The 288,358-nt window shown below is 44.4% G+C and overlaps 4 protein-coding genes, 1 long non-coding RNA gene and 1 other non-coding gene across 8 annotated transcripts; 2 read left to right on the top strand and 4 right to left on the bottom strand.

Moving 5' to 3' along the window:
- Positions 1–84,921: 84,921 nt before the first annotated feature.
- LOC146346667 (uncharacterized) lies at positions 84,922–87,348 on the bottom strand. Its single transcript, XR_014790014.1, has 3 exons — positions 87,010–87,348; positions 85,585–86,809; positions 84,922–85,439 (listed from the first exon to the last, which is right to left on the bottom strand). It is a non-coding gene; the product is annotated as an uncharacterized LOC146346667 (long non-coding RNA).
- A 53-nt stretch (positions 87,349–87,401) lies between these two features.
- Positions 87,402–176,490, bottom strand: EIF3H (eukaryotic translation initiation factor 3 subunit H). Its single transcript, XM_084848914.1, has 8 exons — positions 176,364–176,490; positions 156,326–156,482; positions 104,442–104,609; positions 101,224–101,323; positions 97,242–97,391; positions 92,068–92,188; positions 89,986–90,118; positions 87,402–87,668 (listed from the first exon to the last, which is right to left on the bottom strand). The coding sequence occupies exons 1-8, from the start codon at positions 176,478–176,480 to the stop codon at positions 87,571–87,573; spliced, it is 1,044 nt and encodes a 347-aa protein (XP_084705040.1). The 5' UTR covers positions 176,481–176,490; the 3' UTR covers positions 87,402–87,570.
- LOC146346666 (U6 spliceosomal RNA) lies at positions 122,281–122,387 on the bottom strand. The gene has a single exon (XR_014791864.1). It is a non-coding gene; the product is annotated as a U6 spliceosomal RNA (small nuclear RNA).
- Positions 176,491–177,156: 666 nt separating the features above from the next.
- Positions 177,157–183,974, top strand: UTP23 (UTP23 small subunit processome component). Its single transcript, XM_084848915.1, has 3 exons — positions 177,157–177,428; positions 181,259–181,433; positions 183,475–183,974. Exons 1-3 carry the CDS (start codon positions 177,241–177,243, stop codon positions 183,865–183,867), a joined length of 756 nt encoding a protein of 251 aa, XP_084705041.1. The 5' UTR covers positions 177,157–177,240; the 3' UTR covers positions 183,868–183,974.
- A 10,672-nt stretch (positions 183,975–194,646) lies between these two features.
- RAD21 (RAD21 cohesin complex component) lies at positions 194,647–216,377 on the bottom strand. Of its 3 annotated transcripts, none has more exons than XM_084848911.1 (14): positions 216,113–216,275; positions 211,584–211,751; positions 210,017–210,146; positions 209,284–209,383; positions 208,552–208,658; positions 207,451–207,654; positions 204,858–204,983; positions 203,439–203,561; positions 202,353–202,576; positions 201,623–201,767; positions 201,205–201,356; positions 200,244–200,393; positions 197,377–197,460; positions 194,647–196,458 (listed from the first exon to the last, which is right to left on the bottom strand). In XM_084848911.1, the coding sequence occupies exons 2-14, from the start codon at positions 211,725–211,727 to the stop codon at positions 196,267–196,269; spliced, it is 1,881 nt and encodes a 626-aa protein (XP_084705037.1). In that variant the 5' UTR covers positions 211,728–211,751; positions 216,113–216,275; the 3' UTR covers positions 194,647–196,266. The 3 variants fall into 3 exon arrangements, with proteins under 3 accessions (XP_084705037.1, XP_084705038.1, XP_084705039.1); XM_084848912.1 differs by lacking the exon at positions 216,113–216,275 and adding an exon at positions 216,304–216,377 and having other exon boundaries at positions 194,649–196,458; XM_084848913.1 differs by lacking the exon at positions 216,113–216,275 and adding an exon at positions 215,435–215,594 and having other exon boundaries at positions 194,649–196,458.
- Positions 216,378–238,452: 22,075 nt separating this feature from the next.
- On the top strand, positions 238,453–241,425 carry AARD (alanine and arginine rich domain containing protein). Its single transcript, XM_084847983.1, has 2 exons — positions 238,453–238,797; positions 239,810–241,425. Exons 1-2 carry the CDS (start codon positions 238,594–238,596, stop codon positions 239,948–239,950), a joined length of 345 nt encoding a protein of 114 aa, XP_084704109.1. The 5' UTR covers positions 238,453–238,593; the 3' UTR covers positions 239,951–241,425.
- The last annotated feature ends 46,933 nt before the right edge of the window (positions 241,426–288,358 follow it).

The raw sequence follows: 288,358 nt of genomic DNA, 5'->3' as shown, positions 1-288,358 counted from the left end.
CCATCTGATCTTCACAAACAGCTGATAGGAAAGATTGGCCATGGAAGCAGACAGAAGTGAAAATTAATTAGGTGATAACAAAGCCTGTTGCTGGCAAAGAGAGACACAAGCCATCTTTTTCTGTAAAACAAGGAAACAATGTTAAAGAGCTACATACCAAAAACACCCTGAATGTACACAGAGCAGTGATACAACCTGTTCAACATTGCAGGGACCCATGATACCTTTGACATGGCCAAGAAGCCACTTCTAATATTGTTCTTCAGACAAATGGAGCTGTCTTCTACTGAGACAAACCACTGGTCCTTCTCATCTGACTGGCCACAGCTCTCAATCTAAGGGTGCAATCCTATCAGGATAGTCAGCTATGTCTGAACTCAGAGGCGGCAGACTATCCAATGCAGGGCGGACAGAGCACAGAGGGGATCCTCTCCTCTGCAATCCAGTTGCCCTGCATTTGCGGCTAGACAGCCGATTTTGGCTGTTTAGCTGGGGTCGTCACAGCAGGACGGGGGGAGGCTGGATGATGCATAAGAAGCATTGTAACAATGCTTCTGAGGTCTCCCCCCCCCCCGGAATGCCCCCTTTTCATCTGCTTTGCGCTGCAGTTATGAGCATGGAGAGAGAAAACAACCATGCTGCCTGCAAGGTGGCGGGGCAGGGGCTCCAAGCTCGGTTCCTAGAAACTGAAAAATCCTATGACTGTCTAGACACTGCCTAGCAGCCATAGGATTGTCCCCTAAGGCGGGGTTGTTGAACCTTTTTCAACCTGACAGCCAAAATCCATTTCAGAGAAGCTCTTGGGAGTCACATTCCACTGGTGGGTGGGGCCTAAGCACAAAAGCCAGGAAACCAAATTGTCCAGGGAAAGTAACATGGCCTCTGGGGAACCCTGGAGTAGGGATGTATGGCTTTTGCAAAATCTGTTCCATCTGTGCTTCGCGGATTGTCAGGTGCCTTTCATTCCATTGCCCGCTCGCTCATTGGAGGAATCAGATTCTTCTGAATTTTCCGGATTTGTGCACATTCACATTTGTAAATCCCCCCCCCCAACTGCTCAACACCCTGGGCCAAATGTGCATTTTCATGCTTTAACCTATGGGGGAAATGCACATTTTCAGCTGGTGCTTTTATTTTACGTAATTTTCTATGACTAAATTTGCATAAGATTCCAGAAAGTTAAAAAAAAAAAAATGCTCTGCAAGTCCATGGAATCTATGCGACTTGGGAAAAGCCAGTCCACTGTGGAATCTGCAGGTCAGATTCATAGAAATCTGAACTCATTTGATTCTGGTGCAGATTTCTCTGACAGCTCCACCCTGGAGAGCTGGATTGAGACCCCAGGCAGGCAGGCTTTTGTCTGTGGTTCTGCACCCCTGGTCTAAAACCTGAGGTGGAGGTCTTTCCATCCCTCCTGTAATGTTTTTGGATCCAGAAACAGGTTGGAACAATAAAGGATAACTTAAAATATTACTATATTCTAAGAAGCCTCTAAAAATATCTTGTACAACAACCTACAGGCCTTTGGAACTGCCCAGGTCATTTGACTTTAGGGCAAGTCCTCAAATTACCAACTCCTTGATACTAAGGGAGTGTCACTAAAGTATAAACTCTGTCATTACACCTCCTATCTGGATTGTTTTATACAGGGACACCCCAGCACATTGCATTGGACGTGCTCTAGGGGCCACACACTATGCAGGGCGTGGGCCAAGCATGCTGGGCCGCAACACTTCCTTGCATGAACTGCACTCATGATCAAGAACACACCCAACACCCCTGTGCAATTGCACATTACAAGAGAAGGTCAATAGTGGTGAGAAAGCTATCGTTCAGGGAAGTTCATCCACCATTACTGATCTGTATAATGCTAGTTGAGGAAGCCCTGATAATTTATTTATTACATTTATATCCTATCTTTCCTCCTCCAAGGGCCTCAAGGTTGTGTACATGGTTCTCCTTCCCTGTATTTTCTCCTCACAACAACCCTGTGAAGTAAAAAAAGAAAAAGGCTGAGAGATGGTGGCTTGCCCAAGGTCATCCAACAAGTTTCATGGCTAAGTGGGGAATTGAACCTGGGTTTACCCAGTCCTGGTCCAATACTCTAACCACTACACCACACACACTCTCTGATGAGCTTCATCAGAAAAGGTTGATAAGTTCTTCAGGGCACAGTTTAAAAACTGCTGGATAAAACTACACACACTCCTCCAGTCTATCTGTGTGTTCTTTACATGAACTACAGTACATACTCTCTGCCTTATCATTCCCACTATTTACCAACTTCAGGGCTGAGTGCTGTTACTGATTTAGCCAAAACAGCACTACACATAAATGAGCGAGGTATTAGCAGGCTCAGAGAAATCCCAAGGTTTGCGGAAGCACAAGGAAAACTTTGGGAACAAATTTAAGGGGACAACACCTCCATCCCCAAAAAACAGCCAAATGAGAACTGAGCATGCTCAGTGGAAAACAGAATGCTGACTGACAGTCGAGTGGTGGGGAGACAGAAAACCGGGGAGGGGGGAAGGTACTAGATAGAGGGCCTTCTCTTTGGCGGCACCTCCATTGTGGAACACTGTCCCCAGAGAAGGTCATCTGGCATTTACCTTATTGTCCTTTCAGGACCAGGCAAAGCCCTTTTTATTTTCCCAAATGCTTTACATACAGTTTTAATACTGCTGCCTGTTTTATGCTTTTATGACTTCGGGGTTTTTTGTTGTTGTTGTTTGTATTTACATTTATTATTGTTTTATTCTTTTTGTATATTGTCTTGGGAGTATAAATGAATCTAATTGAAGGGTGGTAGAAAAATACCTAAAATAAATGTACATACAATAATGAAAAAATAATGACATCTCATCAGGGGAGATCTTATCCAGGGAAGACAAATATAGCTCAATTGGCATTGGAAATATTTGATGAAAAACATGACTAGGAAAACAGTGATAAATGTATAATTTGTTAGGAAGAACAAGTGGGACCAGCAGCAGAATGTTGCAGCGTGGGGTGCTCCTATTCAGGGTTTCAGACAGGCAGCCATGCCGTTTTCTAGGATACTCCATGAGCTATCTGCCTCACCTTAGATGGTGGGAGCATTTGCAGGAGGTCTTCCAGGAGGTCGACCACACTTGGAATACTGTGTACAGTTCTGGTCACCACACCTAAAAAAAGCTATTGTAGAGTTGGCAAAAGTGCTGAAAAGGGCAACTAAAATGATCAAGGGGCTTGAGCAACTCCCCTAGGACAGCTGGGATTCTTTAGGATTTCTTAGGAAGCATTAGTAACAACAAAGCTAGCGGAGATGACAGTATTCCAGCTGAGCTATTTAAAATCCTAAAAGATGATGCTGTTAAAGTGCTGCATTCAATATGCCAACAAATTTGGAACACTCAGCAATGGCCGCAAGACTGGAAAAAGTCAGTTTACATTCCAATTCCAAAGAAGGGCGATGCCAAAGAGTGTTCAAACTACCGCACAATTGCGCTCATTGCGAAACTCAAGCTGGGTTTCGAAGAGGCAGAGGAACTAGAGATCAAATCGCCAACATTCGCTGCATCATGGAGAAAGCAAGAGAATTCCAGAAAAACGTCTATTACTGCTTCATTGACTACGCTAAAACCTTTGATTGTGTGGATCACAACAAACTGTGGCAAATTCTTAAAGGGATGGGAGTACCAGAACACCTTACATGTCTCCTGAGAAACCTGTACGAGGGTCAAGAAGCAACAGTAAGAACCGGACATGGAACAACCGAGTGGTTCAAAATTGGGAAAGGAGTACGACAAGGCTGCATATTGTCACCCTGCTTATTTAACTTATACGCAGAGTACATCATGAGAAATGCCGGGTTGGATGAATCAGAGGTCGGAATTAAGATTGCTGGGAGAATTATCAACAACCTCCGATATTCAGACGATACCACCCTAATAGCAGAAAGTGAAGAGGATCTAAAGAGCCTCTTGTTGAGGGTGAAAGAGGAGAGTGCAAAAGCTGGTTTGAAACTCAACATTAAAAAAACTAAGATCATGGCATCTGGCCCTATCACTTCCTGGCATATAGAAGGGGAAGAAATGGAAGCAGTGACAGATATTACTTTCTTGGGCTCCAAGATCACCGCAGATGGTGACTGTAGCCATGAAATTAAAAGACGCTTGCTCCTTGGGAGGAAAGCTATGGCAAACCTAGACAGCATAGTAAGAAGCAGAGACATCACCTTGCCAACAAAGGTCCGTCTAATCAAAGCTATGGTTTTCCCAGTAGTAATGTATGGCTGTGAGAGCTGGACTATAAGGAAGGCTGAGCGCCGAAGAATTGATGCTTTCGAACTGTGGTGCTGGAGAAGACTTTTACGAGTCCCCTGGACTGCAAGGAGGTCAAATCAGTCAATCCTAAAGGAAATCAACCCTGAGTGCTCATTGGAAGGACAGATACTGAAGCTGAAGCTCAACTATTTTGGCCACCTAATGCGAAGAGAAAACTCTCTGGAAAAGACCCTGATGCTGGGAAAGACTGAAGGCAAAAGGAGAAGGGGACGGCAGAGGATGAGATGGCTAGATAGCATCACCGATGCAATGAATATGAACCTGAGCACACTCCGGGAGAGTGCGCAGGACAGGAAGGCCTGGCGTGCTATGGTCCATGGGGTCACGAAGAGTCGGACATGACTGAACGACTGAACAACAACAATAATTTATTATTTATTTATTTGATAGATTGATTTACTGTATCTAAAAATGAATACATATCTAAGCTGTTTACAAAGAAATACTCAAATACATCAAAATAAGTACCAACACAATTATATAAAACATTTATAAAAACATTAAAACCAGGTAATAAAAAACACCATAATTAGCAATCAAAACTGGTTGGCACAATCAGTCAGGGAAGTTCTGGGCAAGGAGATGGATCTTTAATCGGTGCCCAAGACACATCACAATTGGTGCCTCCAAAATACTAATGGGGAGGCATTCTATAAGGTGGATGCCGCCATAGAGAAAGCCCACTTCTGGGGACATTGTAGTACAACCAGCAAGGCCTCCTTCGATGATCTTAATGATCATACAAGACTATAAAAGGAAAGGCAATCTGCCAGTAACCTGGTCCCACACTGCGACAAGCAAATGGCAATCAAACAACATGGCAATCAAACCAAATGGTTGTGACAAGCAAACGACAAGCAAACAGACCCTGAAATAAAAGAAGAGTTTGGCCTCTGCCCACTAACTCCAGGTGCCTTCTCTGCACTTTCAAACCAATGCTGAACTGAAACTCAGTTATCTTTTGAAATTCATGCTTCCCCAAATTTTGTAATGCAGTTCTCCAGTAAAAAAAGAAAAAAGAAAGAAAAAGAATGTGTAACAAATATGTATATTATGGGAAACTGCACACAAAAATACATACATTAATGAAAATAACATTAAAATGCATTATATCAGGACAATTACTTGTGAAAAATGTGTACGTTAAGCCCAGCTGGAGTCCACCAGGAAAAGAGCCTTCAGTGTGGCGGCCCCCTTCCTGTGGAACTCCCTGCCTCTGGAGGTCAGACAGCGCCAATGTTGTGTTGTTTTCAGTGCCTCCTGAAGACATTGTAATTTCAAGAGGCCTTCCTTGAGTGACCAGCCACTGTTTATTAAGTTCAGAATGTGTTTCTTTTAAAATGTTTTAATGTGGTGTTTTATTGTTTTACCTTTGTTGTTGATGTGGAGCAGCATATAAATGTTGTAAATAAATAAATAAATAAATGCATACAAAAATCTGTGTATTTGGGGAAGTGTGCACAAAAAGGTGTGAGAATTTTCATGTGAACTTTAAAAATATTATCAAAGGTTGGAACAAACTGAATTTAAGATTGGAAAAGTGGGAAACTGCAAGAAACTGAAACTGACAGATTTGTTCATCCCTAGTGTGGCTATTTCTGTTGCCAGCTCCATACAGATCACAGAGGATGCTTAGCTCGTGACTCATATGTTGTGCTATTCAACTGGATTATGAATGGCTGAAACTACACGTGAACTGACATAATGAATGAGTTCTTGTGGTTCAGGGATGCCATGGTTGCCTCTCCTCTGTGGATTCATGCCACATTTATTTGTTTGGCTTTAGGATTTATCTCCCACCTTTCAGTCGAATGATCCTCAAGGTTGCATGCAATAGATTGTCAAAATACACAAACACACATATATACACAAACCTCTAAATCAGGGGGTGTTGAACCTCAGACCAAATCCAACCTGAATGGGGTCCCAAAATGGCCCGCTGGGGCTCCCCAGATGGCCACACTACTTTCCACTGGCCCTACCTCCTTTCTCCTAACTGACTCTAGTTTTAAGATTTCCCAGTTTTTGCAGTTTTTTCCCCATTCTAAAATGTTGAAACACTGCCTTAAAACTTAGTTAGTGGTAGTAAGTGCTTCAGGCTAAAATATGTTGGTATTTTTTGTATTTTGGCCCTGCCCCTTTTGGCCTCACCCCCTTTTGTCTTTTTCCTTGCCCACTATTGGAATGCAGGCCCTGAGTGCATCTCCAAAATGGAATTCAGCCCACAGGCTGAAAGCGGTTCGACACCTGTGCTTGGAACCCACACAACCCAGCAGCCTTTTGTTCCCTGCCTGACTCATAGGGCCAGAGTGCGCTTCTATAGTCATAAGAACATAAGAAGAGCCCTGCTGGGTCAACCAAGGGTCCATCTAGTCCATCATTCTGTTCACATAGTGGCCGACCAGCTGCCTGTGGGAAACCCATAAGAAGGACATGTCTGCAATAGCATCCTCCTGTTTGTGTTCCCCAGCAGCTGGTATACAAAGGCATACTGCCTGATGCTGGAGGTATGACGGCAACAGGGAGTTGGACTAAGTGTTCCTTCTGGTGGAGACTGTCCTGTTTCAATGCTGGCAAGGGCCTTGGGCAAGGCGCAGATAGTCTCAAGAGCAGCAGCGAGAGCAACCAGTTCAGTCCAGGGTCATGCACAGGAATTCCAAGGAGGTTTTGCAGGCTTGGGCAGAGGTGAGGTCAAAGCAGTCCAAAGGTCAGTTCACAAGCGTCAGTTTTATCACGCATCAAGGCCGGTCAGGGGGTGTCCAAAAGCGTCATGCGGGTGGATAGCTGTGGGTCTAGTAGCCTGTCAGGTCTGGTGTCTTGAAATGCAATGCCGAGGTTACAGCGCTGTTGTTCACAGCAGAGAGCTGGCGTCAGCTGGGCTGATTTGTAGCTGGTCATTAATCAGCACAGCTGGCTAATTAGGTCAGCGTGTTGCTTTGAAGGGAGGCCCCACATGGTGACTTCCTTTTGTTCTTTTGCTGCTCCCGTTGATTCTGTGCCGTTCCGAGGGATGGATGATCTCAGGCTCTGCTTCCAGCATTTGGAGGAATTCAGGAACAGTTCAAGAGTGGCCAGGTTGTTCCTGTGATGTTTCCAGGGCAGGACTGTCAGCCAAGGCCTCCTGTCCCTTGCTTAGCTCTGGCTTGAGCCCATTGTGCTGGCTCTCCCCCTCCTCTTCTTCCTCAGACGAATTGTCCTCCAGGTAGGGCATGACAGAGACAGGGTAAGCAAGCTCCTTGCAACTGCTCTTTATTTGGCCAATAGATGGGGGCCAAGATGACCTCCCCTTTGCCACAATGTTATTCCTGGGAGACAGCCTCCCAATGGCCCTCGGATGACCTGACTGGTGGAAGAGGCCAAATTGTGCTTCTGCTCAGCACTGCAGTCCTAGGGCAACTCCATCGCTCTGGTAAAGCAATAGTAACATAAAATGTGAGGGAGCAATTGCGTGATCGCCCATCCATCATGCTACCACCGCCACCACTATCCCAGGTGCACAGTCTCTGTCATGCAAAGTAACCACCTCATCAGCCCACTCCACATGATTTCACAGCATGGTGAAGAAGCCAACTGGCTGAGAAGCAGGAATGTATGGGAAATTTGTTCTGTTCATGTTGGACCCAGTTGGACCCAATTTACCAGTTTGCACCTCCTGGGCCCGAATGTAATCTGCAGTTGAAGTCCATACTTTTCTGAGTTTGCCATGCGATTGGTGGAACAAAAAAAGAGTGCGTTAGAAAAATGTGCACATTTTTAAAATGTGCACGAAAAGATCCGTACTTTCGAAGAATGCACACAAACACACTTTAATCAATGGGAGAAAAATGCATACGTTTTTTAAAATATGCACAGAACTGATGCATAGATTTTGGGGAATGTGCACAAAAATCCACACAATTTTTCATGCAAAAAGAAGAAGAAAAAAAAAGCTCACAATCTGATACTGACACGAGTTGGAATGAGCTTTGACGAGGAATTCAGATAACCTTCACAAGCTCAACATCTACTTGATTTGCACATCCCTAATAAGACGCTGCCTACAGTTTTGAACATATTGAAAGAGAAAGCGGGGGTGAACCCCGCAAGCCAACTCTCTTTTCTGCAGTTTTTTAGGATGCATTTCTTGTTAATTTTCCTTCATCTTGTTGGGTAATACAACACCCACGTCAAGAGTGGAAGAATGGACTCTGTGCGGTGATAAAACAAGGTTGCAGTTATAAAATATGCTTCCCTTTGGCTTTTGAGTATCTATGAAACCCATTTATTGCCTCATATACTCCTCCTTCATCAACTTTCTGTCTCCTAATTATCCGGCATAAGAAATGTAATAAATAGCTAATGATGCTCAAAGTGGCAAAGTTATAAACATTTATTTGAACACCTTGAATATTATGAGCTATTTTATGTTGATTACTTTGACTACCTGCCCATACTTTTGGTGTGTGTGTCTGTGTGTGTGTGTGTGTGTGACCATTTTGTTCTGGGGTCGGTGGGTGCTGAAAGTTGCCACTTATTTACAGATTAGGCCCATTTCAGTGGGACTACCCCTGAATCAGTGGCTTGAGCACTCAAGCATAGGGATCCAGTTTATTTTATTGAAATACATATATCCCACCTTTCCAAGGAGGCCAATATCAAATAAAAGCAATAATAATGCTGCAAGTTGGGGTGTGGGTCAAGATGACCCCTCAAGATTCGCTGTGTGATTCTTGACTCTACGACCACAGGGCAGAATCCCTTTCAGCCCAAGGGCTGAATCCCCTTTGGAGAAGCTCCCGGGGGCCACATTCCAGTAGCAGGTGGGGCTAAAGGCAAAAGGGGCAGGGCTAAGATACAAAACATACCAGGATACTTGAGCGTAAAGCTGCCAATAACTAAGCTGGAGTTACTTTCAGAATGGGGAGAAATGACACCAAAGCTGAGAAACCACCAAATTATTTGGGGTCAGAGGAAAGGGGGTTGTCCATTCTTGGAACCCTGGAAGGCCAGATTAGGACCACAGGCTGGCTAAATGTGGCCTCCAGGCCTGAGATTCTATAAGTAAATCTATCACTATAGGTTGCCCTGTGGCAATGCCTCTTAAAACATGACAAAAGGTTGTTGATAGCCTGTAATATTCAGGTGCTGTGTCATAATGAGTGCTAAGATAGCCCAAGAAAGAATAGGTGATGGGCAGAGATGACTGATCCTTATTAAGAACATAAGAAGAGCCCTGCTGGATCAGACCAAGGGTCCATCGAGTCCAGCGTTCTGTTCAAACAGTGGCCAACCAGCTGTCAACCAGGAACCCACAAGCAGGACATGACCACAACAGCACCACTGCCACCCTGCCCATGTTCCCCAGCAACTGGTGTACATAGGCTACTGCCTATGTACATATACCTACGTATATTCCACACACGCGCACACACACGCACACACACAGTCTGTCTCTCTCTCTCTCTCTCTCTCTCTCTCTCTCACACACACACACACACACACACACACACACATGACTGGAGGAGGTGATGAGTCAGGCCTGTGTGTAAGCAGGAAACAAAAGGACAACCTGGCTGTTGTCTTGGGGTAGGACTAGAAGAAGAAACTTTCCTGCAAGATTTAATCATTGCTTTTTAACCAGGTTCCACCAGACATTTTTTCATTCCTTGTAAGCAGGACCATGGTTCGTTCAGAGTGTAGAAAATACAGAATTAACAGCGCAATCCTATCCTATGCATATTTGCTCAGAGGAAAGTCCTATTACATTCAATGGGGCTTGCGTCCAGTAAATGGGATTGCAGCATAAGTATCATACTAGGTATAAAATTCAGCTTCCTGAGAATTTCAACTTGGTTAAAAAAGAAGAAGCTTCTAGGTCTCATGGTTGCAAAGATAGGTTTGAAAGTGTGTGAGCACTGAGTTGAAATCTTGGAAGCTAAAGGGGTGGCTTCATCTGAGGTAAGGGCCTCAGAGTAAAGGTGCTTTGACCTTCAGAGGTTAGGAAAGTAGGTACCAGTGATAGAGCCTTTTCTGTGGTAGCTCCCTGGTTGTGGAATTCCTTGCCAGAGCACATATACCTATTATCTTTTAAATGCTAGGCTAAATCCTTCCTGTTTGTCCATACATTTTAAGAGCAACAAAATTGCTTTTCTCTTTTTTTTTCTGTCTATCTGCATTATGTCATTTATTTAGATGTTTATTTCAGTGATTTATTCCTTGTATTTTATATCATTTTCATTGATTGAAAGCCACCTTGAGGGCTAGTATAGTGGAAAGGTGGGATAGAAATGCCTTAAATAAACATCTAACAATTTCAAGCATGGGAGCAGGGCCTTGGTGACCTGCCACAATGTTGTATTGAGGCACAGTGAATTAACTGTACACTCTCTGCTTATATACAACCCAATGTTCAGACTTTGCCTTCTTTGTCTTCCCTTTAATTACAAGAAGCTTGTTGCAGGCCTGTATTAAGAGCCCTTCCTGGGAGATACATCTATAATAATAGAAGAGGTTATGTGTCTGTCTATCCAACAGCACCATAGCGCCAAGACCATGAAACATAGACACCTGAAACCTGGTGTGCATGCTAAGGGGATGCTAGAGGTGTACAACTCCACTTTGTTATTTTGTTTTAAAATGCATTTTAAGGGCACAATCCTATGCTGTCAAGTGCCCAGCCTCTGGTCTCCTTTTTAGACAAACAGGGAAGTCGGAACACTAGTCAATTACTTTTATTATACAAACTACAGCCAGATCAACAGTGCCTCAGGTTACACCTGGAATCCACAAACAGCAGTGAGGTTCTAAGTCTCTATTCAGCTTGGTATACTTCAAGACCGCTTAGGCTACAAGTAACTCCCTTTGGTTAATGCACTATGTTAGACAGTTGCAATGAAAACTGCCACCGGCTGTTTCTTTGCAACCTGAGTAGCTTACTAAGCCCCACCCTTAAGGCGGGTCCTTCCATAGAGACCTCTCACAAGCTACCAGTCTTTGGGAATGCCTTATGGCCTGGCATTGCTCCTCCCACCTGGGACGTCTCACCCTTGGATCTCTTGGACCCAATTTCTCCTCCTCCTCAAGATCCTGCATTCCCATTGTTGGAGAGGACTCTGGCTGGCACAGTCTGCATATGTTTGCTTGCAGACTTTGCTGTATCAGTGTAAAGGCTATTCCCAGCCATGAGAAGCTAGGTCCATTCGTGTGTGTGTGTGTGTGTGTGTGTGTGTACACGTGTGTGGGCTCTACATCAATAATGAAGATTCAACAGACAACACAGCTCGTACATGACAAAATTGTACCCCAGTGTCAAGTCCAGGGGTGGGCAACATACAGCCTGTGAGCCACATGCAGCCCCCACCACCCCTGCTGCTCCTCCTGAACCCCAATTTTTTAAAGGAAAAAACTGGCATCCATAGCACTATGGAGCACCAAAAGCTACATTTGTCCCCTTTAGGTCTCCATATAAAAAACTAAATTAGACATTTTTGGTGCTCTGAAGTGGTATGGACACCTTTTTTTCCAGTAACAAAAATATTATTTATATTCATTTTTGGATCACCCAGCAGACTGCAGACTGTGGCAGGGGGCCCAGGGAGCAACCCCCCCCCCCAGATCTCCCAAAGTTGCCCACCCCGGTCTAGTCCATTCTGCTTGGCTTACTCAGGCCTGTATAACTTGTGCTGTGAACTACTAAGCCGAATGCAGCCCTAGCCATATCTTGTGGCCTATCAGGGATTTGACAAGCCTCTTGTTTTTCCAGTCATGGGCAAGCAGGACCAACAGGAGGTTCATCATTCTCCTGTTGAGCCCCCTGACTGAGCAGGTATGCTGCACTTGGCTTCTTGGGTCACAAGCTCTACAGGCCTGCAGGAAGTGAAAACGCAGCAGGGCCTCCTGCAAGGGGCTGTGCAGTGTCGGAGCACCTGTTGCTCATGTCCTCTTGCATGTACTGCCCAACGCTCATTTTGTTTATTACACTGCTACAGGAAAGGCAAACTTTTTTTTTTAATGTGGCTTTTTAGACAGTGGTCGCTTTCTATCCAAAATAAGTGTGCCAACTTGTGCCAACTCAGAATAAAACACTCTTCCCCAGCATTTATAAATCATACTTAGGTTTGATAAAACTTGGTTCAGCTATAGTACTTTCATAGCATGGAGGAATATGGAACTTATTAAGATGGAGCTTGACATTCTCCAGCAAATGAATGGGAACACTTGTTCATTAAGGCTGAACATTCCCATTTTTGTGTTTAGAAAACCTGAGTACAAAAGGACCGATGCGAGGACCTGCAAGGGATGGAAATTCTTTATGCAGAACTCAACCCGGAGACAAGACACAAGGCGTTCCCTAGAGACAGTTTTCACCAAAAACCTGTAGTAGAGTTGGTAATATTAACATAAGAACATAAGAAGAGCTCTGCTGGATCAGACCAAGGGTCCGTCTAGCCCAGCATTCTGTTCACACAGTGGCCAACCAGCTGTCGACCAGGAACCCACAAGCAGGGCATGAGTGCAACAGCACTCTCCCACCCATGTTCCCTAGCAACTGCCTCTGGTACTAGAGGTAGCACATAGCCATCAAGACTAGTAGGCCTTCTCCTCCAGGAATTTGTCCTTTTAAAGCCATCCAAATTGGTGGCCATCACTCTGTAGCAAATCCCAAAGCTTAGCTATGCACTGTGTGAAGAAGGACTTCCTTTTATCTGTCCTCAATTTCCCACCAATCTGCTTCATAGGATAACCCCAGGTTCTATTATGGTGAGAGAGGGAGAAAAATGTCTCCCTATCCACATTCTCCACACCATGAATAATTTTGTACACCTTTATCATGTCTCTCTTTACCCTCCTTTTTTCCAAGTTAAACAATCCCAGCTGTTGTAACCTTCTCTCATAGGGGAGATGTTCCAGCCTCTTGTAATGTTACAGGGGGGAAAACATCAGCCAAAACATTTTGTTAAAGTGAACTTTAATCTCTTAGCAATAAATGTATCAATCATCACCCTTCAAGTTTACATTTTTATAAGGTGAGCGGGAACATGCAAAAGTTGAAAAACCACCAAACAATTGGCAGTCACGGAGAAGGGTGGGGCCAAAGGAAGGGGTGTGGCCATCTGGGAACCCCAGAGAGCAGAACTGGGACCACAGGAGGGCCACATGCTGCCCACGGGGAAGAGGTTCTTCACCCCTCCCTTAGAGACAGCCAATCAACTTCACTGGTTGACCTCAAGTTCTAGAATCATGGGAGAGGCAGTGAAAATTCTCCCTATTTTCTCCTTGCCAGGCATAATTGTATAAACCTCTGACACATCTCCCACTTAGTTGCCATTTCTATAAACTAAAAACCCTCAAACGCTTTAGCCTTTCTGCAACCAACCCCTCTCATCATCATGGCTTCCCTTTCCTGCAGCTTTTTCTAGCTCTATGACATCCTTTTTGAGGTGGGATGACCAATATTCCAAATGCGGGTGCACCAAAGATGTGTAAAAGGGCACTATGTCACATGGAGAATATGGCTCTTGGTGGCTCGTAGTCACATCTTCGGCTGTAACTCAGTGGAAGACCACATACTTGGCGTGCAGAGAGCTGCTGCCAGTCAGTGTCGACAATACTGGGCTGGATGGACCCAGGGTCTGACTCAGTAGAAGACAACTTCCTATGTTCCATGCTGGCTATAGAGGCAGTATTCCTCTGAATACCAGTTGCTGGGAAGCAGGAGCAGGAGGGTGCTATTGTGCTCACATCCTGTTTGCAGGCTTCCCAAAGGCATTTGAACGTTTGTGGAAGTAGGCATCTCGTTGGTCACTGTGCAAATGGAATGCTGGACTAGATGGGCCTTTGGTCTGATCCAGTACAGCTCTTTTTATGTTCATGGAGTTAATGTACTTACAGATTGCTCAGCATATTCTAGGAACATAACTTTCTATTTAAAAAGAACACAACATTCTGTAAGGCAGAACAGTGGCTCCTAAAATCATAGACCTAATTTGTGACATGACTGGGAGTAGAACCCAAGACTTCCTGACAGTCCAGACCACAATTTCCACATAAGAAGGAAATCTAACAAACCAGGAACAGTAATCAAGCATGTTTGTTTGTTTGTGAAGAGACAGAAACAATGCCATACCTTCAAAGGCCATTGCAGCCACTCAGATCTGCAATGTAAGAAAGAAAATTCGTGGGAAAATGTCAAGGTGAAGGAGCCAGATGCCACCACCCACCTGGGGAGTCCAGGGACAGTTTTCTTTGCCTGGGGCACTTTTTCCTCTTGGAGGAAATGAACTCTGCATATGCTTAAAAGCAGTCAGTCAATGTTGTCAGGATTTCTGAAAGCAAAAATGGGCAACTCTGAATTCCAAAGCTTCCAGTCACAGCCCCAGTGGGAGGGAGAGGGGAAGGGAAGAGTGGGCATTTCTTTCTTCTAGCAGTCTGGAACATCCTAGTTCCAGGGGCTTCTTGAAACATGCACATGCGGATAAGTACTTATGAAGGAAATCTATGAGTTGTGGTTTCTTTCCATGTATAGATCTAAAAGCCAGAATCAGCTTTAGCTTATAAAAAGCTGAGGCACAAGAGAATATATGCGCAGAATGAAAAGTTCTTCATGTGAGACATATTTGTGCCAACATCATCTTTATATTAACCATCTCAATCCAAGCCTATAGCAAACTTTTCCAGCTTTTGCAGTCTGAGCACATCTGGGAAGTCTTCCCAGAGTTTGGGGAGGGGGATAGCAATTGTCCCCCCTCCCACTTATGTTTGTAGACCAAACTCATTTCAGAGCTCTTGTCTAAAAGCCAACTCTTCTAGGACTTTTATGAATCTGTACAGGCCATGCTATGTTGAACACTTATCACTTCTTCTGGCATCAACCGGAGTCAAAACAACCAGACACTCTCTTGGCCAGGATGCAAGCTCCAAGCTGAAAGTACAAGGCAGCTTAAGTCCTTGGACAAATGATGCATGGAATGTGTGTCTACATGTTGCCATGGAGATGCCATTCAGATATGGCTTAACATTCTGTAGTAGTTGGCACAGGTCTCTTTTGGTACCCCACTGAGGCTGTGTTGGCAGGTGACGGAGACTTCAACAAGTTTTCACTGTATTACGTGATGCTCCATTCAGAAGAATATGGCCAGTGTCTCGTTCATTCCAATACAAACTTGACTACCTTGTGTTTTTTTCCTGCCATGACAACGCCACTTTTGCTATGGACAATCTCATACTACCTTAAAAGAATGTGTGGAAGTGCCCCGGTAGTGCTTCCTAGTTTACTGGGGGATCCTAGCAGGGTCTGGCTGAAGCAATGGTGTTTTGAGTGTAGAAACAAACACACAAGCCAAATACGATGGAGCACAGCAGGCAGCCAGTGACACCAGCCGTGGGAGACTCCTGGCCACAGTTATTGAAGGAGGCAGGGAAGAGAGAGAAATGGACAGCATAAGAGTATAAAACACACGGTCTGGTGGTAACAGACATTCATTGCTGTTGAACTCTAGTTGCTGACTGGCCATGCAAAGTGAGGCCATTGCATTAATTTGCAATATGTTATCTTCCTAATACACTGAGATATCGGTACACGTTTTCAGGACACATTTAGAACTTGAATGCCAGCTCAACCACTGCACCCATTTCCAAGATATATCCCCTTAAGAACTAAGATATCACAATGAAACTTGGTATCTATATTTACAACATAATTCTCCATTTGAAGTTCAAATAGCAGCTTGACCTTCTATCCATTTTCAAGGTGGTGAGAAGAAGGATGCAAGAAAATACATCTAAAATGACACTTCTCAAATATTGTGCTTACTTAACGTATGCTTCTTCCATAGCCTAGTAGATAGTACTGGGGTGGAGTCAGTGGTCGTGGTCCATGTTGGTACCAACGATGTGGGGAAATGTAATTGCGAAGTCCTGGAAGCCAAATTTAGGTTGCTAGGTAGGAGACTGAAATCCAGGACCATCACGGTGGCTCTTTCAGAAATGCTACCTGTTCCACTCACAGGGCCAGCTAGACAGGCAAAGCTGAGGAGTCTCAATGTGTGGATGAGACGGTAGTGCAGGGAGGAATGGTTCATATTTGTTAGGCACTGGGGAACACTTTGGGACAAGCCGGACCTGTATAAGAGGGATGGACTCCACTTGAACCAAAATGGAACGAGACTGCTGGGGCTAAACATACAAAGAGTGGCAGAGCAGCTTTTAAACTAAACCCTGGGGGAAAGCTGACAGGAGCTGGGAAGCATCCGGTTCGTGTTAAATCATCCCAAAGGGATGAAGATGAAAATATTTTTGATTGCCCGAATGTAGCAGGGGAGGAAATAGGCCAGGAGTAGAACTGGCTATTAAGTTCTACATGGTAGAACTTAATAGCCAGTCAAAGGAGCCAACGTCCCATAGCAAAAGATGCACACGCCAGAGGCATCTGAGGAAGGATACCATGTATGTAGGTGTTTTTATACAAATGCTAGAAGCTTCTGAGCTGGGAGAATGGGCATCTAAATGGCAAATGTGGTTCAATGTAAGCAAGTCTAAAGTGATGCACATTGGGGCAAAAAATCCCAACTTCAAGTATAGCCTGATGGGATCTGAGCTAGCGGTGACTGACCAGGAAAGAGATCTTGGGGTTGCATTGGACAGCTCAATGAAGATGTCAACCCAGTGTACAGATGTCGTAAAAAAGGCAAACTCTGTGTTAAGCATAATTAGAAAAAGGAATTGAGAATAAAACTGCCAATATCAAACTGCTCCTATACAAATCTATGGTGAAACCACACTTGGAATACCATGTAGAGTTCTGGTCACCACACCTAAAAAAAGATAATGTAGAGCTAGAAAAAGTGCAGAAAAGGGCAACTAAAATGATCAAGGGGCTGGGGCATCTCTCCTATGAGAGAGGTTACAACAGCTGGGATTGTTTAGCTTGGGGGAAAAAAAGAAGGGTAACGAGAGACATGATAGAGGTGTACAAAATTATGCATGATGTGGAGAAAGTGGACAGGGAGACATTTTTCTCCCTTTCTCAAAATACTAGAACCTGGGGTCATTCTATGAAGCTGACTAGTGGGAGATTCAGTACAGATAAGAGGAAGTACTTCTTCACCCAGCACATAGTTAAACAATGGAATTTGCTACCACAGGATGTAGTGATGGCCACCAATATGGATGGCTTTAAAAGGGGGTTGGACAAATTCCTGGAGGAAAAGTCTATCAGTGGCTACTAGTCTTGATGGCTATGTGCTACCTCCAGTACCAGAGACAGTGAGCCAATGTACACCATTTGCTGGGGAACATGGGTGGGAGGGTGCTGTTGCGCTCATGCCCTGCTTGTGGGTTCCTGGTCAACAGCTGGTTGGCCACTGTGTGAACAGAATGCTGGACTAGGTGGACCCTTGATCTGATCCAGCATGGCTCGTCTTATGTTCTCATGTTTAGCTATTATTCCTAGTAGATTTATCCCCCATGAATTTGTCTAGTCCCTCCATAAAGCTGTTGAAATTAACAAAGTGGGATCAAAAGAGAACCAAACAAAGTTGATAACTTCAATTACATACCTACCACTTTGATAGCTATAAACCCATCATGTTGTTTTGAGACATGACAAAGACACTTCTTGCTTATTTTACTAACTTGATTTCATGTGGTTAGTATAAATTCACCACCATATGATGAGAACTAGCCCCCAGACCAAGGAATCCCTTACTAAAAAGGTCCAGTCTGAAAATATTTGGCAAGCAATGCAGAATTTCCCTTTTAGGAAAATATTTGGGGATTGTTATTAATCTAATTAGACAAATAGCATGATTTTATTGTTAGGACACGTTTTATTGTGGAATTGTTATAAATATACTTAGCGGGTTATCTTTTGTAGGGTTTCTTTTAGTGCTACTGCTTAATCTCAGATTCTTAATCATGCTGAACCTTGAGATTTTTTTTAAAGTTTACATGAAAATTATTTTCCGTAGTGTACATATTTTTGTGTTCATTTTTTTTTATTGAAGAACTCCATTGCAAAATTCGGAGAAGTGCTAATTTCAAAGGATAACTGAGTTTTGGTTTGCATAGTGGTTCAAAGGTGGGAAATTAGGTAAATTTTACCACATGTGTTGCAAGGAATTTTGGGAAGTGCTGTGGGGTGCACGCTTAAGTTCCTGCAGGTCAGTGGAAAGACTTATGAGGTTGATTATTTTTCTGAGTGAACCAGCTCTATCGTAAGGTTGCACAAGCTCTCCACTGGTCAGCCCAAAAGCCAAAATCAAATGCTCACAAAAAGCTCAGAGGTACTCACACGGTGCCCCCTGTTGCTGCTGCCTCTCCCTTCCCCTGCCCTTAACAGGGCAGGGAAAGGCAGGTGTGAGCACTCTCCAGGTCCCATCAGAGTATCTTTTTCCTCTCAGGGTGGAAATGGGATTTCCAGGGTGGAACCAGGAAGACCACTGTTGCTCAGGCAAAATCACCAATCCAGAAGGAAGCCCAATGACCAGCCTAGGTGGGCAGGGTTAGTTCAGGCCCTGACATTACTTCATTGCCCTAGAAGATACTCCAGTTTTCAGCTCTGGTGGCTCACCATGAATGGGCCACCTCACACAGAGCCAAGGGTTCATCAGAGTGGCTAAGTGACTGAATTTTAAATAAGGTAGTCCCAGGTTTGCATTTTACCTCTGTCAGGAACTCACTAGGTGGCCTTAAGCAAGCCACTTTTCTCTCAGCTTCAGGTCCCTACTCACCAATATGGGTACAATACTGTGATTGAGATCTTGATAAAGTTTCCATGAAGTAATGATTCTTAAACTATGATCCAGTGGTTTGTTTTGATAGTTCATTTTGGATCATCACTTTTTTCCACCTTCAACCACATGAGAGGTTGCCTAAACCTCTGCATTTGTCTTCTGTAAATGCATGATAAATGCATGGGGGAGCCATCACACAGCTGAAGTTACCTTTGAAGTGTTCAATAGCAACCTCTTGTATTTCTGAAGCAGTTTTTCAGTTTAAATATTAAACTCTAAAGTGGTTGCCTCTTCAGCATGTGGTGTAAATGGCTTGCCTCTTCAGCTTGCAGTGGAAACTTCAAAGAAAACTCTGACACTTCAGCATTTTCCTCAGTTGTTTTAACTGTGGTCTCAAGGACTGCCTGAAAGTACACACCAAGGACTCATGGGGGTCTCTGGATCACAAAGTAGGAATCAGTGCTCTACAGAAATCAAAGTCAAATTATTGCTATCGCACCTTAATTTGTGTAATGACAATGTGAAGTATTCAGACAGACAGGAAGAATCAGCAAGAGGAAGTATAGTTCACAGATAGAACGCCAATCAAAGAGGGCCCAGAAAAGTTCATAACTGACATAAATTAAAGAGTTAATGAACATATTAGATTTAAACATTGGACCAAGGTTAGCTACGGATGATGGCTCAGTGGATGATAATGGCTTCACTGATGCTAATACATGAGCCTCTAACAAAGACCTATTGCCTCCTTGATTTACCCAGTTTTATTGACTGAGGTTAAGAAAGCATTACTTCAAATGAGAATTAAATAAAAGCACAGTAGCAGGCAACCTTGACCTCAAATTATTTAAAATAATTGCTTTGTCCATAGAAAAATTAACTGCTGATTAATGTTACCTATCTTTCTGGGCTGGTGAAATATAATAATCACTTCGCCATAAAATCAGCTCTTTAGAAAAGAGGTGCATGTTTTCCCATTACTACCAAAGAAGTGATTAAGTAAGAAAGGGTCCCAAAAGCCTTATCCAGAATGAGGTGGTAGAATTCTGGACTACACCGCTTCAGCCTGAAGAGGACATTTTGGTTTTTTGTTTGTTGTTGTGGGTTTTTTTTTTTAAATTCTTCCCCATATTGATTCCTGACATAAGCCCTGTTTAGATGACTATAAACAAGATATAATAAAGGTTCTGTGCACACGGTATAATCTATGTGTCAGGGGCAGGGCCTGCCACAACAGTCCTTCTCTCTCACTCATTTCTTTAGAATATTTTTGGATCACCCTTCTACTCAATCAGTGCTCAAGGTAATGTCCAATAAAAATGCAAAAAAGCACAATACATAAAAATGCAAAAAATCCTTAAATGTATTTTAAAACTGGTGACTAATGATAAAAACAGAGAGTGGCATTAACTATTAAAAGCTTGGCTTTTAACATTGTTTTAATATTGTCAATATAGTGTCTTCAGCAACTGTCTGAAGGACACAAAGGAGGAGGCTAATAAAACCTCCCTGGGGAGGGTGTTCCACAACTGGGGTGCTGCTACAAAAAAACAGCCCTGCTACAAGTGTTCACTAATTTCACCTCTCTAGCTGAGGGGGCATGCAACAAGGCCTCGGATGATGAGCACAGATTTTGGGTAGGCTCATATGGAAAGAGGTGGTCTTTCAGATATCCTGGCCCCAAGCTATTTGGGGCTTTATAGGTAAGAACCAGCAAACTGAATTGAGCTCAGGGAAAAACTGGAAGCCAGTGCGGCTGTTTCAATACTGGTGCTATATGTTCTATAAAAACAAAAGTCTGGCCACCATATTTAGCACTAGCTGACATTTCTGGAGAATCTTCAAGGGCAGCCCCATGTGGGGCTGTAAATTACTGTAATTTAAACATGAGGTGATTAAGGCATATATCACTGTAGCCAGATCCACCTTTCCCAACAGGGGATATAATGGGCACACCAACTGAAATGGCAAAGCCACTCATGGCCACCACTGCCACCTGACCATCCAGGAGCAGTGGTGGATCCAAGAGCACCTCCAAGCTGCATATATTGAGGGAGTGCAGCCCCATCCAGAACAGCTTGTACTCCTAATCCTGGGTTGACCTTTCCACTGACCAACAGAACCTCCATTTTGTCTGAGTGAGCCTCAGCTTGTTCATCCACATCCAGTCCCTCACTGCACCCAGACATTGGTTCCGGACTTCCACAGCTTCCTTGACATCAGTTGAAAGGTAGAAGTGGGTATCGCTCAGCATAGTGATGAGACTCAACCCCAAAACTCTAGATGACCTCTCCCAGTGACTTCATATATATGTTAAACAGCAAGGAGGACAGAATAGAGCCCTGAGGAACCTGTTAGGGCAACAGCCAAGGGGGCGAGCAACAGTTCCCCAGCACCACTTTCTGTAAACACTCAGCCAAATAGGACTAGAACCACCACAATGCAGTGCCTCCAAGTGCCATATTAGCCAAGCATCCCAGAAAGATACCATGAGTAATGGTATCAAATGTCACTGAGAGGTCCAGCAGGACAAATAGGGATGCACTTCCTCTCTCTAGCTCCTTGTATAGGTCATCAACCAAGGTTACCAAGGATCTTTCCATCTCAAAACCATGTGTCAACCCATATTGAACTAGCTCAAAAAATGAGGTAAGAACCAGGAGCTCCCCCAGTTTGAATTTTGCCTTAGCTATGAGATGGTGTTAAGCATGGGATGTGTCCAGTTCTGAGCACCACATTTTAAGAAGGACATTGACAAAGAGGAAGAAAAACGGGGTGGGGGGTAGGCAGGTGTAGTGGAGCCAGGGCTCACAGGGATGCAGCGCTGGAACATTTTTATTAGCAGGGCCACTGACATCTTCCCCCCCACCCCCAACTTCCCTGTTCCCTCTGAACTTCACAGCAATCATCACAGTAGCTGGAGGGGGAATTATTTTTCCCAGCAACAATATATTGTTCCCTGTTGTAATGCAAAGTATTTTGGAACGGTGGATCCTGAACAGGCAAGTAAGACTCATTAGCTTTAGAAAAGACCTGCTCCTGGCAGACAAAGAACAGCTAGAACTGGTTTGCTGATATGGATCAACACAGCTGAAGTTTTGGACTCTCCTGGGGTCTGTAGCTATGGAAGCTGTCACAATGAACACCTTCAGTTCAAAATTTATCACTATAGCACTGATGGTAAGGGGTTTGAAATCTAAGTCCTATGAGGAACAGTTGAAAGTCTGGGTATGTATAGCATAGAGAAGAGAAGACTAAGGAAAGGGACATAAGATGTCTTCAAATACTAATATTACATGTTGAAATGCCTGGGCAAATAAGAAGATCTTCACCTGGGGCTGAATTGACATCAAAGTGGGCACCAGACAAGCCTCTATAAATATAAAGTGAAAACATTATTTTAAAAGTTTGTTTGTTTGTTTGTTTGTTTAAAAGTAGGGCTATCAGCTGATTCAAGAATACTGAGTGGGGTGACTGGCTGAATTCACATATTGTTTTGCTATTCTGTAAATTGTACATCAAATGTTGGTTCATTGTGGTCTTTTGTCCATCAAATATCATCTGTCTGCATAGTAGGGCGTTTTCATGGCAGACTATAGGGGGGTGGTTTGCCATTGCCTTCCCCAGTCATGACTACCTTTCCCCCAGCAAGCTGGGTACTCATTTTACAGACCTCGGAAAGATGGAGTAGGGTAAATATCAAACATCAAATATCTTCTATCAAATATCGTCTGTTATCTGTCAAATATCATCTGTCATCAGTCAAATATCAAATATATCAAATATCATCTCTCAAATATCTGTATAGTAAGGTATATCTAATTGTACATCGAATGTTGGTTCATTGTGATCTTTTGTCCATGAAATATCATCTGTCTATATAGTAGGGTTTTGGAATGAGGGAGAGAGAGGGAGAGAGGGAGGGAGAGAGGGAGAGGGAGAGGGAGAGAGAAGGACTGAAGACTGCATAGTATAATCTACCAGTAAATAAAAAGGATTTTCTAAAATTACCTTAAAAAAAATTAAAAAATGGCTATGGTAACAATACTCTTGGCCTTCTTAATTTAATGATATGAACACATATATTGGTCCATATGTTCTATTTCCCAGAATGCTGGTATAGCTGTAACCTAAGCTCACTTCAAGTAAGGCATTTCCCATAAAGCAGGGGTGCAGAACCCCTTTCAGCCCAAGGGCCAAGTTTCATTTCAGAGAAGCTCTCAGGGGCCACATTCCAATGGTGGGAGGAGCTGAAAGTAAAATGGGTGGGACCATAAGCAAAAAAGCTGGGGCCAAAATTACCAAAAATGCCAGCACATTGTGGCTTCAAGCTCTTACTGCCAGCCACTAAGCCTTAGGAGAGGCATTTCAACCTTTTAGGATAGCGGGGAAAACTGCACAAAAGTTGGGAAGCCATCGAACTGGTGGTCAAGGATAGCGGTTGTTATTATTATTATTATTATTAACATTAATTGCAATAGCGAAAGCTCTCTGGGCAGTTTACAAAAATTAAAAACATTAAAAATACAGTATACAGAGATTAAAATCCATTTGCATAAAAACATACAAACAGACAATATACACAAGAGCACATATATTTAAAATAACTTCAAACAAGCAATCTCAAGCAAACAACCATAACCATAAGAGAATCCAGGACTGGTTAAAACTCATCATGTGCTGCCAAATGCCTGGGAGAAGAGAAAAGTCTTAACCTGGCACCAAAAAGATAACAACGTTGGTGCCAAGCAGGCCTCGTCAGGGAGATCATTCCATAATTGGGGGGCCAACCCACCTTCCCTTAGGTTAAAGCCAAGGGAAGGGGCATGGCCTTCTGGGGAACCCCAGAGAAATGAATTAGGACCCCAAGATGTTCTGCACCTCTGCCATAAAGAATAGGAAAGGACATGCCTGAATCCTCTAGGCAGCATAGAAGATCCTCCATAAAGCTCCAAACACCCATTCCACAGAGGAGCTACTTTTCAGAAGATGGGATCACTCCCACAAGACCACAGGCAATGAATGACTCATGGGGGCCATCTTGTGACATGAAAGTATTGCGTAAGAGCCAGCCTTTAGTTGTGTTTGTTTTAAAACCCATTGAAAGCTAAGCATGGATAAAAAAATGAATGATGTGTGTGAACCCAGGAAAATGGATATTGTTCCTCTGTGACCAGAAAGACAGGAATGGGGTTGGAGGGCTATCAGCTTGCCTCCACCTCAAATAAATGCTAGTGCCATATACAGCACAACAAGCACTTGATAGTTTATGAGAACGAATGGAAGAAAAGGCACCCACAAGTTCTTTCTATTGGCATTTTCAGAAATTAGTGTGGGAATCATTCACTGGAGCTATTTTTGCATTATAAGACATGGCTAAGATGATATGTTTAACGTCATAGCTTAATGTGCATTCCTTGGCCCTTAAGAAGCTGATGCATGAGATGATGGCTCTTCAAAAGTTCTCCAGTTGCAGATAAAAAAGATCGCCTTATATCACTGCATGCAATAATATGCAAAGCAGCTCATGCCGAGAATGTATTTTCATAACTACACAGTTTCCCTGGGGAAAAAGCTCTGAAAGAATCCCATTCTATTTAATGGAACTCTGAATGCTAAAAACTAATCTCCATTAATATTGCAAGGGTTTGTGTGCCCTAATCTTTTCCTTAGGACTATTTTAAAGAAAATGACCCTGCCTCCATAAGGAAAAAATGCAGCATTCCCTCCAATTATAATGAAGTCTTCTCTACCAGAGTAGAAATAAGAATGAATCAGGTAACAAAAAGACATCTAAGTCATAAGGGAGAAGCAGGTGGTCTCCAGTGAGTGGGGCCCCTTCCTGCCTCAACAGTATATAACCTATACATACCATTGCATCAAACTTAATGCCTCACTGAAAGAGCCATCATTTCATTTCATTTCATTTAGGGTGCAACCCTATGCATGTTTAGACAGACAAAAGTCCTACAACTTCCAGGATTCCCCAGCCAGCTTATATGGCGCCCTTATATTTCTATACCGCCCCACAGCCAAAGCTCTCTGGGCAGTTTACAAAAATTAAAAACCATTAAAACACATTATACAAAGTACAAAAAAGCTTTTACATACAAACCACATGGGACCGCGGTGGCTTAGCGGTTAAGATGCTGAACTGCAGACTGGAAGGTGGTTCGAGACCCGAGTGCTGCATGACGGAGTGAGCTCCCATCTTCAGTCCCAGCTTCTGCCAACCTAGCAGTTCGAAAGCAAGAAATTACAAGTAGATAAATAGGTACCGCCTCGGCGGGAAAGGTAACAGCGTGCCGTGCACCTCGGTGTTCAGTCATGCCGGCCACATGACCACGGAAGTGTCTTCGGACAGCGCTGGCTCTTCGGCTTAGAAACGGGGATGAGCACCGCACCCTAGAGTCGGACACGACTGGTTGGGGACACCTTTACCTTTTTTTTACAAACCACATAAACAGGTAGCACACACACAGAGACAACATATATCTAAAAACAATTTGTTAAAGAATCATCCAAAGATGATCCAGGACACAATTAAACATTATTTGCTGCCAAATGCCTGAGAGAAGAGGGCAGGTTTAACCTGCCACCAAAAAGATAACAATGTTGGAGCCAAGCAGGCCTCAATGGGGAAACCATTCCATAATTTGGGGGTTCCACCACTAAAAAGGCCTTCTCTCCTGTTGCCCCCCTCTAAGCCTCCCTCACAGGAGGCACAGGTCCATTCATGCCGGGAGCGGGGCTCCATCAGGTATTGTGGTCCCGAGCCATGTAAGTCTGTTGGTATTTATTTATTTATTTATTTATTTCATTTCTATACCGCCCAATAGCCAAAGCTCTCTGGGCGGTTCACAAAAATTAAAACCAAACAACACACAATAAAACAATGTAAAATATAGAGAACATTAAAACCACAATTTAACAATACAACCACAATAAAACCTAGCAGCAGTGCAGGAGTTTAAAATACAGATTTAAACAGCAAAGATAAAAATTTAGAAAGCTAAAATGCTAAAATGCCTGGGAAAATAAAAAGGTCTTCACCTGGCGCCGAAAGGAATACAATGTAGGCGCCAGGCGAACCTCACTAGGGAGCTCATTCCAGAGCCAGGGTGCCACAGCGGAAAAAGCCCTCCTCCTAGTAGCCACCCGCCTCACTTCCTTTGGCAGGGGCTCACGGAGAAGGGCCGCTGATGATGATCTTAAGGTCCGGGTAGGCGCATATGGGAGGAGGCGATCCTTCAGGTAACCTGGCCCCAAGCCGTTAAGGGCTTTGAATGTTAACACCAGCACTTTGAATCGGGCCCGGAAATGGACTGACAGCCAGTGCAGCTGGAGAAGTACTGGCGTAATATGAGCTCGCAGGCCAGTCCCTGTTAACAGTCTTGCTGCCCTATTTTGGACCAGCTGAAGTTTCCGGACCGTTTTCAAAGGCAGCCCCATGTATAACGCATTGCAGTAATCCAGACGAGAAGTTATCAGAGCATGGATAACTGTAGCTAGGCTATCTCTGTCCAGATAAGGGCGTAGTTGGTATACCAGCCTAAGCTGATAAAAAGTGCTCCGTGCCACTGAGTTCACCTGTGCCACAAGTGACAGTTCTGGATCCAAGAGCACCCCCAAACTATGAACCTGATCCTTTAGGGGGAGTGCAACCCCCTCCAGAACAGGTTGAATATCACCTAGCTGGGCAGACGAACCACCCACTAACAGTACCTCCATCTTGTCTGGATTGAGTTTCAGTTTATTGGCCCTCATCCAGTCCATCACCATGCCCAGGCACTGATTCAGAACAGCCACTGCCTCACCTGCTTTTGATGAGAAAGAGAGGTAGAGCTGGGTGTCATCTGCATATTGATGGCACCTCAGCCCACAGCTCCGGATAACCTCCCCCAGCGGTTTCATGTAGATGTTAAACAGCATGGGGGATAAAATAGAGCCCTGTGGAACCCCATGGCACAATTGCCATGGCACAGAGCAATAATCCCCCAGCACCACCTTCTGGAATCGGCCATCCAAGTAGGAGCGGAACCACTGTAGTGTAGTGCCTCCAACTCCTAACCCAGACAACCTATCCAGAAGGATACCAGGTCGATGGTATCGAAAGCCGCTGAGAGGTCCAGGAGAATCAACAGGGACGCACTCCCCCTGTCCCGCTCCTGGCAGAGGTCATCCCACAGGGCGACCAAAGCAGTTTCGGTTCCAAAACCAGGCCTGAAGCCCGATTGAAATGGATCTAGATAATCCGTTTCATTCAACAGTGCCTGGAGCTGTCCTACAACCACCCACTCAAGCACCTTGCCCAGGAAGGGGATGTTGGCCACTGGCCTATAATTGTTAACATCCTCTGGGTCCAGGTTAGGCTTTTTCAGGAGTGGTCTAATTACTGCCTCTTTTAAAGCGGCAGGCACCACTCCCTCTCTCAAGGAGGAATTTACAACCTCCTGGACCCAGCCGGACAACCCCTCCTTGTTTGATTTAATAAGCCATGAAGGGCAAGGGTCAAGCACACAAGTGGTCAATCGGACTTGGCCAAGCACCTTGTCCGCATCCTCAGGCCTCAGTAACTGAAACTCATCCAATAAAACTGGACCAGATGGTGCTCTGAACGCCTCTACCAATGGAACTGCATTAATCGTGGTGTCCAATTCATGACGAATCTGAGTGACTTTATCCTCAAAGTGCTGTGCAAACTTGTCACAGCGTGCTACTGAGGGTTCCACCGTCTCTCTCCCTGGCCCAGAATGTAACAGGCCGCGAACCACTCGGAAAAGCTCTGCTGGACGACACTGAGAAGATGCAATGCTGGTGGAAAAGAACTGCCTCTTTGCCACCCTCACCGCCACAGAGTAGGCTCGATAGTGGGCTCTTACCTGTGTTCGGTCAGACTCAGCACGAGTTTTCCTCCACCTGCGTTCTAGCCATCTCCCCTCTTCCTTCATTGCCCTCAGCTCAGGTGTATACCAAGGAGCTGGCCAGGCTCTGCTCAGAGGGAGAGGGCGCTTGGGCGCGACCGTGTCAACCGCCCGAGTCATCTCTGCATTCCACAGAGCGACCTGGGCTTCGACAGGAGCACCAGCCATACCAGCAGGAAAATCCCCCAGAGCCCTCTGGAATCCATCGGAATCCATTAATCTCCGGGGGCGAACCATTTTAATAGGTCCCCCACCCTTGCAGAGGGGAAAGGCCACCAGGAGTCTAAACCTCAGCAGGAAGTGATCTGACCATGACAAAGGGACAGATGTTAATTCCTCCACTTTCAGATCACCATCCTCCTGCCCAGTCGAGAAAACCAGATCAAGCATGTGTCCTTTTATATGCGTTGGGCCGATGACATGTTGGGACAGCCCCATGGTTGTCATGGCGGCCATGAAGTCCTGAGCCGCCCCGGATACAGCGGCCTCGGCATGGAAGTTGAGATCCCCCAGGACCATCATCCTAGGGGTCCTCAACACCAAGTCCGAGACCACCTCCGTCAGCTCAGGCAGGGAGTCTGATGGGCAGTGGGGTGGGTGGTACACCAACAGAATCCCTAATCTGTCCCAGGTACCCAACACAAGGTATAAACACTCAAGATCTGCACTCGAATGAGCAGGAAGCCTGGAGAGGGAGATTGAATTCCTATAGACCATGGCAACCCCCCCCCCTCCCCGACCCTCAAGTCGGTGTTGGTGCTGCACTGAGTACCCAGGAGGGCACAGCTGGGAGAGAGTGACCCCTCCCAGTTCCCCCACCCAGGTCTCAGTAATACATGCCAGGTCAGCCCCCTCATCCACAATCAAATGGTAATCTAACTGGTAATATCCAGTTAGTTTCCCTCTGCTGATGGAAGGCATCCAGGGAGGGGGGAAATTTAGGGGATCCCTCCTCCCACCTACAGCTCCCTGCTCCCCCTAAATAATCTGGTCTAGAGGGCTGGGGGACCCTCCAAAGCAGATTTGGTGGGGCAGGGCTGCAAGGGGAAGAGGAAATTGTTTGTTTTCTATCCTGCCATTCAGCCCTCCCCCACCCCCAAATGGCCCTCAAGGTGGCTAACAATAAAATTCAGATTAAAAACAAAAACTTAATTAAAACATAATATAAAAACAAATACATTAAAAACACAATGGAAAGCACAACTGTAAAATAAGTAAAAGGAACAGTAACAAACACTTAAGCCCACCATCAGCAACAGACTAGTTTATATGCCAAAGGCCTGCCTGAATAAAGGTGTCGTTGCCTGCCAGTGGAGTTGCTGAAAATTGTGTAAAGCAACTACTTGAGGATCACCAAAAAAGAGGGACAGCAAATCCAGAAAACAGGACATAGAAATGGCACATGCTGATCTATATGTATAGATCTAAATATAGAAAGAATTATTACAATTTAAATACACAATACATCTCACCACAGCAGGGAAGATTGTGACCAGGTGACCTGTGTGCCGCCTCAGTCCACTGTCCAAGTATCACCTGTTGATGGGCAAGTTCAAGGCCACTGCTGTGCTCTTCCTTCTTAGGTTTCTTTATATTTAAATTGGACTTGGACCAGACAGCCGTTCAAATAGAGGATGCCTTCAGAGAGAAGACTGTCCTCTACAAAGCCGAACACATGGCCAACCTACTCCCCGTGTTTCTTAGGGCCCAGAAGATGAGCAAATTGGAGAACTCCAAGTAGATGCCACTGCACACATCATGTACGCCTAGATTCTATCAGGAACTCAATAAAACTGCCAAGTGTGGTACTATGTATAAAAGTCAGCATCCTGGGATTCTCAGTGTTCTTATCTTTCTTTCCCACCCCACAACCCCAAAGCAAATTTCCAACCCTCATGACTGCAAAGACGTACTGGAAAGTGGCTTTGTGCAATGCACAGGTGCTTGCACAATGGAAAGATTTGGCGGAGCTCCACTAGTGCTGAGTTTGAGGAATGACACTGTTGGATACTGCCCATGGAATCTTGAAATCTGAACCACCTGAAGTTTCTAAATCTTTTCCAAGGGCAGTTCCACTGATAATGCATTGCAGTAATCCAACCTGGAGGTTACCTGAGCATACATAGTCAGCTACATGCAACCCCAGCCCTTTTTTCCTTTTTCCCTTTTTACCATAAGCTATTCTATATCACCTATATAGGATGGTATTTAAAAGGATTTTCACATTTCACAAGGAAAGCACATGCGTCTACATGCTCACTTAGCCTCTCATCACATTTTACATAAGTTATCGGGAAGCATTTGGAAGAGAATCTGCTTCTGACTGATTTCCCAGCCACCCCAAGTTCAAAGCTTTTGTTATCTCTTGTACTAAAAATGTTCTGCTGTTCCCTTAGGACATTTTTTTTTTTTTTTACTCCTGATAGGGTTCTTGTCAAATATGAATTGCCTGCAAAAGAGAAGCCTTTGAAAAATGATATGATTTATTCATTCCTTAGTTTTCCACGTAGCATTTCCAAAGCAAATGAAAGGAAAGAATAGCTCTGTTATTAGGAAAGTGGGCCTTTGGCTGCTGTACATTCAAAGTTGTGTGTGTGTGTGTGTGTGTGTGTGTGTGTGTGTTTTGCTTTAAAAAAAAAAAAACAGCAATGCAGTCTGTTTTGTTTGCCCTAACAAACCAATTTTAGCAATGACCAAAAAAAGACTTAGCTCAGCCCTTGCTTTCTCCCTCCAATGAATAGCACCAATACAGAAGGGCTTTGGACCATGGTCAAAGCCCCCCCCCCTTACACACACACACACATTTTAGAACACATGTGATTATTCCTATGGTGAATAGGGTGGCCACTTACACATCACCAAAAAAGAGGAAATGTATCACCAAAAAAGAGAACAAGAGAGGACACCAATTTGCATAACATTTGCATATACAAATTTAAGTGTATATGCACATTCAGAAGTAATAACTATAATTTCAATAAAAATACAAGACATCTCACCATAATGGAGAAGACTGATGAGGTTACCTGTGTGCCTGCTCAGTCTGCTGTCCAGGTGTTAACTGTTGATGGACAACTTTAAGGCCCGTTATGGTTTCTTTTGCTTTAAAGCAGAGTTGGACAGGATAGCCTATCAAACAGAGGACACTTTCAAACAGAGGACTGTCCTCTGTAAAGTAGGTCTCCTGGTTACCATAAGAATCTATAGTTCTGGTCAGCTCATGGGGTCTAGTGACCAACCTATATTGACCTCAGAACTAGCCATGCATGCCAAAATCATAAACTTCTATTTAAAACCAGGGTGGGAACTTGGGCCCACCAGAGGTTTTGGCCTACAACATCACCAAAACAGAGGAGAAAAGAGGACACTGATTTGCATAAAATTTGCATTTGCTCATGTATATGTATAGATGCCAATTCAGAGATTATGATTATAATTTAAATAAAAATACAGTAGGTCTGTGGAAGGCTATAACCGGGTGACCTATGTGCAACTACGAGGTCCAGCTCTTCCTTCTGATGGTTCTTTATTTGACGATTACTTTATATCCAGCTTGGACTGGGCAGTTGATCAAATCAAGGATACCTGCAAAATAGAGGGCAGTCCTCTGTCAGCCCTTCAAATAGAGGATTCCAAAGGAGCTATCCAAGATGTGAAGCACCTTGGATAGCTCCTTTAGAGTTCTGACTGGTTCTGACTGAAACCTGGAGTGGATTCACTACCCCACTGACATTGGAGTCACCAGCCTCCACTGATTTTGCATCAAGCAGGGGGTTAGACTAGATGACCCTCAATGTGCCTTCCAACTCTATGATTCTATGAAATTCAGGAAATGAGGTTTGGAGTCTTCCCAGCTTGTACTCTTTCCCTCTGTATTAGATATCTCCCCAAATACTTTTGTCTTTTGCTTACCTTTGTAGAAATGTGTCACAAGTCCCCCTGTATAGTGTATATGTATCCCCCAGAACTCCCCTTATAACCTGCTTAAACATCACTTGTCATTTCCATGTGTTTCCACTTGATTGAAAAGTTTTTAAGTAATTTCATTTCATTTCATTCCAGCAATAAACAATAAACAGAGTCACATACATCTCCTGGGTTTGGCTGAAAAATGCCTCTGCCACAGATCTCTGGGCCTCAAGAAAGTGATATGTTTTCAATGATGAAGGGTTAAAAGAGGACACTCTGGGATCATCTGGAAATCATTAACTTTACAAAGCCCCGAGAAGATAAAAGTTTCCATTTCTCTAAAATGCAAATCAAAAACATATTCATTAGTATTGCAAAACAAACATGCAAATCTTTGCCACTTCAAGAGCCTGGCTAAATATGTACAAGGGCAAAACCCAAAAATACATCTGGTCTTCGGTTAGGAAACTTGCCTGTTCGGTTTTATCTAAAGAGCTCGTCTGTCTTCCATGGTCGGCTTCTTGGAATATAACAGTTCGTAATAAGCATTTGAACTAAAGGATGAAATAAACAAAGATAAAGTCTGTGTCCTGGGGCGGGGAGTGCGTCTCTCGAGGAGACGATGCTCCCATAGGCCTTCACGCACACCAAATGTTTATGAACCGTTTAGTACAGGGGCTTAGGGAGATTATAAGAGTTTTATGGCGGTGTCCAAAGGAGAAGATGTATGGTTTGTATATAGTTGCCGCACACCTTTTTAATCTCCCATTAGTCCAATGCTCTATTCATTGACTTTCGCATGTGTGTGTTATAAGGCAGAGGAGTTCTCTGTCCAACGGGTCGAAGTAAGGGGTTTGTTGTGCCCAAATTTGGATACAATATTGGGCACAGAGAATGTCTCACATCATAACAATGACAAAAGGGGGAAGGGCTGGAAGAACTTGACTCGTTCTCCTTTACGATGATTTACTTACTGTCTGGCAATCTGCTCCTTGCATGATGTTTGTTTCCCATAAACAGTTTCAACATGAGGGAGCATTGTGTCAAGATAACAGCGGTATCATCCGTCATGGCAAAATACCAACCACGGCTGGCAAGAAAACAGGACTAACGCTGGCTTCTCCGAGAGTGTCGGTAAAAGCAACTGCTTCTCAACATCTTGCGCTGTTTCACTTGAAACCCAACTGTCCCCTCTTAGGTGGCCACTGTAACTTAGAGAAATTAACTGAAAGTAAACTCAAATAGAAAATTTGCATGGAAAGAGATTGCTTCCGTGCTGGGAGGTGTTTCTTCAAGTGTATCAGTAGTACTGGCAGAATGTCATCTTCTGTTTCTTTTTTAAAAGAAATCCATGCTGTTTTGTTGCACAAAGTGAAAAACAAACGCCATCTCTCTAGACATTTTTATAGCTTGATAATAATGGTTCTTGCTGCATGGGCACTGATGGTCAGTCAGTTGATGAACCTAAAATGCATGTCACAAACAGGCTTCAACGTCATGTGAGCTAAAACTATGCAAAACGGATAGCAGGCAGAAAGAGAACTGACTGAAAGTTTTACAGCTCTAAATATGGTGAGAGAATGACTGAGGTTTCTCTAGAGTTGGCTAGCAAGAAGCAGAGTTTGGGAGCTGTAAAGGGTATGCTGTTGCTTTGGGGGAGTTCAGACTGCCTTTGCCTGTTTGTCCTCCTGCTCAACTTGCATATTTGTAAATTAAATGATATTACACTATGCTCCAGTACTTTCTCCTCACAAGGAAACTGAACACAGCAAAGGCTGCCTTGGAAATAAGAAGCATGAAATAATGTTGTGCTTGAAAGAAGGTTGTCCCAAGACATTTTGCTACCTGAGGCAAAGGACAAATGGTGTCCGTCCATCCCCCCTGCCATTTCATGTACAGAAGCTGACTGAACTGGCAAGTTGAATCTTCAGCAATGGTGACAGGACAACATCCTCCATTTCACCTGAGGGCAGCAGGCTAGCTTAGTGGTTGTAGTCAGGCTGTGTGGCATACACAGCTGTGTCCTCTAGCAGAAAGAAACAGCTGGGGATCTCAGGTGGAATGGCCAGGGGACTGCCCCCCCAAACAGACACCATCTGCCATCTGAGGCAGTCACCACCCTCTGCCTAATGGAAGGACCAGCTGCAGCTTGAAGCAACCATCCATTTCTCTTCCTACCTACTTCTCTTCCTTTGAGACCCACTTTTTCAACAAAGTCTTTACAGTCTCATCATAACTAGGGATGTACAGATTTTGTCAGATCTGTTCCATCTGTGTTTCATGGATTAACAGGCACCGTTCCTTCTGTTGTCTGCCCATCAGCGGAACTGGGAGGTTTGGTTCTGAATTTGCGCAAATGCACATGTGCAAAAATGCATGAATTTCCCCCAAATGCCAATTTTCACGCTTTAGCCTATGGGGGAAATGTGCACTTTAGGCCAGGTGTGGTTTTTTTTTGCAGATTTTTCAAAGACAAAATTTGCATGAAATTTGGGGAAGCTAGAAAAGCAGTCCGCAAGCCCGTGGAATCTGCCTGACAGGAAATGCCGGTCTGCCACAGAATCCGTGAGTCGGATTCGTGAAAATTGGAACTCCTTTGGTTCTGTTGCGGATTTCAACATCCCTAATTGTAATCTCACTTTCCTGCTCTTCCATTGCAACCTGACTCTTCTCCACAACTCATTGCCAATTTATGAACTCTCCCCCACCAGGAGGCCAAAAAGGGGGCATTCTAGGAGGAGGGGACCAGATATGAAAAATCCTATGGCCAATCCAGCCCTGGCCCTGCCCTCACTAGTGCGCCTCCGCTAGGTGGGCTCAAAGGACCATCTAGAGGAAAAACATTTAAAAGGAGGATGGAGAGGCAAAAATTTCCTCTGTTGCTCCTCCCGGCCTTTCAGCATAGGGCACTTGGAAGCCTCTAAGATCAGAAGCTTCCCTCTAGTGGGTGTCAGCCTGATAGGAAGCTACAATACACAGGAATTTTGGCATTTTGGCCCCTTCCCTTTTGCATTTGGCCATGCCCACAACTGCGATGTGTCACCCAAGAGCTTCTCTGAAACTGAAACTGGCCCTCAAGCGGAAGGTGGTTCCCCACCCATGGTCTACCCCAACTTTGCCTATTCTAACTACCAGCTGCACTCCTGGGTCTTGGGCAGAGAGTCTTTTATATCACCTACTGCCCAATCTTTTTAACTGATGATGGCAGGGATCGAACCTTTAAGGAGTCTACCCTGAAAGGCATCCGAAAAATATTCTTAAATTAAAAAATGATTAAGTCAAAACGTACAACTTGAACCTGGGGCCTTTTGTGCACAAAGCACGTGCTCCACCACTGAGCTAAAGGAATGGCCTGTCTCGACAATCTAGCCACAATTTTATTTATTTGTTTGTTTATTTATTTATTTCCTTTCTATACTGCCCAATAGCCAGAGCTCTCTGGGCAGTTCCCAACAATTAAAACCACAAAATACAGCATAAAATACAATATAAAATTTGAAAGTTTAAAACTACAGTATAAAAGTAAAAACCAAAACAAAACCTAGCAGCAGTGCAGAGATTTAAAATACAAAAACAAATTTAAAACAACAAAACTAACAGAGTAAAATGCCTGAGAAAATAAGGTCTTCACCTGGCACCGGAAATAGCACAATGCAGGTGCCAGGTGAACTGCTCTGGGAAGCTGATTCCATAACCAGGGTGCCATAGCAGAAAAGGCCCTCTTCTTGGTAGCCTCTCACCTCACTTCCTTTGGCAGGGGCTCCCAGAGAAGGGCTGCTGAAGTTGATCTTAGGGTCTGGGCAGGTACATATGGGAGGAGGCAATCCTCCAGGTAGCCTGGGGACAAGCACCACAGGACAAGAGAGCAAGAAGGACTTGCCCGCATCCCTCTGAGGATGCTACTTACCCAGGTCTCACCCAGGAGATAACATAGGGAAGGAGGCAGAAACTAAAGATATGCATGCAGATTAACCTACAACTTTTAACCAAACCTATGACAAATCTGTGGCTACAAACATAGGAGATATCTGTGTGAAACCTGGGTGGTCCCATCACACTTGAATGCCCCACTCAGCTCTGAAAAGAGCTGCTGATGTTCCCTGCTGGTTGAGGCTTTGGAAGAGAAAAGCTGAGGAATGGATTCATTCATGTATATATCTTGTGAAGCGTCTCGGCCATGGCTTACGACAACGCGCCCACAGAAGACCATATGTGCACACAGTTTTAATTTAATTTAATCTAATCAAGGAAATCTAAAAAGGGTTTTTTTTTTTAAAGGAACAGACTGCCCAATCGTTTGGGGACTTTTGACATTTCTCCTTAAGATTCCTTGGCAACAGCATGCCATCGCAATTATTGGTTAAGTCCTCGTAATCTTTCCCAGAGACGAAATATCCAAGCCTCCTGCAGCGCATAGGAGGGCTGCAAGTACACCAGCCAAGCAGCTTTTCATTAAAAAAAATAAAATAAAATCCAAAAAACCAAACAACAGGAAAAAAGAGGGATCTCACACCTGGGAAAGAATGAGGAGATGAGCCACCTATTAAAAATATTTATACCCCTCCCTTTTTCATTAAACCATAACAGCCATCTCAGTTATCATTCTAAACAGTGGCACTTAATTTAGGTTGGGCATTGGAGACACCATATTATGGTGGTTCCAGTCCTTCCTCTCCAGCAGGTACCAGAGGGTAGCACTGGGCAAGGAGGTTTCGGACCCGTGGCTGCTCACTTGTGGGGTGCCACAGGGTTCCATCCTCTCCCCGATGCTATTTAACATCTATGTGAAGCTGCTGGGGGCTAGCATCAGGAAGTTTGGGGTGCGGTATGTGGATCAGTATGTGGATGACACAGTATCAGTATGTGGATGACACACAGCTCTACCTCTCGTTCAAATCTTCACCAAGGTTGGCCGTAGAATCCCTGTCCAAATGTCTGGAGATGGTGAGTGGCTGGATGGGGAGGAATAAGCTGAACCCTGACAAGACCGAGGTACTTTTGGTGGGAGACAAGATGAGGTTGGGGGATGTTGACCTGGTGTTGAATGGGGTATGGTTACCCTTGAAAGGCCAGGTCCACAGCTTGGGGGTCATCTTAGACTCCCAGCTGTCCATGGAGGCTCAGGTGTCAGCTGTGAGCCGGACAGCACTGTACCAACTCCATCTGATACGGCAGCTGCGCCCCTACCTTCCTGACCATCTGCTCCCATCAGTAGTACATGCCCTGGTCTCCTCTCGTTTAAACTACTGTAATGTGCTCTACATGGGGTTACCCTTGAAGATGGTTCGGAAGCTGCAGATGGTACAGAACGCAGCGGCTCGCCTGATTAAAGGCAGCCGCCGGCGAGACCACCTCACTCCAGTGCTGAAGGAGCTGCACTGGCTACCAGTTGTTTTCCGGGCCAAATTCAAGGTGTTGGTTTTGACCTTTAAAACCCTATATGGTTCCGGCCCAGCCTATCTCAAGGAGCACCTCCAGCAACACCAGGTAGGCCACTCAACAAGATCAGCCTCGGATGGCCTTCTCTCTGTCCCATCAGCCAGGACAGCTAGGCTGGTGAGGACGAGGGAGAGGGCCTTCTCTGTGGTGGCCCCCACTCTGTGGAACTCCCTCCCTAGGGAATTCAGCCATGCCCCCCTTTTTAATGAGCTTCCACCATGCATTAAACACATGGTTGTTCAGGCAGGCATTTGGGGTGGGCTGTTGTGGCGAAGGGGCTTGTGTAACTCAGTGAAGCCATAAGCTATGCCGTGCAGGGCCACCCAAGACGGACAGGTCATGGCAGAGAGTTCTGACAAAATGTGGTCCACTGGAGAAGGAAATGGCAACCCACTCCAGTATTCTTGCCAAGAAAACCCCATGGAATGTATCACAAGGCTAAAAGATATGATGCCGGAAGATGAGACCCTCAGGTCGGAAGGTGTCCAATATACTACTGGGGAAGAGCAGAGGGTATTTCCAAGTAGCGCCAGAAAGAATGAAGCAGCTGGGCCAAAGCCAAAAGGACACTTAGCTGTGGATGTGTCTGGTGGTGAAAAGAAAATCCGATGCTGTAAAGAACAATATTGTTTAGGAACCTGGAATGTCAGATCAATGAATCAAGGTAAGCTGGAGGTGGTCAAACATGAGATGACAAGATTGAACATCGACATCTTGGGAATCAGCGAACTAAAATGGACAGGCATGGGCGAATTTAATTCAGGTGACCATCATATCTACTATTGTGGGCAAGAATCCCTTAGAAGAAATGGAGTAGCACTCATAGTCAACAAAAGGGTGGGAAAAGCAGTACTGGGGTACAATCTCAAAAACGATACAATGATCTCAGTACGAATCCAAGGCAAACCATTCAACATCACAGTAATTCAAGTCTATGCCCCAACCACTGAGGCCGAAGAAGCTGAGGTTGATCGGTTCTATGAAGACCTCCAACACCTTCTAGAACTAACACCAAAAAAAGATGTCCTCTTCATCATAGGGGATTGGAATGCTAAAGTAGGAAGTCAAGAAATCACCGGGATAACAGGCAGGCATGGCCTTGGTGTACAAAATGAAGCAGGGCAAAAGCTAATAGAGTTTTGCCAAGAGAACACGCTGATCATAGCAAACACTCTTTTCCAACAGCACAAGAGATGACTCTACACATGGACGTCACCAGATGGTCAATATCGAAATCAGACTGATTATGTCCTTTGCAGCCAAAGATGGAGAAGCTCCATACAGTCAGTCAAAACAAGACCTGGAGCTGACTGTGGCTCAGATCATGAGCTGCTTCTTGCAAAATTTTGGCTTAAATTGAAGAACGTAGGGAAAACCACTAAACCATTCAGGTATGACCTAAATCATATCCCTTATGAATATACAGTGGAGGTGAGGAATAGGTTTAAGGGATTAGACCTGATAGACAGAGTGCCTGAGGAACTATGGACGGAGGTCCGTAACATTGTTCAGGAGGCAGCAACGAAATCCATCCCAAAGAAAAAGAAATGCAAGAAAGCCAAGTGGCTGTCTGATGAGGCTTTACAAGTAGTTGAGGAAAGAAGGGAAGTGAAAAGCAAGAGAGAAAGGGGAAGATATATCCAACTGAATGCAGAGTTCCAGAGAATAGCAAGGAGAGACAAGAAGGCCTTCTTAAACGAACAATGCAAAGAAATCGAGGAAAACAACAGAATGGGAAAGACTAGAGATCTCTTCAAGAAAATCGGAGATCTCAAGGGAACGTTTTGTGCAAAGACGGGCATGATAAAGGACAAAGAAGGCGGGGACCTAACAGAAGCAGATGAGATTAAGAAGAGGTGGCAAGAATACACAGAAGAACTATACAGGAAAGATCTGAATGTCCCTGATAGCCATGATAGTGCGGTCACTGAACTTGATCCGGACATCCTCGAGAGTGAAGTGAAGTGGGCCTTAGGAAGCATTAGTAACAACAAAGCTAGCGGAGATGACAGTATTCCAGCTGAGCTATTTAAAATCCTAAAAGATGATGCTGTTAAAGTGCTGCACTCAGTATGCCAACAAATTTGGAACACTCAACAGTGGCCACAAGACTGGAAAAGGTCAGTTTACATTCCAATTCCAAAGAAGGGCAATGCCAAAGAGTGTTCAAACTACCGCACAATTGCGCTCATTTCACATGCCAGCAAGGTGATGCTCAAAATCCTACAAGCTAGGCTTCAGCAGTATGCGATCCGAGAACTACCGGCAGTACAAGCTGGGTTTCGAAGAGGCAGAGGAACTAGAGATCAAATCGCAAACATTTGCTGCATCATGGAGAAAGCAAGAGAATTCCAGAAAAATGTCTATTTCTGCTTCATTGACTATGCTAAAGCCTTTGATTGTGTGGATCATAACAAACTGTGGCAAATTCTTAAAGTGATGGGAGTACCAGACCACCTTACCTGTCTCCTGAGAAACCTGTACGAGGGTCAAGAAGCAACAGTAAGAACCAGAGATGGAACAACCGAGTGGTTCAAAATTGGGAAAGGAGTACGACAAGGCTGCATATTGTCACCCTGCTTATTTAACTTATATGCAGAGTATATCATGAGAAATGCCGGGTTGGATGAATCAGAGGTCGGAATTAAGATTGCTGGGAGAATTATCAACAACCTCCGATATGCAGACAATACCACCCTAATGGCAGAAAGCAAAGAGGATCTAAAGAGCCTCTTGTTGAGGGTGAAAGAGGAGAGTGCAAAAGCTGGTTTGAAACTCAACTTTAAGAAAACTAAGATCATGGCATCTGGCCCTATCACTTCCTGGCATATAGAAGGGGAAGAAATGGAAGCAGTGACAGATTTTACGTTCTTGGGCTCCAAGATCACCGCAGACGGTGACTGTAGCCATGAAATTAAAAGACGCTTGCTCCTTGGGAGGAAAGCTATGGCCAACCTAGACAGCATAGTAAGAAGCAGAGACATCACCTTGCCGACAAAGGTCCGTCTAATCAAAGCTATGGTTTTCCCAGTAGTAATGTATGGCTGTGAGAGCTGGACTATAAGGAAGGCTGAGCGCCGAAGAATTGATGCTTTCGAACTGTGGTGCTGGAGAAGACTCTTACGAGTCCCCTGGACTGCAAGGAGGTCAAATCAGTCAATCCTAAAGGAAATCAACCCTGAGTGCTCATTGGAAGGACAGATACTGAAGCTGAAGCTCAACTATTTTGGCCACCTAATGTGAAGAGAAAACTCTCTGGAAAAGACCCTGATGCTGGGAAAGACTGAAGGCAAAAGGAGAAGGGGACGGCAGAGGATGAGATGGCTAGATAGCATCACCGATGCAATGAATATGAACTTGAGCACGCTCCGGGAGAGAACGCAGGACAGGAAGGCCTGGCGTGCTATGGTCCATGGGGTCACGAAGAGTCGGACACGACTGAACGACTGAACAACAACAAGGGTAATTTTAGAAATGTGATGTTTTTAATGTTGGATTTTATTGTATAAACTGTTTTTATTATTGTACATTGCCCAGAGTGGCTGGGTGACCGGCCAGATGGGCGATTAATAAATTTAATAAATAAATAAAATAAAAAAATTAATTTAGAAATCACATGGAAGGGACTATGCGTGGATAACTGTGCATGCAGAGAAGCCCAATTTTCACCGTCTGTTCAACTTGCAGAGGCCAGGAGACAGAGCAAGCAGCCCACACAGTCAGAGGTGGGGCCAGCAAACATGACCCCAAGTCCCTTCCATGCATTCAGCATATGCGCACAAAGATGGCGAGAACAAGGTTAGAATCTCCCCATAGGAGAATGGGAGTTGGGTCCGACCCTCAAGTGAGCAGATGTCTACTTGCACCACAGGACTTCCCCACCCTCTCGTCCCCACTGCAGGCCCCCTACATACACCCCAGTTCTTCTCCAGAGGGTCGCCCACCCACCAGAACAGATTTGCGGGTGAAGGGTCAATCAGTTCCACCAGAGGTTCCTTTATGCTGACAGAACAATGGCACTGGATACAACCTTATGTTTTACCATAATCCATGGCATGCACTGTGCACTTTTTCCCCCATTGCAAGAACATCAGTTGGGCAGTCAATGCCTACAGCCAATGACCGCAGCGTACTCCCTGTGCAGAAAATATTTCTGCTGTACCTCTCACACATCCCCTTAAATCTAAAGACAGACTACCTTCCTGTAGTGAAATGTGCAAAGTAGGTTTACAGGCAACACTGAGAAGAGACAGACAGGTTTGTGTCAACGCTGTCAAGATGCTTCAAACTGCATCAACTTTCTCGATCTACTGCCTCCACGTCAGGCATGCAATAAAATGCTTTGGAAAATGGCCTGCTATTATATGTTCATGCATGCATGCTTGCATTCATATAGCACCATCAGTGCACATGGCACTTTCCAGAGTGCAGGGCACTTTACAGAGCACAGCTTCCTGCTTCGAGGAGCTTACAATGATACAATCTACAATTCAACACAGGGGAAACAACAGAGGAAAGGGAGGGAAATGGAAGAAGGGTAAACAGGGAAGTAATATGCAGTAGATTGCAGGATTAAGCAGCACTATACAAGACTGCATCTGGCCTCAAATGAGCAAAGATGATGTGCCTTTTAGCTCCTGCCTAAAAGGATGCCTTGACCAGGAAACTCTGGCATTTTCTGTGATCTCATTGATGCAGTTTTGCATGAGCATACCTAATTTGCACATCTCAATCTGCACATGCACCATTTGATATTTGGCAAATGCTACAGAATGTTCTGTTCTGTGTTTGTTGTTTTCACTCAGAGACTAGGTGTGCTTCCCAATGTCGCTACCAATCCAAAGGCATTGTGTAGCTATTCCATCTTTCCCTCCACAACAGATTTTCTTTGGTTAAAAATAATGATGGAAGAAGGGCAAGCGAAGGAAGGTTAGATGTGGAAGCCAGCAACGTTTGGACCCCCTGCAAAATGCCATCGATCAGGCCCACGATTGCCTGAGAGAAGCCTTGTCTGCAACCACCCTAGGAAAGAGGCACTGGCTACTCATGGGAAAAGACAAAGCGTGGAAAAGACATCACTCCAGAAATAGATGCTGCTGTTTACTATTTCCTCTTATGATGGTTTTGGCTCCTTTTTATTTTTTAAAATGATACATTTTAAATGCTTTTAATTGCGTTTTGTTTTGTTTGGGGCTGATTTTTTTGCTGTTTGTAAGTTACTTTGGGTGTTTCTCACTGCACAGCAGAGAAGTGATGATAAGCAAATGAATAAATAATAGCAGATGGAGAGTTCTTCCAGACAAGTCTTTTATCATGACATCCCTGTGCCTGATTCACAGGATTCAGCGGGGGGTCCAGACCACGGCGTCTTCCACTTGTAACCCTTCAGTGTTTTCCCACCGCTTCTTCCATCTTTTTTCTTAGTGTGGAGACACACAGAAACACAGAATGGCTGCTCAGTGATTCCTAGTTGTTCATGCTAGGACTCCTCCATCCGGAAACACCAGGACTGAGCAACAGCTAAAAACTTCAAAGCCGGGGTGGGCAGAAGGTAGGTTTCCACATGGTTTATACTTCAACTCCCAGAAGCCCCTTTCAGCATGGCCAATGGTCAGGAATGCTGGGAGTTGGAGTCCCCTGCCTTAAAGCTTGTGGTCATGCTTCCATTTACTGATATCTGTTAATAATGGATTTCTGTATGTGTGTGTGTGTCAGGGCTGGATCCAGACATTTTGCTGCCTGAAGCAAAGGACAAGATGGCACCCCCTCCCCGTTCCTTATACAGAAGGCAACTGGACTGGCACTTAACAAGATAGTATCCTCACCACATCTAAGGCAGGAGGCTAGCTCAAGGTCACCAGAACAGGCCATGTGGCATAAGCAGTTCTGCTCTCCAACAGATGGGAATGGGGGCCAAGAGTTACAGCCAAGGAGCTGTACACACAGTTGTACAGACAGTTGCCTCACTGTGCCTAATGGTAAGGGCGGGCCCTGAGGGGGGCGTGTAAGTGTGTGTGTGTAAGTTGCCTTGAGGCTGCTTTTTGTGGTGGGGAGCAATGCCTAAATTTAATAAATAATTATCATAATCATTCTTTTTGGCTATGGTTTTAGCAGGAACTAGCAACATATTTTCAAAGGCTGTTTTTCTCTCTGAAAGGTTGTTTTTCTCTCTGAAACCACAAGAGCTAGAAATATCCTTCTAAAAGGAATGCTGCTGTCCCAGGATCAAATATTCCTCCCTGAAGAACGTAATTTCTAGATCTCAGTAGTAACAGTACAAATCACCCAAGAAACCATCCTCTCCCAACCTGGCACCCTCCAGATATGATAAAATGCAACGCCTTTAATCCCATTGGCCATGGTGGCTGGGGATGATGGGGGTTGTTCTCCAAGACATCTACAGCAGTGGAGGCTGGTGGCTCCGATGTCAGTGGGGCAGTGAATCTGGACCAGGTTTCAGTCAGACCCAGTCAGAACTCTAATGGAGCTGTCTAAGGTGCTTTGTTCTGACTGAAATCCAGCCCAGGTTCACTGCCCCACTGACATCGGAGCCACCAGCCTCCACTGCTATAGAAGGCACCAGGTTGGCGAAGGCTGTTCCGTTCTTCTCGTCTGCACCTCTCAGATTTAGCACCAGCCTCATGATGCTCGATGAAAAGTTTTCCTCTAGGCAACTGCGCCTTTATCTTGGATTTTAATGGATCTCGTCTTCTTCATCTCTTCCTGCCAGTAAAGTCTCCAATTTAAAAGTGCATATCCGATTGCTATCAGGAGTTATTGTCAGTTTGGCTCCTAAGCAAGGAATCTGGACTCTCCCCACAGCTGCTGACAAACAGCAGAATCCCTCTGGGCATTCTTAGATCGGCAATTCGCTGAAGAGACCGATCTTTCTCGGATAAGAGAACAGAGCCATCTGATAAGGCTGCCTTGGAGGTCAGATGCCTCCCATCCTTGCTTTTTCCCAGATGCAGATTACGCCAGTCATGATACTGAGGACATAACAACAGTACCGACCTCGCCTGGAATGCTATGCACAAAAATCCCATAGAAATTACTCCTGAGTGAATATACATTAGCTTATGTTGCACAACCATCATGCCCTCTCTTTCTCCATGGAACTCTGGGAACTGTAGTTCTGCGAGGGGAGGAAGCTAGTTATGCCCAACAGAGAATTCCACAGAAAACCTTCACCAGACTACAGTTTCCAGCATTCTGTGCCAAAAGGCACAGCAGCAACAAGCACAGCTTTCCCCTACTTGGTGCCCTCAAGATGTATTGGACTGCAACTCCCATTATCCCCAGCAAGCATCTGGAGGTCACCAGGTTGGTGAAGACTGAACTAGCATAAAACTAGCCTATATGTAGTGCATTAGGAATATGGCCCACATCATGCAGAGAAGCATTTCTGCGGTAGGCTGCCACTGCCATGATCTATTATTTGTTTAGTCCAATCAATATGCTAACTATGGTACAGTGCACAAAACTGATGCTATCCCATCTGAAAGTATCAGGAATTAACAAGTATCAGCCTCTACCAGTATCAGCCTCTACCAGCTGACTAGCCAATTTTTCTGGCCAGTTGCCAGAACTGAACAGGGAGAGGCTCTTTTTCCATAGAATCATAGAAGAGTAGGGCTGGAAGGGGCCTATAAGACCATCGAGTCCTGCTCAGTGCAAGAATCCAAGTCAAAGCATCCCTGACAGACAGCTGTCCAGCCTCGTCTTGAATGCCTGCAGTGTGGGGGAGCCCACCACTTCGGCTGTTTGTTTTTAAAGTAGTGCACCTTAAGTGAACAGGCAAATTATGTGCTGGGCTGTGACCCAAGACGAGAGCCAGGTGGGCGTGGGGGTTGGACTGGGATTCGGGAGACTCATGGGTTCTAGTCCCCGCTTGGCCATGCTGTCGATCACTGGCTCTCAGCCTAACCTACTTCACAGGGTTGTTATGAAAATAAAATGTAGAGGGAGAGGGTCACATATGCTGCTTTGGGCTCCTTGGAGAAAAGGCAGGATATAAAAGTAATACGTACATAAAGACATACATAAGACTTGCCATAACGCAGTTGGGCTCTGCCCCTGGCCCCACCTTCCAGCCCACTCTGGCCTAAGACATTCTGTTGCCTGAGACAAAGAACAAGATGGCACCCCCCTCCCACATTCCCTGTACTGAAGCCAACTGGACTGGCAGTTTAACCTTACATCAGCACTGGTGCTGAGAACAACATCCTCCATGTACATGAGGGCAGCAGTGGAGGGGATGCAGGGCAGACTGCCTGGGACACAAGTCTCTCTCCCCAACATCTTGCTGCAGCCTCCCAGCATCTGCTGCCTGAGGCAACTGCTTCACTCTGCCTAGTGGTAGGGCCGGTCCTGCCTGTGGTACGCACCCATTCTCTACCCAGCTATTAGAGTTTTGATTTCAGGAGTGGGCAAACCTGTTGGAGAGCTGCTGCCTAACACAGCAGACAGTGATAACCACATGAGGATGTATGAGAAATTCATTTCGGTTTGTTTTTTGACCAGAATTCACTCGGCTTGCCCCTCCTGGAACCAAACACAGCCCTGAGCTCGATCTGTGGTCAAAGTCCATACACACGTCCATGCATTCAAGGAACATGGGGAGCAGAATGTGGTAAAGGGGCTATAATACCTTTAACCTTAAGCCTTAGCCAAGGAGATTGGGATCTACTCATGTCTAGGTAAGAATCCACCCAAGAGTCCCATGTGTCCAAGAATCATGTATCCCACGCTAGGGATAACATGGGTACACACTTTGTATCCCATGCAATATACTCCATGTAGCCCATGTATGTAACATGGATACACACCGTGTATCTCATGCAATATACTCCATGTACCCCATGTATTGAAGGAACACATGGATATACTCCATGTATATAACAGGAACACATGGATATACTGGACAAGGAACACATTCAAGGAACAACTGGGTATACTCCATGTATGCCATGCAATATACTCCATGTATCCCATGCATTCAAGGAACATGGGAAGCAGAATGTGGTAAAGGGGCTATAATACCTTTAACCTTAAGCCTTAGCTAAGGAGATCTGGATCTAGTCATGTCTGGATGAGAATCCACGCAAGAGCATCATGTATTTGGGCTGGAGTTCCACTACGGAGGAAAGGCAGGATATAAATGAAAAAAATAAAATGCTGAGAATAATAGCGAACCACTACGGAGATGTAAGAGGTGACACTGCTGAGTGGCATTTAGGAAGCTCAAATTTAAGCTATGGCAGGGATGGGCAGAAGGTAGAACAGGATTTACCAGTAGATCTCCAGGTGATTTGCAGTAGATCACCCAGAGTTTCCAACTCCCAATGGTTTAACCATAGAGGTGACATCAAGCCCAATTTTTTCCTAAATTAAGCCGCTGAAATCAAGAAAGCTTATGGGGAAATCAGGCATAGATTTGTGTGTGAAAGGGTTTGTGTGCATGATCCAGTCCAGGTCCTGAAAAGTTCCTGAGCTGAGCATGTGTGAAGAGACACCTAGTTCTGCAATTCTATATCCGCCTTTCCCAGCCACTATTTTGTAGGGATGTACGAAAGTGACTTACCTGTTCGCGAATGTGATTTGCGGTGGGGGGGAAGGTGCTCCATCCCTCCCCCCGGAATCCTTGACGGGGGGGAGGAGATCCGGTCCTCCCCCCTGGAATCCTGCCTGGCCGGCTCCGCTCCTCAGCAGCTCCGCAGAGCAGCCGGCCAGGGCCGTCCACAGCCAGAGTTCCGGCCGCAGACGGGCTGCTGCGGACGCAAATGGCAGCCACCATAGTGGCCGCCATTTGCATCCAGCCAAGCTGCTGTGATAGGCTATGTAAGTATTTACGTAGCCTATCATGGCTACGCCCCCCCCCAAAAAAAACAGCGTACGCAAATGGCGGCAGCTACGGCGGCCGCCATTTGCATTCCCTATTTTTCGCCGTTCTAGCCTACGTAAATATTTACGTAGGCTATTACAGCGAAAAAAAGGGGAATACAAATAGCGCCCACTATGCTATTTGCGTTCCCCTTTTTTTCACCGTAATAGCCTACGTAAATATTTACGTATCCCCTTTTTTTCGCCGCCATTTGCATACGCTGGGGGTTTTGGGGGGGGTTGGCCGTGATAGGCTACGTAAATACTTATGTAGCCTATCACAGCTGCAAGAACGCCAATGGCGGCCGCAGCAGCCCGGCCACGGCTGGCCAGGAGACCAGCCGCAGCCGCTGCCGCCAAATCCACTGCAGCCACCCCAGGTAAGTTCCATCCTGGGGGGATTCTGCAGGGAGGCAGGAGGCTGTTCCGCCATGGATTCCAGGGGGCCAGATTCTTTAGAATCCGGCCTCACTGGAATCCGTGGCGGAATTCTCTGCCATCCCTACTATTTTGCACCTAGCTGTCAGGGTTGCTTCTGAGTGTAGGGAGTGGGATAGCAGTTCAGATTCTGAAGGAGAACCACCAGACATGGGGGAGGTGTTTTCCCGGGCTAGTCCAGATACGAGTAGGCCGGCTTCCCAGGTTACAAACGTCCAGATGGCTGAGCTTGAGGGTCTTTCCTCACCCCCCACCCCCCATGAGAGGCAGCGAACAGGAGATTGACCTAATAGATGCCAGGCGCAGGCGCAGAGAAAACAGACAGAAGGCAGGGGCGGAACTTAGACGGTCTACCTGATTGGCCTTGTGTGAGAAGCTGCACTCAGAAGCCTCATGGGAGAGAGGTTCCTCCCCCCCTTAAGTTAGGCTAGTGAGACCACCTTCCTCTTCAAATGGCGTGCAACTTTTGTAGCTATCTTTTGAACCCCCTGAAAGCATTTCCTTGTAGACTGAGAGTCACTGAGAATTTGCAACTGTATGACCCTGTGAAGTAATGGATTAAAAGCTGTAGACTGAAGCTTCTTGTCTGTGTATGTTTCGGCATTTGAAGTTAAGCAGGGGCAAAGGGAGTCCTGACACTGATTCCAGTTGGTGGACCTCGGGGTTCTAGTGAAAAATAAAGTCAATCCTGCAAACTTCAAATCTGCCCATCCCTGATCTATATGATAGAGGTTTAAAATACTTTATCTTCTGAAGCATTTTGCTTGCTTTATCCTCCTACCAGCAAAGTATAGAAATCTCATAGCTGCATTTAAAAAAATGCTGTGCTGCCTTCCAGGCAATGTTGTTTTTTCCATGGATCCTCCTGTAGCCTTCTGGAACTGATCCTTCTACCAATGTCCTTATACAATCTGTATTTAATCCTTGACAAAATGGATGAAGCATGTTGGTTATTGTATTGTTTGATTCTCTTTAGGCACTGTGTGCATTTTAATTAATTTTTGTAAGGGGGAAAAAAAGCTGGATTAGCTCATAAAAACAAATAAACATGATCATTGATTGGGACCTGCAAGATTTGTGTGTAAGCTCTTAAATTGCCTTTGGCAAGCTTACAGCTATCTGAAGTTTCCCGACTGCATATATTTTATGGAATCTATGATCCACACACATAAAATATGCAGGTAAAAATGTAAAAAGTTGAGTCAAGACTCATTATGGACATTATGGAACCCCTGGAACTTCACACTTATTATAAGCTTTACACAGGTTTCTTGACTCTTGGCCAGAGTCCATGCAATGCACCTGAAATCCATTTCATCTTAGGCAAGCAGGCTCAAGTTTTCAGGAATGGTTGTCTAGCTTTCTTGTAGCACCTAGGGTTGGGGAGACATAACAGCAATCCATCATTTGCCATTATGTGCATCAGCAGGCGCAAGTCTCAGACTCACACGGTCCCTCCTCCCCTTCCAGTTTGTGCACAAGGGAAGGAGATTAGAAGTTCCTAAGGCTGGTTGGCAGCCAACCAGAGTTTGCCCTTGTGTCTGAGCTAGGAGCTTGGAGATATCCAAGAAATCTGCAACAGAATCAAATGAGTTCAGATTTCTATGACTATGACCCACAGATCCTGCAGCGGACTGGCTTTTCCCCAGTCGCATGGATTCCATGGACTTGCAGAACATGTTTTTTAGCTTTCCGGAATTCTACAGAAATTTAGCCGCATAAAAATACGTTTTGTTTTTTTTTTAAACAGCCAAAAATACACATTTCAGCATACACTAAAGCATGAAAATGTGGATAGGGGGATTATGATTTTATTGTAATTTTGAAAAGGTAATGCCATACTACCTTTCAGGTCCAAAGGCCCTCTCAAGGGAGTTCACAATTAAAATTATAAAAACAGTTACAAGCATTAAAAAATAAAAAAATAACCATCTAAGATAATACCATAATATCAGTTAAAAGCAGCTTGAAAGGGCCCAGTCTTCAAGGTCCAGTTGAAAACAACCTGGATCTTATTGGCAGGCCTAAAGAAAAGGTTCTGCACACAGGCTTGCAATCTCATGGCTATGAAATACAAGGGGTAGAATGGTCAAAACTAGACATTGAATTGATTAGCAGGGTAGCAGCCCAGAGCAGAGTAAATCTGGATCTACTGGGAGATCTATGGGCTATTTGCAATTGATCAGCAATGCTTTCTGTCTCCTAATCATTTAACAACAGCAGTATCAATATAAATGCCCCCTTCCTGTCCTAAATTATACTGCTCAAATGGAGAAAGCTTGGGGTAACCAGGAATGTGGGGCGGGGGGGTTTGCATGCAAGAGTACACGTTCTGGTACTCAAAACCATTTCTGAGACTCAAGAGTTTTTTTAATTGTGTGGTGGCTCCCTTCCTATGGAACTCCCTGCCTCTGGAGGTCAGGCAGGCGCGAACACTGGGTTGTTTTCGGCGCCTCCTGAAAACAGCTCTTTTCCAGGAAGCCTCCCTTGGTTAACCAGCCTCAGTTTTATTGGCACTCTGTTTTTTTGAAGGGGCCGCGGTGGCTTAGTGGTTAAGACGCTGAACTGCAGACTGGAAGGTCGGCAGGTCAGCAGTTCGAGACCCGAGTGCCGCGTGACGGAGTGAGCTCCCGTCTTCAGTCCCAGCTCCTGCCAACCTAGCAGTTCGAAAGCAAGAAATTGCAAGTAGATAAATAGGTACCGCCTCGGCGGGAAAGGTAACAGCGTTCCGTGCACCTCGGTGTTCAGTCATGCCGGCCACATGACCACGGAAGCGTCTTCGGACAGCGCTGGCTCTTCGTCTTAGAAACGGGGATGAGCACCGCACCCTAGAGTCGGACACGACTGGTTGGGGACACCTTTACCTTTTTTTACCTTTTTTTTTTTTTGAAGCATAAGTGTAATATGATGTTTCATTCTTTTTTATTTTTGTTCATTTTATCTCTTGTCGTTCGCCACTCCGGAATCTGTTTAGATGTGGAGCGGTAGACAAATGTTGTAAATAAATAAATAAATAAACTCTAAGTGCACATATGTTTCACGCCAGTCTCTGAATGTGGATCTTGAGTTTCTAGTAAAAAACAAAGTAAGTCCCACAAGCCTAAAGTCCACCCAGTCTTGGCCTAGAGGGACCAATGACTAGAGAGACTGTGTGGAAATAAAAGAGGATTCAGGAAAATAAAGCAAGCGAGAAAAGATAAGTTGGGAGGTGTTCGTAAAAGAGGAAAGAAAAATTAGGGGATTCAAAGCTAGAGCCAATGAATCTCCTTGCTGGATTAGGACATGCATGCGCAGCAGCTCACTGCTGCACCTGAATGTAGCACTGGATCAGGGCCATGGGCTGCAGCGTTGCCACAATGTACACAGGTGTGAATCTGATGAAAACCAATAGGGGACATGTGCATCTAACGACACAGAATGTTACACAGCCATAAAGAATGTCAGAATCACTAATGGCGAGAGTCTGGTGGGGCGGTGTGGGAGCACAGCACCGAGAATGATGTTGACTGTGATGCAGACCATATGCTCTGCCTGTGGAAAAAGGGGTTTCCTTCAAGGAGGTACAACAGTAATGCGAAACAGGTTGCTCCCTATTCTGACGTTTCACAAACTAACCACAAAAATACTGAGATTTTTGTTTCCCCCTCATTAATATTCTATTAGTTAAATGTACACCAGAGACAGGCGGCTCCGGAACATTCCTCTCCCCGCCTCCACAGCCTCTTGAAAAGACACAGCCAAACAGATACCATAGCTTGGCGGCACAGTGCATACTTTGCATATCTAAGGTCCCAGCTTCAATCTCCAGTTAAAAGATCTCACGCAGCAGGGCTGGGAAAAGACCATTCTCTGCCCAAGACCTCAGAGAGCTGATCCCAATCAGAGGAAACAATACTGGCCTAGACGGACCGATGGCCTGACAGTATAAGGCAGCTTCATAGGTTCAAACCCTGGGAATACAATTTGGTTATGTGTTTATTTCAGCACCTTGGGTAAAATCAAACATAAGTCCTACTTAGAGCAGACCCACTAAAATGATGGGGGCTTAAGTTAGTCATGACTAACATACGTCCCATTCATTTCAATAGGTCTAGTCTAAGTAGGACTTAGGTTCAGTTTTACCCCTGGTAGATACTAGGTGAAGTTTACACAACTGAGCTTGTCCCCATGGGGTCAGATTTTGTGTCAATTGTTCAGTAATCACACAACAAATAACCGACAAGACAGGGAACATACTACACATATAAACTAGTTCCTAGGGCGCCCCTCAGGGAGCCCTGGGAACTATAGTTTGGACAGGGCCAGGAAATAGAGAATTGTCAGGAGATAGAGAATTGTAGATTGGTGACTAGCACTGTCACCAATCTACAATTCTCAGGATTTTTTGGAGGAATCCATGAGAGTTCAATTGGCATAAGATCAATAATCAATATTTGAAGTATAGGCATGCCTACGGAGACCAAATTTTAGGAGCCTACTTGGGCATTATACTTGTGAGTAAGTCCAATACAATGTTGGGAGTATTGCAACCTCATCTGCAAGTTACCAGAAGGGGGCATTGTTGCAGCTAGTCAATTCATGGGAATTTTGGCCATAGCTAGCCTTAGGATCTCTACAGCCTACAACGTGGTTTCCTGTGGTTTCTTCTTTTTGCTCCTCCCCTTCCTTCCCCCTCTCCCCTGACCTTCCTCCATTGCTGGAACCACATGTGGTTGTTCTCTCACTCATGCTGTTGTAACGAGACACAAAATGAACTGAACAAGCTCTTTTGAAACACTGTGCTGCACCGGCATTGTATATGCACAAATATTTGTGAGTAAAACTGTTTTCTTTCTTCACACACTAAAGAAAGGTGTGATCTCCCTTTCTTGTTCTAAGATAGCCTCTGTGCATGTGGGACTGGTAAACGCTCATTCTGTTTTGCCTTTTTGTTTTTCTCTGATAATTGCCTTTCTAACCAGAGGCATCATTTCTAAATAATCCCATCACACACAAGCAGGGACGGCCCTAGAATAAGAAGTCCGCTGCTTGCCCACCCCTAAGGCTGTACCTAGCCATGCCAAGCATCCCCCACCCCCAAAGTCGCATGTGTCAAGTAGTCCCTCCCCCTGTCCTCCACACTTACAGCATAAAAACATCTTCAGGGACACAGTTGCAAAGGCCCTCTCCTTGTAGATGTTCACCCTGAACACCAGGAGAAGGAGCTATTTGGTGCATGTGACATTGGGCATAGGGCTACTTGGTGCAGTCTTGCATGGCTTTGTTGGACTTAACCATAATTATATTTTAAAAATTGCTATAGTGCTAAGGAGAGTGACTGAACTGTGAACACTGAAATAAACAACAAGGCATTAATGGCAGCCCAAACGGGAGGTTGCATCTCATTATATTGGCCGCCTCTAGCTGTTGCTCTTGCTATTGAGCAGGTGCTTTCAAAGAGCCATCTCCCTGCCAATGCTTTACACGTGCATTTCTTTTGTCCGTCTATCTTCTCCAGTCAAACAGGCTTTGCAGGGTTTTCTAGACCTGAATTGAACAGTTATCGGGCCTTTCTGTGGAGTTTCTTTTTTAAAGTAGAAGTTATGCCTTGCTTTTTGAAGTGGGAGAATAAAACATGCTTCAAGCAATTGTACTGACAATGTGTGGCTGGGGGTGGGGATGGGGGGAGGTGGGAGAAAGATGCTATCTCTAAGCTCTTCAGAGAAACAGGATGGTGGTATTTCCATTTAAAATGGATCCATTTTTATGGAAAAGAATAGACTTCGACAAGCTCTCTGACAATTTTGCGCTGGCACCAAAGCACAGATCGCATTTTAGCAAATCGTTGTGAAATATTTTTTAATGAAACCTGCACGCAGTTCCTCCCTCTGAGAAATCCCAACATGCCAGACTAATATATCAATAGGAGAGGAAAATGAAATGTCGAAGTGAATGCTTGCTTAAGACAGCAGTGGGAAATATTAGCTAGCCTAGAGGAAGGGAAAGATTTTGGGGATGGAACGCTTGCGTTTATGTTAATAAAACTCCGATTGTTCCTTGAGCTCTCCAAGGGCACCCACTCAGGATCACATAACACGCATTAATTACCCCTCAGCACATTTTAACCGGCACAAAACCACATTGGCCCGCATCCAATCATACACCCTTGCTCTACATAATGACCCTCCCCCCACTGCACAAATGGGCGTGGTGTGGAGGCAGCGGGTTTTGAGGTCTACTTGACCCCACTAATCACCTTCTGGCATAAGAAGAAAGGGAACATCTGGAATCAGTCCTGGGCATGGAAACAGCAGAAACATCTGGAGCACAGCAGTCAAATCTGGATGTTACCAGGGCATGGATAACTGTAGCTGGGCTATCCTTGTCCAGGACAGGCCATAGTCAGCATACCTTTCTTAGCCAGTGGAAGGTGCTTTGTAGGCCTCCAGTGACAAAGCAGGATCAAACCTTATCCCCACCGGCAACTGTGAACTCGATCCTTTAGGCAGAGGGCAAAAAATACCACCATCCAGGTCAGACAATCCATCCACCTACAGTACTTCCATCTTGTCTGGGATGATTCATGTTCTGATTTTAAAAAAACAGAAAACATAGTCAGTGCAATAGGTAATGCTTGTTTTATATTGCTATGGATGAATACTTTCATATAAATTTGTGATTTATATGTAAACATTTGAGCAATTAATAAATAAACATATTCAAGTCGATACACAATGCCTGTTTTGCTACCAGTGCTCTGTTCCAGAGATCCATGGACACTATGGACACGAAGCTCCAGCTGGAGCATGTTTTCCCATTCAGTCCAATAAAGGAAACTGCTTCATCTGCTCATCCCATTATGCGTAGTGAGATCAATCCTTCACTGACATTAAAGGGCAAGCCTTCACAGGCAGGGAAGCTGCAGGTAAGTACCACTCACAAGTTTCTTTGTTCATACATCCTAAGCCCTGACCATACATGGATAAGAGGCTGGAGTGGCCACATTGCACAAGATTTCCCTGGCAAAACCCCCAGTGGAACTGCCTCTAGGACTGGATGAGGCACATATGTGGGACACCCAACACAAGTGGCAATGTGTTGGCTTGTTGGGATCCTCAGAAAAGAACATGAGGGTGACACAGCACCAGCACTGGCTGGTATCACCTTCAGTGGCCTGCCAGCTACCAGCCATTCCTTGTTGACACTATCACCCAAAGAACCAAAGGAACTGAGCCTGCTTAATTACTGGGCCCCCTAGAACAGCCTTCACCAACGTGGTGTCCATCCAATGTTTTGGACTCCAACTCCCATAATCCCCAGCCAACATAGTCAATGGTCAGAAATGCTGGGAGTTGTCATCCAAAACCAGGTTGGGAAGGCTAACCTAGAGCAGGGGTGGGCAACTTGTGGCCTTCCAGATGTTTCAGATTACAACTCTGATCAGCCTTAGCCAGCATAGCCAATGGCAAGGGATGAGGGGAGTTGTAAGCCAAAATATCTGGAGAGCTACAAGTTGCCCATCTGTGCCCTAGATGATAACAGCCAGAATCAAAAGCAGCATGTGGGTAGGTAATAAAGAGGTGGGGGCAATACGGCAGAGAAATCATTCATTAAAGGGTAAAAGGTCCATCATGTCCAGCACCCTACAGTAGCCAACCGGATATTTCTGGGAAGCCCACAAGCAAGCAGAACGTGAAGGCAATTGTTCTCCCTGGCTGTTGCTCCCGGCAACATGCACACTGCTTCTCTGGGCCTGGAGATTCCATTCCAGATAGCTATTACTACTAGTAACTATTTATAGGGCTTATCCTCCATTAATTTCTCCAGTCCCCTTTTAAAGCCATCTAAGCTAGTGGTCATTGCCAGATCATTTGGCAGAGAATTTCATAAATTAATTGGGCATTGTGTGCAGTACGTTCCCAGCTTGTCTGCTCTGAATTTCATTGGGTGGTCCCCTGAATCTCTGAGAGTATTGCTCCTGGCTCAACAAGAGCCCTTTGAGAGACCCACCAATCTCTGGCCACATCAGCAAAGGACAATACAGTCTTTCTTGCACCAGAATCTCTACATGCAACAGAACAGACAGCAGCCTAGAAAACACTTCCTGGACGAAAACAAAAAGGAGAAAGTTAGAAGGATGACTGCAATCAAATGCTGAAGTGAACCTAGAATCTATTTACGCTCCCCCCAAAAGGACCTTTGCCCTACAGGATATTTCAAGCATCTCTTACATCATCCTCACCAGGTAATTATTCTAAGTTTTCTATTACAACCATTTTAGCTCTTGCTCTCTCTTTTCCTTCTTCTCTCCACCCCATGCCTCTTCCTACAAGAGGGAAGAGACGTTAACAGGCAGCAATTTTCCATCCCTGGCTAAACACATCTCTCTATGTCGAGAATGCTATGAATATCAAGCCTGATGGAGGCTTTGATGGATGGAAAGAAAAGATCATTCTGTACACGCTGCAACTGAAACATTAGCTTCTGAGAGCAAAGGTTATTTTATCAGGAAATAAATCAGAGCTCTCTTTCACTACTAGGGTGTTGGGGTTTTTTCCAGCTCATCTCAATGATGAGTAGGGTGTGTGTTGAGACCACAGGAATTTGAAGGAAAAAAAACAACAACCACCCAACGTCTTCTCTCTGCTTACTGGACTCAAAGAGTCATGGGCGAAACAGTACCATCCTGAAAGGTTTCTTCCCCCGCCCCCCTCTTCTTTCTTATTTGGTCTCTTGGCGGTGAGCTTGTTTGGATGTTCTCTCATTTTTATAACCTGGGTGATTACAGCTTGCTTTGAAAGCTCAGAGCCAAGGAATCGCTGGTTTCCTTCACAGCATTCCCTGGTGCTAAGCCCGGCACAGCCAGCAGCAAGCAAATGCTCCTGGTTCCTTTTGGCCTGTCAATTGGGGCCTAATACATCACAGAGAAAGTCCTGAGTTGGCAAAGACGGGATTCCCTTCATCACCTCTGATACCCATTAGGTGGCCTTGGCCAAGTTATCAGTCTTTCGTAGGACTGCGACCTTTAATTGATTCATCCGTTCAATGAATTAATTACAGACCTTTTTGATGAATTAAAAAGACATCCCCAATTAATCAGGCAAAATAGAATTAACATGTTTAATTTTAAAATGTTAATTATTTTTGAAGTAAGTACGTATAAAAACTGTAGATGTGAGGTGTTGTGTTCACAGGCCTGGGGCTCTTAGAAATAGGAATCTGGATTCAAGCTAAGCTTCATAGCTATGGAGTTTTGTTTCATTTTATTTTAAGAGCCAATGTGGTGTAGTGATTAGAGTGTTGGACTGGGACGCTGGAGATGTGGGTTGTAGTCCCCACTTGACTATGAAGCTCACTGGGTGACTTTGGGCCAGTCACTGACTGTCAGCCTAACCTACCTCACAGGGTTGTTGTGAGGATAAAATGGAGAGGTGGACAACCATGTAAGCAGCCTTGGGTTCCTTGCAAGAGGAAAAAGTCAGGATATAAATGTAATAATAAATAAAATGATAATAAATAGTTGCTTCCTTACAACCACAAAGAGACTCCTATTCTTCTTTCCAGAATTCCCTCTGTCCTGTCAGTCTAGGATGTCCTGGCACGGACCAGTCTATCATCAATCCAGGCCATTCTGCAATCATGGCCTGGATCAAGGCACAGATATGGCACAAACATCCCAGCAGGCACTATCTGGAGTATGGTAGAGGCATTCTCCCTTCACTCTCGCACAGAAGGAATGCCTCTTCTAAAATAGTGCTATCCCCAGCACACAAATTCATCATCTAACAAGAAATGCACCCTTTTCTTCAAGCCTGTTGCTTAAGTTATATGCAAATAGATGCAGGTCTAATCAGTTAATCAGAGTGCAATCCTATGCATGTTTAGACAGAAAAAAAATCCTACAATTCCCAGCATCCCTCAGCCAGCCATACTGGCTAAGGGATGGTGAGAGTTATAGGACTTTTTTTCTGTCTAGACATGCATAGGATTGTGCCCTTAATCAGTTACATTTAAATTAAGTTTAAACACAGCAGCCCTAGTATTGAGTAGAATCTACAAGAATTTAACATAATAACATTGCCATGGGCAGCTGTTAATTGGTACTGAGCATCATTGAGGATGGCTGGTTCATTGCTACCTATGTTAAGAGGACTGGACTTTTAAACAGATATGGGAAATAAAGATACTAGAGAGAAAGGGAAATGGGATTTCTTGGGCCAGGGCAGGGGGAAGGTCTTCTGAAACCAAAGCTGCAAATTGGCATTGTACAGAGGTGGCTGCAACCTGGAATTTTGTAGCTAGCTCCTTTTTACTCTTCAGTATATGAGAAATGCCATGGGAAACTCTGCCTTATGATTAGAGTTATAGTCCATTTTTCCTCCAAGGAGTTCAAGGTGACATGCATGGTTTGTGTCCCCCCCCACACACACACACACACTTTTTTTTTATCCTCACAACAACCCTGTGAGGTAGGTTAGGCTAAGAGAGTGAGTGAATGACTGGACCAATGATCCAGGACTCTATTGTAATTTAATTAATGTATATCCCTTAAATAAAAATAAAAAAACAAGCGAGAAAGTTACTAAGCATTCCTGTTTTGCTGCGAATACCTCTTGTCCCTAATCCCAGATTTGTTGGTGCTGCTGTTATTCATTAAGGGGAATGAACTCTGGAAATGCTAAGAGGTTCTAGATCAGTGAGAGCCAGTATGGTGTAGTGGCTAAAGTGCTGCACTGGGAGTCGGGAGATCCGGGTTCTAGTCCCCACTCGGCCATGGAAGCTCATTTTGGGCCAGTCACTGACTCTCAGCCCAACCTACCTCACCGGGTTGTTGTTGTGAGGATAAAATGGAGAAGAGGAGGATTATGTACACCGCCTTGGGTTCCTTGCAAGAGGAAAAAAGGTGGGATATAAATTTAATAGTAGATCAGGAGCACAGAACCTTAAGCCTGGGGTCCCAATCTGACCCTCTAGGGATACCCAGAAGGCCATCTCCCTGTCCCCAGCCCACCCACTTTTCCCCACATACTAATTCTTTTGTGGTTTCCCAGATTTTGTGCAGTTTTTCTTCCCCCATTCTAAAAGATTTAATTTTTTTTCAAAGGATAGTTTAAAACAAGGGTGCAGAACGTCTCTCAGCCCATGGGCCAAATTCCATTTTGAAGAAGGTTTTGGGGGGGGACATTCCAGTGGTGGGAGGGACTGAAGGCAAAGCAAGTGGGGCCCAAGAAAAAGGCATGGGCCCCAAAATAGCAGCCTACTTGAGCTTATAGCTTTCACTGCCAGTAACTAAGCCTTGGGAGAGGCATTCCAACCTTTTAGAAGGAGGGGGGGGACTGCACAAAAGCTGGGACTAGGGACACTGGAGAATTCCACTGCAGTCTCAAATGAGGCCGGATTCCAAAGAATCCGACCTCCGGAGTCCACGGCAGAGTGGCTGCACTTGCTTCAGGGTCCAGAGGAGTTCCCGTGGGGCTGCTCCCCGGCTCCCTATAAGATGTGATACGCTAATGGCGGCTGCCATTAGCTTATCGCAGGAAAGTTACAGCCATAAATGGTGTATTGTATGCCATTTGTGGCCCTAAAGCACTTACTTTGACCTAAATACAGCTGTGAGCAGCTGCAATTTAGGTCAAATTCAGGCCTTTACAGCCGCAAATGGCGTACAATACACCATTTACGGCTATATTTTTCCCATGATAGGCTAATGGCAGTTGCCATTAGCGTATCGCATCTTATAGGGAGCCAGAGAGCCGCTCCACCAATTCCAGCGGATGCGGCTGGGCTCCAGAGGATTCCACAGGGCCCTGAGTGGCTTGAATTGTCCCTCCACGGACACCTCCCCACAGACCGGACACTGGGGAGTTCGTATATCCCTAGCTGGGACACCACCTAACTATCTGTGATTGGGGAAAGGAAGGGGGCAGGGGAAGGGGCATGGTCCTCTGGAGAACAGTAGAGGGACAGCCTTGAAAACACTGTGTTGCTGTTATTACTTTTGTTTCTAGCATCTATCCTTCAATAAATTGTTCGTTTTTTAAGGGAAAAAGAGACGGAATAGCCAAAGAAGCCTGAAGACATCGGGATCTGGGGTCCACTTGGGGATGTGAAGGGTTGGGAAGCAGGAAAGTCATGGAAGGGCTCAGCCGGATCCTTGGACCTTTCATAGTGCTGTGGCCTGAAGCACGGCGCTACCTCAAAACCTGAAATAAACTGGGACACCACACCTTCAAGTAAAGATACAGTTATTTATGGACATTCCAGCATTCACTTTGATGCTATTTCAAACCCATAAGATATAATTTAGTTGTTTGATGAAAAAAAAATGAAAGTGAATGAGAGACAGGGATGAGAAAACATGAGCTTAAAAAAGGACTAAGGTTGTATGATTGCATTTGGTCACTGCAGCAAAGGCCTGCAGCCAGATCTTTCTCAACCACCCACAGAACCGCTTTTCTGTATTTTTAGTTACCTTTTCCGTGTTCCCTTTTCTAATGAAGATTTGACATGTCAAGAGGTGTCTTTTTAAAAACATAACTTTCTTATTTTTCTTTTTAAGCAAGGCTTAGAATTTCTTAAGCACTACGCTTAATAAATTACTCACTTTTTTGCTAGCTTCCTAGACTTGGGGTGGGGGGAACAGATAGAGAAAACTCGGAGGGCCCATGCTTACATTATATCGGTGGATAGGATGGTCACTCATGCACTGCTGAAAAAGAGGGAAATCGTAGCCTTTGCTAATGTACGTGTAGAAATGCAAATGTAGAAAGAATTACTACACTTTAAAGAGCAATACAATACTCAGTCTCTGGTCCAGGTGCTAAGAGTTGATGGGCACCTTCAAGGCCCAACTCTTGCCTCTGATGGTTCTTGATCTTTAAACCGATCTTGGACTGGACAGCCCTTCGAATTGAGGATTCAAATTGAAGAGGAGAGCTCTTCAAACAGAAGAGTCCCCTCTGTAAAGTAGGACACATGGCCACCCTACTGGTGGACCATGCCAGAAGCAGTTTCATGAAGAGGCAAAACTATCCAAGGGCTTTTTTACATGAGGCTTTTAACCCACCATTTTACTGAGGCTTCTGCTTCTGGATTCTTTTTGGGATTAAGGTCAGCTCCTTTACACACATTTTTTTTTTCTGGTGTGTCTTTCTCTGCCTTTCTGTATATTCCATTACACAACCACTAGGTGGCGGTGTGGTATAGCAGAATTATACAAATACACCAGGGTTTCATTCACAGAAATACCAGACTTTGCTCAGTTGGGGGGGGGGGAACCCGCTATAATGGTTGCAAACAACAGGAGAAGCCCTAGAAGATTATGATGTTGTGTAAAGCACCCACAAACTACCATGAGTGAAGAATCACAAGCGCACAATAAATGCCTCATGAAAAAAGACTCCAAAACAGAAGGGATTTGCTTGTGCATTTCAGATCACTGGAACTGCATGAAGAACACCTTCATAAAAACAGCTCCCCAGTGGTGAGGAGCATATGATCCAAGTGTTTCTCTTTTCCCAGGGGTGGCACATCCCAAGTTCCTGGACCTGTCCCAGGTAAATCACTATCTCCATTTTGTCCTTGTCTTACCTCTACCATGTGAACACATAGAGGCAAGCACCATGCCAGATGGTGGCGGTAGGGCCAAGAGCGTGGCCCTGTTCACCAGTACTTGCCTGACATTTCTGTCCTGCATGTCATGTGTGAAGGAGTCTGCTATGTACTACTAAATCTACTACATACCACATTTTGGGAAAGGTCATAGCTCAGTGGCAGAGCACAAGATTTGCATGCAAAAGGTTCCAGGTTCAATCCCTGGCATTTCCAGTTAACAAGTTCAGCCAATGGCGTTGGGAACGACCCTGGACTGCCACTGCAAGTCAGAGCAGACGATATTCAACAGCAGGGACCAATGGTGTGCCGCTTCATTTAAGGCAGCTTCTTTATTGATTAATTTTGATTTGATTTGATTTATATCCCACCTTTCCAGGGAAGGAGCCCAGGGCAGCTAACTCCCCATCTAAAACAGTACAACATATAAACAGCATTAAATTCATAATCTCTAAAATTACAATCATAATAAAATACAATAAACCATCACTAAATCAGATAAAGCAGTTGCCTACACCCACAAAGCCTGTACAAATAAATACATCTTTAGCTGGCACCTGAATGACAGCAGTGCTGGGGAGAGCCAATTCTCTATGGAAGGGAGTTTCACAGCCAGGGTGCCACCATTGAGAAGGTTCTGCCATGTGTGGTAGCCCCACAGGCTATATTCCTCAAGGGCACCATAAGCAGAGCCTCCCTGGCCGATCTAAAATTCTGGGTTGGTAGATACGGAGAAGGCAGTCCTTCAAGCACTGAACTAACAGTGCAATCTTATACATACTATACACATCACAGCAGGGTAGAAAGTAGATCTCCAGATTTATTTATTTTTTTACTTCAACTCCCAGCATTCCTGGCCATTAGCCATGCTGACAGGGGCTTCTGGAAGTTGAAGTCGAAAATATCTAGAGATCTACCTTCTGCCCACCCCTGCTATCAATATCTACTGAGAAACAAGCACCGCTGGGTTCAGTGGAACTTGCTCCCAGGTAAGGGATTATAGGTTTGCAGCCTTATTTGTTTTTAACAACACTGAATGTGTAGAAACTGAGTGTTGGCCAGAAATATAGGCATTCCTAAGGAATAATCACATATATAGTCTATAGCAGGGGTAAGCAACCTTGTGCTCTCCAGATGTTTTAGACTACACCTCCCATAAGCCCCAGCCAGCTTTACCAAAGGTTGGGGTTTATGGGAGTTGTAGTCCAAAACATCTGGACAGCGCCAAATTGCCTGGTCTATAGAAATGGTTATTTCTAACCAATTTATTTCTGGTTCTATAGAAATGGTTATTTCTAACCAACTAAAAAGTCCTCTTTTTTTCTTAGATGACCTTGCCAGCTTTATGGTTCAAGGATAAATTTTATAGTCTGCAAAAGGTGAGCAGAGGAAGTTATTCAGTGCATTAAAAAGATGCAAACTTAAATTCTCCATGGCCCTACATGCAGTCCAGCTATTTAACCACATAGCCACCACACCTCAGAGCTTACAGGGGGAAAATAACATTTAGCTAAACTTCCAAATATTACACATTAAGGAAGGCCAAGAAATTGTCTCTACCCTTTAATCTTTCAGGATGTCTTTCTCCCCTGTGGCTGGGAGGACTATTACCTGGATTCCAGCCTTAACTTGAATTCCATGTCAAGAACTGGGTTTATAGAATGATTTGTGTGTGGGTGAACATCATATATTCTCATTCAAAAGCATTCTGAAGACTTGCCGATTATATATGATGTAGTAACCACCAGCTTATCCATGTGCTCTTTTGAATGGGTCAGGAGCAATGACTTCACAGTGCAAGTGAATGATAACTCTAAAAAAATAATAATTAAGCAATGGCAAAAATTATAAACAGGGAAAATGCAAATAATGCACTACTAATTATTTCTCCCATAGCCCAGAGAGGCAGTTTCTACAAAGCAGTTTAGGTTTATCTACATTGCAAATTTATAGGAGTTTTATAACACTTTAACAAGCATGGAATCATGGAATATTCAGCTTTGTAATTTGGTGTACGGATGGATGGCTCTATTTCAAGTCCATGACATCTTTACATGTGATGATTCATAGATCTATTCTGTCCTGTTTCTCCATTGCACTGTGATTGTTTAAAAAACAAACACGTGAACAGCCCATTATTTCTGTATGTGTTTTATCCTACACTATGCATTTTTGTAGATATTTTAACATAAAAATATGCATTGGATAACTGGATTCTGATCTGCATATTAGTCCAGGCAGTATGACTCAAATAACTTTGCTTAAAACGAAGACACCCCCCCCCCCAAATTCTCATGCAGCCTTAGTTTGGCAAAAGCGCTAAGAATTCTGAAAGAGATTATTAGTCCTCACAAGATTACAGTTTCCAGAGATCCTTGGGAAAAAGGAATGCCCCACCAACCAGTCTAAATCTATAGTGTAGGTATGCCCTTTGAATCACAAAACATTTTACAGTTCAGGAATTTTCAGCATTCAAAATGAATACAGGTAAACCTTCTGTATGCACAACAGAGCTGTGTTTACAGCAGGCGTAGGCAATCTGGTGCCCTCCAGATGTTTTTAGCTGCAATTCCCACAATCGCTGACCACTGATCATGCTGGCCGGGGCTTATGGGAGTTGCATTCCAAAAATCTGGAGGACACCAGGTTGCTTACCCCTGGTCTAGAGGGCTTTTTCCCCTTATCACAGTTCCTTATGCTGGTTCAGATGTAACACCCAGATTTCATGAACGTGTGCGGAGCATTGTGAAGGTTGCATTCAAAGGGAGACCCCAGAAACAGCTCCCTCTGTGGCTCTTTGGATCCCCCATCTAGAAATGGAAGCAGGTCTCCGCGATCACACAGCGGTGACAACCCCATGTGTTCTCATCATCGTTCAAATGTGTCATCCATGCTGGTGAATTACCTCTACAATTATATTCCTGCAGCACCCAAAAGCATGAGTAGTGAGTAGGCTTGCTATTTATTAATTGCCCAAAAGAAGGAAATACGTCACCCAAAAGAGAGGGCAAAAGAGGAATCCTGATTTGCATAAAATTTGCCTATGCCAATGTATATGTGTAGATGCAAATTTAGAAATAATTATTAGAATTTAAATAGAACTGCATTACAACTCACCATAGTGTCGAGGATGTGACCTGGTGATCTGTGTGCCTTGCTCAGTTTCCTGTCTAGGTGGTAGGTATTGGTGGGCAACTTTAAGGCTCTTCCTTCTGATGTGTCTTTAGCGTTAAACCAGACTTGGACTGGACAGCCCTTCAAACAGAGGGTGCTTTCAAATAGAGGGTGCTTTCAAAATAGCGGGCAGTCTTCCGGCAGCCCTTCAAATAGAGGATTCTCTGCTGGATAAGAGGATACACGGCCACTCTAGCTCAACGGTATAATAGCTGCTTGCATGCAGAAGATTAATCCATGCCATCTCCAGTTGGAAGGGTCTCGGGTAGCGAGTGATGTAAAAAAAAAACCCTTCTGTATTAAAGAATCACTGTCAGTCAGAGTAGGCTGTACAGAGCAAGGTGGAAAAACAGTCTGATCTGATGTGAGCCTTCTTACTTTCCTGCGGCCCAGCTGGCCTAATAAAAAATGAAGATGTTAGCATGAACAACTTCTAAGACGCATGGACTTTCTGAAATATCTTGACGAAATTGTTTCAGGGCTTCCAACCCCACTTTGTCTGGATATGAAGGTTTGGGGCTTGCCTGTCTTTCCAAGATATTTTTTTTTACGCAGGGAATCATGTACAACACTGCCGAATCTAGAAGTGCGTTTGTCTCAATGAGCTCTGAGCAGTGGCGTTGTGGTAAAGTTTGAAGTGCAGGCACTCATCGGGACAGTCCCTGTAGCCACGACCCCAAGGAGAGTCCAAAAAATGCAGGCCACTGCATTGACCCATATCAACAAACCCGTCTGAGCAGTTTTCATCTCCAGCAGAAACAGGTTGTTTGTAAAGTGAATGGGACTTCATTGACCAAGCTTCCCGCCAAATACCTTGCAATGCATTACAACAGGGATCGCTCACAAAATATTGTTGCTGGGAATATCTACTTTTCCCCAGCTACTGTGAGTGCCGCAGTTCAGAGGGAACAGGCAAGCCTGAGGAAGATGGCAGTTCACGTGAACTTCCCTTCTCATCAAAATGCCCTTGGGCTCAGAAGCCCTGGCTCCGCTATCCCAGGAAACGAAAAGAGTTTAAGAAAGCCACTCTTAAACGAAAGAGTTTAAGAAAGCCACTGAAATTGGGTTTTTAAAAATGATGTCTTTATTACATTTATATCCTGCCATTTTTCCTCTAAAGAACCCCAAGGTGGCTTGCATGGTTCTCCTCCTCTCCATTTTATCCTCACAGCAATGCTGTGAGGTAGGTTAGGCTCAAGTTAGTGACGGGCCCAAAGTCACCCCGTGAGCTTCATGGCCAACTGGGGACTAGAACCCAGATCTCCTGAATCCCAGTCTGACACTAATCACTACACCACACTGGTTCTCGGAATGTGTTGTTCTGACAAGCTTGGTCCTAAAGGTAAGATCAGCATGAACTGGGGCTTTGAAGTGTAACCTCTGTGGGGCAAAAACTATGCCTTTTCATCCCTGTGATTATATCTGGGGACAATATGGCAAATTATTAGTTCACATTTTTATGTATTCATTTAGGATATCTCACACCCTGTTCTTCAGCCTAAAAGTTCCTCCAGAGGAGATAAGAGCAAATTTAGAAAACTGTAAAGAAAGATCTTTAAAAAAAATACAATGAATTAAGTGTAGTGTATTGGCCCTCCTGGCTTGCCATTCCAGGATGTGCCTGAATCTGCTTTCAAGCATTGTGCTTTCCACATCCTGCTCAGCCTTGGCTGTAGTAGTTTGCTGCATGTCCTGTTCTCAGTCAGCATTCGTTATCAAAGTTGTCTGGTTTTTAGGGGAGGCTCTAAACTAGCTGCCAGCGACTGGCGCCCTCAGCAAACCATGCAATCTGCACCTCCACCCCTAAACCCCTAGGGCAGATCTAGGCTGATGTTTTTGGTAAATGGGGAAACCTTTCCCCCCTATTTTCCTGTAATGTTTTTTAAGCGTGTTTATTTGAGCAGAGTCGTAATTCAGTTTGTCTGTCCGTCTGTCCAACTGATGTTTCTGAGATCAGATAAAATAGAGATACAAAATGTTCATTTTTGTTTGTATTTTTTTTTAATTTGTATTCTTTTCCCTTGAATTTGGCCCCGCACTGAACTTGGTGCCATAGGCAACCAGCTAGTTTGCCTATATGGATGGGCCGCTCCTGCTGGTTTTGCATCTTCTGTGTGGCCTTCTCTTCATGATCCACTTCACAAGCTATGCCAACAAGCTGAAGGCTTAAGGCTGCAGTCCTCACCACGCTTACTAAGGAGAAAGCCCCGCTGAATACAGTGGGATTTACTGCAGAGCAAATAAGCATAGGATTGCTCTAAAACCCCTAAAAATCTTGGGCAAATCTGAAGGTCTCCTCTTGGCAATAAAAAGCATTATAGCCAGTACCCTCTTCCATGATCAGCATACAAACATGGATTCAGGCCATTTTTCTCATTCAGATAGTGACTTCGAAAAACAATTGTTAGGTTTATGGGTAGCATGAGCACTAGTAACTTGCTATTTCAAAAAAGCTAGGATCTGAAACAATCCCGTATTCTTTCTGCACACAATTTAAGATACTTCACAATCCTAAATACCGCATTTAATTCTCGTTGGCCAAAGGCTAGGGAGCGTGTGTGCATCCGGCTGCCGCTTCCAAAGTCATTGATCTGTAGACTAAATGGTCTCTGTTGCTCAGTACACACTGGCTGGTGAGCAAGAGGATTAAAATGTGGCATGCTGAGAGGAATTAGGAAGTGCTAGTTTTCATAACTCCTATAATTTGTAAAGACTGAAGGGGGGGAAGTCCTAGTGGAATTAATCTATTTCTCATGCTCGTTCCAGCTGTGTTTAATTTACCCTTGGCTATTTCTCTCCTCTGATCAAGGGATGCTGTGCCTTACATTGATTTTCCTCCCCTCACAATCCCTACGTTGAGCTGAGCTTTTAATAATTGTTTTAATATGCAGCGTTCCGAAGCAGGAGTAACCACTACAGACAGCTATTTTCTCCTCTCTTCTCAGTTGTCTTAGGGGCCCAGCTGGTACATATTGCAACATATATAAGTGAAGAGGTGGTTCATCTTTTTTCTTTTCTTTTTTACTTTACTTGCTTACTGAAGAGTACTGACAGGCCCTCTGAGAGACAACAAGGCCAAAATTTCTCAGAAAATAATTTTACGATAAATTCCTGAGATTTATATTTTTCAAGTTTCCCTTGAACGATGGTAAATATTTGGCAAATTCCCCCGCTGCCGCCCTTTGCTGCCTACTAATAGGTTGGAGAATTTTGGGTGCAACTGCGGGTCCAGTTTTAATATTGTAATATTGTCAAAAGAAGAAATGAGCTTGACTCCTATTCCTTCCAATTCTTCTCTCTTCGCTCATTGCTATCTTCGTCCACTAGTATGAACTAACAATGTGGGTTCATCTAGTATTAACGGAGTCAAAAAAAATTCTCTTCTACCCTCCTCCAAGTTTTTGTTTTGGCAGGGGATGGAGGGCGAATGTAGAGAATTTCCCACAATTATCCCTGGTGAATATTTGACAAAATGCCCTCCCCCTATTTTGCTGGCTGGAAATAGGGTGGCCATATGTCCTACTTCAGAGAGGATAGTCCTCTATTTGAAGGGCTGGCAACTCCAAGTCTGATTTAAAGATAAAGAACTGTAAGAAGGTTAGGGTGCACAGGGGCCTTGAATTGCCTGTCGTCAGTCAGGACCTGAACAGACTGAGCAGGTAGGCATGCCGGTCATCTGGTCACAGTCTTCCCCACTACGGTCAGATGTAATCTATTTCTATTTAAATTATAATGGTTATCATTGTGGAGAATGCAAAAGGGCAGCCAGGCTGCCAGCACAGTTGCTGCTACTGCTTGCAGCAGCAGAGGAAAGAAGCTGTTCTAATGCCGCTGCCAATGGTGGACCCCACCCCTGAGAAATGGCTATAGAATTTCTCTTCTCCTTGGAGAATTTGGTGAAATGTCCCCTTGGCCACCAATTTCTCTGCCCACAAATAAGGTGGAGAATTTCTAGTGCAAAGCTCTAGTTTCACATTTGCTATCATTTTTAATTATTTTTTAAAAGTATTTCCCATGGCTGTCCATGCCAAATAATGGCTATCCCTATCACTGTCACTTGGATGGACAAAGAAGGAAGAATCCTGCTTGCCTCAAATGATTCCCCTCCCAGATGCCAAGCAATGCCACGATGCCCACGGTAAGGCAAACACAGGCTTCCCGTCTCCCTTGGCCACAGGTATATTTCACCACCGTCTGGTCGGTGGCTGCTATTTATTCCAAGCTTGTTCTAAAATTGTGCCTTCAAGGTTGAAAGCCAAAACCACTGCCAGGGTCCATTCTTTATTAAAAGTAACAACTCGAAGGTATTGAAAAATCACAAGCCTTTTGGAAACATACTGAATCCTTTATGGGAGGGGAAATAATCGAATAGACAAGCTGTTGTTAATTTAAGGCCTTAATTTTCAGACACACTTCTTGAGTCAAGAGTACTTCCTGTTCTAGAATTCCTGCAGGGATACAGGTGGTCCCTGTTCGCCATCTCTGTCTACTGTACATTAAGAATGCATTTCTAACTACATTTAAACATTTCTGAAATCTCCAGTTTATGTCTAGACTATTTTAATCAGCTAAATGTCATAATAAGCCATATGCGGCTCTTGATGGCTTACACACACCAGCCCTGCTCATAAAGCGTAAGAGGTGTTTTTAAAAAGGAGCCTGTGTTTGTTTTGCCATGAAAATGGTGCTTTTAGCCTATCATATCAAACATGCTGGCAGGATTGAAAAGATCCTTACGTAACTCCTGGATAACAGCCTGGCTGAGAAGGCTAGAGATGCATCAACCTGCCCCACTCTGGGCATTTGGGGCATTTCCCTGCAATGCCAACACAGATGAACTTAAGAAGAGCCCTGCTGGATCAGACCAAAGACCTATCTAGTCCAGAATCCTGTTTCCCACAGTGGCCAACCAGATGACCCATAAGCAGCGTGTGAGCCTGATGTTGTTCTCCAGCAACTGGTATACAGAGGCATGCTGTCTTTGATCCTGTAGCTGTTGATGTCCATATCCTCCTTGTTTCATCCCCTGTTAAAGCCATCTTAAGTCGGTGGCCATCAGCTCATCTTGTGGTAGCAAATTCCGTAGTTTAACTATGTTCTGTGTGAATAAGTTTTTTTGTCTGTCCTGCACCTCACACCACTCCACTTCGTTCATGCCTCCTTCAGCGTACCATGAAACAAGGGTGGAGGAAATTCAGCCAGATGCATCTATCAAGTTCAATGGAGAGAAGATGGATATTGTCCTACTGCTGTTCTCAAGTTCCTACCATCTGTGTTCAGCTCTACTAAATGCTTTGGTGGGTTTTGCACAGGACTGACCCAAGACATTTTGCTGCCTGAGGCAAAGGACGAGATGGCACCGCCTCCCATTCTATGCACAAAAGCTGGCTGGACTGGTAGTCGAATCTTCAGCACTGGCAATGGAACAGCATCGTCCCCACCACAACTGAAGGATGCAGCCTAGCTTAGTGGGGACAGGGCACGCTGCATGGACCACAGCTCTCTCTTCCAACACCTTGCTGCCGCTCCCAGCATCTGCTGCCAGAAGCAACTGCCTCACTCTGTCTAATGCTCTGCCCAGCTCTGGTTTTTCACCATGCTTTGTTGACATTCTCCTTTGTGCTATTCCTTGCACTGGCTTTGTCTACCTCTCAAGCTTCTCCAGTATTGCCACCCTGCCAGCCTATCCCCTCTTCTTTTGATTTCTCTCTCCCCTTGTCTGGTAATTTGCCTCTCTTCATGTTAAGTTCAAGATACCTACCTCAGTTTTCCTTCATTGCCCTAAATACATTTTCTTTAGCGCCCCTTGTTATTGAAAAGCTGCCCCTTATCAAGAACATCCCCACCATGCTCTATCTTCAGGCAAAAACACTCTTCTTTTTGCTTACGCCTCTACCCCCTACCATTTCCCTGCCCCTTTTCTTGTGTCTCTTCTTATGGACTTTAGGTAGGGGCTGCCCATTTTTAATCTTTGCAAAACATCTCTCATATTTTAAACACACAGAGAGAGACATACAGAATTGATTCAGGTGTCACACTAAACCAGAGTCTAGCGTGATGAGAAAAATCTAGAGCAAGTCTCAGACTCATGCACGCCCCACCCCCTTCTTCCAGCAGCAGCACTACAAGTCTGGTGGCTTTCACTTCCAGTATAGATTAACCACAGTGTGTTGTGTTGTCCGAACCACAGAACAAACCGTGGTTAATAATCTTAACTATGGTATGGTTTGTTTGAAGCAAGCCTATTTCAAACAATGGGTTATGAAACGGGCTTGATTAAACAAAGCACAGTTTAGGGTTTGCATGTCATTTTAAACTGTGAATAACTAAAATCAGGAGCAAATGTGCCAATCCCCTACTCATGGCCGTGCCAGAAGAAGAGGGAAGAAGGAGGAGTGTGAGCTCGTGGCACACTCTGATGCATTCTGATGGTTTAGCATTAACATGACATCTGAATGTGGTTTTAGCATCAGAGCAGGCGAGGGCAATATACAACCTGTGGGCCAAATCCTGCCCACGGAGGTTGCCCATCTGCCCCACCGCCTTCTAAGATTCCTCCAGGGGGCAGGGGTTGGAGCAGTCCCCGCTGCTAACTCCGATCTGTGACCCATTAGGGAAGCTGTTGCATGCGTGAAACATCTGGCCCTGAGCAGGCAGATGGATGAGTGCTTCTCCAGCAGCTGGCTCAGTTGGTGGATTTGCCTGCCCTACATTCACTCCTCAGTGGGAGAAGGTATGGAACAGGCAAAGCTGCTTTGCTGTGTGTGGTCCTTGTCCAGTGATGGAAGGCCCACATACAGCAATGCTGTTTCCCGGAGGGGGCATCAGGGGAGGATCTTCCTCTCGCTGCACCTGCCGGGAAGTAAATGGCATCGGGGGCATGGCCACACTTCCTTTTGCTGTTGGGGGCATGACCATGCCCCCTGATGTCATCCACCCATGGAGGGGTGGGGTGGGTGATCCCACCCACTTGCGCTTGCTGTCGTCTGCATTAGACATTTCCATCTGGGTGTGACCCCACATAAGCTTGATGTGTGGATTGGGACCATTGTTTTCAGCACTTTAGGCAAAATCCCAGGGTATCCAGAACAACGGAATTTCAGTGCTAGCACTCCTTTTTCAAATAAGCCGAATAGTTACTAATATCACAGTGCTCTCTCTCTCTCTCTCTCTTTCTGTATATATATATACACACACACACACACATATATATATATGCACGCCTATAGGTATTTGGGGAAGATTTTACCTTCCAAACTTTTCTTGTAAATCAAATGTAAAATCATACACTACTGTCATCTAAAGTGAAAAATTTAAAGGGTGAAATCTCTGGTTTGACTTTGAAATTAGAAGTGCTTCTTAATTTAAAATAACTTTAATATTCTTCCACCCCAAAATAATTAAATATATAAGAATTTGTAAATCCCTATGGTTCCCTGCTTCATAAGAATGATATTTCTAATACTGCTGAAAGGAATAGGTTTTGTGCAATGGAGACTTCATTTTTCCTGAATCATCCGTATATCTGTAGAGTTATTGTTCTTCAGAGATCATAATGTAATATCTAAAGTTATATTAACATTTAATGTTTTATCATTGTATGTCCCCCTTGCAGCTGTGACATCTTTTTTGGCAGGATAGTTACTGCAAAGGAATGAAGTAGCCATTATTACTAAGAACTGGTAGAAAGGTTTTAACCCAGAAAGTTAAATGTAAATGTAGCATTTTAAGTAGACAGTACAGCAGGGGTGGATATAAACTAGATCAGGATTTATGGGTTGATCTCTGGGTGATTTGCAGTTGAATTCTGACTTTCAATTGTCTAGCAATGAAAGGAAAGGTTCCTCCTGTGCAAGCACTGGGTCACCCACCCCCAAACGGATCGCTGAAAAAGACCACTTGGGGGGAAACCAAGGGTTTGTTTTTGTGTGAAAGGACTTTGAGCTTAGTTCTGGTTCTGATTACAAATTCCTGGGTTGAATATGTACTCGAAAACACCCTGTTCTTTCATCCTTCCTGCCATGTCTGAGCTGCTATTTTGCAGCTGGCTCTGGTTGGTAGATCTCGGGATTATTGTAAAATACAAAGCAAATCCCACAAACCTGATGTCTGCCCTCCCTTGCACTATAGTATAGTCTAGCTGTGCCCAGCCTGGTGCCCTTAAGATGTTTTGGGCTAAAACTTCTAGCATTCTTGACCATTAACATGCTGACAAGGGCTGATAGGAGCTGAACTCCAAAACATCTGGAAGATACCAGCCTGGGGAAGGTTGGTACAGTCTTTACTTCTCTCATTTTCACTGCACATTCAGAATAAAGAGTAGAGCTAGGCAAATCTCTTTGTGGTCTGAGTCTGTTTCATTTTGTTGTTTTTACCCATAGTTCTCTTCAGTCTGTTTCCACGTGTAATTATAACGAAACATTCTCTCAAAATACATAGTTACATACATATTTTAATGCATAATGGGGAGAGCAATCCTATGGCCCCTAGACAGTGTCTCTGGGGCCATAGAATAGTTGGGATTCCTGCATCCAAGGTTGGAGTCAGCACCCCAACCTGGGACCCAGGAGTCTTAGCTCCCCACCCCTTAACTATCACAGCTGGCATGGAAAGAGCCACACCACCTGCCTCTCTGAGGTTGCAAAAGTGACCTTGGAGGGAAGGTAAAGGGGCCGTGCCCATAGGTGGGGAGGGGAGGGGACTAGGGAGGCTGGCTTATGACGAATCCACTGGCCTCCCCAGCCTCCTTCCCTCCCCCTCCCGGATGCCTCAGCTAGGCGGATGAAAAAGCCCGTCTAGCTGAAATGCAGAGTGGGAGGAGTGTAGAGGCAAAGATAGCCTCCACCACTCCTCCCGCTCTGCATTGGATGGTCGTAGGCCTCTGAGTTCAGAGGCTTACAGCCATCCCCATAGGATTGTGCCCCAACTGTGCATTTTCTCTCAAAATACACATTTAAATGTATATTTTGATACGTTTAAACTGGCGAGAAGTGCATCACAATCTTCAGGGGAAGTGCAACATCTGTTGGAATCACACATTATTCGTTTGAGAGTTACTGGCAGTTAGAACTTTAAGCTACAATATGCTGATGTTCTGTGTATTTTTACCCCCACCGCCTTTGCCTTCAGTTTCACCCCCTTTACATTCAGCCCTACCCACCACTGGGATGCTGTTCCTGAGATCTTCTCCAAAGCTGAATTTGGCCCTGGGTCTGAAAGAGGTTCCCCATCACAGCCATATAGGAATTCGCAGAGAGTGAATTCCTCAAGCATCTGTAATGAAAAGTCATTACAAAAAGTTTGTAATAATGGCTGAGATAGAAGTAACACATTTTCTCCCAGCAAGAGCTCTTGGCTTGCAGAATCCAGGAAGTGAACTATTCCTACCCACCCTGGAGTTTGCAACTTGAAACCAAGAAAGGCCCCACCTGTTGGTTTTCTGCCTAGCATGCAGCTGTTAAAGTGCAGGAACCATCCCAGAAAGAAAGGGGGAAACCTGAGACGGAGAAAAAATGTTTGCTTATGTCGACCCAAGCTCTACGCCAGTATGCAAGTACCACATCCTTTTACCCCATCATCCTCAAAGTGTGAGGTGGCTAATGGAGCACAGCATATTATGGGCCCTTGCTAAGTCTTGTTTTCAGTTGATTAATATGTCTAGAATGTGCTCTTTCCTTTCTACAGACACTGCCAAAATTTTAGTTCATTCTCTTTATTATTTCCCACATGGGTAATGGTAGCATTTTTCTTATTGGTCTTCCTGCTTCTACTCTTAACTCTCTCCACTCAGCTTTTGATGCTGTGTGTGACTTGCTTGATATTTTCCCTCTTATCATTCAGGTCATATTATTCCTTTCCACTGTTCTTTCCACTGGCTTCCTCACTCTTCTTGTCTTCACTTTAAGATGTGCGAAAATTTAATTTCTGTTCCCAAATCATGCAGGAGTGCTTTTGGGAGGAGAAATGTTTGCAAATTCCAGAATTTGCAACCTTGTTCAAAAACTGCATGTGATTTTTTTAAAATGTGCCCTTTGAAATGCACATTTTTTCAAAAATTACATATTTGTACACTTTAACCACTGGGGGGAAATGTGCACTTTTGAAAAATACGTACAGAAATGCGCACTGGTCCCATTTGAATGAGCCAAAAAACAAGTTGAAAACGAAAACAGGAGTGAGCTTCAAAGAGCTTCAAAGTGGTATTTGGAGAATTTAGGCAACCTCAGATATGGCTGGTTCTCCCATCCCTACTTTAAGCTTATGGTTCGTACTTTCAACTGTCTCCATGGTCTTGCTCCTATACATTCATCTTTTATTTTCTCTGCATATGCATCTCTTTGATACCTTTGTTCTACAGGTGTTTCTACCTTAGATTATGTTATTCTCCTCACCTGCATCCCTTTTCCTTTGTGGTTCCCTAGCACTGGATTGGCGTTCCACCTGACATCTGACCCTGTTCCTTTGTTATTATATTCATCAGATGCCCCCTTAGCCCTATTGACACTTTATATGCACACAGGGCCAGGGATGGATGAAACCGTCCATCTCGGTCTTGCTGAAATTGTCACTTTTTTAAGGTCAGGCTCACCAGTACCATTTCTGCATGTGCTTCCATTATTTATTTATTTTTTAAAAAACTCATTTATATGGAAATTCACACGCATTTTCTGTCATGGATACATTGTTGTGTGCACTTTTAAACCTATGCAGCTATTGACTAAAATATTCTTGTGTGCATTTTGGAAACATCTGCATATGCATTTTGGAAACGTCGGCATGTGCATTTTTGTTCGCTCGTTTTTCAAATGAGAGTATTTTGTCAAATGCTTTTTCAAATTTGTTTTCCTGAACACATCACAAGCTCAGGAATACATGGGATTTTCAACCACAAGTTGTATTCAGATGCAGGAGGTACAAATTGGGTAAATCTGTTTTTTCAAAATTCACAACAAATGTCTCACATATCCCTGCCTATCAGCTACTGAGCCACGTACAAGGTTATGTTATTATCATATAAAGCCCTAAACAACTTAGGTCCAAGAGGCCTAGCAGACCACCATCCCTTATATATACCCAGGTGACATCTAAGATCATCAGAGGAGTCCTTGCTGGTCATTCCAAAATGAAAGGAATGTCACCAATGAAGAACCCTGACAGCGGGCCTTCTCTGTAGTGGCACCCACCCTCTGGAAAACCCTCCTCCATGCAGTTTGGGAGGCAGAAAATGTGGCATCTTTCAGCTACCTCCTAAAAAGCCACCTTTTCACCCAGGCTTTCCCTGGGTTGTAATTGCTGTTGGGTCTTATTTTGGTTTACATGCTACTTTTAAAATTTTAAAGTCTTATATTATGTTTTGTCATGTTGTATTTAAAGGTTTCAATGGTTGTGAACTGCCCAGAGAGCCTCGGCTCTGTAATAAATAAATAAATAAATAAATAAATAAATAAATAAATAAATCATACTTCTTACACATCTTCCACATAATAATGGAAAGTGGGGCTGCACCACTGGCCCCACCCTTGAGAAGCATCAGTGACTGTGTCCCCTTGCACTTGACATCCTTGTCTTCAAGGTGGAAGTCTAAAAGAGGCCTCTAACATAGATGCTCACCACAATCAGGACCCCTGATCAGAGATTGTGAGTATGCACATCCACTATATATACTCATGTGTAAGCACTGCTTTGCAGACATTATCACTGAACACATTAATCTCAAGGAGGTGGGGTGACCAAGGGCCACAAAGTCAGAGGGAGCGGCACGGCCCTACTTCCTACTATTTACATGGAAGCCCTACATGTATATGGGGTTGTATAGATTGAGTAAAATCCATTTCGCCCGTGTTCCATGGATTGTCAGACACTTTTCGTTCCGTCACCCGCCCGTTGACAGAATTGCCCCCTGAATTTGCGCAAATCCCCCCTCCACTGTGCATTTTCACACTTTAGCCTATGGGGGAAATGGGCATTTCTGGCTGGCTTTTTTTTAATTTTGCGTATTTTTCTGACAAAATTTGTGCAAAATCTGAGAAAGTTAGAAAACCAGTCTGCAAGTCAGTGGAATCTGCCCAACAGAGGGAAAGCCAGTCCACTGCAGAATCCAGAGGTGGAATTCATTAAAATACAAACTCACTTGGTTCCATTGCGGATTTCTCTGGCACCCCTACATGTATATCATATGTGAACAGGACCCTTATGATACAAAAATGTGTACAAAAATGTCTGTGTTAGGCAAAATAATGTTAAAAATGCATTATATTAGGAAAAGTACTTGAAAAAATGAGTATATTAAGCAAAATTGCATACAACATGCATTCTATTAGGGAAATGTGCACAAAAAGGTGTATGAATGTTCATGTGAATTTTTGCTTTTTAAATTCTCAACATTCATGATGAACTGAACTTAAGACTGGAAAAATTCTCAAAGTTTGGGACAAAATGAAATCTTAAGATCGGAAAAATGAGAAGTGGAGAGAAACCAAAAGTGACAGGTTTGACCATCCTTAGGGTGAAGGCTCAGGCTGTGATCCTTCCTTGGTAAGAAAAATAATGTCACAAGTCCCCAAGAACATCTTGACTTTTCATCTGTGAAATGCTGGAGGTTCTCCACTGTGAGCGCGAACATTGCAAGGAAAGCGATCTGCACAAGCTCATATTCCCCAGTGACTGTCAGGGGTGTTCAGCTGAGCTGGACATTGGCACTGTTTGTGGTTCAGCTACTTCCAGTCCCCTGAGGGATAAATTCTCATCTCCCTCACTGCATGTGGGGCTTTAATTGTGCACGTCCTATTAGTGCTAATGGGACTTACACACCTAAAGTCCTCTGTGTGAAATGAGTCTAATAAATCCAGGGTTACAACCTCATTAAAGAGAGAGTTGCTTATTTCATGTGTAATGGGCCTTTAGCCTCCATGATCTGGTAATTCATGTCTTTATTTTGTCCCTTTGAGAAAATTCTGAAAGGTTCCTTAGTAAAGAATATTTTTCACAATTCTTCCTAAGGTGACCGACCCCTCCTGTGACACTGTCCTGGCTTCACAACACTTGCACCAGTTAATGAAAACAGCTACCGCTAGGTCAGCCAGAAAGTTGAGGGGCATTCCTGAGGGATAGCTGATCATCACCAGCTTCTAATTTCCCATTTGAAATGGCTGGCAAATCACACACACACACACACACACACACACTTACTTTCCCCCCCTGCCGTGCTATTAGCGATCACTTTTTAAAATCCACTTTCATTCAGTATTTTGCTGCTGACTGCAGACACCATGAGGTAAAACTTTCTTTCCTCACCCAGAGATCTAGACAGAATGAATTAAATTGAGAAGGGAAAAGGTGTGCTTCCATAGATGGGAAACAGAAGTAACCTGCAAAATTGGTGTAAATAAAAAAGGAAAGAGAGATGAAATAAAAGGGTATGGAAAGGACAAAGCCAAAGGACACCTTCTCCCAGTACCCATCTTAGAAGGCCAAGGGAAGATCCTACACTCAGTGGTGTAGTGGAGCCAAGACTCACAGGGATGTACTTTTTTTTTATTAGCAGGGACACCGATGTCATCTGCCACTCTGGTCACAGCTCCCCCAAGACCTCCTCTGGCAGAGATCTTTCCTACTCATGCTAATCATGGCTAAAGAAGCATAAATCAAGTTAAGCAAGAACTTAGCGCAAGTGGAGGCTGGTGGCTGTGTTGTAATTGGGCTATAAATCCACTCTGGGTTTCACTCAGACCCAGTCAGAACTCTAATGGAGATAACCAAGTGCTAGACCCTATCCCCAAAATGGCTTTGGTGCCTTGTATAGCTCCGTTAGAGTTCGGACTGAAACCCAGAGCAGATTTCATCATCATCATCATGGCGATCACTCGTGACTGAGTAAGATTGTCTTCCAAAGATAGAGTCTATATAGATAATTCTTTAAAATGATTAGACAGATTCATAGAAGATAGGTCAATCAACACATTAATCCCTTGCAGTGGGTCTGCAGGTGGCTGTAAAGGCCGATTCTGGATCTACACAGCTTCCCGCAGTGAGGACATAGATTTCCAGGTGGAAGGTGGTCACGGTGAGGGTTTGCTTGACGTGCCTTCCGCTGAGCTCGTTTCTCCCTTTCGCTCTGTACTCGTGCTTCTTCAAAGTCCATAGTACCTTTAATTAGGGATGTACAAAATGTACTTACCTTTCAGTGGATTATGTTTATGGGGGGGGAGGCGTTCCGTCCCTCCCCCCGGAATCCTCGATGGGGGGGGAGGCGATCTGTTCCTCCCCGCCGGAATCCTCGATGGCCGGCTGTGCTCCGCGGCGGCTCTGCGGAGCAGCCAGCCAGGCCCAGGCCAGAGCTGTCTGCAGACGGATTTCCGGCCGCAGCGGCTGCTGGGTAAAAAACAAACAAACCCGCGTATGCAAATGGCGGCGGCTACGGCTGCCGCCATTTGTGTTCCTTATTTTTGACTGTCTTAGTCTACATAAATATTTACGTAGACTGTTATGGCGAAAATAAAGGGGAACGCAAATAGCACCCGCTACGCTATTTGTGTTCCCCTTTATTTTCGCCGTAATAGTCTACGTAAATATTTACGTAGACTAAGACGGCCAAAAATAAGGAATGCAAATGGCGGCGGCCGTAGCTGCCACCATTTGCGTACACGTGTGTGTTTTTTTAACCCAGCCGTGATAGGCTACGTAAATCTTTACGTAGCCTATCACGTCTCTGTAAACAAAAGAAAGAAACCTCCAGACTGCAAATGGTGGCAGCGGCAGCCGGTCTGAAGACCAGTCGCTGCAGCCACAGCCACCGCCGCCCGGAACATCTGCCCCACATAAGTCTCGTCCTGGGGGGGATCCGCGGGGGGGGGGGTGGCAGGCCGTTCCGCCACAGATTTCGGGGGGCCGAATGCACTGGCATTTGGCCTCACCGAGATCCGTGGCGGAATTCTCTGACATCCCTACCTTTAATATAGTCTGACCTCCAGTTGGAACGCTCATGAGTTAGAGCTTCCCAGTTCTCAATGCTCATGTTACAAAAGCAGATTTACAGTCTCACTGACATTGGAGCCACCAGCCTCCACTGCTGAGTGCTTTGATTACCTCACATGAATTTTACCAGCAATCTTGGGGCTTGTAACTAATCAAGATGATGCTCAGAATGCCAGAGCTATCAATGTCCCACAATACCACATCCTTTTGAATATCAGACTAACCTCTTTTACCACATAGCTAGATGACTAGATAGCTAGGTGCTGCAAGAAGAACAGAGAATATGCCAGAAGTGGCAGGATACCATCAGAGCTGGAAGCAAGTTCCACTGTTTCATTGTGTTCTAATTCCATATTTTCCATTAAGAGCGAGGGCTTTTAGAAAAGGGTGAGAATTTCTCTGCTGGCTGCCTGGGTTAATAGCACTCAAGGTAGGGAAGAGCTGTGTGGTAGGAGATCCTTAGCGATAAAGTGAATTCTTTGGTGCTGGCCAAAGCAGTCACAGGAAGGGTTTAAATGTGGAAAAAATGATCAAATTGCTTCTTTACGATGATATTAAAGACACATCATTGTGTCAGGTAAAACAAACAAGGGATTAAATATACACTTGTGAACTAAAAACAAAGTAAAAGGCCCATCGCTTGTAATTCACAACCTAAGAGCAAATGCCTGCAATAAGAATTTAGATTTTGACTTGTTTTCTCCACCCCACCCCACCGAGTTCCTTGGTTTGCAAACCATCCAAACTTCATGTGATGCATTAGGCCTTCAAATGAATGTTTCCCCCATTAATATACGTAACATTCTGTGAATGTTATACCAAAGTGCCCAGCATTTCCAACACTCGATGGCTGGGATTTCACCTTCAGTGCATCAATAAAACTGACAAGAATGAATTTTTAACCTCCCTCATGTTGAAAACTGAGCTAGTACTTTGGGCCTTTGGAAGACTGTAGGCAGGCAGGCTTGGCCTTCCACCCACAGATAACTGCAGACATAGGGGCTGGCACTCCAGTGCTCCTGCTATGCTGGGGACGACTAATACTGCCATAATATATTCTGGATCCTGTGAACTCCCAGCAGCAAACTTGTCAGCTAAATAATACTGCTTCTAACAAATGAATGCAGCACCCACTACATCTATAGACACTCCGCTGCCATCTACCCATCACAACATGGCATGCTGACAACACATCCAAAGACCAGCTCGCTAATCACACAGCCGCTGTAGCAGGCACATGAAAGACACATGATGGGACCTTTGAAATTGCCCATGGGCCTAGTCCACAGACCCAGAAAGTGCTTGTAACTGAGCTGTAGCCACATCGAACAGCAGATTTAGCATGCATGAGACAAGGTTCGAACCCTGAATGAAGTCTCCCACTAGGAAAGACTGGGAACCTTAAGAACATGAGAAGAGCCATGCTGGATCAGACCAAGTTCCATCTATTCCAGCATTCTGTTCACACAGTGGCCAACCAGCTGCCCATGGGAAACCCACATACAGGACATGAGTGCAACAGCACCCTCCCGCCCATTTCCCCAGCAACTGGTGTACATAGGCATGCTGCCTCTGATACTGGAGGTAGTGTATAGCTATCAGGACTAGTGGCCATTGATAGAGCCTTCTCCTCCATACATGTGTCGAGTGTCCTTTTAGAGCCATCCAAATTGGTGGCCATCACTGTGCCTTCTGATAGCAAATTCTATAGTTTAACTATGCACTGTGTGAAGAAGTATTTCCTTTTATCTGTCCTGCATCTCCCACCAATCAGCTTCATGGGATGACCCCAGGTTTTAGTATTATGAGGGAGAAAAATGTCTCTCTATCCACTTTGTCCGCACAATGCAGAATTCTGTATACCTTATCATATCTCCCCTTACCCTTTTTCCAGGCTAAATAATCCCAGCTGTTGTAAGCTCATAGGGGGGCTGCTCCAGATCATCTTAGGGTGCAATCCGAGGCATGTTTAGATAGAAAAAAAGTCCAAAAGTCCAGCTGGCTGGGGAATGCTGTGAGTTGTTGGACTTTTTTTTCTGTCTAAACATAGAATCATAGAATCATAGACTAGTAGGGTTGGAAGGGGCCTACAAGGCCATCGAGTCCAACCCCCTGCTCAATGCAGGAATCCAAGTCAGAGCATCCCTGACAGATGGCTGTCCAGCCTCGTCTTGAACGCCTCCAGTGTTCCCTAGGGAATTGGTTCCATTGTTGTATTGCTCTAACAGTCAGGAGGTTTTTCCTGATGTCCAGCCAGAATCTGGCTTCCTGTAACTTGAGCCCATGATTCCATATCCTGCACTCTGGGATGACTGAGAAGAGATCCTGGCCTTCCTCCCTGTGACAAACTTTCAAGTACTTGAAGAGCACTATCATATCTCCCCTCAGTCTTCCCTTCTCAAGGCTAAACATGCCCAGTTCTTTCAGTCTCTCCTCATAGGGCTTTGTTTCCAGTCCCCTGATCATCTTTGTTGCCCTCCTCTGAACCCTCTCGAGTTTGTCTGCATCCTTCTTAAACTGTGGTCCCCAGAACTGGACACAGGACTCCAGATGAGGCCTAACCAGTGCTGAGTAGAGGGGAACTACTACTTCCCGGAATTTGGAAGCTATGCTTCTCTTAATTTAGCCCAAAATAGCATTTGCCTTTTTTGCAGCCACATCACATTGTTGCCTCATATTCAGCTTGTGATCAACAACAATTCCAAGGTACTTCTTGCTTGTAGTGTTGTTGAGCCACGTATCCCCCATCTTGTGACTGTGCCTTTAGTTTCTTTTTCCTAGGTGCAGAACTTGGCATTTATCCCTATTAAATGTCATTCTGTTGTTTTCTGCCCAGCGCTCCAGTCTATCAAGATCACCTTGAATTTTGTTTGTCTTCCAAAGTATTAGCTATCCCGCCCAGTTTTGTGTCATCTGCAAATTTGATCAGCATTCCCTGCACCTCCTCCTCCATGTAATTAATACAAATGTGGAAGAGCACTGGGCCCAGGACTGAGCCCTGCGGTACCCCACTAGTTACCTCTCCCCAGTTTGAGAAGATCCCATTGATAAGCACTCTTTGAGTCCGATTCTGTAGCCAACTGTGGATCCATCGGATCGTTGTTTCATCTAGCCCACTTTGAGCTATCAGGATATCATGGGGCACTTTGTCGAAAGCTTTGCTGAAGTTGAGGTATATGATGTCTACAGCATTCCCACGGTCCACAGGGGAGGTGACTTGATCAAAAAATGAGATCAGATTCATCTGGCAGGATTTGTTCTTGACAAATCTATGTTGGCTTCGAGTAATCACTGCATCATTTTCAAGGTGCTTACAGATGGATTGCTTTAAAATCTGCTCCAGAATTTTCCCAGGAATTGATGTCAGACATGCCACGGATTGCACCCTTAGTTACCCTTTTCTGCACTTTTCCCAACTCTGCAATAACCTTTCTTCTTCCTCTTCCCTCCTCCTTCTTCTTAAATCTATATACTGCCCTTCATTATCAAATCACAGGACAGTGTACAAAATGCATTAAAACAACAATTAAAATAAAAGAGAAAGGCAACAACAAAAACAAGCTAGGCATTGATACTGGCAAATGCTTGGGTATTGGGATAGGTTTGCAGCAACAGGTGCCGAAACACTGTTGCACTGCAGTGGGGGGAGAATGCCAAAGGTAGGGTACCACAACAGAAAAGGCCTTTCCCTGAGTTGCTGTCAGATGTCCCTGTGCAGGTGATGGGACAACCAGGAGGTCCTGATCTGCAGACTGTATCTAACAGGAAGGTTGATAGGGGAGAAGACCCTCCCTCTAGGAGCCCTATCCAGCCATGCCAGTGCCTGCAGGTTACTGACCCAGCAATCTACTAATCTCTCCCCAACCCCAACCCCCGATACAGCCCAAACTGTGTGGTTTATCACACCAGTAATGACTGTGGGATTATTAGCCTGCCCCCTGGTAGTGCTTAAAGGTACCAGAGTATGGATGAAATGCAGGTTGTTAGCCTCACCTCCACCCCCATGAGGGTGCAAGAGCCAAGGTAAAAAGCATTGATGACTGAAGATGTTGCTATCCAGATGTTGTAATTGGCTGCAGGGTTAGTTGAAGCTCCATCATGGCAGGGAGGGGGTGGGGAGGGGACAGTCAACTCGGCCACTCCACTGAATTCAAGTGTTTTAACTTGTACCGCCTCTTTTGCTTGTGTGACATTACACCATTGCTGGAGATGGGACTAAGGTCTGAACAAACGTGTTAAACTGATATACATTGCCCACCCCAATGCTCTACCAGAGATATTTAACCGAAGATGCAAGGAACTGATTGTATCCAAGCCTTTGTGCATGTAAAGCAGGTGTTCTACTAATGGACTATGCGCCTTCTTCATCTCCAAGATCTCACTTGGAGATGAAGCACAGCATCTCTGTGCAAGGTTCTCTCCCTACGTTCCCTGCCTCCTTGACTGCTACCTGTCTCAACTCCGAGCATACCCCATCAGCAAAGAAGTACCAAAGTTATGTCCATTAATTTATATTATCCCCATTTTGTGGTCTACAGTGCTGATCCCCCTTGTGGAGGAAGTAATTTAAGTATACCAGATCTACGGTACACCAAATTTAAAGTCAACCCACCATGGCTGATTAAAAATGTTTAGAGGCCTAAAGTTAGCTTGAAGTTCATGTAGGCTGCAATCCTAAATATACTTACTACAGAGTAGTACCCACTGCCCAAACTGACTGCTATCACCCCTCACCCCCCATACACGCCCCTGTGCTTGCTAAACACCCTGCACAAGGATTATGAGGGCTTTTTCTCACACTAATAATGGAGAGGTCTGGGCAGGCAAGGGCAAGCTTTTGGGGTTCACAGCACCCCGTTTCTGCCCAATGAACCATGGTGCAGAACTCAATAGTCTGCACCGCATTGGTCCAACAAAACCCAACATTTTGACAAAGGCCCCCCTGTGAATGCACAGTTGAACAGGGAAAGGGCTGTGGCTCAGTGTGGTAGAGCACCTGCTTTGCATGCTGAAGGTCCCAGGTTCCATCCCCGACATCTCCAGGTAGGGCTGGAAAAATTTCTGCTTGAAACCCTGGGGAGCTGCTGCCAGTTAGTGTTGACAATACTGGGCTAGATGGACCCAGGGTCTGACTCAGTATAAGGCAGCTCCGACACTGGAGGCATTCAAGACGAGGCTGGACAGCCATCTGTCAGGGATGCTCTGACTTGGATTCCTGCATTGAGCAGGGGGTTGGACTAGATGGTCTTATAGGCCCCTTCCAACCCTACTATTCTATGATTCTATGCATAGTATTGCACTTTTAGTCATCTGGACAGGATCCCCAATGGACTTAATTTACATCACCAGACTGAGGACTCCACAGAGTTCCTCCGAAGGCTTCTAAGCTCTGATCACAACTATGACATAGTTGGAACATGTATTTGATTTGCTGCATCAGAGAAACCCTCATCTTGAGATGTGAAGGCCTGGGAAAAAACCCAGAAAACTTTGGGGAAAATTTTCTCCCCCTCCCCCCCCGAACTGATTTTATTTTCTTTCGAAAAATTGAACAGCTTTAGATTATGAAATATTTTATTTTAGATTTACGACGAAGTATTTATATATTGTTACCCAACCTTTACTCCCCACAAAATGATTTCTAAAAACTATGTAATAAGAACACTTTTATAGAAAGACTAGAGATGTAAAATATCTGGAATAATGAAGCCATGGGGAATTTTTTTCAATCCTCTCTGTAAGATTTCCAGCATAGCTAGTTCTTTCAGTCCTTATTAAAAGTATTGATCTAAAGTATATTTTACTGATAGACATCTATGCTCAGTTCTCCAGCATGTAAGTTGAGTCACCACTGTGCATTCTTGACAGCTTGGGTTCTGTTCTATAGAGTCCTGTGTTTCTGATGCTGTAGCAGTAATTTAATGTAGTTCTAATCTATTCAGACAATAATTACAAATGTATTAACTGAGTTTACTTTTCAAAGTTTTAAAATATGATACTTTTAAGAGCAAACTATATATACGTAAAATAACTTTAGGAACAGAAAGGCTGTCCCTAAAGCAGCCCTCCCCAACCTGGTGTTCTCTGGATGTTTTGGACTAGCATTCCTGACCATTGGCCATGTTGCCCAAGGCTGAAGGGAGCTGAAGTCTACAATATCTGGAAGGCGCCGGGTTGGGGAAGGCTGCTGTGCACTTCTATACTTGTGCCCTCCTATACTTTTTTTGGAAACCCCAAAGATAACACAGCTCTGTCTTGCTAAGAGTCCTCACTCTGTACTCCTCTTGGCTACTACCCCTTTGGTTTTCTACCATAAAAGCTTTAATTCCTTGCCAAATAAATAACAATTTAGCTCAAGCTTTCTGGACGTCATTTCCGTAGAATGCGGTCCTCAAAAGTGGTGTATTGTGCACCGTAACAGGATATTTCATGAGATTCCAGAGTTTAGCGGAGCAGACTGTAGAAACAATTCACACCAGAGCACTCTGGAATACCATGGCCTGCTTTGATACTCTGCCAAGGGCCTGGGATTTGCAAACAATTTGCATTATAAATTTACATAATGTGAGCAATCGGTAAAATTTAAGGCTGGGGAGAAGGGGTGAAGAGAACAAGTCTTCATTCTGACAACCAGAGTTTATATTCTCATAACTTTCTCTCTCTCAGACTGCTCTCTGACTCCCCCCACGTTGTAGAGTGGTACTTTCCAGGATAATTTCAATTAATTCCCCATTGACATTTTCAGCTGAATGTAAAAACACCCTTAATTATCCCATTGTAAAATACATTTGTCCCTATCCAAAATAACCTGTTAATAAACCCATTGAATAATTCTCCCCCATCCCTGATAACTTCAGGAGTGGTCCTTTTTGGGAGAAATATCCCCAACTATAGACGATTCAGATTTGATCATTAGTTGCTTTAACCATTGGAAATGAAAGTGTTTGCTTAAGTAGGGTTCTCAAGTGTTAAAAGCCACTTATGATTTGGCCTATTCACAATTTTTAAAGAAGCATCCATGGCAACAGCCAGAAAACAGCTGAAGGTGTTGGCCTCTGTATTAACCAGAACAGTCTACGTTTGAGTCCCACATTTACGGGCAAATCAGGATCAGATATCCCATGTTTTTTAAAATGGTAAATGCAGCCGGGGGGGGGGGGGGGGATTTAGCTTGGAACACTGGTGCTGTGCTGGAAAGGGGCAGGGGGAACCTTTCCATCCAGGGTCATTTTCCTAATGCAAATTGCCTCTCTGCCTGAAACGGCTACTTGGTCTATGGCAGAAAATTTACAGGTACCAGCTACCTACCTGTTCATTTTCTTCCACTGAGAAAAACAGCAGCTCCAGGGAAATGGAACAACTCCCTCCCCTTCATCCAGCACTGGGGCCCTGATTTGAACTGGAGCCTCACTCATGGATGTGCTACCAGTGGAGACTGGTGGCTCTGATTGTGGTGGGTCTGTAAATCCATTTTGGGTTTCGGTCAAAACCAGACACAACTCTAAAGGAGCTATCCAAAGTGCTGAACCCTATCCCCAAAATGGGTTCAGCATCTTCGATAGCTCCTTTAGAATTCTGGCTGGTTCTGACTGAAACCCAGAATGGATTCACAGCCCCACCACAATCGGAGCCACCGGCCTCCACTGTGTACCACCATTTTTTCCAAAAAACACGGGAGATCCAATTCATAGATCTCTCCTGACAACAGACCTGGTTTGGCTCTTAGGCTTGGATCTAAAAATATATGCATGGTCCGCCACTTCCTGGCTGCCTTCTTACATGTTTTTAGAATATAAAGTGGGAATTTTGATTCAGAAGCAGCCTCGGCTGAGTAACTTTCCCCAAAGAGGACGCTTCTTTGGTAAAATCACCTCTGATGTTGCATGGAGGAAGGATTTTTCTTATTGAACTGGCAAGTTTAAGATCTTTATACAGAGTTATCTCTTAGATCAAACACTAGTGTGCAGGTTAAGAGTCCATTGCATATAAAAACTTGGAGATAGCAGTCTAACAGTCAATAAGCACATGCTAAAAAGTTTTAAAGTGGTCTCTTATTTTTATTTTTTTCCTTTAGGATAATTCTACCCAAAACATATGGGTCTAGTTCACAGTTCATTCTGCAATGAGCAATGGAAAACATCATAAGCAAGAATGAGCTGAGATTCTGAGCATCTCCTCTTTGGGCAGGAGACTTCATCTTCCTCCCTAGTTGTTGTGTTCTTGAAGTGCCTGAGCCATGAAGAGCTTGCCCAGGTTCTGCGCAGTGAACTCTTTGACGTTCTGGCTGTACGTGTTAATTTGACCTGCAAGCAAACAAAAAGATGGTGGGGGAGGAGAGAAAAACAAAAATTCTGAATTCTTCACTTTGGAGAATGGGGCACAGGTTTCTATACAAAACTTGCTGCCCATCTAAAAACCAGCTGGTGACATTCCACCCCGTTCTGTCAAGCTTAAGCAAGACCAAGAAACAGAACTCAAGACAGCAGCACTGATTTTCAAGGGACAAAGTAAACCAGTTGTAATATGCTACAGTAATTTCTGGAAAGTTATGCAGATAAATATTCACACTACTTCTCTTCTACTCTGGGCCTGGCAACACTGCTTGCCTCATCCGGCTGACATTTTGTGGGTCTTAGTTTTTTTTGTTAGCTACTTCACATTATTAGCAATTTCTCAAGCCAGCAGGCTGTGAAGGCTTTGTCTGAAGTGCTGTACAAAGCAAAATAGTGTCTCATCATCCCATTTTTTTTGTGCACACACTGCTACTGCAATTCATTTCCCTTCCTAATCAGGAAGAGCAAAAAGACAAAGCCAGATTATCAAAATTAAAACTGCTTAGCAGACCAATACACTTTCAATTTAATGCTGCACTTTAAAAAGTTTTGAAATGCCTCAGAGACAAAACCAGCCAAGTTTCAGCTTTGATCCCCAACTTAATTCTGCGTGAATTAAAATAGTGAACACTCTCAGCTCTTTTCCTGACTCTGCTAAAAAGGAAAAACATTTTGGCTGAAGGCTGTTGGAGCGTAAATCTGCTGTTCCTTCCTCTAACTCTAGAAAGATGGCCGAACCAGAACCCAGCAGCACACAGACATAAACTGAAACGTAATTGAAAAAGTGAGAACACTTCACTAGGGTGTGTTTTCCCCCCTTTAAACAAGCACTGAGCTGCTGGGAGAATTCAAACCATACCCATTCATAGCGAGCCAAAAAGAATAAAAACAATATAATTATGCTATAAAATTGTTACACTGTGTCCTGTTCATACAGATCATTTGAGTAGCAGCATTTTCGGTGCATGTTAAATTACATTCCAATTTTTATTATCAATTCGTTATCTTTAGGCTCCTGCTCTTCAACTGCCTCAGAGTAGGGGAGGAAGTTGAAAATATTGGGGCATGCTATGGGTAATTTTCAAGCTGCTGATGCAGTTAATGGCGACGGGTCCTTTTGAGGCCTGAAAAAGATTCCTCTAGCACGGTCTGTTCACCATGCCGCTATCTGATAGCGCATCTTCTATCTCTCTGCCTTGGTGCCTTGATTTGTATGCGTCTTTCCAAGAGCACAATATCAAGAAAAGAAAATGTGTACCGAGTCTGCCAGTTCAGGTAACTTGGACCAAGGAAAGAAATATAAAGTTGCTTTTAATCCCGATTACTAAAGGTTCAGCTAACTAGTTTATTTATTTAGTTACATTTATCTCCCATCTTTTCCTCCAAGGAGACCAAGGCAGTGACATGATCCTCCTCCTCCTCCTCATCTCTATTTTATCTTCGTAACAGTGTTGTAAGATAGGTTAGGCCGAGACTCAGTGACCAGCCCAAAGTCACCCAGTAAGGTTCTTGGCTGGGTGGCAGCTTGAACCTGGGTCTCCCTTGTCCCAGTCCAACACTTTAACCGCTACAGCGCGCTGGCTCATATGAGTTGGGTAAGGGAGGACAACCCAAGGAATTGCTATTAATGCAAGACCTCTCTATCCCTCTGTAAAGAAGCTTGGCATGAGGAGAACCAGATCTGAAAATCTTGCAGGCACCGGGGATCTCCACTTTGAGATTAAAGTTCAGTGGTCTCGTTCACCCACCTTCCTGAAGCTACACAGCTCTGGATCTAGTTCAGTCTTCCCCAACTTGGTGCCTTCCGGATGTTTTGGATTTCAACTCCCATCAGCCCCAGCCAGCATAGCCAATGGTCAGGAATGCTTGGAGTTGTAGTCCAAATCATTTGGAGGGCGCCAGGTTTGGGGGAAGCTGGTTTAGTCAGTGTCTGGATGAGAGAACGCCTGGGAACCCTACGCAGGCTGCCTCGAGTTGGGATGTTGACGAAATAGCAAAGATGCACAACACACGCTAGATTCTTACGGTTCCCGTTTGGATCTAATGCAGCAGCTGACCTTAAAAGTACAAATAGCTGCCCAATGTTGGTAGGATTTTGTAGTATTTCCTTGAGGTTTGTGAAAATAAAATGCAAAAAAAGCAGCAGCACTGGAGCAGCACATATACAAGGCCTTTGATGCGTACTTAAAAAGGCGTCACCTATCCCTTTCTTGCCTCCAAATCATGTTGTAGCAGAGCCACAAAAAGGGAAGGTTGTAGAGTTTTTTCCCTCCCCCTGAACCATTACCTGCAATCAACAGAGATTCCATCCTGGCAGGAGGCTGTGGCGGCTTGAACAATTTGTTCATGTCCTCTTCGGGGAGGGGTGGCTCTCCTCTACTTTGACGCTGCAAGTTTTCTTGCTGACGTCTCTGCTGGTACTGGAAAGGAAAAGAACAGAAACACGGCGGTAGGCTATCTGATCCAAAGTGGATCCTCAGAATTCATATGAAGAATGTGGAGGAGTTGCCTCTGTATAATTTAGATCCTATCATCAAGTTGACCCAGCCTTCAAAATGTTCAATGCTTTCTGGCACAACACACACACAATCTACAATGTATAAATTGCTCTTGGGCTTCAAAAAGAGGTGGGTTGTTTCCCCTCCAGCCCCACTGCAGAATAGGGAAGTTTCCATCTTTCCCCCAACCCTACTGAGTGATCTATCTGCCCCACTAAAATCAGGAAGGTGGTTCACAGCTCTTCAGTTGCCCAAAGGAAACTGGTTGACTAGAGATTTTAAAAGGAATTAAAACCAAAGAAAAAAGGTCTTAAATTTGTATAAATTAAGAGATGCTGCTGGTCTGGGAGCTTTACAGAATTTGGCATGGTTCCAGAAGCTTCTGAAGCACAACAGGCCTCAGAATGTACATTACAAAAAGGCCTATCATGACCCAGAAGCTTCCAGAAGCACTATCTCCCACCCACACTGCGAAGTTCAAAGGCAGAGCCAAGGCTGCTCACATTCAATATCAATCCCAGAAGGTTCAACAGACACTCAGATGAAAAAACCAGGCCCATCCACTTTTTTTGGAGGGGAACCATAGCCCCCCAGCCCATTTTGGGAGCAGTTAACTTTCCCCACAGTATTTGAGCTCATCCAACTGTGGGGGGAATGGGGAGAGAGTTGCATCTCCTGGCATGGGGTCAAGAGGCAGAACATTAGGATTAATATTGGAGGAGGAGGAGGAGGAGGAGGAGGAGGGAGGGTGGGTCATTGGGGGGGGAAGAGACCCAGAAAGAAGGTCTAAATACAGTTTCCCAAGATCCTCACATCTCAACATACATAGCGACTCGATAAAGTTGGAGGGAGGAGAAAGGAGAAGCAGCAGGGTCTGCCCCCAGTTTGGGCTGGACTGATCGACTCTGCAGCTTTTTTACTTATTTCTATCATGAATCCAGTAGCACCTTTGAAGACTCATTTTCAGTACACCTTAAGATTTATGGCTGGCAGCTAGAAATACGAGGCAGTTTGCAAAACGTTTATTCTCAATAATCTCATCTATAAGGGAACAGCCATCTATTATTACATGTTACTTAGAAGAGCAAGGGGTATATAATTCTAAATGGTTCACTCAGTTTTCATAAGATGAAAGAAAAGCCTGTGCTGTTTTTTTTCTTCACACTCAAATGGCAAACATTGTGAAATCCATCATCACAGGTTTTCTTAAGCATCGGGCCCTGATGGTTGCAACAGGGAGGGGCACTTTGCGGGCCGTCCTCTGGGCCGGTGTTCAGGTGGAGCAGTGTTTTCTTAATATGTCCAGATTTAGAAAATGTTAGCAAGTAAAGAGAATAACATTCTGTATCTCAGGACAGTTTGAAAGTGGAAAAAATGAGGGAAGCCAATGAGGGGAGAGAAAGAGAAATAGATGTCAGGTAAATGGATCCATATCGTTTGCACCGAGTCAGTGCATTACTTACCAAAATTGCTTGCACACAACCATTCTGTATCTAAATAATGAACAGACCAACTATGGTGCAATGAGCCACATCTACAGCAATTATAAGTTAAGCAAGAACTGATGGGTAACAGTCCTGGATTTTTTCCCCTTTCAAATCAGTTTTTCCATCTCCAAAATCTTCTCATAAATTTGCCCCAGCAGATTTATATTGGCAAGCAAAGAAGCTGGAAGGAACCGTAAGTCGGCAGCGAAGCCTCAGCTTTGCATGTAATGAGTGTCTAGGATAGAGAGATTAGCTTTCTGAACCGGCTTGTATATTTAGGAAATGCAACATAAAGATCCAGCAATTTGCATCCTATTACAGAAGCCACATAATATGATGTGTTATCCTCAAGCTGATGTGATACAGCCTCCCCTGAAAACCGACCTGATGTTTCTGTTGCTGCTGCTTGCTGGTGTTTCGTAGATAGGTGTTGTATTTTACGATATCCTGGCTCATCTCGTCCACTCTATCCATCAACAGCTGTAGGCTCTTTCCAAGGTGATTACTGAAACGCCCAAAGAGAGGTTCTGATGAAGATTTGCAACTGTGGCGACTGGACGGTATTTTCTTTCTACAGCAATTAGTTAATCCTCCTCTGTGAACTCGCACCAAGTTTAAACCTCCTTAAATATCGTTTACAACAACAGCGCTAGTACCTGCTGCATATTCCCCTCTTGCTCCAAATCAGCCTTCCCTAACTTGGCGCTGCCCAGATGCGTTGGACTGCAAATCCCATAATTCCCAGCCACTGGGAATTATGGGAGCTGCAGTCCAACACATCTAGATGGTGCCAAGTTGGGGAAGGCTGCTCTAAATAAACAGAAAGGAGCTGCGTAAGACCGACTGAGCTTGATAACATTCATGTATTTTTCTCAATGCACCACCCCTTCAAGCGAGCACTGTACCACAGAGCTTAGTGTCGGAGACAGAGGCCAATGCCAATAATAACAGAGTTGAGTCTCTAATATGCCAATTATCAAATTGTACTCTACTCAAAGACACTATTTCATGCAGCCTGAAGCTGTACTGAAATCAGGCTACCAGGTCAGGGCCAAGAGAGGCTAGCTTAACTTCAGTTTTAGGTTAGTTTTTTCACAAGGAGTGCATGAGATTCTTGCCCAATATTAATTCCCTGACACATTTTGGATCATGACTGATCCCAAAGGGGTACAGACAACATTTTTTTAAAATCCTCTGTACTTAAGGTCAGATGACCCTCGCAAGGACAGACTAAGGGTCCATCTCTTTCAGCATCCTGCTTCCAGCAGCAGCCAACCAGATGCTTTTGGGAGGCCTACAAGTAGGGCAGGAATGCCGCAGGCTTCCCCCCATTGCTGACCCCTACATAATATAGGGATGTCAGAGAATTTCTCCACGAATCTCGGGGAGGCCGAACGCCAGCGCATTCGGCCCCCCGAAATTGGTGGAGAAACTGTCTGCCCCCCCCCCCCCGGGACGGGGCTTACCTTGTGCGAATGTCCCTGGCGGCGGCAGCTCCGGTTCGGCTGCGGCGGCCGATCTTCCGACCAGCTGCCGCCGCCGCCATTTCCAAGTAAAAAATAAACGTGATAGGCTACGTAAAGATTTACGTAGCCTATCACAGCTAGATTTTTAAAAAACACCGTGATAGGCTACGCAAATGTTTACATAGTCTATCACGGCGGAGTGAAAAAAAACAAAAAAAACCCCACGCATATGCAAATGGCAGCGCCCATGGGCGCCGCCATTTGCGTATGCGCGGGTTTTGTTTTGTTTTTCACTCAGCCGTGATAGGCTACGTAAACATTTACGTAGCCTATCACGGCTGACTGCAGGGACGCAAACGGCAGCGGCTATGGCCACCGCCATTTGCGTCCCAGCAGGACAGGATTCGCGGCCGGAGGGACGAGGCACCTCCCCCCCCGGCCAGAATTTCAGGGGGGAGGGACGGGGCGCCTCCCCCCCGGCCACAATTTCGGGGGGGAGGGACGGGGCGCCTCCCCCCCCCCCCCGCGAATCAGCTTTCGGGTTCAGGTAAGTGACCTTCGTACATCCCTAACGTAATAGGATTTCGGGGAGACCTCTCGACGCAGAGGATCCTTTGTGCTAACAACCAGGGATAGATCTGCGCACCACAAATTTGTCTTAATTCCCTTTTAAAGCCGCCTCATTTTAAACTACCACCACTTGCAACAGCGAATTCCATGTAAATTGTGCACTACTTGTGCCACTTCATAAGCTATGACTAGGGATGTACAGATTGTGTGAAATCTGTTCCGTCTGTGTTTCACAGATTGTTAAGTGCCTTTCATTCTGTCATCTGCCCATCAATGGAAGCAGATGTTTTGTTGCTGAATTTGTGCAAATATGCACCAATCCCCCCAAATGCGCATTTCACACTTTAGCCTATAGAGAAAATGTGTATTTTTGGCCGGGTTTTTTATTTTTCATATTTTTCTACAATTAAATTTGCGCAAAATTCTGGAAAGTTAGAAAACTGGTCTGCAAGTCCATGGAATCTGCCCAACAGGGGAAACGCCAATCCACTGCAGAATCCGTGGGTCAGATTCACGAAAATCGAAACTTACTTGGTTCCGTTGCAGATTTCTCGGACATCCCTAGCTATGACAGCCTTCCCCAAAGTGGCCCCCTCCAGATCCTTTGGTCTACAACTCCCATTAGCCTTATCCAGCACAGCCAATCATCAGGGATGATGGGAGTTGCAGTCCAATCATAGAGTCTGCTCTGCATTCTCCTACAATGGCGGATTGTTCTTTGGTATTTCGCCCTCTCACCCCGAGTGAGTAAGAGTATATGTGCGCATGTGTGAGGGGAAGCAGGCGAAGGTATCACCCCCCCCCCCCCGCACCACAGCAACCATGTAAGACCAACTGTCCTGATCGGAGGCAGCACAGACTGATGCTGCTGTTGTTTTCAATATTTTAAATGTCTGGTTTCCAACCTGTTCTCTTCCAACATCCCCCCACTTCCCTCAATCTTTCCTCATGTGTCTTTTTCTTTTATGGTTTTCATTTTTCAACTGTAAGGGATTTAATGAAATTGTTTTTTATGAATATATGATCCAGCAGGGGGACTCCAGTCACAAAGTGGGACACAAAACTAAAATTAAATAAATTAAATGGAGTTGAAAAACTAATTACTTTATGTTATAATATGGTAGTTTATGTTGATGTGGCAGTTAAGATAACAAATTGTTAACCACTATTTTTTTAAAAAAAACAACAATGCTTGCATGAGGCTTTGAGCAGAGGGAAAAAAACAGATAAATATCAGGGATCTTTAAGTATCAGCATGAAAAGCATTTCTCATTTTAAATATTAAATTCTTGATCCTGATAAACTTAAGCATGATTAAAAGGGCCACACACATGCTTAACCCTCTCCAACTGAAATCAGCACGACCTAAAAGTGCTTAATGCCTGGCAGCTTATGACTTATATCCTGCATTTAGCATTGGGAGCTGCATAAGGTCTCTGTGACTCAAAACACAGCCAGGTACACACTGAATAAGTAACTAAGAGTGTTCCTCATTGTCTCCTACCACACATTATATTTCTGTTTAAAAACAATTTCCTGTCCAACCACCTGAGAATTTGTGACATTGCTTAAGCCAACAACTGATTTTCTAGTAAAAGTCCTACTACCCAAGAGAGCACCTCAAAATAAGAGCAAAATCTCTTCTTAAAAATTCCCAGGATTTAGAACTTGTAGCACTATTCCACATTAAGCCTCCCTTTCCTCTTCTGTTTCTTCCCACTCCTAATTGCCTTTTTTTAAAAAAGGAAGTTTGTGAGCAGGATTTGGAATTTACTATACAGCATCCAATGCAGAGACAGTCAATATTAACAACAACAAATGTATCATTATTATTATTATTCTCATCATTATTATTATCAGAGTCATTGGTGCATCTAAGCATTTATATTGGAAAGCAACTACTATGCACAGACAGAGATAAAGGGTCTTGCAAGATGTATGGCTCTCACAAGTACCAATTATTTTGTAGAAGGATTGGTGAGAAAAAGGTTTGGCAACAGAACAAAATTGCTTATGATTTTCTCTTGGGTCAGTTTGTCAGGGCAGAATTTTGGGTTGGGATGGTATTGTTAAAAGTTGCAGTACTCTGATGTCCTCTTGGCCATGACAGCAAATAATAAAATGTGCATTAACAGATGTCAACTAAGACACAGTGATAAGCATGTATTAACTACGGAAGCAGTTTTTCCACAGTTCTCCACAAGGCACCCAATGCACAGAGTTGCTCCCTCCTAGTAATAAAAATAGACTGACAAGAAATGTATTATTGGGTATTTGTGTCAAAGCCAAGTTTTGCGTACATTACCCAGTTTTGTAAAGGCCTCTTGCTGTAAAACATTCCCGAATCCCATCTCTAAGCCCCCTCCCCCACAAAAACCAAGATAATAAAAAGACAAAAACCAAACTGGAAGATAAGTCGATCTCATTGACAAGTTCTCCTGAATTAGAAGCAGTTTGAGCTGAAAAGTATAAATGAAGTGTGTGTGTTTTTCTTATTCTCCAGCAGAAGGACGAAGTTGCACAACTCAACGCTGGTTATGCGTCAGTAACGTGCATACCGCTAACTCAATTGGTGTTTGGAAAACCTAGAAACAATTCCCCCAAATGCCAAGGCTAAATAAAGTAATTTACCCATTCTATTACAGAAGTGGGTAGGACAGACATGTAAATATTTAATGTAAGTCTGAGGGAAGAAAATGTGATGAAAAGGATAGGAATACAGGGGACACATAAACTGGAGAGAGAAAGCTTGGGGCTCAGGGTGTGGGGTGCGTGGTTTTGTTTGTAAACCCAGGCTGCTGCTAGTCTACGACAGGAAATCCTAAATGCTATGCCTAATGTGGGCAATTCAGGGAGCAATACTATGGCCTCTAGATAGCATCTGAGGGGCCATAGGATACTTTGGATTCCCTGATCTGAAGAGACAGCACACTGACCTTGGAGGGGGAAACTGGAGATCCAACCCCACCTCCCTCTCACAGCCAGCATGGAAAGAACCATGCTGGCCAGCCTCCAAGGTCAGGAACTTGACCTCAAAGAGGGGGAGAAGGGGGCATTTTGGTGGGCGGGGAGGGGAGGAGGAAGGAGATGCCAGGATACAAGCTATCCTGCGCCTCTGTCAGCCTCCTCCCTCCTGAAATGCCATTGCTAGATGGGCAAAAAGCCCATCTAGCAAAAAATGCAGGGTGGGAGGACGAGAAGGTGAAGATCGCCTCTGTTGCTCCTCCAGCCCTGCTTAGGATGCTCATAAGTGCTCCGAGTTCAGGGGCTTACGATCATTGAGGGTGCAACCTACAGGACTGCACCCTAAGTAGCATTTTGGAAGTTAATTGTATATACTTTTCTTTCCCACCTTTTCCCAACCTCTCCCCTCCCGGCTGCCCCAATAAACACTCCTTTGGGTCATGTGAATAGGTGCATTATTCCTCAGGTTTATAGGGCACTTTCCAACAAAAGCCAAGTGTGAAGGGCGAGAAGGGATGGGAGCCACACACTGCATTTTTAATTCAAAGAAGCACTTACTTGCTTGCAAGGCTCAGCAACTCGTGCCTATCTGCTACCACTGACTTCTTCTCTAGCTCCCAAAGAAGAACATTGATGAGGTAGGAATTCTTGATGATGATAGGTACTTCTTCAAACATGTTTTCAAAGGCGATGCTTGCTTTTTTTAACCTGAAAAGAGAGGCCCTTATAACTAACTGGCACACTTATGTCTTTGAGAGCTTCACCTGGATCTAGCAAAACTAGGCAGGTGATTCTGGAGAGCATAGGCCGCTTCATTCTTCCAATTCAGGGAACAGTCACTTATATAGCAAACTGGGGGAAAATCCTTTTATTCCAAGAGCTTGTGAAGTTCTGGAGAGGAATATAGACAGACAGACAGAACTTTTGTAGAGCAGTGGTTTTCAAACTGAGTTTTGGGGTACCTTGGGTTCCTTGTAAGCTTAATGAAGGTCGCTTAAGGAGGAAATCAGTAATGGTGTACAGACAGCTTGCCCACCACTGAGTATTTCCAACAGTATGAAATACGCAACAGTATTGAGTGTGTTCTGGTCATAGTCTTTGTTCATTTGGAGCCACAGGAGGGCCCAGCAGGTCTGACCACTATACCGTGCATATAGCAGTGCACACAGCACTCTGATTAGTTCCTTGAAATCCAGTTGAAGAATGAACATAAGAAGAGCCATGCTGAATCAGAACAAAGGTCTATCTAATCCAGCATTCTGTTCACATAGTGGCCAACCAGCTGCCTATGGGAAACCTACAAGTAGGAGATGAATACAATAACACCCTCCCGCTTGTGTTCTCCAACAACTGGTGTACATAGGCATACTGCCTCTGATACTGGAGGTAGCAGAACTGGTAGCCATTGATATCCTCCATGAATTAGTCTAATCTCCTTATAAAAACATCCAAATTGGTGGTTTTCGCTATATCTTGTGGTAGCAAATTCCACAGTTTATGTGCTGTGTGAAGAAGTACTTCCTTTCATCTGTCCTGAATCTCATTCAGCTTCATGGGATGACCCCGGCTGCTAATATTATGGAAGGAGAAGAAAAATGTCTTCCAATCTATTTTCTCCACACCATGCATCATTTTGTACACCTCTATCATGTCTCCCCATCTTTGTCCTTTTTCTAAGCTGAACAGTCCCATACACTGTAACCTTTCTTCCAGGCCTTGATCATTTCTGGTTGCCCTTTCTTGAACCACTTCCAACAATACAGCACCCTATTTTTAGGTGCAGTGAGCACAATTATACACGGTATTCCAAGTGTGGTCACACCATATATAAGAGCTGTATAAATTTCAATTCTTTTTCTAATTTTGCCCAACATGGTATTTGCCTTTTTCACAGCAGCCATGCGCTAGGATGACATTTTCATCAAGCTTATCCACCACAATCCCAAGATCTCTTTCTTGGTTAGTTACTACCAGCTCAGATCCCGCTTGCTTACACTGAACTGTATTTGCCATTTTAATGCCCATTCTCCCAGTTTGGAGAGATCCTTTTGGAGTTCTTTGCAATCCCTTTTTGTTTTAACTACCCTAAATATTTTGGTATCATCAGCAAACTTGGCCGTCTCACTGCTCACTCCAAATTCCAGATCATTTATGAACAAGTTAAAAAGTACCAGTCGCAATACAGTTCCTTTTGGGACCCCACTGTTTACATTCCTCCATTGCAAGAACTGACCATTTCATGATCAACTAAAGAATGGGAGTGGGGGCCAAGGCTAGATTTGACTCCCACTTCCCTAGATGGCCCATGGTCTGATCTGATGATATGGTCTGATGATACAGATGCCATTCTCTATACACCCTTAGGATGGCAACTGGAGGGCCCGATTTGGCCTGGGAAGCTCAAATTATTGAGCCCTAGCATAGGATGTGGGCATCCAACCTGTGGCAGAGATACCACAAGTTCAGTACAAGCTGCAGTCCAGTATGTTTAAGTCTTACTGAATTCCATGGACTTTAAGCACAGTTAAATGGGGTCTGGATTGTGGCCATCAAGTAGAACCTGGGTGCACAAGACTTAGTCCTTTCGTCCCTTCTCTAATATTTCACCTCAAGATGTGGCTAATACCCAAAAAGAAATGTTTTCTGGAAAGGGGATGGGGAGCAAGTTTCTTCCTAAAATTTCAGAGTAAAAGAGTATTCTCCAAGTGATTATTTTTCCTCTCCTTTGCTATTTTGCTTTTATTATCTTTCAACTTTTCAGTTTGTGTGCACTTTTTTTTTTTTTTAAACAAAAACTCCCAGCTAACTCTCAGACTAGGAAAGAAAGGGACAGTCTGTTGGGTTTGGAGGTGGGCAGGGTGCTGTGTAAATATTTGTTTCACAAATTGGAGAATGAAGTGTTGGTTCCATCTTTTGAAAACTGCAAAAATCATCAGTTTGTATTTGAAGATGGAAAAAAAAACGTATTTAGACAGTAAGAGGCAAACAGTAATTGGGTTTCCTTTGGGGGGAAAAAAGGATCCCTTTGAAAGTTTCAACAACTAAAAACAAGCTGGCCATGATTAAGAGGGGAAATGTCCCTTTTAAACAAGAAAGCTGCACCACATACTAAATAATATCAACCAGGAAGAATTTGTTCTATCATGCCCATCACAATTTTTATTGAAAGAAAACGTTCTGGAAAGCATATTTACAAAAATATTATATAGGGAATTTATTTTTCACGGTTTTTCTTTAAAATGAAAAAAAAATCTATTTAGGAGTTCTCACCCATCCAGTGCACCTTAGGACAGGTGGTATTGAAAGACAAGATGCTTTGGAATGGACCAAGTTAAGTCCTCAAGAATGGCCAACTTCTTAAGCAGAGGATGAGGCCTGGCCTTTCCCTGATAAAGGGGCTCATGAGACAGAGCACACCCCCCCCCCACAGCCCACCTCACTGATGAACATGGAAATTGCCCCTCCCATTGGGAACAAAAGGTTGTTCTGCAGGTCTTCGCACTAATGCTTTGGGACAACCTGTCATTTTCTAATGGTGGCATCTGGCACCTTGTGCTCCCAATCTGGTGTGCAGACCAAATGCAGCCCATTAGCCACGTGTTAGCCATCCTCATTTTAGTCCCCTTTTACCTAAAGACACAATATCCTAAGGGAAGAGCCGTAGTTAGGGAGAGGCCATAGCTCAGTGGTAGAGCACGTGCTCTGCATGCAGAGGGTCCCAGGTTCAATCCCCGGCATCTCCAGGTAGGGCTGGGAAAGAATGTTCCCTAAAACCTTGGAGAGGCACTGCTAGCCAGGGACATTAACACTAGGCTAGACGGACCAATGGACCAAGGCAGCTTCCTAGGTACCTCCTGGTTGCTTAACTGCTACTAATTTTACCATAATCCAGACAGCTCTTTTAAGCACACCCAATACTTCTGTGCACCCAAGATACATTGGAACTCCAACATTAGCACCCCATGCTGCATTGTACATGGACTCTGAATCTCTCAATTTCCAAAAATGACTTGTCATACAGCACAGGAGGCAACTGGTTTAGGGTCTGGGGGAAGAGATGTTCTGCTGGGGCAAATGTGCAGACTAATTCCCAGTTATGCCCAATCTATCTATATCCACTCCAGGACAGTCACTAGAGACACACCTCTGCCACAAAGATGTTTTAACTCCAGAGTCATCCTCACACTCTAAGCCTTTCCTCTTCTCTTCCCCTTCTGCTCAATTTCATTTGCCTTTAACATCTGCCCTCTGTCTGGAATGACAAAGTGCACACATCCTTCCGTTGTGAAATAAATGTCACTTCTTTTACCTTCCAGAAAGTATGAGAAAACTGGAAAGAATCCAAAAGAGATACAAAAGAGAGCTAGTCTCAAAATGCTTCTTTTATTCTTTTATCACCTATGCAGGCTTCAAATATTTTCAGCTACTGGGGAAGCACATGTATCATTGCATCCACATACCAGCGCTTCAGTGGAAATAATTCAATCTCTTTGCTCCCTCTTTCTGCCACTCACATTTCAAAACATCCCCTCACACTTACGCTTCTGGAGAGAAATCTTTCTCTTTGCAAACCTCCATCAATTTTGGTGTCAGCCTATATGCTTTTAGGGAAAGATATCCCTGGGCAGTTTTTATAGGATCTGAAAAGAAGAAGAGGAAAGCACAAAATGTACCAAATATATATCAATAACATTTTATCTGTGCACTTCCAATTGGGCAATTTTTATTTTTAGTAAAAGTTTATCCAGTTTTGCTAAAGATGATTATTTAACAAAATCCCAACTCTGAGTAGCAAAGTAATTCAAATTACATACAAATAGTATTATTAAAATGTGTAATCTGCTTTTCCAAGGGTCAAAGGAGCAGATCAAAGCAGCAGATCAAACAATATATAACAACAGAAACAACTCCTCCAAATGGAATAACAGCAAAATCAGCAATGGTTATTGATTTATTTATGGTATTTATATTCTGCCCAAAATCACAAGTTCACTGGGTAGCTTAAAAAGGTAAAAACATCATAACATCAGAAAGGCTGTTTTGGATCAGATCAAAGGCCTATCTAGTCCAGCATTCTGTTCCCACAGTGGCCATCCAGATGCTAATGGGAAGACCACAAGCAGCAAAATTGAGAATTCCAGATTAAGAGGCTGAAGAAATGTGTTGGCAAAGATGATGCTGTGTGGGCCTCCTCAGGAGGGGAACTCTATATGAGCTGATGCACAGCTGGAAAACAGCAGCTCCGAGTCTTAACCTCTCATGGTGCAACTTCCGCCAGGGGCTGGTACCATAGCCTTGCTATGAAATACCAGAGAAAATCATGTGAAAGTTGATGGTACTTGATATGTGTCAGGCCCATACCATTTAGGGCATTAAAAGGTAATGACAAGCATCTTGAATTAGGTCCAGAAGCAAGCTGACACCGGGGTGGGGTGGGGGGTGGGGCAGCATCAAATGCAAGGAAGCTAAAAAAGGCAAAACCACAAAATAGTACTTGAAAATAGAACGTTATAAAATGTTACAAAATGCCTGAAGTGTTTCGTTACGCCCTTCTTCAGGTGCACAAGAATACAATTTTCCTACACCACTATTAAAGAGAGATGTTGCCTTAATATGAAAACTATATTCTTATGTCCCTGATGAAGGTCACAAAGAAGGTCACATAGGGCATCTTTTATAAGGGCATTGTAAAATTTTATAGAATTCCCTTTTCTAGTACTATTTTGAAGTTTTGCCTTCTTCTTTTGGCTTCCCAATGTAAATAAACTAGAATCAGAGTATTACAGTCTTGTATACCCACTGATAGCCATTGCATGATGCCAGGGATATGACAGCACAACATGGTACTGGGTGCAGAATTCAGCACACTGAAAGTCTCAGCTGTCTCTAATACCAAATTTCTAATTACAGTTTTCAAAGACAGGCCTAGCAAATGCAGCAACAGTTGGTGGGACCATAGCCTGATGGTAAGCATATGCTTTAATTCCTGGCATTTCCAGTTAAAAGGATCAAGTAGCAGGTGATGGGAAAGAAGACTGCGAGAGACCACGGAGAGATGTTGCAGAGCAAGAGTAGACAACGTTGCATTACACAGGCAATAGTTAGAATAGTAGGGTTGGAAGGGTTCTTTGTTGCTTCTGCCCTCGTGATGCAAGCACCATACCAACCCATCTTTATCATTTTTACAATTCTCTGCGCTCTCCCCTCCACTTAAGGGACCTGGTCCTTGGAATGACTCGTAAATGGTACTCAGACCAGGATTACTGATTATATGACCTAGTTATTCTCTAGGGGTAAAGCTGTGCCTGGACTGTACCACATCATATTAGAGGTTGGGGCTCACAAAATTGAATTCTGTTTCTCCCCCGCCCCCAAGTAATCCTTGCATGTAGAAGGCTAGCATGTCAGGTAGAAAGCTGGGCTATAACCCTTAACCCCAACATCTAGTTTTCTATGTGAAAGGGGGGGAAACTGTATTGGAAGAATATTCAGTCATGAAGGCCTCCACCTGCAGGTTCAAGTGATACAAGCCAGATACAGTTCACTATTCTGCAAGAACTAGACTTACTTCACAGTGACAATAGGATAGACCTCATAGGGGTCTTGGCCTCAGACCTGCACCTGGGCTGCCAAGCTCCTGGTATTCTGTTAGGAAAATATTTATTCAGGTATATGTTTCCAATTTCATTAGTTGTTTTTTTTAAAATGTGTACATGGTTTTCAGGTTGACATGCTATCATTAGGGGTGGGAAAATATATGAATAAAAAACTATTTGATCTCTAGGACAAGGGAGCTTAACATCTGTAGCAAGATAACAGATAACAGTCGAAGTAGGCTTGCCAAATACGTAAAAAAGTTAACATTTGTGTTGTCTGAAACTGAACATAGTAAAACCTTTAGCAATCAGTGATAAAATGAAAACCAAAATAGACTGAAACAAGTGGAAAATTCATCAAGATCTGATGATGCAATGTTTCCAGCCAGTATAAGTATACTTTAACAACTTGTTCTTTACTGTAATCCAATTGTTAACATACTGAAGCAATTTTGGGGCAGCTCATAAGATTGATCGTATTCATTAGTATTTTTTCTGACAGATACTCAGGACGTTACATTTACTTCTCAGCTGGAAACTATACGCGAGCCTGCCAGATATGGCAAAACCGTGAGTGTTCGGGGAGGGGAAAGCTATAAAGCTGTTAAATTGCCTACGGTTCTGATACAGCACAGAACATCTGGTCTGGAGAGCTTGAGGAAACGCCATTAAAAAAAATCAGCAGAAAAGAAAAAAATCTTTGTGCGACTAAACAGTCCAGGTTTTGTGCGCTCTGTCAGATGCATAAAAAAAAGGGGGGGAGAGAAAAAAAATACTTGGCAAGCAGCATTATGATTGGTCAGTCACGTACAGAGCCAGACGCTCTAGCAAGCAGGGTTTGTTAAGACATCTGGTCTAGTTCCACCAGCCCCTTCCACGAGGGAGGGGAGACGGAGGAATAAAAATGAAGCAGCTACTCCGGCATTCCAAAACGTACACATCAGGGCTCTGATAGCAAGAAAAATAAACAGAAAGAAGGAAACCCTGTCTAGACTTCGCTGCTGCTGAGGCTGCTGCAGACACAGGGTTGGTATTTACTTGGAAATGGCCTGCTAGGGCTGCTCTTACAGGCAAGCAAGATCGAAAGACAAAAATAGGCGGAATACTATTGGGGTGCGTGTGTGGGATGGGGGAGGTAGAATACAGGAAGCAGCCCACTAACCGTAAATGAGGACGACGGATTCCTCAATAGCATGCTGGTAACTGAACTGGGAGTCAAGGAGAGCGCGGGTGACAAAAGAGCCATAGTAGGTGGACTGGTACCAGCCAACGTGGAGATGATCAATGTTGACATGACGAAGGCTTCGCATCATTTCCATCTGATACTGAACTGGAGGTGCAGGGGAGAGGGAGAAATCAAACATTAAGCTTATATAAAAATTTCAGCCATTCCCAAACAATGTGCCTAATTACTTGTGAAGGCAATTTGCTGTGGCTGTTGGGATCTGCAGGGACTCAAACCGGGAGCCCCTTGAAGCCACAGAGCTGAGAGGCAAGGAGCAGAGTGCTCTATTTACTCCTGACAGATTTTGAGATAAACTCTCTCATTTTTGATGTCGGTTTGAGCGGGCCCACTGCTTCAACTTCAGAGACTGAACAACACAGGAAGATTTGGGGGGGCTCTCAATATCGAGAGGGAGAGACTGTAGCTGAGTGATAGAGCATATCCTTTCTACTTGGGTCAATCCCTGGAGTCTCCAATTTAAAAGGATCATCTGGGACTCTGGAGAACCACTGCCAGTCATAGCGGAGAATACTGGGCTAGATGGACAAAGAGTCTGACCCCAGTATAAGGCAGCCATTCCATCTGGCTCCAGCAGAGGAGAAATGGGCCTCAGGGCCAAAGATCAGCTCCATCAGGCTCTTCCTCTCCCTCAGCCGTCACCTTGCTGCAAGCAGATGGTGTGGCTGCTGCTGAGAGACAGAGACAGGACTGCAGGGCCATCCCATCAGCTAAGCTGAGAGACCAGCTCTAGTTAGCTCCTCGTCTACCTGAACTCTTTCCCATTCAAGCTGGTCATTATAGGAACTTTGTAAGAACTGGTGCCTGAGGACGCAATCCTGCTGTGCACAATTAGAAGTTCCACTGAACGCGGCGAGACTTATTCCTGAGTGCACACGATTAGGATTGCTCTGTGGGTTTGTTGTCCTCCTCCTGCCACCTCCCTTTTGTGATATGCCTTTTAGATTGCAAGCCTGAGGGCCAGGATTGTCTTGTCTCGCTTACTGATCTAACATAAGCTACTCTGGCTGAAGAGCAGGGTAAAACTGCTATAAAACAAACAGGTTCCTGTTGAGAGAGTGAACAAATCCAACTGCCTTACACAATTGTAAAAAAAAAAAAACTTCCTGTAGGAAGCAATGCATCGCCAAATGCATCAAGAATAAGAGATGCTGCCTTTTCCTACAGAGATCCTGCTGTTTTTCTCCCTGCACATTTTATACAGCTGTTTGGTCCCTCTTGCTCTGCAGTTTTGTTCTTAGCTTGGCTCCACCCACCCACCTAGGCAGCCCATTAGTTCCTCCTGACACCTGGAGTAACAATAAATGCTCCCAGGCCAGGCCTGGAACTTCACTTGGGCCAGAGACCAATTGTAGATCTGCTCATATGGCTCTCTGCCTGCACTGCCTCTCCCCCTCCCTGTCAGTGCTCTCCTTCTAGTCTGCCAGCTTCTTTCTCCACCTATCTGCCACCTGCATCCTCTTTCCACCCCCTTTCAGATGGGCTCCCCAGCCTGGATCTGGACTGACCTTCCTATGATCAGCCCTGGCACTGCATCCAACTCCAGACTGAATTGCCAGCATTCCCACTTCAGCTCTCCTTAAGTGCTGTTTCGTACTACCCAGGGTTAAAAGTCTTCACCCACACAACCAAAAAGCAAACTTAGTTTGTTTCAATGGATACTTAGTGAAATTTAAAGTGGGGGTCGCTTTGCTATAAAGAATAAATCGGTCCAGATAACAGCATAAATATCCCTAAAAGGGAAGGACGAATCTGTTTTGTTTGCTATAATGTTCCACATTTTTTCAAACACAAGTTTGTTCCATCCCATTTTTGTATCAGCTGGTGAAATTCACCCCCATCCCTGATCATGAATAGGTTAGAGGTCACTAAAAATAATATCTTGATGGCCAGGTAGGAGAAAACTGTGGAAGCAGTGGGAAAATAGTGACACAACTGGCCGTATGTTCAAATTGTAGGATAATGGTTTTCATTTAGTAGTGTGCATTACCTGTAAATATTTATCTATAGAGAACACTTGTAGAATTAGTACTGTGAACACACAGAAATGCAGTAGAAAAAGCTTAATTAAGTATAGGCTTAAGATATATGGGCTGGGGCAATTTAGATGCTTAAAAACAAGGAGATGAAGAGCTGAGCTGCCCCTCAACAGTGGTGTGACATGAAGTAAATCAAGAAAGCAAGGCACAACAAAACTGAGGAGCTACCTGGCTAACCTCACCATAAGAAACTTGGAGATAAGAAAACATATATATATAAGCGTGAATAATTCAGCTTATATATGCAATTAATATTTTGTGGAAAAAATTCTTTAAAAAAGTGGCTTAGGGCGCAATCCTATGCAGATAGGCGGCCGCCTCCAAACTCAGAGGTGACTGCTTATCCAATGCAGGGCAGGAGAAGCACAGAGGGGATCATTCCCTCCGTGCTTCTCCTGCCCTGCATTTTTGGCTAGACAGCCGATTGCGGCTGTCTAGCCGCAAGAGGGCTGAGCCGAGGAGGAGGTTGGATGTGTCGTACAGCCATTCCCACCCTCCCCGCCCTGGAACGCCCTGTTTTGGCTGCTCTGCACTCCTCCTGTGAGTGTGGAGCACAGGGCTGTTCCGCACTGCCTCCGAGGCAGTGTGGAAGTGGGGGGAGGTCAGTTCTCCGGGAACCGACCTCGGAACTCGTGCTCCGAGGTCGGTTCCTGGAAAACCAGATATCCTATGGCCGCTATCTAGCAGCCACAGGATTGCTCCCTTAATCATTTAAGAAATGTAGATCAGGGCACACAAGTAAAACCATTTATGAGCCTCAACCTCTGGTTCAGGCACTTCTGTGTTTTTTTGCCACCTTACACTGCAGAGAACAGCCAAGCCTATTTTTGCAGTCCCTTACTTTTGGGCATTAAATATGTTTTTAAACTTCACACTTTATTTCACCACTTCTGGAGACTGCTTTGAAGAAAAAGATGTTTTAACACAAAGAACTGACATTAAGAATCAGAAACTTAATGTCTATCTTTGTCAAAAATGGAATTAGCATTACAGGCACAATCTCAGGTTTATAGGAATATACAAAGTAATTGTGCCCTTTTAATGCCACCTATTGCAATGAACATGCAAACAACTTCTGATTTGATACATTACACTCTTCAGTTATCTGCACTACAAATGAGAAAATCCAACTATTATTACAGCAATTGCTGTATTTCAGGCCCAGAGCTGGTGCCAGATTTTTTGGGACACTGCGTAAGAGACCACCAGTGGCTTCTTCCCAAACTCTCTCCCTTTACAGAGTTATAGACACATGCTCAGTCACTTTCTCCCACATACTTGACAAAAGATACATATGGACACACACACTCAACACGCAAAAGCTAAGATCCAGCCACAGTCAGGGGACATGTGATCTGTCCCACTGAGTACTCCTCTATTGTTGCGCTCTGGCTGGCCAACTCCACAGGGGCAGAAACTGCCAAGATGGCAAAGGGAAACCTGCCACAATCTCCACGACAGGGAGCACAGAGATGGCAACAGGTAGGGCTGGCTCAGTTCAGAAGCTTCCCCATCCTCCACACCGGTACATGGGGTACGTTAAGCTCGACTGCTTGCCAGCTCCACCATGGCGATGGCACCTAAGAAGCTCAGGATGATCCTGCTACCAGTTCAAAATGTGTGGGGCCCAAGTTTGTGTAGTGGGTGGTCCAGGGCCAGATCCCTCCCCCTCCTTTCCTGCATTTGTTGTTGTTGTTCAGTCGTTCAGTCGTGTCCGACTCTTCGTGACCCAAACCAATGAAAAAATGTTAGGGCAGGGATTTCTGAGTCATGCTGAGCCCCCTGCCAGTGTGTGAAACCCTGCTGGTGCTCGACTTTGCCAACCTTTGATGCTGGGCTTTGTACACACCAGTCTTCACCAACCTGGTGCTTTCTGGATGTGTTGGCTGGCGGGGCGGGGGGGGGGAATTATGGGAGTTGTAGTCCAACACATCTGGAGGGCACCAGGTTGGGGAAGTCTGTTATACACTACATTAAGTTTCTTGTTTAGCCAAACTGACCACAAAGTCAACCCACAGTAACCAGCATTTAATGCAATATCAAGCATACCAATTAGCAAACTCCATAATGGATTTTCATTTAAGCATTTCAAAGTGATAACAAATTAAAAGTCAAATATTTAGATTTCAGTGCAACCATTGCCAGAAGAAAAACAGTCTTTTAAAAATCCATACAGAAAAGTCTGTGTGAGCTACAGAAATACACACACACACACACACACACACATATTCTTTTGAGCTACAGAAATGTGCGTGTGCGTGTATTTTTATATTTATTGTGGTATTTATCTAAGAAATGAACACCCCCACATAACCTACCACAGAGCTATGATAAAGTCAGGTTGCTTTCCTGTAACTGTAGTTCTTCAAGTGGCCATCTGTGCATTCACACATATGGGCTCTGCGCCTGCGCGGAGACTCATTTGGGAACTTCCAAAAAACTGCAGAGTTTTTTGGCGGGAACCCCTCCCGCACTGCCTGTGGCATATATAGCATGGGTTCCTGCCTCCCCCTCAGTTCCTTGAGACCGCAAGAGTCCCGGACCAAGGAGAAGAACACCTCGGTACCAGCAGACTGTTGACACCGAAGTGGGGACGGTGGGAGGGTTGTGTGAATGCACAGATGACCACTCGAAGAACTAGTTACAGGTAAGCAACCTGACTTTCTTCTTCGTGGTCTCTGTGCATCACACATGTGGGCGAGTAACAAGCTAACTTACCGGAGGTGGGTCGGTGTCTCAACGTAGTACTAACGAAAGCACAGCCCTGCCAAAAGCACAGTCCGCTCAAGCTCAAACGTCCAATCTGTAGTGCTTTATGAAAGTAGAAGGCTTAGACCAGATAGCCGCCTTACATAAGTCTACAACAGGGACACCCCTAAGCTGTGGAAGTCGACGCTCCCCTTGTCGAATGAGCCCGAATTCGGGTTGGTAAGTCCTTCCCAGAGACTTCGTACGCCAATCGGATGGTGGTGTGTACCACCCAGGAGGCCAGTCTCTGAGAGAAGACTGGAGAGCCCTTGTTGTGTCCTCCGTAGCAGAGGAAGAGCCGTTGTGAGTTGCAGAAAGGCTCTGTCTGAGACCTATAAAAAGCCAGGGCTCTCCGGACATCTAGAGTGTGCAGCCGCCTTTCCAAATCAGAAGTTGGAGATGAAAAGAAGGCAGGGAGGACGATTGGCTGATTCACATGGAAGTCCATGGCCACCTTTGGAAGGAATGCTAAGTCCAGTCAAAGGACCACCTTTTCCTTGTGAAAAATGGTATAAGGAGTCTATTCATAATGCGGAGAGTTCACTTGCTCAGCTCGATGTTGTAATGGCTACCAAGGCGACCTTCCAAGAGAGCAGCCTCAAGTCCACGGTAGCAAGCGATTCAAATGGCACCAATGTGAGGCTGTTGAGCACCAGGGTCAGGTCCCATTGAGGAACGAAGTCTCTCATGGGGGGAGCCTTCTGTGTCCCCGCCAGAATTGTTTGCATAAAGGGTGGCTGAAGATGGGGCACCCATTGATGTTGCCTCGCACAGCAGAAATCACCAAAGCATACACTCTGATGGAGGAGTACTTCAGGCCTTTGCTGTACAGGTGCTGGAGGAAGGACAAAATATCAATCAGATGACAGTTATTAGGATTACAATTAGTGTCAGTCGCAAACTGAACAAAGGAAGCCCATTTGGCTGAGTACGAGCGGCACATGGATGGTTATCTCGCTGCATCGAGTACAGTCTAAACTGTCGGGGGGATCAGCGGAGAGTGGTGTGTGAAGGCTGGATCCTCCACACTGTTAGGTTCAGGGAGTGGAGATTGGGATGGAGGATCCTACCTCGGTCCTGGGAAATCAGACTGTCTATCAGCGGGAGCAGCAAGCAATGTCCGTGCGCTAGGTTCCATAGTGCCGTGAAGCAGGTCTGCCTGGGCCACCGGGGGCTATTAGGATGCAGTTCATGGCTTTCTGTCTGATTTTGGAGATCACTCTCGTGAGTAGTGGGGATGGGGGAAAAGACAGAATAGGCAGTCTGTCCACTCTAGGAAAAAGGCATCGCCTAGTGACCCGTGGCCAACTCCAGCTCTGGAGCAGAACTGTCCACAGGCTGTGTTTGCTGGAGTCGCGAGCGATCTCTGGTTGGCCCCACTGGTTGAAAATTAGTTGCAGAACTGTATTAGCCAAATGCCATTCGTGGGAGCACCGAATGAGGCAGCTGAGTCTGCCAACAGGTTGTCCTGTCCTGCAATATGGAGAGAGGTCAAGCGGATGTCCTTGGCAACGACCCAGTTGTAAAGGTGTAGAGGGAGAGAGAGAAGATGGGAGGAGTGTGTTCCACCCTGTTTGTTTTGGTACCAGAGAACTGTGGTGTTGTCTGTAAGGATCTGGATGTGTCGATGTTGGAGGTATGGTTCGAAGGCACAGAGAGCTTTCCAAACTGCCATCAACTCCAAGAAATTTATGTGGTACAGTCTTTCTTTGGAGGACCAGAGACTCTGAGCTTGCAAGGGGCTGCAATGTGCTCCGCAACCTAGGAGGGAGGCATCCGTGGTAAGAATCCTGGATGGAGCAGCGGGAAGGAACGGCATCACCTTGGTCAAGTGCCTGGTGTCCATCCACCACTTCAGGCTGAGAGCAACCTCCTCCAGTACCAGGAGTTGACAAAAAGGGGGTTGCGGGTCAGATCAAAGGTCTGGATGAACCAGTTTTGTAGTGGCCTCATAACATAGTTGGGCCCATTCCATGACTGATACCGTCACTGCCATGTGGCCAAGTAGGCATTGGATGTTGCGTGTGGTGACCCGGCAAGTGATGAATATCGAAGTGGCTTGCACTACAAGATTTGTGATATGGTTCATCAGAAGGTACGCCTGGCGCATTCTGGAATCGAGGACGGCCACTATGAATTGAACCATTCATGTGGGGGTCAAATGACTTTTCTTTGTTGATCCGTAGTCCCAGTGCCCGAAGAAGGTTTAAGACATCCACGATAGCACACAATAAGGCTTCTGGAGAGGAGTCCACTAGTAGCCAATCATTGAGATACAGGTAGATCTCCACTCCCTTGAGGGAGAGGTAAGCGCAGACCACAGCCATGCACTTAACACGCAGGACTGTTGAAAGACCAAATGGTAGAACGTTGAACTGGAAAAGTTGTTCTGAGATCGCAAAGCGTAGGAATTTTCTGGGTGAGTGTTCTATGGCTACTTAGAAGCACGCATCCTCGAAGTCGATTGTGGCAAACCAAGAGCCCTTCCGAAGGAGTGGGAGAATTGTGGTTAGGGTTGTCATCCTGAGCCTCTTGGGGGTGATAAACTTGTTCAGGTCTTGAAGTTCTAGAATGGGCCAGAGGCCTCCATCCTGTTTTGGTACTGTGAAGTACCTGGAGAAGAACCCTTCTGTACTGGGGTTTGGAAGAACGTGCTGGATGGTGCCCTTTTGTAGGAGAGATTGGGTTTCTTTGTGAAGGACCTCTGAAGGTGGGGTGGGCCCAGACTGGGCCCAGAGGCAGGAGAGTGTTGAATTCTATTTTGTATCCGCGATGGACAATATCAAGCATCCAGTTGTCGGATGACACTCTCATCCAGGTCGAATAAAATTTGTTCAGAAGGTCTCCGAAGGGAGGTTTCCAAAGGTTGGTACGGAGGGGAGATGAGTTGAAGTCAAATACAACATTTAGAGAATTCCTTACCCTTCGCCTTTTGTTGGAACCTGGGGAAGGAGTAGTTTTTTCTTTGTTGTTGTTGTTGATGATGATGATGAGGGTATCTGGGTGTCCGGTCCCCAGATTGCTGAGGTAGGTAGGTCTGGTGTCGGTACCAGCAGCGTTGACAGTACGGAGCTTATTGCTGTTGTTGTTGCTGGGATTGGCCGACGCCCATCTTACAAGTGGTCGTTCTGGCTTTCTGTACAGAGTCCATCTGCTCATCTGTTTTTGCACTGAATAAACCCTCACCATCAACGGGTAGTTTTTCTATCTGCGAGCGAGCTTCAAGGGTTAGGCCCACAGAGTGGAGCCAGGCATGTCGCCTCAGGGCAACAGAGCCCATCAAGCCCTTGGCATTGCAGTCTGCCTGACAGGTGGTATTGAACTGCTGATGAGATAGTTTGGATGCCTCCGCATGAAACATCCTAAGTTGCGTTGATCCTCAAGGAGGTACGCAATAAGGGAATCCATTTTCTCCCAGAGGAAGAGTTGATACCTGGTCATCATCGCCTGGTAGTTGGAGATTCTAAGTCCCAATGCTGCTGAAGAGTAAAGGCGACGTCCGATGAGATCCTTATCCACAGGCGAGGCATGTGTTTTCTGTGAATGACCTTGAGCAGACTCCACTATTGTGGAGTTCAGTTTACATCCGTCCCTTGAACCCTGTACATCGATTCCAGCCTCTTGGATGTCGGGGTCAAGGAAGAAGGCGCTTTCCACATCTGCTGGACTGCACTCAGCAGGGCTGGAAGAAAGGGGATGGCCACTGGGGTGGACAAGTCCTTCTAGATGGCATCAAATACCAGATCGTGGAGGTTGTTGTACCTCGATGCCCAATGATTGAGCCATTCTAAGCACCTGCTCAGAGAAATGGCCCATGTCTTCAGAAGGCAAGGCTCTATCCTGTGTCCCCACAACATCGTCTGGTGATGAGGTCGACGGGGGAACAGAGGAATAGGAGGAGGAGTCTAATTGGTAGTCCTCCCCGGATTCCTGCAAGTGGGCAGGTTGTAGTGCCACAACAGGTGCATGAGGTGGAAATGGAGGTGGCAGGGCTTGATGGTCCCGACTGGGTTGTTGTAGTGCTAAAGACACAGAGCACCTCAGTACTGGAGGAGGGGGGCAGAAGACATCCTGAGTGTCGAAACCGGAGCACTGTCTAGGCTGAAAGGGAGCACGCGATGGAGAAGTAGCTCCTAAGTAATGGAATCGATCAAGGAAGAGGTCATGGTTCCTCCAGAGCCTCCAGTCTGTATCTGAGTGCTGTCGGTGGGGAGGAGACGAGGAGGCTGAGAAACGGTCCCGATCTCGGGATGGAGAGCATGAGCGATCACAGTCATATTGCGCCAGCCAACGATGCTGATGGTATCGATCCGGAGATCGGTATCAAGGAGGCTGTCAAAGTGAAAATGCAGGTCGATACCGAGGTGACTGGATGTCATAGCGATGTGGTGTTGGAGACCTGGATCTTCGTTCCGGAGCTATTAGAGCTGGATGGGGTGGTGGGGTTGGCGTGTCCTTCAACTCACCCTCCAAGACCATGGATGTCAGGTCCAGAGTAACAGTGTGTGTGGGCGGCATGACACGAATTGGAGAATCAAGTAGAGGAGGAGGCGGTGGTAGGTCCTGCTCCTTTTCCTGTTGTTTAGAGGATTTCTTTTTCCTCTTCTTTTCTGGGATGTCCGTCACCAGTTTAGGATGTTTCGCTCATTTTGAGAGTTTTGCCACCGATATGACCAGGCTCCTTCCTGGAGTGGGTGGATCTACCCGAACTGGCTCAGCAGTTAGAGGGGGAGAAGACTGAATCGCAGGAGTTGCCTCTGCACTTGTGGAGGGGGCCACGACGGGCTGGTCCCTGGGAGGCTGGGCCTTAGGCATGTCAACTGCCTGAAGGGCCCGTTGCCACAGGATTGCTTTTAGTCTATCAGCTCTATTCTTGCAAGCCTGCTTCGACAGCAATTGGCAGTGGTGGCAAGATTCAACCTTGTGGGTTTCTCTCAAGCAAATAAGACACAAAGAGTAGCTGTCCGAAGAGGGCACCTTACTGCCACAAGCGGTGCACCTTCTGAACGGAGGCTTCGGGGCCATACGCCAAAGGAGAAAAAACGCATTGCCGCTGAGGCGGACGACACTCTCCAACACTGTCGACAATTGACGCTTTCTCTCTCTCTATTTCTGCGCTCACTCTCTCGCTCTCATTATAAGATAAAGAAGAAGAATAAGGTAAAGGAAGAAAAGAGGTTTTAGATAAGATAAAATAGAAATGCAGCGTGACAGAATGTCGAAAAGTTCCCCACAAAGTAATGCTAAGGCGGTCGAAAAGGAACTGAGGGGAAGGCAGGAACCCATGCTATATATGCCACAGGCGGTGGGGGAGAGGTTCCCACCCAAAACTTCAGCAGCTTGGAAGTTTCCCAAATGAGTCTCCTTGCTGGTGCAGAGTCCATATGTGTGATGCACAGAGACCACGAAGAAGAACACAGAGTATTTTGTTGGACCCTTAGGGTCAGGCCTGAGTTATAAACTATTTATTAGTTATATAATAAGCAGTTCCTGGTCGGCAGCCCACTCATTCCAGATATACATCCTCCCTAAGCACTGAAAACCAGAAGAACTGTATTTTCATAATTCATTCAGAAGTCAAATCCTAATTAAAATGTACCATGTATTGCCCACGGACAGACAAGCCTCAACAACAATGCAGAAACCCTAACATGGTGCCTTCCTCCTCTCCCCAAGCCCGCACCATGCAAAAATACTTTAAGGCACAATCCTATGCATGTTTAGACAGAAAAAAGTCCTACAACTCCCAAGACCATGCTGGGTCTTGTAGGACCTTTTTCTAAGCATGCATAGGATTCCCCAAGTATGTTGAATTGTTTTCAACACTCTGAAGTGCTTCATATAGGTTACCTGAGTAATTCTTAAAACAAAGCTGTAAGGTGGGTCAGTATCATTCTAGTCTTTTTTTCTTTGGGGACCACATGTTTTTGCTATGCTTCCCAAAACAACAGCAGGTGGAATTACAGCCAGTAGGTTGTATCTAGTATTAGTCTAACTTGATTTTGTGTACTAGAATCGGAGACGGGGGGGGGGGGATGATTTTCTTCCTATTCTACAAGGAAGAAAAGCAAGCATTACCTGGGAGCAGGACCCAGAAGAGCCAGTCCAAACTCAGACCAGCCTCTCTTGTTAAAGTCTCCATCATACCAGGGGAGAGGAGAGATGAAAGCCTTCCAAGTGTTTTCTCTCTCAGCTGTTTGGGTTCTCTTGGAATGATGGTAACAGGACTATAAGGAAAAGTTATTAATCTGGGGTCAGGTAAGCAGAGTCACAGGACTGTAAGCAACCCGCCCTGTACCTCAGTATTTTAGAAAGGCTTTTGCACCAACAGGCAAGCATAAAACAAAGAGACTGACCCAAACTCTTGAGCTGGGATTGTACCTAGCAACTTGCCGGGGGGGGGGGGAGGGGAGGAGATAGAGGAATCAAAATTCTCTCCAGACAACCAGGCATGGAGTTTTTAGGCAAGAACTGTTCTTAGACCACAAATCAATAGCATAGGTATGCATGGGCAAATACTCTCTTTTGTGGATGTATTTGCAAGTGTATGTTTGAGTGTGTATACTACTGGGGTCCACAACTAATTTTGGGTTGGTGGACACATTTGGAATTTTGAAAGTGTCATGGGCACTCTCACAAAATGGCTGCTGGGTGGGGACATGCCCATTTATAAAATGGCTGCCATGGTGGGCATGTCCAATCACAAAACCCTTGTTTCCAAGAAGGCAAACTGGTGAGACTAAAAGAAAAGCAACTCACCCAAGAACCTAAGTACAAGGTGGCCAGGGGGACGGGACTGAGCTCCGAAACACAAACCCACTTTTAGAACCCAAAAAGATGGTGCTTAAGAGCAGCACTTCACTTTACAGCAAGCCAGCTTCCCAGTTAAAAAATTTTAAAAACTTAAGAAATAAAATAAAAATCAGGAGGGGCAGGGAGCCTGGTGGGCTCCAAGAGAGGTTTCCACAGGCACATTGGTGCTGATAGGCACCATGCTGGGGACCCCAGGTGTTCAGCACCTTACCATCCCTACCTTGTTCAATTATTCCTACATGTTTGAGGTGACATGGATGAGCAGCAACAAATTGTCCAAAGCCGTTGCAGCCAAGCAAGGACTTGAACCTGTCTTATTCCCCAGTCCAGACACTCTATCCAGTAGTAAGGAAACCTTTATAAAAAGCTGCATTGGGTGGGGGGGGGGGGAGGGAGATGTAGCCTTCCTCTTTACAGCTAGTTTATTACTTTTAAGTTCAGCAACATGCCTGTAAAGGAATGGTGCAAATTTCACTGTTTCAGAGCGGTGAAAAAACACACAATTCTCTTTCTGAGTCTTCCCTCAAAATGGAATTTACTTTACAGTTTAAATAATTAAATTTACAACAGAAACAAGAATGTGTGGTAAAGGCCATCAGCCTCTCACCCGCATAAACAGGATCCAGACGCAGAATGGAGACAATTAATACATTTTATATAATCTTCACACACTCGCTTCCAAAAGGGTAATTAAATTATTGTTAACTATCTCCAGAGGACAAACGAAGGCAGCATTTGTGTGCTAGACCAGTATGAGCTTCCCTTTGTTAAATATGTAAAACGTTAAAGCACATTAATATAGATGTATAATTAAGAAAAAATTTTAAGTGAAACAATCTGCAGTACACAAAAAATAGAGCATCTTCATCTTCAATTTTCTTTCATTTAAATGTTACATTTTAAATAAACGCACTTAGAAAATAATGCTGGGGGGGTTAATTGTTAAACCTTTGATTCATTTTGAGACTGGGCTAGAGATGCAATGCCTGGACCACCCTGCACAAGGAGATCCTTTTTTCTCAAGATCTAATCTTTACATTATCAGAGTTTACAAATTTGACAGCATACAGGGATGCCCAATATGGATATAACAGTGAAGCCAGGGATTGGAATCAACCCTCAGAATCACATGCACCTCCTCTCCCTTGAAATGTAAAGGTTTTGGACTTCTGAAGCCATTTACTGGGGGGGGGGTGTCGCAGTTTTACTTCCAGGGGGGAAATGGAAATTGTGGAGAAAACAGAAACATACACATTATTTAATTTCTTATTTAATGTCTTATTATATTTATATCCTGCCTTTTTATTCTCACAACAACCCTGTGAGGTAGGTTAGGCTGAGAACCACTGACTGGCCCAAAGTCACCAGTGAGCTTCATGGCTAAGTGGGAACTTGAACCCAGATCTCTCAAGTCCTCTAACTACTACACCACACTGGCTCATCATACCTAAACTCATTTAACTGTTTAAACAACATGAAATGTATTAATTATAACATCAAATTAACAGAGCAATCATATACATGCTTGTCCAGAAATGAGATTCCATTTAGGGGAGTTTACTCCCAGGGAAGCATACACAAAATTGCAACCTCGGAAGTTTAAATGCCTTACAGTGCAATTCTGTGCATGTCTACTCAGACGTAAGCCCTACTGAGTTCAATAAGACTAATTTAAAGCCTCCAAGCTAGGAATATTTTACAAAGCTGGTTTCCTGGGCTTTTTAGTTTAGCCAGTCAGTATGCCACAGATGATTAATATAGGTTTGTGCAGGCAGGCAGGCTAGGAAACAGTTTTGTGGGCTAGTAACTTGTGCATACCAGGCACAAAATTTCAGCTTCCTAGCTAATGTTGAAGTACTGTAACCAGCTTGGCAGGAGTCCACCAATTTTGGCAGGCCTTGGTAATTAGCCAAAAAAATGTGTTGCTACCTTGGAACAGTGGGGTCTTGTCTCTACTGTTGCATTGAGCTTTGGAGGCACTCCGATTGTCTCTAAAGCACCACTCCTACCAGAGTTTTAAGCTCAGGAGAAGGGTAGCCCACCTTCATTTTGGAATGAGCTTTGAGGTGTTTCCCAGCCCAGTGCAGCTCCACTCCATTTTCTTCCTCCTGAACTTCTTATACCATTATTATGCACTGAATTTGATAATTTAGCTTATTATTCTCTACTTTGACCCTTTCTAGCGATAAGCCAGCCATAAACCAATAAGAAAACATCAGCCACCAGTGATAAAATCAGAGTCCCTTTCACATGTTATTAAGAGGGACCAGTAATACTTTTTTTTCGTACTATAAAGGTATGAATATGTCAATAGTGTGTATAACCCTATGTAAAGATGAACAGTTCCAGTAAAAATGGATGGATATCTGTTTCTGGTCCGTGACAGTTTTGCATGTGTTAATTCATAAGACATTTTTATTTGAAAAAGTCCCATTTTCACATTAATCTATGATTTTTAAAACATTTGTGTGAAAATTCACATCAAAATAGGTATATTTGAACATTGTCATGAAATACGTACTGCTAATTGTATTTTCTTTCAAAGTATGGATTTTATCCTAAAACACACATTTTATACACATTTTGGGGTTTTTTTTCAGCCAAGAGCTGCATCACAAAATTCAGAGGAGTGTGAAATCCAAAGAATACCACGTTCCAAACCGCATATTTGTTTGGGAGATGCGGAACGGATCAGTTCACTTCAAAATGCAAACCGAATGAAATCCTCAAAGATCCCTAGTTGTCAGTGAAAAGAGACTGGCCCCAGCTTCCAAAGTGTACATTTGGTAATAAAACATGGATTTGCTGCTGTTAATCTGTGGTCTTCAGTTTCTCAAAGAACAGAGAAACTTAGCATATTTAAGTATCTCATATGTTAATTTTCTCAAAATCTTCCACTTCATAGATTTAATCATGTGCCAGAGCATAATCCAGCAAAAGTTAGAACACTTTGAGACCTTTTGATATCAATGGGACAGTGCTAAATATGTGCTTTAAGTCTCCCTCTGAAATCAGTGGGATGTAATAGTTCAGACCTCTGGCTGGATTTTGCTCATTTTTAATTGCAGAGAACCTTGAAGAGGTCAACTGGGTTATTATTCATTGTTAACAGCCCCTCCCCCCAATAAATAACCACTTCAGCTTTTGAAAAAAACAGATCAGATTTTATTAAAATGAACAAGCTTTTTTTTCAAACTTGAAATCACAGTTTTACTTTTAAAGGACACCTAGGACTGGTGTGCAAACTCGTGTTCTCTTTCTTCCAGTGAGATGCAGTGTCTTTCAAGATGACAGACTAGCGGCTTTTAAAAAAAAGCCATGGATCGCAAATGCGACATCAGGGCAAGGCATGCACAACTGCAGTGGGGCAAATAACCAAACTGGGACCAAATAAAGAGACCCCATGTCATTTCTGCTGTTAACTTCCCTAACAATGAAAATCCTAACTGTATTATATACTGCTTTTTTTAAGACAAGAGCTTAAATAGTGTAAAGTCCTCAGAGTATATAAAAATCATCTGCCAGATACCAAGTTGCAGTTCAACAGTGTTTAAGGAATGGCAACTGACCTGTAGCACCTGAAGTGCTGATTGCACATATTCCACTGGATACATTCCAACAGCCATCAAAAATTCTATCCAGTAAAAACACACAATTTCAGCACATGTCTTTGCATAGCACGATTTATCTGCCTCGATCTAATCTGCCAAATATTGACAAAAGTGCTTGTTTTGCCACATTCTGCCAACTCACCTTTGATCATTAATACTGTGATCATTAATGCTGTGTAACATCCTTTTACTAAAACACAGTCACTGCAACGCCCCTTAGCTCAGTGCTCTTTTAATATTAAAAACAACAACTATCAGTACCTTACTAATAAACACAGAATAACCTGGTTCAGACGACATGGTCTACAGGTGCCATGTTGCATATCCACCCCCAATTTGGGGGTTGTCATGTCATGTGAACCCAGCAAGAGCGGGTTATGCAAGATTTACAAAACAAAAGAGAAAAACATTCTCAAGTGCCTGAAAAAATATTTTTGTTCTGCCTAATTTTTTTTTTTAATAAAAATCAGGCACCTGGGAATGTTTTTCTCTTTTGTTTTGTGACACATATATGTCTTCCCCTCTTGCTGTTTTCTTTATGGAAGAGTTAAACAACCCTTACATAACCATGGTCCATTCATGATTTGCACGACACAACAACCCCCAAGCAGGGGCTGGATACGCAAAATGGTGGCTGCATGTGCCCTGCATGCAGTGCAGCCTCACCGTGGGTTAAATAACCCATGGTGGGCTGTCGTGTCATGCGAACCAGCCCAATATGTAAAAATTAGATTGCTGATTGACCCAGTTGACAACTCAAATGCTGCAAGGATATGAAACTGCAGTGATTTGTTTGGCTTTTTCTTTCCAGAATAGACGTCCAGATAAGAATTAAGAAGTGATTATTGCATGCCCAGACACAGTTGTCAGTCACCTGGGAACTTTGAGAAGAAAAGAAATGCCAAGCCAGCAAACAAGTCACCACTCCATTTTCAACAGCCAAATGCCTATCTGCAATTCTATTTGGGCCTCACAGGACCCACAGGACCCTCATAAATGAAACAAAGAGAAACAAAACTGGTGCGTGTGTGCGCGCATGTCTGCAGAAGTTAGTCTACAGTGCAGGGGTCTCCAGTGTTTTAGACCTGTGGGCACATGTGGCGAATTATCCTGGGCACCACCACAAAATGGCTGCTGTGGGAGATGTGGCTAGCAACAAAGGACAAATAACCTGCCCAAAAGACAAGTTTTTTGGGTGCGAGGCAAAGGTCGGTTCTGAGCCCCAATGCATAAAACAATACCTGTGAACTCACAGTTTTCTGCACCAACAGAAACCTATTTCACAGAAGGCAAACTCTCCTCATTCCCTTTTCTGCCAGCCAACTCATGCTTCCTATCCCTTTTTCCTCCTACCATCCCACATCACCACCCAATTAGGGATGTGCAAAACACCCACCTGCTGTTCCGGGGGGGGGGGGTGTCTGCAGGGGGGAGACGATCCGTCCCTCCCCCCGGAATCCTTGCTGGCCAGCTCCGTTTCGCAGCAATTCTGCAGAGCCACCGGCCAGCTCCGTAGCGCCACCGATATTGCTGCCATTGCCATATCGCTGGCTGAGGCCGAGTTACTTCGGACAGAAATGGCGTCCACTATGCCATTTGTGGCAGTAAAGGTCCTAGGTTAAGCTAAATGCAGATGCAGCCATTTACGGCTGAATTTAGCTTAATCTAAGACCTTTACGGCTGCAAATGGCATAGCGGACGCCATTTGTGTCTGGAGTCACTCAGCCTTGGCCAGTGGTATGGCAATGGCAGCCGTATCGCTGGTGCTATGGAGCTGGAGGCAAGGAAGATCTGGACGGAAAGGATTCCTCAGGGAGGCGGAGGTAAGTGCTCCGTTCCTCCACGGACTCCGGAGGCCGGATTCTTTTGAATCCGGCCTCACTGGGGTCTGTGGAGGAATTCTCCGCCATCCCTACCACCCATACATGCACACACACCATTTACCTATCATGCATGCATGCACATACGTTTCTTCCTTTCCTTTCTCACTGCAAGCTCACGAAAACACTGTGTGCCTGTAATGTATATGCAGTCTCAGAAAGGTTATTACAGAAAGCATGCTGAATTTATAAAATGTGCCCATAGGATAGAGGGAAATACAGGCATTTTAGGAAACTGTGTGAAGTAATGGCTGTTTACAAAGTTGACAGGGGGTGGGGGGCAGATTGAACTACACTAGTGTAATGCAAATTGTTTTTATTCAATTACTCTTTTACCCAACAGATGACAAAGCATGAAAGAAAGGAAACTCATTGTTCATGCTTAAGAGATGGCTCACCACCAAAATGGCATCACCATGACTGGGGCAGAAGATTTGAAGGACGACTGGCTCGCAACAGTAAGAAATCACAGGAACCCGGAAAGCTGCCTTATCCTGAGTCAGACCACTGATCCATCTAGCTCAGTACTGTCAGCACTGGCTGGCAGCAGCTCTCCAGGATTTCAGACTGGAGTCTTTCCCGGCCCTACCTGGAGATGATGGGGCTGAACCTGGACACTTCTGCATTGAAAGCATGTGCTCTACCACTGAGATATGACCAATTTCCCAAAAATAAAGAATGATCCTTAAATTTGCATATCATCCTTGCACAGGCACTGTGCTCATCTTCTCTGTATCATTCCAATTCTAGTAAATGTGCTGCCAAAGTGAGAAGTCTATTGGAATACTAGATTATGGCCAAAGATATGCAGATTAAACATGATTTTTTTTTCCCTTTTCCACTTTCCAAAAGTCCACCCACCTTGGGCCAGTTGCTATATAGCAATGAAGTGCTCCAGGCTTGGGAGCTGCTCGGTGCCAACTCTGGGTCTTTTCAAACTATACAGCAGAGTGGAAGAGGTTCCAGGAAAGTGGGAAAGGAAAGCTCCCTTCCCTCTGCAAGTCCCGAACCACTACGAGGCTGGTTCCCATTCTAGACTGTTGAGTAAAATATTCAAAAAGAACGGAACACACTTATAATGAATATGACAGTACCATGAAAGAGAAAAAGCCCTTATAGAAACAGGTATCTTGAATGTGTACAGCATGGTTTCAAGCTGAGCAGTTTTCCCAACATCATAAGAAAAGGACTGGTGACATTTTCCAAGTAAGGACTTCAAAACGGCACCTGTAGCATTATCACTGCTAGAGAGGAAAATGTTTCATAATAAAATTACAGATTAAGTCTTCAGCTTCTTTTATGAGCAGTTAATTTTAGCACAATCATGTTATTTGCAGGATACAACTAAATTTCCTTGCATAGCCATGCCTCTGAACAGCATTTTTTAGGGGTTTAAGGAACACCGACAATGTAACTTGTTTATGAAATGTTAAACACGGTAAAATCTTAAAGAGTGTCTCCGATGCTATAAAAGGGTATATTTTTATTTATATGAAAGCATCAGTATACCCTAAATTCTAACCCCTGCCCACCCACATCATTTAACCTGAGTAACAAACCAGGATGCTACCTAAAGCAAAATTAAACATCTGGTGAAACATGTCATAAGCTCAAGGTTCACAGCTGCTAGTATATTTAATTTTTCTGCTCTACAGCTGTAAGATTCGTTCACAATTCTGAAGAATAAGGACAAGAATAAGAACAAGAACACATTCCTCAATCTAAAGTGCTTCCCAATCAAAACAGGCAACTATGCACTTACAGATGAAATACGTTAACAAGCCTCTTCATCTTATGTTTTGTTTTTCTATGTAGACATTCAATTTAATTTCAGAAGGGGACAAGTTGCCTTGTATTATATCAACAACCAATTCTGTTATATTAACACAGACAAATGCAATTTTTTTCCCACTTACTACACATCGCATTCGAATCTATTTAGTCATGTGTTAAAAACTTCGAATGTTAGGTCTAATGCACCGTTTTCAAAAACTGGATAATGCAAAAACATGAAAATAAAATAAATGCTCCCATCATTAACGTTGTGAATTAAAATTTTAAAATAAGCAAAGATCAGCAGAAGAAGGAAACACACTTGTATTTTTAAACTGCTGTAAAAGATGACTCCACTGGTGGAATGGAAACCAGTAAGTTTAAAAACACATATAGGATATAAAATATTCCATCTACCCATACTCTCAACCACTTAGATCAGTCTTCCTCAACCTGGTACCCTCCAAAAGTTTTGGACTACAATTTCCTTCAGCTCCAGGCACCATGAACAATGGTTAGGGACAATGGGAGTTGTAGCCCAAAATATCTGGAGGACACCAGGTTGGGGAAGGCTATCTTAGACAGTGCTGACAATGGGGGATATTTTAAACATACAGGCTATTTTCTTACTGGTTTAATGAAAAGGGAGCGAACTTTGACAGACTAGTCTATCAAAAGTGGAAGAAAACCCAATAGCAAGAAATAAACTGTAGTAGGGGTGTTGCTGGTATAAAGGAGATTTATTGTTTATACAAAGGTCAACATGTGTGTTTACATACAATTATGTGTTGAGCATACTATGTCTGTGGTATAAGTATATGCCTGTTTTCTGGGGTGGGGGAGTGCAATCCCATACAGGTCTACTCAGAAGTCAGATCCACTGAGTTCACAGAATTGCAGCCTTAAACACTGGTTCTGGACCATCTCTGAGAAAAGCAGGCACATGGAAAGGCAAGAAAGAGGAATTAGGGATGTGTAGGTCTGTGTTGCAGCCCTGATCTAGGAATGGTTACACTTTGTTAGGGATATGTTGCTAGTTTTCTCTGTCAAGTAGTTCTGGAAACCATCTTATTTCAGAAGGTGCGTGCTGCTTTTAAACAGCTATGCAATGCTACAGAACAGGATCGATGCACTGTCCCTTAAAGAGCACAGTTCCCATGAGCGCAGCCCAAAATGGTGCGGCATTCCTTAGCTTTGAAACTGATCGGGCAACTCAGCTCCCCTGCCACCTCCCCTACTGACTTAACATCTGTATTTGCATCTCTTTGGCAGAGACAACTGCTAACATGAGAGTACAGAAAAGCATCAGTTTTACCTTTAACGCAAAATAGCAGATGGAAATAAAGAGGAACCAGGAAAACAGGGCAGGCAAGCATCATGTGTTTTAATTTATTTACTATACATATTTTTATATCACCATTCAATCATTTGCCAGGGTTGTTTACAAGTAACAATAAGAGAATTAAAATGTAAATACAAACAAAACACAATCAACTAAAAGGCACAGGAGCACAAAAGCCCCATGATTAAAACTGCATCTAAAATGCTTGGGGAAATCAAAAGGTCTTGGCCTGGCATCAAAGAACAATAAAAAAAGATGCCCGGTAAAGCTCTCTGGAGAGCATGTTCCAAAACTCAAGCATTGGCGGGGAGAAAGCCTTCTCTCTGATAGCCCACCTGCCTTACCTCAGATTGGCACTCACAGGAGGCCTTCCACTGAAGATCTTAATGTAGATGCATATGAAGGCGAGTGGCCCTTAAGGACCTAAGCCATGGAGCTGTGTACACACAGCTGGCAAGGTCACTTCTCCAACTCTGCCACATGAAGGTCTCTTGCTCCCACTGAAATGGCTCTGTCACATCTCCTTAGGCATGGAACTCTCTCCATGAACAGCTCTAAACCTCCCCCTTCAAACTTCAGCACAAATCTCCCCTACGTCCTCCATGGAGCCATTGGGAAATACCCAACATCATACAAGCAGACTTGCGCTCATGCAGTAGGACTATCCCCTGCTTTCCCCCCTCATGCAACCCCCTGCACCTCGTGCAACTCCAAAAACTGCTCTGGAGGGGCTGCAGGTGGGACTTGCCCCAGTCCCCATTCTGCTAATGGAAGCCATTCTGTCAGTGGGAGGAGCTAACTGGACACAACCCAATGGCTTAAATCCTTAGCCATAAACTCAACTAAACCCCTACATACATGTAAGTGCATTTGCACATATGCATCTCCTGTTAATCCCGTCTCTCCCTCTCCTCCTTTGTCCCCACTCCAACACACTCCCAGTTGAAACTTGGATTGTAAACTCCTCAGGGGAGAGATCTATCTTGTTATCTTACTCTGTAAGATAAGTGTAAACTGATGGCACTACACACACACACACACACACTAACAACTTCAGAATGGGACTGCAGAAAATGGGATCAATCTAAAACTGAGTGTAGAACACACCAACAAGCTTTAAAACAGTTCCAAAAGTTTCATAACAAGTACTATTCAAATTTTAGCTGGTGAATTCCACATCTGGAAAAGTACTGAGACAAGTATATACGCCCATCATAACAGTGACCCCCTAAATGCAAAGGACATCAGGACTGCAAGCTGCTTACACACACCTCACATGTGACATGGGCCATTGATATTCTTCTCTGTGTTAGATTCCCACAAAGTTCCACCTCCAAAAAAGAGGGCACAGTTGAAGGAATTGGACTGCATACCCCATCTCACACTTGACTATGTGTACGGTGGGTGGGAAGTCACAAGCCCACTGCCTCATTATATATGGAGGATTGTTGGCTTGAGGAGTATGTGAACTGCCCCTCTGTGATCCACAATTCTACAATGAATTCAATAATGCAGAAGTTATCCATTTTGCCCATGGACACGGGCCCTGTCAACACAGAAAAGTTATATTGTTTATACGCCATTTTAACTGTCATGGCTTAGTTTAGATGCCAAGAATTCTCTGTTAGAGATTCTGAGTATGCCCTTCACAGAACTACAGTTTTCAGGATTGCCTGCGTAAAGGGAATAACTATTAAACCAGTTTTGTCTGTAGTATAAGGAAGCTCAGAGTATCACAACCCCAAGAGAAAATGTGTATGGAAGTTAAATTTGTTAAAGTCAGACAGGGAGAATATTGTCCAGGGTCCCCCTCCTTTGTAATGTTTTCTACTGGGGTGAAGTGTATATGTGAGCTTTAAAAGACATCAGTTTTAAAGAGTTACTTTATTTTTAATGTTACTTTTCCATTTGCCTTTTTTTTTTTTAGATCTATGCCAAGAAGAACATAAATTCTTAGCTCCTAGCATAAAGTAGTCAATCAGTGGTTCCAATGATCCACTTGTTGGTAATGTGACCAAACTGTAAACTTGTTTTGTAAAATCCTGTCATGTTTCAGAATGCTATAATTTTCAAATCCTTTTTAAAACCTCAAATGGGATCTCTAAAAAAAAAAATCACCAGCTTACTCTTGTACGCTATACACACAAACACACACACACACACACACACACACAAATAAAATACATGAATCTATTTTGGTTTTGTAAAATTATCTGTGTTTTCCCTCAAGTCAAATTAAGGGTTACCAGCCTATTTTTCTTAGCACATTTCTCCTCAAGAGATTACAATACAAGCTACCATTTTTCAGTGCTCTGGCACACTGGTTCTCTCAGTAATAAATTACACATTGTTAGCAATTCAGCTACTTTTACTTCTTTTGTTCCTTATTAACTTGGATCAATGCCATCTGGTTCTACTGATTTATCGCTAGTTACCTTCGTTTCCACCTGTACAGCTCCTATATCAAGCAGTCTGGACAGCTGAGCTTCTGCTCACATTCCTACAAAAACAATACACTAACCACCTGGAAATGGAATCTAATTGTGGGCCCATCCCCTTAATTCAGGTTTTATTCCCTCTGCATTTGGGTTTCGCCAGCTGAAGACCATTGACCAACAAACTCATCTATCCCTCCCTCAAAAAAACATTTACAAGGGGGGTGAGCAACTTCTGTGGGTCTGGAGGCCAATTCTGCCCCTCCCTGCAATTTAGCAGTGGCCACACCTCTCCCAGGAACTGATTCTGCATCACCACTTATTTTGCCACTGAAATGTGGAGGTGCAGTAGCAAGAGAGACTTTACTTTAAAACAAAGTACACGGGGACAGCGTGCCTTATTTTCAAGCAAAATCGCACCATTTTGCTTAAAAACAAGCCTGGTTTTAAAGTAAAATTTACCCTTTTTTTGCTGCCACGAAGGCACAGATAAGGTCAGGGGCTGCACACAGCCTGCATGTTGACCAGCCCTGATTTACAAGAAGCTGACAAACACTTCTAAGTTATTGAAGCAAATTGCCCCCCAAATACTTAACCTCTAATATGAAGAACTCTTCATATCAAAGGGCAGATTTCAATTATTCATTTCAATGCATCATTATGGGAGAAATGGGGATACTAGTTGAAAGTTGCCATTGTGGGTGCAGAATATAAGACTTTGGAGTCTACATTAGGTTAATAAATTCCCCGTCAAGAGCACCAAAATGCAGTCACGAAAATCTCTGCATATCAAATTATTTGGGGCTAAGGAAAAGTTTAGTTCCAATCTAGTGCAAAATGAAACACATACACCCCTTTTCAGTTCATTCTCTTCACTGTTAAAACCTCTCCATGTGAAAAGAACTGTGTTTGGGGTTTATCGTTCCTGAGCTTGTCCACCTTCTCAAAACAGGAGCAAAGTAAACAGGTTTGACCTTGACAAATATTATTCTAAACCTTTTCAGTGAGCTGTAAGAGGGACAATTGACTTGAATCTGTGTACACTGTTTTAAATGTGCAAACATATTATCAGCTGCTACCCCCAGACACACAGTCAATCAAAGCTCGCAAGAAAAAACAAAATATGGTATCTAGCACAGATTTTCACACCTCGAGAATTTACTTTGAAATAAGGTTTCTAGCCCTCATGGTAGCAAAATACAGCTTAGAACAGGTAAGGCAATGAATGGTAAAGGCTCAAATCAGAGTGAGAATGGCAAGGCTTCAGGCATCCTGCTTCTTTGCCTGTACACTTGCCAAGGCAACTACTAATCACATTTCCTTATCACTCACTATTTATCCCAGTTCAATGCACTTTCCCCTGTGCCAAAAGGTCTTGAATTTCTTCCAAATATTAGAGGCATAATATATTACAGGTAAGATAAATATAACTGTATTTCATTTACATAGGATATGTGGCTGGGATCCAGAGTCTTGTTATCTGAAGCACCCACGGCTGTTGCGCAGTCTGGCTGCGGTGCTTTGTGCGATGTTGGATGTTGACATGAAAGATCCCCCAATCCTCAGAAGCAGCTATGGGGGGGCTGTAGGAGAGTAGGGTGTGCTTCTAAGAGCCTCCGTGCATTGCCACATATGGCTCTTTGGATCCCTGCCAGAGTGAAAAGGGGCCACAAGGCCATCATCTGGTCTAACTTCCTACTGCAAGCGGAAGCATCCCTCCACCAGCTCTGGATCAATCTAGGCAAACAGTGTTCCAACAAGCTGAGAAAATGTGCTTACAGAGTCAGATGATTCACAGAATGAGCCAAGGATCCCAACCCCCACCTGCCCAAATCTTTGGCAGTGTTATTTCCCAAGTCCCAACCCCAAATGTGAGGATCAAAAACTGAGTGTTCATTAACTTATTTTATGGGAAGTTTTACAGGATGGGAGTTGTGAGTTGGGGAAGGCAAAATGCCTTCCCCAACTCACCACTGCATGGGGCACTGGGGAAGGGCATATCACCAAAAAAACTTTTGGGGAGAGGGTAAACATAGGTGAAGTATTTTGGGGGAGAAGGCTGCACATTTTCCTTACAAGTTCTTCTATTTTTACCAGGCTAAGCAGCATTCCCCCCCGCCCAACTGGGGTACAGCCTTAGTGGTGAGGAGATACACCCAACATCCTGTTCCTGATGTGGCAGTTCTCATAGTGACACAGAGTGTGGGTATCGCGGGGGGGGGGGGATGATTGAAAAGTGAAGGACCCAGCATAACACAGACAAAGCCCTGGGGCCTCCTTAACTTCAAATGGAACACAATTTTATAAGTCTCATTCCAGCTGAGGTTTAATTCCTGAAATGTTACCCCTCAAATACTTGAGAAGCCTTTTCTAACTTCTGAAGTGCTTAGCTGCTCTTGTACCTACAGCGTCTTCTAAGCTAAATAGCTTGGCATCCCTTCTCTGCCCCCCTGCTCCCTGGGAAGAATTTGGGTTTCTCCAATGCACACATGGCCCTAAATTACAATACTGGCTGCAATCCATGACCACCATTTATTATTTATTCTTATATTTGTACACCTATAACCCACCACAGGGCCTTAAAAGGTCTTTGTTAGCCCCTCACTAGAGCATCTTTTTGACATAGTACTTTTACTTCACTAGCGTATAGTACATCCCCACCCCAACACTTATATATGGTTTCAAAATTGGGGATCCCTAGAATCATGCCCCTAGATAAGCATTTAATATGCCCGCAGAAATCAGAAACAGCTAATTCTTTAGTCAGCATGGTATTCACAGGCATTACATTTAATAAAATGACCCCAATAAAAGTTAATCAGAAGTGTTTAAATGTATCGGCAATAAAACAAATTTTATGGCTAGCAGAGTCAGTTATCTTCTGTGACAAATTAACCGAGCACTCAAAACGAGATGCATCAGTACCATTTTAATAATGAAAAATGAATGTGAGTCAAACACAGCAGAAAGGAGCAGAGTACAATTTCCCAAATAGAAAACCTCACATACAAAAAGGGCACCTTTCCATTACGGTGATAACAGGGGTCAACCAATTTTGGTCGGTCTTGATGGCCAACCAAAGATATGTGGTCACCAGGACCTTGCCACTCCCCAAGGTTTAGAGTCTTGCCTTTGACTTCACACTACACCTCTAAAATGGACTGCAAGGTCAGGAAAAACGCCTGGGCTTCCCTCCCTAGGACTGCCTGCACCATCTCAGCACACTCTGATGGGCATCCAAAGCCCAGCTCAACTGTAGAGATGAATCCCAAGCGCTCCAGTTCCACACTAAAGAGGAAGGCTGGGGTTTGAAGCACAGCAGCAGAACAAGCCCCAGTTCTTCTCTCCGGTTCCAGAAGGGAAGGATGGGCCTTGCTGTTTTGGCCCTGCATCTCTGAGGCCCTTAAGAGTGCCTCAGAATTTCAGTGGCCGAACAAACTTCTGCCACCTTCCAGGTTCCAGAACTAGAAAGGTAGTGAGGGCTTGTTTGTTTGATCCTGTGCTTCTGAACTCCACGAGAAGGCAACAGCCAAAACAACCTCCAGAAAACTGGGGAGGGTAGAAGGATTATCCCTGCAACTACTCAAGGTTTCTGAGGGTCTCAGAAGCGTGCAGCTACAGGATGATCCTCTTCCTCAAAACTCCAAAGTTAGGAGGAAGGCAGGAGCCCCTGTGAGCGGGAACTTTGGGTTTACCAGAGCCTTTGACAAATTTATTTCTGGTAGCTCAGCACAGCAGCCATGCTCTTGTGACACACTAGTGTCTCCCAATGCACAGTTTGGAAATTGTGAACCCACCCAGTGTCATAAACTCTTCACAGCAAGGTAGGAGAAGACAGCTCAATACAGCTTTGGGAGAAGATGAAGTAGGAGCCTGGAAAAGGCTGTAACAAAACTGCATAGCAGCATGAGCGCTGGATGTAACACAGGGGTACGCAACCCAAACACCTTTCGTGCCACCCTCCAAGGTGCCCGACCACTTCTTCTTCTTAAAAACAAAACAAAAAAAGGATTAACACATTTTCTTACCAGGTGTGGGTTCAAAGGAGTTGCTTAGTGTGTTGGGGATCTGACCCCACCTCTGCCTTATACTCAGTCTTTTTGGCAGGTTACTTGTCCTTTGTAATTAGCCATGCTTCCTGTGGCAGCCATTGTGTGGTGGTGCCCAGGACAGTTTCTCGAATTGCCAGATGTGCCCATGGGTCCAAAAAGGTTGCCTACCCCTGACGTTACAAGTAGAGAAAAGGGATTCCTGCTCACAAAGGCCATGGTTAAGCCTTGCGATAAGCCCCACTTGCTTTTGTCAGAGAGTTCTGCTCACATTTTCAAACAGGACTGTATTAAACTGATATACTGATGACCCTGCTAATAGCAGGACTTGCCATTTTCCAGATGTCGGGCACTGTCTTTATGAAAACTTTCTGACATCTCATAGATATCTGAACTTTTTGCCCCCATAATTTATTTATCTCATTTTAAAGGTCATTCATTAAACTTCACAGCCAAGTAGGGATTTGACTCTAGATCTCCCCATTCCTAGTCCAACCACTACATCACACAGGATGTTTAATGTATGAACAGATCCACCAAATGACAATCCCCAAACTCTTCCCCCATCTAATATTCTGAATAGACCTATGACATCGGCACTGGCTCCTAATAAATTTGATGCTTCTTGGGGCTTCGAAATTTGACAGCTTCACACGGTGCCAAGCAGACCTGGTGCCTAAAGGTCTGGCATGGGCTCCCAAGACAAAAAAACCTAGTGGCTGAAGATTTAAAACAGTTTTTCCACCTTTGCCAGAGGGCACTGCAGGAAGAGATCTGACAGCTACCAAATGGATACCCATTTTATTTTATTTCTGTATGGGAATCAGCTATAGTTTACAGCACAACATTTTCAGGGTGGCACAAGTTGCTCAATCCAAGACCAACATTTTCTACAGCTTACAGAATACCAGATATGAACTCATGTTTCCTTCTCATACTAATGTTACTTGGTGCGAACCCTGACATCCATTGCATCCACTTGAAGCCAAGTCAGACACCATCTTTAAAACCCATTGGATTGATCTGACACAATTTTATTTGATTATATCCCACCCTTCTTCCAAGGAGCTCAAGTTGACCTACACAGCTCACCCTCATTTTAGTCAGGGATGGGGACCCCAGCTCCCATCAGCCCCAGCCAACATGGCCAATAGTCAGTGATGATGGGAGCTGGTGAAAATTAGGAATTCAGCCACTGTAATTTGGTAGATAACTTATGAAAGCAAAACAGACAGCCAAGAGCCAAGATTCAGCTCAGAGATTTTTGAAACCTATTGAAACCTAGAGAACAGGGGCAGGACATTTCAGACATCTTTGGGCCAGTTCACTTTCTGTTTACATTTTCTCCATCCTTTCGTAATCTCTCAACCATCTATAAAAGACTTATTTTATTTATTTATTTAAAACAGTTCTTGGCCACCTTTTAGGGCAGAAGCCCTCCCAAGGCGGTTTACACCAATAAATTACATAAAACAGTTAGGGAGCAATCCTATGGGGATAGGTGGCCACCTCCAAACTCGGAGGCGACCGCCTGTCCAGTGCAGAGCATGGAGGGGATTGTTCCCTCCGCACTCCTCCTGCCCTGCATTTGCAGCTAGACAGCCAATTTCAGCCGTCTAGCCACCTAAGGCGGAGCAGGGGAGGAGGCTGCCAGACGACACATAGGATATGTCGCACCAGCATTTCTGCCTGCCCTGCCCTGGAACGCCTCATTTTGGCCGCTCTGCACTCCTCTTCCGAAGAGGCAGCACAGAAGGGGGGGGGGAAGGTCGGTTCTCCAGGAACCAACCTCGGAGCATGGTCTCCAAGGTCAGTTCCCAGAAAACCACCTATCCTATGGCCATCTAGCCGCTGACTAGCAGCCACAGGATTGCTCCCTTAAAATATTAAAATTGATGAAAACAATAAAAGCCAACAATAAAACCAGCAGCAACAGCAGTAAGAGCAACAGTAATCATACCAAGAGAAGGCCACGGCAAAGTAATATGTTCTCAAGCCCTTCTTAAAAGTCTGCAATGACAGAGCATGGCAGACCTCTGATGGCAATTTGTTCCAAAGGTGTGGGGCCACTGCAGAGAAGGCCCTCTCATATGCTCTCAGAGGTGGGCAAATGAGAAAGGCCTCTTTTTCTAATCTTACAGATCTTTTCTTATCTTTCAAGTTTTAGGCGCCATTAACAGAAGGCAAGTTTTGCATCTTTAAGAGTCCTTTCTTTAAGAAGCAGTTGCATTTGCTCTCTAAACACACATCTCAGAGATAACAGGAGTAAGACAAGACAGCCCCACATGAAAAATGTTTGTAAAATTACAGCCACTTGAATATGTAACCCGATGATTATGCTTGGCAGCCTGATCTGCATCATTGCCTATTAAGAAACAGGGGAAACTCTCTCCTGGGAGGATGTAGCAATGGCCAAAGTGAATGATTAAAACCAATTATCAGTCTTGTCATGTCTGCAGGATCTTAAGGGAAGGTTCTGTTCATCCCCTTCCACTCCTACAGCTTAGAGAAGCTGAAGGTCAAAACTCAATTTTGGTTATTTTGCAAAGACTGCATACAACAACTATTATTTGACAATTATCTCTTTTGCTCATCTCTTATTAGGAGAAATCGAAAGGAAAAGACTGGCATACATTATGAACACAACAGGTTTAGAAAAAAAATGGGGTTTTACAGAATTAGTGGCTATTCGGATTGAACCGTTCCAATAAAATCCAAACTGCAGTATATTTTAAACATGTTTTCAATGTACTTTCTCTGTCACAAATGCCTATGTCTCTCTTACTTTGTCACTAACCTAAAGATGGCATTGCCAAGATCATGGACACAGGTCCACAAATATTGGACACCTGAATATGAAGAATGAATTGCTATTTCACAGAATTATTAATATCTTCCATGGTCAAGAAATCAAAAGAAGATTGAGAAGACTGTTTATCTTCTTCAAGCAAAGATATCCAGAGTGGCTTATAATGATATATAACATATTAAAACTATCTATAAATTCCAACACACACATAGAAAAAATCCATAACACAGAGAAGAGTACAGCATCAAACCAAAGAAGTGTGTCCTCCATCTGAATGCGCTCAATGATATAAAAGACCGAATCTCTGCAGCAGAACAGTTCCACAGTCTGGGCACCACTTATGAAAAATCTATCATGCATCCTGGGAGCCTGTGCTTCCCACAGCCAAGGAATGTGCAAAAGATCCTCTCCTAAAGATCTTGGGGCATAGGAAGGTTTATGTGGGTGGTGATGATCCTTCAGATATCCCACTCCCAAACCATTTGGAGCTTTATAAGTTAAAAACAGGACCTTAAATTGGTTCTAGAAACAAACTGGGAGCCAGTGCAGCCACTACAGCATGACTGTGATATGGCAATACTGTGATATGGCAATATAACCATGTGGCATTTGCTGCTGAGTGCAGCCTGATTGCAGATTCCGGACAGTTGTCTAGGGCAGCCCCATGTACAACGTGTTACAGTAGTCCAATCTGAAAATAACCAAGGCATGTGTAACTGGCAAGATTAGCATTCTATAGGAACAGCTGCAGTTAACCCACCAGTCGAAGCTGGGCAAAGGCTATCTGGCCATTCAGGAGCAAAGCCGGATCCAGAGCGCCCTCAACACTGCACCTCTGTTCTTTCAGAGGAAGTGCAATGCTATCTAGAACAGATTGAGCGCCTCTTTCTAGATCAGCCGTTCCTCCTGCCATCAGTACCTCTGCAGTGTCTGGATTAAGCTTCAGTTTGTTTCCTGACATCCATTCCTTCACAGATCTCATGACACAAATTCAAGTTTACCATAGCTTTTCTAGAATCCAGTGGAAAGAAGAGAGAGAGGACTGGGTGTCATCAGCATACAGATGCCACTGAACTTCAGATGACCACCTCTAGCATTTCCATGGAGACACTGAACATTATTGCAGAGGATAAAGTTATATTGCTGAAGCTAAACGAGTCTGGCACCAAACACTGCCTCTGCCAAAAGACTGGCTGGGAACCATAACTAAGCTGATTTGAGTTTTGCAGAAAAGTGGGGCACAAGCAAAATGAACAAAAAAAGTTACATCAATCTGGATGTATCCACAAAAATGCAGTTACCAAATGCAATAATTCTCAGCATTAACAAATTATATACTTTGGCCTTGCCACAATAAATGCAATCTTGACTTGATTTTGGAATGGCATGGCAGTCATCACGCCTGAAATCTTAATCACTTAGAACAAGGCTGGGCAACCTGCAGCCTACCAGATGCTGTTGGACTCCCATTCCCATCAGCCCTAATAATGAGAGATGATGGCAGCTGTAGTTCCTCAGCACCTGGAGAGCCAAAGGTTCCCCACCCCTGAGTTAGAAGCAGGACTTCTAACATGCAGTGATTTTGCGGAAGTACAAAAACTTGAAAAATATGACACTGGATACAGAAGGTTTTCCAGTGGTTATGGGTTCTACCATCCTGTGTAGTCAAGTCCACATGACTACCAAAACTAGGATTATACAGAATAGTTAAAAATGGCAAAAAACATTCTGCAAAAGAAGTGAAAATTTGCTTCACTTGGATAATTTATACAGGTTGCAAGATAATATTCTTGACACACAAATGCAATGGAGGAGCACACTTACAACACACGGTCCTAGTTAGAAGTAAAAACGCAATGAGACCAGAGCCTGACAAAAGGCATGGCTGCTGGATGGATCCTTGAGGCTTACAGCCGAAGTTATGCATGTCATCACAATTCTGTGCCAAAAGAAACTGAACTCTGCAACCTGCAAAATTATACAAGTTAGAAAAACTTGCTTATCTTTACTCATTTCACACCATCTCTTCTTTGCCTGCTAGCCCCCTCCATGCATACTCAAAGCATGGAGGGGGAAGCGGGGCTGCACTCACCAGCTCTGTCCTCAACATCCATGTGCCTCCTATACCCCATGTTCCACTCAATGTTCAGACATGAGGAGTGGGGTGGGACTGGGAGGTGCCATCTCACTTTTTCCTCTGTGCTTTGAGTATTAGTATAGACGGGGCTCTTATGAGCAGCCCTACTGAGGCCCTATCCCATGAAAAACCCTACCGAGCACATAGAGACACACCATGTGGAGGCCTCTAGGGCAGGGGTGTCAAACCTCAGACATAGGGGCCAATGCAGCCCCCTGGGGATCTCCAGATGGCCATGTGCCTTCTCCTGGCTTCAACCACTTTTCTGCAACCGTTTATTGTTTCATGGTTTCCCAGCTTTTTCATGGATTAAAATGTCTCTCCTAAGGCTTAGTTACTGGCAGTAAGATCTGTAAGCTAAAATATGGTCATATTTTTGGGTCTTGCCCCTTTTGCCTTCAGCCCCACCCACCACTGGAACACTGCCCTGAGAACTTCTCCAGACTTGAATTCAGCCTTCAGGCGGAAAGAGATTCGACAGCAGTCTTCTAGGGTTTCACTGACTAGATGCCATCCACTTCCTACAAGCTTCTTTCATGCAAGAAAACTAGTACTAAAGCAATCTATAAAGTGCTGATTTCAAAGGCTTGGGGCTCAACAAATAGCTTGGGGCTCAACAAAACAGACCCTCAACCATCAAAACGGTATATGCCACTCATGGGGAGGGAAAACAGCAGCCTCTAAAGAGGGTGAAACTATGCCTCAAAATGCCAGACCTTTTCATCCTCAGCACCAACTGCAGTTGATGCCAAGTTTCCATGTCTTGACAAGTTTCTTAGTTCTGGGTTTGGCCCCACTGTTAAACTTGCACCTTACCAAAATGTACACTGGGTTTAGAATAACGCCTTCCCTTTCACAAGCCTCTGTTGAATTCTATCAAACCGAGGTCTAAATCACAAAGATGACAAGGAACTGTAGCAGTTTAACACAGACAAGTCTTGAAACAATATTGTGATCAAAGTAGAAGGCAGCCTAATAAAACCCAGGTGGCTCTGGCTTATCATACATGGTACTCATTACTTCAATTGCTCTGTTTAATAGATTGCCTGGTGTCAGCAGAAGGAGGTTTCTGCTATTAATTCCTCCAGTTATAACCCTACATGTGTTTTCTGGAGCTCTCTGATAAATCAGCTTTGTCCAGGAAAAACTTAAGGGGGGGAAAATCTATTTTAGAAGTCAGACCTTTTGCCACTGCTGGCAAAACCACAGAAACCACTGTGAATTTGCTTTATTCACTATTAACACAAGGCTAAACTAGTTTCTTGGGAGGTTCCAGATGACTCAAACTTGCCAGAGTTTTGTGTGGGTTGACGCGTTTCTCTCCCCCCACCCCACAAAGCCACACAAAAAATGCTAACTTTGTTGCAAGACATGTTCTATAAATTCCAGATAAAGGTGGTCTGTTATTTTCAAAATTTTCCTTTCATTGGGTTTGCCGTTTTAGATAGCCACTGAATGTCTTTGTAGCTATAAAAAGTACAGGAGAGCAAAACCTTGCCTTCCGTTTGCAGATCTTCTTTAAAATCACACACACTCTTCATGTAAATGGCAAAAACATTACTTGGAAAGTTCAACCAACCAGCCACGTGAAGTATTTAAAGATGACAACAATTATGAGTTTTGAGAAAATACACACACTTTTGTATCTATACAACTGTCAAGTTGAGAGTTTGGGCAGTACCTGATCCTGGCAACCCCCCTGCTCTAAACACACTGCACTAGCCACTAGCACAACAGAAAATGAGCACTTGCTTGTGCAAAATGAGAAACTAGCTGAAACTAGCAGTTCCAGAACAGGACAGGTGAGCGGAGCTCCCGTCTGCAAGCTCCACTGTCTTATCCCTCTCCGGAAATCGTAGTTTCGGCTAGTTTCTGGTTGCACTAGCCAGCACTAGCTTCCTGCTGTGACCACAGACATTCCTGCTGGTGCAGGAGCAGCAACATTGGACAGTGCCCTATATATTCAGAGTTAGTACATGCCCAGATGGGGACACTCCTTCCCACCACTCTGTCAGTAGAGTTCATCACCAACAGCGCTGCCACTGTCCCCCCCCCCAAAATGTGTTCTTCTGTTTTGCCATCCTAGGGGAGTACAACAAGTCAATGGTACGGAACCGTTTGGCCAGCACCAGTCCATGTTAGCCATACTGACCAGCAAGAGACCAATGTGTTTAAGGCCAGAACAAACAGCCCAGCAGTGCATGTAGTCCAGCTCTGGGCTCTGTACTTTGCAGTGATGAAACTGAGGAGCTTTGGCAGCAACGAGCATCATCACGCTGCCACTGCTGACTGCGCTAGCTGTTTATGCAATTATAGCACTTTGACCCCTCTTTCAACAAGGGACACAGTTGTGGAGCACGCAGAAGATCTGAAGGTGGACAGACAAGGCTCAAATCAAAAGTTCTTCATAATTTACTTTTCTTCTACACAACTAAGCTTACATCACGGGTGAGGAACCTTAGGCTCAGGAGCCAAATGCGACCCTCCAGATGGCCATATCCCCCTTTCCTAGTCCCACTCTATTTCCCCCAGCCACCAACCTTTTGGTGGTTTCCCAGCTTTTGTGCAGTCCCCACCCCCACCCCAATTCTAAAAGGTTGAAATGCCTTGCCTAAGGCTTAGTTACTAGCAGTAAGAGCTTCAAGCTACAATATGCTAGTATTGTTTTTCTGCATTTTTGGTCCCACCTGTTTTGCCTTTGGCCCTCCTTCCTCTGCCTTAGGCCCCACCCACCACTGGAAAGTAGCTCCCAAGAGCTACCCCAAAACGGAATTTGGCCCTCAGGCTGAAAGAGGTTCCCCCATCTGTGGCCTACGGGCAGGATTGGGGGATGCAGGATTGGGGGGAGGGTATTGAGATGTGGGGCTTTGTGGACACTACCTTGAAGTCAAAAGCCCCTTGAAACCACACCCTTAAGAGCACTTTTTTCCTAGCTATACATAACCACTTTGTCTACCATCTCCATGACCCATAACACCATTGTTATCTTAGCTGAGTTCCCGACATCGCCAAGCAATCTGGCATTTTTTTAAAAAACGTTCTTATACGCCTGAATGGCTCCACATGCACTGCTGGCAATATATGAGCAATAAGCAGTAAGATAAAGTTTGGAGAGCTAGTCAAAAGACTGGAAACTGGAAAAAAGAAAAAGAAAAAAGACTGCCGGGAAATGCCAGGTTGACTGATCCAGTTTCTCCCTTCTGGGATTTTGTGGTTTATTTTTTTTCAGCCATCCATGGCACTACACCCAAGGACGAACCATTTACAAACCCAACCAAATAACAAGTCTGCCATTTTCAAGGTTGGTTTCTTGTTACGGCTATAAAAGAGGTGCTTTGGGGCTGGCTCAAAGTGTTTCAGGAGTGGCACCCAGCGTCCAAATGGATTCCTTACAACAGATTTACTCAACTTTCAACAATCATTTCATTCTGTTCCAGCATCTCTCGCTTCACTGCCTGCTGGAAACAAGGTTGCACAACAACTCTGTGTATGCTGGAAAATATTGGTTTTTACGCATAGTAGTCAATCACTTGTGTAGAGGTTGAACTTTCAGCTACTTAGGATGAAGAATTCCAGGCTATTCTGGTAATAACACGTTTAAGTTAGTCCTGGTACTATATTCAGAAATAAAGCAAAAAAATAAAAATAAAATTACAGACCATATTCCCCTGTGTGAGGCAATGCTGACAAGGTAAACCACACATACCGATCCACTGCTAAACCTCTGTATAGTTTCTTGGTACAATTAGGCACTTGGCTTGAATGAGAAACGTCTTCCAGGCATGTACCTGGCCAGACACAGTATTCAAGAATGCTTTTTAAAGCAGCTATGCTCAAGTCGATTGATCCACAAAATGACCAGGTAGGAAAATAAATGTTTTCACTATTATTATTTTTTTTAATTACATATAATATTGACTTGTACAAAGCATTTCCTTATCACTTTTCTACACAATAGTCTTCCATTCCAGTCATGGCTATGCCCATTTTGCAGGCAGGGAACTGAGGCTGAATATTTTGTCCTTCACTACACGATGCAATGGGATTTACCATTCCCTAGTTTAACACTCTTCATAGCACTGCAAACTGGCTACAGATCAGCCTACGCTTCCAGGACAGAATCCTCTTGAGAAATGTAGGCATTTCAGAGGTGAGATACTGCCCTCTCCCGTATCAATCCAATTTACTTTACAATCAGTTTATTCACAGAAGGTTGTATTTTTGTTTTTGTAAAAGAAAACAGGACAGCTATTCTAAGCATTCTAAAGATTAATAATTCATCCAAAGTGCTTTACGTTAGACATCCCGGGCACGTTTACACAACTGTGTTCCATACTTTAACACCTTCTGCCGTAAAACTGTTCTGTCGGTAACAGCTGGCACCAGAGTCAAGAGACCAAAACCCTGTGCGGTGAGCTTGGGTCCCATAACATAATATTCTCAGCTTGAATGGCCATAAACACTAGTAAATATTAAATCTGTCCTGTAAGTAAGCCTCAAGTACTTCAAATGAAAGTTGCAAACGATATGGATATTTTTCCCCAGAATAAACTTGTAGAGGCCCAAGCGTCAAATGTGGTGGACTTTAAAAGACGACACATTTTAACATCAGCCTTCCTAAAATCTTAAACTTCTATTAGTTTAAAGGTTTACTAGCAATTCCTAAAAGAAAGAAAAAACTAAAAGAGGGACGCAATATAGCAGCTATGAAATACTGGTTCCCTCCAAAACAGAACATGTCTGTCAAAATACTATTTTCAAACTGCAGAACACAGATTGGGTCACGCTCCAAATACTACACACTGCAATTTAAGGAATTAAATGAAACATTTCTCTGAGAAGAAAACATGTTGATGAACACTCAAATACATTTTCAATTATTTTCACTTTTAATCTGATGCTGGTGCTTTCTTTATCTAAACTACCTACTACACTGCAACTTCTTGAGGCTAGAAACAGTAACGTTACAAATATTAGCAACCCCTCACACAATAAGAAACACTGCAGATGAGAATGAAATTCGGAGTCTGAAAGGCATTTCAAACTCTCTTGAAAGTAAGGTTTTTAGAATTCAATTCCAGAAAACATTTAGCTCAATATAGCAGACAGCATACAAAGATTCCCATATGCAACTCAAGAGCCTTGATTTCTGACTGCAGGTTTTACACTGTGTCAAAAGCTCAGGAGGGCCCCACTAACCTTCGGAGCAACTTTTCTGATGGCAAAAGAGGGTGCATTTGAAACAGGGTCTGAGAAGCCCCAAGTCATGTTGTAGAAATCCTGCATCTAGTTCTTAGGCATCCCATCTAGGCATTTTATTTTCAGCTTCATGTCAAGAGATGTAGGAGGCTCTGAAATATGTTATGGAAGTTTCAAAATCATGATCCTGTCATACATGCCCTCAGTGCCGAACTTTTATTGCTATATCTGTACGCTTCACTTTGTGGAAGGTGGGGTAGCAAAAGGAAAGAAGAGTCATTAGGCATTTTTCCTTTAAATGGCTTAAGCAAAGCCATATCCCAGAGTTCGCATGGAGATTATAGCACAATTCTAAGCAGATTTACTCAAAAGTAAGTCCCACTGTGCACTATGAGGCTTACTCTGGGGTAACCGTACATAATATAGCAGCCCCAATGCTTAGTAAGTCGGCAAGTCAGTGCTGTAAATTTATTAAAGCAAAAGAAGGTGGTGGTGGTAACAGACACTACAGATAAACTATCCTCTCTTTAGCCGTCAGACACCTGACTGCACACCAGAAAACCCGATATTGACAACTAGGAATTTGATGGTTATGTTCAAGACTTTCCCCCCCAAGCTCTGGATCAAAGCACACACTCCTACTGACCTATGATAACATAATCAGAACATGCGTACATCTTACTGTATTGGGGAAAGGGGAAAGGATATCACTGGCTAAACATAACCTGATAACATCCAAAATTTTATGCTGAGAGCCATTAGTGGACATACAAAGCCTTACTGGCAAGCTGCCAGACGAACATTTGTTCGTGTTTGATTTACCTCCAACATCCTATTAACCAGATTAAATGCTGGCATTTACCTGTTCTCCAGAATCTGATTGTATTCATTTTCAGAATATGCTCAACTACTGCTTCATTCATTTATAACAGATAACTATTTGTTGGTCTTATTTTAAATCAACATAATAAATACAAGAGTTCTCTTCAAATTTTGTGACAATATTCAATTGGTCCGTATTATAGCATTTTGTTGAATAGAGACTCTGTGTTCATTACATCGTTGTTGTGTATACCATAGGTAATACATATTCTTGATTACCTGGCTGTTTGTACACCGAGTATTTTTACCCGATGTCCAGGTGTTTATCAATTTGATTATCACCAGTGATTGTTTATTCATGTACCTTCTGTTTTCACACAATACAACTGTTCTTATGGTCCACTGATTTGATTATTTAGTACCTTCACTTGAGGGACTTCCTCTTTTTGTTTGGCACCTTTTGTTTAGCAAAGTATTTCTGCCATTTCACTTTATTAAAAAGACAGGGAGCACAGAGTTAAAGGGTTACCTTCCACCAGCCCCCCCCCCGCCCCATTGTTCCAAAAGATAGAGCTGCACAATTTAGTCTTTTGAGACAAAGTTAAAGCTACCTCCCTGATATTTACACATTAATTTTCTCTCTCTATTCAACTGTTTCCCCCTTTTCCAAAATCCTAATTAAATCTATTTCTTTTTTCAGTCGTTTCATAAACCATATCTCCTTTTACCTATAATCAGCTAGCCATGCCCTAAATATTTATCTCCTATGTTTCCTCAATCTATTTTTGCTGAGACCAAATTAATTTTGCTACACTTTGCTCCATTTGCTACAAGTGCTTGACATCTGAAGAGAGACAACTTCCATCACTGGCTGAGTGAAATCCAGCTGTTCATCCCCAATGCCCTGCAGAGGGCCTTGGTAGGAGCAGCAGCCTGGTGTGCCAACAGGGAAGAACAGGGAAGTGGGTAGGAAATTTGGCCTAAATAATTCTGGTTGCATAGGGATAACATGTAATTTCTGACCCTGAATATGAATTTATCAATAATATTTTGTAAGCCACTTTGAGAGCCTCTCAGAGCTATATAAGTATTCTAAATAAATTACTACTAATAAATAACAACAGCACTAACAACAACCTAACTGTTTAAACATTCTCTTTGCTCCTCATAATGAATATTTAGTCTATAACCCTGGTGGCTTCCAAGAAAACCTTGAAGATACAACTGCAATGGATATGGAAGTTTTCACACACAAAAAGGGGCAGGACAAAAAACAGTGACCTGGTTTGCACAATCAAAACAAGCCACTGTGGTGTACTTAACCCAGCAACAGGCCATAGGTTATTTGAGGGTTGTTTCCCCCTCAAACACGCTATGCTGCCCAGGTTCAGATGACACAACAAGCTGTGTCTGGTAGATTAATTAGGCAAATGGCATCTGGCACGTATTGGCATGCCTAGGGATTAAAACAAGCCACTATGGCTTATTTAAACCACTGTGGCTTGTTGATCGTGTGAACTGGCCCTAGTGTGTATGTGTGGTTGGGGAATTTAATTTTTCTGGATTTAATTCATAAGCTTCTTCTTTGTATACAGTAGGCAATATTGTTTTCAAATTGAGTAAGGCCAAATAAAACACACACACAAAATCAACTGACGGCAGAGACCAAGGGATCAGTAAGCGGCAAATATTTCATTTGCTTGATATGAGAATTTCCCACCCTCCCAGCCACTGCCACACCCACTCCCTCACCAGTTATTTTATTTATTCCATTTCTATCCTGTCTTGCCTCCAAGCAGGTCAATGAAGTTATGGATTGATTCATTTCACTAATTAAATCGCAAGTAGAATTGAATTCTACAGGTGTGGGACCAAAGGGTACAAAGGTGATGGGGCTGGGGCATTGGAGTGGGGGTGGGAGATTAAAAACTAAATAAATACTGAAATATTGGCCTTTTATTAGACAGCTTGGGGAGATATGGTATATGAAGGAATAAGGAAAAAGGTATTCATAAAGTGAGCCAGTATATAACATTAAGCCTAATAAAACTGCCAGACACCCCAAGTAAATAAAGAGAAGCAAAAAAAACAGAACCAACTGGCTCAAATAAATGGACAGAGCAAGGAACATTTTCAGCAGCAACAACTAGGGGAAAACCAAGATGATCACCTGATTTAGGCTTCCTCTAGCTCATCCTAAAAGAATGTATAGTTTCAACTTAGCTCATATTAAAATTAGTATTTAGCAGTCATTAAATGGAAATTTGTTATATATTCTACAACTGCAACTCTGGAATTCACTTGTATGTGCATATTATCTCTGATTTCATATTGGTTCTAGAAAGGTTATTGTTGAAACTGTAAGATCCACGCCATGTTTTCAAAAAATAGCATTTTAGAATTTAAACTTTCACATTTTAACTGTATGCTAGCAATGCCAAATCTGAAAGCATTTTAGATCAGCGTAACAGCTGGACACTTCATAAATCCCAAACTGTAAAATACTGTAAGTTTGAAAAAGCAACGACTTTTCTAAAAAATAAGCCTTACTTATAATAATACAAGAATGTATAAAAATATCAGAGTACACTTACACTTTTTTCTTTTAATATGAAAGTGATATTTTAATGTTCCTAACTTTTAAATAAATACAACCATATAAAAATGTACAACTCTTTCCTTTTAACATATCCACAGCTGACGTATGAAGGGATGATATATATATAAAATATTATATTATATAAAATTTTCAGTTAACCAGCTGGGGTCTTTCCACAAATTATCGGAATAACGTATTGAATATTTAACACATTTGTTACCATGAATGTTCAGCAGTAAGTCAACAAGCCATAATAAGTTAACCTTTTCAAAATATTGCCATACACAGCAAATACCCACATAGGACACAAAAAAATTAATATAGATAATTTAGCATATAGATTACCTCTAGTTACATGCCTATATAATTTTTCTAAAACCTGCTAAATTCCCCATGGCTATGCTTATTCTCCAGAGATTCATAATACCGATTTAGGAAAGATGTGGATTTTCAAAAAAATTAGAAGATTAATAGCACTTTCTTTTTTCCAGAGTACCGCAGCCACTGAAAGGTGGTGATGTTTTGTGTTAGCGTTTTAGGCCACAGGAAATAAAAGGATTCTTAAACAGCTGTTTGTCTTGTAAGCTATAAAATGCAAAAAAATATATAAATCACAGAGTACACCGCAGGCTTGTATGTCATATAATTATGACTAATGGCTAGGAATTTAACTAAGTTGGGACAAGTACACTACCAAAGTGAGACCTGCAGGCTGCTGTTAGATGAAAACATGCATATACTGCAATGGAATCAAATAAAAGATACCAAAGCTCAACGAGGTCGGAAGAGATGGGATAACTTTTTCAGGGGTATGACAATTCTCAGGCTCTCTCCTTGACAGGCCAATGGCACTGTCACATTCACCTAAAAAAAATGCCACAACTTATTACACATGGTGTATCTTTTCAAAGGAGGGTCACAACCCAGCCAGCACTATGTCACTTTTCCATTCCATAGAGTGGAACAGAATGGCAGGTAATGGTCACAATTTGGGGAGCTACTTTAGGTGGGCCCAATGGCTTATGTATGCCCAGGTGAAACCTTACACCATGCGAAAGTGCTTTTGCAACCTCCTCTGTCTTAAAAATAATTTGTCATGTGCCTTGGGAACTGCTATTTAAAAAAATACAAGTCCAAAGCACCATTGTGCTGAAGTGGACAGTGTCCACGAAGCACGTGTCACAATACATTTGTTAGCAGGAACATAGGGAGCTACCTTATACCAAGTGAGATCATTGGTCCATCTAGCCCAATACTGTTGACGACTGATTGGCAGCTTTCAGGCTTTCAGACAGGAGAAATTTCCAGTCCTATCTGGAGATGCCAGGGATCAAACCTGGGACCTTCTGCATGCAAAGTCTGTGTTCTGTCACTGAGCTATGGTCCTTCCCCTCTTTAACATGCCAAAGGTCTCTTTGTTGTTCTCGGAACTGTAGCCTTTACAGCCCATAGGATGCAAAAAACATCTGTAAATTGCAAACCAGGATTTCTCCCCATCATGCAAAAAAAAAAAAAATTGTCTTCATTTTAAAATTTCTTAAGAGAGTTCATATTCACATCCTTAGAGCTACAGCTGTTAACATTAAGCACCCATCTTATATTCCTGCAGGATACAGAATGAAACTTCGTAGAACTTGTAGGGACTAAGAAAGGAAAAACTGATGCTAGCTCAAAGTTTCCTACACAGTCAAAAATAAGAATTAGCTAGCAAACTGTGGACTCTTAAGGAGAACAGCAGGGATTAAACCAACATTAAAGGTTGGCTTTAAGGAAATTTCAGAGATAAGATTTCGCAGACAAATCTAGTAGAACTCTATTTAAAGTCCAGGTATAGAGTAACCTGATAACCTGAGCAAGGCCCATTTCTTCATTTCTGTATAATGTGAATAGGTTGCCAGGGCAAAGATCTCTCCACTGTAAGGTACTTAACTAACTACACTTGAAATGCAAAAGCAACCTCATAACGTCATATTGTCATAAACAGTTTTAGTCTGAAAAAGGAAAAATTAAAAGTGATTTTCTAATGAAGATACAGACATTACTGAGGTCCAAATTAGGTGTTATGAAGGAAGCGGCAGTGACTCCTCTCCAGTAATGTCTATAAAAGCTGAAATGTGACATGGTGGCATCATGCTCAGGGTTGACCCCATACACACACACAACAGCAGCCAGTAACGTGTAACAGGGACAGGAAAATGTCTGAGTTGAATGACTTGACTCATCTTTTCACTCAGTGTCACTTGGGAGATGTGGGGGTTCTGCTCTGAGTTGCAACCTCACATGCCTTGTAAACATAGTGTGTAGCCCCAAAATTAAAGATGGGGGGACGTTAGCAGAATACAGTGGGAGAAGCCGTTCACTGGGTTTTACACAGAAATCTGAAGTAAACACATGCCGGCCTGTAGAGCTTACCTAAGCACCTGTAGTTTTAAAGCTAGTACAGTCTGCTGGAAAAAGTCAGACAGAAAATTATTGGACTTGTATTTAACTCAGAGCACTTTGTATTATATTTCCATAATTTGGTTGTATAAAACAGTATTTCAACCTTAGCAAATTAAAATAGCCTCCCCTTCCTTGTTCAGGCCTATCACACACAAATGAGGAGTCAGGAGTGATGTTTTTTAAGCTGGGTAACAGTGCCCCCTGATGGAGATTGTAGTGGGTAGCTCATTTCGTAAAAGCAAACTGTCTCCATTTTATTTATAATTCTGTAACAGGCTTGCTTAATTGCCTGAAATATATTTTGTAGCATGTCAAGTAAGAGGTATGTAACAGATGAGCACTAATCTTAAAAAGAAAATCCTAGAGGAAACATGTGAGAAAATAATTCAAAGTAATATTCTTTTAAATCCAGCATTTAAACATAGAACATTCTTGTAGCCAACAAGAAAAGATTAAACGAGAATTGATATTGTTTATTTCAGATTTACTGTCTGTTCTGTCTGAAGGTACTCACAGGGGAGACAAATAATTGTTTTGCACAAGGTCACAGTGAGGGGTAAATCCTTGTCCCTGAAAGGATCATTGTCAAATTCTGTATCAGTAGAACAAAAGCTGAAGGAAAAAAAACACACAAACAACCAGTGTCTCCTACCATTGATTTCTGTATTTCATATCCCAGCCTTCCCCAACTGGGAATCCTCCAGAAGTGTTGGGCTACAACTCCCATCGTCAGTAGCCAGCATAGCCATGCTGGCTGGGGATTATGGGAGTTGTGGTCCAACACATCTTGAGGGTATCCAATGGAGGAAGGCTGTCATAACCAATAGAGCACACAAACACACCCCATCCTCCCTGCTCATGTCTATTCTATCATCTAACAGGGACATCACTTGCTACCTCATATCGTCAAATTACTTGTCCACCTAGTCCAGTGTTGTCTACTATGATGGGCAGCGGCTCTCTGGGTCCTCAGGCAAGAGATCTTTTGCATCATTTGCTACTTTACCCTTTTAATAAGAGAGATGCCTATCCCTCTCTGCTCCTTCTGTATCACACATGGCAAAGCAAACATTTGTCAAAAAAATTGTGACAAACATGAAAACGAAGGGAACATGTCCCTTCCATCACTCCTACAATGGGCAATACCCTTTTGCCGGTTTTGCTGCAGAGCATTTGAAGAAATGCTATCATGCTTGCTATCTATCTATCTATCTATCAATCACAATATTTATATACTGCTCCTCATCAGAAGATTTTGGACCGGTGAACAACATGATAAAAGAATAAAACAATGGTTAAAAGAGTTAGAAACCTTAAAAAAAAAAAAGACAAATCCCAACAAAGTGGAGTTCAACAAACCACGGCTGGTCATGCAAGGAAGGCCTCTTGAAAGAACAATGTCTTCACGAGGCGCCGGAAGGAACACAATGTTGGCGCCTGCCTGACCTCTAAAGGCAGGGAATTCCACAGGAAGGGGGTCACCACACTGAAGGCTCTTCTCCTGGTGGACTCCAACCAGGCCATAGGTCCATGTGGAACCACCAGGAACATGCCCTCTGATGACCTCAGTGACCGGGCAGGTTGGTAGGGAAGGAGGCGCTCTCTCAGGTATCCTGGTCCCAAGTTGTTTAGGGCTTTGTACACTAGTACTAATACCTTAAACCTGGCCCGGTAGCAAATAGGCAGCCAGTGCAGTTCCCTCAGCAAAAGAGTTACATGCTGAAAAGGGGCAGCTCCCAACAACAGCCGAGCTGCTGCATTCTGCACTAGCTCCAGCTTCCGGACCAGCCTTAAGGGCAGCCCCACATAGAGAGCATTGCAGTAATCCAGTCTTGAGGTTACTAATGCCTGTACCACGGTGGTCAAGCTATCCCTGTCCAGGAGAGGCCGTAGTCGGCGAACCAGCCGAAGCTGGTAAAAGGTACTCCGAGCCACCATGACCACTTGGGCCTCCAGCAACAATCATGGGACTAGGAGTAGCCCCAGGCTACGGACCTGATGTTTCAGAGGGAGTGCAGCCCCATCCAGAACAGGCAGTGAGCCTTTCTCCCAGACCCGGGAACCACTCACCCATAGGGCTTCCGTCTTGCCAGGATTCAGCTTCAGTTTATTGGCCCTCATCCAGCCCATTACTGAGTGTAGGCACTGATTCAGGACTTGCACAGCCTCTCCTGATTCAGATGTCACAGGGAGATAGAGCTGCATGTCATCAGCATACTGATGGCATTTAGCTCTAAATCCCCTAATGACCACTCCCAGTGGATTCATATAGATGTTAAACAACACTGGAGACAGGGTAGTACCCTGCAGAACCCCACTGCTCAATTGCAAAGGGGCCGAAGAATAGTCACCCAATGTTACTCTCTGAAATCGGCCCCGTAGGTAGGACCGGAACCACTGAACCACAGTGCCTCCAATACCCATCCCACGGAATCAATCCAGGAGGATACCATGATCAATGGTATCAAAAGCCGATGAGAGATCGAGCAGAATTAACAGGGTTGCACTCCCCCTGTCCTCCTCTCGATGAAGGTCATCCATCAGGGCGACCAAGGCTGATTCAGTCCCGTAACCAGAACGAACCCAGACTGAAATGGGTCTAGATAATCAGCATCCTCCAAGAGTGCCTGCAATTGGTTCACCACAACCCTCTCAAGTACCTTCCCTAGAAAAGGAGTATTTGTGACTGGGCGGTAGTTGTCTAATACCATTGGGTCCAGGGTGGGCTTCTTCATGAGTAGCCGCACTACTGCCTCCTTAAGGACAGCAGGGACCACCCCTACCCGTACGGAAGCGTTTATCAATCCCTGGACCCACCCAGTCATACCCCTTTGGCTAGCTTTTATTAGCCAGGAGGGACAGGGATCAAGAGGGCACATGGTCAGTCACATTATTGCAAGCATCTTGTCCACATCATCAGGCCGTAACAATTAGAACTGATCCCACAAAGTCGGGCAGATGGTGGCATCAGACACCTCGACTGGTACTGCACTAACAACAGCATCAAGGTCGCTGAGGAGACAAACGATTTTGTCCTCAAAGTGCGATGCAAAAAGGTCACAGAAGGTCCTCGACGTGGCCAGGGCCCCATTTACTGGGGAAGATGTTAACAACCACCGGACCACCCGGAAGAGCTCCGCTGGATGGCTACTTGAGGACGCAATGGAGGCAGCAAAATAAGCCTTCTTTGCTGCCCGCACTGCCACGCAATAGGCACGATTATGCACTCTAGAGCGTGCTCGGTCATCTTCACTTTGAGTCTTGTGCCATTTGTGCTCCAGCTGATGTCCAGCCTGTTTCATTGACCACAGCTCCCCAGTATACCAGGGAGCAGAACGGGCTCCACAGTGCCGGAGAGGGCATTCAGGTGCAATCATGTTGATGGCCCTCTGCATCTCACTGTACCACGGTGAGGCTAGGGCCTCGGCTGGATCACCAGCTCTCTCCACTGGAAAATCCCCAAGAGCATTCAGAAATCCATTGGATTCCATCAGTCTCCTGGGGCAGACCATCCAAATAGGTCCCCCACCCCCGAGGGAGGAGAGTAATGCTGTAAGTTCAAATATCACCAGGAAATGGTCTGACCATGACAATGGGGTTACTTGGAGCCCCCCAATCTTCAGACTACCCATCTCACAAGTTGGAGCAAAAACCAAATAAAGGGTGTGCCCTGCTTCATGTGTTGGGCCGATGACATACTAAGACAGCCCCATGGTTATCATGGAGGCCATGAAGTCCTGAGCTGGAACTCCGGAGACAGCCTCAGCATGGAAGTTGAAGTCACCCAGAACTACTGTCCTGGGTTCCTCCAACACCACACTTGTGACTGCCTCCGCCAGCTCAGTCATACAGGATGCTGGGCAGCAGGGTGGGTGGTACACCAGCAGCTTGCTGTGTATTCCAAGGAAATGCAGGTTCGAAAAAAACACCATTGTGTAGGATGTACACTAGCCAACTAATGCCTGGCTGCAGAATCTACTCAGCATGCTTTTCTTTCGAGAGCTGCAATGAAGGCCACCTTGGGGGTAGCTGCAAGACACACTTGCAGCATGCTTTTCCCGCCTCTACACACACACACGCACACAAACATGGGAGAACAGATGGCCTTCCTAACAATTACAGGACTGACACAGCACTCAACTACAGCCAGCCAGATGCCTCTGCAAACTCACAAGCAGGCACAAAGTTTTGAGATCATCTCCTACTATCTGTCCAAAACAATCAGATATTCAAAGTTATATTGCCTATGGACATGGAGGTTTCATCTAGCTATCATAGTTAGTAGCCAAGGCCTATTCTCCATGAATACAGTGTATACTGCATAGCACATGAAATGCAGAGCACTAACAATACAGCAGTTACTTGATGCAAAAAGCAGCTAAACCGTAGCACTGATCTCTGAAGACAACGTCTAAAGAAGCCTTACGTGGCATCACTAGCCTTGCTACAGGCCCCTGGGAACTGTGCCATACAGGTGGCTATGTCAGTTCTTATGAGTTGCTGACTCTAAGCCCAGTGCTTATTCATTCGGTGGACAAGCTGGGAGACTAGGACAGGGTGCCGAAGCTTTTCAGGGTCTTGAACTAAGTGCTAATCATATCCCCATGCTCTTGGCCAATTTCTCTCTCTTACCACCTTCACCTTGGTTCCCTTGCCTCTCTCCATGTTTGTTACTTTCCTTGAAATAGTCTGGATCCAAGGAGGGATCTCATTTTTAGGCTCTCCATTCCAAATTCTATTTTCTTGCAACCAAAATTTTTTGGCTGCCCAACTGGGTCGCTAACAACAGCTTTCCTGGCTGTTGGGTCTCCCCATCACAGCCCATCCAGAAGCCTTTCTTTGAGATCTTTATTGACAACATGGTGCATTGCAGCCTACTTGCAGTATAGTGTTTAGTGCCACAGCACTCACCCTTTGAAAGATATTCCAAATTGTCTTTAGCCAGGCCCCCACATTTCTGACATTCAGACACCTTTAAGACTAATCTATTCACAAAGGATTTCCCTGAAGTGGGATCTAGCCAGTTATGGTCTGTAGTGCACAGTACACTGTACGTTTTACCGCTGTTCAGCATTTTTTTATTACTGTGTAGACTTATTGGTATGTATTATCATTTTTTTATGGTGATGATGTTGTATGTTCACCACTTTCATATCTCTGTGGAACACGGTACATAAATCTGGGTAATAAATTAAATAATAAAATAAATAAAATAAACATGCTCATTTTGAATTCATGACCAAAAATCTGCAAGCCAGGGGATAGCCTGAGCCATCTGAGTTTCCAAATATCCATGATCAACCAGGACGTCAGCCCTTTTGTGTTTCCCTTTCTCTGAAACATAATACCTTCTTTCACTCTATTTCATTCTCTTTCTCCTGATTCCTCTGGATCTTTCCATTTTGCCTCTCGCATGGCCCACGCTGAGCCACTGCAGTTCGAAGTGCAACACAACCCATACAACATTGCAGTTTGAAGTCCCCGCACATGTGAACAAGGACATGCGGTAACACAAGTACCATAAGAGATCAGGGATCCCCAACCTTTTTGGTTCAGTAAGCACATTTGGAACTTTGATGGAGCGTTGTGGGTGCTTTCACAAAATGGCTGCCCGGGGGGGTGTCTTCCCATTCATCAAATGGTTACCAAGAACCTAAGGCAAAGGTGGAGCCTGAGCACCAAAACCCAAAGCACCTTTTGAACCCAAATAAAGACGGAGGGCAGCACTTCACTTTGCAACATGCCAACCTCCCGGTAGATTTTCAACTAAAAAAATCTTAATAAAATAAAAATCAGAGGTAGGAAGCTTGGCAGGGGCCAAGGGAGGTGCCCGGAGGAAAACTGGTGTCCACAGCACAAAATAAACACAATATGTGAATTCATACTGTGGACATTTCCTCTATCTTCTACTATCTTCCTCCCTTTGCTTTCCTCCTGGAGGGGAAAAGCTCAGAACTCCTCCACTGCAAGATACATAAAAAGCCATTTTTGCGGCCTTCAAAATTGAATGTGTGTGTGTGGGGGGGGTGCTTCAAGGTTGAGCAGCAGTAAGCTAAAATAACATCTGACACAGAAAGAAAGGAATCCTATTCCAAGCCAGTAACTACTATTCAGAAAAACATGCACTGCACTCTTAATAGTGGCTGCTCATAATAGGGGCACATTTATGGCAGCATGACAGAAAGAAGGCACTAAGCAAATCGCAGAACTGGGAAAAAGCTAAGCAACATGACTACTTTTACAGGGACATGCCACTGTCCAGTTGACTGTATGACTAGTGCAAGATTTGAAGATAATGCCAATAACAATAGTTTTCCATTAAGTTGTGGCCTCTTACGGGGGAGGAGAGTGCTTTAAAGATGACAAAAGCCTTAAATCGAGTTTCTTCTAGGAATTTTCTATGGCTTTGAAACTACAAGTATTCCCTCAATAATCAGACCAAGATTGGCTTGGGGACCTGGACCACATTGCCAGAGTATGGTTAGATGACTCATTTCAGTAGATGATTCATTTCTCAAAGATATTAGTTTTGACAGTACAGTTCCTAAAAAATATTATCAAATGGAGTAGAAGGATTTTTCTTGCACGGATTCATCTCAATTTAGAACACAAACTTCACAGCTCTCTTCCTCTGAAGGACAGTCCAAGCAGCCCACACAGAGAGAATTTCATTATAAAATTAACACCTTATACAGAATCTGATCTCCCAAGAACTTTATCCTTCTTCCTCCCCATCTCCCAACCCCCTTCCCATTTCAGGATTCAAGAAGCAGAAAATATCATGACATCCTGTTCCTCTCTCCAGTCTTCTGTAAGTTCTCTTGCATGTATCCATCTCTCCCTTCAAGCTGTTCCCCTAAAAGCTAAAATTGTAAAACAAGGGCTAGACATCTGCATTAATAATGTAGTTCTGATTCTCAGGATCCCAAGGTAGCTACCACGTTCTGCATCAGAAGCCATATTCCATGCCCTGAGAAACAGATGCTGCTGTGTGTGGATCTAGACCCATATTTCCCATTATACCTCTGATGGAACCATAACAATTCAGATCTATCTTCTCTGCATAATATTGCACTGCAAACAACCAGACAGAGTAAAATCCAAACACTGCAGCCTTGATTGCGTGAGACTTTTACTCTGTGAACATCTTTTAAAACTATAAACCAATCACGCAGAACACTATTCGAATGGGGGGCAAAATTGTTGTCATCCCCCCCAGACTCTCCACAAACTGGATGGCGCTAATGGGCATGGTCAGGCCCACTGATGTCAGTGGGTGTCAGGAGTGCCCTAGCTGCCTCTTGCAGTCCCCTCCAATAGCCAACTCAGGACACAGACGACGAGGATTCTTTCCAAGGCTTTATTCCTTTATGACTCTTTCAGATACTAATCACTAGCGACTAAGCAAGGAACTGCACTGGAGATAGACAGCAGAGTAGCCTAAGCTCCAGGTAAGGCAGTTGGTCCCTGTTTGAAGGAGAACCGCAGGAAGACTCTGAACTTATGGGCTATGGAGAGATCCTCCCTCTTTCCCTTGGGTCCTCAGGACGCAACCGTTGTTTGAGCGCCAAACAAGCGGAGCGCCTCCTTTCGGCGCCCTCCATCTGTTGTCGCTCCCTGAGTCTGCGCCGAGCGTCCAGCAAGCCCCCCTCCAGCGATCTCTCGCTGCCAGGGTCACTATCTCTCCCAGGAATGCTGACAGGAGGAATCTCTGCCAGCTGCTGTGCTTGTGAGAGATGAGCAAGCTCCTCTCCCACGGATTGCTGTTCTTCCTCAGAATCAGAACTGCTCTGGGGCTCTATGGGCTCAGTTTCCACCCTGACAGTGGGTGTGGCCACACCTAGTGATGTCATCACCACTATCCCAGCCCATTTCACCTTTCTCTGTGCTGGGAGAAACACCAAGTTCCATGCCTCTCTCTGCATGGAGAAAGGCACTCAGTTGGTGCTGGGAAGAGGAGCCGCTCCTCCCAGCACTGGCTGAGCCCCCAGCTTGGGGTGGTGCGCACCACACAAAGCCACTCGCCCAGTGCTGGGCAGAAAGGCCACTCCTACCAGCACCAGCTGAGTCCCTTGGCTTCACACAGTGCACAGCACCCCATGAGAGTGACGCACACTGCACGAAGCCACTTGGCCGACCGCATCCACATTAAGATCTGAGATAACAACTGAGATTCCCCTCCACGCCATCCTCATGCGGATACTGAGCTTAGCCACTTAGGCAGCCGCAACCCTGCTGTCATCTCCTATCTCAGATTAGAGATAACAGGGGGTATTCCTCCACTGGGCAGGGCTTGGAGGCTCCATGGGCCAGATGCGGAACCTCTGCAGGCCAGATTAGGCTCATGGGCCAGAGGTTCTGCATTCCTGCTACAAACTATGTAAAGACCACTTTGATATTTCAAACATTCTGGAAATTACCAAGGCGACCTACAGAAAGGCCAGGATCTAAAGTGGGCTGTATGTCTGTGAGAACCAACTGTGTGTACGGCCAGACCTTTGCTAGCTGTTTTCCCCTGATAACAACTCCATCTGGTGCTCCACATATTATTTTTGGATCCCTTGTCAAGGGTGCTTGTCCTTCAAGCCTTCAAAGCATTTCACATTTGTTACCTCAGCAATCCTCCATTACCTCACACCTCAATCAGTGGTGTGGAAGATAGACCAGTATTATCCTCATATTACAGATGGAAAGAGGCTGATGTTGAGACTTACCTAAGGTCATGTCTTGAGATCGTGGCAGAGGCAATATTCTTGCTTAGTAACATAAGAAATGCATTCTGGATCATGCCCAGGTCCACCTAACCCAGCATTCTTTGTAAACATCCCTGCAACCAGCAGGTGGTCCAGCAGAATAGGTAGGTGGTACACTCACAGACCATGATCTACCTACCCCTGAATTACATTACATGACCTCTCATAAATAGCTCTGGATAGTATATTAGAGGCTCCTATGCCCCAACCACCACCACCATCTTCTCACCCTATCAAAAATTATTGGCATTTTCCACCTCTTATATGATCTTCAGCTTAACAGTATTTTCAGCAGATGTGATCGCTCTAGCCCCAAACAAGACTTGACACCATTATCATAAATGAGGATTACCTTCATCAAAGTCAGCATCATCCTCTGTGTGCTGAGGGAATGGGAAGCAGTTGGTGATTTCAAGCCTGTCGTCCACCACTAGCCCCAGCAGCACACCTTGGACCACTTCATTGCCTTGGCCTTCTTCTTGATAATGCTTGATGATCTTCAACACCACCTGAAAGATAAACTCTTGATCAGGATAGCCTGTCTTGGAACATATCATCCAGTTCAATTACTGCACACTTTTCCATTATATGAGAAAGCCAAGTCAAACATGAATAACTGAATCATTCCACTGTTTGAAGACTGACAACATGCCCCAAATATCTGAATATACTAATATAATTATCATCAGGGGTGGCAAACGTCTGAGGGTTGGGAGGCCACATTAGCTTCTCCCAGAACTAACCCCGCGCCCACCACTGAAATTGCCACTGCCAAATCTGCAGCCATTGCAGCAAAGCTGGTGGCAGGGGGATGCAAAAACAGCCATGGGGACTACATGCAGACCACGGGCTACATGCTAACCACCCCTGAATTAAATAAATAATTACAGTATCAAGGAGTTAACAATTACAGAGATGTTACTACTACGTCAGACGTACCAGATGTACCAAACAAGAGCAGGGGCAGTCACCGACATTCAAGGATGAGTTGAAATATTTTAATGTAAGCAGTCTAGTCAACAACTTGGTCAGGAAATGGGCTTACTATAGAGGAAAGTATCGTACAGGTACCTATGCCTTCAGAAGTTCGACAGGGCATGCCCAAGGACAGACCCTCTCTGTAGTGGCAACTGACTATGGAACACTCTCCCTAAAAGTATAACTTGGTGCTCACCCAGTTTTAGGCATCATGTGGTATCTATTTTTATTCTCTTAAGCTTTTGGTTAATTGACAGCATGATCTTCTGTTATTGAACTATGAATTGTTTCAAACTGTTTTATAATTATTTATTTCAACAGTTAGATATCATCTGTAAGCATATCTCTACAATGCAAGGAGTGCTGCATTCATGTGAGATTCTGGACTGCAGTAAAGATCTACAAGTAGGACCTAAAAAAAATGCAGGATGGAATATTCCTGTTCAGAATTCCAGCCAGGATACTCTACTCCATTCACCCTCCTTCCTGGTTTTGTGCCCAGTGAGCATGCTCAGTCCTCATTAAGCTTTCAGGGGAGGGTCCTTCCTGCCCCCCCCCTCCCCCACTTAGGAACATTTTCTAATTTTTGTTTGTTTGTACCTCTGCAAACCTTAGAGTTCCTCCAAACCTGCTGATACCTCCTCTTGCATGTGGATAGTGCCAGAACACTGCTGATACCATCCATGCACAAGAGGAAGGTGTCGTTTTTGCTGCATAAGAATTGGTACTCAGAGAATTTAAGTTGCTATTAGTATGAAGACAGTGCTACCACCTCATCTGCTGTTTTAGTAGACCAGGCCTCTAGTCCCAAACTAAAGGGATATGCAGCAAGCTCCAGACATGTGGAGGGGCTATTTAGTCCTTCTGTCCAAAAACAGCCAGACAACCCCTGCCCCCCTAAAACAAAATACTCAGAGGAACTTCAGAAACAGCTTTCCTACCAATGGGAAAAAGTAGAGGAGGTTTTTGCACATGCCTCAAGGGATTCTTTGGATCCTGGCCTATAGCAGGGGTGGGAAGCACATGGCCTGCATGTTGCCAACCATGTCCATTTGTGTGGCCCCCACTGAGTCCCTGCTGCTGTCACCATCCTCAAAAATCTCAGCAATTCTGTTGGGAAACAAGGTGTGAGGTGAGCACATGCCTTGTTTTCCAGAACAATCAGGCTCCCAGCAGCTGTATAATGGGCTGTCGGGAGCACAACTCTGCTGGGAAACAGGGTGCAGAGGGAAGGCTCCCCTCATGTCTTCTGTCTTTCTGCAGAATGGGGCTCCTGACAGCCCACTAAACAGTTGTTTGGAGCCCATTCTGCTGGGAAACAAGGCACACAGCAGGTTGCGGCCCCCACAGTGTTCCAAAGGGGGGGGGCTATATGCCCCTCTCCAAGCCCCAGAAGCTGCCCACCCCTGGCCTGTAGTGAAAGCAATTGTAAAATGTCAACTAAAGCAAGTTCGATGCCTGCCAGAGTGAAGGAACTGAGCGAAGGTAATCGCAGGCAGAGCACTTCCAAAATAATCAAGGGGACTCAGAGTCAAATTGCTGCTCAAGCTGAACTAATTGCCAAGCAGAAGAGAAGGTTTCATTAAGGAAATTTTATGAGGATTAACCTTCTGCTCAGATACCTTGGCATCCCCTTGGCTAATTGAAATATGCCATAGATATGCAACCCCATTATAGGATCCACCCATGCATTCCCGTGGAAATGATGTAGCTATCCCAAACCTAAGCACCAAACTAAAGCGCTCCCAAGGGTTAGCTTGTCACGATCTAGTGAACCGAAAGACTAAATACAACAAAAGCCAACTTCTTCCAACAGTAGAGATTTGTCTACAAATTGTGCCCCCCCCCCCAGCCCTTTTTAAGAGCTAGAGATCCATCATCATTCCCCCTAATAGTAAAGCATGTATGTCACACGCAGATGCCCAAAAGGGCTGAGGGAGAGGACAGGAAATGGCTGTGACATGCAGGAAAATCATGCAGGGGGTAGGAGCCCCACTGCTTCACTTCAAAACTCCAAACCCAGCGGGGATCAAGGGCTTCACATGCGTGCTGTTCTCACATTGCTAGCAAATACTGGCAACCAAGAGTTCAATCTGAAGCAAAGAAAGTGGCCCCTTCAGCCTGAGACCTCGAGATGGTGGGATGAGAAGTGGCTTCAGAGGGTTCATGTCTGATGCAGTGGAGGGGCTGTCCCCACAGCTGGCTACCCATTTGGGAACCCAACTGCAGCCTCCTCGTGCAGGGTGGGCAGCTTGCTAGCTCAGGCACAGAAAGCCTGGGGAGATGAGTAGCAGTGCAGCCCCTCTTCCAGGCTCCAGCCGATGGGCCGCTGTGGCTGTCCATAAGAGCCAGGAAATGTTAGCAAGAAGGGCAAAGACAGGGGTGTCAAGCACCTTTCAGCCCTTCAATTTCAGAGAAGCTCACAGGGGCACATTCCAGTGGTGGGCAGGGCCAAAATACTGCGAGACATAGTCTATGATGAGACATGGGAGAGGGCCTTCTCTGCTGTGGCACCCTAGTTGTGGAATGCCCTCCCCTTGGAGACCCAATTGGCTCAGCCACTGTTTTCATTTTGGTGCCAAATAAAAATATGGCTTTTTACCAAAGCCTTTGAGGGCTAAATGCATTCCCTAAAGTAGCACATTGTTTTAAGTGTTTTATTGTTTTAGATTTTAATTGGTATTAGCTTGTTTAATCATTTAATATGTTTTTAGATGTTTAAATTATTTGTTTTATACTATTTAAATTGATTTTATCTGTACGCTGCCCAGAAATCTTAATGATATAGCGCGGAATACAAATGTTTTAAATTAATAAATAAAATACCAAAAATACCAGCATATTTTAGCTTACAGATCTTACTGCCAGTAACCAAGTCTTAGGAGGGGCATTCCACCTTTTTTGAATGGGAGAAAAATGTGCAAACGCTGGGAAACCACCAAACAATCAGCAGTTGGGAAAAAGGAGCATGGGCATTGGGGAATCCTGGAGTGCCGTATCAGGAACCCAGGTGGGCTGGATTTGGCTCACAGGCTAGAGGGTCAATGCCCCTGGGTAAAAGCATGGAAAATCTCCATTTTGCCCTGCCCTTCTTCTTACCCCTCCATATATATTTTTTGCACGACTCTGCTTGCAAGCTATCTAACATGCAACATGACAGCGGCAAGACATTCTTACATTCTCAAAGCTTCCTTGCTATCAATCACTTTTACGCTTCTTTTGTAAGTACCTAGGTCTGCAGGAAATAAAGCTATTGAGCTTTGTACCTTTATAACATGTGCTATTAATCTTGTGCAAGCAGCACTGAAGTCTTATTGATCGGTCAAAGAAACCACGTACATAGTCAGAAGGCCTGACACCATTATTTAAAAAGTGGCGGGCGGGTGGGCATCCGTGCCCTTAACGTTACAGCATCACACCCTCTGGCCAGCTAGACCACGCAGCAGTTTGCCTTATGTTGGGCACAGAAGGATAAACTGAAATGAAGTTTATAATTCTGATAAGCAACATTGGAAATGGATGATGTAAACATGAGAAAATGGGAAATTTCATAGTTCTCATTCCACAAGAGAAGTATACCTCCACAGGAACTGATGAACTGACTCCCTTGTAGAAGCCTTTCTGGAACATGTGTCCTGAGGTTCCACTTGTTTGAACTCTCAAGGAAAGGTGAGGGTTAGACAGCACTATCACATAACAATTATCAAACAGTAATGAAATTAGAACTTTCCTATAACTGCTTTTTCCAACTTGGTACTGCCCACCCCCCCAAGTGTTGAACTGCATCTTGCATCCTGATAGGAGATGTAGTCCAACACATCAGGGCCTGGAGGGGGGTGCACCAGGTTGGAAAAGGCTGCTCAATACTAATAAAATTAAGAATTTCCTAGTTGAACTAAGAGAGTTTGACACTCTTTTTGGTGGCTCCTTCTGCTCCTCTCACCTGCAATCCAACAGGTTATAGGAGGATTAAAAGTTTGCATCTTTTTTTAAAAAAGAACATCTTACACTTAACTTCATTTATTTATCACTTTTTAAAAATCCTACCTTCCTTCAAGGCGCTCAGAGTGATACATGTGGTTCTCCCCACCCAACCATTTCATCCTCACCACAAGCATGTGACGTAGATTAGGCTGACTGATAAGCCCTCTTCAGACAACCCTACCACACCTTCATTGAACGCATGGGACAGCAGAGTTGTCTGAAGACAGCTATAGCGATTGGCTCAAAGACACCCAGTGAGTTTTGAGGCTGAGAGGAGATTTGGGCCTGGTTTTTCAGGCCCTAGTCCAGCTTTCCCCAACCAATGGCCATGCTGGTTGGGAATGATAGAAGTTGCAGTCCAACACATCTGGAAGGTGCCAGGTTTGGGGAAGGCTGTCTACCCGCCTGGAGAGAACATTTGGGATAGAAATCTGGGATATCCCTGCTACTTAAGCCGTGTTTTGAATCCTTACTTAAAAGAGCTTAAATTGCAGATAGCTGTGGCTTCTCCTCCTGTGCCCAGCCCCCTTTCCTCCCAGCAGCTACCAGAAGAGTAATAGGCTGATGCATGCAACAGACTGAAAGGAGCTCCATAAGGGTGAATTATCTGGGGGAGGTTCAGCCTTTCCAAGCCTGTAATATCTGCTGGCCTTTACGAAAACACTCACTGGGTTCCTTTTCATTCTGGTCGCTCCTCAGCCTTGTTTTTGTTTTTGCTGTCCATCCATTTCTTTGCTGTGCCCACTAATCTTGGAGATTAAAACAGATTCTCTCCCCGCTCCACCAGCGTGGTTTATTGAGACTTACTATGTCATGCTGCAGAATCACTTATCAAAGACAGAGGCTTATTTTAGTCATCTGTTCTGTCTGGGAAAGCCAGCATGGTGGAGTGGTTAGACAGCCAGGGAGAACGAACAAAACCAGTGGCGGGCAACCCAGTGCCCTCCAGATGTTTTGGACTATAATTCGCATAAACTTTCACCATGCTGCCAGGAGCCGATGGGAGTTGTAGTCCAAAACATCTGGAGGGCACCAGGTTGTGTACCCCTGAGCGAAACTTTAAAAACTACCCAAGCACAGAGCTCCACTGCTGCCTAGAGGTGCTTGAAACTCCACAAGGGAGTGGATCATTTGAGCACATAGCCACTAAGCAAGTGCCAGCAGGTCATCAGTAGTGCCTGGAAATTTAATTCTGCAGAGCAGCAGGGAAAGACTCTGCTGAAATCTGTCTCAAGTGTAACAAAAAGCTGCCAGCAACACAAGGAGGCAGAGTACACTTAATTCAAAATGGCATCAGGCTGCATCTTGTGCTTGGACAGGGGAGGGGCTGCTACAACACCACCCAGCTGTGCCCAGCGGAGAGTTATGCCTGCAGTCTCACCCTCCGCATATCCCTTCAGGAGATGGGCTCGCCTTCCAACCCCCCACTTTTCTTGCAAGGCTAAAGGTTCCATGCCATCACCCACCTCCACACTGAGGCAATGTGGAACATAGAGGGAGTAATATAGTGCTTTCATGATTTCCAAAAAAGGCTTCAGATATATCGTCTCAGATCCGTTACATAATTACATACTAAATACTCCCCTCTGTGGCAGCTCTTTATTACCATCCTCTCTATGTTACATATGGCAGGGGTAATTCGACCCTTGAACGAGAAGAGACCAAACCCCCCTGATTAGAGATGCGAAGGTCCAGGAAAAACTGGGAAAATTCAGGGGTGGGATCCCCACATTCCCCCCCCTGGGGACCATTTTTGGTTTTTCCTGAAGAATTGGAAAAATTAAACAGCTTTGGATTATGAAATATTTTCTTTTAGAATTTAAGACAATGTGTTTATACATTGTTACCCAGCCTTTACTCCCACCCCCAAAAAGATTATTTCTAAAAACTATGTAATAAGAACACTTCTATGAAAAGACTAGAGAGGTAAAATGTCTGGAAATAATGAAGCTATGGGGGAAAATGTTTTTTTAATCCTCTCTGTAAGATTCCCAGGATAGTTATTTCTTTCATTCCTTATTAAAATTAAAATGTTCTAAAGTATACTTTACTGACAGACATTTATGCTCAGTTTCCTAACATGTGAGTGGAGTCACCACTGTTCATTCTTGACAGTAAATGTCTGGTGCATGTTTGGTGCATTAAGGGCGCAATCCTACTGAGATAGCTGGCAGCTTCCGAAGTCGGAGGCTGCCGAGTATCCAATACAGGGGAGCCACAGCATGGAGGAAATCCTCGCGTCTGTGCTCCGGCCGCCCTTCATTTTTGGCTAGACAGCCGATTTCCGCTATCTAGCCACAGCTTCGGGGAGGGGGAAGGAAAATTAAGCTGGTGATAGGGTGACATGCCTGCCTCACACCTTGAAAAGCCAAAGCCTCACTATTTCATGACGTCATTGGAATCTTAAACAAACCATTTTTTAATTATCCGGTTTAGAGCTGCTATTCTGCTGTTCCATCTTAACAATCTTCCATTTGGTAACTAACAATCAGGATTTCAGTTGTCAGCTGTATCCTGAGACGTGTTCTGATGTACTACCGTAATACCAGCATTCAGATATTATGCTGTACTCATGAGCTGCTTACTACTGCCATCTGTGCATAAAAGCATTACTCCTCAGGCTTCAGCTCCCAGTGGTCGCATGTGTGAATATTTTGAGATGACAGCCAAGTGCAGCGGCAGTTAACCTCATCATCATTCAACAAGTCGTTTTTCACATGGATTTGAGCTGAATTTCTACTGTCATTTTGAATTTAAAGGAAAGAGCCTTCAGGAAGAAGTGCGGGAAAGGCTTTCTACATATATCTGGTTTTCAGAAATGAATGGATTGAAGGGAAGATAAAAGCAAGTGATGTGACTATGTTTGAAGCATGTATTTTGGTTATCCTAAATTTCAGCATGCCTTAGCCAATCCCGCCCTCAACACGGGGATTTTTAAAATCCCAGAGAGAAAATATGCTTACGTATTTGGTTATGCTAGTCTTCCTTGAACATGATTTCAGTCTAAATTCTTAAAGAGCTGCAAAAAAAATACGTTAATATGGTCTAAGACATCCAGTAGCAATTCCACTTCCCCATATTATTTTACACAGAATTAAAAAGAACGGTCGGAGTTTTGCTACCTACCACAAGATGCCACGATCTGGTAGACACAAAGAAGATCTAATAACCAGAAAGTTTCACAGGCATTATGAACCACCCTTTCAATCTATATGAACACCATCTGTTCGCATCCAGCACACGCACAAAAATGGTTTGATGTTACACAAATGAACCTTATTTATTTAAAATATTTATAGGCCATGTTTTAGGGTCAACCCCTCCCAAGGTAGCTTCCAACATATACATTCACATTATAAAAGCAATACAAGTTTAAAAACCATTAAACATCATTAAATGCAGTTAAGAAAACAAGGACCAACAATAATATTAATCATATACAGCATCCAGCCCAGTACGAACAGTAAAGTCAAATAATTATAAACTACAGTATTAATTTATTTAATTTTTATACTGCCCAGTAGCCAAAGCGCTCTGGGCGGTTCACAAAATTAAAACCACAAAAATACAACAGAAAATACAATATAAAATATAATATATTAAAACTACAGAATAAAAATACAACCAGAGCGCAGTGCAGGTATGTAAAATGCAATAGCAGCAACCCACAAAAATCCTTATTCAAAAGAGGGCAGTTGTAAACAAATAGGTCAAGGATGTGGAGCCTCTGGCTTGCAGAGGTTCTGCATCCAGACCACTGAGCCTTTTTGAGTTCCTCCAGGGGGGCAGGGATGTGGGTGGCATTGGCCAAGGCTGATGGAACATTACATACTTCAACTGAGACAGAGTTCCACAGGCCATAGCCAGAAGGGACTGTTCTCACCAGTGGGCACACAGGCAGGGCCTCTGAGGCAGATGCTCACATGCTTTGCCACCACCTTTGGCTTCATGTACTCTGTCTAAATCAGTTACCTTGCCGTTTGTGCAGTCCTCCCATTCAGGATTGCAACCCAGGATCAATGTTTGGTTGTGGGGGGATTACACAAAACTCAGACTGCCAGTTCAGATGCAAATGGTGGTTTCTGCAAAAGCAACTGATTAAAACAGAGTGGATGAGAGGAGGGCAGAGAGAGCCTGAAGCAAAAAAGCTTTATGTGAACCAACCCTAGATGCCACATAAACAAGTAAACAAGATAGTCAGCTAGCCTAAAACTCTGGCTATTTTAGTTAAGAAGGGCAGAATGCAGAATAAAAAGGGAAAAGGAGGAAGTGGATCCATGCCTCCCGGACTCAAAAAGGCTGACTTCTTTTAACTTCCCAACTACTGTTAAAAGACTCATGGGGTTCTTACAAGCGTTATTTATTGAACATTTTTTCTGAGACACTGCACACAAAGGACATAGTCCCAAGAGACACTACGTAAATAGCAGAAAGGAGCCATTTTTGAGTCAAATCAAAAATGTTCCTTCCAATCCTGTGGCCTGTATATTCGAGTTGAAGAACAAGGAAAGCTGAATTAGTTGTTAACATCACTTGTGAAAACTGAGGGAAATAAGGGCCCCTACATTATGATTCAAGCCAATTCATGTTTGAAATGACCTACTGTGTTCAGCCCAAGAGGCTCCTCAGCTCCCCTTGTGAGTGAAACTTGGTCCACACCACATTGTCCTCCACAATGTCACAAAAGAGGTTGGGAGGTGTGCTTACAGGAGTTACATATATTCACTAGCAACCAATTAAACAATTTGATGCTGCAATGCATCATGTAGCATGAAGCAAGCAAAGCTATGGGAGATACTGCATACACACACACACACACACACACACAGAGCAAAGCAACTCCCACAGGCCATGCACTTGGCAAAACACATTGCTGTTTTTCTTCTTAATTACTGATTCTTTTACTCACACTGCATGGTTGACATTACCGCTGGATCACCAGACAACTGACCAATGTCAAATCATCCAGGCAGTCAAAAGCTCTCCTGGGTAAGTGGCAGGAGTGAAGGCTCCTTGCTCCTGAAGGGTCTGGATCAGGTAAGCCCACACCCCTTTTTTAGAAGTAGATATTCCTTGCCCCATCAATTTTGCCCACATGTCTTCTGCCCTCCCATTTCCCAGTTAAGCCACATCTAAGCAGATTCAGGACTTCAACTTAACCCAATTATTTAGCTGTAGGGAAGAGAGGCCTCCCTGCAATCAAGCATCACACCCTGTGAAGCTTCTAGGAGAGAGTGGATACTTCTCAAGGATGGTAGGGTTTTTTTGTAATTCGCTCTGTTCTTAATTATAATAAATGTATGCTAATACATTAATTTAAATACTTGACAGTTAACGCTCTTTGGTCAAATGACTAAAGGTTTTTTGTTTTTTACAACTCAAAAGCCAACTCTAAGCTGGCTGACGTTTCGACACTATGGCTCATCACAACAACATGCCAGGAGCTGCACCAGCAACGCTTTCAGAAAAGTAGCCCTTCAGGGTTAAAATGCATCCCAGCTAATAAAAGAGAGGTATTAATACTTATACACAACAGTTCAAAACATTGCTCCTGGCCCAACCAGAAAGCAGCCCAAACCACTCTTGAAGTAGGGGATGAAGAGAGTTGCCATGACCCTTCTCCACAGCACCCAACGGTAAATCACACAAAACAATTCCTCATGACTCAGTGACAACACATTCTATTTTCCATTCACGCCTGCCACACCAGCTATGAGTTGCTAGAGCCAGCAGGACAGTAGTGCAAAACAGCCCCATGAAGCCCAACTCCTCTCTGCAGGGATTCAAGGCTCCTCTTCCAACCCATTCAGATCCAGTACCTTTCTCACCACTGCATGCCATTCTGTAGCACTGACAAGTTTTAAGACATCATCAAATAAATGCTGAAGCATGAAAAGACTCTAGCCTTAATATGTCCCCAGCTTCAGCCTTAATTAGCATCAGCTTCTAGTGAGCATTGCGCAAGGTTGCTTAAGCTTAGCAATGCTTTTCCCTCCTAGAGAAAGCAAAACATATCTGGTGGTGGTGAGAGGATTAGCTGCTAAGGAGAGTCCCTTAAAGGCAACTACAGCGCTAGTAAACACCACAGCGCTTTGTGAATGTAAGTGGAAACACACATTGTTTATTATGTTTCTAAGTGTGAGCCGACAAACTGGCACCAAGAGACCAAAATCCATCAGCCTTCTCAGCTACACATACATAATTCATAGAATCACAGAATGGCCATCGAGTCCAACCCCCTGCTCAATGCAGGAAGTTAAGTGAAAGCATCCTTGACAGATGGCTGTCCAGCCTCATCTTGAATGCCTCCAGTGTGGGAGAGCCCACCATCTCCCTAGGTAACTGGTTCCTTGTCATATTGCTCTAACAGTCAGGAAGTTTTCCTGCTGTTCAGCCAGAATCTGGCTTCCTGTAACTTGAGCCCATTATTCTGTGTCCTGCACTCTGGGATGATTGAGAAGCGATCCTGGCCTTCCTCTCTGTGACAACCTTTCAAGTACTTGAGGAGCGCTTATCATATCTCCCCTCAGTCTTATCAAGGCAGAAGGGTCAAATCCTCCCTCCCTGCCACACACACACACACACCCTTTTCTTTCTTTTTTTTATTGAATGACTCATCTGAGCAAAGGGCTGGATGTGCCTGATCTTGTCTGATCTCGGAAGCTAAGCAGGGTCAGCTCTGGTTAGTACTTGGATGGGAGACTGCCTGGGAATCAGGCTTCCTGCATTGAGCAGGGGGTTGGGCCCAATGGTCCCGCATTGCAATAGAAGAGACCACTTTGATGAAAAAAGTAATGAGAAGCCCAACTGTTAAGCCACAGCAGCATAGACAAGAAAACAGTTGCCAATTTTCCCTACAAATAGGAAGAGCTATTGTCAGGGAGAATTTTATCCATTAGCCTTGAAGTATGACACATAGGCCTGATGCTTAACTCTTCAATGGGATGCTCACTTAATAATGCCAAATGGTACCAGATGTTGCTCTTCCAAGCATTTTGCATGTTTTGTTGTTGTTCAGTCATTAAGTCGTGTCCGACTCTTCGTGACCCCATGGACCATAGCACGCCAGGCCTTCCTGTCCTCTGCTCTCTCCCGGATTTTGCATGTTTAATGGCATAATCTTTTGAGATACTGTGCTCTTTGATGTACAGCAATAGAAATGTGAAGGCTTCGTATAGTACAGTAGAGGCCAACCTGAGTGATTTCTCAATTATTGGATTGTCTTCCCTGGAAAATACTGGATGTAGTCTACCCCAAGCCCAATAATATCCTCCAATATATATTTATTGAAAGCCGTGACTATGTATGTTTGTTTCTTTGAAATTTGATCTCAGACGGAGAGGATTTAGAAGATTTCTTTGTTTTTTGTCGTTTGGTAAGTTATTTGATTATTTACCTTTTGTGATGCTTATTTACAGGTTAGATTTTCTGACATAAATTCTTTTTTTTTTAATAAAAAAATTTAAATAAATTTAAATTTTTTATAATTTATAATTCATAATTATATAATTATAATTTATAATTCATAAATCCCCTTCATGGATCACTGCCTTGTTGTGGCGAAGGGGCTTGCGTAACTCAGTGAAGCCATAAGCTATGCCGTGCAGGGCCACCCAAGACGGACAGGTCATGGCAGAGAATTCTGACAAAATGTGGTCCACTGGAGAAGGAAATGGCAACCCACTCCAGTATTCTTGCCAAGAAAACCCCATGGAACGTATCACAAGGCTAAAAGAGATGACGCCGGAAGATGAGCCCCTCAGGTCGGAAGGTGTCCAATATGCTACTGGGGAAGAGCACAGGGTATTTCCAAGTAGCGCCAGAAAGAGTGAAGCGGCTGGGCCAAAGCCGAGAGGACATTCAGCTGTGGATGTGTCTGGTGGTGAAAAGAAAGTCCGATGCTGTAAAGAACAATATTGTTTAGGAACCTGGAATGTCAGATCAATGAATCAAGGTAAGCTGGAGGTGGTCAAACATGAGATGGCAAGATTGAACATCGACATCTTGGGAATCAGCGAACTAAAATGGACAGGTATGGGCGAATTTAATTCAGGTGACCATCATATCTACTATTGTGGGCAAGAATCCCTTAGAAGAAATGCAGTAGCACTCATAGTCAACAAAAGGGTGGGAAAAGCAGTACTGGGGTACAATCTTAAAAACGATAGAATGATCTCAGTACGAATCCAAGGCAAACCATTCAACATCACAGTAATTCAAGTCTATGCCCCAACCACTGATGCCGAAGAAGCTGAGGTTGATCGGTTCTATGAAGACCTACAACACCTTCTAGAACTAACACCAAAAAAAGATGTCCTCTTCATCATAGGGGATTGGAATGCTAAAGGAGGAAGTCAAGAAATCACCGGGATAACAGGCAGGCATGGCCTTGGTGTACAAAACGAAGCAGGACAAAAGCTAATAGAGTTTTGCCAAGAGAACATGCTGATCATAGCAAACACTCTTTTCCAACAGCACAAGAGGCGACTCTACACATGGATATCACCAGATGGTCAATATCGAAATCAGATTGATTATGAACTTTGCAGCCAAAGATGGAGAAGCTCCATACAGTCAGTCAAAACAAGACCTGGAGCTGACTGTGGCTCAGATCATGAGCTGCTTCTTGCAAAATTTCGGCTTAAATTGAAGAACGTAGGGAAAAACACTAAACCGTTCAAGTATGACCTAAATATATCCCTTATGAATATACAGCGGAGGTGAGGAATAGATTTCGGGGATTAGACCTGATAGACAGAGTGCCTGAGGAACTATGGACGGAGGTCCGCAACATTGTTCAGGAGGCAGCAACGAAATCCATCCCAAAGAAAAAGAAATGCAAGAAAGCAAAGTGGCTGTCTGATGAGTCTTTACAAGTAGCTGAGGAAAGAAGGGCAACGAAAAGCAAGGGAGAAAGGGGAAGATATACCCAAATGAATGCAGATTTCCAGAGAATAGCAAGGAGAGACAAGAAGGCCTTCTTAAATGAACAATGCAAAGAAATCGAGGAAAACAACAGAATGGGAAAGACTAGAGATCTCTTCAAGAAAATTGGAGATCTCAAGGGAACGTTTTGTGCAAAGACGGGCATAATAAAGGACGAAGAAGGCAGGGACCTCACAGAAGCAGATGAGATTAAGAAGAGGTGGCAAGAATACACAGAAGAACTATACAGGAAAGATCTGAATGTCCCTGATAGCCATGATAGTGCCGTCACTGAACTTGAGCCAGACATCCTCAAGAGTGAAGTCAAGTGGGCCTTAGGAAGCATTACTAACAACAAAGCTAGCGGAGATGACAGTATTCCAGCAGAGCTATTTAAAATCCTAAAAGATGATGCTGTTAAAGTGCTGCATTCAATATGCCAACAAATTTGGAACACTCAACAATGGCCACAAGACTGGAAAAGGTCAGTTTACATTCCAATTCCAAAGAAGGGCAACGCCAAAGAGTGTTCAAACTACCGCACAATTGCGCTCATTTCACATGCCAGCAAGGTGATGCTCCAAATCCTACAAGCTAGGCTTCAGCAGTATGCGAACCAAGAACTACCGGAAGTACAAGCTGGGTTTCGAAGAGGCAGAGGAACTAGAGATCAAATTGCCAACATTCGCTGCATCATAGAGAAAGCAAGAGAATTCCAGAAAAACGTCTATTTCTGCTTCATTGACTACGCTAAAGCCTTTGATTGTGTGGATCACAACAAACTGTGGCAAATTCTGAAAGTGATGGGAGTACCAGACCACCTTACCTGTCTCCTGAGAAACCTGTACGAGGGTCAAGAAGCAACAGTAAGAACCAGACATGGAACAACCGATTGGTTCAAAATTGGGAAAGGAGTACGACAAGGCTGCATATTGTCACCCTGCTTATTTAACTTATATGCAGAGTACATCACGAGAAATGCCGGGTTGGATGAATCACAGGTCGGAATTAAGATTGCTGGGAGAATTATCAACAGCCTCCGATATGCAGACGATACCACCCTAATGGCAGAAAGCGAAGAGGATCTAAAGAGCCTCTTGTTGAGGGTGAAAGAGGAGAGTGCAAAAGCTGGTTTGAAACTCAACATTAAAAAAACTAAGATCATGGCATCTGGCCCTATCACTTCCTGGCATACAGAAGGGGAAGAAATGGAAGCAGTGACAGATTTTACTTTCTTGGGCTCCAAGATCACCGCAGACGGTGACTGTAGCCATGAAATTAAAAGACACTTGCTCCTTGGGAGGAAAGCTATGGCCAACCTAGACAGCATAGTAAGAAGCAGAGACATCACCTTGCCGACAAAGGTCCGTCTAATCAAAGCTATGGTTTTCCTAGTAGTAATGTATGGCTGTGAGAGCTGGACTATAAGGAAGGCTGAGCGCCGAAGAATTGATGCTTTCGAACTGTGGTGCTGGAGAAGACTCTTACGAGTCCCCTGGACTGCAAGGAGGTCAAATCAGTCCATCCTAAAGGAAATCAACCCTGACTGCTCATTGGAAGGACAGATACTGAAGCTGAAGCTCCAATATTTTGGCCACCTAATGCGAAGAGAAAACTCCCTGGAAAAGACCCTGATGCTGGGAAAGACTGAAGGCAAATGGAGAAGGGGACGGCAGAGGATGAGATGGCTAGATAGCATCACCGATGCAATGAATATGAACTTGAGCACGCTCCGGGAGAGAGCGCAGGACAGGAAGGCCTGGCGTGCTATGGTCCATGGGGTCACGAAGAGTCGGACACGATTGAACGACTGAACAACAACAACAACAAGTTATTTGATTATTTACCTTTTGTGATGCTTATTTACAGGTTAGATTTTCTGACATAAATTCTTTTTTTTTCCTATTATGTTTCATTGCCATCCCTTAATTGAAGAAAAAAACCATAAACAGAAGAATGTGACAATAGCAAAGAGCTAAAAGTACTTTCTTTTGTGTACCAGACCTTGTAGTACACAGAGGGTGCTGCTGCTGCTTGAACTATTTTCTGGGTGAAATTCAAAAATAAAGCAAGCTCTGAAACTTCACCACCCTTCTTTGAATAAAGGTGATCAGAACACAAGGTGTGTGTTCTGCCCAGGGGATGGAATGAGTATTCAACAGGGTGAGCTAATTAGCACAGGCTGAGAAACAAAGCAAATTCTTCCACCAAAAGGAGAAAAAATGTCTATTGTAGTGGGCTCTCCCAGACTGGAGGCATTCAAGATAAAGCTGGACAGCCATCTGTCAGAGAAGCTTTGACTCAGACAGGGAGTTGGACTCGATGGTCTTATAGGCCCCTTCCAACCCTATTATTCTATGATTCTATAAAAAAGAAATTGAGAGCAAGCGGTCTCAAATTGTCCTAGTAAATCCCCCAAGGTCAAAAGAGGAGATGGTAGCACTACTTGGAATTCCTCAGGTGTTATGACATTTTTATCCCACCCTTGGGATAAAAATGACCTAGGGGAAGCAATTCTCTCTCAGCCTCATAACAGTGACTCACCTTACAGGTAGGATTGTTGTTGGAAGGATTACAAGATAACGCCTGTGAAGCATTCAAGCTCTATATAAATGTTAGGTGTCATTATTATGACACAGGCTACTAATCACAATGATTTATTACTGAGAATTCAGTTATAAAGCCTTTACTTATTTATAACTGTTTATAAACCTTTTTATTTTCCCAGGCATTTTAGCATTTTAGCTTTCTAGACTTTTAGCTTTGCTATTTTAAATCTGTACTTTAAATTACTGCACTGCTGCTAGGTTTTATTCTGGTTTTAGTCTGGTTATAGTGTTATTCTGTGGTTTTAACGTTTTATATATTTTATATTGTTTTATGGTGTGCTCCTTGGTTTTAATTTTTGTGAACCACCCAGAGAGCTTTGGCTATTGGGTGGTATAGAAATGGAATAAATAAATAAATAAATTCTCAGTCAGCTTTTGATGTAAAAAGCAAGCTCAACACAACTTACAAATGCAAAACTAGAATAAATTCTTCTAATACATTATTAACATGTTGCTAAGCATATGCTTAATTCTCTTGAAATCAGTGAAACTTAGGCTGCAATCCTATACCCAGCTGCGTAGGAGTAAGCCCTCTTGAACACAATGGGATTACATCTGAGTAGACTTACATCTGCTCTATACTGTTAACGTTTGAATCATATTTTCTGCATTTTTAAGCATGTCAGTGAGACATTTAACATACGTATGAGTAACTACGTGCATGCCCACCTGACCCTGCAATTCACAGCATCTGCAGTACCTAAAACAGTGCTTCAGATGTTCCAATGGTGGCCATATGGATAAAGCTGTACATCACTGCACTAAGGAACTTGCACAGAAAAAACAATTGTGGACAGAAGAAACTTAACTGAAGGCACTTTAAAAAAATATTTTGACTGCAACTTCTCAGGGTTCCCCATCCTATCCTAAAAGAAATCCTGGACAACACCTGGAACAAATGAATGGTTTCCATCGAATTATTTCAGAGTCATTATAATACCCTGTAGTGACCTCCTCATTAATGTATTTCTTTCTTTACAGCCTGGTAAAGAAGACTTCAAAAGTGACTAGCGCTAAGAAGCTAGTAGCGTGTGTTTCCATGCTGGCCACAGTGGAGAAGGAGCCCCTTCCTCAGCAGCCAGCATGGAAACACAGGCTACTAGTCTTTTAGCAAGCTAATTAAAAAATGCCTTCTACAAGTGGAGTGGTTGGGGAGGGAGGGATGAATGTCCCTCCTCCACCAGCCCATGAAGGAGGCAAAGCCCTTCTTCCATGACCAGGACAGAAACCAAGCAGGCTGAGGAGGGACAGAGTGATCTGCCCATCCGCTGCCAGCCCACTCACTCGCATTGAATTCCTTGTCACCTATAGCGATCAGGCAAATGATTAAATACAAGCCTGATTTATTCTTTAAATCTGCTTACGGCAGAAAAAGGAGAATTATTTGTCATTAAAGCAAAGCAGACCCCAGCAGGAAGATGCCTGTGGCAAGTGTAGGCATGGTAGATCAGCGTCGGTTATCATACAGTTCCTTTTGTCTTCAAACAAGAGCTGATCCTTAATTTATGCAGAAGACTTATGGCCATTCTTCTTTACTGGAAACATTTTCCTGGCAATCCTTTCAACTGTAACTTCAAAAGTACTACAGCTCAGTGGTAGAGCGCATGCGTTGCATGCCGAAGGTCCCAGGTTCAATCCCTGGCATCTCCATGTAGGATAGCAAGATCCATGTCTAAATCCCTGGAGAGCTGCTGCCAGTCAGTGTAGACAATGAGTTAGATGGACCAATAGTCTGACTTGGTATAAGGCAACTTCATATGTTCCTAAACTATCCTATCACAATGTAACGTGCCAACTATAGAAATTTACTTGCCATTTTCCATCTGTCTCATAACAAAAACAGATGAAAAATCGCTAAGATTTCAAGTCAGGTTTGAAAAGGAGGTGTCACAGCATCACTAATCTGATTACAGAGGAGTTGCTTCTACTGGGTTTACATAAGAACATAAGAAGAGCTATGTTGGATCAGAACAAGGGTCCATCTAGTCCAGCATTCTGTTCACACAGTGGCCAACCAGCTGTTGTCCAGGAACCTGCAAGCAGAACACGAGTGCAAGAGCACCCTCCCACCCATGTTCCCCAGCAACTGGTTTACATGCACTTACTGCCTCTGGTACTGCAGGTTTCTGCTCTAAAACAATATATTTTAAATTGCACAATTTGATTATCACTATTACTACTGTCCTTTCTTAACATAATACTTGACTTAAGTTTAAAGGCACTGAAACATCTTTATGTGCTACTTTCTGGATATAAGAAGGCAGGTACCTTTCAGCTTTTAAGTCTGTCATTACTTCTTCACGCAACACAGGGCTGCAGCATGCCCCACTAAGCCTGAACCACACAATCAGCAGCCACATGTAGAAGAAACACAGACCTTCCTATGAACAAGTGAATAAGGTTTGTCTGCAGGACTTAATTTTAGCTGTGTCTCAGCAGGACATAGACCTCAAAGCATTTTAAATGCCAAGTCTAAGCTCTGCATCACACAGTCTTAATACAGAGTACCTTTCCATCCCCACTGAGTGAGTAATCAACCCTCTCACACATTTGAATCAAGAGTGTGGTCTTTCCAGGCAGACATGAATTATTACATCCTTCATCCTAAATACTAGTTATCCCCTTTATTTCCATCATGCCCCAGCTACTTGCAGGGTACTAATAGTAGGATTCAAAGACACCAAATCCTAATTTACAGAGGAAGGACATTAGGCAGGGTGGGGTGAGAGAAGACAAAGAGTTGCAATTGATTCAGGACCAATTTTAAAAATCTGCCTTTCTTCACATCACACACAGAATTCATTACCACAATAATATAGCAGTTACACTGACTTTTTAAAAATAATTAAATAAAATCATGAAGGATTGGGCTATCAATGGCTATTCACCATGATGCCTATATTTTAAATCTGTATTTTAAATCCCTGCACTGCTGCTAGGTTTTATTCTGGTTGTATTGTACTGTGGTTCTAATGTTCTATATTTTTTATATTGTTTTATTGTGTGCTGTTTGGTTTTAATTTTTGTGAACCGCCCAGAGAGCTTCGGCTACTGGGTGGTACAGAAATGAAATAAGTAAATAAAATAAATATGAAACCTCCAGGCTCAGAGGTCACATACCACGGAATACCAGCTGCTGGGGAGCAGCACCATTGCCTTGAAGCCCTTCTTGGAAGCATCTGGTTGGCCACTGTGAAATGAAGGATATTGGGCTGATCCATCAAGGCTCTTCTTTCGTTTTCATGTTAAAGATGCTACTGAACAAATCTTTCCACAAGATGTAGTGATGGCCACCAATCTGGGTGGCTTTAGAAGGGGATTAGACAAATTCATGGAGGAGAAGGCTCTCAATGGCTGCTACTTCTGAAGGCTATATGCTACCTCCAGTATCAAGCTATATTCTACCTCCAGTCTGCCTATGTACACCCGTTGCTGGGGAGCATGGGCGGGAGGATGCTCTTGCACTCATGTCCTGCTTGTGGGTTTCCCGTGGGCAGCTGGTTGGCCACTGTGTGAACGAGATGGACCTTGGTCTGATCCAGCATGGCTCTTCTTATGTTCTAATACCAGTTGCTGAGGAGGGAAGGAGGGCTGCTGCCTTTACGTCTGCTTGCAGGCATCTCTGAGGCGTTACTGGAACTAGGGTCCCGAAGACGACGGACCTCTGGTCTGAAGATCCAGGAGGGCCGCTCTTAACGTTCTTCGGAGCGTAGTACACAGAGCACAATGCAGTCCTAGCGCAACTGCCCCCACGCACGGGGGAAGAGAGATCGGGAAGCGCTACGGCCACCACCGCTTCCTCTGCGCATACTGGAGGACGACCCGTGGGAGTCACCCTCCGGCAACTACCCTTTCCCATCCCTCCCCGATTACCCGTCCCAGCCTGGAGCTCACCAGCCCGTCGATCTGCACTTGCTTCACCGCGGAGTCCCCCGGGGCCGCTTTGGCCTTGGCTTTACCGGTAGCCACGGAAGAACTGCCACTGCCGGCTGCTTCCTTGCGAGACGCCATGTCTAGAAAGAAAGCACGCACCGCCCGGGAAACGAAGAGGCCGGAAGGGTGTTATCCGCAACTGCTTCCGGGCAGAAACCGACACACTGGCGGTGGGCTGAGAAACGCAGTCCGCGGAGAAAGGTTCCGCTCGGGCCGGCGAGCGTGAGATTGCGTGGCGCGCAGGCGCAAAAGTTGGGAGGTGCGCAAATTCAAAGCGCGCAGGCGCAGCAGGACTTATGACTCCTGCCGCCTCATCCCTCAGATCCCTTTTTTGCCCTTATAGCTGCAGTTCAACGGCTGCTTGCTAGGGAGCGAGGCCCATCGAGTTCAGTAGCGGCGGTCCAACTTCCGAAGAAGGAATAGCATCGAGCCGCGCGTAAGGCAGCTTCACGGCTGACGCGGGATGCAAAATACCCGCACGCGAAATACTTCGCGTGCTGCGGCTGGTACCGGTTTGAGTTCACCTGATGGGGAAGTGCGCAAGCTGGGCGGGCGCAGTTGCAGCGGCCACTACCGGTGTCCCTGTGATGTTTTGTGCTCTATTTTAAGCTTGGTGTCGTTATAAGTCGCTGTGGAGGACGGTCTATTAGATATCTGCTTCCCGAGACACATTTCCTCCCCCCCCCCGCTTCAGGCAGCTCATCTGCGCAGGCGTGAACCGGCTCTACTTCCGGCACGCGGGGTTGTGCTTCCGGGCGCATAAGCGGTACTCCTACTGGGCGAGGGGCCTCGCTGGGCGCCTCCTCCCCGTCTCTGTGGTTCTCCTGGCGCCTCCGCCATGAAGATCACCCGGCAGAAGCACGCCAAGAAGAACATGGGCTTCTACAAGCACAACTTCGGCTTCCGGGAGCCCTTCCAGGTGCTGCTCGACGGCACCTTCTGCCAGGCCGCGCTGCGCAACAAGATCCAGATCCGCGAACAGTTGCCGGGTTACCTGGCCGGGACCGCGCAGTTCTGCACGACGCGGTGAGGGGGGACGGGGACGGAGTGGGGAGGGGAGGGGAGGGGTGGCACGTGACGCGGGGGAGCCCGGGAGCCGTTGGCAGCGCGCGACGAGGCTGTGCGCGAGCGGAGCGGAGGTGGGTTTTGATAGGGTGACGGAGGAGCCCCTCGTGGGGGGGCGGGGCTGGGGTAAGAGGGACGGTTAGGGGAGGAGCATCGAAGCCTATGAGCCCCGGCAGGGTGGGCGTGGCTCTGTATCTGGCGCCTCCAGATGTTCCTTGTTACGTACTTCGTTGCTCTGGGCGGCTCGCAGCAATTCGCAAGATAACGTGCAGCGTAGCATTTTGTATATTTAAATTTTTAAAGCGCTTTAAAACCGATTTCAGTACAATCCTAGACCTCGTCAAACAGCTGGCATGAATGCCCCGTCATATGCCATGTTGTGTGAGCGGGACATGCTCCCTGCTCGTTGTCCAGCCGGACAGTGCATCACAGTAGACACGGGTAAGGCTCTGGATCTGAAAGCGCTGTATTGCGTGGCCAGCAAGGCACTCTGTCAGCAAAGGGGCAGAGAGCCCCGAGTGTTCAGTGGGGCGGCCTTTTATACAGCGAAATACGTCACATGTAGGGAAGAACTCTAGCCACGCTCTAGTGGCTGCGTTACTCGGAGGCATTCGCACAGTCTGTTATCTGGAAAGGGACTGAATGTTCCTTCCCTGGACTGGGGTGGACGCTTGCCAGCCACTGACACTCAGTACTGCACAAAGTACGACGTTATCAGCCTGCAGTCTGGGGAGGGATTCATCCTCCCTAACAATTCTCAGGGAAACTGCTGACAGGCTGTAATCTGTTTTTCACAAGACTGTGGAGCCGAGACAGGATGACCTAGCGTACAAACATGGAATAACTCTGGTTCATACTAAAGACATTCTGGGGTACACATAACACATTAGGGGTGAGGTTAAAGGATTCTTTCCACAGCCATTAAATGCTTGGGAGTAGAGGACAGTTTTAACCTGGCGCTGAAAAGATGGCAGTGTTGGTGCCAGGTGGGCTTCAATGGGGAGATTATTCCATAATCGGGGGCCACCACTGAAAAGATCTTCTCCCTTGTTGCTATCTTCTGAGCCTCCCTTGGAGGTGGCATTCAGAGGAAGGCCCCAGATGCTGATTGTAGTGGCCCAGTAGGGTTTAGGTCAGGAGAGGCACTCCATCAGGTATTGTGGTCCTGAGCTGTATAAGGCTTTACAGGTTAAAACCAGCACGTTGAATCGGATTAGGAAACATACAGGCAGCCAATGCAAGTGGACCAGAATTGGTTTTGTATAATCTGACCTTCTGGTCCCAGTTATTAACCTGACTGCTGCATTTTGCACAAGGTGCCGCATCTGAACAGACTTCAGGGGCAGCCCCATATAGAGTATACTGCAGTAATCTAACTTGGAGGGTACCAGAGCATAGATTACTGAAGCCAGATTATCCCTGGCCAGATAGGGGCATAGCTGGGCCACCAGCCAAAGCTGGTAGAAGGCACTCCATGCCACTGAGGACACCTGAGTCTCAAGTGAAAGTGACTGCTCCAGGAGAATCCCCAAGGTACAAACTTGACCATGAAGGTGCTTTTTCTTTCACACACTCTCTCCCTTGTCCTACCCAACAGGGTTGGTGTGCAGATAAAATGGGGGACAGGAGACCACCTATGCTCCCTTGAGCCTCTTCAAGAAAGGGGAAGGTATAAGCATAAGCAATAGTTACTGCTCCTCAGATTGTGTCTCCCCCACCCCACCCTCCTTCATGAGGCTGGATGGGTGGATTTGTTTATATACAGTTTATATATTACACACATTTATTATTTATTATTGCATTTATATCCCACCTTTTTTCCTCTTGCAAGGAACCCAAGGTGGCTTACATTATCCTCCTCCTCTCCATTTTATCCTCACAACTACAACCCTGTGAGGTAGGTTGGACTGAGAGTGTGTGACTGGCCCAAAGTCACCCAGTGGTCTTCCATGGCCGAGTGGGGACTAGAACCCAGATCTCCCAGCTCCCAGTCCAACACTCTTGCCACTACACCACACTGGCACATACACACATCATATGTAGGCTGAATCTATACATAGCAGTTTTGCCATTATCATACTGCAGTGATAACTATTGGTGCACATGACACCAATGGGCACCAATAGTTATCACTGCAGTATGAGAAGGGTAAAACTGCTATGTGTAGATTCAGCCATACACATTGTGATGGTGGCATCCAAGCTCAGTTGCTGGTGGCTTCCTCACTTTCGAAATATGCACGTATGCCAGTGATGTGGGCTGGAAAATTTTCCAGTGCCTTATTTTTAATTTCCAGTATATTTTATTTATACGTTCATTAGTAACAGTTGGGGGTTTGTTTTGGCACTGGATAGATGAAGTGTTGAAGCACCTTGACTACACATCACCCGAATGGCCATCTTCAGCCTTCCCTTCTGGAGCCAGAAGGAAAGGCTGGGGCTTATTTTGTCACTGGGCGGCAGAGGTGGTCTAAGTGTCCCTGCAGCCAAGTGCCAAAATGATAAACCCCCAACTCCCTCTCCAGCTTGGAAGGGCGGTATCTTCCCCATAGTTGCTTTATTATATATTTATTAAAATTGTTTATATCTCACCTTTCAAGATACAAATCCCTTCAAAACTATTTATGATTAACATCAATGATTATGAATAAAATCACAGTAATATATATTTACACACATAAGAAGTGATTAGGATCCTTCCCACAGGACCGATGGCCCAGTGGTGGAGAAGGAGTAGGATGCAATGCAGCTGGAGCAGACTGTGAGGTGATCTTTGCCTGCCTGCCTGCCTCAGAAGCTGCATATGTGAGAGCTGGAGTGGTGTAGTTGTTAAAGTGTTGGACTAGGACAGCCTCCCCCAGCCTAGTACCCTCCAGCTCCCATCAACCCCTGTCAACATGGTCAAGGATGCTGGGAGTGGTAATTCAAAACATCTGGAGGGCAACAGGTTGGAGAATGCTGGACTAAGACCAGGCAGACACAGGTTCAAATCCCCAATTCAGCCATGAAGTTCACTGGATAACCTTGAGTCAGTCACTATGTCTCAGCCGCACAGGGATGGTATGAAGATAAAATCAGGTTTGGAGACTATGTCTGCTGCCATCAGCTTGGAGGAAGGGCAGGGTATCAATCAGGTATGGGGAATGTGTGACCATCCAGATGTTGGTCTGCCACTTGCATCATGTTTCACCATCGGCTATGCTGCTAGGCCTGATGGGAGTTGCAGTTCAGCAACATCTGGTGGGTCACATGTCCCCGATATCTGGTATAAATGTAACACCCTCACACTGCATCATAAGGTACACTAGCATATTTATATCAGGGTGAGGCAACCTGGTACCCTCCAGATGTTCTGGGCTACAACTTCTGCCAGCCTAAGCCCGCATGGCAAATGGTCAGGAATTATGGGAATTGTAGTCCAAAACGTCTGGAGGGCACCAGCTTGCCTACTCCTGGTGTATATGATAGATACATTTCATTGTCTTGATGTTCATGCCAGTTGCTGGTGGCAGCACACGCTCATACGTAACTTCCTAAAGAATAGCTGTGTTAGCAAAAATCAATCCAGACTCCCATGGCGCTTTAAAGACCCACAGATGTATTAGGCTGTAAATGTGAATGCTTACGAGAGAGTCCCATAGAATTCAGAGGGGCTTACTTCCAAAGTAGACTGTTGGTCCCTGACCTCACAAAACGTGTGATTAATTTGGACTCGGGTTCAGAATTTAAAATCTCTTTGGTATTTGAGTAAGATTCTTTGCTATTATAATTCTTATTCCATTTTTCCTTTAGGTGTGTCCTAAAAGAACTGGAATCCTTGGGAAAGGAGTTATATGGTGCAAAACTAATTGCACAGAGATTTCAGGTTCGCCATTGTTCTCACTTCAAGAGTCCAGTGAGCGGCTCAGTCTGCCTGTTGTCCATGACTGAGGATGGCAATCCACACCATTATTTCATTGCTACGCAGGTAACATTCTTTCACAAGTTTGCATGAACAAAGCACCTAATTTCCTTTTCTGTGGCTTAGAATCTGGCCATTCGGTAGCGAGTTTTGAATAAGTAGGTTCAGCTTACCCGTTGGCACTGCTGTGGAAAAATTTATGCAGATTTGCTGGAGCTGCATAAGCCCAGTCCAATACAAGGCAGTACTTGATCCTCAGCTTAACAAAACAGGTTTTCAGAACAGACTTGCTCAGAAGTGAACCTTGTTGAGTTCAACAGGATTTAAGTTTGCTTGTCTTGCTAACAGTAAATATGCTTAGGATTGCAGTCTTCCTGCAGCAAGTCTCTCAGCATAGGATTAGAGTCACAAAAGTGAGGGTGTTTATGGATAGATGTTATTTCTGAAAGAGAGGTGAAGAAGTTGGGGGGCTTGTCTGCATGATACATATTTCCTTTTAGTTGATAGATCAAAAGGCAACTGCATCATGTCTGTGCAATCTTATACAAGGCTATTCGGAAGTAAAGCTCACTGAGTTCAGTGGGGCTTTCTCTCATTGTATATAGGATTGCAGCCGAAGGGTTGGAGCGTGTCTGAAAAAAGCAGGCCCCCATGAAGGCAAGAAAGAGGACCTGAGGATGTGCAGCTCTGCGTACAGAACAAATGGCTATATTATGAGCTGTGTTGCCACTTCTGCCTTCCTCCAGTATGATTATCAGAAATGTGTGATACAAAAAGTGCTTGAGTGTTAAAAGCATTACACATACAATATCTCACTAATAATTACTTTACATTAATAACTGTAATAATTTTCCCATATTGTGGATAAAGATGTCAGAGCAGGGGTGAGATTTAAACCAGGAAACATATTAGTTCACAGCTTATATGACCTACAGTACCTTACACTAGGTCTCAAAATTGGAAACACTCGAGCATTATGGAATCGGGAGAACTAGTTAATATATTCTAGCAAATGCCCATCATTAGGGCAGGCAGGGAGCAGAGAAAGTGCCTGTAAATTGCAGGGACACCTGGAGGAGCAGAATACATTTCTGCTGGCTGAAATGCATAACATCCCTTTCTGGGGGCCAAACTACAACTATGTTGAATGCACGATGACATATAACATGTTAGCATTTGTGATTTTTAATAGTAGTTGCAGGTTGTCTTTATCAGGCTTGGGGATGGGTGAGTTATTTGTTGCAATTCCATTGAAAATGCCTCTTCCCACCCTGAAGTTGCTGTTTGCCCTGGAAGGGAAGCTGCTATAGGTGCCAGTAGTAGCTTCCTTCCCACATCAGATAGCAGCTTGAGGGGCAGAATTCTTGTCAGGCCCACAGCGCAGGGGGAATCGTATAAATCCTCTCCTCCCCCCCACCCCCAATGACCGCTGTTTAAAAACATGTGTAGCAGAGGTGTGGGGCAGGTTTGGCTCCTGACAGCTTACTGATTGCAGTCATTTTATCTCAGGGTTTACAGAGAGTAATTTGGAATCAAAGCTGCTCCTGTCAGGATAGCCCTCATCCCTAGCCTCTTTTCCTTAGTCACTGGCTTTTATACTCACAGATCAATATAGTACCAACAATTCACTCTCGCACTTGTTCTGTCTGGGTGTGGGGGGAGAGAGAGAGCAGGGCACAGAAGGGTCACACTCCTTATCAGAGAAGACGATGAGATTTCTGGGGAAGTGTTGCGGGATTTATGGTACGTTTTGGGGGGTAGTGGTGGCTCTGATAACAGACTACCTCACACTTGGCATTGGGAACTGAGCAGGCCTCAACACCTGTATAACTTTTACACCTAGTAGTTCACTACACTGCAGCTTTAAAGCTTTTAGAGTATTAAACTAGTTTACTGCTATATCTTTATGCAGATTCAACAACATTTTAGTAAATAAGCAAATGAGGGAAGAAAATTGGAGTGTTTCCAATCAATTAACCGTTCTTTTCTAGGCTGTTATCTACTAGGTGTATACACCAGTGTGCCTTCATTTGTGAAACATCTGTATGGAACCAGGATTGTCTTAACTGTGTTCTGTTTTGTTTTTGTTTCTTTAAATACTTTATAGGATCAGGATCTGGCAACAAAAATAAAGAAAAGGGCTGGCATTCCTCTTCTGTTCATAATACAGAACACTATGGTTCTAGACAAACCTTCTGCTAAATCTTTGGCCTCTGTTCAAATGATGCAGACAAATAGGCTTATGCCAGAGCACCAGAAACAGAGCATTGCAGTTCTCAAAGAGGAGCAGGGCCTAGTGATGTCCTCAGAGCCTAAAAAAAGGAAACGTAAAAGAGCTGCTGGCCCCAACCCCCTCAGTTGCCTGAAGAAAAAGAAAAAAGGCGAAGAGACCTCACAGCCTTCAGCAACCAAAAAAAAGGGGAATAGGACGCACAGCAAAAGGAAAGCAGAAGTTACTGCTGGGGTTGTGCAGTCAGGGCTCCAGAATGTAGAAGCATAAACCCATCCCAAGAAAACTTGGTGGGCATAATTATTCTGTGAACTTTGGGTAAAGACAGTGTCTACTGCTAATGCAATATGGTAATAAATCTCTGTGGTTTTTTTAAATCTAGTTTATATAACACACACATATGTATATACAACAGTAGGTCAAAAAGAACCAATTTTCCTGTACAACCTTTTATATCTCATTTTGAAGAGATTGTAAAGTTCTGTCTTAAACTGCATAAGAAAGTATTACTCAGGGGAGCCACGTGACACTGAAAGTGATTAAAAGTTGGTGTGCAGTGTTGCAAAGTAAAAACACCGGTACCTCTTGATAGAAGAACCAGAGGGTAAAACCACATATCAAACTTGTCTTTCCTCCCTGGAAGCCCCCTCCTACCCCCCACCCCCAAAGCCTGGATCCATGGAAACTGGCTGTGATTGTCTGTTGATGAATTCATACATGATCTAGTAGAAAACTAGTTTCTAAGTTTAGACAGGTGCTTTTTAAGTGTGTCTGTGATCCTATCAAAGTCCCATTATTTTAATAGAAGAGAAGCACATATTTAGCACTCTCTCTTTTCTCGCCCACTTCTAAATCAACACGACTTAGAAGTGCTTAAATGTGGTTGACATATGCCTTTAAATATACAGAGTAGTGGGGTTATTTCTGCCACTGAAGATTAATTTCTAATGCATTATCAATTGTAACCCCAAATAACTAATTGTATTCCTATTCCATATCTAGTTTGTTTAATTATAAGATCTGAACTGGATAAAATAGGAATTCTTTATCTCTCACTATTATCTGACTCGGATTCAGTCAGGTTCCAATCTGCTGGGAACTAAACAGTTCCCTGAAAGACCATTTTTAATGCTGAATGACAAATCCTAGAGCCAGAGTGATAGTCTTTTGAAAATTCTATACATATCTTGGTCTTTCAGCAAAGACTTTCACTGACTTTCTTTCACTGTTCTCTACACTCAGAACATGATCCATGGTATTAATTACTGCAGAAGGTTGAAATAGACAAATACCAAAAGGATTACAAAGTTGGAGTAAATACTGAGAGACTGAAGTTTGGAGTGGGATGGTGGAAAGAGTGACACTGGAAGCCTGAATGAAATGATCCTGATCTACAATTAAAGCTAGAATTCAGCCTACCTGTTAGTAACTTGCAGTGCAGCCCTGTATGTGTCCGCTTAGGAGTAAGTCCCATTAAGTTAAATTGGGCTTACTCCCAGGTAAATCTTAGCCTCTGTTTTAATCTAAGTGCAGGACCATATTCCCCACTCACTCACTCTCTGTCCTTCCCTATCTATATGCTGAAAGGAGAATTTTGAAACCTGTATAAATTATACACTTTGCATAAGTAGTCTTGCATAATTCTGATTTTGTTAGTCATGGAGAATGCAAAGAGCTGTTGAAGAGCTGAAGTCCTGCTCCAAATAACTAGAAATCATATTGCATGTTTACAGCTTTACCCTCTACAAAATCACTCCTTTTTCATTTAAAAAAGGAAGGAAACTGATTTGCAGCAGAATTCAGCTCCTGCAGTAAATATACACCTGAGACGGGTTAAATGTATCTGGGTTTTGTGATCACCCCATGCAAACATGAAATGTGTTGGGTGAAGAATTCAACATCTTTAAAATGGATTTAATGCTAGACAATTTCTGGTGATACCTAAGTGGGCAGGAGAAGGTGTCTAAGCAAGATTTCCCTATAGCTAGTAGAAGCAGAATAAATTAAGCAAATTTGTATAATGTACTCCAATTACAGAATAACTTTTTCTTGGCATAGAAATTTGATTCCCTTGCTATAGATGTCTGATTTTTTTTTTTATTTAAGAGAGCTTTGACAGTGGGCTTTGGCTGTTTGTGTTCAGCTTTTGAGTTAATGATCGTATTTTGTGGGTTATTTTTGTTCTTTGCATCCCGCCTTTTGATAGCATAAACAAGGTAATTAAGAATCAATTAAATACCCCAGTAAAACAACTATTAATATCTCACTAGAATTAATCTTAAACACAATGGCCTTTCAGAGCGTAGTTCTCCCAACATGGCTCACAACCAATTAAAACATGAGATTGGTTTTTATATATTCGTATTTAAACACAATTACAGAATTAAAATCAGCAGTTTGAAACAATATAAAGCCCAGCTCAGCACTTATATTAAAAGCAGATTGACATAAGTTTTTAAGGCCTGTATGAAAGCTAATTGCGAAGAGAAAACTCCCTGGAAAAGACCCTGATGCTGGGAAAGACTGAAGGCAAAAGGAGAAGGGGACGGCAGAGGATGAGATGGCTAGATAGTATCACCGATGCAATGAATATGGACTTGAGCACGCTCCGGGAGAGAGCACAGGACAGGAAGGCCTGGCGTGCTATGGTACATGGGGTCACGAAGAGTCGGACATGACTGAACAACAACAACAATGAAAGCTAATGATGAAGTTGCAGAAATTGAAAAGGCCCTTACTTTAGTGCCCACCAATCATACAGATCTTGAGGGTGGGCCTGTGAGCAGGGCCTCCAATGCTGAACTTAAAGCCCAGGCAGGTTCATTTCATCTATTTGTATGCTACTTTCCCACAAAATTGTGCGCAAAGCAGCTCAGAACATAAATGAACAGCAATAAATATAATTTGCAATAACGTATCAAATACTAAATCTATCAATATTCACAAAATACTATAGAAGCAATTTCAAATAGTCATAATGTTAGCAGATAAATATAGTAGAAAAATTGGCACACACAACATCCAATAAAACAGTGCAAATAAACCTAGTCCAACAACAACACTAAATGGGAAAGCAAATAAAGCGTAATACAGAAATTTAAGAAACACTTCCTACAAGGATAAATAAACCTCCATTCCACATGGATTTTCCACATCATGCAATAATTGGTTACCAGCCACACTTATCATGTGTGGCAGCCTTCCTCTCGGCTCTATGATGAGTCTTCTCTCATAGTCCCTTTTCCATCTCTCACCTGGGAAGGTTAACCCGCCAGTCATCTTTCAAGCCCCACATATTCTCAGAAATTTAACATTCAGTCCCTCTCCACCAAACACCCCTTCCACCACTGGTCTTTATTGGGCTCCAAGGTGGTGGGTGGGCTGAGGGGCAGTTGGAAATTCTCAACCCCTTGATGTTAGTCCCTCTCCACCAAACACTCCTTTGTTTGGTTTGTATGAGTACAGGAAACATTACAAGTGTGAAAGGGGCATTCTTGTTCCTGCCAACCTGGGCTTACATACAAATCTCTATTTCTCTAACGTTAGTGGTTTACATTTGAAGGTGTGTGTGGGGGGGAGTAAAATATGCAGGGCTTTATTTTGAATGCCCACACAACATCCAGATGATCAGAATTGTCGCAAAGTCCTCAATCTCCTCAATTGCATAGGAATGTCAGCCAGTCCATATATATTTAAATCCAGATAAATATGTCATTCCTTTGGACCAAAATAACAGCTTGTAAGTAAGCTCCCTTCTGTGTTATGTGTCTAGCAGCAGCTAGGGAAGTATGAAAGTTCCACAACGGATCTCGGGGAGGCCGAATGCCAGCACATTCGGCCCCCAAAATCGGTGGTGGAACAGCCCCCCCCGGGACGGGACTTACCTTCGGCGGATCTTCCTGGTGGCGGCGGCTCCAGCGGCGGTTCGGCAGCGGCGGCAGCAGCGGCCGGTCTTCCAACCAGCTGCCGCCGCCGCCATTTCCAGGTAAAAAAAAACAAAAACAAAAAAGTGATAGGCTACATAAAGATTTACGTAGCCTATCATGGCTAGATTTTAAAAAAACACCGTGATAGGCTACGTAAATGTTTACGTAGCCTATCACAGCTGATTAAAAAAAAAAAACGCGCATACGCAAATGGTGGCAGCCATGGGCGCTGCCATTTACGTTCTTATTTTGGCATGTCTTAGTCTACGTAAACATTTACGTAGACTAAGATGGCGAAAATAAGGGGAACGCAAAGAGTGTAGCGTCTATGCTATTTGTGTTCCCCTTATTTTCGCCATCTTAGTCTATGTAAATGTTTACGTAGACGAAGACGTGCCAAAATAAGGAACGCAAATGCGTACGCGCGTGTTGTTGTTTTTTTAATCAGCCGTGATAAGCTACGTAAACATTTATGTAGCCTATCACGGCTGACTGCAGGGACGCAAGCGGCGGCGGCTACAGCCGCCGCCATTTGCGTCCCTGCTAGCCAGCGGCTGGATGTCTGGCTGCTGGAGGAGCCGGCCGGCGGCTCCACAGAATCCCTGCGGAGCAGAGCCAGCCGGCCAGGATTCCGGGGGGGAGGAACGGAGCGCCTCTTCCCCCGGCCAGGATTCCGGGGGGAGGGACGGAACGCCTCCCCCCCAGCATCAGCATAATCCGCGGAAAGGTAAGTACCTTTCGTACATCCCGAGCAGCAGCTCATGTCAGCAAGAGCCAAGCAGAAAGCAACCCATTCTGTGAGATCTCTGCCCTTTGGAGAAGTGGCAGCCTAAACTGGATTACTGCCTACACTCTTCGTGAGTGGGTAAGACAGATGAAACAGAATTGAAGAAAACAAGGTTCTAACCCATTCACTGGATTCTACACCAACAAAAGGCTGGAGGTGCACAATTAAAGACACACTCATATTTTCCATGTGTGTATCTTGCCCAAGGGTCTTCGATCATTTGTACTGATCCATGGGGTTGGAGAGGAACGCTTCCTGCCCCATCCTGGAATAATTTTTTCTCTGAAGGTCCCCTCAAATGGTGCTATTTTGAGATTTCCTTCCACCAGCCATTGTTATTGCATAAATGAATTGCAGCTGGTTCGATACACTTGGCAAAGCTTCTCCCTCCCACTAATGAAGAAGAGTCAAAGAACTAGATATTTCTCAAGGTGTATCTTCTTTGCTTCTGGCTGCTATGCTTTACTTCATGAGCTGCTTAAAAGTGATGTTTACAAAACTAACAGCACTGTGGTGATACCTAGCAATAGATTACAAGGTATACAACATGCTTTGAACCAGAGAGGACGTATAACCAGGTGAAGACCTTTTTCCCAGGCATTTTTAGCGTTTTAGCATTCCAGTTTTTTTAGCTCTGCTATCTTAAATCTGCTATTGTGTTTGAAATACCTGCAGCACTACTACGAGGTTTTACTCTGGTTGTATTTTTATTCTGTAGTTCTAATTATATTTTATATTGTATTTTCTGTTCTATTTTTGTGGTTTTAATTTTGTGGACCGCTCAGAGAGCTTCAGCTATTGGGCGGTATAAAAATGAAATACAGAAATATTTAAGCAAGTCTGAAATCCATACACCTTTACCAAGTATCACAAAGTTCTTAGTATTTGTGGGTTGTGCAGAATAGGAAAGCTTGTAAAAAGTGTGTCATCTTTTAAGAAGTGGTAAACTTAACTAATTAGGTTGCTCTTGTGCAGTGATGGGGAAAGCACCCCACATCATTTTTAAAAAGTTTTGTGGTATTTTAAATAGATTTATGGTGGCATTCCAACATAATTGTAGTTAGAATTACAACATAAGCCTGGAAGCATCCCAATGTGTGTCTTTCTGCCATGTTCAAAGGAAGTCACAGTGGAAGACAAAGAAAACCTGGCTGTTGCCTTTTTGTTGTTGTTGTTGTTCAGTCGTTCAGTCGTGTCCGACTCTTCGTGACCCCATGGACCATAGCACGCCAGGCCTTCCTGTCCTGCGCTCTCTCCTGGAGTGTGCTCAAGTTCATATTCATTGCATCGGTGATGCTATCTAGCCATCTCATCCTCTGCCATCCCCTTCTCCTTTTGCCTTCAGTCTTTCCCAGCATCAGGGTCTTTTCCAGAGAGTTTTCTCTTCGCATTAGGTGGCCAAAATAGTTGAGCTTCAGCTTCATTATCTGTCCTTCCAATGAGCACTCAGGGTTGATTTCCTTTAGTATGGACTGATTTGACCTCCTTGCAGTCCAGGGGACTTGTAAGAGTCTTCTCCAGCACCACAGTTCGAAAGCATCAATTCTTCGGCGCTCAGCCTTCCTTATAGTCCAGCTCTCACAGCCATACATTACTACTGGGAAAACCATAGCTTTGATTAGACGGACCTTTGTCGGCAAGGTGATGTCTCTGCTTCTTACTATGCTGTCTAGGTTGGCCATAGCTTTCCTCCCAAGGAGCAAGCGTCTTTTAATTTCATGGCTACAGTCACCGTCTGCGGTGATCTTGGAGCCCAAGAAAGTAAAATCTGTCACTGCTTCCATTTTTTCCCCTTCTGTATGCCAGGAAGTGATGGGGCCAGATGCCATGATCTTAGTTTTTTTAATGTTGAGTTTCAAACCAGCTTTTGCACTCTCCTCTTTCACCCTCAACAAGAGGCTCTTTAGATCCTCTTCGCTTTCTGCCATTAGGGTGGTATTGTCTGCATATCGGAGGTTGTTGATAATTCTCCCAGCAATCTTAATTCCGACCTCTGATTCATCCAACCCGGCATTTCTCATGATGTACTCTGCATATAAGTTAAATAAGCAGGGTGACAATATGCAGCCTTGTCGTACTCCTTTCCCAATTTTGAAGCAATCGGTTGTTCCATGTCCGGTTCTTACTGTTGCTTCTTGACCCTCATACAGGTTTCTCAGGAGACAGGTAAGGTGGTCTGGTACTCCCATCACTTTAAGAATTTGCCACAGTTTGTTGTGATCCACACAATCAAAGGCTTTAGCGTAGTCAATGAAGCAGAAATAGACGTTTTTCTGGAATTCTCTTGCTTTCTCCATGATGCAGCGAATGTTGGCGATTTGATCTCTAGTTCCTCTGCCTCTTCTAAACCCAGCTTGTACTTCCGGTAGTTCTCGGTTCGCATACTGCTGAAGCCTAGCTTGTAGGATTTTGAGCATCACCTTGCTGGCATGTGAAATGAGCGCAATGGTGCGGTAGTTTGAACACTCTTTGGCATTGCCCTTCTTTGGAATTGGAATGTAAACTGACCTTTTCCAGTCTTGCGGCCATTGTTGAGTGTTCCAAATTTGTTGGCATATTGAATGCAGCACTTTAACAGCATCATCTTTTAGGATTTTAAATAGCTCAACTGGAATACTGTCATCTCCACTAGCTTTGTTGTTAGTAATGCTTCCTAAGGCCCACTTGACTTCACTTTCTAGGATGTCCGGCTCAAGTTCAGTGACCGCACTATCGTGGCTATCAGGGACAGTCAGATCTTTCCTGTATAGTTCTTCTGTGTATTCTTGCCACCTCTTCTTAATCTCATCTGCTTCTGTTAGGTCCCTGCCTTCTTTGTCCTTTATCATGCCAGTCTTTGCACAAAATGTTCCCTTGAGATCTTCGATTTTCTTGAAAAGATCTCTAGTCTTTCCCATTCTGTTGTTTTCCTCGATTTCTTTGCATTGTTCATTTAAGAAGGCCTTCTTGTCTCTCCTTGCTATTCTCTGGAACTCTGCATTCAGTTGGATATATCTTCCCCTTTCTCCCTTGCTTTTCGCTGCCCTTCTTTCCTCAGCGACTTGTAAAGCCTCATCAGACAGCCACTTGGCTTTCTTGCATTTCTTTTTCTTTGGGATGGATTTCGTTGCTGCCTCCTGAACAATGTTACGGACCTCCGTCCATAGTTCCTCAGGCACTCTGTCTATCAGGTCTAATCCCTGAAATCTATTCCTCACCTCCACTGTGTATTCATAAGGGATATGATTGAGGTCATACCTGAATGGTTTAGTGGTTTTCCCTATGTTCTTCAATTTAAGCTGAAATTTTGCAACAAGAAGCTCATGATCTGAGCTACAGTCAGCTCCAGGTCTTGTTTTTACTGACTGTATAGAGCTTCTCCATCTTTGGCTGCAAAGGACATAATCAATCTGATTTCGATATTGACCACCTGGTGATGTCCATGTGTAGAGTCGTCTCTTGTGCTCTTGGAAAAGAGTGTTTGCTATGATCAGCGTGTTCTCTTGGCAAAACTCTATTAGCTTTTGTCCTGCTTCATTTTGTACACCAAGGCCATGCTTGCCTGTTATCCCGGTGATTTCTTGACTTCCTACTTTAGCATTCCAATCCCCTATGATGAAGAGGACATCTTTTTTTGGTGTTAGTTCTAGAAGGTGTAGGTCTTCATAGAACCGATCAACCTCAGCTTCTTCGGCCTCAGTGGTTGGGGCATAGACTTGAATTATTGTGATGTTGAATGGTTTGCCTTGGATTCGTACTGAGATCATTCTATTGTTTTTAAGATTGTACCCCAGTACTGCTTTCCCCACCCTTTTGTTGACTATGAGTGCTACTCTATTTCTTCTAAGGGATTCTTGCCCACAATAGTAGATCTGATGGTCACCTGAATTAAATTCTCCCATGCCTGTCCATTTTAGTTCGTTGATTCCCAAGATGTCGATGTTCAAATCATGCCATCTCATGTTTGACCACCTCCAACTTACCTTGATTCATTGATCTGACATTCCAGGTTCCTAAACAATATTGTTCTTTACAGCATCGGATTTTCTTTTCCTTTTAGGCAGCAGGAAATTACACTTTGGGAAATATCTGTTCTATGGCATTTTCCATTTATAATATAGCCTTTAGCAAAGATTTATATCTGTCAGACTTAACTATGGCAAAAGTCTGTGCTTGCAACAACTCCAGTTTCAGCAGGACGATAAGAGAAAAGTTATACACCAATTAGATGTACTTACACAAAAACCAAGGCCTGCAACTATGAACTCGATGTTCCACAACAGCAAAAGAACAATCAAACCAAAAACAGCATGGACTACATACTATCTGATTAGTTGTTTTATGTATTTCATTTCTGAAAGCCACCTTGGGAGTGCTTCTGCCCTGAAGGGTGTCTAAGAAATGTTCAAAATATATAAAATAAATAAATAAAAATGAGCCCCATGTCCTTCTTTAGATCAGAGATTTAGGGAGAAATCCTTTGGCCCCTAGAGAGCATCTGGCAGACCGTAGGATACTTCAGAGTCCTGGAACTGAGTCCACCCCTCCCTTCACAACTGGCACGGAGAGAACCACGCCAGCTGCCTCTACAAGGTTGCAACAGCACAGCAACCTCAAAGAGGAGGGAATGGGGGCATTCCTGTGACCAGGGAGGGAACTGGGGAGGCGGGGATACAAGCTATCCTCCCTCCTTCCCCCTCCCTGGTGCTTTAACTAGACAGGCGAAAGCACCCATCTAGATGAAATACTTTGATCTGATTCAGCAGGCCACTTTTTAAGTGATGTTTGTAGGTCACTGTAGTAAGACTGAGGCTGTGTTTGGACAATCAGCACAGAGGAAGGTATCATGACTTCTCCCCCCCCCCCCATATTTGCATAATCCCCAGGCATTGTAGTGTGGGTTGGCATGTCATCCGAACCGGGAGCATGGCACTGTGCAGTGGCTTCATACCCACCCTGCAACCTCTCCTCATTGTGGGTTGTAGGGTGGGTACGAAGCCACCCCCGCCGCACTGCACACCCATTCTGGACAATGTACCAACCCACACTGCCTCACGGAGAATGATGCAGCCACAATGTGATGTGGCTGCAAAAAAAGGCAAATGCCATTTTGGCCTGCATCAATAGAAGCATAGCTTCCAAATCCCGGGGAGTATTAGTTCCCCTCTACTCAGCACTGGTAAGGCCTCATCTGGAGTACTGTGTCCAGTTCTGGGCACCACACTTTAAGAAGGATGCAGACAAACTGGAGAGGGTTCAGAGGAGGGCAACAAAGATGATCAGGGGACTGGAAACAAAGCCCTATGAAGAGACTGAAAGAACTGGGCGTGTTTAGCCTTGAGAAGAGAAGACTGAGGGGAGATAGGAGAGCGCTCAAGTATTTGAAAGGTTGTCACAGAGAGGAAGGCCAGGATCTCTTCTCAATCATCCCAGAGTGCAGGACACGGAATCATGGGCTCAAGTTACAGGAAGCCAGATTCTGGCTGAACATCAGGAGAAACCTCTTGCCTGTTAGAGCAATATGACAATGGAACCAATTCCCTATGGAGGTGGTGGGCTCTCCCACACTGGAGGCATTCAAGACGAGGCTGGACAGCCATCTGTCAGGGATGCTCTGACTTGGATTCCTGCATTGAGCAGGGGGTTGGACTCGATGGCCTTGTAGGCCCCTTCCAACCCTACTATTCTATGCAAATGGCAGTCATACACAGGGGTGGAGGGAGAAGCCACAATGGCTTCTTTCCCTAGCATTGAAATGACAATGAAATGACATTCATTGTCATTGAAATGACAGAATCTTTTTTTAAGACCCAAAAACCTTTCTGTAACAGCTGGAAAAGGTGTGGATAAGGGCAACCAAAATTATCAGGAGTTTGGAGCACTTACTTTCCCTGTCAGCATTTCAGACAGCAAATTCTGTTATATTTTCCACATGTGGTCTTTTAAAGGTAATAGGCTCTAAGTTAATGTTGTTCTGACTTTACTATTAATAGTTGTAGTTTATGGTGCACAGCTTGTATTGTACAGCTTTTTGTAGTTCATGTATTTTATTTTTATTTTGATTTATAGATTGCTTAAAGTACTCATTGAGCGGAGGGGCAACCTAGAAATATTCTAAGTAAACACTCTTTGCTCCTTCCCACCCTGCCCTCTTCCCCACCCCAGCACACCCTACTGTGTCTTGTTGATCGACTCCTGCTTGAAGCTGCTTTGTGAAGGTGTCCCAAGAATGGGAAGGTGCTAAATGGATGGCAAGGGTAGGGTAATTTGGCATTAGCACAAGTCACTTACTCCATGGTGGTTACTGAACAAGGAACACTTCTCACAATAATGCCACACAGAATACACACAAAGGAGGTAAGGTAATAGTATCAATATGTAATAGCTTATAACACAACTTTTATTAGAAAAGTTATACATAACAGCAACTATTTTCAAGAATATTAACCTTGAAAAGCAACAAAAACAGACTAACAAACTTTAACAAGAAACTAATGACCTTCTCTACAATTAAACATTCAAGTTATCTACAATGTTTCTTTGTACAAAGGAGAAAATCATGGTTGTACAGGCACATCATGTCAAAAATAAAGCTGCAGTAACTATTTTATACAATTAACTTTCTTAAAGATTATTAAAACATGTTGCAAATTTTAAAACATTCACATAATTTTACACTTGGGTATGCACTGAAATCTCAATCCCAGAAGAGAATCATTTCACAAAAGTGCCAACGTTTAAAATCAGAATCTTTAGTAATTTCACTCTAAGAAATGTTGACATATCCATCAACACATGTTCACATGATTTCTGGTATGGACTGGTCATAATAAAGCCTTTATTTTTAAAAAATAGTAAACCAAATTGGAGGTCATTTGCAAAGCTATTCAGTGACCCATGAGTGTGCTTTATTGGAAAATACAGTTACAAAAGCTGTAAAGGTCACTGGTAGTCTATTAACACTTATTACACAACAAGATTATGTTCGATAAATGCAAGTTTACCTGCCTCTAAAATATACATCTGTAGCTTGCTGTCCTTTCAGGGCCAGTGGTGTCCCACAGTTATTTATTTTACAAATGCAACTTACTCAAACTCTGAGAGCCATCCAGCTACCAAATTGCTTGTAATCTAGAAGAATGACATTTCTATAAAGCCCTAAAAATATAAATGGTCAAGAGGTTTAAATTCAGAGAGAGAGCGCGCGCGCGCGAGCGCTGTTGTAGGTGGTGCTTAATAGTAGAATGATTCTGTCCTCACAACTACCCGTTATCAGAAGTGAACTGCCTTGAGAAGGAATGGAATATCCAACACTAGAATTTGTCTCCTGCACTTAAACAAGTGTTGATAAAAAACAGTATTTTCCAAAAGCCATCCTTTTACATTTAGTCCCAGAGCTGTGAGCTGCTTAAGCCCTATTACAGAGATACCATGGCACAGCAAGGACTCCTGCCAGGCACTAACATTCATATTGGCAGCTCCAAGACCACCATCAGAAGTAGGAAGATGATAAACACTGACAGAAGTTTGGGGCAGGAAGAATTCATTACTGTGCGGGAGAGAAAGCACATTTTAGACATGTTTGGCAAAAACTGTAACGAGAGAATAGGTTGGCCATTTTAAGTCTTCTGAAGTTGGTTAAACAGCATTCTAATTTCCTAAGCAGATAACTGTAAAACAATGTATTAGTTACATGCAACCATATTGCACACATCTGTTCTGAATTGTTTGTTTTTAAAAAACACTCTTTATATGGTCCTTGAGTCACTTTCTGTCATCTCTGCAACTGGAACTCAAGTGACCCAGTGCCAAAGAGTTACTAGAAATGCAAAAGTGGTAAAATGTAATAGAAAAACCCCCAAACACAAAAGTCAATGGCTGTACAGACAATGAAATCTAGATTTCTTCTTTTGTGGGCCCTACACATGGAACAATGTGTAAGCGCTAATGATGCCAACTATACAGTAAGCCAAACATTCAAATAATATGGAATCTGGGACCAGGAGTTGCAATGATGTCACTGTACGGCTCTTCCTGTGTCAGCTCTATAGCTTGCTGCTTTTTAAGTACCAAGAAACTGTAGAATTTTGCTGCTGCTTGTTTGCGGTTTGTATTCCTACACAACTCAAGCAAACTGATGGATTCTGCTCCAGTCTTGGCAAGAGCTCTCTGGAAAAAACAAAACAGAAAATGGTTAGTTGTCATCATTTCTGAGCTCATTCTGAATATGTACTGGCGTAAGGCAAACACAAATGAGCTTACCAGCTCATCTCTGGTGAGATCCCCTGCCATTCTACAAGGCCTGAAAAGGATGGTTCTCCCTAACCTCATGCTGAGCTCTGGAAATTAGAGCAAGGTGTTCCTTGCTCCTTTCTGAAGCTCTTCTTTCAATTCGTGCTCGTAGCTGGAGACGAGGGCAGGGGTTTTCCCTGTAATGAATGCCAGGCTTTGGATGTGCTCAGAGCCCCTCCAGAACTCAGTGCAATGTCACAGTTAAGACCCCTTCACCTCAGGTGAGGACTGGTACTGAGAACCAATTTTGGCTGCCTACTAAAGCCGGTGAAGATACGTGGCTCCCTAATTAGTACAGAAGCCAAAACATGATCAAGTAAAAACACAAGCAGCAAGGAGGGGAGAGATGATCAAATATTCTACAGAAGAAACATGCAAGTCGTTGTAAAAAAGGAATACTGCCTCCCTACATCCACACACATGAGCCTCAAACAACAAATTCTAATACCCCATTTGGTTGGTTGCATTCAGAAGCTTCACTACTGCATGTGGAAATGAACAAGAAAACCCCTTCTTATTTGGGAGCCTTTCAGAGCTTTAGATCTGGAAACAATCTGAATTCCTAGATGATAAAATCTCTAACTAACAAGTTTAAGGAATTAAGTGTTCCTGACTAGGTTAGGAGATCTCCTCCACCAACTAAATTCCCTACAGTAGCTGTTGCTAGGGGACAACCAAGGGGAGTGCTGGTGCCTTCATGCAAGCATCTGGCTGGTCAGTGTTGGGACATTCAGATATGTGGTGTCTGTAGACAAGCCAGATTTGAAAGTAATTTCCAAAAAAACAATTTCATACCTGAAGACCATGAAGCATCTGCTGAGTTCTCTTGTTCCATCGTCTTTCTTCCTGATCCTGGTCACCTCCTGTACCATCTTCCTCCTGCAGCCAGTCACATTGCTGGGTTAAAAGCTCACTTAAACCATGGTTTCATTTGTGCACGTCGCTGTCAGCCTCAATTCCCACCACACCCACCCCTCACACATAAATTGGAAATAGTTATTCAGGGTTGTTATGGAGGTTCAGCAACCAGTAGTGTAAAGCACTTTGCAAAATATATTTTCTACCTTAGCAGCAGGAAGAGGAGGAAACAAGAGGTTATAACTATAGGTTTTTCACAAAGCAGGGAAAGGAGACACATTAGATTTTACAAGTCAGCATGGTGCTGCTGCAGCTCCATTCAAATTGGATGACATGTACATGCTTTCCTCCTTAACAGGGCATGGACTAACAGTTCCAATTCCATTACTAAAACAAGAATACATTAAGTAGTTATCATGCCTCAATAATCTAAGCTTCATGGATTATCTTTATATGTTTCTTCCTTTGAATGCAATTATTGCAAATACTTTTGTAGGGTTCAACTGAGGTATTCCTAGTTCTATGCAGTAAGTGCTTAAACACACCCTGAGAATGCAATACAGATTTTTCTAGCTTGTACAGAGAACAATACCTCAAACACCATAAAATGTGCAAAATTTCTGTGCCCATAATTAGTTTGAATGAAGCATCTTAAAAAAATATCCCTGAATTTCAACCCTTTTCACAGCATATGAGTTGCACTTTTCCATAGGGAACACACCACACCATAAGGATCTGTACATTTTTGAGAGGGGTTCGATTTTTATTTTAGGCACTGAGACAGACAACTACCCATCCAAAGATCTTAAAATAACAGTGAAGATAGCATAGTAATGTTGTTAAAGAAACAAAGATGGTAACGAATTTGACAGCCACAAAAGGTGTGCATAGCAGATTTTTTAAAGAGCAGGGCACCTTCTGTTTCAGAATGGTTTATAAATAATTTGTACCATTGATAAAATGATATAAGGAACTGCACTGAAGTGCAAAACAGATACATTTTTTGGAAAATGGACTGCAGTAGTGATGTTTTGGACTAGTAAGTCTCAAGACCATGTCCATCCTTACATTAAGGATTTTACAACATTAAAACGTTGTATTTGTCTTGCAGTATTTTCTACTTTTCTAATTTTTTAATGACAGTTAACTCCCTTGATTTGCACTTGATGCATTTTTTCAAGTATTCGTGAAAAAGCAAAGTGCAGCAACTGTGAAAAAGGCAAAATCCATGTTAGGGATCATTAATAAAGGGACTAAAAATAAAAGTGCTAATATTGTAATGTCATTATACAGATCTATGGTGCAACCATACTTGGAATACCATGTACAGTCCTGGTTGCCACATCTCAAACTGGATATTGTAGAACTGGACAAAGTGCAGAAAAGGGCAACCAAAGTTAAAATGGGATTAGAGCAACTCCCATCTGAGGGAAGCTTAAAATATTTGGGGCTATTTGGTTTTTTAAAAGTGAGGGGGGTGGAAACATGACAGAGTGTATAGAATTATGCACGGTGTGGAAAGAGAAAGGTTTCACCACATCTCTCATAATACTACAACCCAGGGTTATCCAGTGAAACTGAATGTTGGGAAATTCAGGACAGATAAAAGGAAGTTCTTCACGCAGTGCATAGTTCTGAAGTTGTTTTTAGCTGTTTAAATTGTTTTTAAATTTTGTGCATTTAAATTTTTAAACATTCTTTTATCTTGTGAATTGTTGTGAACTGCCCAGGGAGCTTCAGCCACTGGGCAGTAGAGAATTAACAACAACAACAACAACAACAACAACGGCATTTGCTTCCACAAGATGTGGTGATGGCCTCCAATATAGGTCGGTTTAAAAATGGATTAAATTCATGGAAGGCTATTAATGGCTACTAGTCATAACGGCTATATGCTACCTCCAGGATCAGAGGCAGCATGCCTCTGAACACAAGTTGCTGGCGAACAATAACAGAAGAGGTCTGTTGCCCTCATATCTTGTATGTGGGCTGCCCAGGGGCATCTAGTTGGCCACTATGGGAAACAGGATGCTGGAGTAGATAGCCCTTTGGTCTAATCCAGCACGACTCTTCTTACATTCTTAATCCTATACATGTCTACTCAAAGCTAAGCCCCACTGAGGCCAGTATGAATTATTCCCAGGTAAGCAAGTGTAAGATTGTAGCCTCAGTTATTTGGATTACAAATCTCTATACATCTTGCTCCCATGGAAGAAGTTATTAGCTTTAATTTCTGTTCAAGGTTTCTCTTAGCGATAGACTCCTGAAAATGTCTGGCCTGGCAACTGCAAACCAAGAGGCATAACCTCTTCCACACTGTCCAAAAGAAGTCAATGAATGCAAATTTGGGGAAGGGGGAGGAAAGAACACATGAGCAAGAGAGGAAGAAGGGGCCAAGCCTCCAGCAAAAGCAGTGGTTGACAACAGATTTAAAGGGGTTCAAAGGCAAATATCTGAACTACCAACAGCACTCTGCAACTTGCTCTAGCCCAGCTGAGAAATCATCATCATGCAAGATAACTGAAGCCAAATACACAAATTTTGAAGTGTAATCATCTTCTGTATCTGCAGAAACTATTAAAACAAATCCAGCTAAAGAACTGTGCAAGATCCTGTTTCTGCATGTTTAATTCTAAAACAAAGATACAAAGTAGGTAATGTGATACTTTTGGGGAGAAGATCTGGAACAAATATATGAAAGTGTTCAATTTCTAGAGGCCATTTAATTAATTGAGCCAAAACAATTCCAAGATTTCCCCAATAGATGTGTTGCATTATCATTATAAAATAATTCGGTGCCTTACCTCTTCCTCCTCTTCTTCCTCCTTTTCCTTTTCTTTTTCCTTCTCTTTCTCAGGCAAAAGCTCCAGTTCTGGAATTAACTGGCAGATGTTTTGAGGCTCTTCTGGAGGCAATTCCACAGGTGGCATTTCTATTTGTTGTAATGGTTGAGACTGAAGACACAGACATTCAAGTTGAAACAACTTAAACTAGGTCAATAGTAATTACAGATATCAGAGTTGATAACGTCTTAATTAAAAACTCTAATTTTTCAAAAGCCTCATATACTTACTGCGTTACACAGTATTCTAGTAAAATACATCCACATTTGTCAAAATCTATTCAAGAATTTCACTAGCATTCTCCTTCAATGTCTAATTTGTTATCAGACGAATTCTTTGGAGAATATGCTTTGAATTATTGCCAAGGATAACACAGACTGAGATAATCGTACACTGTAAAAATCCATTAAATTGCCCAATGTGTTGGTACAAGACCAATCTGCTGGGCAAGCTGACATACGCTGGCATTCTATTGGAGCATGATGTTATCATAACGTTAATTTAAGTAGCCATCTTTCTGTAGAAAGAATGGCTATTTGAACCCACTGTGACTAGTCTTTCTTCAGTTAAAGGTGATATTCTCAGGTGGAAAAAGGAGCCATGTTATATTTTACAAAAGGGTAGATATTTCATTATTTGGACTAAGAGCTAAAAGGTACTTCTATTTGTATCAACTATCAAGTACACCATTAGAGAATATTCTGAAGTGCCCAGCTCTGAATCTACACTGGTTTCCATTCCACACAGAAGTGCTGCCTTTGACTTAAGCCCTAATCGTCCAGAGCCTTGTGCTTTTTACAGGCCACTTTCTTCCGTACGTTTTATCACAACCCTAAGGGTAACAAAAAGACTTCTCACAGTATAATTATGCACCAAGTTTTGAGTGTCAAGTGCATACAGAGAAGAACATTACATCACTCACAGGTAGCACAGGTTCTGGTTCCACTTGTGCAGCCTTTCGCTTTACACCTGTCTGAGGTGGAGGCGGTGGCATGACCGATTCATCCAAGTTGGTCCTGCTACCTTCCATCATGGATTCCTGAAGGCGACTTGGCTCTTCCAAAATAGGCTCATCTGTTGCACAAAATTATTGATGAGTGACTACTCAGAGTCATTAAGAGTCCACTTCCCTTTCTATACTTTAAGAGCATTGCAGATTATTCTACTCCCAGGGGAAAGGAGGACCCAAATACTAAACACATGCCTTTTCATTACTAGAGCATTGTTTTTCTCTAAATATAGACGATACCAATATAGCAGCTACTAGTTTTGAGCTCTAAGCTTTTAAAGTACTTATTGACATCCCTACCAGTCAAAATGCATGCCATTAAAGCACAAACCAATAACATTGCGCTGTTGTTCCTCTCTGGGCACTTCTGGATTCTCAAAGTCTTTAAGGAATTCATCCAGGTTGTCAGCTTCCCCACCTTTCCTCCTCTTTCTAAGATCTTCTGGTACAAGAGGAGTAAGACAGCGAGTGAAAAGCTACAAGTAAAGCAAAGCAAGTTATATAAACAGCGAAAAAACAGCCTTCAGAATAGCCTCGTTAGCTGCCTTATAAATAAGATGACTAGAAAACTCAAACCCCAAAATTATAGAATTGATAACTACTAAAAAGGTAAAGGTGTCCCCAACCAGTCGTGTCCAACTCTAGGGTGTGGTGCTCATCTCCATTTCTAAGCCGAAGAGCCAACGCTGTCCGAAGACGCTTCTGTGGTCATGTGGCCAGCATGACTGAACACCGAGGTGCACGGAACGCTGTTACCTTTCCTGCCGAAGCAGTACCTATTTATCTACTTGCAATTTCTTGCTTTCGAACTGCTAGGTTGGCAGAAGCTGGGACTGAAGACGGGAGCTCACTCCGTCACGCAGCACTCGGGTCTCGAACTGCTGTCCTGCCGACCTTCCGGTCTGCAGTTCAGCGTCTTAATCACTAAGCCACTGCGGCCCCTTGATAACTACTACAATCTTGCTATTTGCAATATGTGATATGTTATAACACTCAGTTTAAGGTATCTGCTATTTATCTAATTAACTATTTTAAAGTAAAGTTCTCAAAGTTTGGTTCACCTTCAACAGTCTGTTATTCCACAGAGGCTGAGCAGGAAGAGAGAAAAGTTTTTCAACACCCCCAGTCTCTTTCCACATCATTAACTTCTTAGTAGGAGGTGCCAAATCCAGTGTAGTGACAATATCAGAGTAATCACTTAGTTGGGCTCTGATAGTCTTGCTGTCCAGTTCTTTCACACTGTCTACAATCAGCTTCCGCTTCCTCTTTGCCTTGGTTTCCTTAACTAGTTAGGGGGGAAAATATGTTAAAACCACTGGACATGATAAAGGTATTCATATTTAGAATTCAGTCACAGCATTTACAATTTTTAGTATTTTTTAGAAACATGTTTTTATTTTAGAGTTATCCACTCTAAACTTGGATATAACATGAATTTGCTAAAAAGGGTGGCACTTTATTTTACGGTAGCTGGATCATCTGTGTTCCAAGAGATTCATTCAAGAGATCCAAATCCTAGAGCCTTTGCTTTATGAATGCCCCCCCCCCCCATGGGTCTGACCCCCTTTGGGGGACATTTTAATTGCCATTAGCAGTGTAGTCAATTATTTGCGCCATGTGACTGAAACCTGCTTCAGGAGGAGCTTCAGAAGCTGCAGTGGAAAGGGAAGGCAGTAAGGGTACCAGTATGTAAGTGGACACTGGCCCTTTGGCGTCGGGCCTATATTAACAGTATTTGTTTAGCCAGACACTATGACAGAAGATTATACTGTTGTGAACTAACATTCCATGTAATGCTCTGCTGCTATAAGAGGGCCAAACAAAACTCTTTGTAGGAACATGTCAGAATAACTAGAGGGACATGTCAGGAAAAATAAATAATTCCAAATTTGAACAGTTATGTCATATTTATCCAGACGTTTTATGTAGCGTTGTTTTAAAACAACCAGAATATATTGTGCTGATATTGCTGTTTATATACCACAGAGAGAACTTAGGTTTTAAAATTATGCTATAAATATGCAATATTTCCAAGTTAATTGTTTTTTATTAAAGTGAAAAACAGAGAGAACTTATTTTAAGTAAGTGAGAGACTTTTCTAGCAGAAATGTTTTCAGGTACAAAATATATTAAAATTGCTTATTTACCTGTTATATCAATAGGCTCTAAAGCAAATGCTTCTTCTTCATTCGGAACCAGTGTTGTCTGATCAGTCATAGTTGGTAATGGTTCAACTGGATCTACCGAGTCTGGGCTATCTGGTCCACCCACTGTGAATCAAAGAGTTACAATATAACTGTCCTAGCAAATGCTAGGTTACTGCTAAAATATTAAATACAAGTGGAGCCATACAACAAAATTTCACAGTAGGGACTACTTCTGTTCAGGGTCCAGCCACACCATTCCAATTCCCCTCCCCACCCAAAAACAGCCCGTCAGCATTCCATTCCCACTCATGACCAGAATTAGTCTGCATTGGCCTGTTCTGGGGGATGCTTTTTCATTTAGGGCTGGGGTGGACACACTGCTACCCAATTCCAATCCCATTAAATGATCTGATTTCTCTATTGATGTCTATGGATAGCTCTCTATTCCATCCCTAGTGAGATTTTAAAACAGCTTCTCAGGATGAACCAGGAACCAACCTATCCAGACAACGAGAGAGTTTTCTCCCATTTTTGCATATCTCCAAGTCTATGCTTCCCTTTTCCAGCCACTCCATTCTATTCTCTTTCCACATTATTGTCATAATAACCACTGAGTTATTATGGGGCGGCGGGGGGAGATGTCATCCCCTTAGATGTTTTGTGTGTTTGCAAACTTTGGTAACAGCAGACTTGGGGTTAACCCCAATCTTGTGCATGGGTGGTGCAGTTTTGGCTCCAGCTCCATAAGCAAGGAAAGACTTGAATCAGTATTAGTATATATGATCACAAGCAGAAATGCAGAAAACAGGGGGAGGCAACCTGGTGTCCTCCAGGTGTTTTGGATTACATCTCACATCAGCCCCAACCAGCAGTCAATGGACAGGGATTATTGGAGCTGTAGCCCAAAACATCTGGAGAGCACAGGGTCCTACCACTGGCACAGAAGTTCACACAACTATACCCATTTCCAAATGCCCCCAAACATACCATCCTCATGCTACCCGTCCCATGTGTATTTACACACCCCATTCACTGCATTCTCACGCTCCCACATAATGTGCTTTGGATAGGTAACTGATGTTTTGGGAGCACAGGGACTTGGGGTTAAGCAGAAGGCAACTAAGACAAACAATGGAGCTTATTTGTAACCCTCTATTCAAATAGACACCCAGCTCTATTTTCCATTGGGGAAAATGCCCACTAGTGCTAGCAAATTTGTTTTTGACACAGGGGAAGGAGGGGAGAGATAGGAGCACTTTCTTCTGAGTCTCCAGGATTTGACTGTATAAGCCTTGGCCACAGGATATAATATACACTTTGACAAATCTAAAATAATGTGGATATAGGCAACATTGCATCAACAGCATATATTTTCTATATATGCTTTCTATGCTTAAAAAGAACGAATTAAACACTCACTCGAGACATTATCATCATCATCCAGATCATCATGAGGAGGTTGCTCAGGCATCATTACTCCCCCTTCTGAAAGGGCAGGTGGGTCATCAAATATGCCTCCTTCATTGTTGCTGAGAAGTTTGTCATCTGAAATTGGAGACAAGCGTCATATCATAATGTAACAATGCCCAACACTTACAGTATTAGAAGTACACAACATGTGTTTCTTTTATAATCATGCTCTGTCAAGCCAGGGTTCAGAGAAAGAATAATTCATGTGGTTCAAGTTATCTAGTCCAGCACACAAATCGTTCATGCACAGCTGAGGGCTAATGGCTCTATCACATTAAAGCATCCTGAGGCTGGTTTCAGACAATCAGCAGAGAAAAGAAGCCATAGTGGCTTCTTTTCCCCACCCTGCGCGTGCCACTTGTGCACCTGCCATTTCCCTAATTACCCTTGCTGAGGTGGGGGTGGCTTCCAAACTACCCTGCAACTCATGGCTTGTTGTAGGTAAATACCCACAGCACATGGGGCAGGGAAAAGAAGCCATGGTGGCTTCTTTTCCTCTGCTGGTCGTTTCAACTTTTCTGACCAATCTAATCATTAACTTAGCAACATTTTAATGAAGAAAGCTTTGAATCTAGGGGCTTCCACTTTTAGCAGGACTTGAGACCCTAGAAACTCACTGTCTGAACTAGATGGACAAATTCTCTGACCTAGTAGAAGACAGCATCCTATGTTCCAAAGTATGTACTCTACTACTGAGCTATAGTCCTTTTCCCCATGGAGTTATATTCTTAAAGCATACCAAAAATACCCTATAGGACAGGCTATTTTAAAGACGTCTACTCAGCATCAAAGATTGTTTGAAACAAGGCTACCAACTTGAAGACATGAAAACACAAGACAAATCTACCTCAGGTGTAGGGGTTAGAGCAGGGATGGGCAACACACGGTCCAAGGGCTGCCTGTGGCTCCCCATAGCCTTGAACATTATGACACACAGCGGCAGAAAAACAAAACAGTCAGGGCTTTGCTGCCAAAGTTCAGTGGCAAGCTGCTACCAAGACTCAAATGTGCCAAATTTAGCTTGTTTTCAAGCTAAATATGGCCCTTTGGCGTCTCCATAGCAGTTTGCTGCTGAATTTTGGTGGCAAATGGGGGGGGGGGGGTTTACTCCAGGTTACAGTGTGGACTAGGACAGGGGAGACCCAGGTTCAAATCTCCACCCAGCCATAAACCTCACTGGGTGACCTTGGGCCAGTCACTACCTCTCAACTTACCACACAGGACTCTTGAGATAAAAAGGGAGTGGGAGAACCAAGTACGCCACTTTGAACTCCTTAGAGAAGAGGCATTTATTTATAAAAGCAATAAATAAAAATAACGGTCATGGGAAAAGACTGAGTTCTCTATACTCTAAACTCTTGACACTTTTTTTTGAAGGCAATTGAGATCATTTTGTTATAAGCTGGGAGAAGGAAGGCCCATCATTTAATACCCATGTCAAGCACACTTTTGAAATATTGGGTTTATTCCAAAAAGTTGAATAGAGGTCAATTTAACATTTTGGTGTGAGGGTATGTTACCTCGACCAACTCCTCCCTCATGTTGCAACCCCTCACACCAAATCCAGTTCCTGAGGCGCTGCGATGTGCAAGTCAGGGTGGGAAAGCCCCATTCCACAAGCAAAGTTCCACTAATGGTTTACAGGATCCAAGCCATTGTTTGGGCAGAAGCTTGGTGTCTCAAATATCTCCTCAGCTGGCGTCTCAACTGAATACTGGCTGCCACAAAACACTAAAATATAATCAAAGCAAAGAATGCAACCACACACGTTCATGTGTAGGGAGGAAGCAAGTCATAAGTTAAAAAAAAATTCTATCCACTGCTGATGTGTCCAGAGTTCAAACACTACATGCACACACACCCCACTAACTCATCTCTCTATCAAAGACAAGATACTTCCCTATCCTAAAACCAGTATTATTTTATTCAGAACAGTCAACTCTAACTTAATCTCAATAGTCCAGAGAACTTCAAAGATAGATCCACACCTGTAACCTATGAACAAGGGTGTCATTGCTAGAAATACTGAATATGGCACCATGGAATCTACCTGTTGGGTGGAAAAAGCCATTCAGAGATCATATATAAAACCTGAGCCCTGTTATCTTCAGTACTGTAAGTCAAGTGTCCTGTCATGCGTAAGGGGCGTCTTTGAACTTTGGGACAGAAAAGTACATTAAATGATACATCAGGAGAGTGGATCCCCATCCCCAAGGAAACACAGCCCCATTGGTTGCTAATGCCACAGTATCCAATGTAAGTAGTTAGTCCTCTACAGTAGTATTTCTTCAACCCAGAGTAATATCCTAACTCATTTAGGATACACCAATTTCACATTCCAAGTTAGCCTTAGCACCCCAGGGCTTGGGAAAATAAGTGATATTGCCAAGAAGTTCAAACAAGCTTTAAGGTTTAGAAACCATATTGCCTTTAAAGGCAACATCCATGTAGGATTAAAACAGACTAACACAAATACTCCTCTAGAAACTGTTACCACAATTGCCTTAAATTATGTAGGGCAAAGTATGAATTTCCATCATACCTAGGATTCCACCATCATTTCCCTCTCCAAAATTGTCATCCTTGTACTGATCTTCATATTCCAAGTGATTAGATTTTTCATTAAGATGGCTGGTGCTCTGCTCAGGCTCCAATAGAAGGTTGGAAGCACTAGTACTATCCAGCATGTCATCCGGAAATGCACTGTCTTCTCTCATCATTTCACGGTCATCCATTCCAAAGTCACCTATTAAGATTATTTATCATAAATGCAAAAACCTGAGATTGAGGGTATCTTTCAGACAGCTAATTTTATAGTTATACTACTAGTTGTACTACCATTGAACATGTTCATAGATACTCTTAATATGAGTTGAAATTGGCCAAACGTTTAAGCAATCACTTGTCTTAGCTCATTTATTGTTACTCATCTCTCATATATCCAAATATTTGACTAATATGTGGTTGCCTCACAAAGTCTTTTCTTTGGGATCCATGAATCACATTAGAAAGGACAGGCTGCAGTAACTAAAATATGAGTTAGGTATGTGAGGTTTGTAGAATAAAACAAGTTCAAGTGTCCATCAAGACCTGTATGCAACATACACACACAAAACTACTGGTGAAGTGTTTTATAATCTATAGAAGTATGAAAGCTTGTCGAAGGTATCTAGTCATGTATAAAACAGTATGGAAGTATATCACCCATGTGGCAATGCTAGTGTCAGAGAGAGCAATCCTATCTGGATTGACAGTCACCTGTGAGCCCGGGGGCGAACATCTATCCAGTACAGGGCAGGAGGAGTGGTGAGTAGCAGATCTCCTCCTCGCCCCCCCCCCCCCGCTTTCATGCAGCACGTGTCATACTGGCATTTCTGACCTCCCCACCCCGGAACACCCCATTTTCACTACTCCGCACTATTCTTACAAGCACAAGGCCAATCCATGCTGCCTGCGAGGTGGTGCGGGAGGGGGTGGGGATCAGTTCTCTGGGAACTGACCTTGGAGCGCAGACTCTGAGTTTGGTTCCCTGGAACCAACCTATCCTATGGCCATCTAGCCACTGACTAGCAGTCATAGGATTGTGCCTTAACTATAGTAGTATAATAACTGCAAAATACATTAGGTAACAATTGTGTTTTACCAAAGTCATTTTCCTGAAGGATACTAATGTTGCCCACTTCTTCTCGCATTGTAATTTCTTCCACTCTGCTTTGGTTCAAACTGAATTGCTGAGCCACATCAATATCACTTTGAAAAAAAACACACACAAAAATTGAAACCACCCCAAAAGACATTTAACAGATGATGATAATAATGGTTATAGAAAATCATTCTGCCAAACAAATGAATAGTATGAAGTCTTACTTTAGCTCCACAAATGTTTGTAAAAGTAACTACATATATTTTTGATGCAACTATTTACATTTTCTTGCATGCTTCAAAGATACATTTTGAAATCAACATGGGCTGCAAAACACAGAATGTTAGAATCACAGAATAGTAGGGTTGCAAGGGGCCTACAAGGCCATCGAGTCCAAGCCCCTGCTAAGTGCAGGAATCCCAGTCAGAGCATGTTATGTACCAGATAATTCTTACCACTACAGCATGTGTTTTAGAAAAGTGGTAGCTATCCAACACTGAAAGTCAAAGGCAAATGAAGTACATGCACTGCAGTTCACAGGATTCAGAACGTGATCATTATGATCAGCCGTCCTCAAAGCAATATGCTGTGTATCTTATTGGATTCAAGTGCTTACAGCAGACATTTTGCAGCTTTCCAACCAACACAGGGCCCATTTGTTCACAGTTTTGTTTTGGTTTTACAAACAAGCATAACCATTTTAGAAAGCAATCAGAAGACAAAGGAGCTTACTCTAAATCTGGCAAGGGTTGGTCAAAATCGTGAAATTCTTCAGGTAAGGTGATAGCATTATAAGCAGCTTCTCTATTTTCCTCAGGCAAGTCAACTACACCTGAAAAAGAGATGTTATTTATTCATAAAGTGATTGTTTAAAAGGAAAAGCAATCGTTGCAAAACCTTAAAAACCACCACATTTACTGTGGCGTGAGTTTTGTAGCCAATGAACTATTCCATCAGATGGAATTGAACCTCTTCTTTCAAAAATAAGTTTTTACAAAAATTATTCTGTGGCCCCACAGTCTATTAAGTGGGTCCATAAACATGATTTTAAAGATTCAGCATGGGACACCTCCTATCACTCAACCCACTGACTTTATTTGTGTGGATACATAAGGGAGATACAAGGAGAGCACATTAACACAACTGCCTCAGGAGAATTTCAGTATCTAATTAGCACATGCTCTTTAAATAATGGTATTAATTCATTAGGAGTTACTGAGTAACGTTTAAGTTAAGAAATGTATTTATGTCCCACTGTATTCAATGGGCTTTACTCCCAACCATGAATGCACAAGAATGTAGTCTTTAAAATGATATGAGAAGAGAGATGGATAAGGAAAAATGCTTTCTTTATTAGAAAAAAATGTAAAACGCGTTGGTATGTTGATACAATAGCAAACTACATTGCAATTTGCTATTTGCGCAATAGCAGTAACTTTGCAAAAAGCAAGTATGCAGCAAATACCTGGACGGAAAGCCATCTTGATCTTAATGAACGCCTCATTGCAGTCTGCAAGGAGGTATTTAGCTTTCCTGTGGTAGATTCTAACAACTCCCAGTAAAAGATGTCCTGAAGTTCGAAGAGCCATCTTCACCTGAAAAGTTATTTATAATTAACATGTAACAATCAATCATACCTGACAAAGAAACAGTTTATATGGAAGGAAGGTAACCCTTCAAACTCACAAATCAGAAGTATTTTTTACTATTAGATTAATCAGAATGAGAAGTACTTTGCGAAGCCAACATTTCTGCACCTCCAAAACCATGATATGCTATTTCTGGTTTTTTAAAAAAAAATCATCCAATTGTGATAATTTGTATTATACCCCCAATTCCTTTATCAATATTTATTATGGGCTCATAAATGTAAACAGTCACTCACTTGCGGCAACCATCATTTTCAGGCAAACTGGTAGGGAAACATCTGTAGATGAATTCTACCCAACCCCTCAACTAGACTATAAATGTAACTCAGACGACTTTGAACTGTTTGCGTGAGCTGGTGGGCTAGTAAATTTGTAGACTTATTTTCACAATCATCATTACTACTTTTACTTTTTCGTGAAAGTATATATTTTTGAAAGATTGCAATACGGCTTTTGGCAGATACCTCCAGAAGAGAATCAGTACCTGAACTACAGAATTATGAGAGTACTTCTTAAGACAGCCAGTTTCTACTGTTCTAGGTCATGCTTTACATGATGTCACCTTGCCAGGCTGTTGACATAACTGGCACACTTTACTGAACACAAAATGGAGCATAATACTCAGGGTTTCAAATGTAAAACTATGCAACAGTATCAACAGAAAGTAAACTAAGCAATTCAAACACAGTTGAGTGTCTTACGCAGGAACACAGGCAGCTGCCTTATACTGAGTCAGACCACTGGTCCGTCTGGCCCAGTATTGTTAGAACTGACCGGCGGCAGTTCTCGAGGGTCTCAGGCAGGAATCCTACCTTACCCGGAGAAGCCGGGGATCGAACCTGGGACCTTCTGTATGTAAAGTATGTGCTTTATCACACTGAGCTATGGCCCCTACATATAGGATCAATTGCTCAATTCTATTTAAGGAAAGACAGTTGGAATGGCTCATTTTCAATATTTCAGATGTTATTTTCTGCGCAGATTCTTACTGTTTTTATTGTTTTATTATGTAATCCAACCAGAGATCTGACTTTTTATATTATATAAAATATAATAATAAAATACAACAATTTCTAGCCATGATAGCTAAATGGTATCTCTTGATAGAAGCAACACAGTCCTGAATTTCAGACACTGTGGGCAGATGGCTTTCTCCTATCTGCTTCATAACTGAGCTTGAGTGCCAAGGGGCATCTGGCTGGCTGCAGTTGGAAACAAGACCCGGCCTAAATATACCTTGGTCTGATCCAGCAAAGCAGTTTTTATGCTGCGTTCAGTGATGCAATAATTGAGTGAATGTGTGCTGGTGTATCAACTTTTCTTACATCACCACAACGCAGAAGCCTATTACCTTGAAATAAAACATAATCATAGAAGTAATACCTTAGGCGAGATGATGCTCTCCACACTGCTTTCCAAATTGCATTCAAACACATGGGCTTTGGTTAGCTTCTTATCCCAATGGGCCGCCAGCCAGATTTTGGCTAGCGGCCCTCGCTTGCTCAGGACAAAGTGAGCGTAGAACATTGTTCCGACGGTCTATGCAACAACCTGTAAGAAGCACACGTTCGTTCAATGAATATGTAACACGCTTATAGAAATCATTCTTGCAAGTAATTTTGTATAATGTAATTTTTGTGTTTGCCAGCCAGGGAATGGCATGAGTTTCTGCCTATAGAAGGCCAATCCTCGAGTAAGATTTTCAAACAACACTTAGGAGCAAGCAGAGCGTGCTCTGAAACCACCAAGCCCTGTAACCAGGAGCACTGATGTGCACAGGAATGTCAGGTAACAAACTGAATCAAGCTCGTTTCCTCGAGTAATGCTTCATATGATTCACTCATGTCTGCAAGACATATTGACTTCAATAGAAGACTAGATATGTGGAACCTCTCACTTGTGAAGACAAAAAGCAGAATTGAGAGTTTGTGCTTCTTTGATTATTACATTACTTTCTTTCAGGACTGAAAGATCAGGTGACATGCTACCCCACAGCAAGAATAATAACCAGTTGAAGCTTCCAGAAGCTCTGGAAGCTCCGACCCAATCTGAATATAAAATCCACTTGCAAACTTCAGTATAAGGAAATCAGTGGGATTTAGACATGACTAACCTAAGTCCCATTGATTCCGATGGGTGTGCTCTAAATATGATTAAGTCTGGATTCAGCCCATTGTCCTTAAATGCAAGCCTGAAAAAAACATGCTTACTTCACAAAGCCAAACAATTAACTGTATCTAGTCACCAATGTTATCTGCTAGGCCCACAAGCAGCAAGATTTCGCTTGGTTCCTACCACTTCACTTTAACTACTGCGAAGAAACACACCCAATACTGCTACACATCACAACAGTATCAATACCACAACTCACTTTTTTCTAGCAATTTAGAGCGGGGCAGTGGGAAAATGAGACTGAACAGAAAATATTCCAAAATGGGAAATTTTCTATTTCTTATTTTTCCCAGAAGAAAATTTTCTATTTCTGAAAACCCAGTTTCATAAGATTCAATTTGTAACATGGGCTTAAATCCAACTTTCCAATTCTTTCCTCCCCCATACAGCACACCACGCCCACCCCAAAATATGTTCCAGAGGGTCACCCAAACCTCCGGAGCAGATTTGGTGGTGAGTGGAAATCCCTTCTGCCAGCAATTTCCATTCTGCTGGCAGAAGGACACCATTGGATTCAAGCCACAATGGATACAAATACTAATAAATTGTGCAGTTCCAAAAAGCTGTAATTAACTTTTTTTCATGTAACTATACTGGAAGGGGAGAACATGCTGTATGCACATATGGTACTTGTGATCAGGAACCCTCGCATGACTGGGATTCCCAAATATGAGTACAGCTGTATGCACATAGAGCATAGAATAGAACCCATTATCACTGCTGAATACATGGAAGCAAGACCAGTGGAGATCCCACTCCTCCTCCTCCACACATGGACTGAATGCATGAACAGAACATGAGAAGGTTTATACCTACAAAACTTTTTTTAAAATATAAGTTAATTATACACACATATAATATACTGCTCTTTGGGTGTGTTAAAGTTAGTGTGTTAATGGTTTCAACGCCTTTGGCTTTTATTTTAAATTTAACCAATGCACACTACTGAACAGTCACATCTTTAAAAATTACAAATATTCCAATAAAAAATAATTTCCAAGTAAAGCTCTGAATCTGTTTTAATACAAACATTTCAACCACAGTGAAACTCACTTACCTGAGAATAAGCCCCACTGAACTCAGTGTGAGTAGACATATATAGGGTGATGTTAAGTGTGCTTTGTTAATATTTTTCCCTAATAAAATATTTCAATTCAAGTACTTGAGGCTGTTTGAAAAATGTTTGAGCTATTTATATAACATGCAAAATTAATGCACTTTTAAGAAGTTTTGTTTACTCATAAGTCAAACAAACAACTAAATTGGAGTTGTAGGAGATTTAGGGCATCCATTGGAAACTGGTCCTATCTTATTGATTGATTGATTGATTGGAAAACACAGCACAGTGCTCTTCATTTACGGATTTCTTTTGTAAAATGCACAATAAAACTATTGGGCCAGTTCTATCATAACTACCCATGCTTTGTTTAAACCCTGGACAGTCAAGCGAAGAAGTGTGCTGGCTCCCACCTGCTCCCACTGAGCTTAACAACCAAGGGACACTCCATCTCTGCATTGTTTAGTATCACATCCAAACCCGGACTTGTGGATTGTTGGGGGAGATACAACCCAGAGTTGTAACCTAGCTTGTTTTTGGATTACAACTCTGGGTTGTTCCTTGCCCAACAACCCACAATTCCAGATTTGGACATCACACTAAACCGCCCAAGGATGAAACAACCCATCTTAGGCTTGTTTAGCTCAGTGGGATTGCACCAGCACACTCCTGCTCATTCACAACTATCCAGGGCTTAAATACAGTTGTGATGTGCTTAACAGGTCTTAGTAAGACTACAGACTTATCTATATAGCACTATCAGTCCAGATGGCACTTTACAAAGGGGTTTTGTAGGAGTCTAGGATACAAATTATGTATCACCACAACCAGCACGAAAGGACAGGTCCCTACAATCCAAGACTGAGTTGTCTGGAAATACATTTGGGCCTTAAGTTGCTGCCTGCTTAGCAAATTGAACTAGAAAGAAATTGAACTATAATTCATAACTTCCCAAGACCTACTTACAATGCAGCTCACAAAATATGTATGCTGCATATACATCCAGTGATCAAAGGAAGAAGCAAAGTGATACTACTCTTGACCAAAACTTAACTTCTATTTTCCTTTGTTAAATTAAATTGGTTTAAGGAGCATATTAAACATAATCAACTAGCACAAAGTAATGTCATCACCAAGTCTCCAGAAATGTCGTACATGAAATGGCAGCTTTTAAGAAAAAGATTAAATCCAATGTCTGACATATTTGGTTGTTCTAGTGAAGGCTCCCCATATGTTGCTACTTGCATGGGGGGGGGGGGGCAGTAAGGAGAGCAACCGATCAAGGATCTCTTGCATTCCAATCACAGGAGGGGAAGCCACCATGCCTGCTGTATTCCTACAAGAACTTGATAAGCTAAGCATCTAGTAGACATAGGGCAAGACTAAAATTTTGGCACTACATGAATTTGTCCTAAATGATCCTTGATATTACATGTCTCTGTCTCTGAATCTATACTTTGTCCAAGGCCCAAACTGCTGAACATTGTCGACACCACTCTTATCTTAAGGGAAATCACACATTCTTACTGATCTGTAAACCCACATGCTACAATTCTCTCTTAAACGTACAAAATCTAACAGGTGAATACATCCTGCCTTACGATACCAGCCTAATGTATGCCTGCACTGCACCCATGGATCTCTGAAAATACAGGTAAGATTCCCCTGGCCTTTGTCTGTCTGCCAGTCTCTCCTATACAACCCGAACATTTCAGGAAGTTGAGCAGGCTGATGGCAGAAGCATCAGCTCCCAGGCTCACTGTTTTTATAGGACACTATCGAGAAGTTAATATTTCATAAGCGCTAGCAGAAATGGTTTTTGGTGGAACTGTTTTAAAGAGCCTTTCTACAGAGCTAACAACGTGGGGGCAACCTTTTTACACTGAAGGGAATACCATTTTGCAACAAGGCCGGGCAAAGAAAAGCTTACACACACGCGCACGTCAACTCCATCTTGCAACATTATGCATTACAACATTTCCAGCACCATCCTATGTATATGTACTTGCGAGTAACTTCCATTGCGTTCAATGGGCTTTAGTCCGACACGCACTGGATTCCAGCCTTACTTTCTCTCAACGGCGCGTCAATCATACGGGAACAAAAAAAAAAAATGTTCCCTGGTGAAAAGGACTGGGGGGGGGCGCTGTTATAATTTCAAGAGGCTCCCCGGAGGGAAAAAAAAGGGGGGGGGAGAACGGTCAGGACCATAGTTTGCGCGAAGGCGAGATTTCTTCCCAAACAACGGCCATATTACAAAGCAACCTTCCTTCCATCCCCACCACCCCCGCCCGCCGTCCCGCCGAGGAAAAAGGCAAACGAGGTGCATCGAACCAGGCCGGGGGAGGCGCGGGCAGAAAGAGAGCAGCCCTCCCTCGCTTCCCGGGTCATGGCTGAGCCTCTGAATGCGGCAGCGTCCGGCAGAGGTGCCGAAATGCCCCGACCCCATTAAGGGGTGGGCGAAAGTCAAGCCGCCGCCGCCGCGTCCCTCCAGGTTCGCGTCGGAAGCCGTTCGCAACAGCCCTCGCCCCCGACGCCGGCCTCCCCCGACGAACCAGGGCCCCGAGCAGCAGGGGCCTCCCCCAGCACGAACACCTGGGCCCGGGCCTAGGCCTATCCCCGCCTCCGACCTCGCTCCACTTCCCCAGAAGCCGCCCAGCCCTCCGGCGGCTCCGGCCCTCACCTCGGATCCTGCGCGGCCGCCGAGGGCAGCGGGCTCCAGGGGCCGGGGGCGAGCGCTCGGGTGCGGCCGCCGCTCCCTTTCCCCACCGTCTCCCCCCAACCCCCTTTCCGAGCCACTCAAACGAACAAGATGGCGGCCGCTCCCCTTCCTGCCGCCCAAACCAGCCGTTCAAAAATCGGCAGGATGTTTACCGTTAAAAAAAATGAAGGAAGGAGGGGTAGGGAGCGGAGAGACCCTAATGCGCCTGCGCGGAGGCACTCGCGGTGGCACGGAATGGGACGTAAGAGGCTAAGCGGCGCACTCAACAGACGTAGGATTGGCGTTAACCAATGAGACGAGGCCGAAAGCGGGTTATTGGCTGAGGAACGCGCTATGACCGGGTGGGGTTATCGCAGGCCAGCGTGTGAGGGAAGCGAGAGGACGAGCGGGCTGCTTCTGGCGCATGCGCAGTTTTTCCTCTACCCAATTTTTAGGTAGGGGAGGGGGAGCGCGTGGCCCAAGTGCCTTGTGCAGGTTGGATTTCTAGTTCTCCTTATTCTCCGAAGGCAAGGGACGGACCGTAAGGCGTATTGTGAACTGCACAAATGTTTCTTAGTGTAAGAGTGTGCAAGTTTTTGAGTTACACAGAGGTCTTCTTCAGCCTTAATGGAATCCGAACAGCATGATCCTAAGAGTGCAACCCTATACATGCCTACTCAGAATGAAAGCCCATTAAATAGAATGAAACTTACTCCTGGGTAAATGTGTATAGGTTTTCAGCCGTAGGGCGCAATCCTATCTAGATAGGCAGCTGTCTCCAAACCCGGAGGCGACTGCCTATCCAAAGCAAAGCAGGAGAAGCACGGGGGGGATCGTTCCCTCCGCGCCTGTATTGCTCTGCTTTTTCTGCTAGACAGCTGTTTTCAGCTATAGAGCCGTGGCGGGGATGGGGGGGTGAGTGGCAGAGGAGGATGCTGTACGACACATAGGATATGCCACACAGGCAGATCCGCTGTCCCTGCCCCGGAACACCCCCACCCCTTTTCAGCCGCTCCACACTCCTGTTCCGAGTTTTTGAGTTACACAGAGGTCTTCAGCCTTAATGGAATGCGTACAGCATAATCCTAAGAGTGCAACCCTTAGAGTGTTCCGAGCACGGAGGATGGGGCTTCTCCGCACTGCCTCCAAGGCGGTGCAGATGTGGGGAGAGGTGGGTTTTCCAGGAACCGACTGCGGAGCATGGGATCCAAGGTCAGTTCCCGGAAAACAGCATATCCTATGGCCGCCTACCCACTGTCTAGCAGCCATAGGATTGCTCCCTTAATTGAATAGGAAAACACAAGGTTACTGTTTTTATTTTAAGTGTTATAATAGTCTAATCACACGTTTTAGTTTTCCAGATAAAGAATATAATACAGTGATTAGCAGGTTACAGTTTCTTGGGGACTTTTTTTGCTGTTCAAAAGCTCTGTGTTTCTTTGCATACATTTATTACATTTCTATACTGCCCAGTAGCCAAAGCTCTCTGAGCAGTTTACAAAGATTTAAAACTAAAAATGTGATATTGTACATAATAGAAAACTCATTTACATATAAACTGACAGCACACACAAATATATATCTCCAAACAATGTTAATAATCAACAATAAGTATCCCATGATCTGATTAAAAACTGCCAAATGCTTATGAGTAGAGCAATGTCTTAACCTGCCACCAAAATGATAATGTTGGTATTAGACAGGCCTTGTCGGGGAAATCATTCTGTGGTAAGAGCGGAACACGCTCACACGTTCGTTGTCTAGCTGAGGGTCCAATAATCAACTAGATACGAGTAAGCTCAGGATCAGACACGTGATTATTGCTTAAGCAAGGCAGAAGTCTCAAAGAGAAATCAGCAGTGAACAAAGGGCGGTACACTTATACTATGCTGCCAAACAAGTTTTACAATGGAAAAATACTGCTGCTGGACAGTAAACTACCAGGTCACATAGGCAGGAAGACCCCTCTGGCCAGGCGCCTATCAACATTCCATTGTGATGACTCACAGGCCACAACAGCCTGTTTCTGGAACAAGCTGCTGACAGGGCCTTTCTTTGGCACATAGCTTTCCCAGCAGAGAATGGGGAGGGGAGACACAGGTCAAACATGGAGGGGCTTTGATTCCTTTCTCAGTTCCATAATCAGGGGGCTGCTACCAAGAAGGCCCTCTCCCTTGATGCCACCTTCCCAGCCTCCCTCAGAGGAGACACCTGGAAGAGGGCCTTAGATGATAAGCATAGTGTATTGATAGGTTCATGCTGGGAGAGGCACTTCATCAGGTATTGTGGTCACAAGGCATGTTAGGCTTTATAGGTCAAAACCAGCACTTTGAATCGGGCTCGGAAACATACAGGCAGCCAGTGCAAGTGGGCCAGAATTGGTGGTACAACTGAAGCCAGGTTATCCCTGCCCAGACAGAGGCATAGCTGGGGCACCACCTGCACCTAGTAGAAGGCACTCCATGCCACTGAGGCCACCTGAGCCTCAAGTGACAAAGATGGCTCCAGGAGAACCCCCAAGCTATGAATTTGCTCCTTCAGGGGAGTGTAACCCCATCCAAAACAGGTTGAGCACCATCCATCTGGTTAGAAGTACCACCCACTAATAGCATCTTCATCTTGTCTGGAGTGAGCTTCAGTCCATTAGCTGAATTCGCTTATTATTCAGTTAATTAGCTTATTATTCAGTTTATTAGCATTGTCACAGCCAGGCATCGATCTAGCACATCCACAGCCTCATCTGATGAAGATGAAAAGGGGAAATAGAGCTGTATGTCATCTGCATACTGATGACAGTGTATTCCAACGCCCCAGATGACTGCACTCAACAGTTTCATGTAGATGTTAAATAGCATGGGGGACAAAACCAACCCCTGTGGAACACCATACTGTAGAATCCACAGGCCAAGCAATATTCCCCAAGCACTACCTTCTGGAGCCGACCATCCAAGTAGGAGCGAAACCACTGCAAAACAGCCTTCCACTACCATCTCAGACAATTGTCCCAGAAGGATGCCATGGTCAATGGTATCGAAAGCTGCCAAAGAGACTTTGTCCCAATAAAAGTAACACTAATGTTTTGCACCACTGATTCTCCACAACCAACATGGCAAAAGTGTTTTATGCCACATTCAAGTCTTCCTTGGAAAAATCTGCTGATTATTTTTGCAAAATATTACAGCAAGATAAAGGAGTGGAAAGCTTTTGTAGATGCTGCTCGTGTGTTTCTGGGGTGATATTCCCGTGTCCTCTCTGTCAGGGGTGATGTCAAGGGCAGGCATGGTTGGGCACCTGCCAAGGGCCCCTGCCCCAGCAGGGGCCCACTGACAAGAGCACCCTGGAGTTGCCCATCCTCTACACCATTACAACCTGCTTGTTCTCCTGCCTCTCCTGGCCTAAATGATAGTGGTGGTGAGAAGAAGGAGCAGTAGATGCCACTGCCTACCTCTCACTGTCTCTCTGCCTGTCAAGCAAGCAAATGGTAGCAATGATAAGAAAAAAAAAAGATGAGGAGCAATAGCAGCTAGTTACAATGGTTGTAAGAAGGTAGACTTACTGAGGGAGGAGGCTCATTAAGGGTGTCTTGCCCAAGTAGTCTCAAAAACCCAGAGCTGGCACGGCTCTCTCTTTTTTTGACGGCTCATGTTTGCTACCTATTTCACTTATTTTGTCACCAGATTGCCAGGTCCAGACCCAAGAGGGTTTCTGTGCCTTCAAGAATGCAGTCCTTTTAAGTAAAACGCTTTGTTGTTGTTGTTGTTGTTCAGTCGTTCAGTCGTGTCCGACTCTTTGTGACCCCATGGACCATAGCACGCCAGGCCTTCCTGTCCTGCGCACTCTCCCGGAGCGTGCTCAGGTTCATATTCATTGCATCGGTGATGTTATCTAGCCATCTCATCCTCTGCCGTCCCCTTCTCCTTTTGCCTTCAGTCTTTCCCAGCATCAGGGTCTTTTCCAGAGAGTTTTCTCTTCGCATTAGGTGCCAAAATATTTCAGCTTCAGTTTCAAAGTAAAACGCTTACCTAAAAGCAAATCTTACTAAAATCAGTGGCTCTTTCTTACAGCCAACAACACCCGGATGCAAGTAATGCAAAGAAAAAATGTGCAGTTTTTCCAACTATAGTGCTGTGTAGTCTAGGTGAGAATTCTTCCTGCTATGTGACTCTTAAGAGCACACAGGAGCCTTTCAGGATCTGGACAACATCAATCATATTTTGTCTCCATCTCTCTTCAGTTTGCATTTCCTTCTGGTGGCAAAATGCACTTTCCACACTTGGCTGCCGGTTCCACCATTCTCAGTAGGGCTATCTTTCTGCTATTGGATGAAAGTAACTGGTTTACATGGTAACTATCATACATGAGCTCCTTACATTTTGATGGGCGCTCTTTGAATATGATGCAAGGGCATCTGTTGACATATGATGGCAGTATCACAAACAGCTGTAAAAAAAAACAAAAAAAAGTAGAGATAATGGTGTTGCTTCAGTCCACCTTCTGTTTTATGTTTAAACAATCAATAAGAAAGTGGAAGTTGGAGATCTGAGCAGTCCAGTGACCTAAATAGCTGTCTGATGCCCTGAAAATAAATGGTGAGTTGTATTTTGATTTAGTTCTCTCCATTGTTTGTTGTTTACTGCCATTCTGTGATCAATTAGAGTTCACGAGTTTTTGTGTTTTCCAAAATTCTCCATGGATTTAGTTGGCTCACACCTGCCTTTTCAAACAGTAGTGCCAATCAATCAGTCTTTCATTTACATTCCACTGATCACTACACAATAAAACAGCATAATATAAATCAGAATATATAGAATTACATAAAATAAATAAAACAGAATTCCATAATAATATAAAAACAATCAGGAAGCAATATTAGATGGTCTATTCCAGCTTTCCCCAACTTGGTGCTCTCCAGTTGTTGTGGACTTCACAACAGCTCCAGCCAGCATAGCCAATGGTCAAGAATGCTGGGAGTTGTAGTGTAAAACATCTGGAGGGAACTATTTTGGGGAAGGCTCATCTATTCAGTATTGCTACATCAAAACATTTTCCAACTTGCTCTGTGATTAAAATATTGGAACTCTTGAGGAAAACAACCAGTGCGGACTCTGAAGAATAACCTGGAAATAATTGTGTACGGGGCCATTTTAAAATTTTGATAGCCCCAGATAAAAAAACCCCTACATTTAAAAAGAATGTGTGAGACCATCTCCACCTCACCACAGTTACAGGGCACCGTCTATCCTTTACAAGGGACTCTGTTACGTATATCTGCCTTCTAAAAGCTTAAAGTGGAAAACGTTAACATGTGCCCCCCAAAAAAAGATTTTCTTTATTTTGGGCCAACAAGACATTTTATTTGTTACAGTCTGAATGTGGTAAACCCAACACCTATATGGAACATGGCCCCTGAGTTGCCCAAAGAGCAGTAGTTTGCTCCTATGGGAAGTTTCAGCAGAAACTATTTTACTTCTGAACTCTTCAGTCAGTCATTCCAGTGGGGGTAAAACTGTTACAGTGTCCTTACTTGCTTTGGAAATCAAAGTAGGTATACATATGGATGCAAGAAAGTAACATTACCTGAGGCAGAGCATTGTGTATTTGCCTAAGGCCCCTCCCCACTGCCCCACATCAAAAGTATGATCCAAAGCAACTCAACATACCATGCACATTAAGCATGGTTTAGTTTGCATAATATATTCTGCTTTTAAGGCTGTCCACTCCCTGCCCCTTCACATCTGCCACCTGAGGAGGTTTATTGGAGCTCTCTTGGGTGAGCAACAGGGAGGGAATAAAATGGGGGAATGTAGAAATATGGATCTGGATTATAGTTGACATAAATGCTTGTTGTGACCGCCTTGACCTGTTGGTCCTAAGCAGAAGTCTCTAGTTTGCTGAAAGGCTTACAGGATGCTGGAATTTTCTGTCAATGTCCATTGCTCAATACCAAAGTATTTTGTTTAATCTGAGATGGAGGTGCATCGGACAGGCAAGATTCTACTGTCTGCTGAAGAGTGATTGTCCCAAGTTGCTATTGATACGTTTAATCGGGGCTGAGACAAGGTTTTTGTTTTAACTTTGGAAGTGTGGTTGAATTTAAAGACAGTGGGATCAAAAAAGGTGTACTTTCCATGCTGAAGAAAATGTTCACAAAGGAAAACCCAAACGAGTTGTGAAACTTCCATGTTTACCTACACTGTCTTTTAATCCGGGGGGGGGGGGGAATAAATATATAAGGAAAATGAATATATAGATATATTCTTATTTCTATATCTCTCTATATATATCTATAAGGAGTTCAGCTGTTAGGGAAACTGAGTTGACTGGTGGTAGTTGTGACATCATCATCATCATCATCATATTATTATTACAACATTTCTATCCCGCCCTTTTTCCTCTTGCAAGGAACCCAAGGCGGCTTACATGGTCCTCCTCCTCTCCAGTTTATCCTCACAACCACCCTGTGAGGTGGGTTGGGCTGAGAGTCAATGACTGGCCCCAAGTCACACAGTGATCCTCATGGCCGAGTGGGGACAAGAATCTGGATCTCCCAAATCCCAGTCCAACACTTTAGCCACCACACCACACTGGCTCACATCACTTGGAGTCTGTCATTCAATCCATCCATCCATCATCTCTAGCCACAGGGCCAGCCCAAGAAATTTCACCACCTGAGGCAAAGGGCAAGATAAGAACATAAGAAGAGCCCTGCTGGATCAGTCCAAGGGTCCATCTAGTCTAGCATTCTGTTCACACAGTGGCCAACCAGATGTTGACCAGGAGCCCACAAGCACGGCATGAGGACAACAGCACCCTCCCACCCATGTTCCCCAGCAACTGGTGCACACAGGCTCACTGCCGCTGGTACTGGAGGTAGCACATAGCCATCTGGACTAGTAGCCACTGATGTGACCTCTTTGGTGCCTCCCCACACATTACATGCATAAAAGCCAACCATACTGGCAGCTGAGTCTTATTTCAGCACTGGCAGCGTCCTCCGCTGCACCTGAGGGCAGCAAGCTAGCTGAGTGGGTGCAGGGCGAGCCGCATGGTGCACACCCAGCACTGTCTGCACCCTGCCCCTCAACATCTGCCACCTGAGGCAGCTGCCCCAATCTGCCTAATGGTAGGGCTGGCCCTGACTGGCTGTCATGAACTCATCTCTAAGCTGACTCCTTGCAGTTGCTTGGGTATGTATGCATGCTTAACTACCTCAGTAAATCTAAAACTGTTTTTATCCATGGAACAGTGTTAGGAAATATTTGTTCTCCTTCACAACATGAGTTTCAGGCTGACAGCAACAGGGATCGTGCTAGTTCATCTCTCCTTTCTGGAGGGGGGTGTTCATCATAGTAATATGGTGTTTGTTAAGGTCAATGTGTGGTTTTGAATTCAAGCATCTTATACTCAGATATATACCAACAGTGTGGGCCTTTTCAAGAAATTGAACTTGCAGGGCAGCATCAGTAGCAAAGACAGTAATACTACAATGGTGCAAGTTCCAAGATCTGACATCAGCCCATGCATGGCTAGTCCAGAAGTCCAGACAGCTGAACCGGCAACAAAAGAAAAAGTTGTATACCAAAACTTTGAGACAGGCTGGAAGATTATTTTAGAGTTTGTTCCCTGAGTGGTCGGTGGCAGTATTGCAACCAAAACTCTCCCCATGACCTGAGTTCGATCCCAGCGGAAGCCGGGTCTCGGGTAGCTGGCTCAGGTCGACTCAGCCTTCCATCCTTCCGAGGTCGGTAAAATGAGTACCCAGCTTGCTGGGGGAAAGGTAGTCACGACTGGGGAAGGCAATGGCAAACCACCCCGTTATAGTCTGCCATGAAAACGTCAGTGCAAGTGGCGTCCCTCTAGGGGTCAGTAATGACCTGGTGCTTGCACAGGAGGAACCTTTTCTTCCCCTGTGTCTGGAGTGTTTTCAGAGAAACTGGTGGCTGTTCTCATCCCACTTCTCTCTCTCTCTCTCTCTCTCTCTCTCTCTGTTTCTCTGTGATGCTATCTCATCAAGATACTGAGGGTATGAGGTCTTGGGGGTTATTGGATCATAAATGATTTATTGTGAACCATAAGATACTTCTGTTAGTGTGAAAACCCCAATAAAATTGTTAATTGTTTTTTAACTTGGTGCTGCAATTAATTGGGAGCTATTAATGAAGGCAGATAAAAATGCAGAGCCCAATGTTTTATTTCGTTCAGTAAAGCAGTATCAAGAGTGTTATAGCATTCAGATATTTTCATCTAATTAGACAAGGAGAAACATAAAAGGCACAGGAGATGGATTTACAATGTTAAGTAATGTGGGCTGCAGTTGAGGAAATTATTTTATTTTTCTATAGATCCCTTTGATTGTAGAGTAACATTGTACTGTAGTGGCATAATGTAGTGCATAAGTTTACATTATGCTACTTTAGGCCTTTTCACATTTGTTTTCTTGGGTTGTACAAAGACAAGAGATGTTGACTATCTAAGAATATAAGAAGAGCCATGCTGGATCAGACCTAAGGCTCCTTCACGCTGGGCTTTTATCCCACTATGGAGATTGCTTACTCACAGAAGTTTGCGGGTCCTGTACATGATGCAGCCCTCATCCAGGGAACCTCCTGCTCTTTGTGAGCTCTATTGCGTTGTTTTCCATGATGAGGAAAGTAGGAAAGGCAGTCATCTTCCCTTCTCCCGCCATGGACTCAACAAAAATGAGTGTGTACAGTTTAAAGTTGCATTTATTACAAATAAAACTTCGCCACCTAGTGGCTTTGTATGAAACTCATAGATCTCATTGAGAAGTTTAGGGTTTTTTTTAAAGCCACGTGGAAAGGATCTGATCTGATCCCACAAAGATTCCGGAAGCAGAACCCCCAGTAAACTGCAGGATTTTTAGCCTTGTGTGATGAAGCCCCAAGGCTCCATCTAGTCCAACAGTCTAGCATTCTTTTCACACAGTGGCAAAACAGCTGTCGACCAGGAAACCACAAGCAGGACACAAGTGCAACAGCATCCTCCCGCCCATGTTCCCCAGCAACTGGTATGCATAGGCATACCGCCTCTGGTACTGGAGGTAGCACATAGCCACCAAGCCTAGTAGCCATTGATAGACTTCTCAGCCAGGAATTTGTCTAACCCTCTTTTAAAGCCACCCAAGCTTGTGGCCATCACGACATCCCGTGGTAGCAAATTCCATAGTTTAACTATGCTCTGTGTGAAGAAGTCCTTCCTTTTATCTGTCCTGAATCTCCCACCAATCAGCTTCATGGGATGACCTCGGGTTCTAGTATTATGTGAGAGGGAGAAAAAAGTCTCCCTATCCACATTCTCCACATCATGCATAATTTTGTACACCTCTATCATAGTCTCCCCTTACCCTCCTTTTTCCCAAGCTAAACAATCTCAGCTGTTGTAACTTCCCTCATAGGGGAGTTGCTCCAGGTTCTTGATTATTTTAGTTGCCCTTCTGTGCACTTTTTCCAGCTCTACAATATCCTCCTTTAGGTGTGATGATCAGAACTGTACACAGTATTCCAAGTGTGGTTGCACCATAGATTTGTGGTGCGACCACAAATGTATTACAGCTATTCCATTTATTTTAGTTTCCCCCCCAAAAAAAAATTCCATTTGGATAGAAGAGCTAACATTGTTATGGTAATGTTGGCCAATAAAAAAGGCTAAATAAATCCAATTTAGTGTCCAATCCTATGCATATTTAGACAGAAAAAAGTCCTACAACTCCCAGCATTCTCCAGCCAGCATGGCTGGCTGGGGAATTCTGGGACTTGTAGGCCTTTTCTCTTGTCTAAACATGCATAGGATTGAGCCCTAAATGTATTATTTCTGGGTTGTGGAGAAACATATATTTTGTAGTTTATCTTTGGAAAGTTCTTTGACAGTACAACATCAGATCCCTGGTAAATCGCTCACCGTTTTTGCTCAGTACTATTCTGTCAAACCCAATTCACTTAATGCAAAACAGGGCCTCCCTCTGAAATCCATGGCTAGCTGGGGAGTGCTGGGACTTACAGGACTTTTTTCTGTCTAAACATGCCCAGGATTCAACCCTTAGCAATGCTTGATCTTGTAGGTCTCAAATTTATTTAAGGACCAGGAAGATTGTTTTGCTATCTAGCAGATCTTATGATATCCCATCCTAGGAGTAAGAGTAACAGCTCTGGCCCAGAAGCCTACATCAGCACAGGTGTGTCATCTGGCTGCAGCATCCATGTGCTTTTTAAAGGCCAGTGGGAAGACTGTGTGAATTGCCATGGAAAGCCCATATAACTGATTAGCCTAAGGCACAATCCTATGAAAACATGCATATGTTTGTGCCCTTCTAAGCATAATTCATTGTCACATAATTACCAGTACATCAGTACAAACTGTGCACTCACTTCAATGCTTTAAATTACCTTGATGGACAGCATATAACTGAGGCATTGCTCTGCCTCTGCCAAATGTGTTGGCTGTTCTCCATACACTTTATCACTGCACTGGGCTGTGCATGTTGTTGTTTTTTTAATAGATGGTTTCATATCAGCATCTCAAAAATTGATTTGTAAATTTCAATCAATTGAAAAGTTTGGAAGTAGTCTTTCTTTCTGTATGCCTGTGATCCTTCTATGTTTTTAAAAAATCATTCTCAGTTACAAATGCTGTAAGTTCTCAGGCACTTTGCCAGATTTTGGCTTCTTTACTGCTACTCTTTCACCTGTTTGTAGATAAAATATTGTGGATCTGCTGTAGAAAAGCTGAAGGAAGAGTCCACAGTATGGAGAAAATGTAAGCTGTTTATTTTTAATTAAAAATCCACAAGTTGCTCCCCCTTTTAAAACATTTATTTGGGCAGTCATTATGAAAAAAGTTACCCTGGGGAAGTCAGGGAAATGGGGGGGGGGGCTCATGCAGGGGGCAGTATGCCAAAAGGTTCCTCAAACCTGGATAAAGCCCTGGGTATACATCGTGCTGTGCAATATCTTGTGCTAGCAAAAGCTGGATTGAGGCCTCGTCTCAAATCAAGGGATGACCTTGATAGATGATGGAGGAACTGGAGCTGCTTTACTCTTACCGCTACCATGACGTCATGCCAAATGTTTCTGAGGTAAAAATGGGGCATGCTGGTACCACTATTATTTTCCAACCAAGGACTGTCCAAGCCTTCCAATCCCACAGCCAAATACACATTGTTGAAGGCTCTGCTTCAGGTGTGTTGAACCTCTTTCAGCCTGAGGATCAAATCCTATTTCAGAGAAGCTCTTCCAAGGGGGCACTGCCAATGACAAAATGGGCAGGGCAAAACCCCCATGAATGCCAGCATATTTTTAGCTTAAAGCTCTTAGCGCCAGTAACTAAGTAAGAAATAAGGCTATAGGAGAGGCATTCCAATCTTTTAGAATGGGAAAAACTGCATAAAAGCTGGGAAATCACTAAATGGGCAGCAGGGGGGCAGGTAGCTATCTGGGAAACCCCAGAGGGCCCAATCTGCACCCTTGCTCTACTTCATCTGTTGTGTGTGGTGTTCATTTGTTCTGCACTAGCCTGACCTGCTGTTTTAAGAGCCAAAACAATGTTTGTTTCTTTAGTTTAAACTAGAAAAAAAAACCCACACCTTTGGCCTACATTATCAACAGTCCACAACATATCTCAGCAGCTGCATATGTGAAATGGCCATCTGTGCACTGCACTGAGCCCGCATGTTCATAGGCATACATTTATATGCATGTGCACTAGAGTCAAGAGGTATCTAGCCCCCATTCAAACACTTAACTTTTAGAAATCCTGGCAAGAGAAATGAACCCTGGAGAATGATCACGCTGTATTTTCATGCCAATTTTTTAAACGGGCAATACATGGCAACAAAATAAGGACAGATTTATCCAAGGCAGATTCCAGAAATCTGTCACTGGTTAACAGGGGCAGTTGAAGTGTGTGATACCAACTCTGATCCAGCATTGGTAGCTTCATAACTGTACAAACCAAGCGATGGAGAAGCCCTGCTACAGGGGAGAATGCCTGCCTTTTCCTGCTCGTGTTGGTCCTAATTGCAGATGCTTCCTTAGTCCTACATAAAAGAGTGGTGAAATTTACTGGACCGGTTAGCAAGCAATGTTTGGTCTAGCTCATTTAGGATAATTAAAGGAAACTTTTAAAAAAAATCTTGAATGGCAGGATACTGCAGAGAAGGAAAGAAAGCCTTCCTTTTTTATTAAGGGTGTTCAAAAGTTCATATACATGTATTGGAGGGGATTTTTTAAAATTAAATACAGTTTCAGAGCTGATCCAGGTCTGGGGAAAGAAAAAGTGCATTACTCATCCTAGGCACTAAGTACAATAATAATCACAGCAAAACATAGCTACCCTTTGATCTCTTGTTTTATCTCTGAACAAAGAATTCTCGTTGCTTCTGCTCTTTCCACAGTAAATCCAGCCATGCATTTGTCCTGTTTCTAGGAAGCAGAATCTGACATCCTATCTGATGCCCAGAGAAATTTGTCCAGCTGAAAACTAGTTTGCTCAGCCCTGCCTTGTGGTTACAGCATATGTAGTCAACCAGCAGCCACTCCAGCAGGCTGTACAGATGAAGATGAGAGGGGGAAACGGGGCCATGATTCCACCAGCCCTGCTGAAAGTAGACTGGATTTTTCCTGTTCCCTCCCCATCCCTTTTTCCTTATGCATCGTGGCTTTTTTAGGCTGTGAGCCTGGGAGCAGGGACTGCCTTGTTTTATTGACTGCACATTAAAAGGAGCCTTTTGGCTGAGGAGCAGGATAAAAATATTTTCAATAACAAGGAAATAAAACTATTTGTAATATTAACTGCTTTGTCCAAATGCCAAGCAGTCAAGATCCTCAGCGATATGCTCACTTCCTGTAGTGAAAATATCTGCTACATGACCAGTCCAGACTTGGCCAGCTTTTCAATTAACATTTGTTTGGCTCCCCGTCCTAGTGGTTGGACACTGTTGACCCTGGTGTGTGGTTGGCCAGTCTTCTTTCCACCCTAGGGCCAAGGACTGAAATAATTTTGCCGTGGCTACGTCTTGGTTCTAGCTTAGCACCACATATCAAATGTAGTCATTAATCAATCTGAATAATTTCCCTCCATATTTTCAATTCAGTCTTAATGGCACGATCGTCCCATCACTTTGACTGATTTTATGATATTTTGTCTAGAAATTCTATTCACTTGCTCAATGGCTGGCACCCTTCCATCCATCTCTTCTTCTGGAAGCAAGGTCAAGCTCAGTTTCCCCATTTAATAAACGATATGTCTGCCAACCCTCCTGTACTATGCATAGATCTGAGAGAACAGATCCTCTCTGGATGTGGCTCCACTTAAATCAAAAGGCGTTATGCCGATATGTAACACCTGAGGATTCTGTTCTTGTGTTCTTTCTCACACCAGCTGCTTACATTGTTTATTTGTCTTAGCAAAAATATGGGGAAACGTTCTCCCAGATTTACCTGGAAACAGCCTTTCTCTCCTCTTTCCACACTTGCTAGATTTGCAAGTTTCCACCCAGTAAAAATATTTTCAGCTATTGGGCAGTAAAGAAATGTAATAAATAAAATAAAAAACTGTTGGAATCCACCACGTCCAAGTAAATGCTGGGTTCCTGTGTGCAGTGCTGCGGGGTATGACCCCCCCCCCACTGCTACCCATCTAGTAGTAATTCCTACACTGCATCTGTTGTCCCAGCCTTAAGACGGCTTGAGATCATACGCACACCACCGTTGATCCAGTTCTTTCTCTGTGTACACTGTGTACAGAAGGATGTTCTGTACTCAGAAGCAGGATTTCATGCACAAATCCTTTCCAGACTGGGGTTTTCTGCACACAAAAGATGGAACATCCGTAGCTCTCTTTGCCAGATCTCCACGCCCAGCTTCTTTGTCTTGAATACAACTCACCTTGCTAGTACGAGAACTTGTGCAGAGTGCTGAATAGACAGCTGACATTGCAAACTTGGACAGTGCCACTCACTTATCTGTTTGGGGCCTTGGATTGTGGTAGGGGAGACCTAACATCAGAGCCTTCTTCCAGTCCTTGTGAGGGTGCAATGGAGCGGGGAGAGCTCCTAGTGAACAACTTGCTCCAACAATATCTGAGACCTGACTGTAGCCTTTTATACCTTGAAGTCCAGACCACCCCTCTCAGACTCCACCCCTTCCTTGAGAAGTGAGAGTCCTTAAAGCGGCAGGCCCATGGCCTGGAGCCTAGCACTCCTTCTCCTCCCTGTGGATTTCCTCGAGGCTCATTGCCAACATTGACAGGCTAACATGGGAGTGTGGGCATGGAGGGGGTTGGTTCTTTGGATAGTTCAAGCTCTATGAATAGGGTTTCCAGATGTCCCACGCCAGGGGACCCTGAATCAAGGGCTCAGCATGTGGCTCAGGCCTGGTTATGATGCTGGGGCCTGAGCTGGTCTCCAGCACTTTTGCTTCTGGTGCTGCTGGCTTCGATGAGTCTGGCCAACCCCTCCAGATCAGAGGGCCGATTTGCAAATTGCTGGCACTCACTGTGGCTTAAATAAGCCACAGTGCGTTGCAGCACGGGCCAGCTGCCATTGTGAATATTGAAGCTGCAGCGAGTCGCCACCGTGGCTTATCATGACAAGCGGACCCAGGCAGGGGGGCTTGTTGCCGTGGCTAACGAGCCACAGCAGAACCCTACTACAGCCCATGGGCTCTGGGTGGCCACAGTGGGTGCAGCCAATTGTGAGAACTGGGTCAAAGTCTGAGTCCAGGCTGCTGCTCTAGGTGGGGGTCCAGCCATCCCCCAAAAGATGATTGATGCTGTCATGAGCGAACACCCTAATAATCTCTTTGGCTGATGTATACAGCAATCTCTGGATCAGCCCAGCACTAATTTAGGCCAAGGGTCAAACCAGAAACCCTTAGCAAAGTTCATGGCTGCCTCCATGTTGCAAGCAACCACAATTGCGGTTTGGAGCATCTCCCTGGCCAGGTTCTGGATAGACCCCACCCACCTATTTGGTCAATGACGCACCTTAACAGGATGGAATTAATCTTTCTGCTTAGGCTGGGACTTGGCCTGGCCAGCAGTGCCTTCCCGGCTCTGGTATTTTCTAGTTTGATTCCTGGGTTGACCCTGCACACACATGCACATATACCACACACTTGGTACAATTCTTGGCTCCTGGTTTCTGGCTCCAGTTCGAAGGCTGTCTCCAGCTTAGCACTGACAATGATTTATGTGGTTCTTACCAGTAATTCCATGACTAAGTACAAAAAAATTAGTTAATAAGAATAATGAAATATGCCTGGTTTCTGCTGCATATATTCTAACTGCAATTTCCGTGATAAGAGGCTATAAATATATGCACAAATAGATATACACACACACATACACTGCCCTGTAATAGAAGTTCTCTGGGCTGTTATTTATATTTTTATTGTTTAATAGATTTAAATACCACCTATCATATTTTTAAAAACATCTCTTAAGTGGTTTACAAAAAAATACATTAAGGGTGCAATCCTATGAGGCCTGCCTGGTGCCAACATCGTTATCTTTTCGGCAGCAGGTCAAGACTTTTCTCTTTTCCCAGGCATTTGGCAACATGTGATGAGTTTTAGTTTAGGCTGGATTTGTTTTATGGTTTGGCTGATTGCTCAAAGTTGTTTTAAGATATATGTTTTCTTTTTGTATACTGTCCGTTTGTGTGTTTCTTATATTTTAAAACGGTGCACACTGTATTTTTAAAGTTTTAACCTTTGTAAACCACGCAGAGATCTTTGGCTGTGGGGTGGTATAGAAATGTAAATGATGATGATGATGCTTGGACAGGGAAAAGAGTCCTACAACTCCCAGCATTCCCCAGCCAGGGAATGTTGGAAGTTGCAGGACTTTTTCTGTCTAAACATGGATAGGATTGGACCCTAACATACATTAAAATAGAACATTTATAAAAGCATTGAAACCAAATATGCATAATGCCATAATGAGCAAGCACACCGGGCAACACAAGCAATCAGGAAAGGCCTGGGAAAAGAGATGGGTCTAATCTGCTTAGGAGCAATCCTATGTGGATGGACGGCCGCCGCCTCCTGTGCAGGGTGGGAGGAGTGGTAAGGAACAGATCTCCTCCTTGCTCCCCCCGCCTTGCTTTCGTGGCTAGACAGCCGATTTCAGCTGTCTAGCCACGGGACCTCAGAGCACAGGAAGCAGCAGCCAGACACAACATAGAATGTGTTGTACTGGCATTTCTGACCTCCCTGACCGGACCCCGGGAACACCCCGTTTTCACTGCTCCGTGCTGCTCTTATGAGCGTGGAGCCAATCCATGCTGCCTACGAGGCGGCACAGGAGGGGGTGGGGGTGAGTTCTCAGTCGTCTAGCCGCTGACTAGTGGCCACAGGATTGCGCCCTTACAAGATTGGATGGATGGACAGATGGACAGACAGACAGACGCTACTTTATAAAATAAGTTCCCTACGTAGCTTACGTGATAAAAACAAACAGCTAGCTGAGCCATTTTCAAACAAAGTTCACAAGATGTTTTCAGTACCGATGGATGCCACCTATGATGTGGCATTGGCTTTAAATGTCATTTGAAGTTATTTCAGATACACCAGCTCTCATCCCTGTTGCTCAGGAAGAAAACCATTGTGCAATCACAGGCTGTGAGTGTTTCAGCACGAGACGTTTATCGTGCCATTGTGCGTACTGGATACCTGCCTTGGTCCCCCAGTTGGCTGCTCACGAAGCAAAAGGATCCTTGCCCACAACAATGAAGCCTATTATGAGCACTCATTTGAAGACTTGCAGGAAAGATGCTATATGCCTATAAATAGGCTGAGGAAGAGTTTCCCCTTCAATGCAAATGTCTGGACACCACTCGATAATAACCCTTATGCACTCCTCAAATGCTTGTCTGTATCCTCAGGAAAAAAAGATCTGACATACCTCTGATTATTTACCAGATGCTGGGGGCAGGGATAGAGTGGATATCTCAATCTTGTTTTGCCCCAAGGTATCTGGTTGATCATAGCAAACACTCTTTTCCAACAGCACAAGACGCGACTCTACACATGGACATCACCAGATGATCAATATCGAAACCAGACTGATTATGTACTTTGCAGCCAAAGATGGAGAAGCTCTATACAGTCAGTAAAAACAAGACCTGGAGCTGACTGTGGCTCAGATCATGAGCTTCTTATTGCAAAATTTCGGCTTAAATTGAAGAACGTAGGGAAAACCACTAAACCATTCAGGTATGACCTCAATCATATCCCTGATGAATATACAGTGGAGGTGAGGAATAGATTTCAGGAAGGTGACCTGATACAGTGCAGGTGACCTGGTAGACAGAGTGCCTGAGGAACTATGGACGGAGGTCCGTAATACTGTTCAGGAGGCAGCAACTAAATCCATCTCAAAGAAAAAGAAATGCAAGAAAGCAAAGTGGCTGTCTGATGAGGCTTTACAAGTAGCTGAGGAAAGAAGGGAAGTGAAAAGCAAGGGAGAAAGGGGAAGATATATCCAACTGAATGCAGATTTCCAGAGAATAACAAGGAGAGACAAGAAGGCCTTCTTAAATGAACAATGCAAAGAAATTGAGGAAAACAACAGAATGGGAAAGACTAGAGATCTCTTCAAGAAAATCGGAGATCTCAAGGGAACGTTTTGTGCAAAGACGGGCATGATAAAGGACAAAAAAGGCAGGGATCTAACAGAATCAGATGAGATGAAGAAGAGGTGGCAAGAATACACAGAAGAACTATACAGGAAAGATCATAATGTCCCTGATAGCCATGATAGTGCAGTCACTGAACTTGAGCTGGACATCCTAGAGAGCGAAGTCAAGTGGGCCTTAGGAAGCATTACTAACAACAAAGCTAGCGGAGATGACAGTATTCCAGCTGAGCTATTTAAAATCCTAAAAGATGATGCTGTTAAAGTGCTGCACTCAATATGCCAACAAATTTGGAACACTCAACAGTGGCCACAAGACTGGAAAAGGTCAGTTTACATTCCAATTCCAAAGAAGGGCAACGCCAAAGAGTGTTCAAACTACCGTACAATTACGCTCATTTCACATGCCAGCAAGGTGATGCTCAAAATCCTACAAGCTAGGCTTCAGCAGCATATGAACTGAGAACTACCAGAAGTACAAGCTGGGTTTCGAAGAGGCAGAGGAACTAGAGATCAAATCGCCAACATTCTCTGGATCATGGAGAAAGCAAGAGAATTCCAGAAAAACGTCTATTTCTGCTTCATTGACTACGCTAAAGCCTTTGATTGTGTGGATCACAACAAACTGTGGCAAATTCTTAAAGAGATGGGAGTACCAGACCACCTTACCTGTCTCCTGAGAAACCTGTACGAGGGCCAAGAAGCAACAATAAGAACCAGACATGGAACAACCAACTGGTTCAAAATTGGGAAGGGAGTACGACAAGGCTGCATATTGTCACGCTGCTTATTTAACTTATATGCAGAATACATCATGAGAAACGCTGGGCTGGATGAATCACAGGTCAGAATTAAGATTGCCGGGAGAATTATCAACAACCTCAGATATGCAGTCGATACCACCCTAATGGCAGAAAGCGAAGAAGAGCTAAAGAGCCTCTTGTTGAGGGTGAAAGTGGAGAGTGCAAAAGCTGGTTTGAAACTCAGCATTAAAAAAACTAAGATCATGGCATCTGGCCCCATCACTTCCTGGCATACAGAAGGGGAAGAAATGGAAGCAGTGACAAATTTTATTTTCTTGGGCTCCAAGATCACCGCAGACGGTGACTGCAGCCATGAAATTAAAAGACGCTTGCTCCTTGGGAGGAAAGCTATGGCAAACCTAGACAGCATAGTAAGAAGCAGAGACATCACCTTGCCGACAAAGTTCCATCTAATCAAAGCTATGGTTTTCCCAGTAGTAACGTATGGCTGTGAGAGCTGGACTATAAGGAAGGCTGAGCACCGAAGGATTGATGCTTTCGAACTGTGGTGCTGGAGAAGACTCTTACAAGTCCCCTGGACTGCAAGGAGGTCAAATCAGTCCATCCTAAAGGAAATCAACCCTGACTGCTCATTGGAAGGACAGATGCTGAAGCTGAAGCTCAAACATTTTGGCCACCTAATGCGAAGAGAAAACTCCCTGGAAAAGACCCTGATGCTGGGAAAGACTGAAGGCAAAAGAAGAAGGTTACGGCAGAGGATGAGATGGCTGGATAGCATCACCGATGCAATGAATATGAACTTGAGCACACTCCGGGAGAGAGCGGAGGACAGGAAGGCCTGGCGTGCTGTGGTTCATGGGTCACGAAGAGTCGTACACATCTTAATGACTGAACAACAACAATCTGGTTGGGGATGGGGATGTGTCCTGCCGTAGAAAATAGTCCTTTATTAGAGGACAGATTTCTATTGGAATGCATCCTCTTTAAAAAGAAAGAACCCTAAGGGTGCAATCTTATGCACGTTTACACAGAAAAAAGCCCAGCATTCTCCAGCCAGCAAAAGTTGTAGGACTTTTTTCTGTGTAAACATGCATAGGATTGCGCCCTAAGAAGGGATTGCCTAGGGGTATTGAAGTTGTCCATCCACATTTAGTATCCGGACAGCAGACTAGGCCTGCAGCTCACCTCACCCGGGTCTTCCCCACTATAGTGAGATATTTTACATTTCTATTTAAAGTACAGTACTTATTTCTACACTTGCATCTAGAGCTATCAATTAACATATGAAAATATTATGCAAATCTTGCTTGGAGATGCATTTCTTCTTTATCGGCTAGGCATAAGCAGCTACTGCTGGAGTTTAAATGGATCGTTGATGTAATTCAGCACACGCTGCTCTAACATTCTTAACTCCTGCATTCATTCACATGCATTAGGCACACAACCTCAACTTCTTTCCCAAATGACTGCTTTTACAGGAATATATGTCTTCTAAAACATCACCATCATCATCTTTTCTGTACCACCCCATAGCTGAAGCTCTCTGGGTGGTTTACAAAGATTAAAAACATTAAAAATACAATATGCAAAATGTTGTATTTTTGCATTTAAAAAATCACGTGCGTAACTTCCTCAGTATAAGAAGCTAAAGTTATTGTGGCAGGTCTAATCAAATCTTTGCCTTTTGTATTCTTTAGTCTTGTCTCTAAGAGCTGTTCACCAGCAACAATCCCTTCCCCTGCCAACAAAAACCCACACCCTCCTGCAAGAAGAGAAAAATCTGCTGACATCGATAAAGAATTCGAGAAAGGCTCCTACAGTTTGTGCCTCCTTTCTTCCAGTTTATAGTCTGAGAACATTATCTCCACTTCATTTCCACAACAAAGAGGGCTAAATTCTTCTCTTAAAAAGACTTGGCTGTTCATGCTGTCCTTGGTGTTTTGCATCATAATTGCATTTGTGTACTTGTCAGCTTTTTTATTAGCTCCAAACTATCTGAGGTGCCCCATGAAAAAGGACAAATGTGTGACAAGTTACCATAGTTTCTTTTGTGGCTTTGCAATTTGCAGATTGTAGGGCTTGGGGGGAAAAAAGAAAGTCAGGTTTGACCTATATCCTAAATCATGGCAAAGGCGAGGCGGGAGGGGACCCTACTCTGTTTACCTGCATAATGGGGCTAGCTTGAAAGTCCACACTCTGCATTACTTCAATTTATTTTTTAACAAGAGGTAAGCCAAGTCCCACAACCAAATTGGTATGGTATAATGTATGTGAGTTGCATGGATCAGGACCACATGATGAAGCACAAGGTACAGACCTCAGCCGGCACTGGCAGTATGTACGGGAATAACAGCTCCACACACGCATACAGCATGTCGAATGCAGGACATCCTTCTAAGGGCAAAATCCTATGCGTGTTTAGACAGAGAAAAGGCCTACAACTCCCAGCATTCCCCAGCCAGCAAGGGGAATGGGGAATGCTGGCTGGCTGGGGAATGCTGGGAGTTGTAGGCCTTTTCTCTGTCTAAACATGCATAGGATTGAGCACTAAATGTATTTTTTCTGGGTTGTGGAGAAACATATTTTGAAGTTTATCTTTGGAAAGTTCTTTGACAGAACAACATCAGATCCCTGGAAAATCGCTCACCTTTTTTGCTCAGTACTATTCTGTGAAACCCAATTCACTTAATGCAAAACAGAGCCTTCCTCTGAAATCCATTTTCAGTGCCAAGGGGCAACCCTGAAACATAATAAGGAAGAGACTACTCTTGGGCACATGCAAAGTGCATACGCATTCACTCTCTCTCTCTCTCTCTCACACACACACACACACACACACACTCTACTGAAGTAAACAGAGTCAACTTCCCCATTTGTGGAATTAGGCTTCTAGATGAGATGGCATAGAATATAAGACAGCTTTGATACTGGCACAACTTCTTTTAGAAATTAAGCATTCGCATTTTACAAATGCACTTCAGTGGAAGGGAGAACGTCACCTTTCCTCCTAAGGGACGCTTGCCAGAGGTTCCAATTCTAAGAAGCCAGTCAGGAACGTCCCCTTTCCTGAGGCCTTCAAGAATCAGGCTGCTGAGTGCTGAGAATTACTTTTAGATATGAAGCCTGGTACCGTTCTTACTGCTGTGTGGAATTCTCTTGTTGTCTTCGAATGGATTTCAGATTATATATTGCTGTTAAGATTACGGCCTAGTGAACCGCTGGGAGAGCCTTGAATAGCTGTCAGGAGAAAAGTAGGATAGAAATTAGAATGATAAGAATTTTTTTAAAAAATAACCTTTTTTACTGTGATTTTAACGGAACAAAACAAAACAAATTGTGAAAAAGACAAGAAATTACATGCCTAGAAATATCAATATTAAATACAACATTCTGAAAACAAACGAACAAAAAACAGGAGATTATGCATAAGCTTCAAGAAAAGCAGACCAAATATCCATATATTTATCTATTCGCCAGTGGCGTCTATATACCACCCGTTCAAATATTGATAGTGTTCTCAGGTCCCCAGTCCACTGCATTATAGGAGGTGAACACTGATCCTTCCAATTCTGTCATACCAGTCTTTCGGCTGCCAAAAGGGCTCAGAACATCCCTTTGCACTGACCATATGCTAAATTCCAGGAAATACTTTAGGAGGACGTGCACACGATTTCTTTTGTGAAAGTCACAATAAAAAAGATGAAGGGGAAAAAATCATAATAGTAAGTGGTATCATTTCCCCCAGGTATCAGATGTCCTAGGCTGTGCCTTTCCCTCGAGCACAGCAGCGGCGATGGGGGATGGGGGGGGCGTGTGGATTCCCACATTGAGAAAAGTCGCTCCCTCCCTCTTCACTCCCACTTCCTTTGGAAAGCTATGGAGGGGAAGGGCGGACGGGCGAGGGGTGGAGAACGGCGGCCCAGGGCTAGGGAACAAAAGGCATGGTGAAGAGGAGGGCGCCGGCGGGCCGGCTGGCGGAGCTCTCCTCCCGGGCCTCTGCCGCCTCTCCAGCCCGCTCCCCGCCGGGCCTGGCCCCAGGACAGGCCGATGGAGGCGCGGAGGGGCGCGGAGACGGGCCCCTGCGAGGACGCGTTCGCCAGCCTGCTGCTGGAGGACATCAAGCACAGGCTGCTCCGAGCCTTCCGGGGAGAGCGGGCCTCGCCGCCCCGGCGGGCCAGAGCGGCCGCCGCCCAGGAGGAGCTGCGCCGGGCGCGCGTGGAGGGGGCCCTCGCGGGGCTCCGGGCGGAACTGGTGAGCGGCGGGCCGGCGCGGGGGAGGCGGCTCGGCGGGGCGCGAGCCCATCCCGGGCCTCAGCCCGGACCGGGCGGAGTCCGCAGGAGCGCGCCAAGGCGCGGCGCCCGCCTGCGGAGGCGGTTCAGCACCGCGGAGAGCTCCTCGAGCGTCGCGGCGGGCGGCCCCGCGGGCGTTGGCGCCGCCAGCCGCCACTGCCGCGCTCTGCTCTGGGCGCCCTTCCCCAGGCCCGGGTGCGGCGGGGAGAGCGCGGCACTGCAGGGGCCGGCCTGCGCTATCCGCCGGGGGCACCGAGCCTCCGGCCCACTGGGGGCCGGCCCAGCCCGCCGGGGCTCCCCAGACAGCCGGCGCCTTCCTCTGGCCCCGCCCCCCGCCCCCAACCACCAATCGTTTCATGACTCTCCGCTTTCGTGCGGTCTTGAAAGGCCTCCCGCAAGGCTTAGTTACTGGAAGGAGAGTTCGAAGCGAAGTTATGCGGGTGTTCTAGGCGTTTCCCAGACCCGCCCCTTTCGCCTTCAGGCCTTCCCACCACAGAAATGTGCCCCCCCTCCCCCCCACCGAGCTTCTCTGAAATTGAATTCGACCCTTGGGCTGAAAGGGGTTTAACACCCCTGCCCTGTGCGCATTGGCTTGAATGTCTGCGTGGCGCTTTACACGTATGTACAACAGTGCCTCCGTAGCCCTCTTCTTGGAATCAGGAGCCCTGGAAAACTAGGGTTCCCACTCAGGCAGAGCATACCCTTGTACATGTGCAGGATCCATGCAGGCAGTGAACTGAACTCCACCCCACACACATTTGTACTGTGCAAACTCTGAACATCTGCATTGGGCTTGTCTTATTCAGTGACGAGGGAAATACACTCAGGGTCATTTTTCTCTGTTCTTACTATCTGTATTCCAGGACAGAGGTGTGACACTGAAAATATGCCAGGGCTGATCACTTGTACTGATTGAGCCCTTCTGGATAGTGACTGTCTGCTAAAAACAATGTTCATCTTTCGTTTCTTTATAGCTGGAGATGAAGTCCCAGAACCGCAAGCTTGCCAAAACTCTGCTGGATTTAAGGATGGAAATACAGAGGCTGAGAAACGAAACTGACATGTCAGCTGCTCTAGAATCAAAGACGCTAAGCATCACTGCAAGCCCAGAATAATAAACTGGATTTTCAAGGCATAAAGTCTGAAGATGCATCAGTGATTCTGACAAAATTTGAAGATTATGTTGCACAGCTAGGCTCACCTCCGAAACAAAACATGGCTTGAATCTTAATGAGAACTCCAGTTGACTAGAATGGGAAAAGGGTGCTGTTTATATATTAGAATTTAATGCCCCCCTCCCAGTCTTAGCCAACGTAGGGGGAAAATGGGACACCTATGAAGGTGGGAGTGTAGGCTTTGCTTTTTAACGTAATGCACATGTTTAGTCCATCTTATCAGAAGAATCGCCACAAATCCGATCTTTAAAAAGATAGGAGGGCAACACATAAAACTGTGGAAAGCAGCAGTTTGGGACCAACATTATCTGGAGCCTCTGGAATAAATAAGTGAATGAAAGATGTGAATTCCAGAGAAAACAGCCAGTGTGAAAGCAGCCTATGTCAGGGCATGATCAGGTTTCCCATGCTGTGGTTTTTAAGGGTGAACGCAGCTGCAGTATCAAGATATTGGTACTTGCACAGTTTGTCCAGCAGTTCCAGGAAGGGACAATTTGGATCGAAAAACTGTGTGTAGGAAACCCTCCACCTCCTGTGTCACACCCCGGATCCAACGGCTGTCTTTGCACTTATAAAAACTGACGGAAGATCCAATCAGAGATTTCCTGTCATCTCCTTAACCCTTACTTTCATTGCTTTTGCATTCAGAATCCATACCATTGTGTGTGATCCCCTGCCTTTGAGCAGTCACTCTTTTAAATGTTTTGTGCTGCACTGCAAGGAACGGTAACTGTACTCTGAATATTTTTCATTTTTTATGTTTCTAAAAATGTTTTTTAAACAACGTTTCTTATAGTAGTTTAGAATTCTGTACAAGACTTAAACGAAGGCCTTGATAATAAAATAATTCTAACATGCTGAGGATAAATTAATAAAACTCAAGACATATTGTTTCTAGTGTGTTATGTACCTAAAATACTGATCTTTCAAAGATCATCTAGATGTTTGGAGTGAGGTGTCATCAGTATCCTGCAGATGCCCAACTCTTATTTTTTTATTTACTTTATTTTGGGAGTAGCTGTCTTGGTCCCATGCTGACTGAGGATGACAGGGGCTATAGTCCAACACATGTAGAAGGCACCAGTTTGGCTGCTAAAAGATGTTCTGGCCTTAATGCAAGCAAGTTAGAAGCCATTGTGGCTGAAGGATCATATGATCGGGATAAGGCAATTAGGCTTGTGTGGAACGGGATCCCATTCTCCCTGAATGACCATACTCACAGTTAGGGAGTACTTCTTGACTTAGCTCCTAGAGAGAGTTTCTATGTGTGTGACTGCCTGTATATTGTAAAAGAGGAAGCTTGTTTTTTATTGGAGTTCTCTACCATGGACAAGATATGAGACTTTTGCTTCCAAGAAAGCATGGAAGATGCTTTCTACTAAAATATGTAATAAATAATGGTGTTTTGTAATTTTTGTGGTGTGTCTGTGTGTGTTTTGCATTATTGTTGTACATAAAATAGCTTCCTTTGACTCTGTGTGTGTGCATGCACAAACATCGTGTATGAGGACAGTTTTGGGGGCAGAGTAGAGGGCCTGCTACAGACAGCTAGCCCCTGGGCCCACCTTGGCCTTGATCTGGCCCTGCTGAACTACATGTGATTTCAGCAGACCTGTACCTTTAACTTCAGGTCTACCCAAATCACTTCCAGAGCAAGGGTTTGAGAAGCTTGATTTTAAGAGTGAAGGGTGTGTCCAGGTGGTGTGTTTGTGTCCAGAATTCTCCTTCCACTCCCACTTAACATCCCCAGTTTTCTCCCAAACCCCTCCACTATCACTTTTCCCTCAGCTGGGCTCTGATGCTAGTCCAACTGGGAGAAAGGCCCCTGGAAGTGGTGGGCAGACTCAGTTTAAATATACCAGTCTCCCATCATGCCTACTTTGGGCCTGAAAGATTGCCTCTCTGTCCATATTCCCTCCACAGACTTGCCAAGTGGCAAAGGCGGGCAATCGAGAAGCCACCATTTTGGCATTCCCACAATGCCCCAACGCTATGTCACGGCATTGTGGGAAGGACAAAGCCACCAAAGAGGCCGTTATGGTGCTCTTGCTACTGGTCGCTGCTACCACTGCTCATCCCCACTGCCACTAAGCTGACTTGGGGCGGGAGAGGTGCCGCCAGCCAGAAGGGGAGGCCCAGCCGGTGTCAGAAGTGGCTCACCGAGGAGTAGTGGAGGCCGGTGGCTCCGATGTCAGTGGGGCAGTGAATCCGCTCCAGGTTTCAGCCAGAACCAGTCGGAACTCTAAAGGAGCTATCCAAGTGCTTCACACCTTGGATAGCTCCTTTAGAGTTCTGACAGAAACCGGGAGCGGATTCACCACCCCAGTGACATCGGAGCCACCGGCCTTCATGAGCGCTTTACCAGAGACCTTCTCACACTTAGTGCCATCCTCATGCCACAGCCTGTAGTTGGCCATGTGCCCTCTTCTACAGAGGACAGTCCTCTACTCGAGTGACTGCCAGAAGGCCATCCTCTGTTTGAAGGCATCCTGTATTCAAAGGGCTGTCCTGTCCCATTCCAGTTTGAAGATAAAGAACCATAAGAACTGTTGCCCATCAACAGCACCTACACAGCAGGTTGAACAGGAAGGCATACAGGTCACCTGGTCACACTCTTCCACAGGATGGTGAGATGTACTGTATTTCTATTTGCATAATAATTATTTCTAAATTTGCATCGATACATATAAATTAGCACATGCAACATTCATGAAAATCACTGCCCTCTTTTGTCCTCTTTTTTTCAGTGATGCATTTTCTCTTCTTTGGCCATTTATAAATGGCCATCCCACCGATAAGGTGAAAGACCTACAGATGCTTCCATTCACAACTGGCCTGCATTAGAAACCTAATGCAGATGAAGCCCTTAATTAAGAAAAGACAAGAAATGGTGGGTAAAAATGCAACTCTCTCTCTTTTAAAAGAAACAGCAAGTGGATCTGTAAAAGGAGTCCCTGCTAGGTTTTCTATGTGCATTTTCACATAAAAATATGCCAACTTCCAGAGAAAAGGCTTTTGTTCAGAGACAGGGCGCTATAAAACCCACACTGCAAGTGGCACCATTTGTCACACACAAACGGTGAAATATGTCTGCAGATAAACTTTTTAATTAAAATAGTTTTGCTCACCCTACGGCTGGTAACAGAAGTGAGGGTGACAAATGCCATGGCTGGCGTCAACAAACTCTTTGGCCCCTAAACGCTACAAATTAGAAACCAGTGTTAAATCTGAGCGTAAACTGGCTTACAGTCACCTATGTGGGGATTATACTTTTTTTTTTTTAAGTGCTGCCACAGAACTCAAAAATGATTGTAAGGCTAGTGAAGCTTGCATTTACCCATGCACTTATACATGCTGGGAGCTTGAAATACTGCTTATAATAACACAGGCTGTAATCCAGAAATAAGCATTGCCAGACAGCCCATTAAATCCAGATTTGGTACAGTATGCAAAAGTTTGCAGGAGAAGCTGCTTTGCATTCTAATATTCACAGTATTTTGAGCTTTGTGCCACTTCCAGCAAGCAAAAGTTCTGGTTTCAAATTGGGGATAACGATTGCTTCAGCCCCAGGTCTAGCGCCTATTAATATGTATAGCCACATGAGACAGAAATTGGAAATCTTCAGAGACGTCTGCAGCATCTTTCACAATCTGCCAGTGGAGGCTGGTGGCTCCAATGTCCGTGGGGCAGTAAATCTGCTCCGGGTTTCAGTCAGAACCAGTCAGAACTCTAAAGGAGCTTTCCAAGGTGCCTGGCCACCAGTGTCCACTGCTGAATGTGCATAGGGGGACAGTGGAGTTGTGCCCACAAAGCCCTCCCTTCCTGTAGGTGTGTTTGTTCCCTTGTCTGCAATGCACATATGTGCAGACAAACTGCCACAGAAGGCTTGGAGGACACGGCAGTCAGGAAACGAGCCAAGAACTTTGTTGTCTCTCTCCCCAACAAGAATAGAACAAGACACAGGAAACTCCTGGCTTGTCCCAGCTACTGCCCAGCTACTTAGTGACTAAACCATGTAATGACACTATCCATACAGTGTACATCTGCCAGCTTGTACAGAGACGCCAACCACAGTTTGTATGTGTATATGTAGAATGCTGTAAACATGCAAATGCATGTGCGTTCAGCAGAGGGCAGGACTTTCCACTGCAATCCCACTCTTATGCTCGAGAGGGACTCCATTCACCCAGGCTTCCCTTTGGTGTCCCCTTACCTGGAAGAACTATAGACACTTCCGGGTCAGGCTGGGGCATTGCCTGATCTCAGCAAGTTGGAGCTGGGCCTTGTGCAAGGGGATTGGTGATCACCTCGTGTCTGTGCTTGACTCTGTGATTCAGTCACTTCTGGGACATCCACAGAGCCAGAGTCAAGCAAAGTCTCAGACTGACCTAAAAGCCATTGGGCCAAATTCATTGGGCCAAATTCTTGGCTCCTCTCATTTCAGAGTCATGTGCATTGTATTGTGGTGATATTTATTTTTAAATGTACATTAGGGTGGCCATGTATCCTAGTTTACAGAGGACAGTCCTCTATTTGAAGAGCTGCCAGATGATGGCCCTCTATTTTGAAGGTGTCCTCTTTTTGAAGGGCTGTCCAGTCTATATCTTCCCCTTTCTCCCTTTCTTTTCGCTTCCCTTCTTTCCTCAGCTGAAGCTCAAATATTTTGGCCACCTAATGCAAAGAGAAAACTCTCTGGAAAAGACCCTGATGCTGGGAAAGACTGAAGGCAAAAGGAGAAGGGGATGGCAGAGGATGAGATGGCTAGATAGCATCACTGATGCAATGAATATGGACTTGAGTACGCTCCGGGAGAGAGCACAGGACAGGAAGGCCTGGCGTGCTATGGTCCATGGGGTCACGAAGAGTCGGACACGACTGAACAACTGAACAACAACCAGTCCAAACCTGCTTTAAAGACAGAGAGCCCTCAGAAGGAAGAGGATGGTCCACCATTTTGAAGGTGTCCTCTGTTTGAAGGGCTGCCCAGTCCAAGTCTGGGTTAAAGTTGAAGAACCATCAGAAGGGAGAGCTGGGCCTTGAAGTTGCCCATTAACAGCACCTGGGCAGCAGACTGAGCAAGGCACACACACAGGCCATCTGGTCACAGTCTTCCACACTATGGTGAGATGTACTGTATGTCTATTTATATTATAATAATATTTTCTAAATTCTATACATATAAATTAGCATATGCAACTTTTATGCAAATAAGTTCCCACTTTTGTCCTCTTTTTTGGTGATTCACAAGTGGCCACCCTATAAATCCCCCCAGTACACCTGCAAAAAGCTCCATCGCTGTAGGTCTCCTGTCAGCAGTACCGCCCAGATTGGGTTGTTCCCATGGTGGGTCAGAGATGGCCTTCCATCTGCTGGATCCCAAACGCTTTCATTCTCCTGAGGCCACAGAAACAAGCTCATCAACTATGCGAACCTGGAGCTGGTGTCGTTAATTCCCTCCCCTTCCCCAAATTGGTTTCAAGGGGGGAATTTTTAGAAATGGAGTTCTGCTGGGTCTCCTTGTGCTACCTCTCCCCCGCATCTCCCACTCTGGCCTGCATGAGCCGAGAGGGCTTTGGGAGTGGTAGATCGTCCACCAGTTCACCCTCCCCGCATCTCACTTAGGATTGTTCATCATCATCATCATCAGGCAGGCAACAACACTGTGTGGTTTCTGGTGCCTCCTGAAAACACCTTTATCCCAGGAAGCCTTCCTTGACTGATCAGCCACAGTTTTTATCTGTACTCTGTTTTTAGAAATAACAATTTTTAAGATGGTGTTTGATTTATCTTAAGGTCTCTGGGAAGTTCACAAAAGCTAAAACATAAAAATACAATATAAAAGTTTAAAAGCCATTTACTGAAAGCACACAGACAATGTATGCAAACAACATATCACTAAAACAACTTGGAGCTAAAAACAATTTAACAAAAAATAAAAATCCAGCAATAAAAACTCACAGCTTAAAAACAGTATGCAGGAGTCAGCAAAAGGAACCAGAGTTCGGGAAGGCTCGCTGGAATATCAATATCATCATCATCATTTTCATGCCTTTTATGAAAGTACCCAATAACACAAGGATGCAGAATCGCAGGCCTGGGGTCCCAATCCAGCCCTCCAGGGTTTTCCAGATGGCCAAACCCCCTCCCCCAGGTCCCAACCACTTTACCCCACCCACCAACTCTTTGGCGGTTTCCCGGCTTTTGTGTAGCCTCCCCCCTTCCCCATCCTAAAAGGCTGAAAGGCCTCTCCTAAAACATGCTGGCATTTGGGGTAATTTTGTCCCTGCCTCTTTTGCCTTCAGTCCTGCCCACCACCAGAATGTGGCCCCCGGGAGCTTCTCTGAAAAGGAATTTGGCCCTTGGGCTGAAAGAGGTTCTGCACCCTCATTATTTAATAACAAGAAATCAGCACAATGGAAAGAACACGCTACAAAATACAACCTAAAAACAAAATGAAACTGAAACGGCAGAATCAACATGGCAATTGAAAACTGCATAATAAAATCCTGGATCCCAAAGTGCCTGCTTAAATAAGAATCATCTTCACTGCTCACTTGAAAGCAAGCAATGAAGAGGCAGGCAGTATAGAGGTGTACCACTTTGGGGAGGCCATTCCAAAACCTGGAGGCCACAACTGATAAGGGCCTCTCCAGGTATTGATTTGCCTTAGGGCTCAAACCTATCAATTGTGCCCTCGATGACTGAAAGCTTCCAAACTTGGAGGCTTCTAATCATTCAGCACAGGGCTGGAGGAGTGGTGGAAGTTATCTTTGCTTCCCCATCCTTCCACCTTCCTTTTTTCGCTAGATGGGCTTTTTTGCCCATCTATAAAGGCACTTCAGATGGGGAGGGAAGGAGGCCAGAGAGCACTCAGGATAGCTCTTACCCCCTCCCTGAGCACCAAAACACCCCCCCCTTTTCCCTCTCCAAGGTCACAAGGCAGCTGGCATAGTTCATTCCATGCTGGCTGCAAAGTGACGGGGAGAGGGGCAGATCTCTGACTTTTCTGTGGTCAGAGCGCTGTCTCTGTATTCAGAGGGTGGAATACCCAGTATCCTATAACCCCTTAGACAATGAGGTTTCATCACATGAGGCTGAAATCCCGTATTTTTGCCAGGGCTTTCTGCTTCCAGTTTCTTTGTGGGATTATGATGGGCTCCTTTACACATGGGACACGTGATTTGAATTGAAAACTTCCTCAGCAATGTTCTATATGTTTCATTATACAGCACCTTCTAGTGGCTCTATTATAGCCCAATGCTGTCATTACACACTGCCGATATCTCACATTAACACTTGTTATGGGCTTATCTTCGATCTTTTTAAAAGCGAGATTAAGCTCAAAAACCATGGTAGATGCTCTGGAGGTTGACAACGTCAAGGAAAGGACCTGTAGACTTCCATGAGTGACCAATCACAAGCATGCAATAAAAGTGTCATGTAGAAATGCTCAATGTCTAGGGATCATAGGATTGCTCCCTTATCTAAGTTTGCCTTTTCTCTATTGGCTTCAGAAAGCAAAAGAAAAAGTAAAGGGTGGGTGGTGGGTGGGAACTATTGCACACTTAGGGTGCAATCCTATGCATGTTTAGACAGAAAAAAGTCATGCTAGCTGGGGAATGCTGGGAGTTGTAGGACTTTTTCTATCTAAACATGCATAGGATAGCACCCTAAATGATTTGGGAAGACCATAGCCACAATCAGCAGAAGAGGAACAGCATCTTTGGAAGTAGCCGACATTTTCAAGCAGCATACTTTTGATCAGCAGTCCTGCCAGCCATCCCCTCAACTGGCAGGACAGCGTTGACAGGGCAGGGACCAGAAAGTGAGGATTCTCTCTTCTTCAGCAGAACAGTGAAAATGAAGCCAATATCACCACTGAAATATTTCAGCTTGTTGTTATGCAGCTTGTTAACTAAAAACATTCCTCACTGGAGATTTATTTGGCTAAAAACTCACTGAATGACTTGCATCAATGAACTGCAATACCAGTAAAGTTCAGCATAAATAGTATCACAGGGAATTCACAGCTGAGACAGCCAGCTTCTCTCTCTCTTTTTTTACTATATTATTTTTGGTGCGATGTAGTTGTTTTTTCCATGAAAACAAAATATAAATCTCAGGGGAGCAAAAAACAAACAAACAAAAACAAATACTGCTCTCAAATGCTGATTTCACATACACATATTTTATAATACAGATTAATAATTTTAACATGATACTGCATTGTTAGGGGATGGATCCTTTCTCTCTCTCTCACAACACAATGTATCATTTTTCAAAGAAGCCAACTAAAAAGGCATTTCTGATCCGCCATCTTTGACTTTGGGTTGTGTCCAATATTAGTCCTACTTAGAGTAGAGCCATTGAAATGAATGGGATTTAGTTAGTCTAATGTTGGATACAACCCATATTTTTTTTATTTGATACCTCGCCTTTCTACCAAGAAAAATGGCACTCAAACTGGCTTACAATCATAAATCTTAATAAAACAAGTGCATTCAAACACAACTAAAAACACAATAACAGAATAAAAACAGCATCCAACCCAATAGACCCACTTATAGACCAAAGGCCTGCAAAGGTATTTGCCTGCCAACGGAAGGACAGCAGAGAGGGAGTGAACCTAGCCTCCCTCTGCATGGGGTTCCACAGCCTGTGAGCAGCCACCAAGAAGGCCCCATTTTGCAATGACACCTAGCATGCCTCTGAAGGCAGCAGCCTCAAAAGAAGGGCCTCTTCCAAAGATCTTAAGACCTGGGCAGGCTCATATGGGAGAAGGCCTGGTCCCAAGCCATACTGGGCATTCTAGGTCATAACCAGCACTTTGAATCTCCCCAGAAAAAGATGGGTAGCCAGTGAAGCTGTTGTAACCTGTACCTAGCGTGGCAATATTAGCATGTGCAAATGTTATGCAAATTGCCCTCCTCTTTTATCCTCTCTTTTGGTGATGCATTTCCTATTTTTTGGTGATTCTCAAGTAGCCATCCTAGTCCTTATGCCTGTCTATAACCAAAATGGTCCAGCACTGTAGGGGACCTTGGAATTGACATTGGAAGAGAAACACAATATATACATCTGGCAATCATGATTACTTGTATCAGGAACATTGGGTATAAACAAGCTGCAAGTTTCTAGGGCTGTGAGCCAGTTCTATGAATACAATAAACAAACAAGCAAACAAGCAAACACTGAATCTGTGAGCAGGTCTCTTAATTGGGTATATCAAAACATGACAATCCTGAAGCAACTGCTTAGGTGTACTATTTTCTCATATGCCTTTCATTACTGAATAAAGATAAGTACATCTGGTGATCTAATCTATAATTTAGTACATTTGAATGATAAAGTACAAAAAAGCATAAATTTTTACAACAAGCAGGCTCGTTATTTTAAAAATGTTTTCCCTCTTCACTCACATTGCTTCATCAGTGAAATGTACATGATTGTATAACCGCTAAATTAAATTTATTAGGTTATTGCTGTGTGGGTAGTGAAGGTCTGTAAAAACCGCAGCTATTAAAAACAAAGCAGTAAAGAATATAGTTAATTGTTTGTTTCTAAATCTTTTTTGACAATATGGCTCTCTGAACTAGAATTTAGTGTCCACTTTCCCATTATAGACCTTCATTTAAAAAAAGGGCTTAGAAGAGATCAGCCATAAAAATTTACTCCCAACTGAAATGTACTGTCAAGCCTTTGCTTTGGAATTTTTCATTTTACATTATTGGAAGTTGAATGCTCATACTCTGTATGAACTTGACAAAAGTCAGTAGGGCTTTTTTTTTCTTCCTGAGTACACAAAAGGGCTGATTCACACATGCATGCATATCACGTTATTTCTCACCACTTAATCATCCAACATTTGTATCTGGTCCACGCATTTGTGTACTGAGAACTGACCCACATGCAGTTCGAGAAGAACTGCTCTCCGTATTTGCTTTTGACCTTCTCACTTTTGTTAAGAATTCCACATCTTCTTGAACCAGCGGGGGCTGGTGGATCTGATTTCGGTGGGGCTGTGGATCCATTCTGGGTTTCAGTCAGAACCAGCCAGAACTCTAAAGGAGCTATTCAAGGTGCTGAACCTATTTCGGGGATAGGGTTCAGCACCTTGGATATGTCCTTTAGAGTTCTGGCTGGTTCTGAATGCAACCCAGAATGGATTCACAGCCCCACCAAAATTGGAGCCATCAACCTCCACTGGCCACACCACTAGTCCATTTGATTAGGTGTTGCCAGTAGAACCGACACAGGAAACAACCTTTTGCTGAAAAAATTCTCCAGACTTTTTTCTTTACCACCTGAAGAAGGCCTAAAATAAGGGGGGGAGGCCGAAATACGTTGGGCTCCTTATAATAAATCCAATCTTGCATCCTGAGAACCCGTTTCTCTTCTTTGTGGTCTACTCTGGATGCTCACCTCCTTCTGTTTTCTTCTTTGTTCAGTCAGAACCAGCCAAAACTCTAAAGGAGCTATCCAAGGTGCTGAGCCCTATCCCCTAAATAGGTTCAGCACCTCAGATAGGTCCTTTAGAGTTCTGGCTGGTTCTGACTGAAACCCAGAATGGATTCACAGCCCCACCGAAATCAGAGCCACCAGCCCCCACTGCTATAGCCCTATTTAGGCACTCAAAGGACACATGTGGGCATAAAGCAGGGTTGGGCAACTGACAGCACTAGGGCCCCTTGGCCTAAGTGATGCGGCCCTCCGCCTCATTTCAAACGCCCTCTGAGTGCCATCAGTTCAGGCCTCTGGCAAGAGTGAGCTGCCACTTCCCTGGCTGGAAGAGAGAGAGAGAAGGTGGCAGAAACAGCAAAGGGGACCTGCCTATTTGTGTTTCTCATCCTGCCAGCTGCTGGCTTCTACCCCTCCCACCACTGTTGTGTGGCCCCCGACAGAGTTCCTGAAAGGGAATGCGGCCCTTGACAGAAGAAAGATTGCCCACCCGTGGAGGGAAGTGTGGAAGGGGTGCAGGCATGCCTATGCCAGCCCCGCCCACAATGTCCCTGTACACACCGGCTCCACTCCCAACCTTCTCACATTGAGCGGGAAGATCTGAAGGGGCATTATAAGCATGTTCAGCTGAATGTGATGAGTAGGGCTGGCGTCAAGGGTAGGCATGGTTGGGCACCCACTGAGGGCCCACCCTCAAGCCTTAACATTTTTACTGCCAGTATCTAAGCCTTAGTTGAGGCGTTTCAACCATTTAGAATGGGGAAAAAAACCTGTGCAAAACTTGGGAAATCAACAAACAATTTAGAGCTGTGCACAAATGGCCTCTTGGAATTCTCCATCTTGTGGGCAGAGAAATTTGGGAGCCAATTTCCAGGGGGAGGAGAAATTCTCAACTGTTTCTCCCAGGTAGGGCTCCCAACCACAGAGCTTGTAGCACAGATTCTTTCTTTTTTATTTTTTTAGCAATCACATTTCTCTAGAGACGCACAGAATTGTTTTCCATTTCCCATATGTGCACGAGTAGAGAACACATTTGGCTTGGCTCTCACCATTCAAAACATCACCCACATGAGAGATCTGAACTAATTTTGTATTTTGAACATCATAACAAAGGAATTAATACCAGCACCCCACTCCCAGCTTTGGAGCTGAAGCTGAATTTTGAAGATTCTAGAAATGAATCTAGAGCCATTGTGAAGATTCCAGGGGAGAGTAGGCAGTGGAGAACCCTAGGCCCAAAATGGGTTCGGCATGTTGCATAGCTCCTTTAGTGTTCTGGCTGGTTCTGACTGAAATCCAGCATGGATTCAACGCCCCACTGAAATAGGAGCCACCACCTGCATGGCCTTAAGCTCAGCTCCAGGCAGGAGTGCTGTCTTGACCCGAAAGAAAAGCACTTCTAGTTCACCATCCATTCTAATTTATACAAGCTTTGAAAATGCCCATTCCAACTCACACTAATGACGTTTTAACGAGGCATTCCGCAAAGACAAAAGTGGGGGCAAAATAGGTAAGTGGAACAGCATACGCTTTGCATGCGGAAGATTGTGCTGGGAAGGCAGGAACTGCAAAAAGTGCTGTGTGCCGCCCTGCAATCTGAAATGTGTCTATTCAGAAGTGAGCCCCGTTGGGTTCAACAGGACTGACTCCCAGTTACGTGAGTATAAGAATGCAGCCCTAGTTACTGTATAGCTCAGACTTATGTATGTCTACTCTGAAGCAAGTCCCACTGAGTTCAATGGGACTCATTCCCAGCTAAGTGGGTATAGGATTACAGCCTTAGGATGCAATCCTATGCACGTTTAGACAGAAAAAAGTCCTACAACTGCCAGCATTCCCTGGGAGTTGTAAGGCTGTTTTCTGTCTAAACATGAATAGGATTGTGCCCTTAGTAACCTTTATTTAAACCTAGAGTAGCAGAACCAGCTTCAGTGGTGGCTCTGTGCAGATGTAATCCCGTTTTCGCTAACCGTAGTTAGCCCTAAACCAGTTTTCAGCTGTGGTTAAAAGTAGCTTTGCAGAACTTTTGTAGATTAATTGACCCACTACAGCTTGCAATGACAAATGTAAAGGTTGGAGTAAAAGTACGTGTGTGAAGTACACTCCATCAGCACCTGCAGCTTTGAGAAATGTTCCATTTCTCCCCACGTTGAACCTTTTAATGCCTGTGTGCCCATAATTAAGTGAGAAAGAAAGGAAAAGAGAATGACTTGTCTCCGTACCAGCACAGAACAAACTGTTCCTTCACTGAATCTTGTTGATCGCAATCTGCTGGATGACTCTTGTATGCCTCACTTATAATTAACTTATATATATATTATTGAGATTAGTGACTTGTCAGCATGTTGGGGTGCACTGCTAGAGATTCAAAGTAATAACAGCATTTATCTTCTCTGCGTGGCTGTGCTTCACTTTCGGCTGATAAAAAAGTAAGGATTTCCAAGTGGTTCCCATGTCCCTTCAATACTTAAAAAGAGCAATACCATTTTCATGGAAATATTCAATGAAGACGATCAGGGACTGGAAACAAAGCCCTGTGAGGAGAGACTGAAAGAACTGGGCATGTTTAGCCTTGGGAAGAGAAGACTGAGGGGAGATATGACAGTGCTCTTCAAGTACTGGAAAGGTTGTCACAGAGAAGAAGGCCAGGATCTCTTCTTGATCATCCCAGAGTGCAGGACACGGAATAATGGGCTCAAGTGACAGGAAGCCAGATTCTGGCTGAACGTCAGGAGAAACTTCCTGACTGTTAGAGCAATACGACAATGGAACCAGTTGCCTAGGGAGGTGGTGGGCTCTCCCACACTGGAGGCATTCAAGATGAAGCTGGACAGCCATCTGTCAGGGATGCTTTGACTTGGAATCCTAAATTGAGCAGGGGGTTGGACTCAATGGTCTTATAGGCCCCTTCCAACCCTACTATTCTATGATTAGGATACACAGAAAGATTGCATTGCTGTCAGATCAATATTGAATCAAAATGTGCAACTTTTCATCTGCTCTCTACTGTATCAGTGCATACTAGCCTTCACCAAATTGGTACCCCCCGGATGTTTTGACTTCAACTCCCATCAGCCCCAGCCAGCCTGGCCAGTTGTCAGGAATGCTGGGACTTGTAGTATAAAACATCTGGAAGGCACCATGCTGGGGAAGGCTGGTGCAAACCAACAATCCCCAGGAATGGATAGGCGGAAGCGAAGATCTACTTTACAAATCTATAGCTTCTTTCATTCCAAAACATTGCATACACCAACCTTCCCCAACCTGGTGCCCCCCACACGGGTATCAATAGAAATGTATTGATTTGGTGGCAGTCTTTTCAGTGGTGCCCCTCACCCTCAATTGTGGAATGTTTTCCCCAGCAAGGGCTACCTGGCACCAACATCGTCAACTTTTTGGTGTCTGTGTAACACTTTTCCTCAGGGTCTCTAAAGGGACTCACAGTAAAGGCTTTGTACAGGAACCATTAACATATATCATTTTAATGTCTTAATTAAAAACAATAATAATACACATGTAGTAATTTTACATGCATAACAATACACTTATCACCAAAAACAATAAAACAGAGCACAGCCCTCTCAGAGTTCAGTCTTTCAGCTTCAGTAAACAAGAAAACTATAAATAAAACTTAATAAAACTCTCTGAAGCTTGATGTTTCTGCTGGCCAAAGAAAGAAAACCATCTGTGCTCAGTTCGCTCCAACCCGACGGCAATCTTCTCAAAAATGGATCAGGATCCAGCAACACAGGAACAACTGTGTAACCAGCCTTTTATATAATATAAAAGAACATAAACAACAAGAAACTCATTGTGCTTGGGGGGGAAATGACTCTTTAAAAAAAAATCAAAAGGAAACCTCCCTACTAACCTGTCTCAGGGTTCAGGGTCTTACAGAGAGGAGAAAGCAAGCTTCTTCCACACTGCATTTTGGTAACTGCCTAAAAGGGTGGCCACTCCTATCTCACTCCTTTACTGAGCATGTGCAGGAATATTCCCACTCCAAATTCTTAAAGAAAAATATACCAATGGCTTACAACAGGTTAAGACTTTCCTTTATTCCCAGGCATTCAGTAGCATATAACGGGCTCTTCAATGCGTCAATTGAATTGCTGCTAGTTGTCACTGACGTTTCACTTGTTTGTGGGGTAATGGTATTTTAGTGGATAATTGTTTTTAGTTGTTCTAAATTTTGTATGTTTAAATTTTGTTGGAAGTCGCCTTGAGGCTTTTTTTTTTCCTTTGAGAAAGGTGTCTAAGCAATCAAATTATATGTGGAAATGAAATAATAAAAGCATTCCCAGTCCCAGACTGAAACTTACATAAACCCGGCCAGTCCTGCTTCCTAAACAGCTCTGTCTGGTTCTATGGTAGTGAAGCCTAAACCTTCTCCATCGCTCTCTTTGTAAAATGGTGGGAAGAAGAATGTTTTTGTAGATTGCCGGGTAAAAGCAGCAGATCAGGACACCTTTTAGTTGTGTCAGAAGCACTTTCATTTGTGTAACTTTTCAACTCAGCTGCAAAAGATAAAGCTTTGTCAAGGTGAACTGAGCTTTGCAAAATGATCCTGTATAATACCTTGCAAGGAGGAACTGAAGGCACAAACCAAAATAATTCCCAGCAGGAAGAGTGCCATTATTCACAGCCTGGTTTCTTTCCTTGCTTGGCTTCCAAGGAACTCCAAGGTGAGGGGTGAGAATGAAGGATTAACACTGTAGTAGTAGTTGTTATTTAAAAATTTTCAGGGCAGAAGCCCTCCCAAGGCAGCAAACAATAACAAAACACATAATAAAAACTGATACAATCTAAAAAAGCAATAAAAACAGCAACAACAGCACACATATCACAGGAAGGCCAAGTAAAATAGTATATGTTCAGGGCCTTCTTAAAAGCCTGCAGTGATGGGGCCTGGCGGACCCCCCCCCACCCATGACAATTTATTCCAGAGGTGTGGGGTCACTGCAGAAAAGGCCCTCTCTCCCATGGTTGCCTACCCAACTGCTCTCACAGGTTGGCAAATGAGGAGGGCCTCTCTTGCTGAACGTGGTCCTTCAGGTAATTTGGTCCCAAAATGTTTAAGGCTTTAAAAGTCAAAAATAGTGTTTTCAATTGGGCTCATAAATGCACTTTAGCAATATTAAAGTATCAATTATACTTCAAGCAAGGTAGCATTCGTGGCCCAAAGCCACAAAGTAAGTGTCTGAAGCAGTGGGAAGAACTTTCAGTATCTCTAGATGAGTGGATACTTTCAGTTTCGTTACCCAGGCACAACCGAACTCTACTCCCACAAAAACTTACATATCGCACTTTGCAATAAACAGCACTTGGGGGCTGCAGGGGTGGGGATAGCGGTTTGGCGTGCCAAGCAGTTTCCATGTGGCTGCATTTCATTTAGCCACCATAGAATCATAGAATAGTAGGGTTGGAAGGGGCCTACAAGACCATCAAGTCCAACCATCTTCGATCATTGTGGTTAATAGATTTCGAATAACAGAGTAAGGGCTCACTCCTATGGGGATAGGCGGCCGCCTCCGAACTCAGAGGCGGCTGCCTATCCAATGCAGGGCAGGAGAAGCACGGAAGGGTTCATCCCCTCTGCACTTCAGCCCCCCAGCATTTACAGCTAGACAGGGCTGTCTAGCCATGGAGCCTCAGAGCGCGGGAAGCAGCAGCTGGACAACATGTAGGATGTGTCGTACTGGCATTTCTGACTTCCTCACCCTGGCACACCCCCAGGAAAGTTTTTGCCACTCTGCACTCCTCTTCCAAGCGCAAAGCACGGGGCCATTCCACACTGTCTACAACTACGAGGCAGTGCAGGAGGGGGTGGAGGTCTCTGAGGTCGGTTCCCTGAGAACCAGCCTATCCTATGGCCATCTAGCTGCTGACTAGCGGCCATAGGATTGCACCCTAAGAAATGGTCCTCATGTTCAGCAATATTACTTACAAGAGTCTTCTAAAGTGGGACCGTACCACTTTTGATTACAGGTGGGGAAATCATGTGCCTTCCCACATTAAAAATAAAATCCGGCAGGTAGAAAACGAGTTCATCAGAGAAATGGCTATATTATAACCTTTCTTCCTGATATGCTAGTTTTCTACATGAAGGGAGTATTTGTTAAAAAATGTGGACTATTTGTCAAAAATAAATGAAAAATGAGATCCCTTCTATTCAACCTGAAAATCATATAGTTCAGGAAGGGCTCTACCACATAATTTTGCTGAACATGCAGCTTGGCGCTCTCTGCATAATTGTAAGCAAAGTTAAAGATGAACTCTGTGCTTTCTGTTCTTTGCTGGATTGCTTCCTTGGGAGGATATAATGTATATTTCATTTAGTACCTTCGTACATTGTCCCTTTATTGCTTTCATTCAGAGAGTAGGCCACTGGAACAATGCCAATAGGGAGAACACATTTCATGATGAATACTCCTACAACATGAAAAATTAGATGGGAAGGATACCTAAACTAATTTCAGGTTATTACCGTCTTCATCGCCGACTAATTCTCAGTAGCTTTATTCCAGGTTTATAGGCAGAAATTGAAGGCCCCTGCTTTATATCATCTGCATCCGCCAGTCCCCCCTGCGCCCCCCTCATGCCTTCCATTTTAAAGAGAGGCTTTGCAGTGTTTCGAGGAGAATGAATTTCACCTTTTATAACATTCAAAGACAATTATGCTGTCTTTATGAAGAATTATGTCACCCTGGACCTGACAATAAAAGCCAATGTACTAATGCCAATAAATATCTCAACTCTATCACTCATTCTGCCTTCCAGTTCCTTTAAAGATTGTTACTCTATAGATACACCATGCAGCATGGGGTTTCGGGGGAACCTGATCCTAAAGATGCTTACTTGCTAGTGAGCCCTGCTTTGTTCAGTGGGATTTACTTCCTGGTGTATATATTTTGGGTGAAAGCTGTAATTGGTTCAGCTGCTGGAATCCTGACAAATGCATTTGTAGAAGCAGGCCCAGGGAAGTTTATGCCACCATGATTTTATTAGCCTTCAATGTGCCATGAAGGTCTTTGTTGTAGCGGTGCATTCAGGGTAGGACTTTGGGGCAGATGTCCAAGGCCCCATTCAGCAGAATCATCAGGAGGCCCCCAAAGGCAGCAGGGCTGGCGAACCACATTTTAAGTAAATGAGTGAAGCAATACCCATTCCCATCTAAAGTGGAGGGGCACAGGACCATTAAGTCCAGAATCTAAAATTACCTAAGTGCACTGCTGCTTTGTTGTTTGATTATTTATTTTATTGATTTAAAATATTTTTGGGCCGCCTTTCAGGCCAAAAACTCTCCTAAGGCAGAGTACAACAATAAAACACATCAAACCGATAAAATATTAAGAATGATAGAAACCCGATAAAACAGTAAGAACACAGTAGATACAGCAATAAAACCAGCAACAACAGCAATCATATCAGGAGAAGGTCAGAGTAAAACAATATGTTTTCAAGGCTTTCTTAAAAGTCTGCAATGACGGAACATGGCAGACCCCCAATGGCAATTATTCCAGGCCACACCCCTTTCACTGGCTGTACCCTTTCCCCCCCCAATCGCCAATTGTTTGATGGTTTCCCAGCTTCAGTGCAGTTTTCCCCCATTGTAAAGGGTTGAAATGCTTCTCCTAAAGCTTAGTTACACGCTGTAAGAGCTTTAAGCTAAAATATGCCTGTATTTGGGGCTCCACCCCTTTTTGCCTTCAGCCCTGCCCACCGTTGAAATGTGGGCCCCGAAAACATCTTCAAAATAGAATCCAGCCCTTAGGGTGAAAGAGGTTCAGCACCCCTCGCCTCGATACTTACGGCTTCATTTCAGCCACAACTCACAAGGGCTTAGCATTAAAACCCATTTAACTGTCAGGTCTCAACAGTGGGGCTGGTGGCTCTGAAATCAGTGGGGTGGTGAATCCACTCCAGGTTTCAGTCAGAACCAGTCAGAACTCTAAAGGAGATATCCAGTGTGCTGAACCTAGTTTGGAGATTGGGCTCAGCGCCTTTGATAGCTCCTTTAGGGATTTTGACTAGTTCTGATTGAAACCCGGAGCGGGTTTACCACCCCACTGACATCGGAGACACCAGCCTCCACTGGTCTCATCTTTGGCCCCTTTGAAGTAATGCAACTTGAGTAGAAAATGCCTCTGAGCATCTGCAGAATTCTTTTCTAGTTGACTCAAATGACCTGTTGCCACGTGAATGTTATTCTCATTATTCCCATACACTGGCGCTCCTGGAGTCTCCAATGCAGTGCCCCAATGTGCCCGCAGATGCCTCTCTCGGCATCTGCCAGGCTACCTGACTCTTCTGACCTCTATTTCATTTTTAAAGATTTTTTGAATTGCTTTTTAAAAACTGGGAGGCTGGAGTGCTGTGAAGCGAAGGGCTGCCCTCCAGCACCCACTTTATTTGTGTTCAAAAGAGTCCATTTGCATTTTGGAGCTCAGACCCCACCTCTGCCTCATACTTCGGTTCTTGGGCAAGCTTTTACTTTCATCAGCTTGCCTTCCAGGAAATTAGTATTTTGCAATCAGTCATGCCCACCGTGGCAGCCATTTTATGAATGGGCAACTCCCCATGGCAGCCATTTTGTGAGAGTGCCTCTGACATTCTCAAAATTCCAGATGTGTCCATCTACCTGAAAGGATTGGGGTGCCCTGCTGTATTCCATATTGAACATTGTTCATTCCAAACAAAAGATATGTATTAGGGCAGAAGAAAGGTGACCTTTATGTTCTTTGTTATCTCCTGGTTGTGATAACATGGCTAGAAATGTACAGTGCTGACACACACTATGTTGTGGTACTTTTATCTAATAAAACTAAGCAGGTGCTGCCATCTTGTGTTGTAAAGAAAATGTTGAGAGACCATCACATAGTTTTCTCACTAGCCATGCTCAATGTGTCTACCCGTATAGACTATGGGTACTCAGTTTGGAAGAGATCTTGAACTGGTTACCTGGTATATATCAAGTGCGGATTAGAGATGGACAAATTTGTCAGTTCATCTCTACAAATTTGCCTTCTACCATGTTCCTTTTTTTTTTTTTAATAAAGTTATTTCTTCCCTGTTTATGAAGAAATTTGCAAACTTGGGTAAGTTCTAATTTTTGGCCCATCTGCACCAGCCAGATTCAATAGGTGCGTGCAGCTATTTCCAGCATGGAGTATTGCACCTGCCTGCTGTGCAGCTGTTAAAAATGAGGAGTTTGTCAGAAAAACAGAAGTCACAACCCTAATTCAGCACCACAAATGTGGTTAAATACTGAGACTTTAAAGAGCTAAGCACTCCAAGCCTGGATAAATATACCAGTTCCGCTGAACGTCCACAGTCTGAAAACGCAGTAAGGAAAACGTCTCTGGAGAAGTCTTGTAAGAGTGATGCTGTTGGGGTTCAAAATATCCAAATGTGAACCATTTGCGGGCCACAGTTTTACAGTTAGTGCTCTTGGTATAAAATCTTTCAAACAAGACAAGGAGGGAAATAGCTGGTTTGCTATATGATCAGCATCTCAGAGCCAAAACAGGTATTACTTTAATAGCCAGGTGGGGGGAGTGTTAAAGCCCCCTACCCTCCATGCTTGGGTTCCAATCTGGATGGCCCCCACATGCCTACTCTGGAGTAAAAATAGGGAGGGGGAAGATGTAGCTGCTAGCAATGGCATTAATGTCTGTTTTGAACCTGGAAAATGCTTTGAAGATGCACAGCTAAAGATGAAGATGAATTGCAATATTTTGTACTGGTAAGGGTTGTATGTTTGTTTGTTTATTCTCAGCCTAAGGCTCTCCTTTGTTTTCTTTGAGGCTGAGAATCAAACAATCATTGTCTAACCAGCTACTGCAGCTCTTATCTGCCCTTTGTCAAGTTTTAATTGGATTTTCATTAGCCTGAGCTGAAGCGATGACTGATTGATTAGTGATACTTCTATACTGCTTAATATAATAAAATCCCTAAGCGGTTCACATATAAATATTAAAATCGCATTTAAAATGCATTGTTAAGTTGCATTATTACAATAACCGCAGTGGTTGGCATTGGCATTATGAAAACACACACACACACCCAAACAACACAGAGGCACAAGAAGCTAATAATTAAAAATAGAGAACGGGAATCTGGAGTCTTGAGTTTGTATTATTGCTCTGCCACCTATTTGCTATGTGGCCTAGGGAAGACCACTTAAGTTCTCTGTGGGCTAGAAACATAGGAAGCTGCCTTATACTCAGACCATTTGGCCCATTTAGCTCAACAAGATTGGCCAAAAACATTTTGCTGCCTGTGGAGAAGGACAAGATGGCACCCTCCCATTCCAGGCACAGAAGCTGACCAGACTGGCAGCTGAATCTTATTTCGACCCCTGCAATGAAGCAGCAGGCTAGCGTAGGGGGCTACGGACAAGTCACGTGACACACACCGCTCTGTCCTCCAACGCCTTGCTGCCCCTCCCATCCGCTCAGCATCTGCCTCAGGGAAGGGCCAGTCTGTAGCTCAGTGACGTCACTCTGCACTGACCATTTACAGGCAAGGCACTTTCCCTGCCACTGAGCTCTGTTGTGCCCAGGTGAGCTACTATCACAACACTCCTAAAACAAATGCAACTCTTGAGCCTCACCCCATTTCACTGGAACTGAAGCTGATAAGCACCCACGGATGCCACTTGGACAAAATCCACATGAAGTCATTGAACAGTTGGTGTCAGTAAGAACATAAGAAGAATATAAGAAGAGCCCTGCTGGATCAGACCAAGGGTCCATCTAGTCCAGCATTCTGTTCACACAGTGGCCAACCAGTTGCCCATGGGAAGCTCACAAGCAGGACACGAATGCAACCATGTTCCCCGGCAACTGGTATGCATAGGCTCACTGCCTCTGGTACTGGAGGTAGCACATAGCCTTCAAGCCTAGTAGCCTTTTCCTCTAGGAATTTGTCTAACCCCCTTTTAAAGCCATCAGTGGCTTTAAAGTCAGTGTCTCATTTATTTTCCAATACTATAGAAGAGACAGGGACACGGGAAAAGGGGCGAGAAAGAAACAAATTAGATATTTTCTTGCCAGCTTCATATCAAACCTTTTGTCATGCCCCCTTCCCTGTCACGTTACTTTGTCCTCCCCCTTTGCAATCAGCTCACTCCAGGCTCACTACTTTATTAGTTAACGACTAGCTCCCTTACAAATGAAGATTCTAGGAAACTCTCAGGATGCAATGAAACAGCTAATCGACACATCTACAAATATCATAGTAGATGCATAGTAAAAGGCAGAGGAAAGAAATGGTTGTTCAGCTATTAAATAAGGATGGCAAAATGATAACAGATGACAAAGAAAAGGCAGAGGTGCTCAGTTCCTACTTTGGCTCAGTCTTCTCCCAAAAGAGGGTCTATGACCCCCCTGGCAAAGGCAAAGTACAGGCTGAAGGGGCAGGACTGCAGCTTGAGATCGATAGGCATATGGTCAAGGAACACCTAATGACTTTGAATGAGTTCAAATCTCCAGGGCCAGATGAACTGCATCCTAGAGTAATAAAGGAACTGGCAGAAGAACTCTCAGAACCACTGTCTATTCTCTTTGAGAAATCATGGAGGACGGGTGAAGTGCCAGATGACTGGAGGAGGGCTAATGTTGTCCCTATCTTCAAAAAGGTTAAAAGGAGGAACCTGGGAACTACAGACCAGTCAGTCTGACATCAATCCCTGGGAAAATTCTGGAGCAAATTATAAGGCAATCCATCTGTAAGCAGCTTGAAAACAATGCCGTGATTACTCGAAGCCAACATGGATTTGTCAAAAACAAGTCCTGCCAGACGAATCTGATCTCATTTTTGGATCAAGTCACCTCCCTTGTGGACTGTGGGCATGCTGTAGACATCATATACCTCAACTTCAGCAAAGCTTTCAACAAAGTGCCCCATGATATCCTGATGAGCAAACTAGCTCAAAGTGGGCTAGATGAAACTATGATCCGGTGGATCCACAGTTGGCTACAAAATCAGACTCAAAGAGTGCTTATCAATGGGACCTTCTCAAACTGCGGAGATGTAACGAGTGGGGTAAAGCAGGGGTCAGTCCTGGGCCCAGTGCTCTTCAACATTTGTATTAATGACTTGGAGGAGGAGGTGCAGGGAATGCTGATCACATTTGCAGATGACACAAAATTGGGCGGGATAGCTAATACTTTGGAAGACAGAAACAAAATTCAAAGTGATCTGGATAGACTGGAGCGCTGGGCAGAAAACAACAGAATGACATTTAATAGGGATCAATGCCAAGTTCTGCACCTAGGAAAAAGAAACCAAAGGCACACTTACAAGATGGGGGAAATGTGGCTCAACCACACTACAAGCGAGAAGGATCTTGGAATTGTTGTCAATCACAAGTTGAATATGAGCCAACAATGTGATGTGGCTGCAAAAAAGGCAAATGCCATTTTGGGCTGCATTAAGAGAAGCATAGCTTCCAATCCTGGGAAGTACTAGTTCCCCTCTACTCAGCACTGGTTCGGCCTCATCTGGAGTACTGCATCCAGTTCTGGGCACCATACTTTAAGAAGGATGTAGACAAACTGAAGAGGGTTCAGAGGCAGGCAACAAAGATGATCAGGGGACTGGAAACAAAGCCCTATGAAGAGAGACTGAAAGAACTGGGCATGTTTAGCCTCGAGAAGAGAAGACTGAAGGGAGATATGATAGTGCTCTTCAAGTACTTGAAAGGCTGTCACAGAGAGGAAGACCAGCATCTCTTCTCGATCATCCCAGAGTGTAGGACACGGAATCATGGGCTCAAGTGACAGGAAGCCAGATTCCGGCTGAACATCAGGAAAAACGTCTTGACTGTTAGAGCAATATGACAGTGGAACCAATTACCTATGGAGGTGGTGAGCTCTCCCACCCTGGAGGCCTTCAAGACGAGGCTGGACAGCCATCTGTCAGGGATGCTCTGACTTGGATTCCTGCATTGAGCAGGGGGTTGGACTCGATGGCCTTGTAGGCCCCTTCCAACCCTACTATTCTATGATTCTATGATCAACAGAGGAGCCGAAGTGGAAGTTACAGTAGCTGCCAGCAGTCTGGGCAAGAACTTCCTGGCCAGACTAGCTTCACAGAGATGCCCCTCCCTTAGGGTGGCTCCCTCCTACTTTGGCTTCCATGAGTAGCCAACCTGGCAAGGCATCTAAGCCCTGCCCCTAATTTTTCCCGCTTCGCTCTGTGACAGACCCTAGCTTCCCTCAAGTCATGCCCCTCACTATCCCCCCCCCCGAAACCTGGGTTCTCATGGTGGAGGAAAGGGGGAGCATTCAGGCTGAGCCATCTGTGAGCCAAGGTCTTGGGAAGAAGGCCTTGCTATATCTGAGCTCACTAGGGAGGGAGCCTGCCCCTGTTCTGGCTGTTTGTCAAGAGCGCCCTAGCTGCCTCTTGCAGTCCCCACCAATAGCCAACTCAGGACACTGACGACGAGGATTCTTTCTGAGACTTTATTACTTTATGATTCTTACAGATACTAATCACTAGCGACAAAGCAAGGAACAGCACTGGGGAAAGATAGCAGAGTAGCCTAAGCTCCAGGTAAGGCAGTTGGTCCTTGTTTGAAGGAGAACCGCGGGAAGACTCTGAACTTATGGGCTATGGAGAGGTCCTCCCTCTTTCCCTTGGGTCCTCGGGACATGACCATTGTTTGTGCGCTGAATGAACAGAGCACCTCCTTTCGGCGCCCTCCATCTGTCGTTTCTCCCTGCGTCTGCGCCGAGCATCCAGCAAGCCCCCCTCCAGCGCTCTCTCGCTGCCAGGGTCACTATCTATCCCAGGAATGCTGGCAGGAGGAATCTCTGCCAGCTGCTGTGCTTGTGAGAGATGAGCAAGCTCCTCTCCCACGGATTGCTGTTCCTCCTCAGAATCAGAACTGCTCTGGGGTTCTATTGGCTCAGTTTCCACCCTGACACTGTTCTCATTCTGAATCCGAGCTGCTAGACATCTCTACACACTCAGATTCATTCCTGACATTCCTCTGGCTCCACCCCTTTCCCTCGACCACTGGTAATTTTGTGATTTTTTGCATGTGTCCTGTCCCCCCTCCCACACACACACACACACACACACACATTTGTAAAGATTGAGATGTCTCTTTGAAGGCTTAGTTACCGCTTTACGTTTTAAGCTAAAACATGCTGGCATTTGGCCCCTTTGCTTTTGGCCTGCTACTGGAATACGGCCCCTGAGAGCTTTTCCCAAACTGAAATTGACCCTTGGGCTGAAAGGGGTTCAACACCCCTGTTCTAGAGAGACCTGTGGGTTGGGAAACAGGAAAAAAAATGAGAGAAGGGGGTACATAACTCTGGTGCTGGAAAGCGAGAGAGGAGAGAAGCATGTGTGTACTATGGGGTACAACGAAAGAAAGCCCAGTGGGGCACAGAAAGAAAAGGAGGGAGGATTAACAGAGAGGAGCTCAGAGAGACCTGTGGTGGTGCAGAGAGAAAAAAGGGTGTTAGTAGAAAATGGGTTAAAAAGAAAATACCGGGTAAAATTGTAACAAAATGTTTCCCTGCACTAACCTGGCAACGCAGCCTTTTGAATGAATAGAAATGTAAGAGTTATTTGAACTGTGTACCTCAGCAACATGCCCCCAGAATCCTCTGGCACACCCAGGGGTTCCATACCAGATGTTCAGGGGATTTATCAGCAGGCAAGTTGATGCAGATCGTTCCCCAAAGGGATAAAGTTTGAAAATCATTGGCTTATGTGTAATAGGCCTGTGCCACTGTGCTGTTAATCAACTGAACCACCATTTGGAACCCACTGAGTTTTTAGCCAATTAAAACTAAACATGTTATTACTCACCAAGGCCATGCAAGTGCTACTTAATATTCCAGGCCTCTAACCTCCAACATTGCCGTGGGGAGAGGTGGAAGGGAGAACCAATGTCAAATCTGAAAGCAAAAAGCAAACAGGAATAGCCTTTTGATATCAAAGTAAACTCACTCAAAGTGAACAAACTCATTCACACAAACAGCAAATGAGGTGTACATCTGTTCCAGGATGATACCACTTCAGACAGTGCATCACTGTATATGGAGAATTACATAGCCAAATCCTCCTGTATACAAAAAAAATTCCACGCCCACAGAAAACTAGATGCCCATGAGAAGAATTGTAGACTTGCCTTCTCCCCAGCTTGTTCATTTATGGATGTGCAGGTATTATTTTTTTCACGTGAAAACAGGGCCAGCCCTACCCTTTGGCAGAGTGAGGGCCAAAACAGACATTACTTTAAATGTGTGTCTAGCAGCGATGTCTTCTTTTTGTTTTTACTCTAGAGCAGACGAAGAGCACCCGATCCTGATCTTAAAAGACCCATCCCCCATGCTTGGGGGTCCTAGAGTAAAAATAAAAACCAAAGAAGAAGAAGACACACATTTAAAGTAATATGTGTTTTGGCCCTGAATGACCTCCTCAGGCAACTGATCTTGGGTGTCCTGAAAGTGCAGCAAATTGTTAGTTACTCAATTTGTTATTATTGTCCTCTACTACCAGGGTGATGGAGAGGTGTTTGTGGGATTTTCTGCTTCAGGTGCCAAAATAACGCGTCTAGCCTTGAGTTGTATACACTTTGACTTGAGGGAAGGTGGCACCATCCTGGGCCCGCCCTGCTATCATTCAATCTGCTGGTACCATCAAGGAAGAGGTTTGCTATCTCATCTTCTGTTTGTTTAAACCAGGCAATAGTATCATCTCAAAAGATGAAGAGTAGCCCAGCCATTTACTAATATTGTCAGAGAGAGATGACGAGGCTGAAATCCTGTATCCTTACCAGGGCTTTCTGCTTCCGGATTCTTTGTGGGATTACAGCTGGCTCTTTTACACTTACTCAGCAAGTTCTATATGTTTCTATATGTTTCATTTTACAGCCACTAGATGGCACTGTGATAATAGTGCTTTGCTGTCATTACACACAGCCGATCGAATGGATTAATGTCCCTTGTCATTTTTTCTCCAATCTTTTTGAAAACAAGATACAGGGGAGAAAGACGTCCTGGAGGTTGACGATGTCTTGTAAAGGACCCGCAAATTTCTGTGAGTGGCCAATCACAACCGTGCAATTAATTTCTCGTGTAGAGACACTCTAAGACCAGCAGTGTCCAGTACTATTTCCGTCACAGGAGAGCAATTGATATCTGATTGTGATTCTAATTAAAGAAAATGTATGTAAGAGGAGTTTTCAGAAGGCAATTTTCTACTTTAGTCTTCTACTGCAGTCTTCTGTTGTTCTATAATGCATTTGACGAGGAAGCTGCTGCGATCATTTGGGGGCAACCGAAGTTTGGAATCTTTTAAAATGAATATTACATTCTTGCCAATTAGTGACAGTAATTGCCAGTTCAACCCAATTTTTGCCAGCTGTGTAATTTCTCCCAGAGGGCTTCTAAGAACAAAGTCAAAGAGATGGTAAAACGCTGCAAAGGAAAAATCCATCTGAAGTTGTGATTCTGTCGCCTCCTTTTCATGATCATCTTCGTACTTTTTGTTTGCTGCCGTTTTCTCCATTCTAAATATTGGCATAATCCTCTCGCAGATTACCTGTCTCTCCTTCATATTCCTTTCTGTTTGTTTCTTTCAGGGCCAGTGTCAAGGGTAGGCATGGTTGGGCCCCTCCCAAGGGCCCACACCCCGGCAGGGGCCCACTGACAAGAGCACCATGGACTTGCTCCTCCTCTCCACCACTGCAGCCTGCTTGCTCACCTGCTTGTCACACTGGGTCAACAATAGTGGTGATGAGAAGAAGGACCAGTAGATGCCACTGCCTCCCTGGGGGCTTCTCTATATTATGGAAAAATCCCACAGCCTTACTGGGCTTTCTGCTTCCGTTTCCATGGCACGACTAGGATAGGATAGGGATGTACGGACTGTGTAAAATCATGGATTTTCATGGATTGTTTCATGGATTTTCAGGTGCCTTTCATTCCGTCATCTGCCTACAGACAGATGTGATTTTTCCCCCCGTCGTGTGGAAAAATACACAAATAATTATGTAAATATTTATGTAAGTATTTACATAATTTACGTCAGTACGTAACATTTAGTGTATTGTCCCCCATTCCATTCAACGTTTCCTCAGCAGAAACGTACATATTTTTCTACGGATTTATATGCATAAATTTCAGGAAAGTAAAAAAATCATCCAAAAGTCCACAGACTCCACACAGCCGGGGGGGGGAGGGGGGGGCTCCCCGTAATAGATTCCGCAGGTTGCTTTCTTAGAAATCCAAGCTCATTTTAATCCATCTTGAATTTCTCCTGCATCCCTAGGATGGGCTCCTTTAGATGATGAACACGACATGGAATTGAAAACACGCTTTCTGGGCAGCCTTACCTGGGCTTTCTATATTTTCAGTGACACAGCACCATCTAGTGGCTGAATTATATCCCGCTTTTTAAAATTTCCAGCTTATCTCTGACCTTTTTGAAAGCAGGATAAACAGGGAAAAGCACAGGAGACGTCCTGGTGGTTAATGACGTCATGCAAAGGTCCCGCAAACTTCCGTGAATGGCCAATCACGAGTGTGCAGTAAATTGCTCCTGTAGAGATGCCCAGGCTATCAAGCAGCAAGTGGTAGCAATGTTGAGAAAGAGGATGAGGAGCAATAGTAGCTGGTGACAATGGCGGTGAGAAGGTGGGCTGGCTCACTGGGGCTGTTCACACAACATGCTAACCCACCCTCAGTGGTTGAATGTGGGTTGTTTTTAACCATGGGTTGTCTGCTGAACCATGGGTTAGCGTGTTGTCTGAACGCAGCCAGGGTGGCGTGTTAACCATGCATTGAGGCTTATTTTCTTGAACTAGCCACTTTGAGAACCCATGGTTTGCTGTTGGGTTGTTCAGGGTGGTTAACAAGCCACCCTGGCTGCACTCAGACAGCACGATAACCCACAGTTCAACAAACAACCCATGGTTCAAAACAATCCACACTCAACCACTGAGTGTCGGTTAGTGTGTTGTGTGAACAGCCCCACTGAGGGAGCGGCCCATTGAAGGTGTTTTGCCAAAGCGCCATCAAAAGCTTGGAGCCAGCACTGGTTTCTTTGTTCCCCTGCCTCCCTGAGGAGTCTTTTTTGGATTTTGTTCAGGCTACAATGGCCTAGATCCGTAGTCAACAGCTTCCAGCCTGCAGTACAATTGTGGCCTTCAATCAAACATCAAAGGGCTTCCCAATCACATCTGTCCTTTCCCTTGCTTCCAATCACTCTTAGGGTTACCAGTCAACCATTATTCCTAGTCCAAACCATCTCCTGGCAGGATACCAGTACTGGGGTCTGGAAAGCCAGTCGACTTTAGAGCCACCTAAACCAGAACCAATGGTCTGTGTCAACAACTCACCAGATTGCTTCCTGGCCTGGACCTATGAGGTTCTGTTCTGGTCCCACCTATAATTATCCAAGCTCTGCTCACCTCATGATCCAACTGGTTCTGTCCAGGGAGCCAGTATGTTTGAGGTCAAATGTTGCCAACCGTGTAGTCTCAGCCTGGCACAGTACCTGTTCTTGGAGGGAAAAAGATGGCAGGTAAATTACAGGAAAGCGTCTGTGTATGCCTGGTAACACTCCATTTCCACACTCTGGGAAAGATCAAAAGTTACATACATGTTAGAGAGGAAGACAAAAATAAACCTTCGCAAATCTGTAAAGATTCCACATTGAAATGCCGTAAAGTATGAATTTATTACACATGGGAACATATTTTTTTTGTATTTGAGGCCGATGCAACTTGTAACTTATGAAAGTAAAAGCAGCCTATCAAAGGGTCACTAAACTTCTGGGCTTTGTTGCATGCCTGGTACCACGTTACTCAGTGTTTTCCATTACTTTATATGGTTTTCTGCTGCCCAGGTTGCATACTGTAAGTGAGCTGTCCTGGGAGACAGCTATTTAAAGCAACAGAGCACAGCATGATAAAGTGGGCAGAGAGGGTGAGGAGAGGTTTTGCTCTCCTTCCCCACCTGCTAATTTTCAGGGGAAATATAGGCACCCCCTGCCCCTGCTTTAAATGTGAACAGGAAGACATGGATAAAATGCAGGAAGCTGGTCCATCACACCTAAAGTGCTTCCAGACAGAAGGCTCCTAGCACTACCAGCTAGAAGGCATTTCATAGAATCACAGAATAGTAGGGTTGGAAGGGGCCTACAAGACCATCGAGTCCAACCCATCCCTGACAGATGGCTGGCCAGCCTCTCTTGAATGCCTCCCGGGTGGGAGCTGCAGCTATTTCTTCTTTTTCTTCCTTCATGGATTTTCTGAGTAAGCAAAAAACTGGAGGGAAAAAATAGGAGGGATTTGAGTGGAAGACGACATCATCTGGACCCTCTCCCCATAAAATTCCATGGATGAGGAAGAACCATGACATGATAAAAGCCTTATCTAGAAGTACCCTTAGTTGGGCCTTCAATCTGTGCAGTATGGCAGCTTGGCTCAAAAGGCCTTCTTAGTTTCTGGTGGAGACTGACTGCATCTGTACACCAGCCTAAAATCCTGCATTTCAAATGTGGCTTTCTGCTTCTGTTTTAAGTGCAGGATCACAACGACTCCCTTTTTCACGTGCTTCCTTTCCCCCCTCCCCTTTCCCCCTCCTTCTCCCCGTATCTGAGTCTTCCATTCTCTTTCAGTGATCTTGCTCCTCTTCTTGCTGCTTTTACCCTTTTCACGGAGAAAACTGAAGCGAAACACAACGGGGTAATTTGATAGCTCATTATCTGCCATCTATTTAAAAATGGAACAAAGGTCATTTAGTGCAGGAGACACCTTGAATGACCACAGCATCATGTAAAGCGCCCGCAAACTTCCGTGAAGGAGCAATCTCAATCACAGGATAAAAGCTCTGAGTGAAGGAGCCCTGAGAATGCGCCCTAGACTGTGCCTGGAATCCTCCACAATGTGCAGCTGGATTGTTGTGGAAAGGTTTTGCTAACGGAAAGAGGTTTATATGCTATTGGTTTGGAACAATGCAACATATGCTGGTATTGAGTGAAAAGCAGCAATACGGTCTGTTTTTTGTGTATTTTAAAGACACCTTGGGTTTTAAGTTTAAAATAAGTATTGTAGCAGAAGCTAACTGGAACCAGAAAGCATCAAGACTGTGTAAGAAAGACATTGGAAATCTATAGAAAAGAACTGATGGGACCCGCATGGATACAGATGATAAAGTATCAAAATAAATCTCACGATTCTTCTTTGACTGGCACATATTTAATTCCTTCCGAAGAAATAAAATGTATGTATAGGCTTGCCTTTGATTAGAAGGAGCTACCTTCCCAGTTAATTTTTATTTTGCATTGCTTTTGCCCTGTGCAACCCCTAGCATTTTTTTCTCTTACAGACTGTTTCATTAAGAAAATGGTCAGCCAAGAGATAAAGTTAAAAAAAGCAGGAAAATAGCAAATGCAATCAGCAGAGTGGCAGAGTGCATACCAGTTCCACTGAAATTATGTTCAAATATGTCTTATAATGAATTTTCGCCAACTCCCAACTCGATCCCTTGATGATAATACAAGATGACTCACGAATTCAACCCTGTTTTGTCATTCAATTATTTCTGAAATGGAAAAGAGGCTAGAATCTTATAGCCTTCTTCTCTTTTCAGGAGAGCTTCCATGGTCAGTTTCTTAACTATTAATGCCCCAGGTACCTAAGTCATTGTGTGTGCTCAGGTAGTCTAATTTTAATTAGGGTTTGTCATCCAGTTAAAGAAACCTTAGAGCTCAATCCTATACTGAGTTCAATGGGGCTACAGCCTGATGTAGCCTACATCCCATTGATTTCAATGAGAACTAAGCACAACTAGCCTAGTCTGGATCCAACACATTATTTAGATTGATGGCACTGAAAACTGTTAACATATTAATTCTAGCACACCTGAAGATATATCCTTTCCATAAACATATATGCTTTCTCTTTTTCAAATATGTGAGCTTCTGAGGAATAGAGCATTTCTACACCAGGCTAAAATCCCACAACTTTACCAGGGCTTTCTGCTTCAGTTTTCTTTGCAGGATTATGATAGGTTCCTTTAGACAAGTGAGCACGTGATGTGGAATTGAAAACTTCCTTTCTTGGAAATGCTCTATATGTTCAATGAAATATCACCATCTAGTGGATGAATTATAGCGCTACGCTGGCATTCCACACTGGTGAAATCCCGTTTTTTAAAAATTCCAGCTTATCTCTAATCTTTTGTGGGATAAATGGGGAAAGTGAGATAGAATCATAGAATCTTACAATAGTAGGGTTGGAAGGGGCCTACAAGCCCATCGAGTCCAACCCCCTGCTTAATGCAGGAATCCAAGTCAGAGCATCCCTGACAGATGGCTGTCCAGCCTCGTCTTGAATGCCTCCAGTGTGGGAGAGCCCACCACCGCCCTAGGGAATTGGTTCCATTGTCGTATTGCTCTAACAGTCAGGAAGTTTTTCCCAATTTCCAGCCGGAATCCGGCTTCCTGTAACTTGAGCCCATTATTCCGTGTCCTGCACTCTGGGATGATCAAGAAGAGATGCTGGCCTTCCTCGCTGTGACAACCTTTCAAGTACTTGAAGAGCGCTATCATATCTCCCCTCAGTCTTCTCTTCTCGAGGCTAAACATGCCCAGTTCTTTGAGTCTCTCTTCATAGGGCTTTGTTTCCAGTCCCCTGATCATCTTTGTTGCCCTCCTCTGAACCCTCTTCAGTTTGTCTGCATCCTTCTTAAAGTGTGGTGCCCAGAACTGGACACAGTACTCCAGATGAGGCCGAACCAGTGCTGAGTAGAGGGGAACTAGTACTTCCCAGGATTGGAAGCTGTGCTTCTATTAATGCAGCCCAAAATGGCATTTGCCTTTTTTGCAGCCACATCACATTGTTGGCTCATATTCAACTTGTGATTGACAACAATTCCAAGATCCTTCTCACTTGTAGTGTTGTTGAGCCACATTTCCCCCATCTTGTAAGTGTGCCTTTGGTTTCTTTTTCCTAGGTGCAGAACTTGGCATTGATCCCTATTAAATGTCATTCTGTTGTTTTCTGCCCAGCGCTCCAGTCTATCCAGATCACTTTGAATTTTGTTTCTGTCTTCCAAAGTATTAGCTATCCCGCCCAATTTTGTGTCATCTGCAAATGTGATCAGCATTCCCTGCACCTCCTCCTCCAAGTCATTAATACAAATGTGGAAGAGCACTGGGCCCAGGACTGAGCCCTGCGGTACCCCACTCATTACCTCTCTCCAGTTTGAGAAGGTCCCATAGATAAGCACTCTTTGAGTCCGATTCTGTAGCCAACTGTGGATCCACCGGATCATAGTTTCATCTAGCCCACTTTGAGCTAGTTTGCTCATCAGGATATCATGGGGTACTTTGTCGAAAGCTTTGCTGAAGTCAAGGTATATGATGTCTACAGCATGCCCACGGTCCACAAGGGAGGTGACTTGATCCAAAAATGAGATCAGATTCGTCTGGCAGGACTTGTTTTTGACAAATCCATGTTGGCTTCGAGTAATCACGGCATTATTTTCAAGCTGCTTACAGATGGATTGCCTTATAATTTGCTCCAGAATTTTCCCAGGGATTGATGTCAGACTGACTGGTCTGTAGTTCCCAGGTTCCTCCTTTTTACCCTTTTTGAAGATAGGGACAACATTAGCCCTCCTCCAGTCATCTGGCACTTCCCCCGTCCTCCATGATTTCTCAAAGAGAATAGACAGTGGTTCTGAGAGTTCTTCTGCCAGTTCCTTTATTACTCTAGGATGCAGTTCATCTGGCCCTGGAGATTTGAACTAATTCAAAGTCATTAGGTGTTCCTTGACCATATGCCTATTGATCTCAAGCTGCAATCCTGCCCCTTCAGCCTGGACTTTGCCTTTGCCAGGGGGGTCATAGACCCTCTTTTGGGAGAAGACTGAGCCAAAGTAGGAATTGAGCACCTCTGCCTTTTCTTTGTCATCTGTTATCGTTTTGCCATCCTTATTTAATAGCTGAACAACCATTTCTTTCCTCTGCCTTTTACTATGCACATAGCTGAAGAAAGCCTTTTTGTTGTTTTTAGCATCCCTCGCTAACCTCAGCTCGTTCTCAGCTTTAGCCTTCCTGACGCCATCCCTGCAATTCTGTGCTACCTGCCTGTACTCTTCCTTTGTTACTTGGCCTTCTCTCCACTTCCTATATGTGTCCTTTTTTGTTTTCAGGTCATCCCTAAGCTTTTTGTGAAGCCACATTGGCTTCTTCTGTTGTCTTCCACCTTTTCTTCTTATTGGAATGGTTTGTAATTGTGCCTTGAGAATTCCCTTTTTTAAAACCTCCCACCCATCTTGGACTCCTTTTCTCGTTAGCGTCGCTTGCCATGGGACCTTACTGGTCATTGTTCTGAGTTTATTAAAATCAGCTTTCCTAAAATCCAGGGTATGCGTTTGACTACACTCAGCTTTTGCTTCCCTTACAACCAAGAACTCAAGTACAGCATGGTCGCTTTCCCGCAGAGTTCCTGTAACTGCTACTTTATCCACTAAGTCATCTCTGTTGGTTAGGATCAAGTCAAGGATAGCCGATCCTCTAGTTCCTTCCTCTGCTTTCTGTAGGAGGAAGTTATCCGCCATACAAGTCAGGAATTTCCTGGAGGGGCCATGTTTTGCAGAATTTGTCTCCCAACAAATATTGGGGAAATTGAAGTCCCCCATTACTACTACATCATGCTTCCTTAAAACATTGGCTATTTGCTTTTCAAAAGTTTCATCCTCGTCTTCTCCTTGATGGGGTGGCCGGTAGTAGACTCTGACCACCAGGTTCCTTTTATTCTTTGCTCCATTTATTTTGATCCAGATGCTCTCAATGGGGCCACCAAGCTCATCCTCCTGTATTTCTGTGCAGAGATATGTATTTTTCACATACAGTGCAACCCCACCTCCCTTTCTGTTCCTCCTGTTCTTTTTGAACAAGTTATATCCTTCAAGTGCTGTATTCCAGTCATGAGAGTCATCCCACCAAGTCTCAGTTATACCTATCAAGTCATAATTTCCCTCCTGTATTAAGAGTTCAAGTTTGTTCTGTTTGTTTCCCATACTCTGGGCATTAGTATATAGACCGAAGACCGTGTGCTTCATAGTCTGGCTTTCTTCCTACATGTGTCTGAAGACTATTATTGGGCGCTATCAGAGCTGTTCTCTCCGTTGCAGTGCATGCGCCTATGTCCATTGTTACCCCCAACATTACATCTCCCTTCCCTGTAGGATTCAGTTTAAAGCCCTCCTGATGAAGTTCTTCATGCTGTGGTCACATTCTTCCCATCCTTTGTGAGGTGCAACCTGTCCCTTGCCGACAGCCCATCTTCCAGGAAGTATAGCCTGTGGTCCCAGAATCCAAATCTCTCTCGTTGGCACCACCTTCGTAGCCAGTCATTCACCTGGAGTATTTTTCGTTCCCTTTCTATCCCTCTTCTAACTACTGGAAGGATGGATGAGAAAACTATCTGGGCCCCAAAGTTCTTGAGTTTCCTTCCAAAAGCTTCAAAGTCTGATGTTATTTCTTCGTAGCTCCCCTTGGCAGTATCATTTGTTCCCACATGGATGAGAAGAAAGGGATACCTGTCAGTGGGCTTTATGAGTGCAGGCAACCTTTCAGTCATGTCTCTAATCTGTCCTCCCAGGAGACAATATACCTGGCGAGTCCATGGGTCTTCGCGACATACTTGGGTCTCAATCCCATGCAGCAAGGAGTCTCCCATTACTACTACCACTCTTCTCTTCTTCTTGTTGTAGGCCTGGGTTTCATCGCCTCTGTTTGACTGACCTTCAGCCTCTTGCTCACTCTCATGTAGGTTCCCCTGTGATTTTTCCTCTGCAGGCTGTCCTCCAGTCTCATCCACAAGTACCTGGAATCGGTGCCACAGCTCCGCTGCTTCCACTGGTGCAGAGTGTCTTCTATTTCTTCTTCTCTTAACTGTCACCGTTTTCCAAGGAGTATCCTCTACTCCATTTTTCTTCACCTCAGCATTTCTCATTGCCTCATCTTGCTGTTGTTCTTCAAGCTTCTGGTCTTCCCTTTGCTGCTGTAGTTCCCCCATTCTGTCCAAGAACTCTTCGTGTTCTCTTATACCCCAGGGGGTCGACAGTCGCCGCTCCAGTCCACTTACTTTTTCCTCCAGCAGCGTGATCAACTTGCACTTGTTGCAGATGTAGGCCATGTTGTTCCCAGGCAAGAAAACAAACATTGCACACACCTTGCAGGTCACCAGCACCGGAGAGTCCTGTCCTTCCATTGCCTCTTTTCCCTTTTTGTGTCTAGCTTTGTGATTGTTCTAGACTAGCCTGTGCCTGCTCCTCTATTCAGTAGAGGTTAAAAGCAGAGTCCCACTGGTGTGGAAGTATGTGTTACAAGACAAATAAATGAAAAAAAGCTAGTTAAAAAATAAAATAAAAAAATGGAAAAAAATAAAAAAAATGTTAGGGGCTTCCCCCTTGACCTCCCCTGCCGAACTCCCCTGGCCAACTTCTGTTTGCTCCCCCTGTTCACTCGCTCTGGTCGCTCGCTCTCTGGGAGCTTGCTTGCTTCTGTAGTCCCTGGACCAGCTAGAGCAGCTTGCTCTGCTCTGCTCAGCTGGGAGGCAGGAAACAGACTCAGGCCACTCACCCCCAATTGGGAGTACTCAGGCCACACACCCCCAATTCAGTTGGAGCTCTCAGAAGCACCTGGTGAGCTCACAGCCACTCAGAAGGATAAAGGGCAGCCCCGTGGGCTTCCTGCAGCCCACTTACCTCTTAGCCTCTGTCTCCTTTGTCTCCTTTGTCTCTTCTACCACTGCAACTCCCCTGGCCAACTCCTCTTGGCTCCCTCTGTTCACTCGCTCTGGTCGCTCGCTCTCTGGGAGCTTGTTTACTTCTGTAGTCCCTGGACCAGCTGGAGCAGCTTGCTCTGCTCTGCTCCGCTCAGCTGGGAGGCGGGAAACAGACGGAAGCTTCCCGCCCACTCAGCTGCTGGGAGTACTCAGGCCACACACACCCAATTCAGTTGGAGCTCTCAGAAGCACCTGGTGAGCTCACAGCCACTCAGAAGGATAAAGGGCAGCCCCGTGGGCTTCCTGCAGCCCACTTACCTCTTAGCCTCTGTCTCCTTTGTCTCTTCTACCACTGCAACTCCCCTGGCCAACTCCTGTTTGCTCCCCCTGTTCACTTGCTCTGGTCGCTTACTCTCTGGGAGCTTGCTTGCTTCTGTAGGCCCTGGACCAGCTGGAGCAGCTTGCTCTGCTCTGCTCTGCTCAGCTGGGAGGTGGGAAACAGCACAGGAGATGCCCTGGAAGTTGATGACGTCATGTAAAGGACCCGCAAACTTCCGTGAGTGGCTAATCATGAGTGTGCAATAAATAGCTTGTGTAGAGACAGCCACAGTCTCCCTGAAAAAAAAAGTTAATTACAACTTTGATAATAGATTTTACTAGCATTGTATCCATGCCAGTTGGCCAATTTGACTTATATTGTGTTAATTCATTATGTTACTAATTAACTTTTATGGAACACTGCAATTCTAGAAGTAAAAATATTTCCATGGAAAAAGTATATATTACTGATTGTAGATGATATCTGGCAGAATCTTTATTTAACTGAGGTTTGTTTTTTTTAGAACCCAGTACTGCTCTAACTAGCAAAACATTGGCTGGTTGATAACTCTAGTCTTGGGTATGTATTGAATCAGTGTACCTGCAGCAGTTACATAAACCCCAAACCCTCATCCAGAGGCACCCTACTATTCACCTTGCTGCACAGGCAGTACTAAAAGAAAGTGGAATAAAGTTATTTTGGAAAGGGAAGAAGGAACAAGATAATGCAGCATCAAAAAGCTTGCATGACCCCATTTTAAAATTAGACATGATGTAGATCTTGGATCTGAGAGAACTGCCATTCTTTAAGCAGTATCTTTAAAGGTGCGTATGTATATGTGCATGACGTATGTATATGCACTGAGCTCTGTGAGAGCTGCATATAATAATGAAAAAAATAACAAACTAGTAAAATACAGCCAGGCCTTTAATCCGTCAGATAACTAGCTCTCTATTTAGGTTGGGAAGCTTACTTTACATGCTTGGGTGTGATGAACAGGCCTTTATCTGCTAAACTCCAAACATTTATTTAAACAATAATGCTTCTATTAACCTCTACCGCAAGTACACCATTATTAAACTGAGAATTGCTATCTCATCAGGCTGTAACGCTGCTCAATTTTGTCTGGCAAGCAAAGCTTTTAACAAAGAGCTTCAGTTTCATGATGGCCAGCACTGAAAGCACAAAAGGGGGTTTCTTTGGAAAAAGATATTTCAGAGATGAGGAACTGTCATGGGAGCTAATGAGGGATCACTCTCTCATTCTTTCCCAACATAGCACATGGACACCAAAGCACCCCCGGATACCTTTCATTGTACCGGCATGAGGCTCCCCACCCCCCACCCCACACTGTGCTCTGTATTTTTCTTGGCTTGGTTTTTTTGGCAGGAGGAATGACAGCCACACCACTGGGGCTGTGGGAAGGTCAGGGGGAGTATGGGAAGCAGAGGGCTGAATCCACCAGGGGACATACGCCCCCTGCCGATTCTTTTCTGCCCTGCCAATTCCCTTCCGCAAGCGGTGAGTCCTGCGGATTGCATTGTGCAAGTGGGACGCACTGCTTACACAAGGGAGATTTAGCGCTTCCTAGGGGAAGCCCCAGAACAAGTGGAAACAGGTCAGTGGAGCTCCCTTCTGTGCGTGCCACTGACCTGCCTCCTTCCAGTAACAAGAGTTTCTGCTCATTTTTGGGTTGCCCCAGAAGCACTCAGTCGCCATTGCACAAGCGGTGGGGACTGTTTGCACAACACAATCAGTGGGGCGGAAGAGAATCAACAGGGGGCATAAGCACCCTTTCGGATTCTACCCAGAGACTACACAGGGTGGTGACCTCTTTACTTCCACTTCCTGGACTGGGCACAGCAAGGCAGAGAAGCAGAAGAACAGAATTTCTGCAAAGTTTGGTCTCCCCAGGTTTTCCATCCCCCTTTCCAACACTGGACTAAGCCTCACCTATCTCTCCAACTTGGCATCCCTTTCCCTTCCATGAATGTGCTTCATTTCCCCCTCCCTCTGCCTTCCTACATGTGTTTTCTTTCTTCTCCCTCTCTTTCTCTCTGTGTGTTTTTCTTCGGACTTCTTCACAGGGGGCTTTTATCCTGCTATTGAGATTGGTTACTCACAGAAATGTGTGGGTCCTGTACACAATGCTGTCCTTCTCCAGGGCACCTCCTGCTCTTTGTGAGCTCTGTTGTGTTGTTTTTCATTATGAAGGAAGTCCAGCATTTTCCCTCATCCCGCTATGGAGTCGCAGTAAATCCCAATGTACTGTTTAAGGCCGCTTTGTTGCAAATAATACAACAGTGCCACCTAGTGGCTTTGTAAGGAAACACATAGAACCTTTTTGAGAAGTTTAGTTTTTTTGAGAAGCCACGTGGAAAGGAGCTGATCTAATCCCACAAAGATTCCGGAAGCAGAAGTCCCGGTAAACTGCGGGATTTTTAGCCTTGTATTGTGAAGCCCTTCCTTCCTTCTTTCCCCCCTCTCTCTTGTTTCTCTCTGTCTATGCAGGTTTTCCTTTCCTTTCCTTTCTATGTTTCTTCCCCTCTGGGTGCTGTCTCTGTGGGTGCTTCCAGACAGAGGACTCCTAGTGCTATCAGTCAGAAGACATTGTGCAGCAATTCTCTCTTTTTTTCTTAATTGATTTTCTTCAGTAAGAAAGTGGTGGGGAAATATGGGAGGGTTGCGAAAAGAAGATAATGAGCTTTTCTACACAAGGATGTTAATCACTCTACATTTGGTTTCGTTGCAGAATTGAGATCCAAGTTCAACATGAAGAGCTTTTTACTTCCTGCTTTTCCGCTACATAACCTCTAGGTGGTACTGTGCTATAGAGGAATATTGCAATTACACAAGTAGGAAAATACCTTTCCTTTCACTTTCAGAAATAATACACCGTTTTCCCTGCTCTACCCCCCCCCCCGAAAGTGCTCTTAGAAAAGAGAAGTGAAACTGTAGGATAACAACATCATCTAAAGAACACCATAAGGAATCACGAGTGCACGATAAATGCCTTGTGTAGAAAAGCTTGATGTCTGGACCCTCCCATAAAATTCCACGAATGAGGCCGTGCAATGGTGCCCTCAGCCTCATCTGGAAGCACCCTGTGTGTCTGTGGGTGGGTTTCTCTCTCTCCAACTCTCTCTCTCACAGAGAGAGGAGAGGGAGAGAGAAAGAGAGAGAATCATGCCGAGTAGGAGGACACCCTTAACATTTTGTAACTGTTCATGCCCCCTACTGCAGCCATTTTGTGGTTGTGCTCAGAGCACTTTTTGAGAATTCCAAATGTGCCCACGGGTCCAAAAAGGTTGAGGACCCTCTAGGACTCCATTGGGTTGGAATCGGAACTCAGATTGTTGGATGGACATGTAAGTGAGGTAACTGTGGTTCTCCACTTGTAGTGACATGGGGATTTCCGCAGAGGACTGTTGGCTTCATGCACCCTGATCTGGAGCACCATGCTCACTTTGACATGTGGCACAACAGAGTCGCTCTACATGCAGGCTGGCTGCCCCGTTCATTTCAGGGCAGAGGGCAATTCAAATCTCCATAGCAGTGCTAGATTTTTTATTTTATTGATTTTGTAGTGCAAGCTGCCCTGGGAATTTATTCGATGGGTGAGACAGAAATTCCTATAATTAATTAAGAACATAAGAACATAAGAAGAGCCCTGCTGGATCAGACCAAGGGTCCATCTAGTCCACCATTTTTTTCACACAGTGGCCAAATAGCTGTCAACCACGGACCCACAAGCAGGGCATGAGTGCAACAGAGCCCTCCCACCCATGTTCCCCAGCAACTGCTGTACATAAGCTCACTTCCTCTGGTAGTGGGAGAAGCACATAGCCATCAGGACTAGTAGGCATTGACTAATACACCCTCCTTTTCACTGGACTGCCTAAGAAACTCTTACATATGTGGTCTTGAATTCATTGATGGAAGAAAGGCAGGACACAAATCTATAAATAAAATAAAGCACCCTTGCTTGAATCATCTGTAAAGATCTGCTCCGTGAGATGGTGGCACTGAAACAACCACTGTAGTAAAAATTAGTGCTGACTGAGGCTATTTTAAACTTCTTGATAAGTCATTCAGAATGTGAACTCTGCAAAGAGTGTTACAGTTTATTACTCTTTACACACACACCCATCCCGCCAGAAGCTAATCTAAATTAGAATCTCCTGAGATCAATAGCTCATATTCTTACGGGAGAACATTCTAACTGTACCATATAGATTAGATAAGTCATCTTCTACTGCACTCGAAAGTTTATAAGTTACAGTGTACAAACTACATCAGATCTGGCATTAGGAGAAAGAGCTGTAAAATGCCATTTTTTTCTGTAAGCACTGGCTGTAAAGCACAGCCACTATTTTAATTCAAATCTGCCCCAAGATCAGAGCATGTTTGTTGGTTCTTACTTTTTATTCCCCCCCCACACACACACATGAGTGTGGGAAATAACCATTTTCGTCAGCCTTCCCCAGCCTGGTGCCTTCCAGATGTTGTGAACATCAACACCCATCAGCCCCAACAAGCATGGCCAATGCCCAGGAATGCTGAGAGTTGTAGTCCAAAATGTCTGGAAGGCACCTACACTGTAACGTAATGTGTCCATTTTACTGTGTGTCCACTTGATGTTGGAAACGTCTTGCTAATTGTGAGCAGGAGACACGTGCCCAAGGAGATGTGTTCCCACTGGCATAAAATCCAGATAAGAACTCCCTGGTGCTAATTAGCGGAAGGAACAATCCACTACGAAGCCCTGTGCAAGGAAGCTTTTGACTCCCCTTGCCTCATGTAGGGCCACTTCTGTGGAACAAGTGTATGATCTTCAGTTGAACAGCGCACAAGCGTTTTGCCAAACGTATCTAAGGCAAAAGGTAGACGACCAACAATGCAGGGCTGTACAATTCACGGGGCAGTAGCCAATATGTCCTTCCTAACTATTAGGTTCATCACACGAGGCTGAAAGCCTGCATCCTTACTGGGGTTTCCGCTTCTGGCTTCTTTGCCGGATTTAGGGATGTACGAAAGTGACTTACCTTTTCGCGGATTCTGTTCATGGGGGGGGGAGCGTTCTGTCCCTCCCCCCGGATTCCTCAATGGGGGGGCGATCCAGTCCTCCCCCCCGGAATCCTCGATGGCCGGCTGTGCTCCACGGCGGCTCCGTGGAGCAGCTGGCCAGGCCCAAGCCAGGGCTGTCCGCAGCCGGATTTCCAGCTGTGGAGGGATCTGGGTAAAAAAAAACACGTACGCAAATGATGGTGGCTATGGCCGCCGCCATTTGCATTCCTTATTTTTTGCCGTCTTAGTCTACGTCAATATTTACGTAGACTAAGATGAAGAAAAGAAAGGGGAACGCAAATAGTGTATTGGGCACTATTTGCATTCTGCTTTCTTTTCTTCGTCTTATTCTACATAAATAAGACGTAGACTAAGATGGCGAAAAATCGTCTTATTCTACATAAATAAGATGTAGACTAAGACAGCGAAAAATAAGGAACGCAAATGGCGGCGGCCGTAGCCACCGCCATTTGCATACGCGTTGTTGTTGTTTTTAAACCCAGACATGATAGGGAATTTAATTTAAGACATGATAGGGAATTTAAACCCAGACATGATAGGGATTTCCCCTTTTCTATGGGGAAAGAAAAAGAAAAAAACACAGACTGCAAATGGCGGTGGCATGTCAGGGTGGACACTGAGCCCATAGAATCCCAGAGTAGTTCTGATTCTGAGGCAGAGCAGTCGCTCCTGGGAGGGGAGCGCACTCCTCTTTCCCAGGGCCAACAGCTGACAGAGATTCCTCCCACCAACATTCCTAGCTTAGATAGCAGTCCTGGGAGTAACAGAGCACGGGAAGCAGACTTGATGGATGCGCGACGCCAACGCAGAGAGCAGCGCCAGATGGAGGGCGCAGAAAGGAGGCGGAGTGCCCGGTTGGTGCACAAACAACGGCTGCGCCCAGAGGATCCAAGGGAAAAGGGGAGGGACGCTCCCTAGTCCTTAAGTTCAGGGGTCTGTCAGTAATTCCCTTTCAAATGGGGACCAACTGTTCCAACTTAGGGCATAGGTTCGGTGCTGCTCAGATCTAGTTGCAAATGGTATAGTTGTTAAGTTGTAAAAGAAGAATAAAGCTTTGAAAAGGATCCCTTTGTCTGTGTCTGGACTTGGCTACTGGATTAGACTGAGAGAGGCCTCCAAGGAGCACTTGACAGCTTGGTCCCCGTTTCCTCTTTTTTTTCTTCTCTCCTCTCTCTCTCTCTCTCTCCTCCGATTGCCTTATGGAGGGTGCCGGGGACCCAGCGGTGCAAGCTCTGGCGCAAGAGAACCAGTTGCTCCGTGATCAGATGGCTCAACTGACGGCTGCCATGCAAAATCTGCAGGCTGTGGTTCAACCCCCCCCACCACCTCCGATTCCCCCACGCCGCAAGTGCCCAGTGGCATTGCCAGAGAAGTTTTCTGGTGAGAAAGGACTTTTTCAGATTTTCAGGGCCCAATCAGAGCTGTACATGCATCTTAGACCTGAGGATTTCCAGACGGAACAGGTTCGTGTGAGTTTCATCATTAACCTACTGTCAGGCATGGCAGCTAAATGGGCTTCGGGGCTCCTGCTCGCTAATGACCCCCTGCTTGGGGACTATCAAGGTTTCATGACAGCCATGGCACGTTTTTCGGTGATCCCCTGCACACGCAGATGGCTTCTTGGGAGATTCGCCGCCTCCGGCAGGGCAAGGACTCAGTTTCCAGCTACGCAACAACCTTTCGCTTGCTGATGCAGGATTTACAGTGGAATGATGCCGCGCTAGTGGCTCAGTTTTTGGATGGTTTGAACGACGAGATCTTGGATGAGTTGGCGCGCACGCCCAGCCCGCCTACTTTGCAAGACCTCATCCAGACCTGCCTTAAGATAGATAGTCGGCTGGAGGGGCGCCAGCAGACCCGGCGGGGCGCCGGGGGCCGGGATTTCCCTCCTCCCATTCCCCCATGTTTCCTGCCTCCTCCCCCACCCCCCGCTCTGGCACTGGGGGTGGAGGAGACCCCGATGCAGCTGGGAGCTACCCGAGCCTCGCTGCTGCCAGAGGAGTTTGAGCGCCAGCATGCTGAGCGCCGATGTTTTCGATGTGGTAAGTGGGGGCATTTTGCCAAGACCTGCCGAGTGAAATCCATGGCTCCGCTGCCTCCTCCTCCTCTCCTTCCCCCTCCTCCTCCTCCTCGTCCCCAGGCCTGACTAGACTGCCCCCCAAGCTTGCTGGAGGCCTCCAATGTGGGGGTCAGCTCCCCACCGGGTAGGTGCCTTCCCCAACCCCCCCACCCTCCCATCTGCTGTTGCATGTTCACCTCCGCTCCTCCCAGTGGGGGGGGTGGAGGCTCTAGCTTTAGTGGACTCGGGGGCTATGACCAGTTTCATGGATGAGACCTTCGCCCTTTTCCACAAGATTCCTACCCTGCCCCTTCCTGCCCCCTTGGCAGTGGAGACCATTGATGGGCGTCCTCTCTCTTCGGGTGCGGTGACCCGTATTACAGTTCCGCTCACTCTGCACACCCAGTCCCACCTTGAGCAGATTCAGTTTCACTTAGCCAAGGTTCCCTTATACCCACTCGTGCTGGGTGTTTCCTGGCTCTCTAAGCACAACCCTCAGATTTCTTGGGGGCTTCAGCAAGTGGAGTTTGCATCTCCCTACTGCCGGGAACATTGCCTCCCAACCGAGGTGCCAGTCCCAACCCAGGCCTTAACTTTTTCCTCCCCCTCCTTGTCTGCTTCTGGCAGTCCTTCAGCTACCATCATCCTCCCAGAGAAGTATGCAGCTTTTCGCGATGTTTTTGACAAGAAGGAGGCTGACCGGCTTCCCCCCCCCCGCCCTTTTGACTGTGCCATTAACCTCATTCTGGGGGTGACCATCCCCGCTGGCCGGCTGTATCCGATGTCGGAGCCGGAACTTCGAGCTCTGCAGGAGTTTTTGGACACAAATCTCAAACGCGGTTTCATTCGCCCCTCCTCCTCCCCTGCCTGCGCTTCTACCTTCTTTGTGGCCAAGAGATCTGGAGAGCTCCGCCCAGTGCACGATTTCAGAAATCTAAATTCCGTTTCCATCCCTGACAAGTACCCCCTCCCCCTCATACCTGAGATGCTGGAGCGCCTAGGGCGAGCCAAGACTTTCACAAAGTTGGACCTGCGTAACGCATACAACCTCATTCGCATCTGGGAGGGGGATGAGACCTGTTTTGGGACCCGGTACGGAGCGTACGAATACCTAGTAATGCCTTTGGGGCAATCCTGCGCCCCCCCCCCACTTTTTCGCATTTTATGAATGCCATCTTCAGGGATGATTTACTTATATTTTCTGAGGACTCCAATGCCCATCAGCTCCATGTCTCTGCCATACTCCAGCGCCTCCACGACAACCATCTTTATGCCAAGCTGGAGAAATGTGCATTTGACCTAACCTCTTTGGACTTTCTTGGCTACATTATTTCGCCTGACGGTATCAGGATGGATCCTGCAAAGGTCCAGGCTGTCCTCTCCTGGCAGGCTTCATCCACCAAGAAGGACTTGCAACATTTTCTGGGTTTTGCTAATTTTTACAGAACGTTCCTGCCCAGTTTTGCTCGGCTCACTTCTCCTCTCACGGACCTCCTTAAGGGCAAGAAATCTCCTTTTCATTGGACGGCATCTGCCCAACAGGCTTTCGAGGAACTTAAGAAGCTTTTCAGTTCTGAGCCGATCCTGTTACATCCCAACCCGAGGAAGCCTTTTGTAGTGCAAACAGATGCCTCTGACTTCGCGGTAGGAGTGGTGCTCTTTCAGCCAGATCGGGAGGGCGGTGGGCTGTAACCCTGCACCTACCACTCCAGGAAACTGACCATGTCTGAGAGGAATTATACCATCTGGGAGAAGGAACTGTTGGCCATCAAGTCTGCTTTGGAGACCTGGCGTTATCTACTGGAGGGGGCACAGCACCCGGTCGAAGTTAGAACCGACCATCGCAATCTCGAACATCTTCAGACAGCCCATGCCTTAAACTAGCGGCAGATTAGGTGGTCGCTTTTTTTTTCTCGGTTCCACCTTAAGATTTGCCATGTGAAGGCCTCAGACAACCTGCAAGCGGATGCTCTTTCTCGTAAGCCTGACCTCCAGCCAGGGAGTGAGGAAACTTCCCCGCCCTCTCTGATTCTTCCCCCCCAAGGCCTGGCAGCAGCTGCAGTGCCTCATTCTTGGGAGGAGCTCCTTCTCTCTGCACAGGCTCAGGATGCTTTTGTTCGCACAAAGGTGGAGGAATTGGGGCTAGCCTCTGCCCACCCCCACTCTACCCCCTTCTCTTTGCAAGGTGGCCTGCTTTACCATTCCGGCCGGGTCTATGTGCCTTCTAGACCCCTCCACGAGAAGGTCCTCCATCAGTGCCACGACTCCCCCACCGCTGGGCATTTTGGCGTCACCAAGACCTTGCATGGAGTGACGAGAGATTTTTGGTGGCCTCGTGTGTGTCAGGATGTCAAGTCCTATGTCGCCTCCTGCCCAACCTGCCAGCGGGCGAAGGCCCCCTCAGGCAAACCCACAGGCTTGCTTCACCCCCTGCCTACCCCCTCAGGACCTTGGAAACTGCTCTCCCTTGACTTCATCACTGACTTGCCGCCCTCACACGGTAAGACCACTATTCTGGTGGTGGTGGATTTGTTTTCTAAGATGGCCCATTTCATCCCCTGCTCTGGGTTGCCCACAGCCAGGGAGACGGCAGAGCTGTTTGTGGCGCATGTTTTCCGCCTCCACGGATGGCCTGAGGGTCTCATTTCCGATAGGGGGGCCCAATTCACTGCCCATTTCTGGAGGGAGCTACTGGCGTTGCTCCATGTGACGCTCCGTCTTTCCTCCGCCCACCATCCACAGACGGACGGTCAGACCGAGCGCACCAATGCGACTCTGGAGCAATATCTGCGCTGTTATGTAAATTACCAGCAGGATGACTGGTTTTCCTTGCTGCTTCTCGCAGAATTTGCTTATAACAATGCCTGCCATGCTTCCACCCGCCAAACTCCATTTTTTGCCAGTTTTGGTTACCACCCCAAGGCCTTCCCATCCACCTTAGCTCCCTCTTTGGTGCCAATAGCCCAGGAATTTTTAGAGGAGTTGAGAGCGGTACACCACCTCTTACGGGACTCCCTCGAGCAAGCCAAGACAGCCTACAAGGCCTCTGCAGACCGGCGGCGCCAGTTGGGTCCATCTCTGCAACCGGGGGACTGGGTTTGGTTGTCCACCCAATACCTCCCCTCTCACTCGCCCGCAAGGAAGCTCGCGCCTCACCGCACAGGGCCTTTCCAGATTACGGCCCAGATTAACCCTGTTGCTTTTCACCTGGCTCTCCCACCTAGGGGTGGACGAAAGTCCCTTACCTGTCGTCGAAGGATGTTCGCGGTGGGGGGGAGGCACTTTGCTGCTCCCCCCATGAAGTTCCGGCCGGGGGGGGGAGGCTTCCCGCCTCGGCCCGGCCGAAATTCAGGCTGGGGAGGAGGCTTCCCGCCTCGCCCGGCCGCGAACGCGAAAGTTTTTTTTTTTTTTTTTAACGCCCCCTGATAGGCTACGTGACGATTCACGTAGCCTATCACGGCTAGATCTGCAAAGTCAGCCATGACAGGCTACGTCAATCGTCACGTAGCCTATCACGGGTGACTTAAAAAAAAAAAGCGCGTATGCTAATGGCGGCCCCCATAGGGAGCCGCCATTCGCGTTCCTTATTTAGTCGCCGTAGTCTACGTAAACATTTACGTAGACTACAGTGACTAAATAAGGAACGCGAATGGCGGCTCCCTATGGGGGCCGCCATTAGCGTACGCGCTTTTTTTTTTTTTTAAAGTCACCCGTGATAGGCTACGTGACGATTGACGTAGCCTATCACGGCTGACTTTGCAAATCTAGCCGTGATAGGTTACGTGAATCGTCACATAGCCTATCAGGGGGCGGGTTTTTTTTTTCTATTTTTCTTTGATTGAAATGGCAGCGGCGGCAGCCGGTCGAAAGACCGGCTGCCGCTCCCGCCCCGCTTGAACACCCGCCAAACCGCCGGCCGGACCCGCCACCGGGAGGGACATTTGGTGAAGGTAAGTCCCATCCCGGGGGGGTGCGGGGGGCAGGGGGGGTTCGGAGGATTTCTCCCCGAAACTTGTTCGGGGGGCTGAACACGTTGGCGCTCGGCCCCCTGAAGTTTCGGGGAGAAATTCTCCGCCAACCCTACTCCCACCCTCCATGAAGATCCATCCCATTTTTCATTGGTCCTTGCTGTCCCCCCTGGTTTATGGCAACCCTCATCGCTCAGTCGGCTCTCCCCCGCCGCCAGTGCTGGTGGAGGGGGAGGAGGAGTTTGAGGTCGCGGAGATTCTGGACTCCCGCCTTTCTCATGGCGCCTGCAATATCTGGTAGACTGGAAGGGGTACGGGCCTGATGAGCGATCCTGGGAACCTGCAGAAAATGTGCATGCTCCATTGCTGCTGAGGCGCTTCCACCAGCTGTACCCCCACAAACCTGGGGCCCCAGGGGAGGAGCACGAGGGGGGCCTCATGGGAGTGGGGATGTTGTCAGGGTGGACACTGAGCCCATAGAATCCCAGAGTAGTTCTGATTCAGAGGAAGAGCAGTCGCTCCTGGGAGGGGAGCGCGCTCCTCTTTCCCAGGGCCAACAGCTGACGGAGATTCCTCCCACCAACATTCCTAGATAGCAGTCCAGGGAGTAACAGAGAGTGGATAGCAAACTTGGTGGACGCGCGACGCCGACGCAGAGAGTGGTGCCAGATGGAGGGCGCGGAAA

Source organism: Heloderma suspectum, chromosome 4 (genome assembly GCF_057233095.1).
Source record: "Heloderma suspectum isolate Gila_16-S chromosome 4, 16-S_ref, whole genome shotgun sequence".
Taxonomy (NCBI): domain Eukaryota; kingdom Metazoa; phylum Chordata; class Lepidosauria; order Squamata; family Helodermatidae; genus Heloderma; species Heloderma suspectum.
Note: the sequence above shows the minus strand (reverse complement) of the source record. Positions and strands in the feature narration are given on the sequence as shown.

Bases quoted from the DNA above. Each gene is read 5' to 3' on its own strand.
- EIF3H (XM_084848914.1), bottom strand. From the start codon at position 176,480: ATGGCGTCTCGCAAGGAAGCAGCCGGCAGTGGCAGTTCTTCCGTGGCT. The intron at 156,483-176,363 runs GTGAGCTCCAGG...TTTATCTTTCAG, and splicing joins AAGTGCAGATCGACGGGCTG to GTGGTGTTGAAGATCATCAA. The intron at 97,392-101,223 runs GTAAGTGTGAGG...CTCTCTTTTCAG, and splicing joins AAAGATTTCTCTCCAGAAGC to GTTAAAAAAAGCAAGCATCG.
- UTP23 (XM_084848915.1), top strand. From the start codon at position 177,241: ATGAAGATCACCCGGCAGAAGCACGCCAAGAAGAACATGGGCTTCTAC. The intron at 177,429-181,258 runs GTGAGGGGGGAC...TTTTTCCTTTAG, and splicing joins GCGCAGTTCTGCACGACGCG to GTGTGTCCTAAAAGAACTGG. The intron at 181,434-183,474 runs GTAACATTCTTT...AATACTTTATAG, and splicing joins ATTATTTCATTGCTACGCAG to GATCAGGATCTGGCAACAAA.
- RAD21 (XM_084848912.1), bottom strand. From the start codon at position 211,727: ATGTTCTACGCTCACTTTGTCCTGAGCAAGCGAGGGCCGCTAGCCAAA. The intron at 207,655-208,551 runs GTAAAACACAAT...TAATCTTAATAG, and splicing joins CCTTCAGGAAAATGACTTTG to GTGACTTTGGAATGGATGAC. The intron at 196,459-197,376 runs GTATGAAATTGT...TGTTTTTTCCAG, and splicing joins AGATGCTTCATGGTCTTCAG to AGAGCTCTTGCCAAGACTGG.
- AARD (XM_084847983.1), top strand. From the start codon at position 238,594: ATGGAGGCGCGGAGGGGCGCGGAGACGGGCCCCTGCGAGGACGCGTTC. The intron at 238,798-239,809 runs GTGAGCGGCGGG...GTTTCTTTATAG, and splicing joins CGGGGCTCCGGGCGGAACTG to CTGGAGATGAAGTCCCAGAA.